Source organism: Phlebotomus papatasi, chromosome 2, assembly GCF_024763615.1.
Source record: "Phlebotomus papatasi isolate M1 chromosome 2, Ppap_2.1, whole genome shotgun sequence".
Classification (NCBI taxonomy): Eukaryota; Metazoa; Arthropoda; class Insecta; order Diptera; family Psychodidae; genus Phlebotomus; species Phlebotomus papatasi.
This window is the reverse complement of record NC_077223.1, coordinates 9993910-10280767: the sequence shown is the minus strand read 5'-3', so window position 1 is coordinate 10280767 and position 286858 is coordinate 9993910. Positions and strand designations below refer to the sequence as shown.

Here is a 286858-nt window from a genome sequence, read left to right as displayed (position 1 = left end):
CGAGAGGAGTCCAAAATGTATAGAATCACTTAGCATTGAAACATCAAGGCAGTCAACTATTTGCACATTTTATTTCTCAACAACGTAATTTATATTTTTCGGCTGTATCCGGGCTTATATTTCGGCCAAATACATTATGTATTGTGTGCTTTGCGTTTTTTCGCAATCACCCAGCTGACGAAGAAGCCACTTCGCACACAAAAGCATGTCACTGTACTACTGTGTACGCGTAAGGGATGTAGATTTTAAACAATTGCCCCACTTTTGACATCAAGATCAAGCTGAAGATAAAACTGTCAAAAAGGATTAATCGAAACTTAACGAAAGCCATCTTCCGACAGAAATATTCGTTAAATTATCAAAAATACAAATGTTAAAATTGGGTCTAAATGAGGAGCGGAGGTAATGCGACAGATAGCCTCTTTCCATCAAATCCTATGTTCACCTCCAAGCGGGCTAGATGCCTGGTAGGCCCCAGTACACTCAGGTGAGTGATAGAAGATGAGTAAAGGCGTCTACACATTGGGAGCAATTTTCGTCAAAAATTACGTTTTTGACAAAAATTTGACGTTTCCCCCTACAATGCTGCAGGGAAGTTCCTTCAAAAAAGCAATTTTTGACAAAAATTGCTCCCAATGTGTAGAGGCCATAACCAACCCCAGTGGGAAGTCATGAACCTGAGGCCAACGAACAAGGGATCTGAACCTTCCAGAAAAGGTTGGGCAAAGGAATAACAACCCCTATCCGTAAAAGCAAGATTGTTACAGAAACTCGCAAAAATCCTCCGATAGGACGGACTTTTCGACAACGATCTATGCTACGTTTCTAGAGCGATCTGACGGAGAATCATCAGAACCAGAAGTGGTTAGTGCGAGGGACACAGTCCCTTAAAGGAACGTTGCAGCCACCTAAATAAATAAGTAAAAGCCAAAATTCCGAATTATCCAGAGGTAAAGGTAAATGCTTCGTGTTTTTGAAAATTATTCGAGATTTTGACTTTTCGGGATGTTGGCTTTTCAAGATTTTAGTTTTCGAGATTTTGGCTTTTCAGGATTTTGATTTTCGGGATTTTGACGTTTGGGATTTTGTGGCCGTTACCGCTCAAAATACGTTAAATTACGATTAAATTATATGTTGGAAAAATCTAGAGACATTTTTTTCCGAATGCCATCTTGGAGATATAATGAGATAGAATTCCGTATCAAACTTTTAAAAAATTGTTAAAATCTTGATAATTTCAATTACCTTCAAAAGACCCTTGCGGAAACATTAAAATAAAACAAAAAAGCGCATTATTAGCTCAATTTTGCTTAAATTAGCTCAATTTTTCTCCTTATTTTTACATAATGCCTATTTAAAGCTCTCAATTGACTCTCATTACCCGACTTACGACTATTACTGCTCGAACCGAAAGAAAGATCAACTTTTTATTGGACTGAAAAGACGACGTAACATGAGATATCAATTGCAGTCTTCGGTGACCCGTAAGTTAATATTATCTAGAAGGCACTTTATTATTCTCTTTCAAAATATTTCAAAAATATATTCCTGAACTTGCACACAATTTTTTTTTTAATTAAAACCATTCTTAGCACACTAAATGAATCCAAATTACTGAAGAACATGGAAAAATCTGGCTATGGATGGCTCTTATATTGCAAATGGGTGTGAAATACCATAGAAGTGTCGAGTGCTAACGCGAAGGAATTCTGTATCCTAATAAAAGTGTCAGTGTCATAAACTTTTTTTTAATATAAAATCATTAGAAAAGCTCACTCATGCCATCGTAAAACACGATGTATTAATAAATGTTCACACGCAAGATCATCTTAATCGTTTTCAACCGGGTTAAATGAGTTTGTGTGCGTATAACTGCAAAAAATTCGCGAATATTGCTTTAATGTATGACGATATATGGCGAAATTTTCCCTACCTACATGCCTAATTACTTTCCTGACCCGAAAAAAAAATTTTTATCTAAAAATTCAGAGAGAATAATGTCAGAGAAGAAAATTTATTAAAATATTTTCTAACATTTGAAAAAAATCAATTTCTTTTTTCTTAAATTTATGATTTTGTCTTGGTTGTACATTCTGGCCGCATTCAATTCATATAAATATGGCAAATTGAGTGGTGACTTGCGTGTTTTATCTCAGTGGCCAAATGTCTCAAGAGATTCCATACACACAGACCAACGATGGTCATTTAAGGTGAGAGACGCGATGACGCCTCGTTTGTACAACAGACAACTTGGGATCACCATGAATTTTTTCCCCTCCGCTCTGTCTCAACTTATTATTACTGTATCTAATAGCCCAAGTCAAAGAGTGGTATCCAACCTCACCACATCTCCAGAGAGCTCAATTATAGACGGCATTCCATCCGCAAGAGATTGAAATACCAACAAAAAACTTGACTTTACCTCTTTTATTGCTCGAACTCCACTGACAGTACGATGTATATAACCCATCGATTTTTCGATATCTCGCAATTTGTGCTACAGACCCCTATAACCAAAGAAGTATTAATTTGATGTAGATTTGCAAAAAAGATGTTCTACGGAAACTGATATAACACTCTTTATACCAGGGAAGTGCAAGAACCATTTGAAACCGGACAAACGTCAAAATAAGTTTGTTCAGGTAGCGTTTTGACCATTGATGTACAAGTTTCATTTGACGTTTGTTCGGTCCCAAACGATTCTTGCACACCTCTGCTTTATACGCTTATCTGTCTATCTTCTCGTTTATCTATTTGTACTTTTATCTGTTCTTCTATCTGCCCGTTCGTCTGTATATTCGTTCGTTCATCCATTCTTCGATTCGTCAGTTCGTAGTTCAATCTATTCATCCGTATGTTCGTTAGTCCGTTTGTCCGGTTGTCCGTTCGTCCGTCTGGCCGTTCGTCTGTTTGTTCTTTCGTCGATTTGCCTGTAGGTTCGTTTATCATTTCGTAGGTCAATCCATTCATCCGTCTATTCGTTTATCCATTTGTCCGTTCGTTCGTCTGTCCGTTCGTTTGTTTATTCGTTCGTTGGTTTGTCTGTCCATTCGTTTATCCATTCATCGATTCGTCAGTTCGTAGGTCAATTCATTCGTCTGTATGTTCGTTAGTCCGTTTGTTCGATTGTCCGTTCGTCCGTTTGCCCATTCGTCTGTTTGCTCGTCTGTTTGTTCGTTCGTCAATTTACCTGTCCGTTCGTTTATCATTTCGTAGGTCAATCCATTCGTCCCTGTTCGTTCGTCCGTTTGTCCGTTCGTTCGTCTGTCCGTTTGTCTGTTTATTCGTTCGTCGGTTTGTCTGTCCATTCGTTTATCCATTTATCGATTCGTCAGTTCATCCCTCCGTCACTTCGTAGGTCAATCCATTTGTCCATACGTCCGTTTGTCTGTTCGTCCGATTGTCCGTTCATCTGTCTGTTCTTTCGTTCGTCTGTCCATTCGTCTATCTAGCCGTCTGTCAGTTCATGGGTTTGTCCATTGACCCGTAAGTCTTTTCGTCCGTTTGTTCGTACGTTCGTCTATCCGTCAAACTTTCTGTATATCCAAATTTACAAGGATACCTAAGCAAAACTGGCTACAATCTATTTAATTCAACGATTATCGGCTTACAAATGGAAATTTAGCCAAGAGCAATGCCAATAGTCTCATACAACACACCATTTCTCTTTAATCCGAGACATTTTCCCTTAAACTATCTTATGTATACACAACCTGCTAAAATTTTTATCAGTTTCAAAGAATTATAAACCGATAACGAATGAACCGGTAAATTTATTACTTAACCAAAACCTTTCTTAACTTTTGCATGAATTTGAGCAGAATTTGGCTTGATTTATGAATCAATTTAAATCTTTTGTGAATTGATTAAATAAAGCTAACAATAAATCAGTGAAAAAACCTTTTCGAAAGACTCTAGTTCATGAATACGCTGCTCCATAATTAATTAAGGCAATACAAATTTTTAGGACAATACATTAAAGTCACGAATTCGAGCATCCAGCAAACCTGAGACACTTTGTCACATCTTTTTCATGCCATCAGGTCTATCTGCAAATAAATTCCATCGATAGATTCTACAGTAGATTTGTCAGGAACAAACTCTTCATCAGGATAATTTCAATATAACTGCCAATCGATAGATATTCCACGAAAGAAAGTTCAAATCGCCATTTGACGGGAAGGTTCGCAAAAAAAAGCTCTGTCAGAAAGAAATATAACTCCACACAGAATTTTCCTCATCACTTCCGACATTTCAGAAAGGGGGTCAAACTCATCCCGCCAAAATAAAATTGATTGGAAATTTATGGGCGAAAAACGGAGCTGACAGGTGAATTAGAAAAAGTGTGGATGAAATGCAAATTTTGATGCATATGAAACGTGAGAAATCTAATTAAAATAGCGGAGAAAAATACGTTGAAGTTTATACGTGAAAAATGGCAAAAATATATTCCTCATTCAACCCTCAGGCTGTCTAAAAGCCACCAAAATGCACTAGAATAGACTTGGTGAAGTTAGAAAGACTGGGATTCTCATATTGACCATCCTAAATTAGGAAGAAAGATGAGCTTTATCACGGTTTTTATTAAAACTTTATCAAATTATTTTTAAAATATACAAAAGTTTTGCCAAATCAATAAAATAAAATCCCTTTAACATAAAGATTTTAGAATGATTACAAAAAATTAGTCTCAGGTAAGGATATTACTATTTTTAGTCTAAGATCCTGTTAAAATAATTTCTTTTGTGTAGGGTTTTAAGCTTGGTAATTCTGTAAAAATCTTTGAACTAGACCTTTGTACCTCAATCAGTGAAATGGTTAAGGGCGTTAAGGGGGTTTCCCTAATTACAAAAAAAAATTAAATACTTCAAATACGCATTAAAATATACCAAAAATTTCATGTAACTTGACCGCTTCTTTCTCTTTAAAAAAATCGTAAAAAAACAGATAATTTTTTACCTCCCAATTTAGGAAGCCCCCTTAAGGATACCAGAGCCTCAAGAATTTTCTCAAGCTTAAATGTTTTAAATCTGTCAGTAATAATATTTTACTTGAAAGCTTTCTGTTTGTTTTACGGACACTAGGTACCAATGCAAATAAAAATGTTTTAAGTGAAATATTTTAACTGAAAGATTCATAACATTTATGCTTAAGAGAATTATTGAGAGTGTGGCATCTTTAAGGGAGTTCACTGAATGAGGAAGCCAAAAATTGACTCTTTTTTGCAATTTTTCTTTTAAAGATAAGGAAACGGTTAAACTTCTTAATATTTTTGGAATTCTTTCTACAAGTTTTAAAATTGATATCACATTTCCCACACTAATGGCCTCTACACACTAGAGAAATTTATGTCCATATTGAAGCAAATTCCCTATGCTTATGTAGGAAAAACTCTAAAATATGGACATATTTTTCTCTAGTGTGTAGAGGCCCTAACAACTATCAATTATGTCAATACTTCGCATAATGATAAAAATGACAGTTTTTTCTACACAGTGAATAATATGAATTATGCTTCAATACGCCAAATATTGAGGAAAATATCTTACAGTGAGCAATGCAGAGAGCATTATTGGGGTTAAGTATGAAATCTAAAATCTAAACTAATACGATTACATTTTTCAAAATCGGTATTTAAATAAGTGAATGGTTACTTTGGTATTTTAACAATGAGCGCTTTTAAGTCGTGAGTCAAAAAGACTGAAAATACCTTTTTCTCTAACTTTTTTCATACATAAAAATTTTTTATTTTTATTTAAGTTCTTAAGCATTTAAAAGTACGACATTTATTCATTCAGCATTCAGCATTTGGGACCTGATTTTCAGAGACTTATTTTGAAAAAGCATGCTTTTCTGTGAACAAGATTTCTCAGAGTATATTCTATTCACCTGACGTCAAAAAAATTAATATTTCTTGTTAGCTGATGAGTTAAACTCGTACTTGAACAGTAGAATTTTTTTTTTAATGAAATTCAGATTTTTGGCAGAATTTTATACAAAAAAAATCAATTTTCGGCGTATTTTACACCACGTTTTGTCTTGTAAAATAAGTTGTGATCATGATAAAAAAATCTACCGTTCAAGTATGAGTTTAACTCATTAGCTAACATGGATTATTTAGGTTTTTGATGTCAGGCAATACTCCGAATAATCTTGTGCACCTAAAAATATGTAATTTTTCGAAAGCTGTCTCCAAAAATCAGGTCCCAAGGGCCGAACTTTTAAAACTTAAAAATGAGAATTTCAGAAAATACATGGTTAAAATGTTATACTTTTCAATTATTAGTGACCGGTGCATAATAACTTTTGTTTGTAAACATGTTTTCAAAACTTTCCATGAGTATGAGCGAGATGACTAGATCTAGATCTCACTCACTCTCATTTAAGTGTCAAAAACATGTGGCATAAGAGCTCAAATTAAATTTTTGTTTATTTGCGAAAAGACGTCAAGAAAATATGTTGTTTTTCTTAGAATGCGGACCCACGTAACCCCTTAAGGATCAGTTTAATTCCTGGAACGCAACTTTCTCTTTGCAGAATGATCTATTTACTTTATTCATTGTGATTTTCTCTAACGAATTATACGCTTAAATGTTGGTCTCTTTGCTTTGAATGATTAAATTGATGAATTTCTGAGTGTATCACTGCATGTGAATCCTTAATATAGATCACCAATGTAATTCTTTAAAGGCAAATATTTTTATTCATATAGGAGAGTTTTTCCTACGTAGCCGTAGGAAATTTGCATCAATAAGGACATAAATTTCTCTTGTGTGTAAAGGCTATTAAGCCATTGTCCTTTTGACAGAATTCCTAGTGAAAATAATACCCTGAAAAAAAGTTTTGTTAAACTGACAAATGAATTTTGTTAAAATTTTGTCAAAAAGGTGTTGTTTAGTAATTTGACAAAACATTTCCTTTAAATGGGGAAACATCTTTCTTACAAACTTTTAACAAGATCCAGTTGACCGCAGATTTAACAATACTTTTCCGTTTTTTTTAAACGGATATTCTTTTGACAAACTTTTAATTTGAGGAAACTTTTTTTCCGAGTAGACAATGTGTTAGGGTAAGTGTGCCAAATTCCGGCCAGCTTGCAATTTCGTCCACCTTTTTTGTTCCTCGAATTTCCATGAACTTTTAGATTTTACGTATTCTACAGATTATACAATGCAAAAGAATAACAAAAAACTGTAGCTTCGACAAACGAGATGACGTGAAATAGATATTGGAAGAATTCCCGAAGGGCAAGGAACTATGAGAATGAAGGTGGCTGAAATAGGGCACCAAAGCTACATCTATATTTTTATTCATTTTAAAATGTATTAAGAATGATTTTAGAGTAAATAAACACGGTAAACTATTTACAAGTTTCCAAGCAACACTCTTTCAGAAGAAAGAATAAAAAAAACCATTTGAATTTAAAATATTACATTTCAAACATAAAACTTTGACGCTTGCATGCAACTATGCCGAAATTTGGCACACTTACCCTAAATAATTAAGAAATTTTTCCAAACGTGTTTATGAGAAATTTGATAATTAATCCTTTAAGGGTGAATGGAACACCGGTGTCCCAAAAAAAAGCTAATTTTTCTGAGGACAAAATAGCTTTCTATGGTCAAAAAATTTCTTTTAGATTTTGAAACACCGGTCCTTAACCCTTTAAGGACAATTGGGTTACCGATGACCCCAAAAACAAAATTTTTCTTACAGCCGTCCAAAGGTAGGGTAAGTGTGCCAAATTCCGGCCAGCTTGCAATTTCGGCCACCTTTTTTTTTCCTCGAATTTTCATGAATTTTTAGTTTTTACATACTCTAAAGATTATACAATGCAATAGAATAACAAAAAATGTAGCTTCGACAAACGAGATGACGTGAAAAAGGCATTGCAAGAATTCCTGAAGGGCAAGAAACTATGAGAATGAAGGTGGCCGAAATAGGGTACCAAAGCTATGTCTACATTTTTATTCATTTTAAAATGTATTAAGAATGATTTTAAAGTAAATAAAGACGATAAACTGTCTACAAGGTTCTAAGCAACACTCCTAAAGTAGATGGAATGAAAAAAATCAATTTCTTTTAAACATATCACATTTCAAACTTGAGACTTTGGCGCTTGCATGCAACTATGCCGAAATTTGGCACACTTACCCTATGTTTTGCTCTAAAAAGTTAGAAAAAGTGATTTTTTCTGACCCCCGATTTTTGACCCTCTTGTCCTTAAAGGGTTAAAGCCGGTCCTTACTCGTCCTTAAAGAGTTAAAGAAATATAACTTAATTTGTTTGTCAAAATTCATCTGTTTTCGACAAAACCGTTAGATGGCGCTCCGATTTAACAACCGTATCTGTCAATTTTCATATAAAACTGATCTTATTTTGACAATATGTTTTGTTTTTGGGCGTATAACCTTTCAATATCAGTGAATATTTGCAAATGCCGTGGAAAAACAGCGTGAACAGGAGGGTTGGAAGTGAAACTATCCATTCGCACTATTTTTAACCCCCTTCGGGGCAACAAACTCTCGTGTAGGCCATTAAAGTGGGCAGTAGAGGCATAACAAAAAAAACAGCCCAAAGTGGTAAAGGGGCGGGTGGTGAAAATTTGTGGCATAGAGACCAGCTATTTATCTAATTAGTGAAAATGTGCTGCTCTATCATTTTTCCGTGCAATATTTTTCCGCTCCAGCTCTTGCTATATTTTCCCACAACTAACGCGCAAACATGCTGGAATACCATAAACTCAGCTCCTCATTCCCAAACAAAAAGCTTCGCTGAATTTTTTTCTCCACCCCAACATTTCCACCCTATTTCTGCTAATGGGGAAGATTGTGAGAAAATATTTACACAACTTACAGAAAATAATCGTGAAAAAAGAGACGAAATTTATCTTCTTTTCAGTAATGCTGAAAAGCACCCCTTAACTTACAAAGGTGGTATAAGGGTTGCATTTTGGCAGAAATAACTTCTTGTCGAAAAATTTTCTTTTTTTCATCCACTGAAAATTTCCCATACACCTTCAAAACCCCACCTAAAATCATGAAAAGAAAAACTTATGGCTTGTGCTGAATAAAAAAAAATATTGTTGAGTAAAATAAATTAAACTAAATACAAGCGACGAAAAGAGCAAGATGAAAGAAGTCGAAAACACCACGAAAACTTGAAAAATTTGCATTTAATCGCAATAACGACAATTAAAATGTTGCTGTTTCTCGTACATATATATAAAAAAAAGAGATTATTTATTCATAAAATATGCCACAAAGTCAACACTGATACGCGTATTTTCTGTCCGTGGTACAAAATACATTTTACTGAGTATTTTGGGTTGAAAAACAAAAATGTGGGGAAGGAAAATAAAATACTATTATTTTTTATGAGAATTTCACCGCATAAAATAGGGGTTTGCAGAGTTTGCTGAGAGATTTTACTATAAATACCACCATAACCATAAAAAAGTGACAAGTTGAGGTTAGGTTTACAAATTTATGTCCAATGAGGCTACAGGACTTTAAATTCGAAAGTTTGTAACTGTCAAAGTCTTCCTATATGAGGACTTGAAAAGAAATAAAAAACTTTATTTTTTTTTGATTGGAAAAAATAATAAATACTGAAGATCCTCGTTCAAATACCATAAATCTTAATACTTCAGCGCACAGATGGCGCGCCAGTTAGATGTCAAATTCTTGAAAACATTTTAAATTTGAATTGATTAGTTTATAGAATTCCAAAACCATACAAATATTATTTGATTTATGCTCTCTCTGAACTATTATTAACGAATCCGAAAAAAAAAGTTTCAAAAGACCGCTTTTAGTAGCAAAAAAAGCTCAGTGTGCTTTCTCATTAAAAGCTGCACAAAATATTTCCTTGAAAATCCCCAACCAAGAGTTGACGTGGCAAAAACCACTGCACATAATTTTAATATGTGACCATGCAAAGTAGAACACAAACAGAATAATAAAATATCCCCAGGCTTAAAAAATCGATGCATAGCTTTTTTTCGTCTAGGTCCATGTGTTGACACCATAAGGGTGTATTACACAGGGAAAATCCATTAAATATATGGTAGAATGGGTGCCATGGCATATGGTCACTCTAGAGAGGATATAGCCTATGCTAGGCAATTAGAAAAAAAGTCCAGAATCACATAGATACGCTTAACCACTCTTGAATAATATCAATCAATCCAATGGTTTGAGGATTGCAATTTGCTAAATTACATTTCGTCTAAAATCCCATTCATTTCCAGAGATTGAGCAGAATGACAAAAAAATAAAAGCTTTCTGGAACTCTTCAACATTTTATGAAAAATCGTGGTCGATAGTTATTTCAAAATTTACCCTTTCGTGTATCTGTGTTTAGCCACTCTCCCTCCTTTATCCCCAAAACAGACTCGCTTTAAACACACCATGAGAAGAGCTAAAGAGTAATCAATTGTGATTCTAAGGGGTGCCAGAACATTCCCACTTTGCAGAACGCTTGAACTCGTGACTTCAATAACTCCCAAATAGTTATTTATTGAATATTGATCCATAATCCGTTCGTATTTGTTTATTATTTTTAATAGATTTTATTAAATTTAATTAATTGAAATTTCAGTTGATGAATTGAGCAAATATTTCAATTTGAGTTTACTGAGTTTGATCATAGATGGCATTTTAGGAGGGACATTTTCTTTAATGTCAATTGAGAAAAGAAGAAGAAGATTTTGTGAAAGAGTTGATTTTGGGTGTGAATAAATGTGCTGAAGAAAAACGTGATTTTAGATAAGGCAAAATTGATCTTCGATTCGGATACTTGATAGAGAAATTCAAACATATCATGTAAAAGTTCTGCCACAACCAGTGGTCATTCGACCCGGATATTTGATAGAGAAATTCAAACATTTCAGGTAAAAGTTCTGCCACAACAATTGGTCCTTCGACCCGGATATCTGATAGAGAAATTCAAACATTTCAGGTAAAAGTTCTGCCACAACAATTGGTCCTTCGACCCGGATATCTGATAGAGAAATTCAAACATTTCATGTAAAAGTTCTGCCATAACCAGTAGTCATTCAACCCGGATATTTGATAGAGAAATTCATACATTTCAGGTGAAAGTTCGGCCACAACAATTGGTCCTTCGACCCGGATATTTGATAGAAAAATCCTGACATTTCAGGTAAAAGTTCTGCCGCAACCATTGGTCTTTCGATCCGGATATTTGATAGAGAAATTCTGACATTTCGGGTAAAAGTTCTGCCGCAATCAGTGGTCCTTCGACCCGGGTACTTGATAGAAAAATTCTGACATTTCAAGTAAAAGTTCTGCCACAACAATTGGTCCTTCGACCCGGATATTTGATAGAAAAATCCTGACATTTCAGGTAAAAGTTCTGCCGCAACCATTGGTCTTTCGATCCGGATATTTGATAGAGAAATTCATACATTTCATGTAAAAGTTCTGCCACAACTAATATTCGATTGCTAGAAGTTCAAATGTATAAAGGATTCAAAGTTCTTCCACTTTTCGCTTTTGACCTTGAAAAAGCGTTTCAACGGAAATGACTAACATATTAATGGTCCCAATGTCAACTTATGGGAGGTCCTCCGAAAGTCCAAAATTTCTATCTATAACCATTTGGCCTCTAAGCGTTGGTTAAACGGACGAACAGCGTGACGTCAATTCTTAAAAATCATTTGAAGCGCGAAAATGGCTTGAGTTTACCCGAGGAAATAAAAATATCCTTAAAAAGATACACTAAATTTCAACAAAAACTTAAAAAAAAGGTCTCAGATAAAAATTTATAACCAAAGAATTTTACAAATTGTGAAAGTTACAGCAGCTCCCGAAGGCTTCTACCTTTGTACTGTAAATTTTGGAAAGGGCGGCAGTTCAAATCGATGGAATACACTCCACCGGAACCCCCCCCCATCTCCATCACAATTTTCAAATCCCATTGAAAATGTTGAACAAAATATGGTTTATTGCATGTTTCTGTGAAATTTTTACACCAAATCCAACCCCAGTGGGTGGTTTTTTTCGATGGGATATATAGTCAAAAACACCATTCTATGAAAAAGACGAGGGTAAATTTGTCAATATTGAGTGGAAAATGAATTTAAATGTTATTCATACAAATATTCATCCAGTGGGTGATTTGCAAATATATTCAAAGTTTCTATATACCTATTGTATATAATTCTGAAGCAGTTTTTACATCAAATTGATCACACATATCGCTATCATTTTTTCATCCTTATACAGATTGTATTTCAACCTTTAACCTAATATCCGGAAAAAGTTCTGGATGTGAATAGCCATGTGGATCTCAAGTGAAAATAATTCGCACAAGAAATTCACATTTTAAGAAGCAAGAATAAGGAGTAATTTCACTAACGAATACTGGATACATTCTAATTATTTTTAAGAATATTATACGATAGAGCATTGCGAATATAATTCAATTCTAATAATGTAAATAATTTCTGATCACTTTTTACAGCTTTACACGGTTGTGTACAATTGTTACTTAGAATATACCAATAGGAGTAGGAAAGGAATATACTCAGCTTTCGTTTTCCGAATGACTAGGACAGAAAATGACAGATAAAAGGTAAAAAGGGAGAAAAAGAAGGAATATGTAAACCAAATTTATATAGAAATCTTCGAAATCTTTGTTTTTTTTCTTAATTAAAAAAAAAAAACATGGAAAAAAGTCTCACCCCAAGAAGCAAAATAGCTGCCTTATAGAACCAAGTATTAAACAAGTCTTTTAGTGCACTTTTTAAAGACTTGAAGTGAGAATTTTCTGTAGAAATTCCTATAGCAGCTCTTAAGATCCTTAAGAGTGCGCCACTTTACTTATAGTAATCTCAATGATGGGACTAAGAGCGTTATAAGCAAATAAAGAGATATTTAGTTCTATAGTGCTTCACTTAAGGAATTCTACAATACTATATTAAGAAAACATTGTTTCTTGGGCTTAAACTTATAAAAAAGACGTCTCCGTAATTATCTTTTCACATGCTTTTCGAGTGCATACCGGTTTACTACTGATTATGTAGATTCATAAATAATAAAAGCATTCCGAAACCAAAAATTGGAGAAGAAGTGCAAATTTTAGAATATTTTGTCATGAATAAAAAACATGTGGACAAATAAAAGCCAAATTCGAGAAAGGAACATCATCTATGGGTAGGTACTTTACCGATTAATACCGATTAAAACCGGTTGAAAATTTCAAGATATTTTCACAAAATCTAATCTTATAAGCAATAATGGCCCGATGATGATAAGAAATGAGGTCTTTGGAGTAATTGACCGTTGATCTACAAAAATTCAAAATTGAGAATTTTACGGTCATAGTTGTCTATTCGTCTGACCAGGTAAGCGTGGATTATAGCCTGAATTATCCCCTATTTTTCATACCTTACTTTTAAGAAGTTCCTATACTAAATACCTCTTACCAAATATATGTGAAGGACACTGTTTTGCGCTCATAGTGGTGAGCTACGGAACTACGAAAATTATATTCCCGGGCGTGTTGCTGTCAGTGACAAGGGGGAATATTTTTCAAATAATTTTATTTGTTTTCGAATTAATACAAAGATTCTTAGTGATTTTGCGCGATTTCAGTCATTTTATTTATAATAATAAATATGCGACACTATGTTTTATTGAACAAATTACAACCCTAAAATACGTGTTTTTATTTCTTTTTCTTAGATGTTTTTAGGAGACAATTATTACGCAATGATTTTTCCTTTTTTAAAGTCTTAAATCGTTAATAGTGCTTAAATAAAACAAATCATTATCCTTGTAGCTTCTTTCGTTTGTATAATATTGGAAAGTGAAATCAGGAAGGGGCATTTCACAGTTTCATTCGACCGCCATTGATGTACATAGAAAAATGCAGTCCTTAAATCGGGCCTACCACTCAGATCTTGCCGATGAGGGCTAAAAAAGTGCCCAAAGTTGGGTGTTAATTAATTAATGGCTCAACACTGGGCCCCCTTACCCTGTGTCAGTCGGGTAACTAAGAAATCTGATTTTGAAAATAAAGAAAAATGAGAGAGAGAGGAAAATTCACAATCCAGTTCGAGGCAATGTTCACTTATAGAGCGCGCGGTCACTGCCACTAAAAAGCAGAAGACTATATCTATCACCGTTTGGTCTCCAGATCCAAAAAACCAAAAAAATAAAGAAAAAAAAACACTTTCAAAAATAACTCAATTACCGGTACTTTACCGAATAATACTGTTAATTGAAACCGATATAACCGAGTTCTTAATTGCAAAACCTTTTCAAACAATCCAAATTTGAACAATTTTCATTGAATATTGAGCATTCTAAAGTGGTTCATCTATGATTTTCGAGCGTCTATGGATGAAAGGGACAGATAATCCTAACCGGCTTATGTAGGTGAGATTCTTAACGTGAGCTAACTCGGAGTGCATGCAAATTCGATTTGGAGCTGAAGTTGGGAGACGCCATTCAGTCATCTTGAATCAAATTCGTGAAATTATGCAAATTTTGTATTTAAACCAAAATATCAAGGATTTGGATGAACTGGCACAAAAGTAATATATGGGTGAAATGTAGACCAGAATGTTCTCTATAATTTTCCTATAGAACATTGATCTCATCGATTACTCAGAAGCCAAGATAAGCGAGGTTTTTTGTTTCTTAACTCGTTTTTTCATCCAGAGTGCCCCAAGTAGTGATTTGTTGAGCTTCAACTATTTCAAAGAATTGTTGTATTTTGTGGGACTTTCCATTTAAAACCCTATTTTAAGTGTCTTTGTGGAGTAGAGGCAGTCAAATTGGCATCTGAGTGATTTCAAAGCGTTATTATGGGAAAAATCAATTTTTTCACACTTAAACGGCAAAATCGGAGTGATAGCGTAGTCTGATCGGAAAATGATGTATGGACGAAATGTAGAAACAAATGTCCTCTACAATTATGTTGAAGTAATCATCAAAATCGGTTCAGCGACAGTCGAGATAATTGAGGTTATGTGATATTGAAATTGGTTTTTCGACTGTGGCGCCCCTGGTGTTGGTCCCACGAAGTTCAAATATTCTAGAAAGTTGTAGCATTTGGTGAGATCTTTCGTTTAAGCCCTCACTCATCAAAATCGGTCACATAGAACCGGAGATATGATTTTTTGAATTTTGTGAACTTTGACCCCTCATATCTCCGGTTCTGTTTTAACCACAGCGCGCATACGCACCATTTTGGAAACGTCCTAGACTGGACTACAACATACTAAAATTTCATTAACTTGCACAATGCCGTTTTTGAGAAAAGTGACTTTGAATTTCGATGAATTTTGACGCTATCACAGCGCCACCTGTGGTGACTTTTTGAACTTCCATCTGAAAGTGCTCATCGATACGAAACCAAAAAGGTAAAATTTAGGTCGCTATGTTAATTAGAACCGGAGATAGAGGCCGGTCAATGTTCGAACTTTGACCCCTTATAGCTCGGGTCAGGGGTTATGGATCGACTTAAGGTTTTTTTTGTTTGATAGGTATAATCAACGGCTACAACATACTAAATTTTCAGCCCGATGCACAATGGAATTTTTGAGTTATTTAACTTATAAGATTTAAAAATTTTCTTTTTAAAAAAAGCGCCCCTAGCGGTGGTTTTATGAACTTGCGATGTTAGAAGGGGAAGTGGCATTTCATGAGAGCTTTCCAAAAAGCCCTCACTTTTTAAATTCTGACAATTAGAACCGGAGTTATGGCCATTTTAAGAAATTTTTTTTGGACCCTTATAGCTCGGGTCAGGGGGGTCGGGGGACCTTAAGTTTGGTATTGATGGAAAGCTCTAAGGCCCAGCTATAACATACTAAAATTTGAGTCCGCTGAATGCCATAGGAGCGGAGCTATTGAGAAAACAAAAAAAGGGGGGTCTTCAAAATGGCGGAAGGAGGGGTGGGGGGTGGGGGGTCTATGCACCAAGTTGCAATTTTCACCCGATATATAACCTTTGCCGAAAACCGCAAGTCGATATCTTTTTTAGTTTAGGAGCTATTAAGCTCCAAAGAGCGGCCGGCCGGCCGGCCGGCCGGCCGGCCGGGAACGTAACTTAGCCACATATATATTCGGAATCAGGAAGTGGCGAAACACATTTTGGCCAAATTTGAGGTCGATCGGACGACATGAAATTTTGTTAGGATTATAGTAGGTGAGATTTTGTTAAGAATCTCACCTAATATGGAACTAGTTATATACCATATCCGAAAATGAGTGAAATCACTAGAGTTAATTTTGATATATGCCAAAAAACACGATTTTGGAGACAGGTAGTTTTGGTAATACAGTGCCCGCTCTCTAATCCGGATCGCCGTAATCCGGACGAGTTATCGACGGTTACCTTTAAAATCATTTTGAGGTTATGTATGCATGTGTGTTCAGCAATGAGAATGAATTATCCTGTGAAGTTTTTGTTCAATAAATGAAGTATAATAGCATAGAATTCTCTAATTTTGTCCTTTTAAACTTCTTTAAAACTTTTATTCTAATTCTCGGAAAAAAACCTTGTATTATATTTTCAAGACGTTGAACAAATTCAAAAAATCCATCCGGATTACGAAGCGGACATCTGTCAAATTGTCTCCCAATCATCCGGATTACGAAGCGGGTACTGTAACTCGTTAAACGATGTTCTTTTAGGAGGGGGGGGTCACCGGTAAAAACTTAACTTTAGCCGAAAATATATCGAATACTGAAAATATGTTCAGTACCTATTTCAACAAATATTTATAAATAATATTTTTAAAAATTTTGAAAAACTGGCAAAACCGACAAAGCCGAATAAAGTACACCAAGCCTCTGTAAAATGCCCCTTGGGAATTTATGTAAGAAATTTACGCGTGGAAGAAAAAATCCGCGAGCGAGAACCAAATGTCCAAATTGATGACCTTCAGCCTCCCACTCTTGTGATTCTAATATTGCGAATTTTCCACCACACTATTGAGAATCTCTATGGGAAGGTCTTTTTTTCTTGTTCTTAGTCTCCTCACTCAGACACTCAAGCACATCGCGAATTTTTTTTGAGCTCATCGAGCATATGTGCGAAAAATTCTCACACTAGAAACTCGTTGGGGATATATACTGAAGATTAAAAAAAAAAGTATTAATGAAAAAATTCTTCAGTGTGGTGGAAATTTTGTTCAGTATGCTGTTCTTTATGCCACTTCCAGAGATCTGGCATGTGACGCTAGCAGTTTGCCTATATCAAACAGATGCCAGAAGCCACTATTTCTCACTCATAATCTTTACCAATGAACATTTCACACTGAGAATTTTTCACAAGAATTCCTCAAGCACTTCTTCAGATTGGAAAACCTAAACTATACTCTTAAATTAGAACCTTAGATGGAAAATTCTGTGAGAGCTTTACTGAACAATTTTATACTGTGTATATTTATGACAGATTCTAATGCTATTTTAACAATTCAAATAAATTTCTCTTTTTTGTTCTACACGGATCTTTTTTTTAAGTATAATTCATATCATAGTGAATTGGACTAATAAGGAGGAATAAATTTAGAAGAGAAATTTTGTATAATTTTCAGTAGTTTTCAATGGAATTTAAATACTTTCATATCGTCAATTGCATCAACGGATCAGAAAGCCAAAATCCCAAATGTCAAATCCCGAATAGGCCACAAATCCCGAATTATTAATTAAAAGTGTCATAGCTACTCTTACGATTGCCTCCACGCTCGTTGGAGGCAAAAGGAAATTTTGTGTTTTGGGAAATTATTCTACACATTATCCTTCTGATAATTTCGGCCTCTTCAACATTTTAACCGTTCGGGTTTTTCGTTTTCAAGATTTTGACTGCCACCGGTACCAACAATTGTTTTAATAGAATACTACTAATCCATTTAATATAGGAGCTTTCATACCGAAAAGTACAAAGCACCGGGCTTTGTGATGTAGATGTTCTGAATTAGAATTTCTTGTTAAACCAGCGATTAACGGAGAAAATTGGAAACCATTCAAAGGCAAATTGAAAATTAGAACAGGTCCGTAAATTATTTCTTAAACTTCCAATATTCGAACTCAAAGAGAGAGCAGTGATATAATCTGCTTTTTTTCCAATTTGTCAACACAGCGGAGCTTAAACGGTGTGAGATATCAACCTCTGGTCTTCAGTGGCCCTTACTAAAAGAAATATCTACAAACGTTTTTTTTAATTTTTTTTCTCAAAATTGATATAAGATTTTCCAATAATTAAATAATAATAAAAACTCAAATTTCTGTGAATTTGAACTTATTTAAAAAATGAAGAAAATCCTTACCAGGACCTTTGAGAAATAGAAATTCACTTTGGAACACCTTTTGAAAGAAATTCTGCTTTTTTAATTTAATTTCCGCTAAGACGAAAACACTTCCGCAAAAAAATCTCTAAAATGTCTAAAATATTTTCAAATGGGTTTTTCCTGGATGAAAATTCCAATAAGAAATGTACTTTTATGTGTTTAAGAGAAAAAAAATAATTTTAATTCAAAAAATTAGCTATCAAGACTGAAAATGTCTTTTTTTTAAAGTCTCAAAAACTTTTTGAAAATTTTCAAAAATTCAATTCTAACCCTATTTTGATTATTTTGGGGCCTGGTCTCTCTTTCCCAAAATCTCTTTCAAAACGAAATAGTAACTTTCTTCTAGAGACAAATTGTTCAAAAATTTCTCCAAATTTCTCTTAAAAGCCCATTTTGACTGTTTCAAAAATTAAATTTGCAAAATGTTTGTAACATCCTTCGTTGATTTATATAATTACTCGATTCTTAATCTAAATTAAATGAATTTGGGCTTTTTGAGAAACTCATAGGATTCAACTAAAGACATTTTGAATCAGTAAAAGCGCCTTGGATGAATGTATCCTTACCCGTCTGACCAGTTAAGCGTAAATTAAAGCCTGAACTAACCCCTTTCACTGGTAAACTGTTAAATCGTTAAAACTACTTAAATGACTTGAATAAATTATATCACTATCCTTGTAGCTTTTATCCTTTGTATTAATATTCGAAAGTAAAATCAGGAGGTGTATTTCACAGTTTCATTCGACCGCCATTGATGTACGTGGCAAAATATAGTCCTTAATTCAAGTGTACCGTTTAGATCTAGTCTATGAGGGCTAAAATAGCGCTTAGACTTAGGTGTTAATTAACGGCTCAAAGCTGGGTCCCCCTTACGCTGTGTCAGAAGGGTAAGGTGAGCTAAATCTTAATTTTTTTTGAATAATTTATGATTATTTGATTAGGGGAGACCGGGGAGGTTTGGGACAGGGGTAGTGTGGGACAAGGCGATTTTTTCATTAATTTTTGAAATAAATGGGATTTAACCACTACTCAATCGTAGGCAATATTAAGATGTATCTTGACTAAAAGAATGGATATCCTCAGTTTTATTGTTTTAATTCTATGAACATTTTTTTAAAAATTGATAAAAATCGTATATTTTGACGTCTCAGTTTTCCTCTTTGTGTTTTATATCAGCGATATATAATCAAAACTTTTTTATCTTACTAGGTAGCAGTGTAATCTGGGAACATATTTTTATAAAAGTTTCAGAGATTATACGCTCTTGTTTTTTACATAAAAGTTTTAAATACCAAAACTACACGCGGGGATGTTTGGGACACCTGAACGGGGATGAATGGGATGTTGATTTTCGACAGGATTGTAGGTGGCATGCAATTGTTTATTGTCAAAATGAAGAGTAATGCCCAGTTTCTACTGGAAATCTCCCTCTTGTGCAAAGTTTACCAGTGGAGCAGATTTCTCTAACTACAGGGACAATTAAACCATCAATGTCTTGGGAATCAATAATTCCTTCTCAGAGGATATTCGATCTTTGCCCAATATAGTTAAAAACTATTTTTTTCGAAAATTTCTCGAACAAGTTCTCCAGAAAAGGCAAGGCGAAGGCTAATTCAGAGAAATAATGAGAAAACAGGTACAATGCAGTTGTCGTAAAATGAAACAGGAATCCATCAATGAGTTCAAAACTAAGAGTTGCAAGAAAATCTACTCGCCTGAGGAATTTGATAATCATGATTGCAATATTCAGAATAAAAAAAAGAAAAGAAAGGTAGATGGAAAATAAGAAGAAAATACTTTAAATGATTGATTGACAATAAATGACTCTACTGTACAAATAAAATTGATATTAATTTCTAAGTGTAAATAAAAGATGAAACATTTTTATTTCTATCAGAAATATTTTTAATCTGGTATTTAAAATTAATTAAAGTGTTCCAGTAATACAAATTATGCGAGAAAAAACGCGTCCCAAACATCCTCTTTTGCGTCCCATACTGCCCCACATCGGGGAGGTTTGGGACAAAGCGTCAAGTAAAATGTTTTATCTTCTCCAAGAAAACTCAGTTGTTTTCCAAGTTCTAACGAGTACTTTTTATAAAGTCAATACCCATAAGTATCCTATAGACCTCATAAAAATGTAATACACTAAAAAAATGTAATACACGAAAAAGTGTCCCAAACCTCCCCGGTCTCCCCTATATACTTCTATTTTTTTAAGTAGCGTGTAGGCCTCTTTCTGAGCCCGTTCGCTACGTACTTGTTTAGTGTTTAATTATAATCAAATAGTGAATTCAAAGCAATATTAAAGGGTGCCAGATGGATAAAATTGTTTAAAAATTGATTGTTTAAAAATAATTTTACTTATTCGAATGTTTTCGTTATGAAATTATTAGAACTATAATAAAAATTGCACTAAAATTTTTAGAGTCCACCGCCGTCTTAGCCTTGATTACTAACCTTTAAACCTAAACGGTGGAAAAACTCTCCACTGGATTGTACTTGCCAAAAACATGGCTTGCTTATTTGCAAGGTGTGAAGATTTATCGAAAGCTCAATAAATTAGCACGTTTTAAAAACGTTTTGAACGGTTTAGAAAAGTTTAGATAAATGAGAGAATCGAATTTAGTGAATTTAGTACTTTTACTTTAGTATTTTATTTCTTTATCCCATGTAGCTACTGTTCTCATTCATTTTTCGTACCAATGCCTTTAAAAAAGGAACACCATAAGCCTTATTTTACCATATCTCTCAAGAATACATCTCCTTGGGCACCATTCTCAAAATGACTAGTAAGAAAGAGCAAAGGGAAGAAAGTCCATTTTGGAAATTAGCAATATCCGGGGGAATTTTGAATGAATTTGCATTATTCAGATGGACGAAAAAAAATGTATTTATTTAAATATTTGCAGAACTCCAGACAAAAAAAGCTCTGTGGAACCGAGCAAGAGAGAAGAGAAATATCAATCGAGACTACCACACACTGATAAAGAACTTTGTTAAGAAATTGCTTGGAGTTATTTTTTTTTCCTGTTCGCGCATTCATTTAACTCTGACCTTCGCGAGATTTAAAAAATAAATAAATAAATAAACGTTATACACAGTAAGAAGAGTTGAAAGAATAAAAAAAAGCGTCAGATGAAAAATGCCACAATTTAGAAAATTTTTCTCCTTGAGGGTGCGAGATGCAAGAAAATCCCTCAGGAGACGATGATTATGAGGTGGAAAGCTTCTTTAGGATATGTTTCATCATTTTGAAAGCTCTGACAATTGCTCAGTCTCTTTGCTTTAGGACAGAAAGCTGTACTTCAGGGTGGCTCATCGGTCTTTTCCAACTGCTACCGCATAATCCCGGCGCCTGCAGTCATAAATATGAAATCCCTGCCAGAAACATTTTACATTAATGTTCCCTGGCAAAACTTTTATTTCAACCCCAAAGGGAGGGGTATGAGAAATAGGAAGGATTGGGTTGTAGTAACGACAGTATTTCGTATGTACACTGAGGAAAAATATTGCGGGAATTCTAAAACACAACGCTAGTTTCTATGTATACTAGCCTCAGACTTAAAATAGCTTAACTTTTCTAATGGTTTATCCCTCAACCGATTTTTACAACTTTGGGTTAGTTACAAAGGTCTTGGAATTTCTCAGTTGGTTATACAGTATAGCCCCGCTATAGGCCATATTTGGTTCCAGATTTGACACTTGGGTCGCACTATAGTCCATGTCATTTTTTAAAATTATCAACGACTTTTAGTATTTATGAAATTGCTCGACAGCTTCCACTTTCTTTGCGATTGTGGTACTTGTTCTCGCTCTCTTCATTATGGATCACAATTATCACAACTAAGCTTGTGAAAAATATTAAAATAATTATGACAACATTGCATGTCGCGTACTAAAAATCATAACCTGACTTAAAATCAGTGTTTTGAAATCAACGGTCGATAACTTGTGTACTATAGAGCGATGGCCTATAGCGGGGCTCTACTGAAAATCGATAATAAATCGTTCATGATCCGATAAGTATTTTTTTTTTCTCAAAATTTCAGTTGAATGAATTTTTGAACGATTTGTAAATCGGTTCAAATCAAGTCAAAAGTTCTAGTATTTCGCAAAGCATGGAACGTTTTTTACACCATTTTTCTGCTCTTAAACCAACCTTCATCGAAATGAGCTTTATTATAATTTTAGACTACCTTAATGTTCGACAGTAAAAAATTAGACTAAAAAAACAAGAAAGTAAAAGATTAGCCTCGACTGATTCCAATAAATTGAATTGGAAATTTTAAGCATCCCTCCAGGAGAAGGTTGGAGGAATACAAGGCAATCCGCAAGAAACGCAGAGACTTAAGATGAGGAAAAAAAAAGAGAGCCTACCTCAAGGATCAATTAGAAGACATGAAGGCGCTGTATCGTCTCAGAGATGGGGCTACCAAACACAAATATCTTTGTGCAAAGACCGGAAATACCCTAGTATAGGCAGAGGATGTGCTAAGGAGATGGAAGGAATTCTTCAAGAATCACCTCAATGCAGCAGAACCTGGATCAGAGGGGATCGAGGAGGATGATAGTACTGACCACCAAGAAGAGAAAGCTCCAGACTGGACATTGCAATAGCCATTCAAAACTTGAAAAACCATAAAACTCCTGGCAAGGATAACATCCCGGAAGAACTGATTAAATATGGAGAAGAGGCGATGTACACAACGTGTACATCGCCGTCGAACGTGGCCACAGTTGTCTCAATATACAAGAAAGGATGCATACTGGACTTCAATAACTACAGGGGAATTGCTCTTCTGGATTCAGTGCATAATGTCCTGTCGAAGTTGATATTAAACAGACTGAAACCATACGCCGAGAAGGAGATCGGAGAGTACCAGGCGAAAGTGCCAGGCGAGATTCCGACCTAGGAGATCTACCGCGGACCAGTTATTTAATATGCGCCAAGTGTAAAGTGTAAACTATCTGTCGAATTCTTAGGTTGGAAAGATTTATATGGAATAGGCTCTCTTAAGGTGTCTACACATTGGGAGCAATTTTCGTCAAAAATTGCGTTTTTGACAGAAATTTGACGTTTCCCCCTACAACGCTGCAGGGAATTTCCTTCAAAAAAGCTATTTTTGACAAAAATTTCTCCCAATGTGTAGAGGCCATCAAGCAACTAACTACTACACTTTCTAGCACCCATCCAGATTTCTCCGAGAGACCCAAGTCCACACGTCCTTCTTCTCTGACGTTCTAGACCAGTCAGTCCGGTCAGTTCGGTCGACTATCCAACTTATAGGTACAGTGACAATGAGCCAGCAGGCAATGACACCGCAACGGTTTAGAAGCAGCTCAGGAAGGATTTGAATAGTAACGTTTAACCGTCTGGATTTTTGCAAACGTACAATTTGTTATAGAAATAGGTTTACACAAGTACTAGAAAAATTCTAGGAGCACAGAATCACTGTGATTCAGTTATTTGTTGACTTCAGACAGGCTTATGATACAGTTAACAGAGACGGTGGCTCTGAGGGAGCCTGGCATTCCCGCAAAACTTACGAGGTTGGTCTTGTTCTTCTTCTTTCAATAAATTGGATTGAAGATTTTAGAACCTTTCAAAAAATTAATTTGAACAAGTTATTTAAAACATAAATTTTCTAAAATGGTTTAAATTTAACTTTTAAAAACAAACGTGAATTTTCCGGTTAAAAAAGTAAAAAACGGTTTTGGAGAATAAAACGGGTATTAAACGTTTCCGGTGCCTTACCGAGAAAAAATTGTTAAGATAATTAGGAAATGGATAAAAATTAACATTCAAGACATTCAACGTGTGTTGTCACAACACTGACAGCGTTTTCCTTTAACACCTATTTCAATACTCATCCAAAAGCATGTAGTGTATTTGAACAATTTTTGATCCAAGTGTCGGCTCTTCCTGTTTAAGTTGTTTTAACACTTATTTTAACTCTATACTCTTGATTCTTAGGAATTTTACCTCAGTGTACGTCAATGTTCCCCTTCTATAGCTCCTCCGGAATGACTTAGTTACCGTTTTTGGAGTGGCATTTACTCTATTTCATTGGCACAACTCCATCTTTTAACATTACACTCCTCATCCTCGTACACACGGTTAGAACGGACACCCAATCGATTGGCATTTTGAAGTTTGGTACTGTAAGTGAAAATTGAGGCCAATTGCCATTCAGGCAATCCCAGAGAGTCCCTCCTCAATCTTTTACAGCCCATCTTGACCCGCTTGGACATCAATAAGATTAGTTCCTTTGCTGGCGCCAGATGCACTATATGTCTCCTCTCCAAACTGTCTACTTTGGACCATGCATTCTCCACTATGTATCAGCACTTTACACTTGCTACATAGTATGACCATTCTCCCCCGGAATGTTATGGACTTTTGTGCCAAAAAACAATAAAAATTGCAATGCGTTATCATATAAATTGAATTTTATGGGACCGTACAGAAAAAAATCCGAATAGCATTTTTGCATGTTCAACTTAACCCTTATCGAATTTCTAAAAAAAAAATCTGGTTCGATGAAACAAAAGTTCTAGGTTCGATTACCCATCATTTCCAGTGAGAAATATCAAAGCTTTTGAAGTGTACTTAACAAACACAAAAAGAGCTTTTGATAAGGACAAATAGAATTAAAAAATTGTGTAATAATGAACCTGTTTTACTGTGTAATATTATGCAAATCAAACTGAAAGCAAATCCATTAAATCCATAACGTTCTATAAAGTTGTCAAGATCATTGAAAGCACAGACACCATAAAAAAGCACTTTCGAAAGCTTAACAAATGCATAAGTGGGTAATAAAATGTATACCTGAATCCCAAGCACGACAAAAATTCACGAAATTTGTGACTAAATAAGAATAAAATAAAAAAATCCATATTTTCTTTTTAAATAATTCAAGTCTGGAATTAGAAACACGAAAAACCTGCTGATTTTTATGAAAAGTCATTTTAATTTTTTGTTAGCCCTTTTCAATCCTTTTCTTTTCGTTCACCATTCCATATATATATACCCTTAAAACTCTCTTGCACTTTGGGAATGAGCCCATATTTTTCCCTGCACTTCCTCTGGATGTCCTTCTGCATGGGGAAGAGTTCTATTTGGCCAGAAACAAAAGGAGGAACCTCCAAGGATTCCGATGATGGAAAAAGAGATTTGGCATCTGATGCAAGGGAAAAATCTCAAACAACCCTCCTCGTATTTATGTCAAATTTTATGTTCACATAAACAGTCAAGTGGCTCCAGTGCTTGGAAAAAAAAAGTATACTACTCTTGAGAGAGACCCTCTAAATTCTGATGCCCATTCAGTTCAAGGATTTATAGAGTGCTTTCTGAACGGAAAGCAGAGTCCCATGGCGTGCAATTAAAATTTCACGAAAGAAACCCCTTCCCCATGTACTTTACAGTATAACCGAGAAACTGCAAGGAAAACTTCGTGTCAGGACATTTTTTTTTAAACTCATTTTACCAAAAAAAAACAGCACCATAGAAAATTGATGTGTCTCAACCATCCCATTCCTTGAAGTGGCTTTGGATGGAGAAAATAAGTATACAAAACACCAAAGAATAGGAAATGAAGGTGATTGACTCCTTTTTGAGTGTTTTAATTAACACATGCTCACCTGGCTTTCTACCTAACCCCACGCCCTGTACTTTGGTAAATCAACATGAAAATCCTTAAAGACTTTTCATGCTTACGAAATAAACACAGGTTCTATTTCCTGTTAGTTTTTTTTTTGGAAGGAAAATGAACAAAATTGAACGTGTTGACAACTTCAGGACGAAAGCAAATTGATTTTGTAAAACAAGTGAAACAAAAAACCAATGTATTTTTTTTTATAATTTTACAGAAAGTACCTAAAATAACTTTGTTCACAATTTGATCCAAATAGGATTTTCACTGCTCGAACTCAAAAAGAGAGCAGTTATATAATCCATTTTTTTCAACTTGTGACACTGCTAGAGGCCAGACGGTAAGAGATATCAACTTACAGTCTTCGGCGACCTTTCCCCCCACATAAGTTAATATTATCTACAACAGCCTTTTTTTCTTTTTCCCCACCTCCCTCCTACCCCACCAAAAACATATTTCGAAAACGGCTCCTACGATTTCTTTCATTCTCGAATACGTTTTAGAGGTAGTCAAGGCGAGTATTTCGTCTTTGGACACCTATGTTCGAAAACCATTTCGAACATAGGTATTTTTCAACCGATTTCCTTAAATTTTTATTATTTTGAAAGATCTTGAAATTTTTAACCCGGGCTACATCGAAGTTAATAGGTAATGAGTCAGTATAGTACCAGTAAATGATTCATCTTTTTCAGATTCACTTTTTTATTTGTTCGTAAGCTGGTTACTCATGCTAAAATATTGTAAAACCTACTCTTCTTAAGCAATTTCTTACTTCGGATTGATTCTTTAAATTTATTAATCAATTTAATCTGTAGTAAAGCGGTATGTACCCAAAAAGCATCCGAAAAGTTTAATACATGGATAGCCCTTTCTCGTGAGTTCGAGCACTCCGCAAAGCTGGGACGCTTTGACATGTCTTTTTTAAAAATCAAAACCAATCAAAATGTGAATGGATTTTCCATTTTTCTGAAGCGTAAAGAATCATATTGATGGGAAAACCGGAAATCGTCGGGAAATGGGATCTCTCAGGGAAAACTCATCAACTTTTCCCAAAGCTTTCGGCTCAGGCCCCGAACCTTCATCAGTGGTTAAGTCTAGTATAGACCACTGATGAAAAGCGGCTCGGAGCCTAAGCCGAAAGCTTTGGGAAAAGTTGATGAGTTTCCCTTGAAAGATCCCATTTCCCGACGATTTCCGATTTCCCTATTAATTATTTATCCTCACGTCGATTTTTAGCTCCGTGAAGAATCAAATAATAAAATTGTAACATAAATAAAATATAAATAAAATTTAATACTGAGTTTATTAAGGAAAATGTCTGTATTCTGTGAGAAATTATTATCATTTGATTTGGAACAATGAACATGGTTTTTAGCACTTTACTATCCTCATGTGCTTTACTATTATCGACTTTTCTTTTATCGGTTACTGTCTCGGCTATTTTGTGGTTTTGGGGCACGACGTGGACTGGGGAAAATAGTCAAGGCAGAAACCAACACAACGAACAGTCTGTAGAACCACTTGAAAACCGTCATGTACTAAAAAATGTTTCATTGCAATACCACGCACAACGATTACAATTTAAAATTATGTTTAATTTTTTTAGATCTAATAATGTCACTTTATTATATAAAAATTAAATCCACAAATTATTTTTCATCTGACTAAAAAAAATCAATGGTCAAATAAGCCTCATTCACTCGTGCATTTCAGACAAAATTCTCAAAAAATTAAGTTAAAGACTAAGCCTTCAAAACTTCATACAATCAACCCTAGCGATTATATTTAAAACTGTAAGAAACTACTTGAATTCGGGAAAACATTCTTTAAGAATACACAGGTAATAAAATATTTTAAAATAGCATTAACTGACAGATGACAGTTAGACAAAAACACATTATTATTATTATAACTATTAAAACTATACATTCTAAGAAGTTTTTAATAAAAGGGATGGCAAAGCATCCCATAGGCTGTTTATCGGTTCCCAATCGATTAAAAATTATTTATAAATCACTCAAAAGATCCCTTAAAATATTTTTAAGAGTAATAAAATTGATTTCCGGTTAAAAATTGCTTATCGGTTTATAACCGGTTCATTTACCGGTTTACAAACGATTTAAACCGATTTATAAATCACTCAGAATATTTCCCAAAATACACCTCAGGAGTAATTTAATTGAATTTAGTATAAAAATTAGTTATCGGTTAAGAACCGGGTGATTACCTGTTCAGAGCCGATTGGAACAGGTTTAGTTTTATAGGAAATTCTAAGACCTTTACAACGAGCTCAAACGTGATCCCATTCGCCTGATTAATGCGCTCTCCAGTGTCTTTTTAACCCTTGACCTTGAAAAACCCTTATTAGAATGGTTCAACGATATTTTCATCTAAGGACAAAATGTCCGCCTGGGTAATCTCTAAAACATATCCAAAAATTAAAAAAGCATGGTTTTGGACGACTTGGGTCGACTTATGGGGGTTCTCCCTTAGGTCCCAAGTCACTATCTCTTACCATTTTGAGCGCTTCCTGTTCGTAAGCTTTTTAATTCTAGAACTTAATAATAGTCTTTACCGATCTTATCTACCATTCTTGAACGTTAGAATTAAAGAACATTTTACGAACAGTAGGGGGTCAAAATTACCCACACAGGAGAAAGGCACTCGCATCTTACGATACTGTACTGGACTATTTTATCCATTTTGTAAATTATTTAACCTACAAATTCCTATTCAAAATGCATCGTAGATACAAGTGACTTCGCACCACTGCTTTTCGTAAAGTTTTCTTTAATTCTAGTGTTTAAGTTTGGTCTTTACGGTCTGTACTAACCGGACATTATAGATTGGATCATTAATGAAAACTATTCTTAAATGGTAGATTTAAAGAAAAGCTTAGGGCCGTGACAGACATGAGAATTAGTCGAGAGACGGCTGAGCGTGATTGTATTAAAAATAATGGTTAAACTGCATTTCCATCATTTTCCACTAAGTCGTCTGTCGGCTTAAGTCGTAAGTGTGTCTAGGGCATTACGTAAAGCAGGGGTGCAAATGCAAAGTCACCCCCTGAGTGCACATGCACAGTCACTCGAATCTACGATCCCTGCACACGCTTCAATCTTTTGCACCGGGTGGAACTCGAAATGTTTGACGTCAAAATGGAATTTCATCAACAGAAAAACGTCTAAATACTGAAACATCACTGTCTCAAAAAACTGATATTTATTAAATTTATCAGATTAAATAAACAAATACAGAAAAAAATATTAAGTGATCGAAGCCAGAGTGTGTGCGAAGCCTGAAAGCCTTCCCCTAAACGTGTCAAAATACTTTGAACAAGAGATTGTAAAAACTTTTGTCCATAATTATTTAAAAATATGTTCTTCTTAGAGGGAGAATCTTTTTGACAAACTTCTAACAAACAACGTTACAAACCATTTCTTTCAGAGCGGTCAAAAAGAAGTCCCTCAATATTAATTTGTATGTTTTTCTATCGAAAAATCATAAGATTTTGTAATATTGCTTTTTTATAGAGGTCGAGCAATAATGATTGTTTAAGAAAGTACTATTAAAACGTACCCTAACGACACCATCATCGAATAATTTTAGTAATGCGCTTTCTCGAGCCACTGAAGTAAAATATTGAAGTACCGGTATGTGTGAACCTCGTCTAAATCATCCAATTTTGTGGCATTGGCTCTCTTTTATTGATAACGGACTTTTATTTAACTATTTCATTAAAAAGACATTAAACCACTAGGCGTCTCCATCTCACACCATTTCACCTGCGCACCGGTTTTTTTTACCTTCTTTTACCTTTTCTGAGGGGGGACTTGACACGCAACCGGAGACGATAGTTTCCCTCCCACTTTTGGAACATCCATTCGGCCTCTTGGACAATCATCCGGAAGGAAGTGGTGAGAATGTGGTTGTGAGAATTCTTTTTACTGGACTAACGAAAGAGGGAGTTATAAGGAAACCAGGGAGACTTGTGTGAAATCAAATGTCGTCACGTGTCAACCTTTTGTTGGAAATTATCGCGAAAAGTCCACGGAGACTAAATTCTTTTTTTTTATACTTTAGTTAGTCTCTCTTTTTTTGGTTCTTCGTGTGCTTTGCGATTCCCCAATGGTATTCTTTTTTTTTCGCGGTTGCCACAGAGCCTCAACTATTGGGAATATGTATGTGCCAAAGGGGGAGCCGATGTATCAGCAAAGTGGGGACTAAATAACATACATAGATGATACACCATCACAACATTGAGTAAACTGCTCCAACCAATGAAGCACTGTGTATTGGACTGCTCATTCACTGGTACACAAATACTACCATAAGTGCCAGCATTCGAGAAAAACTGGGAAATTCTTAAAATTATTATTAAAATTGTAGGGGAAGGGGAGGATCTGAGGAAAATGGAGGGGCCCCCTAAGATCCCAAGTATCTATCCCTAACCATTTGATCTGTAGAGATGGTATCACACTAACAGACAGACGGACGGACGAAAAAACATCGTGATGTCATTCTTGCTACCCTAGTAGCAAGAACTAGTTCACATGATGTAAATTTTAATAAATCTGACGTATTTACTAAGACTAATTTATGCCTTAGACACACTTCCGACTTAAGCCAAGATACGGCTGAACGTAATTATATAATCAAATCAAAATAATCAATATAATTATTTGACTAAAGCCATTTCTTGGCTTAAGCCGAGAGACGTATTAGTCAAAAACTGATTGAAATGTAGTTTGATCATTATTTTGATTATAATTGCGTTAAGCTGTCTCTTGGCTTAAGTAGTAAATGTGTCCAGGGTATTATATCTAAGACAATTCAAAAACACGACCGAAAATGAGGACAATCTTGGAAGATCTTCTTTAAAACTACGTCAGGGGCCCATTAAGCCTGATAAAAAGTGAAGCTATTTTTCACTTTACCTTGTAAAAATTTTGCAGCTATTGCACCGCGACTTAAACAAATTTGCTCGTAGTTCTTGTATTACTTCGGCGAGCATTATGAAAATATGTATTTTTAAATAGCTTTTAGTGCACGATTTCGAAATATATCAGGCTGATAAGTCAATTCTCTTTAGGAAAAAACTTGCCAATTGTCTTGAGTGCCTCTATACAAAAACGTATGGAAAAATGAAATGTCGAGAGGCCCGTGACTACGTATTTTAAACAGAATATTGTCGAAAAAAATGTCTAATAGAGCATATATGAACAACCCAAGTAACAAAATAAGGTCATCATAAGGTTATTTTTATCGTATGGTCATGGTCATAGTAATTAAAAACCGTGCACTTGCCTTCCTTCTCTACCGCACATGCATATGCATATGGGAAATTCTGTAACAGTATGACAATGTCATATGACAATTTTTATGATAAATTTGACATTAGAACAACATTGAATCCCAGTGATCATCGGATAATCATTGCAAGCAGCTCTTTGAAGCTTTTAGTAACTGATATGAGAAGGATTTTTAATAAGTTCTTCCGAATTTACTACATAAAAAAAATTTAAATTTGTCATATGACATTGTCATACTGTTACAGAACTCCCCTGCAGAACCCTAATGTGCTACAGTGATGTCTCTCTATATGCACAGTTCGGGTACTTTTTTGACAGTTCTCTCTCTGAATATGCACAACTTTTTTTGAAATTCCCAACGGTTTTTTTTATTTCTTTTAATAAATTATCATTTTTTTTTATTTTTCTAGAATTTCTCGTGTTATTCTAAATATAATATGAGACAGAAAAAATAAAATTAAGAAAATTAAAAACAAGAAAAATTAGTTACCAAGAAAATAATTTTCTTTATTGCTTTGTCAAAATGTACACAAATTGATTTTGAATGCAACCGACACAAAAGCTGTGCATATAGAGAGTGTGCATATTAGAGAGACAGCACTGTATATCTAAAAAGCCAAACGATAAGATATATCGACTTCTTGTCTTCGGTGACTTAATTCTATTTAAAGGCCTCTACACATTAGGAGCATTTTTTATCAAAAACTATTTTTTGAAAGAAATCGTCTGTACAGCTGTATGTGTAAATGTCAAAATTCTATCAAAAATGAAATTTTTGACGAAAATTGCTCACAATGTGAGGAGACCTTAAAATTGTGCAAAATTTTTCACTTATTGCTGAATTTGGAATAATCAAAGTCACCAGTGGTAGAGGAATTCTGTAACGATATGACAATGTCATATGACAAATGTTCATGGTAAATTCGAGAACACGATAACACTAAATGATCAGTGCAAGGGGTTCTATGAAGCTCTTAGTAACTGATATGAATCTGATTTTCGATTAATATTTCCGAGTTTACCATATAAAAATATTTAAATTTGTCATATGACATTGTCATATCGTTTCAGAATTCCCCTCCAGGCCAATTGAACTTGATTCAAAAGTTATCATTTTCCAAACTTTTTCCTAATTGTCAAATACAAATCATTCAATTTACATAATTTCAGGAACACTTTTTGACATTTTTCGTAAGATTGACAGATGGTGAATGGGCCTGGCTGCTACCAATATTTGCGCAAAATACAGCAAGTACTCTTAATATATTGCATTAACACATCATTACAGCAGCAGTAAAATGCAAATGTAGGTGTTTGAATGATGGTGTATGGGTAAAATTTGTCGGGGATTTGCGTCGTACACTTGTATTCCCACTTCCACCAAGTCTGGCCAAAGCAAGTGACTCGGATCTCTTGTCGATTTAGTTGCAAAAGCGCCTTCGTGGCGTTCGCACCGCGGTCTTCAGCTCTGAAACTCCGTGACCAATTCCCAACTTCTGATATGTGTGATTGTGTGCAATTTACACTTTAAGTGGTTGTGTGGAAGTTCTTTTTAAATTGGCCAAAAAAAAAACTACAAGATAAACCCTCCCAATTTTCGTATTAAAACCAATTGAAAAGACAAAATCCTTTATACCTATTTCCCTGAAAGTTCTCCAAAAAAAAATGTGAAATGTCCAATTGGGTATATACTGTTTCAAGAAAATAAGAAAAAGAAAAAGAATTCCGTGAAATTCCAAAAAAAAAAGTGCAAAAAAAGCGAACAGGAAGAGAAAAATCAGCAGACACTTGAGAAAACAGCAGAAAAAAGCCTAAAAAAGAAGTGATAGTGTGAAAAATACAAAAGATTGTCTAAAATCTAAAAGAGTGTAAATTCTCTCTGTGACTACGAGAAGCAAGTTCGAGATGGTGGAATGGAAAGAGGAATTTCTGAGCATTAAACGGCGACGTGTTAATTGATGTCACGAGCTTCAGAAGTGGCAGCGCACCCAAGAAGGGCGCAATAAAACACCAGATAGGGAACGTTTCTAATCTAAATCATCAAATTTAACTTTTTTTCTTACATCTGAACTAGGAAAATGCACAAAACATAATCAAAAAATCCTATTTAGATCTCCTTGATAGTACCTTTGAAAAAAAATCCTTTCAACACTCAAGAAGTTCAACCATCAAAAAATGATTTTCAAAACGGGAACCAGAGCAAAATTCTGCCTAAACCAATCGCAAATAGAGAATTCACATAAATTTAATTGAAACAGCTGACCGTCTGAGAATGATTTCTGTGACGCCGTGCCTAGGCACAAATATAAAATCAGACTCTGAGGTCGCGATCGCGAGACTTTGAGTTCTCATTCACATTGGTCACTTTAACCATCCAAAATCCCGTGCTGAGGATTTGTCTATCATTCTTTTCTTTTTTATTCTTCATTTTTAATTCCACACCACCCCACAAAGTCACTTTTCTACTAATTCCTTTTTTGTGTGATAGTCACTTACGTCACATTCCGAGTGCAGATAAGACGCAATCGCACGTTAATTAGGCACCAGAGAATAACTTTATGGGTACTCTTGGTCACGAATTGGATATTCTTATGCCTTGTTTCTTCGCCCACATCCCCTTCTCATTACAGTGACTAATTCTTGACCATTCTTCTTCCCCAATATCACCCTGTCAAGCTTCAAAATTAGCAACTATCACGATTTTTCTGCTGTAAGTGACATTTTCTTTGTTGGGAAATTAGGTTAAAACATCCTCAAATTTATATTGCAAGAATTTTGCAAACTACACACTTTTTATTCTGAATTATTTAAAAAAATATATATAAACAAGTGTTGTGTTTTTCGAATAAGGGAGCATGGGGCAAATTCATACCTTGTGTTCTATCCAATCTCTTATGAAGTTAGGAATAGGATAGGGACTATTTTAAAATTTTGACATTTTCTCACAGTTTCAGATTATCAAAGAGAAAAGAAAAACCATGAAGAAGTAGGGGAAAGTGCCCATGCTTTACACGGTCCCTAGCTTTATAATGACTAAATTTTTCCTATGTTTTTCAATAAATGTGACTTATCTCACCCATATTTTAAAAACTAGGGTAAGGTGTCTTATTTTTAAAATATATTGCAGAGTCATATTTATTCAGAAACATAGGAAAATTTGAGTTATTATGAAGCTTGGGACTGTGCAAAGCATAGGCACTTTCCCCTACAAGACTTTATATACAAGAGTACCTCTTCGTTGTTTTTTTTTTTCCTTTTCCCATCTAAAACTGTTAGGAAACCTCAAAGTTCCAAATCAGACATGATTCCAAATTACCCCATCTTACTCTGTAGCCTAAAACTTTCTAAAAATGAAGTTTGAGATCAGTATAGTAAACCCCAATAGACATTCTTAATTTTTAAACGAAAGCGCGAATAAGGCTATTATCCAGGTTTAATAAGATCGCTTAAATAAGATCGGATCAAAGGTGTTGGCTAAATATTCCAGTAAATAGTACTAAATATTCCAGTTTTAGGGTGAAAAACGTAGATTCATGAATAAACGCCATATTACTTAAATTTTATTAGATGCATTAAATAAATTTCCACATTTTGACAAGAATGTCAATATCAATAGGGGTTCCCTGTCGAAGAAGTGTTCCTTCGATCCTAAATCAAAGTTTGACGCATTTTTACTGATACTCAATGAAAATTAAAATGTGTCACAATTTAGTGATAGTCAAGTAAAATTGTTATTTGCTACTTTTAACTATTTTCATTTTTTTTTTAATTTTCTAATACTTTTTTTGCTAATTTTTTGTGCAACTTCAATTTGTGTTACACTTTCCCAAATTGTTTGCTATTCTAAGAGTGGGTTATCATGAAACCGATGTGGATATCTCAAAAGGTTTGGTCCTAGGTCAGTTTCAAATAAATACCGCTCTGACGTAATTTTCAGGTGACATCAACATTCCTGATTATTGCCCTGTCAAATTGCACATATTTCCCGCCTGCATGTGACTTTTCTGCATAATTTCATATAAAAAACTATAATTTTTCCGTGAAATACACTATTTAAAAGAAAAGAAATTTGTCCAAATCGGTTTAATCGAGAAAAAAAAATATCTTAAGGAATTTAAGAAAATCCCGAATTCTTTATTGGAAAAAATCGCAAATGCTTACAGAAATTAGTTGAATTTTCACAATTAAGCCCCTGGCACACCTTTTACATCAATATAATTTCATGAAATGAAAATTCATGTACCTTTCTTTAAACATTTGCATAAATCTATCCATTTCTTTCGGTTTTAAAATTAGATTGAACTAATATTGAATTTCTTATGACATTCAAAAGAAGAAGAAGAGTCCGAAAGAGAAGGATACATATCCAAATCGTTAAGAAAGGGATGTGATTTTTGGCTTTATGATTTTTTTCTGATTTAAAAGGTGTGCCAGAGCCATTAGAATTAAATTAGAATTAATAATAATTTGTAGATGAAAATCATGAAAGATGATAGATTGACTCTGAACAGAAATTGAACCAGAGTCATATTTTTTTTTTAATTTGCAATTTCGGGATAGAACTATCGATTGGATTGTTTTCTGCTAAATTAAGTATTGTATTCTAAAATAAATCCACTAACAGAGCATAGTTTTGCCTTTTGTTGGATCAGTGAAAACCTATCTTCAATATTGAGACAAATTTCAAAATTAAGATAAAGAAAATTTGAAAATTATCGCATTCTGAAATCAAAAAATCAAAATCAAGTTGTCAAATTTATCAAATGTGATGGTATCTTGATATCTAAGACACAAATTGTGTGTATTTTAAGATTTCCTATTCTCTAACCAATATTTCAAGAATTCAAGACGTCACGTTATATAAAACTTGGTATATTGTTCATATAAATACGACCTATAATCGATTTTCCTAATTTTATGGCAAAATTTCAACAAATTGTGCAGGGAAATAAATATTTTTGTCGGAAATAACATTGCAATTTGTTACATGGGTCAAAAAATCTAAAAAAAAACACAATATTTTCTCTATTTTTTCAACGTCATAAATTTTTATTTTAATTTAAGTTTTTATACGTATAAAAACACAACATTTAAACTATATTTTCTGAAATTTTCATTTAAAAGCCTTAGAAATTCAGCCGTTGGGACCTGGGGTGGAATGATAACTTTTCGACACTATCGAATCGATATTATCGATAAAGCTATATCTGTTAGATTAAGTGAATGTCGACTTTTTACGCATTGTTAAGCCATTCATTGTGACATTTTTAAAAGAATGTAACAGGTAATAAATATCTATATTGCTGTGCAGATATCGCTTAAAGTTTTCAGAATCGACAGTCGATACTACCGAAAATAAGTTATCATGTCATCCCTGATTTTCGGATTTTTTTTTTTTTTGAAATGCATACTTTTTCGTAAATATGATTTCTCAGAGTATTTTTATTCTATTCACCTGACGTCAAAAAATTTAATATTTCTTGTTAGCTGATAAGATAAACTCATACTTGAACGGCACATATTTTTTACAATGAAATTTGGATTTTTGGCTGAATATTATACAGAAAAATACAATTTTCGGCGTATTTTACACCACATTTTGTCTTGTAAAATAAATTGTGATCAACATAAAGAATTCTACTGTTGAAGTACGAGTTTAATTCATCAGCTGACAATTCTTGTCCACAGAAAAGTATGTTTTGTATTTTTACCAATGGTACCAATGGCTGAATCTTTAAAATTTTGAAATGAAAATTTCAGAAATTAAAAAGTTGTGCTTTTACATACTTAAGGGCTCGAATGACATTTCGATCTTGGAAATATTTGACAGATTAAAATTGAATTTCAATTTGAATCCCTGTCATGCGCCACAACCGCGTCAGTGTTGATTCCAACTCCCAGGACCAAACGGTAGAAATGTCCCTTTTCTTATTGTCTGTTCCGATTTTACGATATATTTTACATTTCATTGAGGCTAGGCCAGTCAAAAAGAGAGCAAGATTGCCAAGCTAATGTAAAAAAATACCTAGTGTCTTAATTAAATTTAAAGTAAGTTTCTATTGAAATGGTTAATACTTTAATCTTACTTTTCAATTAAATTATTTTCCCAAAACTAGAAATTAAAATATTTTGCATGCTTTGAATGCTTAGAAAATTGAAGATTAAAAGAGAAAGTTAGAAGTGTGTGAAACTGTCCAAATCCCCTAAAATTTGTGAATGAACCAGGGTAGAGTGGTCATGCCCTACTTTCTCACTAGGTGGCTAAAATAACTGTCAATAGTAGGAGATCTATTTTAGGATGATAATAAAATTGATCCAATCTGTCTTATGGCCTCTACACATTGGGAGCAATTTTTGTCAAAAATTACTTTTTTGAAGGAAATTCCCTGCAGCGTTGTAGGGGGAAACGCCAAATTTCTGTCAAAAACGCAATTTTTGACGAAAATTGCTCCCAATGTGTAGACGCCTTTAAATGTAATTTTTTTGAAAGAAATTCATTGTCTTTTTTTTAAGTTTTTCAACCACTTAAATGATAGTTTACAAAGTGTCAAAAAGTGGTTACAAAGTTTTAAAACACTCAAAAAGGGGAAAATTTCACCCCACAACAATTTATTTCAATTAAATACAATGTATTTAAAAGTTTTAATTTTTTAATTTAAACCATGTTTTCTGGTCATTTAAATTTTTCGGTGGTGCGTGTATCAAAGACCGTTGACATAATAATTTATTATCTGTGAAAGGGGAACAACTCATCCATTTCTAACAGTGTACTCCAATTTACTTGTAGCAAATTTTATATGTAATTTTTTCCACTCTATGATCTCGTGGACAGAATTTCTTGAATGAAATCCTTCCTCCACAGAATCAAACAGACCAGCAAAGTAAAAGAACAAAAAAAAATGAGAAGAAACACTTAAGAAGGCAAAAATGTACGAAAAAGCCACAAAATGTCGTGAAAGATGAAGGAAATGAGAGAGAACAATTCCGTCCAAGAGGAGGGGAACTAAGAAACTATATTACAATAATTATGATAATAAACCTCAAAACTTCTTAATTGGATGATTTTGTGTTGAGACCAGTAAACGTGGAAATTCTCAAGACAGGAAAGAAATAAATAAGAATCAAAGAAGGGGAAAGAGAGCACAGTAAAAAAAAGATCGAAATAATCAAAGTGACGACAAATTAATGCACTTAATTCCCAACTTTGCAGAGAACATTATCCCACTTATCGGTCACAATATCCTAAAAGAGGAAGTTTTTCCAGACATTTTTTTCTCATAGTCGCTTGAATTAGCAATAATTTTTTTCTGAAATCAATTTATAGAAGACATACAACAATTGTTGATTTAAACGACGTAATATAGACCCTTTTGACTTCCTCCTTTTGCAATGAGATTGGCACCAATATTTTTGCACAAAAGAAGGTGAAAATGCTGCCAGAGAAAGATGCCTCAAGTATTTCCCTGATCGTCTCGACGATGGCTGAATTCTCAGACAAAAATAATCACAGTCTTTTTCCTCCCTTTCTTCGTATTTCAAATTGGCGCGTTCTACATTTTTGCTACTGATTTAATTCCTTTTTGCCACGATTTTCTGCCACAAGTGACAATTCTCAGCATAAAACACTTGAGCCAAAAATTTATGAGAAAATTCATTTTAAAACGTTCTAAAAATCATCCGTTTTTGACCAGGGCAAAGTGTCTCAAGAATTTCAGCACCCAGCTGACCATAAATCGCAAACACTGAGCTGCAACTCATGATGGAATTCAGCTACTCCCTGAACCATTTAAAATGTGTCTTTGATCAAAAAGGATCACATTGTGTCTTGGATAATAGAGAAGAATGCAAATATCCTTTTCTCAAGGGGAAGATATTTAGGGTAGGAAGTGGTATACAGCTGAAAATGAAGTACTTGGAAGTCTTTGGAAGTGGAAGTGTCCGAAAATATAGTCTTCTCTGTTTAATTCCGAATTTTGCAAACTATACGCTATTTTTAGCTCAGATTTTAAATTCGAATGGCAGTATAATTCGAAAAAGTCTGTTGGCATATTACAAGTTCGGTTATTATAATAAAATGGAGTAAATAACGCTAAAATTTATTATAACTGAATCTGTCCGAGGAAATATTCAGTTGAAGGTTATGAATTTATTCACCATATTCATTGAAAAATGTGTCTTTTTCACTACAATATAGGGTAAGTGTAGCAAATTCCGACTAGCTTGCAATTCCGGCCACCTTTTTGTTACTCGATTATCCATGAATTTTTAGTTTTTGCATACTCTAGAGATTATACAATGCAAAAAATAATGATAAAATGTTGGTTCGACAGATGATGTGAAAAAGACGTTGTAAGAATTCCGGATGGGCAAGGAACTATGAGGCTGAAGGTAATCGAAATGATTTTAGAGAAAATAGAGACGATAAACTGTCTACAAGGTTCCAAGAAACACTCCTTGGGAACAAGTAATAAAAATATTCAATTTGTATTAATAATATTTCATTTAAAACTTGAGACCTTGGCGCTTGCATGCAACTATGCCTTAATTTGGCACACTTACCCTAAGTGTAGCAAATTCCAACTAGCTTGCAATTCCGGCCACCTTTTTGTTTCCTTAAGAAGAAGTAATTAAAAGAATTCAATTTATATTAAAAATATTACATTTCAAACTTGAGAATTTGGCGCCTTTATGTAACTATGCCGAGATTTGGCACACGTACTCTAATTTCCCATAATTTTCACAGAAGTTTCAAATTCATGTAGTTGCTCGCAAATAATGATACAGGTATTGCAGTTGACTTTGAATCAATTTGATGGCAACATTGTCAGTATTTCAGGGTAAGAAAATTTATGGATAACAATTTACTAAGATTTTGGATGAGATTACTAAGAGAGATTACTAAGATTTTGGAAAACAATAATTCAATCGTATTTCTCAAATTTAGAAAAGCTTTGGTGTGTTTAAAAGCTCGATGGGTGCCACATTTTTTTTACTGAAAGGTATAAGGAGAACTATACGAACTGTATGAACTGTATTACGAGTTATTTCACAAAAAATGGGGAGAAATAAAAAAACGTCTAGCTGTCGTTGTTTTTATTGGGGGTCACAGAGTACCGGAACTTGATATCTCTTGCCGTTTAAGCTCTAGGACGCGGTGATAAGTTGAAAAAAATATCGATTGTATAACTGCTCTCTCTTTGAGTTTGAGCAGTAAAATATTGCTAAATTCCGGAACACTTGTGTTACAAGGAGACGACCAACACTTTTGTTGCGGAATTTAGCAACAAAATTGTTGGAAAAACCGCAATTCAACTGTTTTCAGCGCCTGCGACGGATGATGGCGGAACTAAACACTGCCAACAGATGGCAATAGAAACAATTTAGCAGGTTTTTCTGTTTCATTTGTTTTCTTTTTCTCTCAAAATGGACTTGGAATATTTTCACCGAAATTATTATCGCCTTGGTAGAAGGTATAATAACAATTTTCATAATCTAAGGAATTATACGATCATATATTGTCTATAGAGTATAGTCAAATTGGAGTATTAAACATACTCCCGACCGAATATTCGGCATTTTTTGGTGAATTACGACACATTTTTCATTAGAAAAAAATTCTTACACATTGAATTTATTTCAATTTCAATTTATTAAATCAATGTAATATGTTTTATGGTAAAATCCGCATAATTTTTGCAAGCATAAAAATTTCATGTGCATTCACCTTAATTTGAGAAAATTGTACTTAAAGGCGCCAGAGAGCCGACTGGGAGCTTTTCAGAGGCTTACACTTTATTGTATATTTTCCACTGCCAAATTGCACATTTTACCCACATTTTTCCTGCTTTTTGGGCACCACCTTCATCCATCTCCTTTACCATCCCCTCCGGGAAATTGTAACATAAAATGCAAAACTCATTTTGTAAGTTTAGTTGCTGTTTGGGCGGGTGAAAATGCATGAAAGGAAAAACAGAGGCCCACCCTTTTCTCACGCTCACCGAGAGAAAACATCAATAAATCTCTTGGAAAACTCATGCAAGAAGTCCCTTCTAAAAAGGAAATTCACAGAGAAGCTCAGGGACATGAACTCCAATGGGTAAGAGAAGAAAATAGCACAAATAATTCAACAACACAAAAGACACGATAAAATATTTACCTCATAGATGAAGGAGAGAGAAAGAGAAAAAATAGTGGATATATAGTCACAGAATCTCAGAAAGATATAAATTTTCCCGGAAAGAGAACCAAAAAAAAAAGAGGAAGTAGAGAAATCTCCCGCACATTGAAGTGATAAAAGTGCAATAAATTTTCTATAAAAAGTGAATGGAATTGAATCACCTAAAAGTTATTCTCTCTTAATTTCTTCATTATTTCCCATTATTATCCGATAAAGTTAGATAACACAATCTAAATCAAGAATAAAACATCTCTATTTGATAGTAGCTTTGAAAATGCCATTAGGACAAATTTTTCTTTTCAGAATTTGTAGTGTTCTCTTGCAATTGTGATAAAAAATATGATTATCCACATAATAATCAAATATTTCATTCCATAAAATATTTTAGTTTCATTGAGATCTCTGATTGGCTGAAGCCTTAAGTACTTTCAAGCCATGTAGGGTGATAAAAAATACGTCTAATTGAAATATTTCTGAATTTATTGTATTTCAAGTAGATAAAGTTATTATCAAAAACTTTTCCAATCGGATTTTCCCAAGAAACATCTCTTTTCTCTGTGAGGTTATGTGCAAGTGTGAGGTTATGGTCTATCTAACCTAATTTTATTATCAACTACAGTAGAGTCTCTTAAATTCGAACGCTCGGGGGGTATTTTTGACATTTCTCACCTCCCAAATTCGAACGATTTTTTCAAAATTAACGAAATTTGTGTGAGATTAAATTGTACTTTGAATCAAATTCCCGTACTTTCTCGCAAGTTTTAGTGGTAACATACTTCCTTTTCATTTTACACGACCATAATGTATGTAAACACTCAGGGAGAAGCACATAAATATGATTTTCATTCATCAAGAATACAGTAGAGTCTCGCTATAGGCCATCGCTATATAGTCCACAATTTATCGACCGTTGATTTCAAAACACTGATTTTAAGTTAGGTTATGTTTTTTAGTATGCGACTTGCATAATTATTTTAATATTTTTGGCAAACTTTATTAAGTAGTTGTCATAATTGTGATCCACAATGAAGAGAGCAAGGACAAGTACCACAATCGCAAAGAAAGTGGAAGCCGTAGAGCAATTTCAATACTAAAAATCGTTGATAATTTTAAAAAATTACATGGACTATAGCGCGACCCAAGTGTCAAATTTGAAACCAAATATGGACTATAGCGAGACTCTACTGTACGAACTTTCTAACATAACCTCACAATTGACATTTTGAATCCAAACGTCGTTCGAATTTGAAAGATTCAGATTTGAGAGACTCTACTGTAAATAGTAGTTGAATTTTAAGATAAGAGATTTGTGTCTATTTAAAAATACAAATAATCTATTTAGAAACCCTTAAAGTCGTTTTTAAATGTCTTTAAGTTTTTTAAAAACAAAAAGGACGTAATTCTAACCTCAAACATTATCAGAAACAAAGCTAAATATCGACAGCTCCATTCCATACTATTCTAAGTCGACTTAGAATTATATTCCTCCGAGAGATATATTGTTCCTGGGACCGAGATCTACAACTGGTGAAAACTTGGTGGTTATCTGACGTCTGAGAGTAACGAGATATTCAATTTTTTAGAAAAAAATTTACACGGGCAACATAGGAATTTACCAACTTCTAATGGCTCTCCTTAAAAGTTGTCATTCTGAGTTAGAATAATATGGAATGGAATCGTCGATATAACTTTATCAAATTATCAATAAGGGGAATTCTGTAACGATGTGACAATGTCATATGACAAAGTTTCGTGATAAATTTGGGATCAGGACAATATTAAAGGTCAGTGAGCATCAAATAGCCACTCTAAGAAGCTTTATAAAGTTCTTAGTATGTAATATGAAACTGATTTTCAATTATTTTTTCCGAATTTTCCACGTAAAAAATCTTAAATTTATCATATGACATTGTCACACTGTTACAATATTCCCCTACAGGCGTCATTTGACATTAGGGTACCTTTGAACTGGATTACCTTTAAAAATGGCCCTTTTTCTCCTATTTTTAAAAGGAATAAAGGCTTTTCATCATGTGGGTTAGCTTCACAAAATGGGTTTGTAAAGCTAAATAATATCGCGGTAGGTCCAGTTCCGTTTAAAATAGGAGAAAAAGCCCGTTTGTAAAGCTTTCCGCAATTCTAAGATGCCCCACTTCCTACTATGTGCATATTTATCTAAGAACCACTCCAGAAAGGATTTTCTAACCCAAAAATCTTGAAGTGTCTTGAGCTATAACAAAATGTTCTCATAACCTTAAATTTTAGAGTCAAAGAGAGATGGCAAAGAGAGCTATCCGTTCCGTATCTTTTCGCATGCTTTTTGGGTACGGTACATATCGCTTTATTACCGATTAAATTGATTAATAAATTTAAAGAATCATACCGAAGTAAGAAATTGCGAAAAGTAGGTTTTACAATACAGTGCCCGCTTTGTAATCCGGATGATTGGGAGACAATTTGACAGATGTCCGCTTCGTAATCCGGATGGATTTTTTGAATTTGTTCAACGTCTTGAAAATATAATACAAGGTTTTTTTCCGAGAATTAGAATAAAAGTTTTAAAGAAGTTTAAAAAGACAAAATTAGAGAATTCTATGCTACACTCAGAAAAGAGCTTATTTGAGGCAAGGTTTAAAATCAACTATAAACAGGGTTAGCCACGGTTTAATTTTAAAAAGGTTTTAAACTGTAAACATGAGTTAACCCTGTTTTAGCAATTTTAAATCCTTTTTTTAGTGAAGGATTTCACTATTAACCTTAACACATCGGTTTAAATCTTGCGCAAGGTTTGAATGATTTTAAATTTCTATCATGGCGAGATTCTTAATGCATTTAAGGATTTCTCGTGTAAACTTGTCAAGTGGAATCAGAAAGAGAAAAATGGTGTTTAGTGTTCAGTGTGCCTCAAAGAATGGAGGCATTCGCGTTGACATTTCTGGGATTGGGGCTCAATATGAGCCTCCACAGTGACCACCCAGGGACATATGAGCGACAAGAAGAGTAAATTGTGAAAAGTTCTGTGGTAAGTGGTGCTTAATTTTCTTTTCAAGTTTCTAACCAAACGTGCGCGTCAAGAATCAAAGTGCGGAGTTTTCTCTCTTTGTTATGAGATTTTCACTGAATTTAGGGTCAATTTTACCGTAAATGTGTAAATAAATGGTGAGCAATATATTATCTAAAAAAATCTCGGTGAAATTCTTGAAGATTTTAGTGGAAAAAGCGTGAAAATGCTGTTCACTGAGGATTTTCCGTACGCCTAAATTTTAAACCGTGTCAAGATTAGGATTTTACCCCTGTTTTAACCTTGAGTTAACCGTGTTTTAATCTCTCAAGGGTTGATTTTCATCCTTGCCACGGTTAGTATTGGTGCAATGTGTGCGCGTCTAAAGCCATTGTGCGGCGTTTCCTCAAGTTTTCACAGAATTTATCCCAATTTTCCACCATCAATGCCTAAATAAACAGTGAGAAATTAATTTTCATAAAAAATATCGGTGAAATTCTTGAAGGTGTTAGTGGAAAAAGCGTGAAAATGCTGTTCACTGAGGATTTTCCGTACGCCTAAATTTTAAACCGTGTCAAGATTAGGATTTTACCCCTGTTTTAACCTTGAGTTAACCTTAAGTGTTTTAATCTCTCAAGGGTTGATTTTCATCCTTGCCACGGTTAGTATTGGTGCAAAGTGTGCGCATCCAAAGTTAAAGTGCGGCGTTTTCTGTATTTTTAACGGGATTTTCACGAAATTTTAAAAATTATTATTTTCTTATCTTTATCTTTATTTTCTAAAAAAAAAATCGATAAAATTTCTCGTGATTTTAGTGAAAAAACTGTGAAATGCTGTTCACCACAAAATATTCTAAAGACTTTTGAATTTTAAACTGTGTCAAGATTATGTTTTAACTTCTTTTTTTAATCTCGAGTTAACCGTTTTATACGTTTTCTATTTTTCACGGGATTTAGTCTCATTTATTGCTAATGAATAAACAACTATCTATCTATCTATCTATCTACATGCCTAAACGGTTAAGATAAATTTTGTAATTTTAGTTTATGTTACCATTTTTTCTTAGATGTCGGAACTCCAGATTTGCAGAAGTTCGAACGAGAGGATCATACTGAAACATGGAAATTCTACCTAAAATTTCAAGAGGAGAGAGCAGAAGCACGCCAGGGAGCAGTGGAAAGTGCAAAATAAAATAATTGCCACCGTCCTGCTTACACATCCTTTGAAGTGGTGCAGGCTGAAGCAGGATTGATTAATTTCAGGAATTACGTAGGTTTCAGAAACCAAAAAATATGCCCTCTTTAATTTTTTTTAAATATAATAAAGAATATTTCTTCAAATCCAACTCTGAAACATAAAAGTACAACATTAGAACAATATTTTCTAAAATTTTCATTTACAAATTTTAAGAGGCTGATCTTTTAAAATGATTTTCGGAGACATAACTCACATAAATTTTCTCTGAAATCAGAAAACTAAATATTTGCTATTAGCAGTTGAGTAAAAGTTATATTTCAACGAAAGTTTAAAAACATGAAATTTGTTTACAAGAAAAAATGGCGTATTGTACACTACATTTCGCCGTGCAAAATAAGGTATGACCAAGGAAAAAAAAAAAACAAATCCTTGTTTAAGTTTTAAACAATCTACTCTAGAAGTATGCAAATTTTCGATGAAATTGATGCATTAGTTTTCGAAAAATTTTGCATATAAATCTCACAAATTGAGATTTTAAAAAGAGCTTTTACAGTTGATGCTTCTCAATTGGCTTTAAATAAATTTGTAAAGGCTCTATCCTAAAGTTTCTCACTGGCTTGAAGCTTTGAGATGAGAAAATATTCTTCACATGTTGTACTTTGTTATCAAAGAATATGTATATATTTTTTTTAAAGTTCCAATACTACAAAAAATTTCTACTAGGGTGTATACGCCATGCTGGCGTATACACACTAGTAGAATTTTTTTTTAAAAATGCCTTTTTAAAGCAAATTTCCCATATTCTTGTAGGTAGAAACGTCTGAATTTTTTAAAAAAGGCATTTAAAAAAAAATTCTACTAGTGTGTAGACGCCATAAAGCTGTTAAGGTAATCTAGATATATTTATTTATTTTTCATTGAGATAAGATTAAATATTGAAAAAGAATATATAGGTAAACAAATACTGTCAATTTTTCTTGATGGATTTTCCTAAGTTTTTGCTTAATTATTTTGAAAATAACTTTTCTCATGCTGTTGTAAAATTTACTCCCTAGTTTTTGCCAATATTGTTTAAAAAACCTTTAAATAACAGATATTTTTACGATACCTTAAAAAATAATAATATAATAAAGTTTAAAGTAATGAAATAACTAGGAGTTATAAATTCTTATATTTGTGTTAAATTGTAATTATTTAATAGTAAAATAAGGAATTATAATGATATATTGTTAGAGAAAAGAGTACTATTTTATTGTAATAAATTCTAAATGTTTACTTAACCTAATTATAATTTTTTTATACTTCTACACTGATGTATGTATATGAGAAATTCAAATCTCACTTAAGTAAACTTCTTGGAGATCATTTTTCAATCTTTGTTAGAATTTAAGTCAAATTTACATGTAAAACAATTAAATAAGGCTTAGAAATTCCTTTTATAATATTTTTCTTCACTGAGAAAATAAGAAAATAACGACTAAAGTATAAACTTTTTATTCTAGCCGTTACTTTTTATTTCCTTAGTGATGCAAAATATTATAATAAGAATTTCTAGTTTTATTTAATTATTTTCCAAGTAAATTTGATTTTAATCTTAACAAGGGTTAAAAATAGTCATCCAGGGGTTGAAAGAGGCGAGATTTGAATAAACTCATGACAAGGGTTGTTTTTCCGCTTGCCAGGGGTTGATGGAAACAAGGATTGAGTGTAACCCTTGTTACGAGTTAAGCCATACTCCTTCCAGGGTTTGACGAAACAGGGTTTAAAATATAATCGTGACGAGGATTGGTCTTCATTCCTGCCAAGGTTTACTGACGGCAAGGTAAATCAATATCCATAACAGGATTTGACTTTCTACCTTTTCAGGGTTTGGTTGAAACAGGGTTTAAAAAATACTTGTACGTCAAACCTTGCCACGTTTAGGTTGAAACAGGGTTTGGCATCAGTTTGATAGACAAACCCTGTTTTACATACCCATTTAACCGTGGATTTTTTTGAGTGTATTATACTTCATTTATTGAACAAAAACTTCACAGGATAATTCATTCTCATTGCTGAACACACATGCATACATAACCTCAAAATGACTTTAAAGGTAACCGTCGATAACTCGTCCGGATTACGGCGATCCGGATTAGAGAGCGGGCACTGTATTTTAGCATCAGTAACAATTCGAACAAATAAAGAAGTACAGTGCCCGCTCTCTAATCCGGATCGCCGTAATCCGGGCGAGTTATCGACGGTTACAATTCAAATCAGTTTGAGGTTATGTATGCACGAGTATTCAGCAATGAAAATGAATTATCCTGCGATGTTTTTGTTTAATAAATGAAATGTAATAGCATAGAATTCTCTAATTGTCTTTTTAAAATTCTTTAAAACTTTTATTCTAATTCTAGAAAAAAAAACTTGTATTATATTTCCGAGACGTTGAACAAATTTAAAAAATTTCATCCGGATTACAAAGCGGACATCTGTCATATTGGCTCCCAATCATCCGAATTACGAAGCGGGCACTGTAAATCCGAGAAAGGCAAATCATTTACTGGTACTATACCGACTCATGACCGAATGTGGGAATTAAAATTCTACTTTTTAAGGTTATGTATCGTCTAACCAAGAAGTATTTAGCGAACTTACATCCTTTTTAATTAGCAAATTGCCACTTTGCAAGATAACCTGCTGGTAATTTTACTCAGAAAGTTAGTTAACAAAGTTAAGATGGCAGACGCATGGAGATACTTTAAGTTATCTTTTACTTACGGAAATTATTATAATATAGAGATTATAACAAAATATCTGATAAGATAACCTAAAATATCTCCTAGCGACCATCGCCGTCTTATCGTTCTTAACCAACCTCCAGAGTAAAAAGCTCTGTTTAGTTATACAACCCATAATTACGAACTAAACAAATTTCAACCGAATGGAATGTAAATATTGAAACTCTTTTGCTATTTATTTGAATACTAAATCCCCTAAAACACTTTAGTCGCACTGCAATGAAAATTAAATATTTTACGTGAACAATTATTTTAATTATGTGAATAATGCTTAAGAAAAAATTTCTCATTGAGAATGAAAAGCCTAAAATTGAAAAGGTGTACAAAAGTAATTTATTCGAGGGTAGATTGTAGAATGTGGTGTTAAAGAAGAAAATTTGCATTTATTGCTTTTTAATGACGACATTCTAAAATAAAGACATTAAAATTTTGCTCTCGCGTTGAGCTACACTCTTTTCAACAAAGTGTGAACCATGTTCTTACTTGCAAATAGTCCACTATCTGCTACATCCCATCAAACCGAAAATTTATTTAAAACATATTCTTACGCAGAACTAAATACTTCAACTAAATCGCAAATTATTATTGCAATTGCATAATGTTAATTGCTCGAAGACCACGGAGAAAACAGTACCATCTTTCGATTTTCAGACATATACATTAGTTTGATTTATAACCACCAGGGGATCCTACATTTCGTGGAAACTTTAGAATTCTGAAGATACAAAAGAATTACAAAAGTTTTGTCTAACTTTCTGTTATGATATCTAGAAGCCAAACGATTAGGAATAGAGTTTGAGAACAAACATTTGACAGCATTGCAATCAATGCGAATGTCAGAATGACAACAGTTGCGTCAAATAGAAAAATTCAGGTTACAGAATTTTAAGCTGGGTCCTGCTCACTTAGATCAGGAAAATTTCATAAAGTCAAAATGCACTTTCTGTCTCACAAAACTTGAAATAGGTCTATCTAATTTTTTCATCCTTTTCTTCTTCTTCTTCTCCTTTTGAACATCACACAAAATTCAATTTAGTCCAATCCAATTTGAGCGTAAAAGGGTTAGGATGGTTAATGCAAAAATTTTGAGAAAGCCGTTAAATTTAGGGGGAGTGGGCACTTTTAAATAGAGACATCTTTGAAATAGGACTTTTACCCCCATTTTTCAATGGAATTGGATCTTTTTATGATTCATTTAGCTCCACAAATCAATTGTTCAGCCAATTTACATTGTGGATAAGGTACAGTTTCATTTGGAGAGTAAACCCTAATTCAAACCATCCTAAAGCAGTCTTCAGACTAAGGGTTTAGCCCAGTTCCTGAAGGTCTCAAAATCCTTCATAGCAATTATATTATTGGGTTTTCAGAAGATAGTTAATGACTTGCCTTCAATAATCCAATCTTAAGTCCAAATTTTCCAAAAATTCTTGACTGATAAGAAATTAAAGAAGTTAAGCCCAATGGCTAAGCCTTAGGTCTGAAGCCCGTATAATTCAAAAGTGCCATAAGGTAAAGTGCCCTCGAGTCGACCGGTTCTTCGACTCGACCGGTGGTCAAAATTTGAATGTTTGATGGTGAATTTCTATAAAATTGTCACTTATTCGTATTTATTTATTCAATAATTGACCTATTAATGTTAGATCATGCTCCAAATATTAGTGCAAATATAAATAAATTGAATAAATAATTCTATCGTTCGAATTGAGGAACCGGTCGACTTGAGGGCACTTCACCTTACTTCCTCCTATATCGAATTTTCCCAAATTAAACACAAGCAAATTTTGAAAATTTTCCAGATATTTCATACAAATACGACAATGACCCTAAACTTTTCCCTCGAAAACTTTTTTTTTCAAAATCAACAATTAAAAAGCTTCGGAAGAGCGTATTTGCAAACCGATTGAGATAAACATGGATCCATTTGAAAGGTCTTTGAATTCCGGATAAATCTATGCCGGTTCACATTAGTTTAGAATTGGTTAATTGCATTTTTATTTGAAGTTTAATTCTTTATGGCGCTGGCACCTTTTCAATTTAATGAAATTCAATCGATTTAAATTTTACCTCTTATGGTCTCTACACATTGGGAGAAATTTTTGTCAAAAATTGCTTTTTTGAAGGAAATTCCCTGCAGCGTTGTAGGAGGAAACGTCAAATTTCTGTCAAAAACGCAATTTTAGAAGAAAATTGCTCCCAATGTGTAGACGCCTTTACTCTTTCAATCTGAAATAAGATACAGTAGAGTTCCTCAAATTTGAACAATTGGGGGGTATAGATGACATTTCTCACTCGTCAAATTTGAACGATATTTTCAAAAACGTAACGGAATTCATGTGAAATGCACTTTCCGTAAATTAAGATAAACAACTTTAGAGAATATATCAATGTAATTTATTGTGAAATAAATTAAATTTGTTGCGGAAGTTAATATAAAACGATAATATTGAGGAAATACCAGAGAAAAATGGCACTCTACGCAAAACTTTCTTCACATAACCTCAAATTTTACATTTTGAACTCAACTGTCGTTCAAATTTGAGGAGTTCAAATTTGAGGAACTCGACTGTATGTTTATTTCTTTCTGTCAAATGGAAATTGAAATTTCAATTTTATTTTCAATTTCAATTTTAAATTTCATTTGACAGAAAGAGACAGTTTTAACTGATCTCAGTTTGAAAGAGTAAAAGGTAAAACTTCAATCGATTGAATTTCACTCAATTGAAAAGGTATGCCAGCGTCATTAGGTATGTTTTAAGGTAAATCCCGAAAACGGTTCTGAACCGGTAAGAATAAAAAGATTCAAGCCGAGAGACGGCTTAACGTGATTATAAACAAAATAATAATTTGAATAAATTCCCACCAGTTTCGAGTTTATTCAAAAGAAGTCTCCTGAAAGTATGCAAAGTTTCTGTAGGGGAAAGTGGGGCACCTTTGAGATTGGGTTTTTTCTCCTTTGTTTAAGTGGAAATAAGCTATATTATAATGTAATTTAGGTTCTCAATCTGTTTGTGGACCTAAATTATATCACGATAAGGCTCAATTTTATTTAAAAATGCGTGAAAAATCCCAATTTCAAAGGTGCCCCATTTGCAAATGTGCCCTACTTCCCCCTATGCATAAATCCAGTTGGCGCGTTTTTCTTGATCCCAAAAATATGCAGGAGAAAGTACTCTCCCTTCGAACGTTCATGCCTTCGAATAATGTGAATTTTCTTTTAGTTTTTCTAAGAGACTTACACATTTCTATTAAATATTAGTTGGTTTATCATCAATTGTTGATAATTCCGTGATAATTTAGTGTAAATCTCTTACGAAAAACAAAAGAAATTGACATTATTCGAACGCATGAACGTTCGAAGGGAGAGCACTTTCCCCTATAATCCCCGGACTTCCTGTACGACTTTGTAGCATGATTAAATTGTAGAAAATTTATCCCGATACGATTAATAATAACAAGGGCACTGAAGTCATAAGTTCAAGCATTCCGCAAAGTTCTAATGCTCTACCACTTCTAGTTTTGCTAATTAAGTAAAAATTGTGGATGAAACGTGAGTGGAAATGCGGATTTTTCGCTCTTGTTGAGCCTTTTTTGCATTTGACTCTAAGGCGAAAGAAATTAAAAAAAAAAGAGCAGAACTCTTTTATTTGCTCACCGACATACAAATTTAAAATCATAATTTAATGCATAAATTATTAATGCAACACAGAGGCGTCTCAATCATAAATTCATAAATTGCATGTTGCATGAAATTTCAGTGTTTGTGGTCTCTCATGTAATTTCTCTCTTTCACTCCCAAACACAGAACAATATATTTAAATTAAAATAATTCTAGACTTCTCTTGCAATTCTCTTTTTTTATGAGCTCTGTAATTTAAACTTTTTCCACTCTTTTTTTTTGAACAATTTCCTCCTTTTTTTTAGGTGTTTGTTTTTTTTGTGGAAAATTTGTGACATTTTTCCCATTGAAATTATTTGCAAAAAAATTTTCTCAATCACCCTCTTTCATGTTTCAATTTTCCATTTGCGATATCTCTCTGGAGACAGAAAGAGGTTAAAAGTCACCAAATCGCGAAAAACATCCAAAAATATAAAAGTGATAACCCTCAGAATGATCAGAATAAATGTTAATTATCCACTGTTTCGAGATAAATACTCTTACACATATGAAACACATCATTTTCCATCACAATCAATTGGTATTTATGCGGCGTAAGCTGCCATAAAACTATACACAAAAACGCCCCCCATGGCTTATAGATGTCTTGGAATTTTCATTATATGGATTTTCCGGACTCACCTGATTCCTTATCGCAAGCCCCACACACTTTTAATCACTCTCTCGAGTGTGATTCGGTACTAAAGTCCATGAAATTCATCATGTGAAGCGTGTGATAACACCTTTTCTCGATTTCTTTATTATTTTAGAGTTTTCTGCAAAGAAAAGAGACAAATTACATAAAATCGTTTCTTCGATATTCTTAGAAAAATTAAAAACTCTGCGGCTGAATTAGCAGCGATATTAGAAATAGATTTATCGAAAATGAATTTGAGACGTTATCAAATAAACAGAGGCATCAATGCATCACAGCTTAGCAGAATGCTCAAATTCGTGACTGAGATGCTATACCCCAAAATGTAGATTCGAATTATTTAGAAAGTTTTACATCCTTTTAAAGTGATATCCTAAAACTCAATCATAGAAAATATACAGTAGACTCTCAAATTCGGGCATATGGGACCGAAATGTCAGCCGAATTAGACAGAAATTCGGGCGACAAACTTTTTGAAATGCAACGATTTTATATTCATGTGCATATAGATATCGAGTTTACACACTCATATATAACGTAAATTGCATAAAAATCCCTCAATAATGCAAAATCATATCAAAACTAAGACAAACCATGCCAAATTTGAGCATATTTGATTCATTTGGTAATCATAATCAAACTTGAAAAATGACAACAAACTTTTTTCAAATGTAACCGCTGCCCGAATTAAAAAGTAGCCCGATCTTAAAAGAGCCGAATTTGCGAGAGTCTACTGTAGTTCAGGGTTTTACATCATACAATTATCACGTACATCATACCATCCGAGACACTTTCTGGCATAGACAAATATAAAAAAATTGCTTTGTAATTTTTATTGATTGAAAAAAATCATTTAGAACGACTAAAGAAACCAAAAATTGCATAAAAAGACAGATAAGATAGGGAGAAGTGCCTATTCTTCTTACGATCCCGAGCTAGTAATGTCTAAATTTGTATTATGTTTCTCAATAAATGTGACTCATCGCATCTATATTCTAAAAACTAAGGAAAAATGGACAGTTTTTAAAATATATTGCAATGTAAAATTTATCCAGAAACGTTAGAAAAATTTAGTCATTGCGAAGCTTGGGATCGTACGAAGCTTGGGCACTTTCCCCTAGATAGATTTTTCTTCATCAGTAATGCTTACGAGGAGCGACATAAGGGACATAAGATATGCAATTTAGTACCTTGTAGCTTTAGGCAGCCATCGCCGTCTTAGCGTTTATGACCAATCTCTGAAGTAAAAACGGTAGATAACATCTTTACAAGTTATATAATGCCGATCATCCAACGTATCAACGCATCACATCAAAAAAAGAAAAAAAGAACTACAGTAGAACCCCGCTATAGACCATCGCTCTATAGTCCACAATTTATTAACCGTTGATTTCAAAACATTGATTTTAAGTAAGGTTATGTTTTTTAGTACGCGACATGCAATGTTGTCATAATTATTTTAATATTTTTCGCAAGCTTTATTGAGTAGTTGTGATAATTGTGATCCATAATGAAAAGCGCAGACACGTATCAAAATCGCAAAGAAAGTAGAAGCCGTCGAGCAATTTCAATACTAAAAGTCGTTGATAATTTTAAAAAATGATATGGAGTAGTGCGACCCAAGTGTCAAATCTGGAACTAAATATGACCTATAGCGAGGCTCTACTGTACAGTGAATACTGCTCTGCGTTATCTTTTAGTGATGTAATAAGCATTGTGAAAGGAAATGGCTAGCTCTTTCTGAGCTGTTGGCCATCAGCCTTGAAGTGGATCAAAAATACTAAATTTACCAAATTTACTATCGGTTATAGATGGAACCGACTTAAATCAGTTCAGATTTCTAGTGAAGTCTAAGACCATTCGAATGAACCCAAATTAGTTCCAAAATTTGGAGAAAATACGCTATATAAATTCTTTCGAACTACTAAATTTTGAAAGCAATCGTATTATTGTATCTAATACAATTGTAGGGCAAAGCACACTACCCTCTAACGAATTGAGTTTCTAACAATTAGTTATAAATGAATGTGGACCATTATAAAATTATATTTTAATGGCTAATACAATGACTCAAATTTTCAGAAAAGGGTGAAATCCATAAAGAACATAGAGAAAAAATTTAATTGTCCGATGCTTGAGTCGTCCAAAGGTAGCGCGCTTTCCCCTAATCCAATTATCACTAATTTGATATTACAGGGGCACAGCTCTAACCCACAAGTTTAGAAGAAATGGTTATTTTTACTGTATCCTATTCTTACTCCCTTTTTTTCTTTTACTGCTCGAACTCAAGAGAAAGCAGAGTATATTCAATCAGCTTTTTTTCGAAATCATCACCGATCTAAAACTTAAACGGTAAGAGATATCGACTTCCCATCTTCGATGACCCCCTCCCCTCTAAAACCGTGTTTTTTTTTTTGTTTATTTTGAAAACGGCTCCTACGATTTCTTTCATTTCCGGATATATTTTGCAGGTAGCCTAGACGACGACCATACGTACTTATGATCGAAAAAATTTTCAACATCGAATTTTCGAAGATTGAATTTTTAAGTATTCCAGAATTATTTCAAAATCTTGTAAGGATTAAAATTACTAGTTCAAAAACAGACTCTTGAGAATTTGTAATTTATTAACTAGTTCAAAAATCAATAGTCAACCGTCATGACCACAAAAATTACGTGACAAATATAATTAAGAAAAATTCTATCTCGCACTCTATTTGACCATTCCACAAGGCTAGGACTATTTGTCATCTTTTTTTCTCACTAAAAATAAGAAATAAATTTGTTTATAATGGTCTCTACATATTGAAACAATTTTTTGCCAAAAAATTCTTTTTTGAAGGAAATTGCATGCAATATGATAGGTGGAAACGTCAAAATTCTGTCAAAAATGCAACTTTTGACGAAACTTGCTCCCAATGTATAAAGACCTTAATAACCAACGCACAATAACCTTTGTTTTGCAAATATATTTTCGAAACTTGAAATTTCAATAATTACGGAATTTATGTGAAATTAAATTGTAATTTGAATCAAAGGTCTTTACTTCCTCACAAATCTTCGTAGTGATATATTTTCTTTACATTTCATACAATTACAAATCGTGTAAATATTCAGAAAGCAGCAGATTCACAATTTGAAGTCGTGCGAATTTCAGAGATTCATATTTAAAGAAAATCCTAGTGTACAATGTGCACGTACACTAGAATTTTCTATTCACTAAATTTTGTACTTTGTATTTGCATTTTTATTTATTATTTCATTACCATTTACAATTATATACTCTCATTCAACCCACTATACATTGCGGCCATCACCGTCTTAGCGTTGGTGATCAACCTCCAGGATGAAAACGATGGAAAACCCGCAAGTTATACATTGTCAGACAAGAAAATTGAAAAGAAAATGTCAAAAAATCGGTGTTTCACTATAATAATGTGTATTTGACAGTTCAGCAAAAAAGAGAAAGCGATACCCAATCATTTCTATTTTCTAAACATGTACTTGACATTTAAAATTAGAGTGACAGAAACCTATAATCGTCTCGTTCACTCTTATAAACTTTTCGAAAAAGTGTTTGCAAAGCAAAAGTCATTTTAGGAAAAATAAAAGAAAATTTACATTATTCGAAGTCATGAACGTTCAAAGGTAGAGTACTTTCCCCTATATATGAAATATAGTAGGCTCTCGGTCAATCGGCTCTTTTTCAATTGGGCGAAAAATTTTGTTGACAATTTTTACGTTTAATTATGAAGCTAATTTGCTCAAATTCGCTGAAGGTCCTCTTACTTTATGGTGATTCTTTATAATTGATCACTTCTTGTGGATTTTACAATGACTTTGATACCCAAATCTCTCGATAAATCGGATGACATTTTGCCCCAAATACCAATTAAGAGAGAGACTACTGTACGTACAGTAGACTCTTCGATATCCAGCACTTCGATATCCGGGTGACAGCTGCCAAACACTGGCGGTTGATATATTCAAAATTATTTTCACTAAACATGAAGTTTGTCCAGAGTGAATTAAAGTATTATTAACATTGTATCGAAGTTTTTAATACATAATTGTGATAAAAAATGAAACATAAGCACACCATGAAGAAAATTCTCTTTTTCTTTGTCAGACAGAAAATAAATTCACAGTGCACAAAATAGAAAAACCGTTGATCATTCAAAAAACCTAAATGTCATTTTGTCCCCCAGTCAGCCGGATATCGAAGAGTCTACTGTATCATTAAAACTATTCTTCTTCTTCTTCTTCTTCCATTTTATGTTAGGCTGTCGGACTCACTTGTATCCATACAGCCAAATTTTAAAACTGTTCCAGTGAAAGAGAGAGATGATTAGATTGTCTGCACTCACTATTATTGACATGTCAAAAAATATTTATAAAACAATTATTATTGTGCGCTAGGCATAATGACCAGCGCATAATATGTAGCTTTTGTTTGTAAAGATATTTTCAAAATTTCCCATGAGAATGAGCGAGATGGCTAGATCTAGATCTCACTTATTCCCATTGTAATGTCAAAAACATGCTTACTAAATAAAAGTTATTGTGCGTTGGGCATAAGCCATCAACTCAATATATTTAGGGCGAAAAAGCGTGATTTGCAGCAATTAATCTGCAATTTTAAAGCACTTTTATAAAAGAAGGGTCTGACATTAAGAAAATAATTGATGGTAATTATAATTTGTACAAATTGTCGAGAAATAGAAGAGTTCAAAAGTAATTTCCAACCCTCGGAATAATAATAATGAGTGGTCCAAAAACAAAGTTTCTTCTTTGTTCTTTTTCTTTTCTTTTAAAATAATAATTTCAATATAATTTGCTATATATATGTAACTTCAATCTATTTTCTTTTCACGAGTTTAAAAAAATGACCCAGATTTTTTATGAAACTAAAACGGATTTTCTCATTGCCATTCTAAATCATTAACGAAAATGAACACTTGACTTTTATTTCGGTCGGAATTCTTTTATTTCGAAATAGAGATTTCGAATTAGAATACTCTCGTTTAAATGGATTCTAAAAATTTATTCAGTATAAGACAATAAACTTAGCTAGTGCTGAAATGACGATGTATTTTTTTTTAAATGCTATTAATTTTGAAGCTCGAGAACCTTCTCTTCATTTTTTAAATAATGAAAACTCTGAGTTTAGTTTTTAATTAACCTCTAACAACTCATCAAATAAGAACCTTTAATTTTGACACTAAACAAAACATTAAACTTTAACCTTTTGGCAAATTAAAGGTGAACCAAGCTAAATAATTACTCTTGAACAAAAACTTTTGTCAAATTAACCAAGAAAAGGTTTGTCAAAAGGACGTCCTTCCAAAGTAAGAAAAAGTTTTGTCAAATTGGTAAAAAACATCCTTTAGGCAAAATTTTAACAAGAACCGTTTGACCAACTTTTCAGACTAGAGATTTAAATTTAAAGCTTCCTAGTAGTAATTGTTTTTCTGTAATTCAAATCGGAATATTTCTCATAACCTTTATTGAAATAAATCCTAAAAATATATTCTCCAACAAGTTGTAAAAAATACATAAATAAAAAGAAAACTTTTACCTTATTAGTATTTTTCTTACGTTTAATTGTAATTTTAGAAATAAAATCTTTGTGAGCATATGACATATATTATTGTAATCTTAGTGATAATAAAAATGAATAAAAATTCTATGAATATGAGAAACATAAAAATGTCTAAAGGTTTTTTTCATAATTCATATTCTGCTCTACAAAGTTCTTTTTATGTCTCCCACGTAATTGAAAAATAATAAAAACATGCCTTAGAATTGCAAAAATAATGCAGTAAAAAAAATATAAAATTTTGTAATGTGTAATACTTGAAAGTTCTATTGTCCATAAAAATTCTAACAAATTTTAAGATTCTTTAATTAAAAATTGCGTATGGAATACCACTCATTCAATTCTCGAGCTCTTGTGATTTCTAAACTACTCTGAAAAAGTTTTGTCAAATTAACAAAACAAGTTTGTCAAAAGGATGTTCTTCCATACAGAATATAGAAAAGTTTTGTCAAACCGGTGGCCAACTGGATTTTCTTAAAAAATTCTTAAAATGGTGTTTTCCATATAAAATGCGAGAAAAGTTTTGTAAAATTGGTAAATAACATTCTTTTGACAAAATTTGAACAATATCCATTTGTTCGTTTAATATAACTGCTTTTCAGAGTACCCTGAAAAAAGTTTTGTTAAGCAGACAAATAGGTTTTGTTAAAATCTTGTCAAAAGGATGCTGTTTACCAATTTGACAAACCTTACATTTTATATGGAAAAACATCCTTTTGACAAACTTTGAACAATATCCAGTTGGTCAATGATTTGACAAAACTTTTCCACATCTTTTTGACAAACTTTTCTTGTTAATTTGACAAAACTTTATTTTCAAAGTGTATTTCGATCGAGATGTTATTTAGATTTTAGATAAATCAGAATTAAAAAAAATCGTTCTTTGAATTGATGGCGAATTTTCCATTTCAATTTAGAAGCAAAAAACATACGCGCGAGTAAAAAAGCTTTATTCGACAATCAATGCAAAGCACAATAAAAAAAATTAATGCAGCTTGATCATAAATAGACTTTTTATTGCATTCGAGAACATTAAATAGCAATAGTTTCACTTTTATACTTATCGAAATGGATTACCGAGAATTGATTTTTAAATCATTCGTAATTATCTGAATACATTTATTTTATGAAAATCCACCGAAAAATCCCACATAAAGGGGATAAAATTAATTTATTTAAATTATTCAAATTAATACACATTGGGGCTTCATTCTCTAATTTTGCTAATAGATTTAAACATTTTAAAATTCAATGCATTTTCTTAGCAAAAGGAGATTTCTAAAATCTTCTGAAATGAACTGAATTAAATTTTAAATCTCCTCTTTTTTATAAAATGAAGAAATCAGACAAATTCTATTTTTTAAGGTTATGAGCGGCATAACCTTTAACTGTAATTTAATATTTTAATTTGGAAAAGAAACCGAAGAAACCTCAGAGAAAAAAAAATACCTAATTATTTTCTTATTTTAAAAGATTTTGTTTTAAAATGTGATTTTTATTATCTAACCTCAAATTTACATGAAAATTTGCAATCTAACCTCTGAAAAATGAACCTAATTACAGTAGAGACTCCCCCTAATTCTACTCTTTATCGAACTACTTTCTAATTCGGGTAGCAGTTAAATTTGAAAAAAGTTTATCAACATTTTTCGAGTTTTCGAATGAAGCAAAATATGCTTAAATTTTAGTTATGATATGATTTTGCAGGGTTTTCATGAAATTTACAATAAATATGAGAATGTACAGTAGAGTCTCGATATAGTCCATATTTGGTTTCAAATTTGACACTTGGGTCGCACTAATAGTCCATGTAATTTTTTTAAAATTATCAACGATTTTTAGTATTGAAATTGCTCGACGGCTTCCACTTTCTTTGCGATTGTGCTATTTGTCCTCGCTCTCATCATTATGGATTACAATTATCACAACTACTTAATAAAGTTTGCCAAAAATATTAAAATAATTATGCATGTCGCATACTAAAAAACATAACCTAACTTAAAATTAGTGTTTTGAAATCAACGGTCGATAACTTGTGGACTATAGAGCGATGGTCTATAGCGAGACTCTACTGTAAAATAAATATGAAATTGAAGTTGTACTGCTAATAATAATGTTTCAATAAGATTAATAAATGGCTCGATCTTACTGAACTGAAAGGCATAATTCGAAAACTCTTGGTTCTGTTAAGCGTTACGTTAAAATATTCAAGACATTTTTTGTGTTATAATTATAAGGGTTGTAGGGTACTAATCTGTTGTCCAGAGGGATTTTTGATATTTTTAAGGATTTTTGTCAATTTTTGCAAATAAGATTGCAGATTTATTGCAAAAAATGCATGTTTCATTGATTTTCGCCACTTCCTTTGAGGTTAGGTCAAATATAACCCTTTAAATTCAGGAATACAGTAGAGTCTTCTAAATTCGAACGCTCGGAGGGTATTTTTGACATTTCTCACCTCCCAATCCGAACGATTTTTTCAAAACTAACGAAATTTATGTGAAATTAAATTGCGTTTTGAATCAAATTCTCATACTTTTTAACAAGTCTAAATATAAATAAATATGATTTTCATTCATCCAGAATACGAATTTTTTAACATAACCCCACAATTGGCATTTTGAATCCAAACGTCGTTCGAATTTGAGAGATTCAGATTTGAGAGATTCTACTCTATGTCTACCGAAAGAGAAAATTAGGCTCATTGATTGATAATGTGTTTTAGGTTAAAAATAACCGCAAACAAAAGAATAATTATGTTTCTATTTTCTATTTTCAGGTCACAAAAATGTTCCTATGAATTGAACTGGACTCTTTATTGAGAAATCTCCAAGAAAGATGTAAAGATGGAAAGATGTGATCAGTAGAGGAATTCTGTTATAGTATGACAATGTCATATGACAAATTAAATTTTTTTTATGTGGTAAATTCGGAAGAACTCATTGAGAATCCGAGTCATATCAGTTACCTTGAGCTTCATAGAGGCGTTTCAAATGGCCGTTAGATGCTCACTGAGCTTTAACTCTTTTGTCTCTTTTGGGACTCTGAGTACCCAAAGCAGCATATGAATGTTCTGTGAAAAACAATGTTTTTTTAATTATTCAAAACTGATAAAAATCCTACTCTTGTCGATGATTAAAAACAATAAGGATGTCCAAATGTAAGATATTTTTTGTAAGCCCTCAATTAATTCCTGAGATTAGATATTTTTGATTAAAAATGGTGAAACTGGATTGCATCATATGCTGCGGTCCGGAAAGAGTTAATGTTGTCCTACTCTGGATCCGGAATTTAGCATGAAAATTTGTTATATGACATTGTCATAGTGTTACAGAATTCCTCTACAGGCGGATGTATAATTTTGATAGTGTCAAACCGGAGGCAGCCAAAATCCCGAACTCCGAAATACCGAAAGCCAAAATCCCGAATGTTTAAAATCCTGAAAAGTATAGAATTATATGGAGGATGATGTGTAGAATAATTTCCCAAGACACAGAAAATTTCCCTTTAGGAAAATTGGGAATAGCTTTGCCATGGGAGTAACTATGCCCCACTGAGAAAAAACGGGGTTGCGAATAACTTTTTTTCCTTATAACTTTAACACTTTTTAGGTGTAAAAATATATCAACATTTTTAATGTTAATTTAACACCTTTTTAAGGGTAAAATCAACATGAAAAAGGGTAACTTTAACCCTCAATACACCTAAAAAGGGTAATATTTATACCGATTTTGGATTAATACTGAAGGGTAAAATTAACATTTCCGGAATGTTATTTTAACTTTTTCGGATTTCTCTCAGTGCGCTTAAGAATTTCCGGATTTTAGCTTTCGGAATTTTGGTGTCAAACATAACCTCATAGAGGAAAGGAATATGTCTACCGAATGAGAAAATTAGGCCAATTGACAAATACAGTGCCCGGTGTTATTCGGATTATTGGGAACCAAAATAACAGATGTCCGCTTCGTTATCCGGATGGATTTTTTTGAATTTATTCAACATCTCGAAAATAAATTACAAGTTTTTGTTTTTGTATTTTTTTGTAAAATTAGAATGAAAGTTTAAAGAAGATTAAAAATATTAATTATAGAATTCTATGCTATTATACTTCATGAACACACATGCATACATAACTTCAAAATTATTTTAAAGCTAAAGGTACCCGTCGAGAACTCTTCCGGACTACGCCGATCCGAATCAGATCGGGCACTGTACGTTTTAGGTTAAACACGAACATAACCTCAAATATTGAAATAACCTCTAAATCTAAACTAAAAAAGAGAATAATTCTGTCTCTGTTCTCTCTTTTCAGGTTTCAAAAATGTTTCTATGTGTTCTACAATTGGGGATTCTTTGATGGAGACTCTCCTCTGAGAAAGTAATCTTTTAGAAAGCTTTCCTGGATTTTAAACCAAAAAAATGGAAAGGTGCGACCGGGCGAATGTCTTCAACGGCCGTCCAAAGTATTAAATTTTTGGAAACTGACTGGTCGGTGGGACTTTCGTCCGTTTGAACCACCATGGTGCACCGGCAAAAAAGCCCAGTGTGTTCCCCTGGTCGGCGTCTGTCTCGTGATAAGAGAGATTGCATAATGGGACACAGTGTGACCCTCACGAGTGATAATTGCCTTTTTCGCCAACTTTTTTTTCTCTCTCTCAACAGCCCTCAATTTTGCCGAGGAAGCCACCGGAGATTGTGTCGCTGCCACAGAGCCAGAGAATTCCGCAATATTTGCATTTGTAGTGGATTTAGAGAATGATAATAAAATTTACACTGATAACAACTGTCTTTTGGCATTTATTTTCTTTGCTGTCTTGGGAAGAATGGGAATGAAAGTCTGCGGCACCAGGAGTCCACTGAAGAGAAATGTCTGCTGCGGTGGCTGCAGTATTTTTCTGGCCAAAAGGCAATTTAGGGGGCTAGGGAGATTTAGGAGGCAAAAACGCCAAAAATGAGGAAGTAGAAATTGGCGGGAAGCTTTCCGGAAGAGAATAATTGCGCCATCTATGAGAATAAATAAATGTTTTTCACTGAAATTTCTTTTATTTACATTCATTTTTTGGGTAATTTCAACAATAGAGTCATAGCTCAAGATTCTCAGGGTATCACCACATCCCCTTCCAGCACATCAGCTGACTAGATAACCCCCCGGACGGCAGGAGAGCCTCAAACAGTCTAAAGCAGGCGGCTTGATGTTTCCGGAAGGGGTTTGAGGGACTTTTGCACCACTCTAAATTGGGTATTTTACTCAGGACCACCACGATTGATATAGTCTATCTCCTTGTCATCCAATTCCTTGCGCCAGTAGCGTCGTGGAAGCTGCCAATCCTCAATTGTGGGCCTCGATACCGTGTTCTAAAAATTCACCGGAAATTTAGCACAAACTTTCTCCATTGATTATGTAAACAAAAAAGCTCAAGAAACTCACCGCACTCCCAGCAGATCCCTTCCCAGTGGCTACTGTGGCAGCTATAAAGCCCTCTGAAGCCGATGAGATGCCATTTCCACCACCTTTCCGGAACTTTATTGTAGGAATCCTCCTTGGAATTGCACTTCGCACAAAACTCACGTAAACCATCTCTGTCGGTGTGAATTTTTGCACCAACTTGGCCTCCCAATGCACTTTAATCGACTTGCAAGGTAGGAAAATGAATTTTTCCCGATTTTCACCAATAAAAACCCAAAAGAAAATATTCTGGGTGAAAGTTCCGGATGTCACCGTGAAAAGAAAATGACATAGAAAGTTTCTGTGTGTTCGCCACATGTGGCGTTAGTGTTGCCAATTAGGCCGCCAAAAAAGTAATTTTTGGACTTTTCTAGTCAATTTTGTGAGGAAAATTAAATGAAAATCATAAGAATTATCCTATGTATGTACTTCTAAATAAGAAAAACCACCACTGAGCAAGTATTTCTTGAGAAAATTGCTGGTAATACAAAAGAGAAAAGGAGGAACATTTTTACTCACCGGCGTACTCAGTTTTCACAGAAAATATTCACTTTACTAAAGAAATTTCATTGCACATTTTTACAGCACACTTTAATTTAACAATTTCTTTCAAAGAATCCCAGAAAATCACAGGAAAAATGCATAAAACACTCGTAAAATTGAGAGGAAATTCTTAGCGCGTCTTTTCTTTTGGCCGCCGTTTGACACTCTGGCGGTGGGAACTTGAATTAATTCTTCCCGCTAATGAAGACATAACCTCACTCCCAAGAAAACCTCTTCCCGGACAATTATTTCCTCACAAAAAAACCGTAATAATTGGCATATTTTATTCGATTTCAATAGTAAAAATCAAATAATTTTAACAGATTGCTAGAGTAAAACATTATCCCGTAGAGATAATAATGATAATGATTTTTTTTGGTAGATTATCCATTCATAAATGTGAAAAACTCTTTCTCAAATCCAAAAAAACAAGAAAGAAAACCCTCTACTTGCAACTATATTTCACAAAAAGAATCAAAAACTAATGATCTAGAAAAATGTATGAAAAAGAGACAAAAAAAAGAACCTAAGATCTATTTAGGGGAGAGATGGATCAACTAAACCGGGCATGACTACGAGAATTGCAATTTCTTTTATAAAAAATTGCAAAAAAAAATTATTCTCCGAGCTGAAAAGTTGATTTTTCCAGCACAAAAGAAGCCTGGTGATTAATTATTTTAGTGAACTATTGAACGATATTATTATTTGATAGGCTAAATGGGGGGTTTTTCAGCGTGTCTCTTAAATCAGACACTCCCGGACACACTCAGCATTCCAATGCGCACAGATTCAGCTCGCCGGTTCCACCTGGACGGCATCTACATGATTCTCCTCCGGACACTTTGTTGCCTCCTCCGTGGTAGTTGTGGTAGCTGCAGAGGCCGTTGTTGTTGTAATTGTGGTTGTTGAGGAAGATTGTGGCACTTCATCCTGCTTATTCGTCGAGATAATCCTCTCAATCTCTTCCTGTTGCTCCCCCAGAACCCCATCAGTCACCCTCTGACGCTTCTCAATCTCATTCTTCAGATTTACAATATCCTTGGGACTGTTTTTTTCCACGAAAGAAACAATTAATTCCTGGCCAATCCTTCTCAAACATAACCTCAAAATTCCTCACCTTATTTGCACAAAGAGAATCCCATTGATTGCATTGAGCATCTCCAAGACTGATCCCATTGACGGTGGCTGAATGTGAATTGGAGGCAGTCCCGTGGTCAGCTTCCCATTTGAGTAGATGTCATTCATCTTCTTCTGCAGCACCACCGCCTGCTGCGTCAGATGCTTCAGGCACTCACTCGATTCCTGCGTCTTCTCGTGCTGCTCCCCAAATTGTTGCTTATAGATGGCATAGGCCTCCTTTTCATTGTTCAGGGCTGACCTAAAGTCACCCATGCAGCTCTGTGTCCTGGCCACCAAATGGTAGCTCACAGCCACTTTGAGTGACTTCTCACCGAAATACTTGATATTGAGTGCCAGAGCGTGTTCCAGGAAGCGCAGGGAAAGCTCATACTCACCCACAGCATGGAGAATCAAGCTAATATTGCTCTGCAGAACAAGATTTGAATTTAGGAAAACACGAACAATTGAGCGCAACCGCAGAAAAAAATACTAACATCGAGAAGTGCGATATCCGGATGATCATCGCTACAGATGAGGAGCGCCAAGTAGCGGGCACGGTAGAGGAGTTTGAGGGCTGTGCTGATCTGACTGTTGGCGAAGCAGTACAGTGCCAAGTGCGTCTATAGAATGAGTAATGAGGAAAGGTGTTTTATTATCCAAAAAGAAGCTCCTCCCATAATTTTAGGCACCGCCCTCTTTAGAAGCTTATTACAGTTGTCTCTCGCTCAATCAGTTCTTTTTCAATCGGGCGACAAATTTTGTTGACGATTTTCACGTTTAATTATGAAGTTAATTTGCTCAAATTCGCTGTAGTTCTTCCTATTTTATTGAGCGCTTTTTGTGGAATTTACAAAGGCTTTGACGCCCAAATCTATCGATAAACCGGATGACATTTCGCCCCAAATGCCCATTTGAGAGAGTCTACTGTATCAATTGAAATTCATTAAAGAAAAGAAAAATCTGCACGAATCAACCCATTCTAACTAAGATCGGGCTCGGGAGGCATGAAAACGAAAAATCTACCTCATAAAAATAGACCACGCCCCCAGAACTATTACAGTAAAAATAGATAAAGGGACAGATAATCCTAACCGGCTTATGTAGGTGAGATTCTTAATGTGAGCCAACTCGGAATGCATGCAAATTCGATTTAGAGCTGAAGTTGGGGTACGCCATTCAGTTATCTTGAATCAAATTCGTGAAATTATACAAATTTTGTATTTAAACCTAAATATCAAAGATTTGGATGGAGTGACAGAAATGTGATATACAGGTGAAATGTAGACCATAATGTTCTCTATAATTTTGCCGTAGAACTTGATCTCATCGATTAATTAGAAGCCGAGATAATCGAGGTTGTTTGTTTCTGAACTCGTTTTTTCGACCACAGCGCCCCAAGTGTTCATTTGATGAACTGCAACTATATGAAAGAATTGTTGTATTTTGTGACACTTTCCATTTAAAACCCTATTTTAAGTGTCTTGGTCAAGAAGAAGTAGTCAAATTGACATCTGAGTGGTTTCAAAGCGTTATTATTGGAGAAATCAATTTTTTCACACTTAAAGGACAAAATCGGACAGATCGCATTATGTGATCGAAAAATGATGTATGGACGAAATATAGAGACAAATATCCTATACAATTATGACGAAGTAATCATCAAAATCGGTTCAGCGACAGTCGATATAATTGAGGTTATGTGATATTGAAATTGTTTTTTTCGACTGTGGTGCCCCTGGTGTTGGTCCAACGAAGCTTAAGTGTTCTAGAAAGTTATAGCATTTGGTGAGATCTTTCATTTAAGCCCTCACTCATCAAAATCGGTCAAATAGAACCGGAGATATGATTTTTTTAATTTCGTGAAATTTGACCCCTCATATCTCCGGTTCTATTGAAACCACAGCGAACCCACGTCACTTTTTGTAAACTCCATAGCTTAGACTACAACACTCTAAAATTTGATTAACTTGCACAATGCCGTTTTTGAGAAAAATTACTTTGAATTTCGATGAATTTTGACGCTATCGCAGCGCCACATGTGCTGACTTTTTGAACTTCCATCTGAAAGTGCTCATCGAAACGAACACACATACCAAAATGTAGGTCAAAATGTTAATTAAAAGCGGAGATAGAGGTCGGTCAATTTTCCAACTTTGATCCCTTATAGCTCGGGTCAGGGGTTATCGATCGACTTAAGTATTTTTCATTTGATAGGTATAATCTGCGGCTATATTATACTAAAATTTCAGCCCGATGCTCAAATGAATTTTTGAGTTATTTAAGTTTGAAAAATGAAAATTTTTCTTTTTAAAAATAGCGCCCCTAGCGGTAGTTTTATGAACTTGCGATGTTAGAAGGGGAAGTGGCAATTTACAAGACCTTTCCAAAATACCCTCACTTTTTAAATTCTGACAATTAGAACCGGAGTTATATAGCCATTTTAAGAAATTATTTGTAGACCCTTTAGCTCGGGTCAGAGGGTCAGTGGACCTTAAGTTTGGTACTGATCGAAAGGTCTAAGGGCCAGCTATAACATACTAAAATTTGAGCCCAATCGATGCCATAGGGGTGGAGCTATTGAGAAAAAAAAATTGGTTTTCAAAATGGCGGAAGGAGGGGAGGAGGCAATGTACCAAGTTGCAATTTTCGTCCTTGCCAAAAACCGCAAGTCGATATCTCTCTTAGTTTAGGAGCTATTAAGCTCCAAACAGCGGCCGGACGGACGGACGGATGGAAACAGTTTTTAGCCATATTTTTGACCAGGAAGTGGTAAAACACATTTTCGCAGTTTTTGTTAGGATTATTGCAATAAAACAATGCATCTCTGAAAAAAATGACGCACAATTTATAAATTCTCATGAGTTTTTCAGGTTATAAGTAACATAACCTGAAATTATAAACTAACTTCTTCGCCAAATGAGAAATCAAGGTCCATTAAGAAAAGTATGATAGGGCTTATAACCAAAAATGTCAATATCAATCGGGATTTCGCGTGTTTAATATGAAAATCAAACTCAAGACTTCCTGAAACTTCCTGAAATGGATTTAGAAAAAATTAATAAATAAACTTACGTATTCGGAGATTGTGTATGGATGATCGATGCCGTTGACTCTCTCACTCATTAGCACCGCCCTCTGTTGAATTGTGAGCGCTTCCTGTGGATCTCCCATGATGTAGCTCAGTCGTGCTAACATCCTTAGGCACTGAGCATTCTCCGGATGCAGTGCCCCATAGACATTATTGAGAAGATTGAGGGCTTCGGAGATGAGTTCATAGCCCTCCTTAAAGCATCCCTGCTGAATCTTACTCTGACCCGTTGTGTAGAAATTGTAGGCATCAGAAGCGCGTGGATTGATGTGTTTGACCACGGGGAATACATTGAGGATGTCATCCTCGTGGAAAGTTGCCCTGTGCCGAGCATCGAAAATGTACTCACGCAGTAAAATCTGCAGTCCAACCTTCACACAGAAAGCCCTCAACAGACTAATCTTCTGCAGTTTGTACATCTCAACAACTGCATCGAGATTGTCACAGGCCAGATCCCAATCCCAATATACTTTCAGCTCTCGCCGAATTTGCTGCCAGAGACTCTTCTGTGTGAGCTGAGCCCACTCGAGATTGTCAACTCCGACACTTGGACCAGCCTGCTTGCCATTGCGTCGGCGATTGCGCCTCTTCTGCACCTTCTGCAACTCATCCAGACCCACCAGGGGACTGGATATTGTGCCAGATGCCAGGAAGCAATTCAAAAAATGCGAAATAGCCAGTGCCATTGAAATCATTTCGCAATTTTGCATGTAAGATGTAAAAATGTGCTTTGTTGCACGCAAAATCAACTCTGACACGGCAATCGTGTGCAAATACTCCAGGGACTTGACCTGAGACAGCTTCGCTGCCACCCGACCAAGATACCTTATATTTATACCTCTGGCATGGAGAGCCTCTGTAAGAGTACTTCCATCCATTGGTGCTGAAGCATGATCCAAGAAATCTTGCACAAATGCTGGGATTTGCTTCAGTACCAAAAATTCAGCAGCATCCTTCACCAGCTGCTTCTGTTTCCTCAGTGAATTCGCCGCATCGACATTGTCCACATGACGAATGCCCGGCGAAAACACATCAGGATTGAAGCGTATGTCAAATTCAGTCTCTTTCAGACTACCAACAGCCCCACAGGCTCTCTTAACCACATCCCGTGAATCTGTGGCGAGTTTTTCCGGAATAACACCCTCAGAGATCGTCTCCATCATCTTCACCGCCTCCTCCATACGCGAACCATCAGCCTTAACATTATTGTTAGCTTCTACCTTGGGCACTTGGTCCCCTTCTTCTGTTTTCTCTACCGCTTCCTCACGCTTCACCTCTGCAGCAGCTGCAGCCTTCTTGGCTGCATTCAGCTGCTGCAGATGAAAAGCTGCGTGCTTTATGAAGGTCACATAGCGGTCATCCGCAAAAGCATCAAGCAGTTCTTGCCTCAAGCAACTCAGCTTGTGCTTCTGCTCAATCGGATACCCCAAAGCCCGAATTTCCGGACTCAATTCCTCATCCAACTTCAAAAAGTTCACATCAGGTGGGAAAGTCTTTAGTAAATCAAGGATGTAGTGACGGCCATCATTACCAATGATGCCTTTACACTCCACCGATGAGCACAATTCCACAGGTTCACCCTTCTCATTGAGCACCTCATGTGGCAAGATCTTAAGATGATGACTGGCTTTGTTCAACAGCTCCAAATACCTCGGATGAGTTATGACCGTTTTACCGAAATCAATTGATCCATACACAACGCTCTGTTCTTGCTCCTTCTCCAAAATTCCCGGGATGATTGACTGGGCTGTCACCCGATAACCCCTTGAATTAACAAATTGTATCTGCTTACAAACTTTGCTACACTTGCTACAAACTTTGCATCATTCTTCATTCACCATTCGATACACTCTTCATTCGACATTCGACACACTTCTTCATTCAACATTCAACACACTTCTTCATTCGACATTCAGAATAGCGGACCCTCACTCCAATGAAAGTAAGTAATTTAACTTACCTGCACACTTACATTCCTAAATCAAAACATATTTCACAAACTTACCTGTAGTCAATGACAACGGTTCCAAGAGTGTACAGTCCCTCGATGTCAACTGCACTATAAACTCTAACACCATGCAGGTCATTCCTTGGTGCAACGAAAGCTGCAGCATCGCCTCCCAGATCCTTGTAGTGATCACGAATATCAAATCCCAGAGAGTAGAAGATATTGTTCCAAATATACATTTGATTCTTCGTTTCCTCTCCCGGATTGATGGCCATTACATTCCCATCGATTACAGCCATAGCGCCTCTAGTGGCAGCTGTGACAAAGTCACTGTGAACCTTAAAGATGGCTCGTTCGCGCAAAAGACGCTCCGGAAGATTCTTTCGGGGCAATTCACGTGTAGTTTGTATCTCCTCATTCCAATCACGCGTCTGCCCCGGAATATGCTCTTCGTAGCCCAATTTGCTAGAGAATGTATCCTCAGCCCGAATTGCATCAATTGTATGCTCCTGCTGTGGAGCACACCAAGCATACGTCTGATACGGTGTTGCAATGCGTTCGAAGGGATGTTTCTGTGTGCGTTTCTTTTGCATTTGCGGAAAGGCACGCTTGAATGTGGGCGACAGTTGGGCCAACAAATCAGCCAGGGAGTGGGAGAGGTAGCTGGGATTGTCTGGCTTAGGATTGAACACATCATCTGTGGACTGATTGACATAGAAGCCACGCGGACAGGCAGAAATGTGGTATCTCTTCTCCTCCATCGTCACCACATACAGATACATGAGATCACCGTGAAGCTTCCTGGGGCCAGGTGGTGGATTCCAAGCACTTGTTGTCAGAATCTTCAGTGCCTGTGTCGTCTTGGCTCCCTTAACACCTGGCTGGAGGGGCATCAGTGGCCTCTCCTTGGTCTTAGGCATAATATAATCCGGTGGTGTGCAATCAACACTCTCCGGACGTGTTTTCTTCTTCTCCAACAAATCCCCTTGGGTTATTTGCAGAAGAAATGTAAGGGAACAACAATCCAAACCATTGTATGCATCTGCTGGATCAATTGACTTCAGCAGATCCCTAATGTGACGCACATGAATCCTAGCCTCGCGCATTGTATATGGCTCCTCAACCACCTTCAGTACACTCCCCTCTTTCAGTCCCTTGACATTCTTCAACTCTGCAAAATTATCCAATGTCACCCCATCCAATTGCAACGAGAAACACGTCCTGTGACACGTATCCTCTCTATCCATCAACAACTGATGGATCTCTTGCACCAATTCCATGCTAGACACCTGAATGGACAGTGGCTCAGCACCTGGACTTATTATTTGCACCGTAAACCCTGAATCTTGAATCAACTCCAGTACATCCTCAGACGATTCACCCTCACCACCCTTTCCGTCATCGTGACCATTTGTGGTCGGAGCACCATCGTGACCATTGACAGCCTCTGGTGTGCCATCTTTCGATGACTTGCCGTCTTGCTGCTTTTTCTTGCCATTGCCCCCTGGAACAGAGACTTAAGTACTTAGGACATATCTAGCAAACCTGTCCTCTAAGTTTATGTAAACAAGTATGATTTTTGTATCTGAACTACAGAACTATGTTCGATTCTATAAGTTGAGAAGCTTAAAAAAAGAACCCTATCAAGAACCCTTGGGAAGAGAACGAAGAATAATGGTACCACACCTTCGAACTGCCCCGTGAAAAAGAGGTTCTGAAAGCAGATGCCACCAAAAAGAAGCCTCAGGGACGATGTCTCCGATCATCTAAAGGTGGCTATTGATAACACCGGAACCACGACCGGAATATCGGACAACATGTAAGAAAACATACCCTCACATTTGCGTGGGATGTTAAGGACGGGGATGAGCCAAAGAACTATCACGAAATTTTCCGAATTCAGACTAAACATGGTAGTCCGCAACTAGCAGGTTCGGAAGACCTCGAGCATGCCAGTGCTATCCGGGCATCACCTTCAGATGATCAATCAATCCGAGTTGAGGAGGATGAGGGTTACCCTCATTATCCCCGGCCGAATGGAACACTATATGATCGTGATTAATTTAATATGTTCACAGAATGAATTGAAAACAAAACGCTGGACAGTCTTAAGCGGTGAACAAAGGGATGGGGATTAGCTTATCTATGTCGAAATCGACATTGTATTCAGGCAAACGTGCACCACGGCCGTGCAGCCATAACTTCCTGGCAGTAGTGCAGGCTTGCACTAATCTAAGAACCCTGGTCGATCTAAAGCAAAGTTAAAGGAGATTTACGGCGTGGTAATATGTATTAGAGTAACCGTGTAAACCACAAGTAAGGACTTCCATTTGTGTTCCAATGCCAAAGGATCGGCATTGCTTGCTGTATGACGCGACTGATCTGTCTCCTTATCAAGAGTTAGCGATTTGCTTAATTCCATTTTATAGTAAAGGGTCCGTGGTGCAATTCGTAAGAGCGTTCGGCTCTTGGGCGGTGTGACCCCCGACTCGATTGTCACAGTTATACATATGACTGAAGCGCCTGAATAGACATGTTTCTCATACACATTGCAATCTGAATAAAATTTGTGAACTGTATAATTTACAAAATGGCAAAAAGAAAGCTCGGTACATCAAAATAAATAAATAATAATCTATTTTACAGTAGATTCTCGTTCAAACGCTTCTTTCAATCAGGCTATTTTTTATTTATTTTTATTTATTTATAAGTTCATAGGCTAGTTTATCATTCGGGTGTCTGTTGCACTCCAAAAGTTTGTTGACAAATTTGTCAATTGTAGCAAATATGCTCAAATTTGCTACTGTGGTCAACGGACAGGACGAACAATACTTATAATAATTGCCACGAGAGGGCAATTGGGACGGGCGAAAATGGACGAGAAACGAGGAACAGACATCTAAGCTGAAAGCCTAAGTGAGTGGACTGGACATTAATAAAGCATAAAAGTCAGTTTTAGTTGAAAAGTAATGGAGTCTACACTACTAACACAATAAGTACTTATAAAGCACTTAAAAAGTACTTAATTTAATGTAATGCCTTAATTTTAAGGAATTGTGGAATAACTTACTGTCTACCAAATGTAAGCAAAATAAGTCAAATTCAGTAACACCTTACATAGTGTCAGCCATGTGGTTTCTACTAGTTTTATCGAGATTCTTCATCATTGAGGATTTTTTGAGCAATTCACAATTAGTATGAGTATGTAAATTTGAAATAGGTTATGTAGGTGAACAAAAAATTGTAGGATTTAAAACAGATTTACACACGAATTTCTCAACTCAGATGGCATTTACAGCAATTGCAATTGAAACAAAATGCACTGTACAACGCCTTTTTATGGTTATAAATAATTAAGTTTAAATATAGCATATAATTTAAATATACATAATAAATGAAATACAATTTATTTTATTTTTAAGTGGCTAAAATACATGTGAAAATTGCATCTTGAGGGGAATTTCTCATGTTTTACTGCTCTAAAGACTTTCTGTTTAGGTTAGCCGTACATAACCTCAAACTATGAAATAATCCCTTCTGTAAATAATGTGGATACTTTTTATTCAAGTTTATATATAAAATATATTCTCTAAACCACAAAAAAGATATGGCAGCTATTTCAGTTACGAAAAAAGTCCATTAAAATATACGCCACGCCCATTAGAAATTTAAAAATTGAAATCAAAAAATTTATAATCGATCTTTCAAAAATCAAAAACAATAAAAATTCAAGCAACATCATAAACAGCAGAAAATTAAATGTAACTTCCTTCAAAACTGGACAACAACAAAGAAGTCAGAGGTTATCTATCAATAAGTGATTAGGAAACTGAAGAAAAACATAAAATTCACTTTCCGGATGAGCAAAAAAAGCTCGAATTATCAATGCATTCAAACGGGAAATGCGACTATTTCAATGTTGCAAATGATACCTTCAGCCGCTTCAGCTGGAGAAAGTGTCTCCTGGATAAAATTAGATCAGAAACATTTTTGATGGAGAAAGGAGAAAGTCATCGAACTCCTGTTGCTTTAGGAAATGTCTCAATAGACGAAAGAGACCTTTTGAGAGAAATGAAAAGTGAAAATGCTAAACATCTCCAAGTCAAATGACACTGAAGAAGAAATCCTCTCATTCTCTATACAATATTTATTAATAAACCAACCAACTGTACACCAAATGAATTGTATTTCAGCAGGAATTCAAGAGAGAACATTACTTTTTAAACCAATTCACTTCTCCGTCAACACTAAAATTAGATAATTCAATGCCAAAGTGAATGAAGTACGTGATACAGACTAATTGGGAGGGTTTCTTTGTGGCACCAAAGGAACAAACAAAAACAAAAAGCACATACGGAACTTCCAAGAAAAACCCAAATAATTCACAAGAAAATTTTAGATTAATATTTTTACGAGATTTCTAGGCCAAAGTCCTCAAAAAGCAGATAACTTAAAATGTAATTTACAATTTCAGAGATAATCTCTTTCTGTGGATTTATTGATAACATTTTAGGCAATGCCGTAAATTTTCTTTTGACTCACAATCCGTGCCAGGAAATCATAGTGAATATTTGGGTGGGAATTAGTAGACTTATCGGTCAATTTGGACGCATTTTGAGACACGTTTCTCGATTAGAAAAATTAAAAGAAGTAATGATTGAAAACCAAGCAGCATACATTTTTTGTTACATTTTGTCCATTTTGTCATATTTCAAACATGGTTATTCAGATAATGCTTAAGAAATTTTCTAGGCGAGAATATTTCATTCGAAAAGGAATAAATGAAGGTTTTTGAATAATTATTTCTAAAATTTTTCAAAGTTAAATGTTTAAAAGGCTTCACAGGGCGTATGTGTCAACCGATTTGAACAAGTATGGACTCATTTGAAAGGTTTTGAAATATCTAAAATATCTGGACCGATTTCACCAGGTTACAAACAGATAAATAATTTATTTTTATGCGAAATGCAATTACAAGCAATTTTGGGGAAATTTTTATCTGTTAGTGGCACTGAAAAATCAATATTTTTTCTTCAAAATCACTCATAAATTTGAAGAAAATGTTTATACATTTGGAAGTAAATATAGGGTCGGAGGAACCCCTGAAATATAGGGTCTGTTCGACAGGGAACCCCTATTGACACTTTTGTCAAAATGTTGAAAATTATTTAATGTATCTAGTAAAATATAAGTAATATAATGTTTTTCTGTAATATACCTTTTACTATAGAGATGTTCAAATTTCATATCCCAAATAGTACAGAGTAGGGTGTCAATAGGTGCTGACGCGAGTTTTTAAAGTGTCAATAGACGTTCCTTTCACACTAATACACTCAGTCCCGGCATTAAGTCCTTCGAGATTATGCACCTGACGGAATTATGCAGATACAATTATGCAAGTTTGCCTGCCATTGGGAGTCAATTTATGAAATCATTATTGAAATATGCCTGAATGTATACTATTTTGCGACGCGGGAAATTTAAAAAGACTTCTTCTTTTTCAGATTAAAATTATTCTATCCATTTCTTGAAGAACTCTGACAAAAAAGTATTGTTTGTTAATGCATTTCTTTTAAATAGTTAAATATTTTTGGTTTGACTACTTTTACTTCACGTGAAATTCGTTCTACGGCCAAATTATTCAAAAGAAAGCCCCTGTAGGTATGCAAATTTTCTCGATGCGTAATGCAATTTAGCGCGTTTTTCTCGGTCCCGAAAATGTGCATAATCCCGGGACTGAGTGTACCTCATAAACATTAAAGTTAAAGGTTCATTGTAAATAACGAATTATTCAGTACTTTTCATTCATCACTATCTAATTATATTTAATAAAAATATAATTTATAAATATTATATACACAGTAAAAAATCGTGTAAAAAAAAATAACATGTAATTTCCAAATTACCACTAGAAAAATTGTAAATTTTGATTTTTACCACTATTAAAATGGTAATTTTTGTGTAAAAAATAATTTCTGTAAAAATTTTGAGCGTGTAATTCAAACATGTAATTTTTACCACTATTCAAGTGGAACAGTGTCACTTAAAAAGTGGTAAATATTCAACAGCGTGTAAAATTTGGTGCATGTACTCAAAAACGTGTAAAATCGCCATAATAGTTTGACAGCTGCTGGAAGCATCCACCTCGGTGAGTATTTTCTTTAGTTTTTTGAGGTTTATAGCCTCTAATTTTGCGAAAAAGACCAAATCCCTCAAGAAAAAAGTGGAGTACTCCTGCTAGTGTGAATTTTCAAAGTTTTATGTGAGTGATTGTGGAAAAAATCCAGTGTTGAAATTTACGTGGCGTCACTTTCAGTTGTTTTCTACTGTGCATTTTTCCTCGGATTTCTGGTTCAAAGGGCAGTTTTCTGCCAGTGGTGGCCCCCACAATAACCACCCCTTGTGATCATCAGTCCTTCAGTCCAATCCTTAAGAAATACAGTGTGAAAATCTGCATATATTTCAACGGGTATTGAACATGTTACAACTTGTCACAATTCCACATTCTATTCCCGGAATAGACGATTTCTCTCAGTGTTTCTACCCCGTGGGGCCCTCCTGTGCTCTTACTGAATCTCAAATCCATCACTCATTGATCCTCCCAAGTTCCAGTGAAAGTTTGGAGCGTATTTTTTCCGCTATTCAACTTCTACGATTACGATTGTGTAATTCCGGGAACGATATCCCTTAGTACCCTGTTTATAGGGCATTTACTATTGTAGGTGACTTTCATTTAATTAAGCTTATTTAATATGTACAAAGGGAACTGGATCACGGAGATGGACATCCAGGTGAAATGAAAGTATGCTGATAAAACGACTAGAAGCTGGAATGCAGCAATTAGGAAGATGCGCATGGAGGAATATCTGACGAAGGAAGCAAGCAGCCCCCTAAGGTTAGTTTTTTCTTATTATCTTCTTAATATTTTCAAAATTGCGTTTATGTCGCTCCTGGACCTGCGAATCTTAAATTTCTATTTTCCGTCTAAAAATTAATTGTTTTTTTTTTCTAATTTACAGATCACCAAAATTGCATCCTCAAAAAAGAAGTCCTTCCACATAAACGAGGCTTTTGCTGCTGGACATGGATAACAGATAAACAAAGAGGGAAAAATTGTGAAAAGATTTCTTTTAGGAAAAATAAAATTACACGCTAGAAATTACATGTTTTTTTTTAAATTTTACACGCTCCTTTTTACACATATTTGAAAATTACATTTTCCAAATTACACGGAAAAACATTACACGCTGGAAATTACACGCAAAAAAATATTACACGCTGAAGATTACACGTTTTAAAAATTACACTTTTCCCAAAATTACCACTATAATAGAGATGTCAAAAATTACCTACTATTATAGTGGTACTTATTTTGTACTGTGTATATAAATATTTAATAAAGACAATATTAAAAAAAAGAGTTTTTATTCCTTAGTCTTAGTAAAGGAAATAAAAGTTACTTCTAATGACAATTTTATATGCGGTGCTATCTGATTCCATGGTGAAAAACATTGCAACAACTCCAAAATAATTTTATTTTTGTTTTTTTCCTGTTTCATTTCAAAATTTCCATCTGTTATTATATTTTATTTTATATTTTTTGGGATGTCTAATTTTTGTACGGGAACTTCTTGCTATTTGTTTTTACGGAGCATTGATAGAGACAAGATAGAGCTCGTCGTACATTTTTTTTCGTATAGAATTTTTAAAGAGTTACAGTAGAGTCTCCTAAATTCGAACGCTCGGGGGGTATTTTTGACATTTCCCCACCCGGCAAATTCTGCAGAATTCTGCAGAAATTCGTCAGATTTGAAAATGTAATTCCCGAAAATTCTGCAGAATTTCTGCAGAATTTAGTTTTAAAGGTGGATCCGATCGTTGTATGAAAATTCTGCAGAATTTTCTGCAGAATTTCTACAGAAAATTTTATGAATTTTCGGCACTTTTCTCAAGATGTCGTTCTGTCAAAATGGACTTGGAATATTTTCTCTGAAATTATTTATCAACTTGGTAGAATTTATAATCACGATTTTCATGATATATTTTATATATATAAATACTGCGAGGGAAAATTCTGCATTTTTTGATAAATTGTACATTGTACAAGAATTTTCTTGGGAACAAAAAAAAATATTACGATGTGATTTTCAGCTGAGGCCTTTAAAATTATTTATTATTTATGAAAAAATATTCTTTTTATTTCATTAATTATATTTTCATCAATTTTTCCAATAAAATGTATAGATTTGAAATAACCGTCTCTGAAGCAGCCATTAGGTAACGGGTGTGAGACTTCGCTTACTCGAGACACATTTTGATAGCTTTGGTTATTTTCCGTTACGATCGCTAGTGCGGTTTTTGAATGGTGGCCGTTAAAAAAGGAAGAAGAAAAATTGCGGAATTGCAGAACGAAGTTTTGCTGGGTCTCTCCTCCCAAATTCGAACGATTTTTTCAAAACTAACGATTTTTATGTGAGATTAAATTTTACTTTGAATCAAATTCTCGTACTTTCTCGCAAGTTTTAGTGGTAACATACTTCCTTTTCATTTTATACGATAATAATGTATGTAAACATTCAAGAAGAAGCACATATATATGATTTTCATTCACCTAGTATACGAACTTTCTAACTTAACCTCACAATTGACATTTTGAATCCAAACGGCGTTCGAATTTGAGAGATTCAGATTTGAGAGACTCTACTGTAAATCGTCAGTAGGATCAGCAATTGACGTAATGCCCTAGACACACTTACGACTTAAGCCGAGAGACGACTTTGTGGAAAATGATGGAAATGAAGTTGAACCATTATTTCAATTATAATTATGCTAATCCATCTCTCGGCTAATCCTCAGGTCTGTGAAGGCACTATCTTAATCACTCCATCAGCAGTTCTTCTAACAATGTGGAAATACACATATTATATAAGAACCGCTAATGAGGTGACGAGGAAGTTATTACAATTGCTGATTCAACAGACGAAATATTTATATTTAAACGATGAAAGAAAACTTTTGAGACATTTTCGTAATAAATCAGACAAATTACAATGTTGATAGGAATGGTTTGGACCGTTTGGACTAAATCCCTTTACACATTGGGAGCGATTTTCGTCAAAATTCTATATGTTTTAACTGTCAGTGGAAACGTCAAAATTCTGTCAAGTATGCAATTAAAACGAAAATTGTTCCCAATGTGTAGAGAAAGGCCTAGAAAGAATAAAAAAATCTTGCTAGATAATATCCACTAGTCATCGAAATCCGGAAATCGATAACTTTTATCCTTTCAGCGCTAAGCCGAAAGAAACATACAACCAATAAAAATGTTCAACCAATATTGAGACACAATATTGGGAGTCGGGTTAAAAATTTCAAAAAAAAATCAATTTTGACGAAGTGGGTAAAGAAGAGTAGATTAATTTTGACCGTATAAAATTCGATTTCAACAATTTTTTTCAGTCACTGGTGTGTTTGGATGTTTGGACAATTTTCAAAACATATCCGTCAATAAAAGAAATCTATGGAGCCGGTTTCTACAAAACTCAAAAAGCAAAGGAAAATGGTCGTGAAAATAAGTCTCTAGAAAATATCGTGTTATGGGCGGTCAACGACAACCAGAAGTTGATATCTCTTGACGTTTGACCTCTATTGTTTTTTCTTGCACTCTTAGACAAATTTAGTCCTAACAACCTCATATACAGTAAGCATAGACCCATATCTATGTATAGGTAGGATAACTAAATGAAATAGTCGACCAGTATTAGTTGCAGTATCTTTTTCATTTAATTATCGTAACTAAATTATATTACTAACGGGTACTATAACATATTACTTCCAATAACTAAATAAATGGGGTTGATACCCATCTCATTGGCTGTAATAACTGTATAATATTACTTGTCTGTACTATACAGCATTCATTGTAATGTCTATAAATTATTTGTTATGAAGATTAATTCGTAATTAGTTGGTTTTTTTTCAATTTTTAGAATTATTTTCTGTTATTCATATTCATGTTCCGTTTTCTTATACAAATTCATGTATAAGAGCATATGCATCCAACAGAAGTGTGCATGCACTGAGAAAAAAAGAGGATGCGATTAACTTTTTTTCCTCGTAACTTTAACACTTTTTAGGTGTAAAAATATTTCAACATTTTTTAATGTTAATTTTACACCTTTTAAGGGTAAAATCAACATGAAAGAAGGGTAACTTTAACCCATAATACACCTAAAAAGGGTAATATTTACACCGATTTCGGATAAATAATGCAGGGTAAAATTAACATTTCCGGAATGTTATTTTAACTTTTTCGGATTTCTCTCAGTATGTAAAATGACGCACAAAATCACTCTACGATGGACACTCTATAATATTTAGATAATTTGAATGGAATATAAATTATAGAGTACCCTTAAAATAGTGGGACTTAAAAGACACGACATCCTTTCGCATGCACTTCTTTCGTAAGAAAGCCCAAAATAGACACAGGGATCGGCTTAGGGATCAGCTTGAAAAATGAGGATTGGTGTCAATATACTCAGGGATCAGCCCAAAATTTGGGGGATCAGTCTGAGCTTCAAAATTCGGTCTAGTGAAATTTATGAGGATAAAAATATATAACTCCACTTTGGGTGTTTTTGGGTACTTTTCGAAATGTCAATTTGGTGAAATAAACATGGAGTAATGGTATGCAATGTCGCAAAATCTTGGAGTAATGGAAAAGTCAGATTACTCCTATCTTTATGAAAAATACGTTGATATTAAACTTAAGATGTCTTTCAGCAATCAAAGTGTGCACATTTAATAGAAATTTACGCTGAAAACACTATTCCTTAAATCTAAATCTTCAGTGTATGATAGTTTGAGCTGATCTACCGCCAAATTTTTCGAGCTGCGTATTCTGGAGGATCAGCCTGTGTCTATTTACGGCAAAAGACTGAAGCACGGCGGCTTCAAGTTGTCAGGCACATTTATTTGCATTAGTTGTGAGAACTAAATAGAATTGGTGGCCAATATTAGTTGGAGTATTGATTTCATTTAATTAACACAAACAAATATAATTGTATGAAACCATTATGAAATAATTGCTGCGATTTATCAACGTAAATATTGCTTTATGTTCTCACTACTAATAAAATTATTATGAGAAAAATGTTTTAAGATTATAAGAACTATTTTAAATAAATTTGATAATTATCATTAGTATTTATGTCTAAACTTTTCTAAGAATGTGCTATTTCATTGAATTGAAATAACAAAAAGGTAAGATGTTCTGTTTATGATAAAACAAAGATTTTTCATAATTACTAGTCGTTTATATAGAACTACTAGAGATATAATGTTCTAGGTCCTTAAAAATTAATAGTCAATAAAAAAAATATTAAAGGAGCGCAGAAATCCTCTATCAAACACACGTCATAACGGTTAGAAGAAAGTACTCTCCCTTCGAACGTTCCTGCCTTCGAATAATGTGAATTTTCTTTTATTTTTCCTACGAGACTTACACATTTCTATTAAATGTTGGTTAGCCTATCAATTATTGATAATTTTAGGAAAAATAAAAGAAATTCATATATTATTCGAAGGTATGAACACATTCGAAGGGAGGGTACTTTCCCCTCACTGAATTTAATTTCTTTACATTAATTCATTATAAACTCAATTAATTAATATAAAGTAAGTATCTGAGAAAAGTACTTGTCAACCAAAATTAAATTGGAAGAGAGAATGAAGGAAAATATTATCAAAATCGGTGCGCTGTCACTTTTCCACGAAGCGAGAAAAAAGTGCAACAAAATGGACTTTTGACCTAAAAGCCTCTACACATTGGCAGCAATTTTCATCAAAAATTGCTTTCTTGAAGGAAATTACGTGCAATGCTATAAGGCGTCTACACATTGGGAGCAATTTTCGTCAAAAATTGCGTTTTTGAAAGAAATTTGACGTTTCCCCCTACAACGCTGCAGGGAATTTCGTTCAAAAAAGCTATTTTTGACAAAAATGTCTCCCAATGTGTAGAGGCCATTAGGCACAAACTTCAAAATTCTGTCAAAAATGCAATTTTTGACGAAAATTGCTTCCAATGTGTAGAGGCCATAAAGTAACTAAAAATCCTTTCAAGGCTACAATTTAAATATCAATGGCGCAAAATTGAATTATCGAAAATCTCCTAAGGTCAATAAGAGAAATACGCTTACGACATTTGGCAATGAAAGCGACCAAAACTTGTTTTGCAGAAATTCACAGGAATTCTTGTATTTTATGAATGAAAATGGAAATTAAAAGCTAAAATTTAAATAAATAAATAATCCTTCAAAATATTTATTCAATTTGTAGATAATTTCCTGAATTATCAGCAAAAAATTTATTCGTTTTCCTCAGGAATGGAATGACAAAAGGAAATGTTTGATATTTCAAAATAGTTTTATCCTTCAATAAAATTATCTTTAATGCGCAAAATCGACAAATCAACTCAACCAATTGTTCAGGAATACCAAAAAAAAAAGAAAAAAAAACTTGCGACAATTCATAAAAAAGTGTGAGAAAATCTCACAAGAGCAAACCCAGGCAGAAGACCTCCAAAGAGAGTGCAACAAACTGCACCAGAAAATCTCCTCCAGTTAGTGTATGCCTACTTAGCACGGAGATGCTAAAGAAATCTCGTCTTTCGACGCCAAAAGTCAAACATTTACTTAGGATTTTAGTGCTCTTTTGAGATAAGAAGTGGAGTGATGAGCACGTTTTTCGGCTACTCTCCAGCCAATTCCCTGTGCTTTCAGCCGTTGACAATCACACAAACTCCCGTCCCATATCACTGGGAACAATAAACTTCAATAATAAAGATTAATTATCTAATAACGCGACATTTTTTTTTAATATTTTATTACAATTTTTTTTCTAGAGAAATTTTTGGAAAGATTTACCGGTCGGAAATTTGAATTTGGATAGATGCGTGAAGATAGCGACAAATGGAGAGGGGAAAGGGAATCAAAGTCACATGGTCAGAGGAGGAGAGATGGGTGGAAAAACACGCATTTTTCGCACAACTGACCCACTTTTGGGGCACTGTGATAGCCGCTGGGAAGACTCAATGGCCCAGTGGAGAAAATCCAGGTAGATAGTAGAGCAATAGAGGGGTTTTTTGGGGGTTTTGCAATGCCCAAAGTCACTCATGAAATTCCCACCATTACGTAACAATCGAGATTATGTGACAATGGCAACTTTGGAGGCTCCGTGGGGCGAGCACGTGGTGCTCAATATCTCAAAAATACCCAGAAAATTCCCCATTGATGGTGAAAAATCATAAAATGGCCATTTTATTGGAAATCTTACCTTTTTTCTTGCCATTTTGTTCCGGTACGGCTTTTGCTATGACGGTGGGTTCATCGATTTTTGTTTTTTGGTTATCCGGCACACTTTGGGGCACATCCACCGCGTCTTGGGCCATCACAGCTATTCACAAGTCTTCTCTGTACAATTTTCCACACAATCTATACAAATTCACTGGATTTTCACCACGATATTTCCACGAAAATTCCTATTTTTCTGCTCCTCTTGCAAACCGCACTCACAAAATTTCCACCGACAGTGAAGTTGCCTAATGCCATGAAGTTAGCTGCACAAAGGTTAAATGTCAAAAATGCCGGATAAATGTCAGTGTAAAGAGGAATTTGAACAAAAACAGAGATTTTCTCTGAGGAAAATCCATCCAAAACAATGGAGAAGGCAGAGGAAAAACCGGAAAGTACGGAAAATGAGCCTGAGAAGAAGAAAAAGTTTGTTGTGAGATCAGCTTCTGATCTGCAGAGGATTCGCTTGGAGAAACTCATGAAGAATCCCGTACATAACCTCAAAATTGATGAAAATTTCTCTGTTTTCATGGTGATTTTCCTATTTTTCTTCTAGAACAAACCTGTTATTATCCCAGAAGCACCACGGGAGAAGGATCACTTGAGCTCAGTGCCGTCATTTGTGAGGAATGTCATGGGATCGAGTGCAGGAGCAGGTTCTGGAGAATTTCATGTCTATCGGCATCTCCGGAGGAAAGAATATGCCCGGCAGAAGCACATTCAGGAAGCCAGCAAGAGAGAACAAATGGATTTTGAGTATCAGGACAAATTGGAGGCAAATCGTCGATTGGCTGAGGAGAAAACAGCTAAGAAACGCGCCAAAAGACTCAAAAAGAAGGCCAAAGCCAAAGGAAGGGCAAAAAAGCCACGAGAGGAAGTTGCAGAGAAAGCTTCTGAAAGTGAAGACCCGTCTTCAGAGGAAAAATCTGAAGATGAGGCGCAAAAAGGCGAAGAAGACTCTGAAGAGGGTGGGGAAAAATTATCCGCAGACGACGAAAACCAAGGAGAAGCTAAGGAAAAAGACGAAGGGACTCCTCGGACTCCTCAGGAAACTGAAAAAATTGAAGATAAAAAAGAAAATTGCGAATAAAGAATATTTTTTTGAAAAATTGAAATTTTTGGTGGGAATTTTTTGATCTGTTTATAACAGTTTTGGGAACCTTCAAAATATTATTCACCAGTAAAATTATTTTTTACCATCAGAAGAAGAATAATAAAAAGAGTTTAATTCTGTTTTCTTGATTTTCTAGTGGAAAATTCAGAAAATGACAAAAATTGAGAGAAAAATCCGAGGGAAAATCGAAGTAACCAAACGAAAAATAAACGTTTAAAATTTAAATTTGGAACCAACTTCACACTGTTATACGTGATAACGCGTTCAACATGGCGGCATATTTTGAGGAGTTGTCAAAGTGAATTTTTGGCGAACAATTTTCTCTGTGGCTTTTTGCAGTGGAAAAGTGGAAAAAAGTGCATGGTTCGGCATCTGAACAGGTAGATTGATCAGCAATCTCCACGGTCTAAGTGTTTAGTGGCACAGTGATTGAGATTTTTGGGGTGTTTTTGCGCCAAACTTGTCTTGCAGACGCCTAACCTCGATTGCGTGAAGACACGGAAGACCGAAAACAAAAGCGGGGCACTTTTAGAGCTGACATGGAGGTTCCGGGTGTGGCGGAGTCACTCCAAGGGGTGGCCATTAAGCGGGAGGAGCCCGAAGAGGGCATGGCGGAGATCAAGAAAGAGGTTCTGGATGAGCCGGAAAGTGGCGTCAATGCCAAGTATCCGGGAAGTGAGCAGGGCGTGAAGCGGAAGAATGTGGCGGATTCTGTGAGTATCAGTGATGACGATGATGAGGAATTTGCGGGTTTTGAGGACAATGGAGGCTCAGCAGTGGGTATGCGAATGGCATCTGGGAGTCGAAGCAAAAGATTCAGAAATTCAGCTCCAAACAATGCTCTCAGTCCCACCATGGTCATCAAGCAGGAACTCCCGGACGACGATGAAATGGCCCAAATGTCCACGCCGAATGTCAAGAAAGTCACCCCACAGCGTCCGGGTGTGGTGAAATTGGATGATCCAATCTTCCGGAAACCCTTTGAGTACGGCTGGAAGCGAGAATTGGTGTACAGAGCCGTGGCGGGGATTAGTAAGGAGAAGGGGGAAGTGTACTATTTCACTCCAACTTCAAAGAAACTTCGCACCCGGACGGAGATTCAGCAGAATCTCACGCATGATCTCACCCTGGATAACTTTACGTTTGTAAAGGAACCCCTTGGCCTTGGTCCAGAATTCGAGATCATCCGCAATGCCAAGTCCAATGCAGCCACAATGAAGAGAGCCTCAATGGCATCTGTGGACACTCCGTCGCGAGAGAGTCCACTGGGCAAGCGAATTCCCAAGCCGAAGGGACCCAAGGGAGGCTCCCCACCACCAGCCTCCATTCGCATCCTCAACCGCAGTCGCTCCTCAGTCAGCTCCCCACGCTCCAAGGACAAAGAGGACATCAAGGTGCAGACAGCAAAATCTCCACCAAAAGTCGCCACTGGAGCACCGGCTGCAGCATCGAAAGCCAAGTAAGTACCCACCTCAGTCCATCTGAAGTTAACAGGGATTTGCCCAAGGGACCCTCCCTACCCTTCCTCCTCCTCCGCAAAAACCCCTAAAATCCTGCCCCACCTGGAACTCCCGGAAATCGCCTCTCGATGTGTCTGTGTGGCCTCTTTGCAGAGGGGAGCCCTGCACGATCCAGTGCGTGCTCGCCATGGGGACCATTCCACAGCTGCAGTGCAGGAAATGCCTCTGTCTCTACCATCACGAGTGCGTGGGCGTCGAGAGGGGCGCCACGGTGGACGCCAGGTACATTTGCCAGGTGAGTTGGGTGCATTTACAGAGATCTGCCGAGCGTCTCTTAAAAATAAGAGAACCTCCTTCACGACGACCCTCTATAAAATCCTTAGGGGAAACTGGGGCAAAGTGTGACAAATTCAAATTTTCACAATTATTTTTGATTAAAAAAAATATGTAAAAATTCTTAGCCCTCTTTATTTTAACCCTTTAACGACGAGACACTTTTTACGGACTGAAAATCAACAATAAAAATTAAACTGAGAAACATAATCAATGATAAGTCTTACATCTAACCTTGGAAAATCTAACAGTCTGATTCGGTGTATTTTGTGCCTCTATGAACGATAGGGACAAAAATAGCCCAAAAATTTGAGTAATTTTTCTGACAATAAGGTGGAATAACCGGCTATCGCCATGTTTAGGAAAAAATTAAATTCATTTAATCATAACTTTTGAATCCTTGTTACAAGATAAGTCAAATTTGACACAAAGTTACTTAGATGTATTGGCTCTAGATACGTGAAAACAATAATCCTAGAACATAACGCTGGACTACTTAAAAAACTGATTTTTATTAATAATGCAAAAATAACCATTTCGTCGCCACGTTTTACCACTTTTCGCCAGTTTTGTAAAATTTGTAACCACATCTCGCCACCCACTTGAAAAGAACCACACTCGGTTATTTTAGGCAATGCTATGAAAAGAATACATTCACCATTTCTCTTTCCTTGTGATCACTTTATTATTACTCTCTTTAAATGATTTTTCTTCACTTTTATTTGAGAAATCAAATTATGGGCATGGGGCTTTTGCAGAAAGTAAACAATGCAGATTTGACAACTGAGATTGTACGAAGTGAAGTTAGCGTCGCCTATTGAAAAGATATGGCGACAGGTGGTAAAATCAATTCCAGAATATTACCACTTCTCGCCATGCCTCATTTTTATACAAAAATAATATAAAATGAAATATTAATTGACTAAATACAAATTTTATGTATTCCACAAGTGCAATTAAATATTCAATAGACAAATTATTTACCCAAATAGGTATTTTTGGCCTGATGAAAATTTGACGACACTTAGTACATTTGGTAAGAGATGTTGGATTCAATGCACTTGCTTAAAATATTGCTCTATAAAGTGATCAAAATCGTGAATCCAAAACGAATAATTATTATTTTTCGATTCTATGCGTAGAAGCAGAAACAATACAAAAAAATTGCGACTCATTTATTTCATAAATTGCGAAAAATAGCGATTTCAATGTAAGTGGCGAGAAGTGGGGCACTGGCGAGAACTGGTGATTCCACCCTACCAATGAATAATATTTTTAGCTTTAACTCTTTCCGGACCACAACATATCCAGCGAACGAATTTCAGTACTACTCACTTTATTGTAAGTCTTAGTGGTCAAATATGATACTTTTGTAGAGAAAGAATTTTCTTCGCCTCTGGGAAATTAGAAAACTCATGGGAACTCTCGTCCCCAAAAGAACGCAAAGGATACAAACTTGGACAAACTTCAATTTTCCCAAAGCCAATATTATCGATTTTGTAAACTATTTGTGCGTGTCAAAGGACTCCTGTACGATGTTGATAACTAAAACAAGGTGAATTATTGACCAGTATCTTGTGGGATGTCCAGGAAGTGCTAAAAAGGACACCCAGGTCCTGCTTGCCAACAGATTCCTCAAAATATTTCACACAATAACACTTTAACACACATTTCTCTCAACACGATGTTATTGTAGACACATTAGGCTTTCTCAAGAGCCAAAAAAACACTTCCTGGACTATCAGAATTCACCAAAATCAGGAAGAATAGGAAAAACTTCCCTGAAAGCAATCTCCGTCGCTGCCAAATGTCAAAATTATCGGCCATATTGACAAAAATTTCGCTCCCGCTTGGAATTTTCTTACAAGGTTGTGTCAAAAAGCAAATGGCGGACATTGGCGGGATAACCTTACATTTGACCTCTAGATTTATGCGGATGAGAGTTCCCATCAAGTTTGAACAAGTTTTTTGAAAATTTATGAAAAAATTGTTTTTCGAATTTATGTAATCTGTAATTGTTAGTTATCATACTTATTGGCCCCGAGAGGTTTTTCCTTATTTGGGTCTAGAAATCGTCGGTTGCCTCAGCAACTGTGCTAACTGCATCTGCTTTGTGTCTGCATTCATTGCAAACGCCGCGCAGCGATGCGTTGCTTACAACGAATGCTGACACAAAGCAAATGCAGTTAGCACAGTTGCTGAGGCAACCGACGAAATATCAAAAAAGTCACAATATCTGAAAGGAAGCAGAAAATCGAAAATTCACGATTTTTGACCAAAAATATCCTAGCTCAGGAGTAAATTGGGATCCTGCAAAAAATATCCTAGATTTGGACATCCTTATAGTTTGTAATCATCCACAAGAATCAGAATTTTATCGATTCTAAATAGTCTAAAAAAATTATTTTTTCCATGGGTACCCAGAGTCCCAAAGGAGACGAAAGAGTTAATGAAAAATATTACGTATGAGTACTGTAGTTTTTATTGCCAAAGGGGATTTGCTTAAAAAAATTGGAAGTATAAAAAAATTAATAAAATAAATTATGAATTTGAGAATTTAAAAATTCGCCATTTTTGAGCTTAAATATTTACTACATAGAAAATAGCTAGAGACTTGCAAAAAATATTCTAGATTTCTTCAACTTTCTACTTTACAATTATGTACAGACATAAGAAAAAAATAACTTTGGGTAGTCAGGAAAAATTATTTTCTATATGGGACACCTGTGTTCCAATCGTCCTTAAAGGGTTAAACAATTTTTTTAAATGAAATATTTAAATAATTATTTAAAAAAAAGATTAATTACCCGGATTTAAATGACAGCGGCAGCGCTTCCTTGAAGAATTACTACACTTAGGCTTCCATTTGGGTCCATTTAGCATCATTAATTCGAATAACAATCCAACAATCCCTTTTTCAAGACATTTAGGTTCATTTGAGGTGTTTAAAGTAAAATTTGAAACTCCGAATAAACCAATTTTTAGCTTCGGAAAATTTGGAGATTTGGAACTTTAATAATTATTGTGCAAATTCTAGAGTACCTTGAAGATTTTTAATTTTTCCCTCCAATAATATGTTTTGTCTATATTGGAAACGACTGAAAGTCAAATTTAATCGTCTATGAAAGGTTTTATTTGCAACTGATTTTGGATAAATTCATATTTCACGGAAAGGTCTTTAAATCAATAAACTACTCGCAATTTCTTTCTCGAATATTGCTTTTCATTAACCAAAAATTTGTTACCGGGCTAGAGGTCAAAATAAATACCTAAGGCCGGAAAATTCGAAATTTCGACTTTCCCGAAATTAAAATTTAACCGCTCAGAAGGGCCTATTTTTCAACCAATTTATGAGAATTATAGTCCAAATTTAAAGCCCAAAAAAATATCAATAATCGCATTAGTAATAATCGCTGAAATAGTTACATAATTCACAAGTATGAACTTTATAACTATTTTTTTCTGAAAAGGGTTAGATAATCCAACTTAAATCTTAATTTTTTTTTTTATTTTCGAGAAAAATTAAGAGTTTTTATTGAAAAAAGCTTCATACACTGAAGTCGTATTAAAATCATTTTCACTATCAATGAGGCCATTTACATCACCGCATTACATTGGGATTTATTTTAGCTTTCTCGTTATAACCGGCAAATCGAATACGACATCGCATATCGAATTAGATCGGATTCAAATTGTCCTACATGTTCCAAGAATCTCTATATGATGTAAACCCATTAGATTTCGAACTTTGGTACAATTCAATCCCAATCAAATACGATGACGATGTAAATTGCCTCAATAAATGATTTTACATTTGGTTTTTGTAATTTCCTCACTATTTATAAAAAAAAAAAATCACCAAGAAGCCATGTTCGTTTTCTTCTTTTTCTTCTATTTCGTGGCCTTTTTTCTTTTTCTGTTTTCCTATCCGAAACAGTAGGTGAGTATTTGAATCTAATGCGAGATTGAGACCATTTACACCGCCGCATTGGATTGAGATTGGATTGTCCCAAAATCGGGTTTTGGGACAATTTAGACTCAATCTGATACGGCAATATAAACTGTTTCATTGAAGCCAATTACACTCCGTATTAGACTGAGACTGAATTGTCCCAAAATCCGATTTTAGGATAGTTTAATCTCAATCTAATGCGGCGGTGTAAATAGCCTCATTGTCATTGGATTGTCCCAAAATCCGAATCTAATGGTGCTGGCACAATTTTTTAATTTAGTGAAATTCAATCGATTGAAATCTTTCCTCTGACTCTTTCAAACTGAATTCAGACAGATATTTGTCTCTTTCTGTCAAGTGAGAATTCAATTTTTAATTGAAAATTAAATTTCGATTTCTCTTTTTCTTCGTCTTAACAATGAACTTGGTCGAATAGCAAATTCGTCGAATTTAATCCTGGCAAATCCTAGGTCATTATTATCTCGAAGAGGAGCATTGGAGTCCCGCGGCCAGTACTGAGCATTGGAAGCACTCCCATTCCATATAATTAGGTCGTCAGAGGATCTGGGTGTGATCCTAAATAGGGATCTGTAAGATCCCTATTTCAGAATCCTAGGTCATTGTTATCTCAGCAAAGAGCAATTCAGCCGTCCCCTCTCGTCTCCAAAATAAGGCGTCCGGGCCACAAGTAACCGGAAAGTCCGGTCACATTCATAGTGGTCGCATAATATACGCGGGATCTGCGTTTTTAACTCGATTCCACCTCTTTCATAAAGTCTGAACTGTTTCTGAGATCTCACTACTTGGATCGGGACGTCTAAGAATTTTTCTTATTTTAATTTAATTTTTTTTCTCTTCTTTCTTTTTGCTTTCATTCTTCTTTTGTTTGTAACTGTACGTGAGAGACTTGGAAGTGTATTGTTTGGTTTTCTTTCTTAAATAAATAAAATGTCCATTTGACAGAAAGTGTCAATATTCTCTGAATTCCGTTTGAAAGAGTAAGAGGTAAAATTTCAACCGATTCCATTTCACTTAATTGGAAACGTGTGCCTGCGTCATAATCTTATAGGTTTACATCGATGTAGGGATTGAATTAGGTGTTTAGCAGGATGTCTTTTTTTTAGGTTTGAAACTATAGAAATATTGTTCTAAACTTCTAAATGGATTTTTTGTTAATTTCTGGTAATTCAATGTAAGATCTCAGCTAGATTATTACCATTCTTATAGTTTTTTAATCAACTTTAACAGTCTTTCATGTAAATTTTCTCATACGTTCTAGTAATATTCGAAAAGAGGCTTAGGTTTTATCTTTGTTAATTCTTTTTTTTTTTAACTTTCGGCTCACATTTTATTTTTAATAAAACTGAAAAAAACCACAAAAATAATTGTTTCTGTCGCGCGTTTCCGACAAAAACCATAAAATAAGTTTAGATTGAATGTGAAATGTTACTCCAATTTCCTTTTCATGCGTTCTGAAGTTTTTCTGGGACAAATAGGACGGTTTAAATTTAATCCAATTCGATACGAGGAATCGTATTGGGATTTCAATCCAATTGAGACCGTATAAATGAGCTCAATTAGATCTTCTAGAACGTGACAAAATCAAATATAAATTTTGTCACATTATGCCCCAGATTCCCTTATATATATATATATATATATATATATATATATAATTTTTTTTTTAATAAAAAAGTATTGGCTGTTTGAAAATTACGCAGCACAGTTCCCATACAGTATTAAATTATTATTTCAATATTTTATATTTTTGTAAATCAGGCTTGCCTAAAGCTGCCCCACCCTCCTCTACCCATCATTTTATGATAAGATTCGACTACATATTTTAAGAGACAAGCCTTAAGAATATTTTTTAACAAAATTTTGTTTTATTTGGATGAAAAATTTCAATTACTGCGAGATGATAGAAGATTAATGAAGCCGAATGTGTTCATTAAACCCCAAATATCCTGAATTCAAAGAAAGTTGATTTCTCTTAATTTAAGAGGTTTTTTTTGAAAATTCTTTTTAAATTGTTTTCTGGGAAAATTCATTGAGAAAAGGGATTCTTCTTGGGCTTTAGGGATGTCTGGAGGAGGAACAGGCTGAAAAGCAACCGATACAGGTGAGTCCACTGAAAACTCCGGCAGCGAAGGGCAGCAAAACCCCATCGACATCAAAGACAAGAACTCAAGCCAAGAGTGCATCGACTGACGAAGCTCCACCGCAAACAATTGCCACGATTGCCGGAAGAAAGTACATTGTAGTGCCACGAACAAATGTCCTAGGTGCTCCGGGGGGCCCTGCAGAAGCAGCAGCCACTACAAATGGAGCTGCAAGTGGCAATGGAACTGAGTAAGTTGGAACTTTTGATGGATTTGGAGGCAATTTAGGAGATTTTTTGTATATTTTCAGGAAGCAACAGAAAGAACGATCTGAATTGTGTGATCAAAAAGAAATGGGCAAAAAAGACTCCTCAACCCTTTCCATCCTCAATTCTTTTTATTTTTTTTTTAAATTCCCAAGAGAAAAAAATATTACCGCATGTTGTGGCAAATCCCAGAAATTTCTTGCTTTTTCTCTTTAGTTTCCGGAAATATAGAAAAAATCTCTCACGGGAAGAAATTTTGAGTTTTTTTTCCGGAAGATTAATTAATGGATTTTTGGTTTTTTTTGTGTTGCAGACAAGAGGATGCTAAGAAGAGAAAAAATGATGTAGCAGTTGTTCAGCAAAATTCTGACATTCTTCGGGATACAGCAGGAATTGCTGGTAAAGTTCCCAATGACACCGTGAAGAGTACAATAGCCATCGGTGGTGGAGGGGGGAAGGTGAAAAAGGGTGGAAAGGGGGCAGCAAATGTTGTGGTGAAAAATGCAAATTTCAACTATTCCCACTACTTCCGGAACGTTGCTGTCGGCTACAATGTTCTCCTGGAGACTTTCCAGTACTTGAAAGTCAAGGTGAGTCCCATGAAATATTTTCAGATCGACCTCAAAATTTGCCAAAGTGCGTTTTGAAGCTCCCTTAACCCCAAAAAGTTTTCAGAATCAAATATTTTGTCTCCCTATCGAATCGTAAGAGCATTTAGGGAGACAGTGATAAATCTAGATTAGTTTATTTTAGATGAGATTCAAGAGAATATTCGATTTAGAACGGCAAATAGTCGGTCCCATCGACCGTTGTCGTATCTGCATTTCTCTTCACACATTTTTTTTCTTAAAATTTATTATCGAGTCAAAATCGGTTGAAACTATTTCAGCCTTATCAGAAATTCCAAGACCTTTCCAACGAACCCAAATCTACCAAAATCGGCGAGAAAATAAAGTTTCTAGGGCCGTTTTAAAGTTTGCCTTTGAAAAACCTTAAGAGATAAGAGTGAATATCCAAAACAGCGGAAAATGTCGTGATTGTTTATGTCTCGGCTAAGACGATTTAGGCAAATGATGAGGAATTACGAGCGCTCAAAAATGAAGTTTTCCCAAGAGAAAAAAATCATTCGAAAATCAGTTTAACGCTCTAACGGGTAAGACCGCCTCCAGGCGGTCTTCACAAAAATCACATTTACAGCGACAATAAAGGTTTTATTTATTTAAAAGTGCTATAGTGTCTTCGGTAATAGTCTTATAAACATCTCTAGAAAGTTTGAACTCATTTTGACTCTTCGTTTTGTTGCTATTGCCAGTTTTGTGTGACAGGTCAGAGAAAAAGCAACAAAAAATATTTGTGCAAAAAAAACTCATTTCCAATTTCCATAAAAATACAGATTTAAAGTTATCTGACTAAAATAAATTTATTTTTTACTGAAAGATAGGGTAAGTGTGCCAAATTTCGGCCAGCTTCTAATTTCGGCCACTTTGAGTGTAATTTCGGCCATGGAAATAAATTAATTAAAATTATGTATGTCATCTTCGAACAGTCAATGAATTCATTTTGCTTTCAAATATTTATTCATTTTAGGATGTATTAACACAAAGACAGTTAAATTTTAGGTACAATTTGAATTTAAATTGCGTTGTAAAAACTCAGTTTGGAAAGAGTCTTACAAAAAATGTGACAGATCGATTGTGTCTTTAGCAGTCTTGTGATTTGTGGTGAAGTGCAGAAGGTTTTCCTTCGGTGTTTTTCATGAAAATTGTTTAGTTTTCATTAAAGATTGTTTCTGTTTATGTTAATAGTGAATCAATCTTAAAATTTCGGGTAAAATTTCCCAGCTGGATCCTGTATTTCGCGTAAAAAAGTATATACTTTGTGAGCGTCTCTCCGGTGAGGTAGTGTTGCCTATTTCGGCCACATCTTTTGCTTTCCTAAATTTCTTATTCATTTTATGTTTTCTTTTTCAATTTCTGAATTCAACAATGTCCAGAGAAAAAAACCATTGCTTCTATGAAAAAGATGATGTGAAAAAGTCATTGGAAGAGTTCAGGAAGTGCAAATTGCTACGGGAATCTGCGTGTAAAATTGAGATTCTACTCTTCAGGTGTTTAGGACAAATTAAACGGAAGATCTCAGGGCTTGTGGGTGGCCTGTTTTTGGGCAAGACATGTGTAAATTTTATGCCCCGACACGATTAATAATAATAGGGCTTGTGGGTCATATAAACGTATTAAACTAAATATTAAACTCGTTCCGTATGACGTTTTGAAATTTTCTATCCGTTCCGTCACAAAACGTGGTCAGAAAAAAGGTGGCCGAAATTTCACACAAAGTGGCCGAAATACTACCCAAAGCAATGTCCATATTTTTATTAATTTTTCAATATTTTAGGAAGTTATTTAAAGAAAACAAATATGATAAACTAGTCTTGAAGGTTCCACACAACCCTCCCGAAAAAGAAGGAACAAAAAATATCAATGTGAATTAAAATTATTGCATTTCAAACTTAGAACTTCGGTGCTTACATGCAACTATGCCGAAATTTGAATATTTTATTTAAAAAATTTGAAGAAACTAAAAATGTGAATTTTAGAAGCAAAAAGGGTTTCAAAAATTTTTTATATTTCCTCACCTAGCGCCTAAACTAAAAGAGATAATGAAGAATGAATGGTTTTTTCGACTTTATTGGGCCATAATTATCCTAGAAAACATTCTTTTAGAACTTTTCTTCGCATATTAAAGAAAACACCGTTAGAGGGTTAAAAGACATTTATTATGGATACCATTGTGGCTTCGAAATAAATTACGAAACGTCGTTTTCGTTGTTTCAGCGAGCCTTGATGGAACTTTCAGTATGTTTTATCGAAATTTTTGTAAGTAAACGGTTTCAGAGGTCATTCCAGGATAATTTCTCGATACACATTGCCATTTATTCTCACGCTACAATCTAAAAATCTCAGTGAAGTGTGATAATCCGCCATCGCGGAAGTCCATACCATATAAAACTAGTGTCATTGACCTCCGGTAATCCCTTGAATGTTCAAATTATTGTGTGATCTGTCTCGTAAAAACTTCCCTTTTAATATTGTGTTTCATTCAGAAACACAATATAAGAAAAAATATCAAAAATATTAAAGAAAATTTATAAAATAATGATAATACTGAAATAAGTTAGCATTCACTAAGTGGATCGCCTGTTCGCTAATTGGATCAAATGGTCTTTTAATTGGATCATTCAATTTGCAAGCGTATTAAAACGAGAAAATAATTTTTAACTGCTCGAACTCCAAGAGAGAGCAGTTTTTCGGATCACTTCGTGTTCCGGATGCACTTTTGGTAGAACTATTTCGTACACACTTCAAGGCATTCTTTAGATCTTCCTCAGAATAAGTTTTGTTCTTACGAATCTTTTCTTTTGTTCCCTTCGGTATCTCAAATAGTAAAACAGTGCTGAATAATGCGATTCCCGAAAAGATATATTGATTTCTGAAGCGCCCATTTTAGAGCAAAATGTAAACAGCCACAAATTCACTAATTTCTTTATAAAATATTATTATTTCATGAAAATCGATTTACTCATCTTGTAGAGGAATGATTGCACTTCAGTTTTAAATAAACCTTTGGATTTAATGTTTTTTTTCACAAAGAAAAAAAAAACAATAAATGTTTGTAATCAACCAGCTGTCATTAGAGAAAATATCACTGACTATAGAAAATTTTTAGTGAAGAACCCAGCTGGCACAAGTTTGAAATGAGTCGATTACACTCACTTATCTAATGGATAAAAATATTATTTTAGGTTTTTCTCAAAATTAAATAGTTATATTGTGTTACTGTAGTTATTATATTACGGAAAAAAAATAAAATTACTTGAATCTTGCAGAAATACAAAGAAATTAAATGCAAATATCACTTCAAATGGAAAGTTCTTAAATCGCGCACAATTCAACTCGAGAGAGAGATAGACACACAAATAACTCACTTGACAAACGTCTGGCGGCGCTGCGGTTGCCAAAAATCTCTGAAATGCGACAAAATATTTTCTTCTCTATTTTATCCTTATTAACAGGTCGTGTCCCTTCTTGTAATATGTACTTTTTCATTCCTTATTAACCAAAATTGGGTTGTACGAAAGGGGTTTTCTCAAACCTATCCTGAATTTTGAGACAGCTCAAAATTCAGCCCAATGTTTTTGTTGTAATAACGACAATTATTCACAATTAACCCAAATAGGGTAAGTGTGCCAAATTTCGGCATAGTTGCATGCAGGCAGCGAAGTCTCAAGTTTGAAATGTAATATTTTAAATACTAATTGATTTTTTTTATTCCTTCTTCTGAAAGAGTGTTGCTTGGAACCTTGTAAAGAGTTTACCGTCTTTATTTACTCTAAAATCATTTTTAATATATTTTAAAATGAATAAAAATATAGACATAGCTTTGGTGCCCTATTTCGGCCACCTTCATTCTCATAGTTCCTTGCCCTTCGGGAATTCTTCCAATGTCTTTTTCACGTCATCTCGTTTGTCGAAGCTGCATTTTTTGTTATTCTTTTGCATTGTATAATCTCTAGAGTACGTAAAATCTAAAAGTTCATGAAAATTCGAGGAACAAAAAAGGTGGACGAAATTGCAAGCTGGCCGGAATTTGGCACACTTACCCTAACTGTATTCGACTAAATTAGTAAAAGGATTCTCTTGTAAAAATGATTTAACTCTACGGAATTAAACAATTTTCACATTAAAAAAACTCTCATTTTCTCTACGTGAATTTTCGCAGCATTTCGAAGAATGCCAACATGCACCACCAAATTAATTTCGGCTTTTATTTTAGCTCAGGCCTGCTTCAAAGTGTTTTAATCGGTTTCACTTTGACCTTCGAAAATTCGATATCGAAAATTATTTCGGTCATAGGTGTCTATGGACCAAATACATTAAGAAATTATTTGAAATTTGGACAAGTTTCAAAACATTCTCAGAAACAAAGGAAATCGGTGAAACCGAAGGAGGGAGGTATCTCCGAGGATATCTCTCACCGTTTGACGCCAAAGCCCCTCTAGCCCGGTCAGAATTTGAAATTTTTTTTTGAATAGAATTGATTATATAGGGGAAGTGCTCATAATTTTGGACAGTCTGCTTATAAGCATCGAAGTTCCAAGTTTGAAGTGCGATATTTTCTATACTAATTGACATTTCTTGTTACTCTCTTTTCAGAAGGGTTGTTTAGAAACTTAGCAAGCTATTTATCGTCTTATTTTTATTAAAATTAGTTTTAATACGTTTAAAAATGAATTGATAAGTAGAGGTGACCTTGGCTCTTATTTTGGACAACTTGGTTATTAATTTTTACAACTTGTCTGTAAATTTGGACAGCTAATCCGCCTCAATAGGATGCCCATTGTTCTTCATTTGATGAACCAATCTTACCAATTCCTCTTCCTGTTCATGTAAGGGAAACGTAGAATGTCACAGAAGCCCGGAAACTTTCCATATCATTCATTAAAGTGAGTTGACCTCGATACTCCAAGTACGTGCGGAGTCGCTCATTCCCTGGCCTTTCCGGGAGCCTTTCAAGGCATTTCTCGCTACATCTCTTTCGTAGAGATGATGTTTCTTTGTTTCTCCAGGCATTTGTCCAACCTAGTCATCACAAAAGCTAAAACTTCACGAAATTTCGTGAGAAAAACACCTGTCCAAAATGAGAATCATCACCTCACTGGTGAATGTCTTAAAAAATTTCCCATTTTTCACACGAAAAATCTAATTCACAAGGCAAATCTCACTTCAGGTCAAATGTACAAATCATCAGTAACGTGAATCAACACAATATTCAATGAATACTTAATAATATCACTCAAAAAGCGAAGAAACTTTGTTAGTACTTCACCAAAACTAAATAAGACTGAAGTAAGCCACGAAGTTCTGTCATATTTCTCGTAAGCAATTGCTCACACTGAATTTTCAACAAAGCAATTTCAACTCAAATCGTATTCAAAATTTAACGTATTTAGTGTCAAAATCTTCCAAAAAGAACAAATATTTAGATAGAATTCATTATTCATCAAATATTGGATTAAAAATTCATCATTTTAATCAATTTATTTTTAGTGTCCAATGTTATCCTCAAAGTGTCCAAAATAAGAAACTGGACAAAATTATGAGCCTTTCCCCTACCGTATCAAGGTTATGAATTTCACGCATGCAGTTCATTTTTTAAATTCCTCTTGCAAGTCACCCTTTGATTGTTTTATAACGATTTTTGCATTTTTAACTTCTAAAATAATCATAAAATTAGGTTTAATAATCTTTTTATCGATAATTGAAATATTTAATTGATTTATTATCAAGTTTTTAGGAAGGTGTCTCTCATTTCACACTGCTGTGTCTCCCTTTCCAAACTGTCTCGCTTTAGGCAAATTACCCTACCTTTTATTCAAGACACTATTGGAGAATCAAAATCTACTTCTGTTTGGGCTCAGTAAATCTTTTGCCAGCTTTTTAGTGTGATATTTGATAAACTTTCCCCACCTTGTTCGAGAATTTTTGTATGAGAATTCGAAATTTAATTTGAATTCTTCGAACTTCAACGACTTTTTGTGCAAATAGAGTTCCATTTACCTTTTTATCCAAGACACTATTGGAGAATCAAAATCTACTTGTGATCGGGCTCAGTCTTCCAAATTGCATTCTCCCGAATCTCATTTAATTTAAGATGATTTAAGCTGTATCCTTATTTTGAAACAAAGAGAAACAGAAAAGAATTTTCTGTGATTTATATCGTGCAGGAACTGCTGAGGGCATCGTGTGTGTGTCGAGTGTGGCATCAGGCGGCCAATCATTCGAGTCTGTGGCGCACGGTGCGCATGAAGAATTCCCAGGTGAATGACTGGAGTGGCTTTGCTTCTGCCCTCCGTCGACACGGGACAACTGGCCTGGATTTGCGCAAGATGCTGGCGCCCAGCAACAGCGAAGAGATGTGGGCCAATTTTTCGCGTCATATTGGATCAGTGGAACGCCTGGAGGCCATTGATCTCTGTCGATGCCCGTCGGCTGTGGTGGAGAGTCTCTTCCGGACCAACGGCAATCTGCGTGTCCTCAATGCTGTCACCATCAAGGATGATGTGGTGAGTTTGGCGGGGGTGGAAAATCTCACGAGATTGGAGGAATTGAGGTTGAAGCCAGAGAATTGGGTGGAGATTGTGAAGGATCTCAGTCCAATGAGGGGACTGCAGTGCTTGAGGCATTTGGCTTTGACGTTTGTCAAGCAGCTGGGTGGGGCAAGGGTGGAGATTCTGGGGGAATTGGAACAGCTGGAGAGTCTAGAGATTGGTGAGTGCAATGATATCTCTGAGATTCTGGCCAGGGATGTTTTGCCGCGTCTGGGCAAGTTGCAGCGCCTTCGCCTGGAGAAGGGTGAGGTGAATTGCAATACATCGGCCATTTTGGCAGCTGTGGCGCCCAAGGAGAGTTTGCAGCAGCTGGAACTGGTGAATTTTGACATAAAACCGAAATTCAATGAGGAAATTGCCCTCTGTGTCCATGTGAAGAAGCTCTTGATTATTCCCACGTACATCAGCCAATCGGCTACCACGAATAACATGATCCTCAGCGGGATGCTGCGTCTGTCCCAGAGTCTGAGGTCATTCACGTGGGTGGTGACCCTGGAGCTGCTGAGAGTGACTGAACTGTATGTGGTTCAGTGTGATGCCAGTAGCAAGGAGAAACGTGTTCCGGACGAGAGTATTCCCATCCTAAAGCCAGTTCCGGGCATTGTGGAGGATGGCATGGTGACGAGTGGTGGGACTCAGTGTCCGGATGCCCAACAAGTGGAAATTGTTCCGCTCAGCAAGGTCGAGAGCATTCTGCACAGCTATTTGCCAGAAACATTCATCAAAATTGTCAAGGCACAATTTCACACGACATGGCGTCTCAATCTTGTGGAAGCCGCAACAACACTATGAGGATGCTAAAGGAACAGGATGTACGGTAGGATACAACACCCTTGAAATGCAAACAAAAAAAAATTAATTGTAGATTTTAAAAAAAATGTGGACTCACATCTTATTTTGACTTATATCTTTGAGAAAAAGAAAATGTGTTAAAATGTTTCTCCCAGAAAATATCACTTCTTCACAAATTCAACATCACAATTATTTTTTCCCACAACTTCCCGTAAGCTGGACTTTCTTTTGGATATATTTTCCTCTTATAGGTTGCGCATTAAACCTATTTCGTTAAAGTGGAATAAAGTTTTTGGTCAGAAAAAAATAAATTCGAATTATTAAAAATATCTTCCATTACATTTGGTAAGTAAAAAAAACCTCAATTTCCCCAAACCTTTGAAAGCCAAGACCATTTCGAAGTAAAATTTCCCAGATGACCACTTGAAAAATTACATTCGAAATGTTTTCGAAAAATACGGACTAGCGGAGACACATTTGGAAGGATTATAGCAGATGCAGAAAATTTTATCTGAGAAACAAACCACTCGGAAAGATTTTCTTAGAGTTCTCTGCATAGCACATTTAAAGTCTGAAATTGAAAGTTTAATTGACTAACAATTTTATTTTGAAATGGTCTAGAGTTGTAGGAAGGAATATTCCACAGTAATTTCTATTAAAAATATATTTATTACAAAACGTTACTCAAGCAAAGATTTAAAAAAAAATTGGAGCATTGAGATTTTGAATTGAAAAGTTGAAAGCATCCTGATTTAAAGCGGTCTTTAGGATACATTTAAAAAATAATAATTCGAAATGCATCCTACTGTGCCATGAACCAGTGTGTCTTGGAAAATGTCTCTTCGCGTTTTGTGTCTGAATAAAATCCCTCAGCTTACTGTTATAATTCTCGCATTTGTGTCTCGACTGAAATAAAAAGTCTAGCAGACTTATTTTATTACGAAACGTTTCTTTTATGTAGCTTTGTAAATTTCTTAACAGTTAAATAAAAGGATGGCAAATGAATAAAAATGGTAAAAAAAATAACACAAGTGAAGAGGAAGAGGATACACTGAGAAAAAAAGAGGCTACGATTAACTTTTTTTCCTCAGAACTTTATCACTTTTTAGGTGTAAAAATATATCAACATGTTTTAATGTTAATTTTACACCTTTTTAAGGGTAAAATTAACATGATAAAGAGTAACTTTAACCGCTAATACACCTAAAAAGGGTAATATTTACACCGATTTTGGATCAATACTGCAGGGTAAAATTAACATTTCCGGAATGTTATTTTAACTTTTTCGGATTTCTCTTAGTGTATGGAGAACTCTTGGGACGTAGGCAATTTATACTGATATTAAGCTTAATGTGATATTTCGTGCACTCGAGAATAAGAAAAATGGACACCAAGGAGTTATTTATAAGCAAATAGTGGCTCGAGTTCCCGGTCGGTTCCCTGAAAAAAAAAATGTGTGGGTTCCCTGAAGAAATACAGAATTCCCCGGGTTTCCTGACCGTGGTGTCACATATAAGATTAATATTAATATTAAGAAAAGCCGGAGAGAGAGGTATATAGTATTCAAAATTTCAAATGGAATATCACGTGTGTTAGAAAGAGTACACTTTAGTAGATTAATACTATGAGTAAGATATTACTGTTCGTATTAATTGCTTTCTGAATCGTATTACACGCACACGAGCAATTTTCCATGCGTGCCAACTGTGATTCGGTCAGTTTTCGAGCTATGTAGTGCTACCAACTTCGTACGCAGAGGGGAAATGTGAGACAAGCAAGATAAAACAATTGCTATCTTTTTTTGCCATTCTCGCAGTTCAGAAAGTATTAATCTTAATATTAATCTTATATGTGACATGGCCATGACCGTGGTGTCACATATAAGATTAATATTAATATTAAGAAAAGCTGGAAAGAGAGCTATATAGTTTTCGAAATTCAAATGGAATATCACGTGTGTTAGAAAGAGTAAACTCTAGTGAATTAATACGATGAGTAAGATATTACTGTTCGTATTAATAGTTTTCTGAATCGTCTGAAACATATTAATTCTAGCACTTCGTGCACTTATCGATTGTCTATGGTCTTGGTGTTATGCAAAACAGAGTGCAATGGATGATGATATAACCTCCACTTGAACAGACACTGCTATATTTAGGGAAATTTGTCACTAAAATTTTTGATATTCTCTCCAGTTCCTTTCTGGCTAGGTTTAAATTCTTTTTTCCTTTGGACTTGCAGTTCCACAGATGTGGACTGTTGCGGAATTCTTCAATCACCATCTTCTCCATTTCAATAGTCCACGCTACTTTTTCCATTTTTGTTTGACAGATTACTTGGAGAAAAAAACCTACACGTGCCAACTGTGATTCGGTCAGTTTTCGAGCTATGTAGTGCTGCCAACTTTGTACGCAGAGGGGAAATGCGAGAGAGAGGCAAGATAAAACAATTGTTATCTTTTTTTGCCATTCTCGCAGTTCAGAAAGTATTAATCTTAATATTAATCTTATATGTGACATGGCCATGAGAGTTCCATGAAAAATGTAGTTTCCTTTCCGGTTTCTCTGAAACAATATATCAGTTCCCCCGGTTCCCTGAAAAAATGTATGGGTTCCCCGTGATATCTCTGAGTTCCCCTGGGTTCCCTGGTCAGGAGGGGAATTATGTAACGCTCTGGCAATGCCATATGACAAATTGGGTTTAAATTTTAGGAGAGCTTTTTCGAAAATGCGATTCTGTAGCCGTGACATTGCCATTACAGCTCACGTGGCATTGTCAGAAGTCACATATTTGAGATTTCTGGCAATTCAAATGACAATGAATTTTGTTAAACAAATCAACCAAGACGTACTGTATTTCCATAAAATCTTCAAGTAAAGGGATTTCATTAAAAAATCAGTGAATTACATTTTCGAACTCATATGATATGACAAAAAAAGCTCGAATGGCATTGTTAGTTTTCGAACTCACGCGTGACGTCACGAAAATTACACAATTTCCCTACAGATTGACTCGAGTTCCCCGCGAGAAAATTCAATGCGATATTTTTATTTCGAAAGGGCGTTTTTGAATCAAAATTCCCCCTATAATGCCGCTTAATGATTCGTTCCTGAGATAAAATCTTACCATAATCACAATGTTCCAAATCTTCCAAATCAGTGCAATTTCTACAGAGCAGAAAGCTGTTTTGTTTGAGCTGCTTTGATTTTCCCCCCTTTTATTGAAATTTTCTATATTCGATAAATTCGAACGTGCTCTTACATAGTAGCATATACAACCTGAGAAAGAGCTTTTCCACCGTTTTGCTCTGGATGTTGATCAGCAACTCTAATGGTGTCTACACACTAGAAGCAATTTTCGTCAAAAATTGCCTTTTATAAAAAAAAATTCTGACGTTTCTGCCTACAAGGATAGGGGAAATTTTCTATAAAAAGGCATTTTTTAAAGAAATTTCTACTAGTGTGTAGAGGCCATAAGACAGCGGTGGATGCTCACAGCATCTCATCAAAGCGAAACTGTACTTCGAAAACATTGTTGATGAATTAACTTATCTATTTATTTACCTATATCATCTGTTACAATTCCCTCAGGTGTGTCTTGGCTAAAATAGAAAGTCGAAAGATTAAGTGATTGCCTGTCAAATTATTGAGACGTTGTAAACTTGTGGGTTGAAGAGTTACATTTAGATGAATTAAATATTATTAAAAAACTATTAAGATATTTAATTTGCCTACCGAGAAAATGTAAAAAAAATAAGGCTTTCTATTAATTAAAAATTTTGAAAACAATCATATTTTCAAAATTGACATATTGTTCAAATTTCTGGTTTTGGGTGTTTGTAAACCAATCAAAAATCAATCCAACACAACGAATTAATAAGATTCAATTTTTAATGGCTCTGGCACACCTTGAGTAAAATTCAATCAATTGAAATTTCACATCTTACTCTTTCAAACTTAAATCAGATATAGCTGTCTCTTTCTTTCAAATGAAATTTGAACTTAAAATTGAAATTTAAATTTTCATTTGACAGAAAGAGATGAACATATTTTATTTTAGTTTGGAAGAGTATGACAAAAAATTCAATCAATTGAATTTTATTAAATTGAAAAGGTGTGTCAGCTCAGCGCCATAAATAAAAGTTCAATCTTCGTTTCAAAGCGATGAGATAAAACTCTGTTCCAAAATTTCAAGACCCTTTTTAAAATCATTAAAAATAAAAAAAAGGAATGATGTCGTTTTGGAGATACACTAATTAACAAAGTTTCAAAAGGGATGGAAATGAATGAATGCAAAAATTAAAAAGTATTTTTTTTTAATTAAGGAATATCAACTAATGAGGGGGGGTCACGAAATCTAAAGTTAATATCTCTTACCGTTTTCCATCTAACTTTAAAACGAACATGGAGAAAAACGCCATTTTTGAACAATAAAATCAATTATTGATTTGTTACCGTTTCAATGAAGTTCAATCCGTTCAATCTTAAACAAATCGGTAGAGTAATAAACACTCTTAATTGTATAATTTTGTCGTAACAAAAAATTTGAAAGTTATGTTTAGTAATAACCTCATTATTTTTAATCAGTTTTTTAGCTAAATATAAGAAATTTAATCCGATGGATCGGTTGAATCTTATTCCGTACAAAAAATTCAAAGATTAGCTCTAGCATAACCTTCCTTTTTTATGGCAAAAAACAAATGGTCAGTAAATAGTCAAAAGTGGTCAGCAGAAAATCAAATTTGATCAGCAAATAATTCGAAATAATCAGCAAAAATTTTGTCAGTAAAAAGTTAAATTTGGTCAGTAAAAACTTCCAATTGATCAGTAGATATATTCGAGTTGATCAGTAAAAAATTAAAAATCAATCAGCAAAAAATTAAAAATGGTCAGTAAAAAGAAAATATGGTCAGTAAAAAATTAAAAAAAGATCAGTAGAAATATTCGTATTGATCAGTGAAATATTAAAAATTGGTCAGCAAAAAATTAAAAAGGAGCAATAAAAAATAAAAATTGATCAGCAAAAAATTAACAGAGGTCAGTAAAAAATTAAAAACGAGCGGTAAAAAATAAAAATTGGTCAGTAAAAAATTAAAAGTGGTCAGTAAAAAATAAAAATTGGTCAGTAAAAAATTAAATGTGGTCAGTAAAAAATTAAAAGTCGTCAGTAAAAAATTAAAATCACTTTTTAATTTTTTGCTGACCACTTTTTGTTTTTTACTGACCACTTTTTATTTTTTACTGTTCATTTTTAATTCTTTGCTGATCACTTTTTAACTTTTTACTGATCATCTCGAATATTTCTACTGCTCGTTTTAAATTTCTTACTGACCACTTTTTAATTTTTACTGATCATTTTTTACTTTTTACTGATCTTATTTTATTTTTCACTGATCACTTTTTACTTTTTACTGATCATGTTTAATTTTTTGCTGACCACTTTTCATTTTTTACTGACCGCTTTTAATAAAGTACTGCTCTTTTTTTAATTTTTTACTGATCATTTCGAATTTTTTGCTGACCAATTTTGACTTTACTGCTCGTTTATTCAATGTCCTTTTTTATTATGCAGCAAAATAAGAAAATTGTGTAGTGTAGAGAAAATCCGTAATTAAAAAATTAAAGGGCTATGTTGAAAAGTTCCTCTTGGATTTATTTTGGAGGCACAAAAAAAAGGCGATCATACATCAGATTACTTTATGGCCACGTGCGTAAAATCCAACCCCTTGACAATGCACGATTGAACGTTTGCAAACACTCCAATAGGACAATTTAGAGAGGGGTAAACATAAGAATTAAATGATAATTGTATCAGGTTTTCTCTTGACTTTCTTTGTGCTGACTTTCACCACTCAGCGACAGCTGCACCCTTTTGATTTTTTTTTTTTCGAAAAAATAGGGGTTGATTGAATGCTGGATGATGGGCCTGAAAGGATTGAGGGAAGGGTATCTGACAGGTTTATCGTGCAGAGAAAATTTCAAAAATCAATCCATTTCGCTGATTTTTGTCCTGTTTTTGTTATTTGGGGGTTGTTTAAGGAAAAACCGTAGATTTGTGAAGAGTACCATAAATTCCTCATTTTATTGACGATCGCGAAAATAAAAAGGAATGGTATTTTTCTTTAATGTGTTACAAAAAAATGCAGTAACGGTTTTTAAGTTTTTTTCTTCAAGTTTTCTAATTGAAATCTAAGCATTTTCACAGAATTGAGAGAAAAATTTAGAATTAATTGGGAAAAGTACTTAATAAAGTACTTAATTAAGACCTTAGGACTAAGTACTTTTTAAGTACTTGCTGTAATGGTTATAAAACATATTTTTCATGAATCGTGAGAATGTGGCGTATTTGTTTAGCCTTTTAATTAGCAGAAAATCGTTAACTGCTGATCAATGGAGCGCGTCTACAATTTCTGCTTAAATTTTTTCCCACAACGTTCTTTCACCCAATCAATCTCTTTGGAATATTGACGGGGGTGCTTTTTTCACGATAAAAACCGTAAAAACTATTCATGGCTGAGTGAATGGGAAAAGGAAAAAGACGATGAAAGACCCAGTGTTCAATTAAATCGTTTGTTTGTGGAGAAACCGCCCTCACCTGATGCAACATCCAGGTGTTTATAATTCCATATTTCTCACCAGAATTCCTTCACTCGACAAAAATTTATTGGATTTTCAATGGAGCTGAAAAAAAGGGACTTCTTGTCCGTTAAACGAACATTTTTCCTCCTCAGAGATTGAGATAGTGACCAACCCTTTATTTAGATGTAATTTATTTATAAACTTTCTCTGACCATTGTCCATCCTGAAACGGTGATCGACAATTAACTTTAAGAGAGTGAAAGGAAAACCGGATTGAAGGCAATTTTCTATGCTTTCTCTTTTAGGTTAGGAAGGGACGAAAGGGTTAATGTTGATGGTATAGGAGACAATTTAATCATTTTGTTCGGCGACAGACACTACAAAGAAGCATTTTGGTAGACAAATATCACGGTAAACAAAAAATTCAATTGAGCACAAGGTCAAGTGTGTTTGAGTTCTTTTGCTATAACCTTCAGGGAAGTGGTTCTAAAATATTTGCAATTGTAATTTTTTTTTTTTTGGCAAAATAGCCACGTTTTTGCATAATCATGACTTTCTTTCCCGATCAGAGGGGTTCACTTAATGAATGGTAATCGATAAATTAATGACCCGTGGTTTTCAGTTTGATTCCCACGCAAAAAAAAGCGCTCCGCGGAAAAAGCCCGCCAAAATGCCAACGATCAGCGATCGCGGTTTCACGATCGTGACGTCATGATCGCGAAATTTTGGCGGGAAACCACAACTCCGTGACGAAATGCTGGGTGAAAAGAGAATGATGGCAAATTTGAGTGTGTGCTGAATATGAAATTAATGCGATTTAAAGTGATCTTCAGGGCCAGGCACATTTGTTTGGCGATCGTCACGTGGAAGATTGTTTTTGGGTGTAAGAACGCTACAACTTTTAGCAGAGCATTTTTTTTTCTGTCTCCCATCACTATATTTACAGCTTCTTTTTTTGGAGAGATTTGTCTCGCGATCGTACTGGATCTTTTCTGTTGCCTTGAGATCATTGTGTATGAATTTCGCGATCGTGGATAACGGCAAAGATCACACCACTGACCTTGTTTTTTTTTCTCCCACAAAAAAATTACTAGCATCTCCTCTGGGTTGGAAATTATGATAAATGAAAGGAAAAAGACGAAGATCAATTTCATTATTGAGCTGAACAATCAATTTAGTCAACAGTAAATCGAGAGTTTATGTAATTCGAGAGAGCAGAAAAAAAATGGAGGTAATGATCGCGAAAGGCGATCATGCATTTTCTCTCCAGCTTTTTTTTTGGTAATAGCGTTCAACACGGATGAACTTTTATGGACAAATTTGCAGCAACATCTGCGCTCTTTATGACGATAATGCCGTTTTTTTCTCGGCAGAAGAATGTCCAAAGATCAGAATTGTGGTGGACTTGTAAGATGTTCCAAGTCAAAATTTGTGTCGCAAGCAGGTGATAAATCTACCTGAAAAATAAATTTATTTGTTTGCTTCAAACCCTTCCCACGTGATTCAATGGACCACCAAGGATTCGACTCCCGTCGTTTTCCTTCTCAGACATTGCGACGATCTCACCAGGAGGCTGTTCACTTTGGCCACTCCTCAGACTGAGCATCCCTTTTGTAAAAGTGATCTTGTCTTCCATGATCAATAATATTTACAATAGACCTCATCATTATATTCATTCTTCTATTTAGCCATTAGGTCCAATATAGGTTAATTCAAGTAGTTTTACGGCGTTATCACACTTGCACATTAAAATTTTAATGTGATTCACATTAATTGTCGCTTGTGAGCGTACAAATATGTTATTTGTGTCTTTGAGTCTCTTAATATTTGGGGTTTTTCTATTTATTGATAAAGAAGTGGACTTGGCCTGCAAAAATAAGTTTAAATTTACCTAAAGCATAAATATTTTTCACATTAAAAAATTAAAGAGAAAATCGCATTAAATTTTCGTATTAATGCTATAAATCAATTTATATCAAGTTTTGCGAGCCAAGTCTACCTTTTTATCAACAAATAGATCAAATCTTGAATATAAAATTATTCAACCACACAAATTACACATTTGGACTCTCATCAGCGACAATTAATGTGAATCATATTAAAATTTTAATGTGCAAGTGTGATAACACAGATAGGTTATGTTAAGCATAACCTTAAAAATACAAAACATATCTTTTATAGAGATTTTTTTGAGTAGGGCACAATATCTTTATTCCAAGCCTATTTATCAATATGAATAGATTTTCGATTTATCTGGAAAGCCAAAAATTTAACACAGAAGACCGGGGCAGAATTATTCAGCAGTAGAATTACACATAGGGGTGTTACAGTATTCCTTGGAAAGAATATTGATCAAACTAGGGTAAAGTAAGCTAATTCAAAATCTGCTCTAAATGGACATTTTTTGCTACTCCAAATGGAAACGTCATTGTTTTCATGATAATTACTGTACTAAATTATTATATTTATATATTTTCTATACCACAGTTTCACTATTTTGTTAATTTTGCTCCAAATAAAGCGAAAATCCATTCATATTCACAAATTTTAATTTGTTAATTTCACAGAAAAATTAAAAGTGTAACTTTTCACCATCGAATTTTTCATCGATCGACCATGTTTTCCAATGAAAAACACAATGAGGTGACTGTTGTTGATTCATTTTGCTTAACATTTATGTCATATTTCTGGATAATTTTAGTTAAATTAAGTGCTAATCTTTATTGTTAGCGGCACGTGAAGTTTTCAAATGAAATAATTACCTATTTCGTGAACAAAAAGGGTTTTTCTGAAGTGTCTGTAAATGCTTCAATTGAAAACACCGGAAATATGATTTTTTTTTTATTAGGGATTTTCTTATTGTCTCAGATGGGAAAGGAGAAAAGACCAGGAATAAGAACAAATTTTGCACTCAAGAGCAACTCAACAAGGTTTTGGAAGCCTTTCGTCGCGGTTTCACTTACACTGTTTGTCTCCAATTAGAAACTTTCCCTTGTCTCCAATTGGATTAATTTATTTCCAATAGAAGCATTTTACGCTCGCGTATTTTTCTTGTTTTTAAGAAGTTTTCAAATTATATCTAAAGAATTTTCACTAAACAGTAACATTCTAGAAGAGTCAAGGAGCAAATTTATGTATAATTCTTTTCAGAAAAAATATTAACTTAATGTGTTGAATCTTCTGTCAAAGTTAAAGCGTCTGGAAATGGTTTTGAATTAGGACATTTACCCTTCTATTTATTCAGAGCAATTAACTCCTTTCCTATTACTGAAATATTTATCAATCCTATTTAACCATGTTTTTAACAAATTATAGGCAAAGAAAAATTTAATTTGTTGGCTATACTCCCCAAAATAAAAAAAAAGTAAAAATAAAATCTCATTTGAAGCAAATTCTGAATTAAATTATTCTATTTAAATAATTTGTAAACTAAAAAATTGAGATTTTTAAAACCCTTCTAATCGTAAGTAAACGTAATCAAATTCTAACCTCAAAGATATAAAACATCCTTTAACAAAAACATTCATTTATGGAATTTAAAATCATTTATTTTGTCTGTTAAATGGACGAATTTGTGGTAATTTGTGATTAGTTTCGCATAATTTTTAAAATTTGTATTATAAAATTTGAAGGTTATGTTCAGCATAATTTCAAATTTCTGTGAGATCTTTCCATCTTCCTGTTTTGCGAGTCCAAGAAGCAAAATAGCTGCCTTATAGATCCAAGTATATTAGACAAGTCTTTTAGTGTACTTTTAAAAGACTTAAAATGAGAATTTTCTGTTGAAATTCCTATAGAAGCTCTTATGATCCTTATAAGTACGCCACTTTACTTATAGTAATCTCAGTGATGGAACCAAGACCGTTATAGGCAATTAAAAGGATTTTTGGTTCTATAGTGCCTTACTTAGGGAATTCTACAGAAAGGGAAATTTTTCTTCTACAGAATTAAGAAAAAATTGCTTCTTGGGAGGTTAGGTTTTACATAACCCCAAATTCTAGAATAATATCGACCACTCAGAATATAATACGACTAACTCGCGAATGGCCAACTTTACAGGCGAGTGATTTAAAGCTGAGATTTTACATGCTGATCATAGGATTTTTAAGTATCGGAACCGATATAACTTTGGGAATAATTAACTTTTCGGTATAATATTCACAGGGAAGGTAGAGGGTGTCACGGAGTACCCGAAAAGCGAAAAAAACGAATTTTGCAAAAAATCGAGTTAGTCGCATTATATTCTGAGTGGTCGATATGTCAAGCAAAAGAATAAGCGCAATATCGCATGATTATTATTGGGATATAATTTCAAAGATAAGTTCTCTCCGAGATACAGCCAAGGGAGTAAGTTTACTAAATAATTGGAGGGAATAGTCACACCAGTCACACCAACAAAGTGAGAATAGTCTCGAACAAAAATGTAATTTTATAAGATCTGCATAATGACTTATTTGAAAGCCATATAAATCAGCTAACTTCAATGACCCAAGTTGATTCATTTATTCAAAGATTTTGTTTTCGTTTCTATTCTTTATAAAATTTATCATCTGATGATTCTGATTACGAAATACATACATAATGAATATGAAAAATATACATAATCGTTTTTAGTAGCATGGACAACGACCTTTATAGTGTGTGTCTTGGATGAAAGTGAAAATTTTAACCTGCACGTTTTTTTTAACTATGTTTCATTTCCAATTATTTATCTATTTCCTTCTCATTTTATTTGAATTTAGTAACTAAACTAAACTCTCTAATTTTTCATAGAATAATCGTATTGACTGAAAAAAATACAATTATACCCATAATACACACCAGATGTAAAATTTCACGATAAATTTATTTAAAGCAAAGTTACCTCTTTTTCTCCAAGTTGAACCCCATTTTTCCATTTCACTGGAGAATAGGGTTACTTTGATATAAAATAAAACAATGAAGTCATATTCAAAAAGGCAGTGTTAAGTGGTCTTCAGACTAGAGGTTTAGCCCAGTTCCTGAAGGTTTCACAATCCTAAACAGAAACGTTTTTTTTATTCGTTTGAAGAATCTAATAAATTAATTTCCCTTAACAATCCAATCCTAATTTTTTTTTCGAAAAATTCTAAATGATAAAAAACCAGAACAAGTAAAACGGTCTTCCGACTAAAGGTTTAGGCCAGTTCGCGAAGGTCTCAAAATCCTAAATAGCAAGCAATTTTATTGCTTTTTGAAAACTTAGTAGGACAGTTATCTTTAATAATCGAGTCCTAAGTTAAAATAGCCAAAAAAAATCGTGATTGATAACAAATTGGAGCAGATGAGCCTTATGGCTAAGCCTCAGGTCTAAAGCCCGTATTATACGGGCTTTCAGACCTAAGGCTTTGCCATAAGGCTTAACTTCTCTAATTTCTTATCAGTCGAAAATTTTTGAAGAATTTTGACTTAGAAATGTATTATTAAGGGGAATTAATCTGAGAAACTAATTAAATTAGTTGCTATTTAGAATTTTGAGTCTTTCGGAGACTGGGCTAAACTTCTAGTCTGAAGACAGTTTTATGGTATATGTCTTTGCTCTGATTTGAAATTCAGTGCTATTGCTGCTCTCGCAGTAAATGAAAAAAAAGAAGTTGTAAAGAATTTCAGTTAAAAAAGGAGACAACATTGTAAAATGACGAATTAAAAAAAACTAATCGTTTTAAACATGTAGCGGTCTTCACACTTAGAGGTTTAGAGAGGGTTTAGCCAATTCCTTAGTCTTAAAATCCTAAATAACAAGCACTATTATTTGTTCATCAGAATCTAATGGAGCATTTATTCTTATTATCCAATCCTAAATCATTTTTTTTAAATAAATCTTGACAGATAATAAATTGGAGAGGAATATTGCTAAAGCGGTCTTCCGACTAAAGGTTTAGCCTAGTTCCCGAAGGTCTCAGAATCCCAAATGGCAACCAATTTTATTATTCTTTCAGAATCTAATAGGTCATTTTGTCCTTAATAATCCAATCCTAAGTCAAATTTTTCAAAATATCTTGACAAGAAATTACAACAGTTAAGCCTTATGGTTTAGCCTTAGGCCCTTGACAGACTTGAGGATTACCCGAAAGACGCCTTAGCGTAATTTATTCGAAATAATGGTCAAACCACATTTCTATCATTTTTCACTAAGCCGTCTCTTGGCTTAAGTCCTAAGTATGTCAAGGACCTTAGGTTCGAAGCCCGTACATAATTTAGCTGGGACACAAACTTTGCTAACCGTTTATTGAAATTCTTCTTCTCTTTTTTATTAATTTTATCTAAGATCTCAGAATAAGCGATGGCTTTGTAATTCCGAGGTTGAAGATATTACGATAAATTGATCCTGAGATTTTATACGTGACGGTATGTGTCTTGGCTCATCATTTCCTATTTTTTACGGTTAATCTTTATTGCTTTTGAAGCGATTGACTTTTTTAATTCATAATAAACTGATAGTGAAAGGAGAAAAGTCGTCGATCTTGCTCAACAATTAGTCACGCTGTAACATAATTGCATCACTAATTCCCCTCTCCGAGGCATTGAGATTCACAGGAGAGATTCCTGTTGACAATCAGGACATTTATTCATGATCAGCCAGATTGATCATCATCCGTCATCATCCTTGACAACAAGTTCCAAGAGTTCAGAGAACCAAACAATCAAAAATGTAACGAATTTTTCTGTGTCTGGGTCATAAAGTCTCGTGAGACAGGAAGAGGGAATTCGTTGAGATTCGCAATTAGTGTCAAGGAGATGATATCAGTGCTGAGAAATCCCATCAAAAAGTGTCTCTCCAACGCTTAAGGACACGCTCTGGTGAGTTCAGTGGGAAGAACTTGGCAATTGCCGAACCTGTCGCGTGAGAATTTTCACAATCTTGTGGTTTTCTCCGTGGGAATTGACTTGTGTGAACATTCCGGGTGATCTTGGTATTCTCATCGATTCCCACCCTCGTTCTTCCGCCCGCATTTTGCGCGTTGGTCCGTGAAATTGGCGCCAAAACCAACCCGGAGTGACAAGTGAATTCATCCCACTTCAGTGATCACGGCGGTTGACCAGGAAATTCCTGGGATTGCGGATGCGGGTGGGGGGGAAGTGCCTCAGGGGATCAGATGAAGATAAGAATCTCATTCAAAAAGGTGCTGTTTTCTTTAGAGAAATTGCTTTAGAGTTTCTTAACAATATTTTAGGGAATACCTTCCCCGACAATTTTTCTTAAGCTGGCTATTAGACATAATTTATTGAAATATTTCTTTTTAATGTCAAATATTGACAAGGATTGCCTCCACATTGCAAAAATTTATTGACATAAATGTTTCAATATTGAAGAAAATTGTCCAGTGTGCAGGCAAATATTGAAATATTTGTTTCAATATGAAACATTTTATTCAATATTTTATTTCATTATTTTGAATGGCTACAAACTAGGCCAAATTATGTCAATAAAAAATTTCAAAGTCACATTGAAATAAAATTTCAAAGAAATTCTAAATATAAAATTGATTTTGATTTTTCCTTCAATATTTTTTAATTGTCAGGAATCTTCTTCCTTCAGAACATCACAGAACTGATGGATTTTCCTTGTTCATGAATGAAAACACATCCAAGATCAAAATCCAAGTCAAGACACATCACTCCTGCTTCCTCCAGAAAATCCCAGATTCTTTGAATTTGGTTATATATTTTGTTCAATCTCCTCAAGAACCCAACTTGGTCAGCACTAATCACCTGCTTCCTCCAGAAAATCTCAAAACTTCTGGGATTTTCTTGTTCATTATGCTCAAACCACTTCAGATACATTCTGTGGTCGGAGGATTCCTGGAGCTTCCTCCAAGAAATCCCAGATCTTCTGGGATTTTCTTGTCTATTATACCCAAAACACTTCATATAAATATAATTTTATGATACGAATTGGAATCCTACAGAGGGAACGAAGGCTTGTGGTTGTGGCCATCCAGTCCTTTTGCTAGCGATGGTAAACTTTCCTACGGTATGATACGAAGCATGATCCTGAAGGTCTGTGAGAATTCAAGTTATTAATTCTATTTGGATTTTGTTTCCAATCTGAAGTGTTTTTGACATAATATACAAGAAAATCCCAGAGGATCTGGGATTTCCTGGAGGAAGCTCCACGAATCCTCTCACCACCGAACGTATCTGACTGGTTTTTGACATAATATTCAAAAAAATCCCAGAAGATTTGAGATTTCCTTGAGGAAGCTCCAGGGATCCTCTGACCACAGAATCTATCTGAAGTGTTTTGGGCATAATGAACAAGAAAATCCTAGAAGATCTGTGAATCCCTGACTAGACTGGTGTTTTTAATATTGAAGTTTTAATATTGAAGACAATTTGATTAGTGTGTAGGCAATTATTGAAATATTGGTTTCAATATTCGCTTCAATATTGAAGTTTCTTTTCAATATCACTTTGAAATGCTATTATTTCAATACTATGTCTAATGTGTAGACAGCTTTAGGGCATTATCAGGATTCTTGGTCTTTAAGGAGACATGTCCTAACTAACGATTGAACTCAAATACCCTTTTGAAAAGATCTTACTGTCTTTCTGGGAATTTTCAAGTCTCAGGAAGTTTCCTCCTGATCTTTGCTTAAAATTCCTGCCATTTCCTGATGTTTCTTTCTTTACAACCTTCCCAATCGTCAATAAAACTATTGCAAAAATCAATATCATCTGCTTCAAAAAGATCTTCAGGGAATGGCTCAGGGATTCCCAGGCTGAACATTCTCGGTCTCAGTGACTTCGAACCATTCGAACTGTTTGATCCTCAATATTTCTGTGAAAACCGTAAAATCTCCTAAAATTTTCAAAAGTACATCTTCTGAAAGATCTTCCCAAGAGCTTTGGAGACTCCCAGGCTAGAAGAATCTTCCAGATCTTGTCAATAATCTTCCCAAAAATTTCCCGCCAGATACTTGGTACAAATCTACCAAAAACACCTCTTTTATAATTAATTTTCCCTCAGATATTAATACAATAAGCCTCAATGAAGATCGCCAGATAACTTTCTTCTCATTTTGCATAATTTTTCATGAAGATTTTAAAGTTTTTTGAGTACATTTTCTTGCATCTAAAATTGCGCAATAAAAGCGCCCGGGACCGGCGTTTCCCGCCAATTTTGACAGTGGCTTCCCCTCCATCATTTCTCGCGTCATCAAAATAGACTCGCCCGAACGATAATTTTTTCGTTTTTTGAAGCCGAGAGCTCAGTAGCTTTTCAACTGTCGAGAGAATCGCGTCGCATTTGCTCTTGAATAATTTTCTGCATAATTTTGACGCTATTTTCTCAAGAAATTGCCATCAAGAAGTGCTCTAGTTAGTGCAGCAGCTGTCTACTAATCCTGAAGTGAGGAAATTTGAGAAAATTTCCGCTCAATTGCGTGGAAAATCTCTGATTCATCGACAGTGACGTCACAGTGTTATTTTTCTCAATCCAAAAATTCATCGATTTTCTGTGGGAATTCGTGGCAGGAAGTTGAGGAGAAGTGTTGAAAATCCTTCAGGAAGGACAAATTGACAGAATTACTGTGAAAGTGCCTGTTAAAAAAGGTTTTATTTAGGGAAAATATGATTGTTTTTACTCCTGTGCAAATTAACATAACCTCACAATTGCTTCTGAGGAATCATCCGGAGATTTTGGGCTTTTCCGGGCTGTAAAAGTGAAATTGAAGTGTGTGAAAGACTAGAAATTTTTCTCTAGACATTGAGGAAGGTGGTGATATAAGTTTTTGGGTGAAGAAACTTGAGGAAAGGTGTTTCTGGAAGACTTTGAAGACTCTGTGTAAAGTGATTTGATTTAGAAATAAAGCAGACATGAATGTCCGGGTTTTGACGCCGTCTGTGATTAGACCACTCTCAAAATTGCACTCTCCAGTGGGCAGACAAATGCCCAAGAAGTGTCTCTTGGAGAGGATTAAGAAGGACCTCTTTGGACCTGTCAATCAGGAAGATGCTAAACAGTAAGTTTACTCAAGAGATTCGATTCTTGAGAGCTTCCTTCAATTCCCTCTCTGTTTTCCCCGTGTAGTTTCATCCAAAAAGAACTGACCAAGAGCCAGAAGGAAGCATCTAAGCGCTGGGGATTTGATTTCTCGCGTGGTGAACCTCTCCGGGATCACAGTCAGTTTGTCTGGAAGCGTGTTCCGCCAACTGTGATGCCGGAGATGTTCACCCTGAGTCGAGCAGCTCACTGTCGAGAGATCCCCGGTGTATCATCCGGAGATGCATCAGATTGCGAAGATATGAGTCCTGAGCAGGATCTGATGGACTCCAGAGCGCACAATGAGCATCGTCAGCAGGAGATGACACCCGCCTGCTCGAGTTCCAGATGTCTCAAGAAGGACAGAGCCACAAGGCAGCCCAAGATAACAGGTAAGTCACGAATCTTCAGTCACACTTCGCCGCCTTCAACGGCTTTTTCACGTATGCTTGCACACGGGGCACACGGGGGTGAATTAATTAACTTTCAAAGGGACTCTCGAGAAAATCACTGGGACTTCTGGGCAGACAGCTGAACTCTGATCCGCGGAAGAAATTTAAAAAAAAAAGAAAAAACAGTGAAAGAAAACGGAAAACGGGAAAAACAGTGAACTTGGCAATGAAGTATTTAATTGTTTTATCGTCTTGCATGCCTTTCTGATGATTAGCACTTTTTTGTGCTGAACAAATAGCATTTTATTAGGGACAAGTAGAATTTTTCAGCAAGAAATTTTCCGTGGAGTTTTATTTGTTTATTCTCGGAATAAACTAGGAAATATTAATAAATCGTTCTGAGTTATTTGAGTCGAGCTGTAAGATATCAGGTTCCAAAATGACCCAGCCTGTATTTTTCATTCTAATACAAATTTTGACTCGAAATGTTTCACAAGGATACGTCATTCCTTGTAGGTTTAGTAAAACCAGAAAAATATGGGAAATCAACTCTCTGTGATATTCAAATGCCATTATTTTCTATTCCGTTTGGTCGAAATTTGTGATCTTGCAAAAAGTGAAAGGTCTTACTAAAAGTTTCTAGCGTAAAACATTGCAGGATCAATGCTAGAATTAATAGACGATTTTTAAAAACTCATCTCTCTTTACGTCTTTAGGAACAATTTTCGTCAAAAATTGCATTTTTGACAGAATTTTGACGTTTACGCCTATAGCAGTGCAGGCAATTTTCTTCAAAAAACTGTTTCCAATGTGTCAAATTCTGAGCCCTGTTTTTAAAATATGTCTTCTGGATATCAATTATCATTGTTTTATCTATAACTTGTCCATTCCACCCTTATGCCTTTTCTAAGCCGACGATGGTAATTTTCTTGCCAAACGTACCAGATTTTCTCACATATTTTGTTTGGAATAAATGTCCTTCCAAAATTTGCCAATTTGATATTTCTTTTATTCACGAAAGCTTGTAACAAAACCTTACAAAATTGGTCACAGCATTTTAGAGAATTTTCACAAAATCGTTCTTTAGAAAATGGCTCGAAAAGTGCATTCATAAATCTAGGAAATATTTTCTATGAGTTTGATTAATTCTAAACCTATATTTGTTACGGTTCGAAAAACCATCAAAGGGACTTTTCAAAATTTTAGAACAACTATTTGAAAAATAAAATTTTCATCATAATAGAATAGGGGGAAGTGAGGCACCTTTGAATTGGGCTCTCAACGTACTTGGACGAAGTTATAAAGAGTAAAAAATTTCCTATTAAGACCTCTACACATTGGGATCAAGTTTCGTCAATGTGCAGGCAATTTTTTGTCAAAAAAATCAATTTTTGACGAAAATTGCTCCCAATGCGTAGTGGCCATTACACTCAAGTTCCTCAAATTCGAACATTTTCGGGGTATAAATCACATTTCTTACAGGCCATTTAAAAAAGGGCGCTTTTATGAGAAGAAAAAGTTCAATTTGGTTGAACTTTTTCATATAAAAGCTTAAAAATAAAAATTGCGAACAGTTTTCCAGACTATTCTTATGGGGAACAGTGTCATCCAGGTCATCCATTGAGTTTTCTTCTGATACTTGCATGCCAATGTGGTGTCAGCTGAGCGAATTTCCATAAAAATTGTTGTCTATGGTCGAAATATTCCCGTGTCTGTCTCCAAGACATATTCGAAAATGAAAATAAAAATATTGGATCTGTCTTCCAAATAAACTAAAAAACATGGTTTAGGGGTTATGTAAACACCTGATTCTGGCATAACCTCTAAAAAAAAAAACATTTTAAATTCAACTGTGCGTCGCTACGAACTTAGAATTTCAGCAGTTTGTATTTGAGGAATTTCACTTGGTATTGGACATTATTTCTTTTATTTTTTATGATATTTCGTAATAATAGAGCGAATCAGCTCTTGATGTATTTATTGGCGCAGCGTATTGATTATAATGGCTTCGGTGCACCTTTTAGATCAGGAAAATTCCATGAAGTCGAAATTCGAATGTCTTTCTTTCTGACATGCTTTGCATATGTCTATCTCATTCTTTTGCACTCTTCTTCTTCTTTCAACATCATAATGCCTCTGGCACACCTTTTAGATTCGTAAATTTGGATTCGTAAAATTTTTGATTCGTAAAATTTAGACACAATATTGAACCGGACTAAATTTAATTTTGTATGATGTTTAAAAAAAAGAAGAAGAATGTGAAAGAGTAGGAGGGACATATGCAAAACTTTTATGAAAGAAAAGAATGTGAATTTTGATTTCATAAAATTTTCCTGGTCTAAAAGATGTGCCGAAGGCATAGGAGTACATTCTTATTTGAGATAGACGAAACTTTCTAATTTCTAATCCAGGTTTTTTTTTCTGAGTAACATGAAAAAATTGGTTTTACCATATTTGCCCCAGGTTCCCCTATAAACATAATTACTTGCTTTTAGTGCATTTGATTTGGCTAGGTAAGTTTTGGCAGAAATAAAAATCACCAAAAATGACTAATTCTCTTAATGGCCTTAATGGGTTAACCTTTTTCTCTAATTAGTTTATACAGGGGCCTCTCGACATTTCATTTTTCCATACGTTTTTGCATAGAGGCACTGAAGACAATTGGCAAGTTTTTTCCTAAAGAGAATTGACTTATCAGTCTGATATATTTCGAAATTGTGCACTAAAAGCTATCTAAAAATACATATTTCATAATGCTCGCCGATGTAGGGGAGGGTGGGGCAGTTTCATCCCTAAATTGCAAAATGGATTTTAGGACTGTTTTGCAAAAAGATGATAAACAGAAGTAAAACTTTGTGTATTCTGTGAATTACAGTTGGGTTTAGGGTTAATAAAAATAATAATAATAATCCTTTAATTTCATTGGTCTATTGTGGAGAAGATGATTTTACTTGAGTGGCAGAATGCGTGAAAGTCCCCCGTTGCGGGGCAATTTCAAGATAAATATGAGCCAATTTTTGAGAAAGATAAAACGTGTTTATAGGAACCTTGCGATACCAGAATTGATTAAAATTACTATTTTGAAGTCTTCTAAGACTCTAAAACCTAAAAATATAATCGAACAAAAACTTTATAACAGAATGTGAACACTAATTAATGATACAGAGAAAATAAAATATCGCCAAAGATTTTGAAGCCTATTTCTCATTGAATGAGCAATTTTCTTAGAATTTTTATTCGAAAGAAATGTCTTTTGTAGTGCTAGGCCAATTCTGTACATTATTGGATCATTATATCGCATTAGAACATGTATTTTTTAGTATAACAGTTTTATAATATTATTTTAAAGTCTTGAATTTTTATAATATCAAAGAAAATTACAATATCTTGCTGAAAACATTCTGAAAAGGTATTATAACAATTAAATTTATCATTTTCAAGCACTTAAAAAACACTGAAAGATTATTTTTTTTAAATTTTTTTATGAACTTTTAGGAAATACTATTTTCCATAATTTCGAACTTTATCGACAAAAACAGCTACAAAATGTTTTCAATTATCATTTTAAGTTAATTTTGATTAAAAAAATAAATTGTTAGACACTGGAAACTTCTTCGTGTGCTTGCATGAAACTGCCCCTCACGAAGTTTCGGAACTCAAATCAAAATTGTCAGAACCGTCTTAGAATTCATTCAACGCTAAATGCCTTATAATTATCATAAAACCACTGGTAATTTAATATAATTATGTTGCTTCGATAGATAAGTGCAATAGTTCAGAAATTGTTGAAAATAAAACATTACAAAAAGTTTGATTTTGATGCAGTTTTATAAAATCAATTACAGAATTCAAACGAGAAGCGTCACGAAATTAATTATTTTTATGAACATGGGTCTCAGTTATCTCTTCAATAACATAAAGGTTTTATCCCATTCCTTTCAAAGGGATAAGAAGAATATGCAAAAATTGAAACTGCCCGTCGTTAAACTGCCCCACCCTCCCCTAATACAAGAACTACGAGGAAATTTGTTTAAGTCGCGGTGCAATAGCTCCAAATTTTTACAAGGAAAAGTGAAAAGTATCTTCATTTTTTATTAGGCTTGATGGGCCCCTGGTTTATAATTAGTTTTTATCCAAAATTACCTTTCGGATTTTGAAGATTTGAAAAGCTAAATAGGTTTTTTATGTATAAAACTGAAAATATTATTCAAATTTTGAAACGGGTCGGATATGGCAAAGGGATTCCCCGGGAGAAAATAGAGAGAGAGCTTCCCTGATGTGCATAAATTCCACGCATCGTCAAGCTCTTTCGGGGCTAGTAAATCATCCCCTTTTTTGGATTTTGCCTCGTGCTCCGGACTCTTCCGTGACAATCAGTGAATCATCTGGCCACAGAAGTCAGCCCAGATGTTGTGCCATGCTGGAATGTTGATTTGTGGTTGATAAAATTGGGATATGAGGGCAAAACGGTTAAATGCAAATTGAGAGACGCTCATTTGGTATTCCCTGAATTTCACCCCCGCATCTCCGGAACGCACAGACAGCGCCCTATTTTGTGATTAAGCATGCGCCAGACAAAACAGATGGCTTGATGTTATCAGCTTTTCTCTTAACTTAAGAGAACTCTGTGTTTTTTTTTTTACTTTGGCAGAATACCTCAAGGAACGCAAGAGATTGGCACCAAGTCCGCTGAAGAAGATGTCAGGTGCCTCTGAGGGAAGTTTTCCAGCCAAACGAGGGCGTTTCAATCAGTTTTCACAGTGAAAAAGGGGTTTGATCTAGGTTTTTTTTGATGAAGAAGGGATCAAGATTTCTCTATATTTTTTTAATAATTATACATACATATATTTTTAATAGAAAATATAATCATATTTCTTTAAAAAAAAAAAGATTTTAAAATCACTTTTATTTTTTTAAATAAAATATGATTATATTTTTTAAAAGATGGGTAAATTTTTGATCGGTATTTTTTTTGGCAGAAATTTTCAATCCCAATTTTTTTTTGTGAGGATACTTGTCCGGAAAAGTATCGAAGAAAAATAATCTTAACCAAAAATTCACTCCAAATAAAATTGTAAATAATTTTTAGGACATAGCTTGAAAAATTATTTTATATGTGATTTTTTGGAGTGAATTTTTCTGATTTCTTAATTTTTCTGGATACTTTTCGAGACTTTTTTTTTTTAAAAGATATCTTTTTGATGATACTAAGAATAGCGCTTGCAGATATTATTTTCGTTAATTTAAAGAAAATCACAGATAAGAGAATGATGGTCTTGCTGCAAATTGATGAAGTTTCTTGGAAGTGGAATGTGCAATAAGGCAAGTGGAATGAAATTGTGAGGAATTATTTTAACGAAAATGATTAAAAGAAAAATTATACATTAAGAAAAAAAATAAAAATATAGGAAATAAGATGAGTGAAACACTCAGCATAATTATCTTAAGGCTAATTTTAAGACTTTAATTTCGATTTCGGTTTATTTATTTTGAAAGATTTCTGAAGTATTTTTCTGTGAATTTTTCTCTGCATTTTTCTATATTCGGGGGAAATTCAAAGAAAATTATTCCGGATGTCTCCAGTAAAAAAAATGAATTGATGAATTTCTTTAAAAAAAAAATCAACATTTTCATGTGTTTTTTTGCGTCAACGCGTGCCATTTATGTAAATAGATGATAAGAGAATAAAATGCTTTTCCTTTTTTCGGACTCAGCTTACAAACTCGACAAGGTAGAATTTTAAGAACAGGAGATTGTATTTGTACAAAAGAAATGCCACAAATTCAATAAAATAAATATATAGTAAGATGACTTGAGTTTTATTTCACCCTTCATCGTCGGAAAGGTTATTTGGTGATTGTTAATTTTTCCTAATTAATTTGAATGTGAGGTTAAAATGAACATAACCTCAGAAAAATAACCTCTATGAACGAATATCTAAATTCTCTGAATTAAATCAATTACAGTGCCCGCTTTCTAATCTGGGTTTTTGTAATCCGGACAAGTTCAGGACGGTTACATTTAAAATACTTTTGAGGTTATGTATGCATGCGTGTTCAGCAATGAAAATGAACTATCCTGTAATATTTTTGTTTAATAAATTAAGTATAATAGAATAGACTTCTCCAATTATGTCTTTTTAATCTTCTTTAAAAGTTTTATTCTAATTCTACAAAAAAATCTTGTATTATATTTTCGAGACGTTGACCAAATTCAAAAAATCCATCCGGATTACGAAGCGGACATCTGTCATTTTGTCTCCCAATCATCCGGATTACAAAGCGGGCACTGTATTTTTGCAAATTTGTTCATTAATGAGGCAAAGAGCCCAATTCTGTTATAAAAAAAAATACTTCACAATGTGAGGCTATGCAGAACATAACCTAAAAAAAAACCTTTATGACAAGTATCTGCTTTTTAATTAAATCAATTATTCATCTTGCAAATTTGTTCATTTGTGAGATAAAATGCCCAATTCTGTTATAAAAAAAAAACAAATTACTTCGCAATGTGAGGTTATGCAGAACATAACCTAAAAAACCCTTTATGAGCATGTATCTGTTTCTGAATTAAATCAATTATTCTTACAAATTTATTCATTTGTGATGTTACAAGCCCAATTCTGTTATAAAAAAAACAATTCGCAATGTGAGGTTATTCAGAATATAACCTCAAAAAGTATCCCTTGAATAAAATAACCATCTAAAATTTCCTGAATAAAATCCATCATCCTTACTATTTTTTTCATTTAAGAAAAGGCCTAATTCTGTTATTTAGCTAAGCACCAGTTATAGTCTCAAATGTGAGGTTATGCTAACCTAACCTCTATCATGTTAACCTGTATTTCTGGATTTTCATAACCTTTTGAACATAATCAAAAATTTAGACATGAAAAACATTAAAACACTCAGAGATAAACAATTAAAACTTAATCGAATAGATGTAAAATCAACCTTTTTTTGTCTGATTTAACTCTTTCGCGTCTTTAGGGTAATGTCATGACTCGGGGAAAAAAGCTTTTTTTGGGTATTTACATTAATTGAAATCTATCTGTTCGTGCACGACATCATAATAGAAGGATGTAAGATTCTTGGCTCATTTTCTCAAGACTCCAGTTAGATTTCAAATAATGTAAATAGCCAAAAAGAAACTTTTTTCCCCGGGTCATATATGACCCTAAAGACGCGAAAGAGTTAAATAATTAACTATATAATCACAAATAATTTTACTTCTTTTTTGGTGCAATATTCAGAACTTCAGAAAAGTTGTTTTTAACTTTTTTCAGGGTATACTCTTCTTGTCCTAAAATTTAGATGAAAAAAGAGTTAGATTAGATTAGATTAGATTTGTACATGGGTGGAGACGTTTAGCGCTTCCTTCTACCGCGGCCTTATAGTCCTATTGTAGAAAACCCTGTAAAGAATTATAAGCCAGACAGTTTTAGACTTTTAAAGAAGTCTAGAATCTTTTCCGGCTTAATTTTCCAGATCTCATGCGGCTCTAGCACGTATGAGTCAAGAAGTACACGCCTCCTACACATTATTGCTTCACAGTAGCATAAAATGTGAACAGGCGTTTCATCTTCCATTTCACAGAATCTACAAAGGTACTCCTGCGAAACTTTGATATTGTACAGATGCTTTCTTAATTGGCAGTGCCCTGTTACTAGCCCTGTATATTCTCTGAGTTTATTTCTGCTCAGCTTTAGAACTTCCCAAGTCTGTGACTCAGAGCGTTCTGTTAAGAACAATTTGGCCTGTCTGAGCCCTGTGCTATTAGCCCAGTGCTGAGTTTCAGTGGCCTGAGTCCATGTCTGGATTTCTTTCTTGATTGTGGCATCTGAGATGCCACAGAAAGGTTCTGGTCCAATAAAAGGTGAGTTTGACCCTTTTCTTGCAAGTTCGTCAGCGGCTTCATTACCCGGAATCCCCATGTGCCCCGGCACCCACATAAGAGTAACTCTATTGCGGGAGCTCAAAGTCATTAGCGACTCCAAGCAGCCTAAGACGAGCTTTGATGTTATTTTATCAGCCTTGAGAGCTAGCAGTGATGCTTGACTGTCTGATAAAATATAAATACGCTGACCTTGATATTGTCTACGTTCGTTTTCAAGTATACATGCCCAGATGGCTGTTACTTCAGCTTGGAATACTGTGGCATATTTACCCATTGGTATGTGCAGCTTGAATTTAGGCCGGAGTCCAAATACACCTGCCCCGGACGAGTCATCCATTTTTGACCCATCCGTATACCAAACAAGAGCACTTTGTTCAATGCTATTATGAATTGATTTCCATCTAGTACCCTCTGCAATGAGAACACTAAATGGTTTATCAATTTTGTAGGTCGGTGCCATCCTGTCTGACACCATTGAAAGGATTGGATTGTTCCTTATCTCGTTGACTAGGATATTATCCAGATTCCTTATCTTAATGTTGCCGGATGACATCAATCTAGTGAGAGAAGCCCTAGCACGCTCCTCTAAATGTATATGTAAGGGAGGTATATAAAGCATCCTTTCCATAGCAAGGGTTGGAGTCGTCGTCATTGCTCCCGTAATTAACAGGCAAGCTAATCTTTGCAGTCTAGTAAGACTGGTTCGAGCTCCTTTCAACTCTATCACGCGCCACCATACACATGATGCGTAGGTGATGATAGGTCTGACGACAGTTCCATATATCCAACGCATAAGTTTTGGATTTAGACCCCACGTTTGGCCAATGTATCTTCTACAAGTCCAAAGTGCTGAACGGGCCTTGTTTGTAACATTGTTCAAATGAGATTTCCAGCTAAGTTTGCTATCGAGGATAACTCCAAGATACTTAGTCTCGTTTGAAATCTCAATGGTTTCACCATCCAGAAGTGGCATCCTTTCAAAGTGCAATTTCTTTCTTCTGGTGAATGGGACTATTACTGTCTTTTTTGGGTTTATTCTCAGTCCCTGCTCTCTGCACCAAGTCCCTGCGGATTTGAGAGCTCTTTGGACCTGCTCCATTAGGGTGTTTTCAAACTTCCCCACGGCCAGAATAACCACATCATCTGCATAGCCTTGAGCGGTTACGCCTTGTTCATTTAGTTTCGTCAGCAGATCGTCTACAACCAGCGTCCAAAGAAGGGGCGACAGTACCCCACCCTGAGGACACCCTTTAGTTGCAGAAAAAGCTGTCGTTTGAGCTAAATATTGTGTTACGATCCTCCTGCTCCCCAACATTGTCGCTATCCAGCGACAGGTTGTAGAGTCGACACCCCTGTTGTTGAGGCATCGCTGAATTCGATCGTAAGATGTATTGTCAAAAGCTCCTTCAATGTCTATAAAAGCTGCTATTGACACTTCTTTTTGCTGCAAAGCCTTCTCGATTCGATCTGCAAAAGCAAAAAGAGCCGTTTCAGTGGATTTGCCTGCCTGATATGCATGTTGATCCTGATGTACTGGCCTGTATGGTAAGACATCGTCTCTGATATGCCTATCAATGATTTTCTCCATTATTTTGAGGAGAAAGGAGGTAAGACTTATTGGCCGATAAGACTTAGGATTGTTTCTCGGCCGCTTACCCGCCTTAGGAATAAAGATCACGTTAACCATTCTCCATGGTTTCGGCATATATGCCCAAGCATGACTAGTTCTCATAATCTTTAACAAGATTGGAGCTAGAGAGTCAGCTCCATGCTGCAGCAGTGCTGGAAAGACGTTGTCCATCCCTGGGGTTTTGAAAGGTTTAAACGACCTAATTGCCCACTTCACGCTGTCAAGTGTAAAGATCTTTTGTGACATTTTGAAGTCAGATCGCTGCGGTCTATATACAGTCGCAGGTATTGCTTCTGCTTCAGTTGTTGTTATTGTCGCCCCTGGAAAATGTGTATGAAGCATAAGATCCATACTCTCTCCAAGAGTTTCAGTATAGCTGCCGTCCTCTTTCTCTAAAAGGCCAATTTTTGCAGAACTGTCCTTAGCGAGAAACTTGTGCAGACGAGCACATGTTGGCATGTCTTCTACTTCCTCGCAGAATTTGCGCCATGAGTCCCTTTTGGCTTTCCTCAGGGCTTTATTGTAGGATGTCAGGGAAACTTTATAAGTCTCCTAGTCACCGTTCCTTTTGGCCCTATTGAAAAGCCTACGAGTCTTTTTCCGTAGCTTCGTAAGTTCAGAGTTCCACCAAGGAACTGTATTATCAGTTCTAGTTGGAAATGGTCTGTTACTATGGAAGTATGCCTCCATAATAAAGTTGTAAAAAAGAGTTATAATAACTCTTTTTATGAGTTAAAATAACTCTTTCAAATCGAAAAATGGATAAATTTTGCTATTTTATATATATTTTTTAATTTTATAACTTCCTTTATTTTTTTCTTAATCTTGTTGAAGTCCTCATTTTGCTAGATTCTCACATTTGCGATGCATTTCACTCGTTTTCATAAGACACAATTAGACTTCTTTTCGATGTCCCATATGAATTTTTCCAAACGAAAATTATCTTGACTGAAGTATATTCTTAAATAGAAAATATTTAAGCATTCGCTTCAGTCAAGATGAAATTTTACATCGAAAAAGAGTAATAAGTACATCGTTATCTGTCGAGTTTATTAAACTCGGTGATACAGATTTTTTCTTAGTTAATTAACCTACAAATGGGCATTGGAAGAAGTGAAGAGGGGTCCGGGAAAACCATCAACATCGAAGTCCTCTCGTGAGTGCTGAGACGCAGGAACGTTTCACTTGGCGCCTTCGAAGTAAGGAGTGCCGACCCTCGACAAGGGGACATAATGGCGGATAAGTAAACAAATAAGTAAGTAACTAACCTACAAATTCTTTCTTATTCTTATTTATTATGAAGTTATGATTTCTGTTTTACCGAGAATTTTACGGTTGCATTTGGTAATGCTTGAATTTCTGTGATACTTTATTTTCGTTTTTGAGGTTAAGTTATACTTAATCTAAAATATCAGACCTATACAATAACTTCTTAATCATATTAAGAATTTCGCTCAGGGAAACCGTTTAGTTTCAATATGAAAAATATAATCGAACCTTAAACTAACCTTAAAACTTAATAGATACTTACTTGTTTAGGTAGCTGCAACGTAACTATAAGTAAGGGGCCGGACCTCTCGTACTAACCTCCTCCAGTCCAGGCGACTCTCCCGTCAGCTCGCTTCAAAACGTAACAGATCCAATCTTCTGTCACTCACCTGAGTGTACCGGGCCTACCAGGCATCTACATTTTTTTTTTCATTTTTGAATATGTTTTAGAGATTATCCAGGCAGACATTTAACACGAAAATACCGTTAAATCATTTCTAATAACGTTTTTTCAAGTTCAAAGGTTAAAAAAGGCTCTGGACAGTGCATTTATCTGGCAAATGAGTCATATTTGGACTCGTTAAAAAGGTCTTGGAATTTCCGACGAAACTGAACTAGTCCCAATCGGTTCTGAACCGGTAATGAATCGGTTCACAACTCATAACTAATTTTCATTCGAAATTCAGTTACATTCCTCCTGAGGTGTATATTTTGGGAAATATTCTAAGTGATTACAAATCGGTTCAAATCGATTGTGAACCGATAATGAACCGGTTATGAACTGATGCGTATTGTTTGTCCGAAATTTAATTTTATTACTCTTAAAATTATTTTGTGGGATCTTTCGAGTGATTTACAAATCGGTTCAAATCGGTTGAGAACCGCTAAACGGTAAATGATGCGAAAGTACTTTTGAGGGATAGCATCTGTAACGAGTTCGAGCATTTCGCAAAGCCTGATTGCCACTTCTTTTATCAAATAAGAAAGAAAAAAGTAGTAAACTATTTGCTAAAAGCTAAAAAGTACTTTCAGTTCCTAAGTGTAATCTTTAAATATATATTTTTCATTTTTAATTAAATACAGCAGTCTTCTCTTCTTTTTTAAAATTAAATATATTTAAAAAAAAAGTTTATTCCCTAATTAAAATCTAATAATTTTCTTTAATGAGCTAGCTTTTAAACTTCCTTCGTAAAGTCTTTTGATAGTTGCATTCAGGTAAGAAATTCATGTTTTTAAATTACCTATAACCCATTTCTTAGGTTATGACTAGCATAACAGCATAACCATTCAATTCCGATCTTTATGAACAGCGCACAATAACTTTTGTTTGTAAACATGTTTTTAAAATTTTCCATGAGTATGAACGAGATGACTAGATATAGATCTCACTCACTCTCATTGAAATGTCAAAAACATGTTTAGTAAACAAAAGTTATTGTGCGTTGGGCATTATGATTTTGATTTTGTTTTTAAGTTTGTTTATATCAATCTATTTTTTTCATGTTGTATTCATTTGATTTTGTAATTTGTTTTCTCTATCCTTTTTTAATTATGTCAATCATAAGACGGATGGCCTTTTTTGCGATTAAATAAATTAATAATAATAATAATAATCCATTTAAAATAGAGAATTTACGTTTTCCCGCCAAAATTTTTTATGTTTCCCTTCAGCAATATTAGTTTAATTTATAAGTAATTTAATAATTAACCACATAAAATATTTTATTACATAAATTATGCGATAGGTAGTTTCAACCAAATTTATTTAATTTGATTATTAACCTGACTTTTGCTAGAAATCTCGAATCTCTCATTCCTACAAGAGAAACATCAATGAAACATTGCAGAAATAGCGAAAAAAATTCAAGTCTGATTCTGTTTTCGAAGTATTTTTTTCTAATTAAATAATTTTGATATTTTTTTTGTAAAAACAAATATTTTAATTATTTTTAGTAAATATCATTGCTGAATTGTGTGAAACTGGTGAAACTTCATTGAAGCAGAGCGTAGTAGGAATATTTCAGAATCACCCTTTGCTTGCAGCATATGCATCTTCCGTTGTGAAATTCAGTAGGCGCGCGAAGGAACATAACCTTAAAAAACAATTGCGCTGTGTCAAACTGCTCAGGAAAAGTGTTAGGAAAATCTTCAAGAAAATCATGTAAGAAGTAATTTCCGCATTCAAATTTGTGGTGAAGTTTAAGACAGGGATTATGGGAAGAGATATCTGAAGAAATTTATTTAATTTATTCCCAGATAAAGGGAAAAATGTCTACACTCGACAAGCTTCTTATCAGAGGCATCCGGAGCTTTGGCTCCCAGACAGGAGATGAACAGCAGATATCCTTTGTTTCTCCGCTCACGCTGATCGTGGGGGTGAATGGGAGTGGAAAGACGACGATTATTGAATGCCTGAAGTATGCTCTGACGGGTGAAGTGCCTCCTGGATCTGACAGAGGAGCCGGCTTTGTCCATGATCCCAAGATCTATCAGTTCAGCGAGTGCCTGGGCCAGGTGAAGCTCAATGTGAAGGACATCAAAGGGACCACCCACATTGTCACGCGCTCAATGAAGGCGATGCTGAAGACAACAAAGACAAGTAAGTCCACTTTTGAGACAATTGACGTGAATATTTACTGTCCGGGAGTAGGACCCTCGAAGGGGTCAATGAGTAAGAGAGTGGCGGATATGAATGCTGAAATGTGTGACATCATGGGAGTGTCGAAAGCTATTCTCAACAATGTCATCTTCTGCCATCAGGAGGATTCCAGTTGGCCCCTGGATGAGCAGAAGAAGGTCAAGGAGAAATTTGATGCAATTTTCGGGACAACAGAGTACAACAGGGTGATTGATAAGTTGATAAAATTGCGCAAGGGCTATGCTGAGAAGATTACGAAGAAAAATGGAGATTTGCGATTGCTGGAGAGTCACAAACAGGATGCTGAGGCTAAGAATGTGGAAATGGAGAGGCTGAGGAGGCGAGAGACGAAATTGTCAGAGAGTCTGGCTCAGTATGAGGAGGATAGGAAGCCTCTGGAGTTGAGATTGGAGAAGATCCGGAATGTTGAGATGGAGTACAGCAAACTCTACTCGAAATTGGTGGAATTGCAGACAGAGCTGAAGAACAAGAAGGAGCGCGAAGAGAGTCTCAGGAAGAACATCAAGGAGATCTTCGATGGGAGTCTTGAGCTACTCGAAGTGGAAATTGCAAATTTTGATCGGAGAATGCGTTCTAAGAAAGATGAATTGATGGGCCTGGAGACACAGTGTTCATCCCTGCGTGGCGAAGAGCAATCCCTGGAGAAAGCCATCACGCAGATTGAGATCAACAGTCGGCTGCTAATTGAAAAAATCACACAGGAGCAGAATCTCAGTGCAGATCGGGCTAGAAATGCCAGAAAACTCACGGAAATGCTCAAAATTCAGACAAATCATGATCTGGAGAATTCCAATGCAGCTGTCGAGGAGATTCTGCCAAAGATTGAAGATGCCATTCATGCCAAAAATGCCGCAGTCGATGAGATGGTTGCGAAGCAGGAGAGGGCAGAAGAAACAGCCCAGAAGGCCATCGATGACTTGAGGAATGCCATAACAAAGCTAGAGAGCGAGATTGAGGGCAAAAACAGGCAAATGCAGGAGAAAAAGACGGAAGAGGCAAAAATTCAGCTGGAAATTGATGACGTGGAACGATCTCAGGCAACCCTGAAGGATCTCGGGGTGGAAATTGAGAGAGCTACAAAGGAACTGGACAATCTCAAGGAGGCTGTCAATGAGGAAGCTACAAAGAAGGACATTGATGATCTCAGGGAGAGTCTCAAGGTGAAACAGAGGAAGTTTGATGAAGTCGATGAGGAGATTCACTTCCTCAGCTCAATAGCTTCAGCCACAGCAGAAATCACCACCAAAGAGCAGCAACTGGAGGAACGCCAGCAGGAAGCTAAACGCATCCGGAACAAACATTCGGACTCCCTAAAGGACTTCTTTCCTCAGGGAATCTCATCAAATTACCGTCGGAGTGTGATCTCTGTCCAGGAGAACCTCCAGCGGGAGATTCAGAACAACAATGGCCAGATAATGACAAATCAGAAGCGACTGGCTCAGCTGGAAGCCACCAGGAAGACTCAGGTGGAAGAATTGAAGCGCCTCCGTTCGGATTTGACATCCGGCGAGGAGGAGATCTACCAACTGTGCCATTCAAAGCCCTACCATGAAGTTGTAGAGAGTCTCCGGGAGCAAATAGCCAAGAGTCAGCTCGAGCATGGAAGCCTCAAGTCATCAGAGAGTTTCTACAGGATGTACATTGAAAAAATGTCCGAGACTCCATGCTGTCCGCTCTGTCACAAAGATCTGCAGAGTTCCGAAGTGGAGAATCTCAGTTCGGAGCTGACGGATGAAATCAGAGGAATCCCTCAGAAGGCGGAGAAAACTGATGCTCAGTTGAAGGCACTCCGGAAGAAGTATGATGCTCTGATGGCCCTCAAACCCGTCACTGAGAGGCTTGAGCAACTCAAGAGAGACATTCCGCGCAAGGAAGACAATCTAAGGGAGACAGAAAGGAGTTTCAGTGAAGTTACTACGTTCCTGGAGGATCTGGAGATGTCCCTGGCGGAACCGGAGTCAAAACTAAAAATTGCCAGTGGACTTATTGGAGATATGAGTGTCCTGGATGACGTCCTCCGTCATATTGCTCGACTGGAAGGTGAACTGGTCAAGGCCAGGGAACAACTTCCATCGAGGACCTGTAAATGGACCCTGGAGGATGCTCAAGTTGAAAAATCCACTCTGTCAGTCGAGTTGAAAGATTCCCGAGAAGAACTAGAAACACGCGAACTTGCTCTCAACGAACACAAGGAAAAAGTAAACACGCTCCGGGAGAAGCGAAATCGTCTTGAAGGCAGACAAATTGATCTGCAGAAGGGTGTTCAGGCTCTTTCGCAGCTGCGAATTCGAGTAGAGGAACTCCGTGGACAAATCAGTCAACTGAATCAGGAAATCAGTGAGGGGAAGCATCGACTTCTGCCCATGAATCGTGACCTGGAAGCGAAAAATGAAGCCAGAAGTCGCCTAAGGGCGAAGAATCGCGAGATCATGGCGAAGGAACGAGAAGTTCTAGACACAATCAAGAGGATCAAGGGAGAAATTGCCACTCAGTCGCGAGCCCTTCGAGAGAGTCAGCAGAAGAATCTGCAGGAGCAACTGGGAAAACTGCAGCGTGGAAAGAATGATTCGGAGAAGATGCTAAGTACCGTCCGGAAGGACTTGGGAACCTTGGTGAAGCAAGTGGACGACGTAAAGAGTGCCATTGCTAAGCAAGATATGGAAAAGAGACAGTTGACGGACAATCGTGAACTGAAGCATCTCCAGCGAGATCAAGAAGATCTGGATAAGCGTTACGAGGAACTCAACAAGGATGTCGGCGGATTGAACATCAAACACTTGATGCGCGAGAAGAAAGAACTTCAAACGAAGCAGGATAAAATTACGCAGGAAAGTAGCAAGTTACTGGGACAAAAGTCCGAGCTTGAAGGGCAGATTGAAAAACTAGAGAGAGAACTGAATGAGCCAAGGTACAAGGAAGCCGTAAAGAACTACCGAACTACGGTCTACGTACTGAAAGTTCTGAAGAAGACAGTAGATGACATCAATCAGTATCGGATTGCGTTGGAATGGGCTCTGCTGAAGTACCATTCGGAGAAGATGATCCGGATCAATAGATTGATCAAAGATCTCTGGTTGGAAATCTACCGTGGCAGAGATATCGATTATATACAAATTCGTACGGATGAATCACCAGCAACGGCTTCAGATCGTCGTAGATCCTACAACTACCGCGTTGTCCAGATCAAGAATAGTGCAGAGATCGACATGAGAGGACGCTGCAGTGCTGGCCAACGTGTTCTCGCTTCCCTTATCATCCGAATTGCCCTAGCTGAAACCTTCAGTCACAACTGCAACGTACTGGCTTTGGATGAACCTACAACGAACCTAGACTACGCAAACGTTGAGTCCCTAGGAGAAGCTCTGAGTAGACTTGTGGAGAAACGAGAGTATCAGTCCAACTTTATGCTCATTGTCATCACACACGATGAAACATTCCTGCATTCCCTCAAGAATTTCGAATAGTAAGTCAAGCTTATACAGCAAACTTGTTTAGGTTCTTCAATCTTCCCCTATTTGCAGCTACTACCGCGTGAAGCAAGACAAGGGCAAATCTGTGATCGTCCGGCATAAGAAAGGCGATTGAAATTTCTTCGAAACTTTACTTTATTCTTTTCAACTTACATCTGCGTATTTACAAATGGCGCTAAATAAATAAAATGGAGTGCCTATTCTAAATCTAGGGGGCTTTTGGCATTGCTTATCCACAACAATCGGTGAGTCCTCTAATCCTTTTTCCTCCTATTCCTTTGCTGAATTACATCTCCCCTGACTCTGTTTTTCCCAGAGGAAATTTTAGGTTCAGGATGGTTAGGAACTATCTCCTAGAACTTTTGTTAGCACCTAAACCTGTTGTCTTAAATTGCTTTGAACGGGGTTTTAAACTAATACCAATCAATGTGAGTGAATTTTGATCTCGTACTTAGTGTCAGTACTCTTGAAGTTGTTCACAAACTGCATCTAGGATCCTGGTGACAGTTTCCCCTATTAGGTTCTTGAAAAGTTACAGACCCTAAACTATTTAAATCCCTGTATTTTGAATAATCTTTGTTTAGAATTCCTAAAATAAAAAAAAATCACCTAGAAAGTATCCTAAGCACCTAACATCTTGTCTTAAATTGCTTTAAACTCTAGGTTCTTGGATAAACCTACTCAAATCTGGTAAGTTACGAAAGTTCAAAATTACTTTCCTAAATGAACACACATTTTGGCACCTAATGGTCTCTACACACTAGAGACATTTATGTCCATATTGAAGTAAATTCCCTACGCTTGAGTAGGAAAAACTCTTCAATATGGACATAAATTTCTCTAGTGTGTAGACGATATAAAGCTGGCTATACACTAGACAAAATTTATTGCAATATTTCTTTTCAATATCCAATATTGACAAGGATCGCCTCCACATTGCAAAGATTTATTGACATAAATGTTTCAATATTGAAGAAATTGTCCAGTGTGTAGTGTAGGCAATTATTGCAATATGTGTTTCAATATGGAACACTTTTTTTTAATATTTTATTATTTTGAATGGCTACACACTAGGCCAAATAATGTCAATAAAAATTTTCAGTCACATTGAAATAAAATTTCAAAGAAATTCAAAATATCAAATTGATTTGATATTTTCTTCAATAATTTTTAGCGGTCAGGAATTTTCTTCGTTCAGAACATCACAGAACTGCTGGGATATCCTTTTTCATGAATAAAAATACATCCAAGATCAAAATCGAAGTCAGGAAACATCTCTTCCTGATTCCTCCAGAAAATCCCAGATTCTTGAAATTTCGCTGTACATTTTGTCAAATCTTCCCAAGAACCCAGCTTGGTTAGCACTTCTCACCTGCTTCCTCCAGGAAATCACAGTTGCTCTGGATTTTTCTTGTCGGATACACAGAATACTGAAGTTGGTCAGAAGATTTCTGTTGATTCCACCAGGAAATCATAGATCTTCTGGGATTTTGTTGTGTATTTTAAGAAATACGCCCAGAATACTCAAGTTAGTCAGAAGATTTTTCCAACTTCTTTCAGGAAATCACAAATCTTCTGGGATTTTCTCTGTATTTTGTCAAGAACATCCAAAGTACCCAAGTTGGTCAGAAGATTTCTCTTGGTTCCGTAGATCCCAGAAGTTCTATGATTTCCTGGAGAAACCAGGAAAAATCTTCTGACCAACTTTAGTATTCTGGGTGTTCTTGACAAAATACAGAAAAAAATCCCAGAAAACCTGTGATTTCCTGGAGGAACCAGGAGATGTCTTTCCTGACCAACTTGGGTATTTTGGATGTTCTTAGCAAAATACAGAAGAAAATCCCAGAAGATCTATGATTTTCTGGAGGAACCAGGAAAAATCTTCTGGCCAACTTTAGTATTTTGGGTGTTCTTGACAAAATACAGAAGAAAATCCCAAAAGATCTGTGATTTCCTGGAGGAACCAGGAAAAATCTTCTGACCAACTTTAGTATTTTGGGTGTTCTTGACAAAATACAGAATAAAATCCCAAAAGATCTGTGATTTCTTGGAGGAACCAGGAGAAATCTTTTGACCAACATGAGTATTCCGGGCGTACTTGACAAAAGATAAAACAAAATCCCAGAAGATCTGAGATTTTCTGGAGGAAGTAGGGGAGAAGTCCTGACAAAGATGGGTTTCTGCGAAGAATTGAGCAGGATATACAGCAGAATCTCTGGTCCTGTCTACGATGATATTCTGAAATGTCTTCCTGGTCATAAACATACTAATTCCAAGTGTTTTTCGTTGTTTGAAAGGAACTGAATCTCTGAATAGAATGGCATTTTAGTAAGTTGTAATATTGAAGTTTTAATATTGAAGTCAATTTTTTCAGTGTGTAGGCGAATATTGAAATATTGGTTTCAATATTCTCTTCAATATTGAAGTTTTATTTCAGTGTTACTTTGAAATGTTATTATTGCGATTTACCTAGTGTGTAGATAGCTTAAAGCTGCTGTCTTAAAGTGTTTTTGTTTGAAGATTCTACACCTAAAATTTGCATCTAGGATCCTGGTCATAATTTACTCAACTTGACATCTGAATAGTTAGCCTTACACTATTTAAACCCTTCTAGGTTTTTGATATGGAATAAACATTTCTAGGCTTAGTTGGTATTTCGAAGAAATTTCTAGGTTCCGGAAGGATTTCCTAGAAACCTTTATAAGTTCATATTTTTTTTACAGGGATTTTAAATAATACGAATTGTAACTTAAAGAAAACTTCATATCATGTAGAAACTACATAAAGATTATATTTGAAGATCCTAGGTTCCTGAACTCTTAGGGAGCCTAAACTATTCAAATAAATCTACATAACACTAATCAACATTCTTCCTCTTATAGTATCTCGAAAAATACTTTTCAGAATGGTATCTTTGGCATTAGTTCTGACTTTGTTTCTATTTCAGCCTAGGATCCTCCCTAGGGCGTTAATCTTTGATAATTCTTAGTCAGCAGCAAACCCAACCTGGGTTTCTTTTCTATAGTTGCTTCCCATCTAGAGCATTCCGAAAATTGTCCTTTAGGAGAATTTTCGCAAGTGCAGAACCTCAGCAGATCCCTGATGAGTCGGGTTCCCCTGCCAAAAGTGCCCCTTGCTAACAGAATCATATTTTACCCTTTCCCTCAATGGCTGCTTGAATTTGCTTAACTGAAGATTTCCCAACGTGACTGGCGTGTCGCTGGAAAAAGGCATTGATGGAGTTCATGGAGCGCTGCTCGAGATCCTCTTCTACACCCCAGGCACATGAAAAGCTCTGATGACGTCCCAATGTGGACATTGTCGGTGGTCGGCTCTCGTTGACGCCGTTGTATTTTTCTAGGAGATGCAGGAGACAATCTTTCGTGGTGTTAGCGGCTTCTTCGATGTAGATAGGCTGGTGCTGATGAGGTGAACCTACAGGAACATCCCGACTAAACTGTGTCATGCGGAACTTGGTTCTTCTGTTGTTTGCCGCCCATGGTACGCTAATTGGAGCAGAATTCGGGATTGGGTTCTCCGTTACTGTGACTTTAGGTGTCTCTTCGATAGTCTTTGTCAGTCTCTCAGTGAATCCATTGACCTTCTTGGTCTCCTTCGTGATACTAACGGAGGTCTTTGTATGCCTGGCCAGTGATTCTGTTATGCTGCTTATCAGGCTGTTCCCTACAACACTTCTCGATCGTGTGAACTGGGATGTCTTGCTAAAGACCTCATTCTTCTCGTTATTTGCTTGATTTATTGATCTATTGAAGGTATCCAGGAGATTCGATTTGGTTTTCTTGTCTGGAATTTCAGGTTTCACTTCTGGTTCTTTCTTGATCTTTGGTGTCATCTTGGGACTCTTCCCATTCACAGTCGGTTTATCATTGGACTTTGGCGTAGTTTTGGCTTTTTCCTTTTCTTTCTCTTTCTCTACCTTGTCTTGGGTTTTACACTCCTTTTCTGCATTTTGGTCTGTAGGTATGGCTGATAGCATTAGCAATCGTTCTGATAGCTTCTTGATCTCATCCGCTAGGTTGATCTTTTCCATGCTGTTGCTATGCTTAAGGACAAAGTTACTGTCTGAATTCCGTCGTTCGAAACACTGAAGGTATTCCCTGAACATCTTATTTGTGGGTTTCGGTGATTCTGACCAGTTTTCTCCTCCATTTAGGATCTCTGGACTTTGATTGTCTAGGTCCTTGAGTTCATTTTCTGTATCTGCAACATCCTGGGAACTACTGACGGATCCGCAAGGGGATGGTGAGCATCCTCGTGAAGATAGGTTCCCATCATTGATAGGCTGAGTGGACATTGATCCAGAATCTTCAGATAGGGGTGCAATAAACTGGGCATCCGTATCGAAAATGTAGGGGCTGTTAGGGTGTTCACCCCATCTCTCCACAAACGTTTTAAGGTTGTCCTTGGTTGTGTCGAGCTTCTCAGGCTGTAAATACGAATTCAGGGTCCTTAATCTGGATTAGCGAACCTTTTGTAGTACCTTACCTGAGGTTCTTGTATTTTGCTGGCTGGAACAGGACTAGGGTCTTTGATGAACTTTGGAGGAGGCACGACCAAAGGTTTCGTAGCAGGAATCGGACGAGGTGGACGCCGTTTGAGCCACTTATGTTCCAAACATTCCGTCGCCGTCATTCTGGCTTCTGCATCCTTAACTAGAAGCCTAGAAATGAAGTCTATAGCTTCTGAACTTACATCCCGGAAGGCGTCGTCATCAAAATCGTACTTGGAGATGGTCACATTGGCCATTGTCTCAATATCTGTTTCTCCCATGAAAGGAGACAATCCTGAGAGCCTACAAGATAAATAACGGTTAGAAACGTTCTACATTTGAAACTACCAAATCCTTACAGGACGTAGCAAATAACTCCTACGCTCCACATGTCCGTTCCGTAGGAAATTGAGTCGAAGTTGACAACTTCAGGAGCCACAAATTCAGGCGTTCCGAAGAGAACCTACACGAAATCAAATCAGTTAGATTCGTGAACTAGGATCCTCTACTACCAAGGATTGTATACTTGTAATTTTTTATCAGGATCGAATTTTCTTGCCAGTCCGAAGTCAATAATCTTTATCCGATTGCCTTCACGGGTCAGGCACATTATGTTCTCAGGTTTGAGGTCTAGGTGCAGGATATTCTTTCTGTGAACGAACTCCATTGCTTCACAGAGTTGCCGAACAAACACAATGCAGGCTTTTTCTGTGAGGATGAAGTCATCATCGATGACACGTTCAAAAAGTTCACCACCCTCAATTCTGGAAGACAAAACAAAAAATGGTTTTGCTAATTAATCTATCAGGACACTCAATATTTTCCCTTTTATCTCTTCATTCTTTTGATGTTACCTTATCCCTCTTAGCCCTACCTCCAATTCAGAAGTGGGATAGCGAAACCAGGACATTTGGTGGAGCGAGTAATTTTATGGACTATCATAAAAAGTTGCTTCTTCCCCAGTCTGGGATAACACTCGACATATTTTATTTAAGGGTTGAACGTGATAGTTTTTTTTTCTCCCAGTCAAGCACGCATCCTTTCTATAACTTTTGTAAAGGATGCGAGGGGAAAATTTTCGTATTTTCAGGAAATTTTCCACTCTGAGAACTCACTCAAAAATCTTGTGTTAGACCGTGTAGGTCATAAAATGGAAAATTACGTGAAAATCATTAAATTACTCAGGTTTACTCTGTAAATTCTCTCTACAAGGTTGAGTAAATTGAGTGTTATGAATTACGTGAGCTCTTTGGGTTTAACGAGAAATCATTAAAGTGACATTATATTTTTCCAAGTTAACACAGAGTCCAAAGAAAGTGTAGAGAAAAATATCCTTGAATCAATTGTATTTTAGAGTATTTGTGGGATTGAAATTATTTGAGATCATCATTATAAGATTAATGTTATCTTATTTTACGTTTTCTAATTGAATTTTGTGCACATAATTGATTGAAAAAGTATTTTGGGATTGATTTTTGACATTGTGGGATTGAATACCATCTTACCACACGAATAAATGGGATTGAATGGAAGTTTGGGATTGCATTTCAACAATTATGAAAAATACTTCTATTTCAATTTACGACTGATTTTGGGATTGAGAAGGCTCCAATTCCATGAACGTATGGGATTGAATAAAAATTAATAAGATTAATTCTTTCGCATTTTACAATTGAAACTATCACATTTAAGGATTGATTCCGTTCCATTTTGTTATGTATTCTTTTACACTATGGGATGGAATAGACTCCAATCCAATCCCACAAACCTATAAAATGTCTTAGCGTTGTGGGATTAAATTTTAGGGAATTAGAAATTTAATTATATCCCATTTGACGATTTATTCTATTCCAAATTCCATCTTCTATCATTGTATCACATTTTGGGATTAAAAAGCTCTCAAGTTGCAATGCTACATTTTTCAAATGATGTTAAACGTGTTTGGGATTCGATTTTTGAATACAATAAAATTATATGTCTATTTGCGATTCCATCCCATTTCAAAATCAATTCAATTTAATTTTCTAATCATTTTAGGATTGATTTTTTTTGAGGCCTAGAAAAAATCCACTTTCTGAAAGTTGTATCACTATGTGGGATTCGTGTGGGATTGAGATATTGTCATTTTAATAATTGATTTCATTTCAATAGTGTTTGTTATTAGATTTTTTTTGGATATAAAGAATTTCTATCTCATTTCAGAATCAATACAATTTCATTTTTTGACATTTTGGGATTGAGGAGGCTCTAATCCCACGAACATATGGGCTTAGATTTTAGAAGTTATTCAAATTAATTCTTTCTTTTACGATTCAAACTATCCCATTTAAGGATCGATTCTGTTCTATTTTGTTATCTATTCTTTTACACTATGGGATGGAATAGACTCCAATCCAATCCAATCCCACAAAATAATAAAATGTCTTAGGGTTGTGGGATAGAATTTTAGGCAGTTTATAAGTTTAATTCTATCCCATTTCACGAAAATTCTATTTTCTAATCATTATATCACATTTTGGGATTAAAGAGGTTTCAAGTTTCAATACCACATTTTTCAATTGATTTTAAAAGTGTTTGGGATTCGATTTTTGGATATAAAGAAATTATATGCCATTTTGCTATTCTATCCCACTTCAGAATCAATCCAAATTCTTTTTTTTTTACATTTTGGGATTGAAGAAACACGAATACCACGAACTAAAAAAATTCATAAGTGTTTTTGGGATTGATTTTTTTTTCGAAATTTGAACTTGAATTCCCTTTTCCCTTTTCGAGGCTTAAAAAATTCCATTTTCTTAACTTTGCATTGTATCACTATGTGGGATTCGTTTGGGATTGGAATTTCGTCATTTTTACAATTGAATTTAGTATTTGGGATTTGATTTTTGAATATAGTGAAATTTTATGTAATTTTACAATTCTACATATCAGAATCAACAAAATTTAATATTTTGACAGTTTGAGATTGAAGAAACACCCATCCCACGATCTAAAAGAATACACTAGTGTTTTTGGGATTGATTTTTTTTTCTTCAAAATTTGAACTTTAATTCTATTTGCGATTAATTCTATTTTCTTTTCGAGGCATACAAAACTTCATTTTCTGATCATTGTATCACTATGTGGGATTCGTGTGGGATTGGTATTTTGTCATTTTTAAAAGCCATTGGAGGTCGTGGATTTCATCAATCCCATGCGACAGGGGAAAGAAAGTAAGAGAGCAAGCTCTCCACAAAGCTAAGTCGCTTTACCATCCGTTTACCTACTGGAAATATTTCTCTATAGTTCCCGGACTTTTCCCAGTTATACATAAACCTTTATTTCTCATCCCATTCCCAAGAAAATATTTATTCACCATAGTTTTAATGGGTGTTGTTGGGAAAGCATGGAAAACTTACAATTCGAGGACGACACACATCATTTTGCCAAACTCGAAGGCATCGTAGAGTTGAATAATCCGGGGGTGATGCAGTGAATTCATAATTTCCACCTCACGTTCAACATTTCGTCGATCTTCACGTTTTGGGATGGGTACAAATTTTCCCGCCAATTCCAATCCTGTGGACTTTTCCCGGCATTTGTACACTGTGCCAAATTTTCCCCTAGAAAATAAGATATCAAAAGCACTGTTTTAATGGTTTATGCTACCGACATTCGATGTTCAAATGAATTTGCACACCAATTTCCTGAAAATTCACAATTTATGATTCAATTAACACTTGAACCTCAATTTGTCATGCTGATTTTAACTTGCATTCTACTCATTTTCGCACTTTGCTCACGTTTTTGGGGGGCTTGGGGGAACGGCATGGCGGGGGAGGAATTGGTGAAATGGCAGAGTAAATTTATTTACGCAAAAATGTGACATTTTTATCGGGTGCTAACATTAGGATGATGATTTTAACTGGCGAGAGGTATTTATTCATCGAGAAGTGTGGACATATTGTGCTGAATCAGTTTCACGTATGATTTAAATCATGAACCGGAAATTTCATGAGAATTCCCCCCTCAAGCATTTGCTGAATATCAAACAATTTGCGAAGATTCACCATTAAAATCACATGATGATAATATATGAGGTCATTATCCTCATTTCCTCAAAGTGTTACTTTTTCTTGGATTCCAACTTTGCCACTTGCAAAACTCAATGAAGTTTTTATTGCTTGAGCTCTACGGAAAGAGCAACATAATGACTTCAATTCTATGTAAACGCATTTAGGACTTGTCCTAATGGTTTACGATTTCTATAATCGATAACCGTGGTGATCATATTCAAAATGATCAAGGGAAACTTGTTGGTTAGCGAATTTATTGGTTTTATTGGAACGTCTACTGCTTCTCAGCGAAGAGTAAGCGTGTAGGGTAAAATGAGGTAATTTGGAACCATTTATAATTTGGGACATTCGAGATTTTCTCACTGTTTCAGATGAGTAAACAGAAAACAACGACCGCGAAATAAAAGAAAAAGACGATTAAGAAGAACAGAAACAACTTTTCATCCTTTTGAATGTCTAAAACAGGGAGAAAATCTCAAATGTCCCAAATTGTAAATTATTCCAAATTATCCCATTTTACCCTACACGGCTTAAAACTATTTCAAAAGCATGTAAAATCTAAGTATGGGCAGTGGACTGCGCTACAGCAAAAAAGTCTCTGATCTTGTAGGTTTCTATGCGTACCTCATTTCATTATTCCATACGTTTTTGCATAGAAGCAGTGAAGACTATTGGCAAGTTTTTTCCTAAAGAGAATTGACTTATCAGTCTGATATATTTCGAAATTGTGCATTAAAAGCTACCTAAAAATACATATTTCATAATGCTCGCCGAAATAATACAAGAACTACGAGGAAATTTGTTTAAGTCGCGGTGCAATATATGCAAAATTTTTACAAGGAAAAGTGAAAAATATCTTCACTTTTTATTAGGCTTGATGGGCCCCTGGTTTGCATACTCTATAGATTATAAAATGCAAAAATAAACAAAAAAATGTCGAATCGATGTACAAGATAATCTGAAAAAGACATTGGAAGAATTCCGGAAGGACAAGGATCTATGAGAGTGAAGGTGGCCGGAATAGGCCAACAATACTATGTCTACATTTTTATTCATTTCAAATTTTATTAAGAATTATTTTAGAGAAAATACAGATGATAAACTGTCTAGAAGGTTCGTTCCAAGCAACATTTCTTATAAAAAAGTAACAAAAATATTCAATTTGTATTAAAAATACTACATTTCAAACAAAAAGCTTAATTTTGCGTTTTCAGCAAAATTATGCTGAAAACGCTGCTGTTTTCAGCTAACCGTGCTCACTAGGATAAGCGAGCAATGCCTACCTTCCCCTAGAATTTTTTTTTAAGTTTCTTGTATAATAACGTCATGCTGCTTCTCCGTTACCCAGCCAACACAGTGTTAACAGTTCATAACTAAATATAGGGTAAACGGTTAGAGATAGTGAATTGGGGTCTTCGAAAAACTTCAATTATGTCGATCTTGAAAACGTTATGTTCCTTTTCTGAGCTTTACTTTTAACTAAATTCCTATGAGAATGTATATCCATAGGGTAAATTAAGCTAATTCAAAACCTGCTCCAAATGGAAATTTTTTGCTACTCCAAATGGAAACGTCATTGTTTTCAAGATAAATACAGTACTAAATTATTATATTTATAACCTCAGTTTCATTATTTAGTAAACTTTGCTCAAAACAAAGCGAAAATCCATTCATTTTCACAAATTTTAATTTGTTAATTTCACAGAAAAAGCAAAAGTGTACCTTTTCACCATCGAATATTTCATCGATCGACCATTTTTTTCAATGAAAAACACAATGAGGTGACTGTTGTTTATTCGTTTTGTTTAACATTTATGTCATATTTCTGGTTAATTTTAGTTAAATTGACTGCTAATCTTTATTGTTAACGGTACGTCAAGTTTTTAAATGAAATAATTACCTATTTCGTGAACAAAAAGGGTTTTTCTGAAGTGTCTGCAAATGCTTCAATTGGAAACACCGGAAATATGATTTTTTTTATTAGAGATTTTCTTATTGTCTCAGATGGGAAAAGAAAAAAAGATCAGGAATAAGAATAAATCATGCACTCAAGAGCAACTCAACAAGGTTTTGGAAGCCTTTTGTCTCGGTTTCACTTACACTGTTTGTCTCCAATTAGAAAATTTCCCTTGTCTCCATTTGGATTAATATGTTTCCAATAGAAGCATTTTACGTTCGCGTATTTTTCTTGTATTTTAGAAGTTTTCAAGTTATATCAAAAGATTTTTTACTAAACAGTAACATTCTAGAAGAGTCAAGGAGCAAATTGATGTAATTCTCTTCAGAAAAAAATGAACTTAAAGTATTGAATCTTCTGTCCACTGAGAAAAAAGGGGCTGCGATTAACTTATTTTCGTCATTACTTTAACACTTTTTGGGTGTAAAAATATATCAACATTTTTTTATGTTAATTTTACACATTTTAAGGGTAAAATCAACATGAAAGAAGGGTAACTTTAACCCATATTACACCTAAAAAGGGTAATATTTAAAGGGTTTTCGGATCAATAATGCGGGGTAAAATTAACATTTCCGGAATGTTATTTTAACTTTTCCGGATTCCTCTCAGTGTCAAAGTTAAAGCGTCTGGAAATGGTTTTGAATTAGGACATTTACCCTACTCGCTATTAGATTTTTTTAATAGGCTGCGAAAAGTTTAAAACGGTCCAAACCGGAAACAAATCTATAATGCACAGGAAAATTGATTTTTCATCTTGAATGCAATTCCTTAATTTCAAGGTGATTTTGAACAAGCTTTTAATAAAATCAAAACGGTAGTCAACCGGTAACATTAAAGTTACGAATTCAAGCATTCTGCAAAGTCTGGGTCACATCGCCATCTTTTCATCTAGTCTTCGATCAACAAATTCAGCATTTCTGTTCTTTCTTTTCCCTTTTATTTAACGAATATTGCACCAAAGTCACGTGCTTCGACTGAACGCGTGCAAAGTGCGGAAATGTGAAAAGTTTTGTACACATTCATGGTTTTTCCTCAAAGCACTCACCTGCCAATTTCTTTGATCATCTCATAGTATTCCTTGGCATCGGCACCACGTCTGATGGTGACGTCGCGTGTGGGAAAGTTCGGTTCGATTTCTGCAAAGGAGAAGAAGAGATTTTTTTTTAAAAGAAAGACGATGAGTGGCGTCTCAATTGGATTTTGTAGGTCAATTCTGTGACACTTTTTTCCTCTATCGACAGGGGAATTGATGATTGTGATTCTAGAAAGTTTGTTGACTGTATTTTTGGTATTGGGACCTATTTTAAAACCACAGTGTATAAATTTAATCTATTTCTCTGCACGAGTTGACATGCATAACGAAAATGAGATTTTCTTGTCAGAAGATTAACCTTGATATTTTAATATTGCCGCAAGAATGCCAATTAAATTTACAATGCTTTATAATTTCACAGACAATCTTGTTAAATTTACAAACACTTTGCCTTTATTATTTTTGCAAAATACAAAAAAGACCGATGAATAAAATTTTGAATATAAAATTCTTGCAAGCACTTGTTTATAAGTTCTTAAATTCTTTAAATAGAATTTTTAAAAATTTCTGAATAAAGAATTTTGCGTCAATGTAAGAAGGTATAAAAGTTAAAAAAAATTGAAACACGACGGGGACTGGGGAAAATAGTCGAGACAGCAACCAACACAAAGAAAAGTCGATAATGCAGAAGCACTTGAGAACAGATATGTTTTAAAAAAAATCTTCAGGAGACAGATTTCTCCTTCTCATTTTTTATTTGAATAGCACAATTATGCCATGCACATGAAACGGTTAGAGATAATGACTTAGGGTTTTCGGAGGATTTCTCTCAAGCCCACACCAAACGTCAACTTTCCCGACAATTTTCGTAGTAGATTTTCCATAGTGCAGTTTATGAAGTCCAAGTTCTTGTACACTTATTATTCCGTATACTCTTTCCGTTTCAGATTGCAAAGTTTGTTTTAAAAATTACAAAATTCTTGTAACTTATTTTTCTTTCCATGTTGAAACTCGTTGGTAGTCGACTCTCGAATTTTTCAGGGACTTTTTGTTGGTGTTTTCTTATGGCATCGAATGGAATTTTAAATTTTCATGGGATGGGAACAGTACAAAAAGAGAAAAAAAATCACGCATACAACATTCCTCTCATTTCGTGTCTCTCAGCGCGACTTTATTGGTCAGAAATAGCTGAGAAAATGAGGAAATTTACGAATTAATTAACACGAGGGAATTTCGAGTGTCCGCATGTGGAAATTGGTCGGAGAAGCTGTTTTCTCACATGGTTTTTCCTGCTCTAAAGGGAAAATTAATGTGAGTGGCGTCCCAAAATAGCCCACACACGCGTCTTTTTGCGTTTGGGATAAGTGACGGAGATTGAGGTGGTCTCGATGGGGCTCCTAAATCGGTCGTCGTCGTTTGTGAACTTGAGTGTTAAAAATCAATGTCGATAGTTCATGGTGTGTCTCGTGAGTGAATATTTCACTCTCGAGGGACTTTCTCGTGAGGTATTCTCTTTCACTTCCTAACTCTTTGTCTCTTCTTCAAGGCAGTCACATTTCTTCCCTGTGTGATTCCTCGTGTTTTGTGGTGGACTGCCGATGGGGGAGTCGATAGAACTTTTGTTAAGTGGCCACGACCTAAATACTTAAACACAGAATATCATTCCACAAATATCTAGACTTTGATATGCTTGAAAACTTTCATCCACTTCAACTCCTTTACTAGCTTTTACCGATTTTTCTGCCCAAAAACAGATTTTGGGTCAGAAGACTGTTTACTAAACTCTTGAATTATGTATAGTCCTTAAAAAACATATGCTAAATGAAAATTGAACCTCAAAATAGTATAATTTAAAATTCATCGAATAGTCGATGAAGATTAAATAGAATTTTTTGTTAACATTAATACAATCCTAACGGCGTTATCACACTTGCACATTAAAATTTTAATGTGATTCACATTAATTGTCGCTTGTGAGCGTCCAAATATGTTATTTGTGTCTTTGAGTCACTTAATATTTGGGGTTTTTCTATTTATTGATAAAGAAGTGGACTTGGCCTGCAAAAATAAGTTTAAATTTACCTAAAGCATAAATATTTTTCACATTAAAAAATTAAAGAGAAAATCGCATTAATTTTTCGCATTAATGCTATAAATCAATTTATATCAAATTTTGCGGGCCAAGTCTACCTTTTTATCAACAAATAGATCAAATTTTGAATATAAAATGGTTCAAACACACAAATTACACATTAGGACTCTCACCAGCGACAATTAATGTGAATCATATTAAAATTTTAATGTGCAAGTGTGATAACACAGTAACACTAAGAAAAAAACTGTAGAGTTGAAACAACTCTATCGTCGAGTTGAATTAACTCGAAGAATATCGATATCTCAAATTCGGGCATATGGGACCGAAATGTCAGCCGAATTAAACAGAAATTCGGGCGACAAACTTTTTGAAATGCAACGATTTTTTATTCATGTGCATATAGATATTGAGTTTACACACTCATATATAACGTAAATTGCATGAAAATCTCTCAATAATGAAAAATCACATCAAAACTAAGACGAGCCATGCCAAATTTTAGCAATTTGGGTTCATTTGATAATAATAATCAAACTTGAAAAATGACAACAAACTTTTTTCAAATGTAACCGCTGCCCGAATTGAAAAGTAGTCCGATCTAGCCGAATTTGCGAGAGTCTACTGTATTCCCAAAAGTGTTTCATGAAGACATGTGCACTGCATCCTACGTGATATCTCACTCAGAACATGAGGAACTTGAGATCAATAAAATATAAATAAAGGAAATGATAAAAAAGAAAAAATATAAAATCGAAAGTCAAAAGAGTAGGATAGACTTACGCAAATCTTTCGAGAAAGAAAAGGACGCGAATTTTGATTTCATGAAATTTTACTAATCTAAAAGGTGTACCGGGGGCATAAACATATGAATTTTAGCTTGCTAAAGCAAATTTATTTCAAATTTCTATTAAGATTCGAGGTTCCTATATTTTAGAGTTTATCTATGACTTGTAAACTAAAATTTAAAATAAAATAAATTTATTACAAATCTAACTTAGGACAAAGCATTCCTTAATGTCACCAATTTTATTCTACTATGATCTAAAAATATAGATTTTGATTTATCAAAACTAATTTATTGCAAGTCTTAATTAGGATTCCTGATTCTTGAAGTATAAAATCTTTTCTAAAATTTTATCTTGATAATAAAACTAATTTATTACACATCTAAATTAGGATACCAATTTTCTTATTAGCAAAATTATTCTACGAATTAAAAATAAGATTTTAGCTTGTCAAAGCTAATTTATTGCCAAGTCTCAATTAGGATCCCAAATTCTTAAATTATAAAGTTATTCGATGAGTTGTAAAATTGTAATTTTAGCTTGAATTAATTTGTTTAATAACAAATTTAAATTGGAACACAGCATTCTTTTTATCAAAATTATTCTGCGATTCAAAAATGCAGATTTTAGATTGTTAAAGCTAAATCTATGGCATGTGTCAATTAGTATCCCAAGTTCTTGAATCATAAAGTTATTAGATGAGTTATAAAATTGCACTTTTGGCTTGAATAAATGTATTTATAACAAATCTAAATTAGAATATCGCTTTCCTTATGACAAAATTATTCTATGATTTAAAAAAAGGATGTTAGCTTGTCAAAGCTACTTTGTTGCAAGTTTCGATTAAGATCCGAGGACTAGGATCTCACATGATGAAGTTTTTCTATGAATTAGAAAATAAAATTTTAGTTTAAAAAATGATTTATTATGCCTCCGGCACACCTTTTAGATCGGTGTAATTTCATGAAATCAAAATTCGTGTCCCTTTTTTTTCAAAAGATTTAAATAAGCCTATCCCACTCTTTTGGTCTCAAAATTAGATTAAACTTAAATTGAATTTGTTATGGCGTTTAAAAGAAAAAAGAAGAGGAGTCCGAAATAGTGGGATGAACATATGCATAACTTCTAAAAAATAAAGAGTATGGATTTCGATTTCATGAAATTATCCTGATTTAAAAGGTGTGCCAGAGCCATAAATAATAAAGTAATTCTATGACTTTTTTTTCTGAAATTTTAACATGGAAAAGCTTTGCAAATCTCAATTTAGTGGTGCTGACACACCTTTTCAATTGAGTGAAATTCAATCGATTGAAATTTTACTCTTATTCTTTCAAACTAAAATAATATATGTTTGTCTCTTTCTGTCAAATGAAAATTGAAATTTCAATTTAATTTTCAATTTCAATTTATCTTTTGACAGGAAGAGAGAGCTATATCCAATTTCAGGTTGAAAGAGTAAGAGGTAAAATTTCAATCTATTGAATTTCAATTGAAAAGGTGTGCCAACGGCATAAAGTTAAATATTATGGATCTGACACAGCTCTTAGATCAGAAAAATTTCGTGAAGTCGAAATTCGAATCACATTCTTTCTCACACGCTTTGCATATATGTCTATCTCATTCACACTCCAAATTTGATTGAGCTAAATTGAATTTATTGTGATGTTTAAGAGAAGAAGAAGAGTGCGAAAGAATGAGATAGACGAGATAGACATATTCAAAACGCGTGAGAAAGAAAGTGAATAAAAATTCGACTTCATGAAATTTTTCTGATCTAAAAGGTGTGCCGAAGGCATTATGAATCTAATTTAAATTATACATTTTTTTAAAATATTTTTTCTTGTATTATTTTTTTGGAAAATATCTCCCCCTTGAAAAATCTGAATGCGTGCAATATCTGTGAGAGAATATTTAATATCTCTGAGAGATTTTTTTGGCATTCTGTCAAATATTCTCAACTGTCTCAATTAAAAACGTATGACTCGTCATTACATTGTGAAGAATTATTTACAGTGGTAGTACAATCTCCCCTGACCCCACAATTTCCCAAGATTTTCCCTATAAATGACGCCTCCAAGTTTCATTGAGGAAAATATTTATCCACAAAAATGCAGGCGCCCAGGGGGTTAGTCATTGATGTGTCTTATTGACAAGGGTTTCTAGGTTTCCTTCTTTCACGAAACTTAGATTTCTTGAGAGGTTTTTGTGAAAATATTCATGTTTTATCTGATTTAATCGAATTTTTTGAACGGTTTTCGTTTTGACGAAAACTTCGTATACAGTCAGCTCTTCGTTATCCGGTCCTTCGATATCTGGGTGACAGCTGCCAAACACTGATGGTTTGATGAATTCAAAACTTTGTTTTACGAAACATGGAATTTGCCCAGTGTGAATTAAAGTATTATTTTTATTTTATCAAAGTTTTTGATACAAGTTTTTGATAGTTTAAAAATTTATTAGTTTTTGATAGACCCCTATTGATACTTTTGTCAAAATGTTGAAAGTTATTTAATATATCTAATAAAATGTAAGTAATATAGCGTTTTTTCATTAATCCATGTGTTTCGATAAAGATAAGTGTTCAAATTTCGTGTTCCAAACGATACAGAGTAGGGTGTCAATAGGTCCTGACACGAGTTCTTAAAGTGTCAATAGGTGTTACTTTCACCCTAATTGTGATAAAAAAATCAACGTAAACGTACCATGAAGAGAATTCTCTTGTTCTTCGACAGACAATAAAATCACACAGCCCAAAATATAAAAACTGTTGACCAGATTCAAAAACTCTAAAAGTTATTTTGTCTCCAAATCCGCCGGATAACGAAGAGCTCAGTGCAGTTTCTTGTGTTTCGCGAGTCTTTTTTCAAAGTTTTTTTTCGTTCTTACGAAGTTGTTAAACTTTTCAGATTTTTGAAACTTTTCTGAGGATTTATCTGGTTTCTCAAGATTCCTGAAACAGTTCCCGGTCAAATTGTCATGGGTTTCTTCTTATGATTCACCCCTTGCAGGCGCCAGATTTCATCACATTTTACAAATGAACATTCTGAACTTACGTCTGGGAGACACTGAAGAATTTTCTCACATTTTCCTATGTCAATCATATCGGCGTTCATTTAAAGACATTTTGTGCTCAATTAGTGAATTCAGTTGAGATGGAGATTTCCTCAGAAAACTTATCCCGCGTGAGACATGATAAATTGCTGATTTTTGCAATTCACTGAAGCAGGATAAATACTTTCTCTGCACAATTATTCGTTCAACCTAACTCAAAATATCCCTCAAATTGAGACATAGTGAATCATGCTTTTTGGTGATGTTAATATGAAATGAGGATGCTCGTGACCTCAATATCATTTCTGAATTTCTAAATTGACAATTTGATGTGTAAACACAAAATTTAGTGTGGGAGATAATTTCTGAAGAGAATCAGCCTGTGCGGGAAAGCCAAAAAAGATAATGGTCCAATATCTTGGTCCGTATTTATAGTCAATTAGTGAAATTGGTGATAAAATTTGTTGAAGAATTTTCACGAGACAAGATTTTGTGGCCAAGTTTGTTGTCTAAATTTACCTCATAAAATATACACGGCATTTGCTTAAGAAAACACTGCTTTTCCTGAAAATTTCTCAATTTGATTCTTTGGAGACGGAAAATCATGGCTTTTCGAATAGAATGGGGTGATATTTTTCTCTACGAAATTTAATTGCGTCTAAAATTGTTTACTTATACTGTTTGCAATTGGATTGGATGGAGTTTAACTTTAAAATTTGATAATTATTCAAAAAACTGAGTATCTGGTAAAATCTGTCACCATCAAAAGCATCAACGCTTTGCTTTATTTTAGCTTTTTTTATCACGATAATAGCGATTTTTTGACAAATTTATAATTATTAAGGTTTCTTATCATATGCTCTTAGATGGCGTTCTATTTCTGATAAACTACCGTATGATACGGGTGACTTTGCACCCCTACTTTTCTTTAATTATAGCACTTAAGGGTGGTCTTTACTGATCGGAGATAATACAGTGTCGGCCATAAGTTTGTTGACAAATCTTAGTTCGAGAAACCAGGTGAAAAAAATTAAAGAAAAAAATATTTTTTCAATTTTTTCTCTTTGAAAATGAGTTGCTTGTAATCCTTAGATGTTATTTATGTATTTAAAAAAAATTAATTCATTTTATGATATATCAAAATTAATTGTTTTCCCAAAATTGACCATTTTTCATCGGCCAAAAGTTTCTTGACACATTTCTGAAAATCGTTACTGGCAGACCCGCAGGGTATCGACTCAGAGGATTGATAGCCACATTGGAAGTATCTCTGATTTTAAAAAGTTATTTTTTTATTGTTTTTTACACCTGGTTTCTCGAACATAGATTTGTCAAGAAACTTATGGCCGACACTGTAGATTGGATTTATGAATACCATCCTTAAATACCAGAATTAAAGAAAAGCTTACAAAAAGCTGGCATACAAAGTCCACCGCATATACGGTATATAATTTTTAATTGTTTTTTTTTATGCCCAACGCATAATAACTTGTTTTATTAAAATATTGTGACAAATTTACTAATTACATGGCTAGGGGTAGTGAAATATTCAGGACAGATCCCACTCTACCTTCACAATGGGCCCTTGAGTCTCTTATAACCCCAGGTACCTTTCTTGAGGCGAAAATTCCAGTATATTGGTGATTTTTACACTTAAGCCCTATACTTCGGGAGGGCAACGCGTATGCATTTGATTGACAAAGAGAAAGAGAGGAGCTTTGAAAGGTCCCTTTATGACAAAGGCGCGATTTTCGCTTGTGGTACCAATCCCAATTCACGGCGAAGCGCTTGCTGTGTGAATGGAGAAGTTCCTCTTCCTGACACTTCAGTGTGACAGAGTGAAATCTAAATCTAATTATTTCGCTCATTCATAGACAGTTTCGAAAACATATTTACAGGAAGTCCCGGGATTATGCACATTTTCGGAACTTAAGAAAACCGCGCGAAATAATCTACAGGAACTTCGTAATGCGAAACATTGCATGATCCCGAAATTCATACTCCCAAGACTCTCTCAACAAAACAAAAGTTATTGTGCTTTGGGCATTGCCTTAATTTTGTAAAATATTTTGTATCTATCAATCAGTTTATTTAGTTATTGAAATGTAATTTTTTTTCAGCATTTTGTGTGATACAATGAGATAATAATCATACAAAATACAAGTTTTCGATTAATTCAGAATGCTCATCTTTTGCAATATGAAGATAGTTCTCTGTTCAATTTTCAATTGAAAGTTCCCAACCTCGGGAAATGATTGAATAAATATTTCTCTTGTTTTTACATTCCCCTTTTCCCAATCCACAAACTACCCCATGCTATTATTCTGCATGTGCAATGAATTCTGAAGAAATTTTCTGAATTTTTCATTTTCTTCAGTCGCCACAATCGATGAATTATGAATGCTCAAATGGTTTTCCTTTTCTATTTGTTCTATAGGAACATTTTTACACTATACTTTTTCGATTTTTCTCAAGCACTTTCACAGACACTGGGATACTTTTTAATTATTTTCCTTCATCTGGTGTCGTCTTATTGAGAAATTGTCAGAAAAGTTTCATTAAAATGAACAAAAGTTTTTTGCAATATGGATTTTTATTGAAGTGCAGTTGAATGTGATTGGGAGAAAAGTGGCAAAGAAAAATGCCAAAACTACGTATATACACTATAAATAAACTAGATTTATTTTAATGTAAAGAACTATTAGAGATGCACATTTTAGATCTTATTCGCAGCAATAAATCCAAATTTCAATTCAACTGTTTCTAATTTCGTCACGACTGTTCTCAAATTCGCCGCGACTGTTCCCAAATTCGCCGCAACTGTTCCCAAATTCGTCGCGACTAATCTAACTCAAAGGTACCCCACTTCCCTCTACAACTTGTGATTTTGTATGATTTTATAAATGGCGCAATTAGATCCAGCACTAAAGTTTCATAAAAGAATATTTTTAGTCCAAGATTATTTAGGGTATAAACGTAGTCAATGTCACCTTCTTTGTGAAGAAAAGACAACTTTCTCAGCCACTTGTTATGCAATGGAGCAATTGTTGTGTCTTTTTTGACGCTCAGGGAAAATCTCACGTGTGAATGAACTTTGTGGGGGTTGGAAAATTGATTCAGTTGGAGGTTCTCTATTGTGCCACCCGCACGGAACGTGAAGGAAAAACAAACAATCAAACTAAATATTTCACGAGTGATTTTCACTCAAGCCATATCAATTTTCTTTCATGGAAATGGTTCTTGCTGTGAATGTTGGGAAAAGTGAGAGAGTCTTGTTGCTTATTTGGCGGATGTTTTGCTTCAGAATCACTCTTGGCCGACACTCAAGTGTGAGAAAACTTAGAAAAAAAGATCCACCAGTTGAACAAGAGAATGTACAGGAGAGTTTTTTAAGTAGAATCTTGGCACCTGACCAAATGCCTTATGTCTATTTGTTTGCGATTTTCTTCGTTGTTTTCTTGCCTTGGATTTTCGCGTGTATGAAGAAGATTGAGAGGAAACATGTGGGGACACTGAAATTTCAAAGTTTTTCCATCTGAAAAGCCGACTTCATGAAGTCATTAGAAAACGTAAATGGGATATTTGACGTATGTACACACGTATAAATCTTATATCAATCCCACAAAAAATAGGTCATACCCCTTTGAGTTCCATTTCGTTTTTTGATTAGACAGTACTCCAAAACTTTTGAAGTTTTAGCCAATCAGAATAAACCAGTATTGCAATAAACAGATAAACATTTATTTATCGATAAATGGTTCCAAAGTGCAAAATTTTGCATTTGTAGGAATTATTTACTTATAGCGTCCACCGCCGTCTTAGCGTTGGTAACTAACCTCCAGCGCAAAACAGTGGTAAGGTTTTGTAGCATGTTTCAACTGAGATTCTTTACTATTTCAGGCTCTGTGACTTATGTTCACGAAATATTGTAAAAAATAAACCGATGTGGAATGCAATCAACTTAAGGGATTCTGGAGGTCGTCGGGAAATTAACAATCACTCTAGGAAACACGTCAATTATGTCCAAAGCTTTTGGCTAGGTAACCAAGCCTTTGTCACTTCTTGGAGGTAGATTATGTGATTCCCTGAGTGATTGTTGATTTCGCGACGACTTCCGAAAGTCGTCGCGAACTTAAGAGATTACAGAAGTCGTCGCGAAATAAACAATCACTTAGGGAAACACATCAACTATCTCCAGAGCTTTCGACTCGATCTCCAAGCCTTCATCAGTTCTTGGAGATTGTTGATGTATTTCCCTGAGTGATTGTTAATTGACTTCCGAAAGTCGTTGCGAAATTAACAATTTCTTAGGGAAACATATCAACAATTTCCAGAGTTTTCGGCTCGGTCTCCATGCCTTCATCGGTTCTTGGAGATAGTTGATGTGTTTCTCTAAGTGGTTGTTAATTTCACGACTTCATGAATCCTTTATTGGTTCAGGAAATATTTCTCCTTAACATTTTTCAGCCCTTTTACTGTTCTCAAATGCTTCTGCATTATCGACTTTTCATTGTGTTGGCTCCTGTTTTAACTGTCTTCCTCAGTCCTCGCTGTGTTCCTAAAGCACCAAGTTATCGTGACAGAAATCCACACAAAGATAGGTCGATTATGTTGAAGAACTTGGGAACAGTGTAGGGTAAGATGGGGTAATTTGGAATCATGTCTATTTTGGAATTTTGATATTTTCTCACTGTTTCAAATGGACTAAGAGAAAAAGGAAACCACGAAGAAGTACAAGACTTTACACTCGAGAGTACTTCTTCGTTGTCTTTTTTTCCTTTTGCCATCTAGAACTGCTAGGACATCTTAAAGTTCCAAAATAAACATGATTCCAAATTATCCCATCTTACCCTATACTGTTCTCAACTTTTCTACATTATCGATATAGGGCAGAATCACATGGACAGTAAAATTCTCACCAGCACCGTCAAAGCCTTACTGTATTTCGTTATTTTATGCATTTTCATTGCAATTCTTTCGCAAATTCTCAATTATCGTATTGTCTTAGCTTATTTTCACCTAGTGCCTCAGAGTATAAGATAAGGTAATACGGTAATTGAGAATTTGCGAAAGAATTACAATGAAAATGCGTAAATTAACGAAATACGGTGAATATTTTACTGTTATTGTGATTTTGTCCTTATCTTTGTGCTGGTTTCTATCACGATTATTTGATGGTTTAGAACACAGCGAGGACTGAGGAAAACAGTTGAGACATGAACCAATACAATGAAAAGTCGATAACGCAGAAACACTTGAGTAAAGGTTTAGCAAAATTTTTAATTTTTTTTTTTTTGAATAGCAACATATGGTATTAAACTATTGCTATTTTACAATATGCTGGATCCGTTCAGGGAACCTGTAAGGGAATTCTCTAAACAGAATGACAATGTCATGTGACAAATTTAAAAATTTTTATATGGTAAATCAGGAAGAACTAACCATAAATTCGACTTTCAGTAACTAAAAGCTTCATAGAATTCCTTGAAATGGCCATTCGATGCTCGCTGGGCTTTAATGTTGTCTTACTCCCGAATTTTAACATACAAATTTGTCATATGACATTGTCATACTCTTACAGAATTCCCCTTCTGTAAGGGCAAACGTCCTTAAGGCATCGCGTTAATAAACGCCTTGAGCGCTACCGGTTTCTTTAGAATCCTCAGCGTTTCTCATAAAGTTCTATTCCCTACAATGATCCAACATGAACGAACTCTCCGAAGAGGTACAGTAGACTCTCTCAAATTCGGGCATATGGGACCGAAATGTCAGCCGAATTAGACAGAAATTCGGGCGATAAACTTTTTGAAATGCAACGATTTTTTATTGATCTGCATACACATGTTGAGTTTACATACTCATATATAACGTAAATTGCATGAAAATCTCTCAATAATGCAAAATCAGATCAAAACTAAGACAAATCATGCCAAATTTGAGCATATTTGCTTCATTTGATAAACATAATCAAACTTGAAAAATGACAACAAACTTTTTTCAAATGTAACCGCTGCCCGAATTAAAAAGTAGCCCGATCTTAAAAGAGCCGAATTTGCGAGAGTCTACTGTAATTCGCAGGCTACCATTTGGAACGCTTTTAGGAGAAATCGGTGCCGCTCCGAGAGACATCTATGATGTCAATTCAAATACCAACAGGAGGTTTAACCGTTAGAAAGAAGCTATTGTCAACAAATATAAAAATCGGGTTTTCACATTGGAAAGCTCAAAAAAGCTGTCTAATATAAATTTTCCCAAAACACTTACCACCAATCGGATCTGACTCATCGACGTGGATCATTTTCTGTTGTTACACTAAATTTTATCCTTTTTATCAACACTAGACACTCTTTTGTCCATAAGCGTTTTCCTTGTTAATTTATGGGAGGGCAGGCTAGAAAAAAACTGAACTTTTTCGCCACCACCCTCGAATGTATGTTTCACTTGGTTGGATTAAATATCACCAGCAGTAATCCAATTGATTTGTGTGTCTGCTACTAACTCTTTTGTGCTATTGGCTAAGTTTGTTTTTTGTGCTTTAACCACGATATTGTCACTTTACAGCTTTTATGATTATTTTGTAATCCCTTTTGGGACGTTTAAACCAACTTGTGATTCACTGTTTTTTTTTTCACCACTTTTAGTCTGTTTTCATTTTTTGATACTCACAGTTTTGGAAAAACTTTTGTGCTGACATTCTGCCTGAAGTTGAGTAACATGCAAAGAAAATATGGGAAAATAATGAGTTTTTCATGAACCTCAGTTTTTTTCAGATACATAGTAAAAAATGTTGGCTGTTACACAAGATTTTTTTTACAATTATCACTATTCTGATAAATTGTGTAATTTTTACACATTTAATTTTACGTAGAAAGTTCGTTACACTTTCTAAATTTTAGTTTTTTTTAAAATTATCTTCATATAGAATATGTTACTTATGATAATTCGCAAAAAATTACCAACAAGTAATATTGTATATTTTTTTACGTTTTTTACTGTGCAAAGAACAGTCTCTTGATCACTCTCTGGGGCACACTTTCACACTGTCATTAAAATTTTCTTTTGCGAATTTCTTTGGCACGTTTCACTGCGGGAAATTTGTGGGTGAAATGGTCAAGGAGGAAAAATGTGATTTGCTGGGTGTTACTTTTTCACCATAATTCTTTCATCTGCGACTCAGGTGTGATAAGATAAAGGAAATGTTATAGCAATGTGATACGAAATGAGCTTGAAAACCTTGATAAGGTCAACAAATCAATTACGATCAATGAATCAACCCTTATCAAATATCTATTCGGCTAACAAGTTATAGAGGTTTCATATGATTTTGCGCCTTTACCTTCATTAAGCATCGACGTCATGGTCGAAAATAGACCATCGTATTTGTCGTATTGATAAATGCAAGTAATGATTTATAAGAGTTCACTTACTTTTCCCACGTTTCGTTTTACTTTCTTAAATTACACATTTCTAAAATTAACAAAAAAGCGTTGAAGAAGCAAATTTTCTACATATACTCAGTTTTTTTAAGGAAGGAAACTGTTCGTTGACATTAATACGGGCTTCAGAATAGAGACTTATATTTGAGACTTACTGCTTAAGTCGTAGTCTGAAAAGATCAGGTTGTGGCTAAGCCTAAAAATTTGGAGATTTATACTGGTTTCAGACCTAAGGAGGCCGGCTTCATACCTAAGGTTTAGCCCAGTTCCCGATAATCTGGAAATTCAAAATTGTAATCAATTTTATTGCTTTTTCAAAATTTAATGGATCACTTGCCTATGTTGTCCAATCTTAAGTGATAATTTTCCAAGAAATCTTGATTGACAAGGAATTAGAGAAGTTTAGCCATATGGCTTAGCCTTAGGTTTGAAGCCAGGATTAGCCAAATAGCTTAAACCTCTCTAACTGGTTGTTGGTCAAAGTTTTTGAGAAAATTTTGATTTAGGATTAAAAACTGAAAATATGTAAATGATCAATGAGATTTTCCAAAACCAGTCAAAGTGTTTGCTATTTTGGATTTTGAAATGTTCGGAAACTGGACTAAACATTTAGTCTAAAGACCATTTTAGCTGAGTCCTCGTTAAAACGAAGGTTTAGTGGCTTATAGATAATGACGTACCCTTGCAGTGACACAATGAAACATAAAATCCGTCATTACAGAGATGAAAAAAGAATTATACGCGTATTCAGGTAGTGTTTTATGATGTTTTATACGAAAAATTGATATACCAAAAAAGTGTAAAATAAAATTTCTCCATCAGACTCAAGAGAGAAATAATTTTATGCATAAACCTTTGAGAATGCACTTTGTTTATACAGTAGACTCTCTCAAATTGGGACATTTGGGACCGAAATGTCAGCCGAATTAGAAAGAAATTCGGGCGTCAAACTATTTGAAATACAACGATTTTTTGTTCATATGCATAGTTACATTAAGTTTACGTACTTATATTATTATTGTAAATATCATCAAAACTTCTTAATAATGTAAAGTCCCATCAGATCTAAGACAAACCGTGGCAAATTTAAGGATATCTGCTTCATTCGATAATCATAATCAAATTCGAGATATGTCAACAAACTTTTTTTCGAATTTAACTGCAGCCCGAATTAAAAAGTAGCCAGATCTTGAAAGAGCTGAATTAGCGAGAGTCTACTGTATTTTCAATACGTCAGAAATTAAGCACTAAGTCTCAATTATATTTGAAAAGGTTTCTGGCTCATGCTCAGTACCAACAAAGCCATCTTATACGGGCTTCAGACCTAAGGCTTAGCCATATGGCTTAACTGCTAGCTAACTGCTTTTTTATCACTCACGATTTTTTGGAAAAATCTACCTGAAAATTGGATTATTAAAGATAAATGACTTATTAGGCTATCAAAAAGGAACAAAATTGCTTGCTATTTAAGATTTTGAGACTTTCGTTAACTGGGCTAAGCCTCTACTCTGAAGACCGCTTTAGTGAGGAACTGGCATTAGTCTCAAGTTTGAAGTAGGCCTTAGGTACTTTCCGGTTTGATTTTTTTTATCTTGTCTTGGGGGAAGTGTGGCAGCTTTGAAATTAAAGTGGGGCAGCTTTGCAATTGAGCTTTTTCCCCTATTTTTAAATCGAATTGAGCCGTATCATGATGTAATTTAGCTTTGCAATTGGTTTGCTGAACTACACTCTCAGTCCCGGCATTAAATCCTTCGGGATTATGCACCTGACGGAATTATGCACATACAATTATGCAAGTTTGCCTACCATTGGGAGTCAATTTATGAAGTCATTTTTGAAATACGTCTGAATGTATATTATGTTGCGACGCGGGAAATTTGAAAACATTTTGCTACTTTTTCAGAATAAAACTTTAATTTCTTTCATTAAGGTAATTTTTTTTTAAATATTCTAACCATTTATTGAAGAACTCTGGTCAAAAGGTACTGTTTGTTAATGCATTTCTATTAAACGGTTGAATCTTTTTGTTTGAACTACTTTTACTCCGCGCGAAATTCGTTCTACGGCAGATTTATTCAAAAGAAAGCCCCTGATGGTATGCAAATTTTCTCGAGTGGAATGCCATTTCGCGCGTTTTTTCGGTCTTAAAAATGTGCATAATACCGGGATTGAGTGTAAATTATATTATAATGAAGTCCGGTTTTATTCAAAAATAGGAAAGAAAAGCCTAATTTCAAAGCTACCCAATTCACAGGTGCCCCATTTCCCTTAAGTCTACTTCAGTCAAAAAATTTAAAATAGACAAACCAGGGGCCTTTCGACATTTCATTTTTCCATAGGTTTTTGAATAGAAGCACTGAAGACAATTGGCAAGTTTTTTCCTAAAGAGAATTGACTTATCAGTCTGATATATTTCGAAATCGTGTATTAGAAGCTATCTAAAAATACATATTTCATAATGTTCGCCAAAATAATACAAGAACTATACAAGCAAATTTGTTTAGGTCGCGGTGCAATATCTGCAAAATTTTTACAAGGAAAAGTGAAAAATATCACTTTTTATTAGGCTTGATGGGCCCCTGAGACAAACCAATAACCAGCAATAAATTCAGTTGTGTCCAAAAAGGGACAGATAATCCTAACCGGCTTATGTAGGTGAGATTCTTAATGTGAGCTAACTCGGAATGCATGCAAATTCGATTTAGAGCTGAAGTTGGGGGACGCCATTCAGTAATCTTGAATCAAATTCGCGAAATTATACAAATTTTGTATTTAAACCAAAATATCAAAGATTTGGATGGAGTGACAGAAAAGTGATATATAGGTGAAATGTAGACCATAATGTTCTCTATAATTTTGCCGTAGAACTTGATCTCATCGATTAATCAGAAGCCGAGATAATCGAGGTTGTTTGTTTCTGAATTCGTTTTTTTTCGATCAGAGCGCCCCAAGTGATCATTTGATGAACTTCAACTATATCAAAGAATTGTTGTATTTTGTGAGACTTTCCATGTAAAACCCTATTTTAAGTGTCTTGGTCGAGAAGAGGTAGTCAAATTGGCATCTGAGTGGTTTCAAAGCGTTATTATGGGAAAAATCAATTTTTTCACACTTAAACGACAAAATCGGACAGATCGCATTATCTGATCGAAAAATGATGTATGGACGAAATATAGAGACAAATGTTCTCTACAATTATGTCGAAGTAATCATAAAAATCGGTTCAGCGACAGTCGAGATAATTGAGGTTATGTGATATTGAAATTGGTTTTTCGACTGTGGCGCCCCTGGTAATAACAACATTTTCCATACGAACTGATCTCAGTTTATCACTTATTTTTTAGTTACTTTTAATAAGTTTAACACGTGTAAATAAATATTATTTTGTTAGAGCAATTATTATTTTAATTATACTACAATTAAAATTCATATATGAAATTAATTGTTTTATTATTTCAAGGAGATTCTGATGCATATCATAAACAATTTACTTTACTTTGTGTTCTTTTTGTGATACTGCAAATACTGCATGTCAACCCTTCACTATTAGGTGAGATTCTTAATTTTGTGCAACTTGTAAAATTTTCAGCTGATAATCCTACGCAAAATTCCTTGCTTTTAAAGAAGGGCGAAATTGTTTATTTTTTCGGTTTTTTTCTATGTATATTATTTTAATAGCTTGTCCTTATATTCCGGAAAACGAGCTAAATGGGTCAAATTCCTTTAACTTAAAACTTTTCCCTATTTAAAATTGCCTTGAAGGGTTAAACACCGGTAATTAATAAGCTTACGTCTTGCTAGTTTATTAAAAGGAATAAAATTATACATTTAATTGTCGTGTGATCTTATATAAGTTCAAGTCATTTTCACTAGAACAATCAGTTTTGGGTGGTTTATCTAGAAATTTTGTAATAATCTTTTAAACAAAATGCAGCATAATTGTGCTCGATTTGTAGGCAAAGTGGCTGTTTTATCAGCATCAACAAATGGGTTAGTAATCTAATTAATTTGTGTCAAAACCGAGAGAAATCACCTGTATTATCCTACAGGATAGGCCTTGCTATAGCTAGAAGACTTGGCCAAGAGAAAGCCAAAGTAGTTGTTAGTTCAAGAAAATTGGGCAACGTTACGAGAGCTGTAGATATCCTTCAAAAGGAGAATATTGAAGCTATCGGAGTACAGTGTCATATATCTAATTCTGAAGAACGTGCTCAGCTAATTGAAAAGGCTGTTGATCATTTTGGTGGAATTGATGTTCTTGTGGTTAATGCTGGTGTTAATCCTCACATTGGGAGGATGTTGGATTGCCCAGAAGCCGCTTGGGATAAAAGCTTTGACGTCAATGTGAAAGGTGCATTTCTCTTAACCAAAGAGGTCATTCCGCTGATGAAAAAACGCAAAGGAGGAAACATTGTCTACATATCAACAATTAGTGCATACAAGGATACTTTCGTTAGTCCAAATCATTTTATTTTCAACTAAACTTGTCACGAATTTAAAGAAATCTGACTCGTTTATTTCACTTGAGTGAAGCACTTGGGTTGTTTGCGGATAAAATGATATTTTCGGTTAACAGCTAAATAGTATAAACAGAACAGACTAAAATCAAGTCCAGAATCAGTTTTAGTACAAGTTTATTTATAGCATATAAACTTAATCGATGAATTTCAGTTGCACGTTTAGAGGGAAGTGGGGTACCTTTGAATTGGGGCAGCTTTGAAATCGGTTCTTTTCTCTTATTTTTAAATGTAATTAGTCCTTATCATGATGTAATTTAGCTTCGCAATTGGTTTAATTTAAAAATAAGAGAAAAAGTCCAATTTCAAAGCTACCCCATTTTAAAGACGCTCCACTATGCCCTAATGGTAAATTTTTGAGAGCAGGCTACTGAAATTCCACTGTTCCTAGTCATTAATTGTTGCAAAAAGAACAAAAAACCGAATAAGACAAAAAGTGAGGTTAGGTTACTAATATTAACAGGTCAGTCAATAAGTCCGTAGGATAATTAAACAATTTTTTTGGTCAAATTCGATTTTACTTATCAAGAGAACACCGATATAACCCGTCAAATCATTGCTCTACCTGCCGATTTTACTCGGAAGTTTTTTGAATTTCAACGGTATATTCTAGTACATTCAGAGAAAATCTGCAGATTCTCGGCAGAAATTCTGCCGAAAATCTGCATAACCTCCATTACTTTACAAAAATATTGTTGATCTATGAAGAAACTGTAGAAGTTATAAAAAATGGTATGCTCTGCTTAACAAGCATTACCGAGTACACATTTTAGATAAGTAAAAAAAATGCGAGCAAAAATACTAATTTCTTAAAAATCGCCAATCGTATGATACAAAAACACGAAATTTTGGTCGACACTCTGTTTAAAGTTTTCACGTCACTATTCTCTACTTAGAACACAGCGTCGCAGAATTCTTTATTTTATATAAACACTGTGATATCACTAAGAATAACTCTATAGAATTTTGCAAACTTCAGTGAAAAATATTCCATCTTTTTTGACACAGCTGTCTGGAAAGTCTGGAATGTAGAAAAATCTACAGAAAATCGGCAAAATATCTACAGAAATTCGTCAGAGTATGCACCAGGATTCGTCAGAAAATCTGCAAAAATTTCTGTCGAATTTTGTCCCAAGCCCAAATAAAATTCGTAGGAATATCTACAGATTTCTCGGCAGATTTTCGGCAGAGGTGTAGATATTTTCTGCAGAAAATTTAAAGATATCTGACGAAATTATTTGACGGGAACGTTTTCAATGATTATCCAACTTTTTTATCCGGTCCAAAAATGAGTTTTTCAGAAACATTCCAAAATATTTCAGTTATTAGTTCGTTCTTTGAGTAAAAGTGCTAGTCAGTGAGCCATCTCTTCAGGTAATAATTCCTTGAGTTCTGGCCTGGCGAATATGGCGTCTGAAGGACCATTTCAAACACAACATCTTGCAATTTTGTTTCGTTTTTGATTTTTGGGTTCTGGACGAAAGTGTACAAATGCGGCAGCTGGTCCGAAAACCAAATTTAAATCATCCTAATTAATAGCGAAGAATCCGGATAACACTTATCTTAATTTACTTTGAGATATCGTTTTAATAATGTTTAGTTAAAAAACAGAACTCAAAATTGCAGACTCCATTTCCGTTATGCGTCCATCTTCGCCTGTTCTGAATGCTATCCAGTGGCAATTGTTCTAAGTATCGTCCATCCCGTCCGACCAGAAAATTTTCATTTTAGAATTTCAAATTTCAAATTTTCATTTAGGGTGAGTCAATTGAACTGCAACTATATTTATATCGTTATAACTTTGAAACCGTTTCGGACAGCATGCTCAAATTTTGTGTAAAGTTAATTTATTTTACATTGGTTACAACAGGGGCATGACGTTCCCTATGTTTCCCATATGTTTCTAGCGCGCCGAAAAAACTTTTGAGTTTATTAGCTGTTTTTTATCATTGTAAAGTGAATTAGCAAATAATAAAAAATACGAAATAAAAGCCGATTTAATATAGAATAGGCAACCAAAAACCCTAAAATGGCAACCTGTAGTTTTGGAGATATCTCGTGAAATGTGCATGAAAACAGGAAAAAATTACACTAAAACTGGTCGCATTTTCAGAGCTAATGTCACACCCCTGGGTTACAAGTCCATAAAAGCCTTTATGTTTTTTTGTGATTTTTTTATCCGTAATGGTATTCTAACATGATGGCACGATTGCTCAGATTCCAATGGTTATCTTAAGGTCCCTTCAAAACCTGAATGGGATTAAATCTTTGGAGTTTTGAAATATGTATAACTCGATACAGGGATAGTGCCACCATTATAAAACTCTAGGGTGGATGTCGAAAAAAAATTTCATCATTGTTAACCATTGTCCTTAAGGTGAAGTAACGAATTGAACGAAAACCGCGTTATGGCTGTAAAGAAACGGTCTCTGAAACTCACATAAAAATAATAACAAATAGTAATAGTAATAGTAAAATAATAGCAAATAACCATGAGACATATTTCCTTAAAAATTCCAAAAAGCATAAGATTTTATCGATGTTCAAGGAGAAGTTATGCTCGATTGGGTGAATGAATTGCTTCGCTTGGCCGTTACAGACCAATTGCCAAAGATCAGCTTCTCCTATGCGCAAAATTATCCAATTGAGCAATCCATGAATAAGTAAATTTTTTGTGTCTACCTAAAGAAAAAGTCATACAATAATATTAACATTTGAACGTCCACCGGAAGTCAAGGACCATAATTTTTATGGTATGGTCTTCCGCGATGTCAGATTTTCTCTTTGCTTTGGTATTTTTGAAGTATGGGGTCAAAATAAATATCAATATGTATCGGGAAATTGTTCTGGAAGAAGCTCTGAAGCCATGAGTACACAAAAAATCGGTTAGAAATAGTGGAGATTCTAATAAGCCGCGGAACCATTATAGAAATCGCGAGTCAAAGAAGATTGGCTAACAGCGTTTCATTATTGATTTCGAGCGCACGTTGGTCCCCACGATCAGCGAATGCAAATTCTCTCGACTTCTCCAAAAGGGGCATTTTGTTGGTCAATTTCATGACAAAAAATACCAGAATATCAATCCGTTGAAGGCAGCCCTTCGTCTTAATTGGGCTAACATGCCGGAGTCTCATCTTCGGGCAGCGTGCGATGCGTTCATTGATTAACACATGGCTATTATCCATTCCAAAGGTGATTTTATTCAAAATTTTAAATAGATTCTCAAATGTTGACTATTTTCTGACTTTTTCTCGTTTACGTCAATAAATTCCATTTTCAAATTAAAAAGAAAAATACAGCGCTGTATATCTGTAGACTACGAGCAGTAAAATACTGAGATTGGTTGCTTCAGCTGTAACATGAAAACCAAAATGTTTCGGTTTCTGTCAAATTTTGACAAATATCATTTGAAAGGTGGGTGATTCGATATTATTATTCCAGATTTTTTAAGATTAGCGGGATCTATGTGTCATCCTACGGACTTATTGAATGACCTGGTATCTGTTGTATTGAAACTTAACGTTTACATGCACAAGTTTAGTTCAAACAAATCTAAACCAATCGCTTAATCTTATATAAATTTTTAAATATTGAGGGTCTTGGTGCCTACGCCACAGCAAAATCTTGTTTGACACGCCTTGCTAAGACATTTGGTGCAGAGCTAGCTGATGACAACATTAGAGTAAATTGCATAGCTCCTGGACCGATTGATACGCTGTTTATGAAAGAGGTAACTGGAGAGCGCAATTAAAGGTATCTACACATTGGGAGCTTTTTTCGTCAAACATTTCCTTTTTGAAGGAAATCGTCTGCATTAGGTGGAAACGTCAAAATTCTATCAAAAATTCAATTTTTGACGAAAATTGCTCCCAATGTGTAGAGGCCTTAAGTTAATATCTCGTTCAAAACCAATTTTGGCTTGATTTCAGTATGGAAAGTTGGAATCTTTTCAACGAGTTCTGCAAAATGAAATACCTATGAAAAGATTTGGTCAACCTGAGGAAGTAGCTGGACCTGCAGCCTTTATTCTCTCAGATGACGCAAGTTACATAACAGGAGAGACAATTATTGTTTCAGGAGGAGTTACTACTCGCCACTGAAGTGTTCATAAAAAAACTTGAAATTAGCAGAAAAAAAACCAAAGGAAAAAATAAAGTGTTAATGTGTTGATAATGTTTTTCTTGAATATAAATTCTTTATAATATTTTTATTTGACTTCGCAAAGCTTTCTATCATATCGTCACAATTGTCGCAAAAGGGCCAATATTCGCTTAGTTAGAAGCCCCATGAAAAAAATATTTTATTGCCTCTGTACTTCCCTGACAGTGAAATTTATCAGCGCAAACTCTATTGGATCACTTTGAAAGAATTTTTGGGAGGCTTTAGTGAGAAATTCAACGAACGACCTTCACATGAGACCTTCAAATGCAATCGCGGATCTCATCGAACGAAAAACCCATTAATTTTTATTTTTCGTGTTTGCAGAACTTTCAGACGAGATTACTGTGCCTGATTTATAAATGGATTCTTTCTATTTTTCATCACTTTCACTGAAAGTGCGAGTTCACGGAAAACTCTGCGAAATTCCATGAAAATGACGTTGGGATTTAGCGATGAATTTCAATTTGAAAATAGATCGAGAGTGCGGAAAAAAGAACCCGATGATCGTGAAAATAGTTTTGGGATGAGAAAAAAAAGAGTGTATTAGAGAAGTCTATAAATAAAATTATATAAACTTGATCGCAAAAAATTTTTCCTCACCAAATGATAAACTTCCTCTATTTACACTTCCATTCACTTCCAAAATTCTCCTCTCTCTGTGGGGAATTTTCCGCAGGAGTTTTTTTTTTTCATTGAAAATTCACGATTTGTGGGTGGGATTCGCATTAATCTTTCTCCCGCGGGAAAAATTGTCTCGATTGAAAGGAAACTTTCCACGATGAAAAAGAAAGAAAATGGCAATGCGCAGTATTTTTTTTTCGTGATATTTTTGGTCGTATGATAAAATTTTCGATAAATTTGTCGCAAAAAAAAACGATCACCCAGTCTGTCTAAAATGTTAGAGCGACAGGGAACGTGGATGAGAATTTTCCTGTTCTTGTTGCTCGAACTCAGAGAAAAAAAACTATATAAAATATCTCGCTTTTGGTAGCTTTATCTCTGTTCTTGACCCCTTGAGAAGTCAAATTTTTGCATAATTTGGTATTGGAAATTCGGACAGCATAGTTTGGAATTTCGGACCAAATAATGTAGAATACGGACAACTCAGACACTTAGAACTTGAGAAATTAATTAAATTTAAGTAATTTTCAAAACTAAAAAAAACTGAAGACTTGCATAATTACTAGATTATTAAAATTCGAAATATCCGGGATTGTCCAGAATTCAGCGTACACTCAGTCCCGGAATTAAGTCTTTCGGGATTATGCACCTGACGGAATTATGCACATACAATTATGCAAGTTTGCCTACCATTGGGAGTCAATTTATGAAATCATTTTTAAAATACGCCTGAATGTATACTATGTTGCGACACGGGAAATTTGAAAACATTTTGCTACTTTTTCAGAATAATACTTTAATTTCTTTTATTAAAGTAAATTTTTTTAAATATTCTAACCATTTATTGAAGAACTCTGGCCAAAAGGTACTATTTGTTAATGCATTTCTATTAAACAGTTGAATCTTTTTGTTTGAAGAACTTTTACTCCGCGCGAAATTCGTTCTACGGCAGATTTATTCAAAAGAAAGCCCCTGCGGGTATGCAAATTTTCTCGATGCGTAATGCCATTTCGCGCATTTTTTTCGGTTCTGAAAATGTGCTTAATCCCGGGACTGAGTGTAGTCCGAAATTACAAATTTTACCTTATTAAGCTAGCCTTGGAAGGAATCCCTAGTAAAGCTATGCAAGATAGACCTCGGACATCTTCCTAATATGTTGAAGGAACGACAGGGGTTGGCTGCTAACTTGGCAGTTCTAGTCTAGGCCCACAATTTCGATCGGGATAAGCGGTTGAAAATGAATGAATGCCTACCTATAATCCAAACGCTTGAATATGTTGACTCAAATTGCTTCAGTATTTCGTAGGATACTTGGGGCTTTTCGGAAAAAGTCGTTCTATGGATTTACAAAACTATCGTGGGATCGGAAGTCTCATACGAAGCCGTGATTCGGTAACCGGGGCCAACACTATAACCGGCCATTGTTTGAAGAAACATCTGAATAAGATTGGCATCCAATGCGATCCAATGTGCAGAGGATGATATGAGACTGAGGAGACGGTCATACACCTTGTGTGTGACTGCCCCAGTTTGTGTAATTTCAGGCGGTACTGCTTGGTAAAGCGGTACTGCCTCTAAGTGAATTACTAAAGATATAGCCGGCCTGTTTGATGGAGATTATCCGCAGAACGGGCTGGTTTGACACATTCTGCCCTTAATAGGGCAAATTTTTTTCAGGATGCATAATGGACCCATAAAGGCCTCGGTGCAGCAGCCACCTTTGACCGCCCCCTTTTCTAAATCGAACGAATTATCTTTCTGGAGTTTATTCACTGGACTCTATCTTCCATGTTTTTTTTGGTTATTTTCGTTTTTTCTTTTTGGAATATTGAACCTAAAAATCCTATTCAATAGGTATTCCTGGAGTAATGTGTATTAAGATTGGGATCATTTGAAAGGTCTTGAAATTCTGATAAATTCTAAACCACTTTCAACCGTTTTTAAATAAGTTTTAAATCGATATCATTAAACATTAAATTAACAATACGCTTGGTCGCTTTTGTCATGGTTTTTGAATTATTTTTAAACTAGTTTAGATCAATAGCAATTCCGTATACATCCCAAAAACATCTGGGAGTCAATCACGAGTTCGAGCACTCCGCGAATTTTCCTTCACCATTGTTTTCATCGTGCAATAAATTCTATGAATAGACCGAAGAGGCCCCCAAAGAGACGCCATAAGATCACGAAAATGATGTTCCATTGTATTTTTATTTATTCCTCTTTGTGTCTTCGAAACCACACGTATTTTTCGGTGGTGAAGCACATTCAGTGGAATGCAGTGAAAATTGTGATGGATTCCCTGGCTTTTTGGATGCCCCTCAATCGCAGCCAGTGTCTATTTTTGGACAATTTTCATCTTTTCATGCTTGCCTCATTTGAGTAACTCCAAGAAATTACACACAATTTGTTCATATTTCATTAATATAGTGATTTCTCAATAAGAATAAACTTCTCAACTGACTCATCTCTGCAGCAAAAATAATCTTCAGCAAAAATTTTCCCACTTCCGGTCATTGAAGAGTTTCGCGCCAAAACAGAGAGTGATCGAGAGTTTGTGATCACGTTGAAAACTCACTTGCCAAAGGGCTCAGAAGCACTAAATATTGCACTTGCATCTAAATTTAACTATTTAATACTTAAATACTCAATCACCGACTCAACTTGACTCTCCCGAGACTTGTGATTAACTGAAGAGATGCATGATCATCTTGAGAAAACTTTCCTCTTGCGAGTCGGCGCTTCGGGAAAAGTAAAAGAAAATTGAGGAGGTGCAGAGAGTTTTTGCGGAATGCTCGAATATATGATTCGAATAGGAATTGTTCTAGTAAGATCACAGTAGTGGTTTCGAAATTGTTAACTCTTTGGAATTGGTATATGTCTGTAAATCAACTGAATTTATATTCCTTACACCAGGGGTGAGCAAAAACCGTTTGAAACCGAATAAACGTCAAAACTTCCGTCAAAATAGGTTTTTTTACTGTGGCAGCTGTGTATTACCCACCAAGGCATACAATCAAGAGAGAACAGTTTGAGGGTTTCTTTGGCAATTTTATAGGTTTATCGCTTCCGCAGAATTTAATGCTAAACATCCTTTTTGGGGTTCCCGTCTAATTAACACGAAGGGTAGGGAGCTTTATGAGGCAGCTAAAAACAAAAATTTGAATTTTTTGTCAATCGGAGAACCTACGTACTGGCCCACGTATACAAAAAAATTCCGGATCTTCTGGATTTTTGCTAATTAATCAATTGCTCAATACCTAGAAACCATTATTAAACCAGTTTAGACCTATGGGATCCAACTCTGGGGTGCTGCCGCCAAGATCAGTATAGATATTCTGCAAAGATTTCAAAATAAAGCACTGAGGTAAATCGCGGAAGCTCCCTGGTATGTGACGAATGACTAGCTCCATAAAGATCTCAAAATAGCGATGATAGCGATAGTCCAAGGTGAATTCGTGACTGCCAGCCAAAGATATAAGAGCAGACTTCTTAGGCATCCGAATGATCTCGCTGGTCGGTTGGCAATAGACGAAAAATCGAACAGAAGGCTCACAAGGGTGAGACCTTCAGACCTATTTCTGCTTTTATAGATTCTGGAATGAATGTAGGTTGATCCCTAAGATCAACCCGCAAGTCGCCTTTTTTCTCTAGTCCCTCATAGAGTTTATTGCACAACCTTTTGTATGTAATGTGCAGATTGCTTTAATAAAATAAATATTAAAAAAAAAGTTTGTCCAGGTATCGTTTTGACCATTAACGTACAATTTTCATTTGACGTTTCTTCGGTTTCAAACCGTTCTTGCTCACCTCTGCTTTATATTAAATCATTACAAACACCATTTATTTATATAGTGTAACTAACTAAGATAATAATTTGTTATCTAGAATTGAAATTAGAAAAGAGTATTAAGGAAAATATTATCAAAATCGACACAATGTCAAGCTTTCTATGCATTAGAGACAGACATACCGGCTTGAGCCGAAACGGCTTAGTGGGAAACTGACGGGAATGCAGTCTAATCATAATTTTGATTAAAATTACGTTAAGCCGTCTCTCGGCTAATGTTGTAGGTGTGTCGAATACGTAACTAACCAAGCTTGCTATTCCACAGCCTTGGTGAATTGAAGTAATTATAAGAATCCTTTCCTTGCATCAATTCGAATATTATTTCTGCAATATCAATAAACTAACCAATATCGACTACTTTGTGTATGATGGGTTAATTGCACTACAACTGTCCCTATTTAGAAAATCAAGCGAGTTTGAGCCTTAGAATTCATTCTTGAGATTACACTGCGAAGAACGCAGCATCATCCCACATCTTTTCCATCAGTGTAGCAATAATTTGTGAAATATTTTTGAAGATCACTCTTTCTGCCCAAGTCATGTTTCATCTGGCGCCGCCATCGATTTATTTTTCCACTCTTGACCACCATGACGCGGACATTTCTCAAGAGGGCACATCATTTTCCACCCAAAGTCTGTCGCTGAATTTTCCTGCAAATTTTCAACATGTTTTTTACATTATTTCTGTCACGTGAGAACAGTTTGCAAATCAAAGGGAAAAGTCTTTTCTTCAGTATCGATTCAACCCATAGAACTCAAAAAATTGACCCACAAATCTTATTCTGTGAGAAAGCATAAAAAGTAATCCAACTTGTGGCAATGTTGCACTAATTGAATTACTGAATCGACACCTATAAATACACTGGGAAGGCGAGTTGACAATTTAGTTACTCCTGTGCTTTACTTTTGGCGGAAAATTGTGACTCAAGAAGTGCCAGTTGGAATATTTTGGATTTTCACCAAAAAACCAATCACCCACTCTGGATACAATTTAAATTTTGAAGTGATTAGGTACTTATTTGTTGCAAAGATTGCGCATAAACTTGCCTATCTTCTTTGGGAAGAGCAATTTAGAATATTGTGCTTAAATTATTGTGTGGAAAAAAATTTTAAATATTCGGAAGTTATTCATAAAGCTATTTGGAAGTGATTCATAAAAGTGCAATTATACAGAAATATCCCTTTAAAATTGCAATTATTTAAACTATTTTACACAGAGAATTGCGAAATGCATAAAATTCTTTTTGCAGGAGAATTAAATTCATAATGTACACTCAGGAAAATTTGGAAATAACAATACAAGAATAAAATATAGGAGGGGAAAATTAAAACTCAAAAATCGGATTCTCTTAATTGCTAAAACATTCCAAAAAGCGAGGGGTATTATAATTCAAAATTTTTAAGGGAATTATAACAGATAGTCTGAGCATTCGCCAACTAGATAGAGTGTGTCCAAGAAAAAAGATAATTGAAAATCGATTTTGAAAGCTAATGGCTCCGGCACACCTTTTAGATCAGGAAATTTTCATGAAATCGAAATTCGAAACCTCTTTCTTTCTCACATGTTTCGAATATGGCTATCTCATTCTTTCGCATACCAAATTTGATTGAGCAAAATTGAATTTGGAGTGATGTTTAAAAGAAGAAGAAGAGTACGAGAGAATAAAATAGACATATGCGAAGCATGTGAGAAAGAAAGGGATTTGAATTTCGACTTTATGAAATTTTTCTGATCTAAAAGGTATGCCGGAGCCATAAGGAAAATAAGACATTTTTACTTCTCGTTGCGTCCACGTGGTTTCTGAACTCCTTTCTGTTCAAATTTCGAAATGTCTTGAATATAAACATGTGTCAGGGTACGTTTTCTTGTGCGTAAACGAGATTTCTTATAATTTCGTTCTAATATAATTTCCCTTAAAATCACTAAATAACATATATTAGCAGCCTCTTAGCGTGGTATTTCATAAATCTTCTCAATTCTTGTGTGAAAGTTTTCTTTTAAAATTCGATATTAAGTTTGAATATTTCGAAAATCAACGACATTTTGTGCAAATAGACTTCCATATACCTTTTAGTCAAAACACTATTAGAGAACCAAACACCAGCTGTGAATGCTCAGTATATGGGGACACATCTCAGGACCGAACCACTGAGGGAGATTTTCCAAGACACATATGTATAAGCCTAAGATAGCGGGTACATTTCGAAATACAGTGCCCGCTTCGTAATCCGGATGATTGGGAGACAATATGACAGATGGCCGCTTCGTAATCCAGTTTTAAAGAAGTTTAAGAGTTAATTAGAGAGTTCTATGCTATTATACTTCATTTATTAAACAAAAAACTCACAGAATAATTCATTTTCATTGCCGAATACTCGTGCATACATAACCTCAAAATGATTTTAAATGTAACCGTCGATAACTCGTCCGGATTACGGCGATCAGGAATAGAGAGCGGGCACTGTAACACCAGAAATTACTCTTTCTTGCACCAGACACTGAGGAAGGCTTGAAGCCCGAGTCAAAAGCTTTGAGAAAACCCGATTTTTTCTTAGGTGTACCGTCTTCCGGACTCTTACCGGAATTGATAATATTTAAATGGCTCATCGGAAACATACATACAAAAACGACATTACACCGTTTAAAATAGGGTTTAGCACTAAAAGTTATATTTGTCTTATCATTGAAAATTTTTGGCGATCTATAGAAATGCTTTGATTAGAAATACTTTGGATTCATTTAAGTATTCCCTGACAGGGGATTCTGTAAGAGTATGACAATGTCATATGATAAATTTAAATTTTTTATATAGTAAATTCGGAAGAAGTTAAAATCCGACTTTTATAAGATACTTAGTGCTTCACAGAGCTAGTTTACAATGGCCATTAGATGCTAACTGGGCTTTAATGTTGTCTAGGAGGGGAATTCTGTAACGTTCTGGCAATGCCATATGACAAATTGGGTTTGAATCTTAGGAGAGCTTTTTCGAAAATGCGATTCTGTAGCCGTGACATTGCCATTTCAGCTCACGTGGCATTGTCAGAAGTCACATATTTGAGATTTCTGGCAGTTCAAATGACAATGGATTTTGTTAAACAAATCATCCAAGACAGACTATATTTGCATAATATCACTAAATAAAGGCATTTAATTAAAAAATCAGTTAGGGTAAGTGTGCCAAATTTCGGTATAGTTGCATGCAAGCGACAAAGTCTCAAGTTTGAAATGTAATATTTTTAATATAAATTGAATATTTTTGTTACTCTTATATTAGGAGTGTTGCTTGGAACCTCGCAGACAGTTTATCATTTTTATTTTCTCTAAAAACTTTCTTAATACATTTTAAATTGAATAAAAATGTAGACATAGCATTGGTGGCCTATTTCGGCCACCTTCATTCTCATAGTTCCTTGCCCTTCCAGAATTCTTTCAATGTCTTTTTCAGATTATCTTGCTCGTCGAAGCGACATTTTTTGTTATTTTTTTGCATTGTACAATCTCAAGAGTATCTAAAAACTAAAAATTCATGGAAATTCGAGGAACAAAAAATATGGCCGAAATTGCAAGCTGGCCGGAATTTGGCACACTTACCCTAATTGCAATTTCGAACTCATATGATATGACAAAAAAAGCTCGATTAGCATTGTTAGGTTTCGAACTCACGCGTGATAATGCCACGAAAATTACAGAATTCCCCTACAGAATTCACCATTAAAAATTGTCATATGACATTGTCATATAGTTACAGAATTCCCCTACTGGTTTATTTTTATTACGACTCTGTATATGAGTACAAAAATTTTCTGGATCAAGTTAATAAATTACCTCACATAAACGATTGAAATGCTCTGAAATATTTATACAGAATTTATAGGTATATGGTCCAGTAATTTTGTTTTTCTCGAATCTGTTGTAAATCTTCTGGGATGGAAAATGGAAATCAAGACAAATATATTTTTGGTGTCTTTTTCCCTGAGTGTAATACCAATTTTAATGTGAAGAATGAGGAATTTTTGTATCTCCGAGAATTTTTGCACTATGAATTCCTTCTTGAATTTTCGAATCAGGCTCAAGAATCCCATGTTCCACAATGGATTGCCTTTTTGCCAATCCGCAGCATGTTGGGAATATTTCTCTAAATTTTTTTTTTGGGTAAATCTCTATAGGTTTCCCACTCAATCCGCTTGATCTCGCGAAGAAGCATCTTCATACGTGGTTGGGGACCATTTAACACCAATTTGACCTTTTCCCCGACTTCTAGCATCCCAGACAAAAAAAGGACTATTTGTCCTGAGGGCGGATTTTCTGGGTAAATATTTATGCTGGAGAGATCCTGCGGATAAAAGGGGATAGTCCTTACTGACTTTTTTGAAATTCCTTCGTGTTTTTCTTTAATTTGCGCGCCAGCACATCAAAAGGGGCGGGCAAAGGGCTTGAGAACAAGTGTTTGAGGATGTAGGAGGACTTTTTCACGGGGAAATACGCTAAAGAGGATAATCCGGGGGGTTGAACAAGGGAGAGAATCAGTGTGGAAAATCGGCGGAAAAATGGGAAATGATAGAAAGGATTCTGAATCGGTGAGTTTTTTTTCCACCTTGTTTCTCTCTTTGTTATCCTCAACAATTTGCATCCGTTTTCTCGTTTGCTGACTTCCTCCTCAACTTCAGGTGAGTGTTGACATGGACACTTCACCGTCACCAGTGCCAGGAATTGGCAATTTGACTGGTACCATGTCTCTGGATTTACCCAAACCCCTGACAATTGATGAGAAAAAATTCCTTTTGGCTGTAGAAAGGGGTGATTTGGCCAACGTGAGGAGGTTTGTTTGACTTTTTCCTATACACCTTCAATCCGAATTATCCAGAAAAGACATCCCTTCTCATCCTACTCAGGATGCTCCAGAAGGCCGCCCGAAAGCACCATTTTAACATCAACTGCATGGATTCACTGGGAAGGGGTGCTCTCACCTTGGCTATTGATGGTGAGAATCTGGAGATGGTGGAGCTACTTGTGATAATGGGTGTTGAAACAAGAGATGCTCTCCTTCAGGCCATCAATGCGGAATTCGTAGAAGCAGTAGAGCTTCTGCTAGAACATGAGGAGCTCATTCACAAAGATGGTGAACCCTACGTAAGTAATTCAATTTAAATCCCAACTTTCTTCATTGCGGAACAAGTCTCTCCATTGTTTCTATTAATTCTTAATCACTGGAGAATTTACTTAGCTGCAACTTCCGTATTTCATAACAAGATATTTCCTCCTATCTCTTCTATAGAATCTTCCATAAAGGATTCACAGCATATGTAAGAGATACATAAGCTAATTCTCGCAGAGATTCATTTGTACCCAAGTAGCAAATTGTGACCCGAATGGGGTGATTAAAATCATTGAAATCGTAATTTATTTCATTTTTCACTAACCCTATGATGCCCTTAGGCTGTTTGCCGTCTTGGGCCAATTTGAATGAATACTAAAGATTTTTAACAAACTCTTTTTTATAAAAACGTTCTTCTAGCCAAACCTAACTTTGACTGAATTTGGCTTGCTTCTAAATATTGATTAAGCGTTTATTAACTAACAAATTTTTACTTATCTAAATTTTAATTATAATAATTTTATTCAAACTACACATTTTCCCCCTTATCATACGTCTGCCGCCATCTTAGCGTTTTTGACCAGCCTCCGAAGCCAAACGGAAGAAATGCTTCATCATTGACTGTGTAATCTTTGAAAAAATTGCTTCAATTTGAAGAAGGTCCATATCGGGACCGTAAGCTCTGGACAAGACCAAAAAAGTGTTTTCCTCTTAGTATGTTCACTTTTCCACTGGCAAACACCGGATACACTCCCTATGAAGCCCCCATTGTTCCTGATGTGGTCAGAAACTTTTATTCTGAGACAGTTGAGCTTCGAGGATATTATATAGCAATTCAATATTTATTAAGAATAACAGAAAAAAAAAACTGTCTTGCCAACCTGTCGTGCTAACATGAGACCACTCGGACTCCCATTACTACACAGAAAAAAATTATTTAGTAAAATTGTTCGTAAATGTTTGCGAATTCCTACTGGGGACTTACGAAATGGTCGTAAATCGTCCTCTAAAATGTACTTAAAAGTCTCTACAGAGTTTTATTTTTTTCATAAACATTTAACATTTAACATTTAAATTTGTAATAATTTTTATTAACTTGAACTGAACTCAGAGATGTCACCCGAATTTTTATAATAAATTCAGACATCTCTTACCTTGAACATTGTTCTCTTTTTGCTTTCCTTGGGCTATGGCATGTTTTGTATGTAACAATTGATAAATTTGAATTTGATTATCCTACGTAATGTAGTTCAATATTAAAACATTGTAATTTTTGTAAATTTATTCATCCTATGGATGTTTGGCATATACAAACTATGAAAGAGCTTTTCCACCGTTTTGCTCTGGAGGTTGGTTACCAACGCTAAGACGGCGGTGGACGCTAAAAAATTAACTACAACCTACCCACATCAAAATTATCAATGTTGCAAAATAATCTTGGATGTATGATAATGCTTAGGTGCAATAAATAATAACAATAATAATTTTTCGTAACATAATCACTTAACGAGAATTTTCTCTTCTTTTATAAACATTTGTTAATAAATGGTCGTAAACAGATAGCAAAATGTTTGCAAAATTTTGTCATTTGTTCGTGAAGTTTGATACAAAAATTATTTTATTCTCCTGATTCCATTCTGTACATCCTTGAAAATTCTTGTCCTCAGTCCTATCCCAGCTTTTCCTTCTTTCCTTCCATGGTCCTTCCGGGGTTAGGAACTATGTCCCATACGCTCTTGTGTCCTCCAGCGTAGGCACTCCATCGGGCGGCGATTGGGTGCGTGGGATTTGGTATCACAGTACAGGGCGTTCCGGTTTAAATGAAATCGGATTGCAAGAATTTCAAAAAAAAAAATGCCTACTATTTGGAACTCATTTATAAAATAATTTTCGATATTCCCCTAAATATATGCAAATATTTTATCACGTGGTTAATTTGAAATGCATTTCTTATGAACCGTTAGCGCTAAAAACAGTACGAAAAATTGGCGCCGATTTTCCTTATCTTATTACAAAGATATCTTCTGTGGGTCTGCAAATTTTCTGTGTCACTGGAGTGAATTTGCGGGCTTTTTTCGGCCCGGGAATTCCTTTCAAGGCGGAACTGCCAGTAGAATGGCTTGGAGACTGTTTAGGCAGCTCTTGAGCATGAGCTGCACCTTTAGTGGTTCAAAACGTTGGTAGCTGTGGTGCTGGCGGTAGCTTTGGGTGGCTGACGGCGGAGGATACGCGGAGGCGATGTTTCCTCCACAACGATCCATGGCTGGGCAAATTTTCTTCTCTGATCTGTTTAAAAATTCCATCAATTCTCTGCGTAAGCGACTCTTTAGGGCGCTGAAACTTTACGAACTTTACTAAACTAAACTTTTTACGAACTTTTTGTGGATTATATGGTTTACGAGCATATCATAATTCCCCAGTAAGAAATCACAAACATTAACGAACTATTGTACAAAAAGTCCTATCAATAATTAATAAACTAAAACTAAAGCTTAAAGTAATTGAAACAACAACATAAAAAATTAAAATAAAATATTTAAAATCGGCCGCGATATATCGAGATAAAGCGAAAATACACAGATCAAATGTTACACAGATTTACGTAAAACTGACGACTGTATATCGCAACTCAAGTTACCATATTGTAAGTTTTATTATGTTAATACGTAAATAGTGTAAATTGTTCTGCACTTTAGGAGTGCTACATGCGAGTACATAAATTAGTTATTACTTTCTGTATAAAATAATTGAAACTTACTAGATTTTGCCACTTGGGTACTTTAAAAGAAATCTATATTTCACAACTTCCTTTCTTATTTCAAACGGGGAGGAAGTCGTATTACGAAGGAATTTGATTTAAAATTCGCTTATTACATGTTCTTCGATAATAACTCTAATCACTTCATTTACACTTGATGATAAATACTTTAACCGTCGTAAAAATGACGAGACTGAATCGCCTGAATACAACTAAAGCAAGATTTATATCCTTTCTGGAAGGTTTTTTGTTTTGATAAGAACTTTCTCTTATTAAATCTTGTAGTTGTTGATTAATCTTGGAATTGTATCGCTTTTAACGCTTATAGCACTTATCTATGTCTTCCTCATAATATTATTTTCTCTTGAGCTTCCGATTGACTTCCTAAAGCTCATGACTTCTTAAACAAGTTATTTCCACTCGAAGGAAAAATGTCTGAAGCGTTTTTGTTGTTCCCTACCTTCTCTACGGTGAGAGCAATTTATAGGGAAGAGGATCGAAGTCAGAGTTCCAATAGTAGTCCTCTATCCAGGGATGTTTTGACAAGCTCATTTTCCGAGCTTTCCAATTTTTCGCAGAGTTGGCAAAAAGTGGACATCAATACGGCTATGTTTACACCGGACATCACACCCTTGACCTTAGCTGCCCATCGCAATAATTACGAAATCTTGAAGATTTTGCTTGATCGAGGAGCGACAATCCCTGCTCCGCATGATGTAAAGTGCGGCTGTGACGATTGTATCAGGCTTTCGTCTGAGGATTCTCTAAGACATTCACTGTCCCGCGTGAATGAATACAAAGCCCTGGCCAGTCCCAGCCTGATGGCTCTTAGTTCCACAGATCCTTTGCTTACTGCCTTCCAGCTGTCCTGGGAGCTTCGAAATCTAGCCATGGCTGAGCAGGAGTGTAAATCCGACTATGTAGAATTGAGGAGGCAGTGTCAACAGTTTGCTGTTGATCTCCTGGATCAATCTCGTAGCAGTCAGGAACTGGCTATTATTTTGAATCATGATCCTGATTCTCCGCCCTATATGGATGGTGATCATATGAAACTGGCCAGACTTGAGCTTGCCATTGACTACAAACAGAAGAAATTTGTAGCTCATCCCAATATCCAGCAACTCCTGGCAGCACTCTGGTATGAAGGTGTTCCTGGATTCCGACGCAAGTCTGCGATGCAGAAGATGACTATTTGCGTGCGAGTGGCTCTGCTTTTCCCCCTGTACTGTGCTCTGTACATGGTAGCACCCACTTGTTCAACGGGAGAACTCATGAGGAAACCTTTCATGAAGTTCTTGATCCATGCTTCTTCGTATCTATTCTTTTTGTGTAAGTTGGTTTGGGTGTTCTTCATACGAAATGGTTAATAAATTTTTGTCATTTTCCGGGAAGTTCTCTTGATTCTGGTGTCTCAGCGAGCTGAAGTGCAGGTGATCCTTCTTTTTGGCACAGAGAGTATGCGTCGAGCTCTCGAGGAGGAACTGATGAGGCAACGTGGCAATGGTCCGACTTATCTCGAGCTTCTTGTTGTGGTTTATGTGCTGGGATTCATCTGGGAAGAGACTCAGGAGATCTTCGCAGAGGGCATGCGAAGCTACCTTCGGAATATGTGGAATTTTATTGACTTCATGAGGAACTTCCTTTACTGCTTGGTTGCCTGTCTGAGAGTATTTGCCTACATCCAACAGAACAGTGAGATCAGCAAAGATCCCAGCACTGCGTACATTGCGCGGGAGCACTGGGATGACTTCGATCCTCAGCTTATTGCTGAGGGACTTTTTGCTGCGGCAAATATCTTCTCAGCACTGAAGTTGGTGCATCTGTTTTCGATAAATCCCCATCTGGGACCTCTTCAGATCTCTCTGGGCAGGATGGTGATAGACATTGTCAAGTTCTTCTTCATCTACTCCCTTGTACTCTTTGCCTTTGCTTGTGGCCTCAATCAGCTGCTGTGGTACTTTGCTGATCTCGAGAAGAAGAAGTGCTACTCACTTCCTGGAGGTCTTCCGGACTGGAACGCCCATTCAGATTCTTGCATGAAGTGGCGAAGATTTGGCAAGTAAGTAAGAGATACACCCTGTAGTGAAATTCTTTTCAAGTGCGGAGACTTTCCCATCTCAGCAGAATGATTTGTGGGGACAAATTGGTGAAATTGTTTCGGGAGATTTCCGCTGAAGGACAATTTTTCGCGCGGGAGACGAATAAAAATTGCACGTTGGAAATTGCTGGAATTTCATTCAGCACATTAAATCCGCTCCATTCTCACGCTATAGCCACGCGAAATGGGATGTTAAGGGTGGGAAATTGCATTTTACACCTGGGACATTTTCCACAGACTTTTTTTCTCCTCCCGCACAGTCTCTTTGAATCATCCCAGTCGCTGTTCTGGGCCAGTTTTGGAATGGTGGAACTCGAAACGTTTGAATTGGCCGGCATAAAGTCCTATACACGCTTCTGGGGTCTCCTCATGTTTGGCTCATACAGTGTCATCAATGTGATTGTCCTCCTGAATCTCCTTATTGCCATGATGTCCAATTCCTATGCTATGATTGACGAACATTCAGATACTGAGTGGAAGTTTGCAAGAACCAAGCTCTGGATGAGCTACTTTGAGGATAGCTCAACTCTACCACCGCCTTTTAACATTTTCCCCACTATGAAGCTCCTCATGCGACTCTGTGGACGTTCCAAGAAGAAGAGGGTAATTGAGAGGAAGTCCACAATTAGGAGGAATCAGGAGAAGGAGCGGGAACACAGATATACTAGCGTCATTCGGGCTCTGGTCTGGCGATATGTCTCGGCAATGCACAGGAAGTGCGAAGAGGACACTGTGACGGAGGATGATATCAATGAGGTGAGTGATGAGGGTAATTCCAGGAAGTCCTCAAAAATGCAAATTAATCTTTCCCCCGCAGGTCAAAATGGAGATTTCAGCAATGCGTTATGAATTGATTGAAGTTCTGGGACGCAATGGCATGGACGTGTCAATTGTGGAGCGCAAAGAGAAGACTGTTTTGGCCAAGAGAATGAAGGTGTGGGAGAGGCGTCTTATGAAAGATTTCCATGTGGCTCCTGTAGGTACCGAAGCAGAAGAAGAAGCCCCGGAGGAGCCACCAGCTGGTCCAGAAACTGGTCTGGCTAAATTCCGACGGGTAGCCCGGCAAGTAGCCAGTTCCTCCACGGCTCACAAATGGGGCCAAGTTATCCAGGATGTTGGGATTCAGACCAATTCGCAAATTGGACGCTGTCGCAACCGGGAGAGCTTCAAGAATCAGCAGAATCTCCTGCGTGCCATGGAGGAGGCCAGAAAACTCGTGGAGCGGAGTCCTCTGCATCGGAGTGGAAGTGTTTCTCCGGTTGAGATTGTGGATCCCACAGCTAATACTCTGATGGAGCTGCTGAAGAATATCAAGGAGGAAATTAATGAGATATCGCCAATGAATACCCTGAAGCCTTCGAAGGATGGAAAGAGTCGATCGACTTCTCCTGCTCAGCTTATTAGTGAATTATCGAAGAGCCCTAAGCCTGCGAAAATTGCAGAAATATCAAAGATGCCTGCTCCAAATATCCCGGAAATTGTTTCTCCACCTCCCAGATCTGAGACTTCTCCACCTTCTGTCAGTTCTCCACCGAGTGTTACTTCCCCACCGAGAATTACGTCCCCACCGCCTGAGATCTTGGTTACCTGTCCAGATAATGTGACAAGCTCAGACACTCTGATTGACATCGACGAGCCTCAGAATCCGTATAAAGTGATAAAGAGGAAAGCTCCAACTGCTGGCGATATTGCTGTATCTCGTCCTGTAGCAGCTAAACCATCTCCCAGACAAGGAATGATTCCACCGCCTCCGTCAAAAACTGAGCCTGCTCCCTCACCTGTGACTGTGACACAGTCGCCTCCAAAGAAAGATTCTCCACCGGCTGTCCAGGAACCCCGAAGAAGCAGTATTGCATCGTCGTCTGGGAAAGTTCCTTCATCTCCGAAGAAGGAGTCCCCACCTGTAATCCCAGAACCCCCACCGACTCCTCGAAGGACCAGTGTCACTTCAGTTTCCGGGAAAGTTCCAGATTCAGGAACACTGACGCTGGATCCTGGAGTTTCTGGTAGCAGGGAGAAGCTAGTGCCTGAAAAATCTGCTGGAGAACCCTCAGCAGACGCCAATAAAGCTGCCTCTTCGCCTCCGCCTTGCTTAAGACCCATCAAACGCATTGAAGAAGTGAAAACCATCAAGAGACAGCCCAAAGAAGGATGGCTCTAGTCCAGGTTAGACGTTTCTTTCGAACCCTTTTCATTGTTTTTGCACGAGGAAATAGTTGACTCCCTTCTCTGTTCAGTAATAACCTTTCGAAGAACCAAAGTTACTCCATGATATGTTTAAAGACGAGAAGGTTGCAGAGGACTAACTGATGGTTTATTGAACCACAAAATTTATAATAACTCATACATTGACATTCCATATGATAATGCAACTGTTATACTGTCAACTCATTAGCGTTATTGAACACTTCACTCCAAAGCCAAGCCAAATCTGAGGGTCAATTTTTGAAATTCTCACTCGCACCCGCGAGCTCTTTAGTGGCCGAGAGAAATTGACTCGCACACCCCGGAAATTCTTGAGTACGTGCAACGAGTACTTTATGTTATAAAGAAGTCGTTACAGAAGGATTTGAATCTACAGGGTGTGCGAGTGGATTTCTCTCGGCCACTAAAGAGCTCGCGGGTGCGAGTGAGAGTTTCAAAAATCGGGCCTCTGTTCGAAAATCTACCGGAAGCCTTAAAGTGCAAGTTCACGTACTCGCCGCTTTGGCGTTGATTGTTCTGCCATTTCGAATTTCGATATTCCTGACACTTCAATTGTAAAAATGCCAACAACAGTGTATAAATTTGCTGCAAAAGTGAATTTTTGTACAGTTTTGTGGAATTTCAACATGGCAGAACGTTTTAATTGCAATATTATTCAAATAAATGTCCTTTTCATGAACTTACTTAATTTTGTGAAACTTGTCAGTTTAAAAGTTCGAACTTCCAACGGGTTTTAAGTAAGTTCTCTCTGACAGTTCAACCGGAGAGAGCTCTCAAATCGGGAAAGTTATTACTGAACGATAGGATTAAGTACCGCCCAAAGTTTATTTAAGCCACGCCCCCTGAAGTTTAATATTGACATTGTTTGCCTCCGGAACCTCCGGAACTTGAAAATCTCTACAAAAATTTGGACGATTTTCCTCCATCGATTTGCAAATTAATACCAATAGCTTTCTCTTTCGAAAAATGGAAGAGTTAAAAGTTTTTCAGTGATTAACGATCCCAAGAATATTGCTAACTTCAGCAGATTCTCTGCACTTCCATCAATATTCCTGCTCGTGGTGTTCACAAGTAAAGATTTGCATTCTTTTCATCACTCATCTCCATCAATTGTGATTAAATTGTGAGAAGCAGTGTTTTCCCCTTAGTTTTTCCTCAGAGTCTCTAAAATAAACGTGCCACTGATGCTTTCCTGGCGTCCATTACTCCTCTGATTATTTGTTCATGTCAGCAATTTATAATGGTTAATTCAATTAATATTGTAACTAAGTGCGATGAAGATTCTCCCTGAAAACACGTCAATTTTTCGAAATGGTTTCCTTGATGGAAAATATCATATATTTTAGCATCGAGAAGCGTATGATGGGTATTAAATTTGAATAAATGGAAGGCGGAGGAAATAATAAAATAAGAAATTTATGAATTTATGTAAAAAAAAAACTGGGTAAATTTAAATAAAAATTCATATTTTGAGGCTTTCACCATTCACAGCATTCACAGAATAAAATGTGTATAAAGATGCGATGATACATTTTCAACGGGGTGTAAATCCTTTATGGAATATAATCCAACATCCATCTATTGAGCTCCACAGGCATTCCTTCAAGGGGGATTGGAAGGTTTTTCACACTCGTTAAAGTTTCATGGATTGTCGTGGCAAAATTTTCCTCAATTTTTTTTTTGCCACAGGAATTGAGTGATTTTCTGGCGATATTCCCCTTTTAAAAAATTCATCTTTATACTCAAGGTTTCAATTTTTGGGGATTTTACTGGAATTGAAAATAGAAGTTTGGCTGAAACAGAAGGGGAATGGAACATTCATGGAATGTTCGAACTAGTGAATAATCCTCCATAAGTGTCTGCATCCTAATAGAATCATTTTTATACAAATTTCTTCAAAAACATCTTAAAATCTTTCATTTAGGTAAGTGTATCAAATTTCGGCCAGCTTGTAATTTCGGCCACTTCTTTTAACTATGGGAATCAGGGTGGTCGAAGTACCACCAAAAACTTTGCCTATATTTTTATTCATTTTAAAATATATTAAGAATGATTTTAGAGTAAAGAAAGACGGTAAAGTAGCTACAAGGTTCTAAGCAAAGCTTTTTAAGAAGAAGTAATGAAAATATTCAATATTAGAAATTTGGTACACTTATCCTAAATCCAATCATTAACCTAGTAAAATTGTTAATGGTATATTTTTCGGTCGATGTATTCATCCACGTCGTTTTTTTTTCGAAATCAACCTAAATTGATACCACGATGCTCTAAAGTGGATTCCACAATGCTCTTGAATTAATACCACGATGCTTTTGAATTTATACCAAGATGCTCTTAAATTGATACCACGATGCTCTAAAGTTGATGCCACAATGCTCTTAAATTGATACCACAATGCACTTAAATTGTTGCCAGAATGCTCTAAAGTTGATGCCAAATTGCTCTTAAATTGATATCGCGATTCTTTTAAATTGATGCCACATTGCTCTAAAGTTGATGCCACAATGCTCTAAAGTTGATGCAACAATGCTCTTAAATTGATGCCACGATGCTCTTAAATTGACACCATTCCTTTAGAATCAATGCCATTTGTTACTAAAATTCTGCGTTTTCAAAATCAATGCCAAAATGTACTAAAATGAATGACACAATTTCATTAGTTTTGGAACAGAATTCGAAGTTAATGCCAAAATTGATATATATTTAAGAGATTTTGGCATACTTATGGCATTGAATTTATGGTATTGATTTTGATGTCATTGTTATTGAATCTCTCTACTTCAAAATTTTTCTCTGTGTGCTACAAGAACAAGCAGCCCAAGAAGCAAAATAGCTGCCTTATAGAACCAAGTATTAAACAAGTCTTTTAGTGCACTTTTAAAAGACTTAAAGTGAGAATTTTCTTTTGAAATTCCTACAGCAGCTCTTAAGATCCTTAAGAGTGCGCCACTGTACTTTTAGTAATCTCAGTGATGAAACCAAGAGCATTACAGTAGACTCTCTCTCAATCGGGAATATGGGGCAAAATATCATCCGGTTTAGCGATAGAATTGAGCGTCAAAGCCTTTGTAAATTCCACAAAAAGCGCTCAATTATAAAGAATCACGATAAAATAGGAAGAACTACAGCTAATTTGAGCGAATTACCTTCATAATTAAACATGAAAATTGTCAACAAAATTTGTCGCCCGATTGAGAAAGAGCCGATTGAGCGAGAGTCTACTGTATAAGCAAATAAAAAGATTTTTGGTTCTATATTTTCTTACTTAAGGAATCCTACAAGACTATATTAAGAAAAAATTGCTTCTTGGGAGGCGGTCATAAGAAATTGTCCTGTTTATGGACCGAATACAGTAACTGATGCACTATCAAATCGGTGATGCAAACGATTCCGTTCTGGGCAAATGGACGACAAAAGTGAAGCACTCGACAAAAGTGAAGCACAATCGTTGAGTTGGACCAGTACACGAGAACTTATTCTATTGCCAAAGATTTGTTGTTGTAGGGGAATGTTGGCATGGTTCGCACAGAGTAAACCTTCAAACAACGCAAATTTTCTCTTTGTTTCCAAAGAGCTAGTTCGTCATTTCTTAGCCATAATTATTAAGCTCATGAATCGAGATGAGAAATGGTAAGTCAGCTCTGTGCATACAAAGAGAAAATTCACATCGTTTGAAGGCTCACTCTGTGCGAACCATGCCTACATTCCCCTAGAGATTTTCCACATGATATCGAATATTTATAGAGCCCGGCTGGTGGGTTCCCTTCTTGGGAGTTATATTTAATACTCCCAATTGTGTCTTGACTAAAATAAAAAGTCTAGCAGACTCCATATTTTATTCCGAAACGTATCGAACTCCATTGAACTTCATTGGATTCTTTTTACAAGATCATTACAAGATCAGCTATTGTGATGATAATCTATTTAGAAGATGCCTTTTATTTTGAAATACAGATTTCGAATCAAAATCCACCCGTTTAGATGCCCTCTTTATAGTTAGAAAGCGACAAAAAGTTTGCTTCAACACAGTTTTTTGTTAAATGTATGCAGCAGCTCTTTTACAAGCTCATAACTCATTTAAAATGCTTACGGCATGGGAAATTTAACGTGTAGTCCTACAAAATTAGGACATTTATTTTTTTATATTGTCTGAAAATATGTTATAATGATTTGACGTATTTTTAAAAACATTTTATAATAAGCAAGTAAGATTTCTGGGAGGCGAACGTTATAGGGCAAGGCTTTCAGGTTTCGCACATACTCTGACTTTGATCGCTTCAGGAAATGTGTGACTTAGGGTAAATTAAGCTAATTCAAAACCTGCTCCAAATGGAAATTTTTCGCTATTCCAAATGGAAACGTCATTGTTTTCATGAAAAATACAGTACTTAATTACTATATTTATATAGTTTCCATACCTCAGTTTCATTATTTAGTTAATTTTGCTCCAAATAAAACGAAAATCCATTCATATCCACAAATTTTAATTTGTTAATTTCTCAGAAAAATTAAAAGTGTACCTTTTCACCATCGAATTTTTCATCGATCGACCGTGTTTTCCAATGAGAAACACAATGAGGTGACTGTTGTTTGTTCGTTTCGTTCAACATTTATGTCATATATTTGTGGCTTATTTTAGTTAAATTAAGTGCTAATCTTTATTGTTAACGGTACGTGAAGTTTTCAAATGAAATAATTACCTATTTTGTGAACAAAAAGGGTTTTTCTGAAGTGTCTGCAAATGCTTCAATAGGAAACCCTGGAAATGATTTTTTGGAGAGATTTTCTTATTGTTTTAGATGGGAAAGGAGAAAAGACCAGGAATAAGAACAAATCTTGCACTCAAGAGCAACTCAACAAGGTTTTGGAAGCCTTTCGTTGCGTTTTCACTTACACTGTTTGTCTCCAATTAGAAACTTTCCCTTGTCTCCATTTGGATTAATTTGTTTCCAATAAAAGCATTTTGCACTCGCGTATTTTTCTTGTATTTAAGAAGTTTTCAAATTATATCTAAAGAATTTTCACTAAACAGTAACATTCTAGAAGAATCAAGGAGCAAATTTATGTAATTCTGTTCAGAAAAAATATGAACTTATGTGTTGAATCCTCTGTCAAAGTTAAAGCGTCTGGAAATGGTTTTGAATTAGGACATTTACCCTAAGACTAGCCATCAAATTAAATTCCCATAGATAGGTCAGATTCATTAAAGGAATATGGGAAAAATATCAAGTCTTCGAAGCCAGAATGTGTGGGAAGTCTGGAAGCCTTCCCTTAGTAGTATGCATAAGTAGTAGGGTCGACATAAATAAAACACCGACTAAATTTATAAAATTTTGGTTCAGGTTTCATAAACGGTTTATAGTTTAATGATTTATTGGGAGATTGAAAATTCACTGATATTTTTTTTTAGCAAGGTTGAAGTGGTCAACGTACCAATTCGTGTGAGTATCTCTCTTGTGTTTGCATCCCATGTTCAAAATACAGTAGAACCCCGCTATAGGCCATGGCTCTATAGTCCACAATTTATCGACCGTTGATTTCAAAACACTGATTTTAAGTTACGTTATGTTTTTTAGTATGCGACATGCAATATTGTAATAATTATTTTAATATTTTTGGCAAACTTAATTGAGTAGTTGTGATAATTGTGATACATAATAAAGAAAGCGAGGACAAGTACCACAATCGCAAAGAAAGTGGAAGCCGTCGAGCAATTTCAATACTAAAAGTCGTTGATAATTTTAAAAAATGACGGACTATCCACGTGTTAAATCTGGAACCAAATATGGCCTATAGCGAGGCTCTACTGTAACGTGAAAATTCCTATTTCGCCAATGTTTTCACGATAACCATGAGGATAAAATGATTACGAGTGTGTAAATTTTTATTCTGTGTTTTTTTTTAGCATTGGGACAGGAAATTGTGTAGAGATATATATATTCCCTTTTTTTCACCATTCTACAAAGACCCGGAAAGTGCTGGGAAAATTGCATAAAGAGATTGTAGAGGGTTGACAGAATCGTATATAAAAATATATATTCTGTCTGGTCTGTCAATATCAATTCCCATCATCTCTGTGATACATTTAATATTTATTGATTGGAATGCTGGAAGTTGAATAAATTCCTGGTGGGAAAGGACTGGGATGTTCTACCCCAAGATACTCAATTTCTCGCCTTGAGAGTATGTTCTTGACATTGTCGAGATCTTGGGGTGATTTTATTAACAATTGAGATTGATTAATGATTGCCAAATAAATCTTACTCAGAAAGGCACGAATCTTCCCAATTCTTCAAGTGTTTAATCACACTTTGAGCATTGGGAAGTTTTTCATTTCCTGGAGGAGAGAGAGCCGGGGTGCGAAAGATAGATATTTCCAGAGAAGTCTCCTTGAGACTTTCAGCCACAGGCAAAACTTTCAATTGCTCAGACTTATCAAAAAACTGAACGAAAACACCAACAATGGACTTCTTAGCTAAAAGGGCTCACAAAGGAATCCTACTGTAGCTAGAAGAAAAGGATTCTTCTGGACAAATTTTCTCAACTTCTTCAGAAACTTCCTGTGCAGTCTCTACAATACTGAGCAGCATCCTTATCAAGTCATACTGTTGGTTCATTTCTCAAATATCCCTTTTTCGAATTAAGCGGAAAATTCTACGAAAGAAAAATGATAAAAAGTAAGTGACTGACAATGGCATACATTTAATTTGCATGGAAACCCAGGGAAAAATTCCTCGTGTGTGGAAGAAATGATGTGGGAATTATTTAAAAATATTCACATACACATCAGAGAGAGAAAATCTATGGGGATTCATACTAAAAGCCATATAGATAAGCTTTTTTGTGCTACGGGGACTTGTGATTTTTTCATTGCAATTTTGGTTTGTTTGCAATAAGCAATTCATATTTAATGCATTGTCGTAAAATTCTACTATTACTCTACTTCAGAGGCGTGCAAGAACCGTTGAAACCGAATTAACGTCAAATGAAACATGTACGTCAATGGTCAAAACGCTACTAATAACAAACTTATTTTGACGTTACAGTAGAGTCTCGCTATAGGCCATCGCTCTATAGTCCACCATTTATCGACCGTTAATTTCAAAACACTGATTTTAAGTTAGGTTATGTCTTTTAGTATGCGACATGCATAATTATTTTAATATTTTTGGCAAACTTAATTGAGTAGTTGTGATAATTGTGATCCACAATGAAGAGAGCAGAGAAAGTGGAAGCCGTCGAGCAATTTCAATACTAAAAATCGTTGATAATTTAAAAAATGACATGGACTATAGTGCGACCCAAGTGTCAAATTTGAAACCAAATATGGACTATAGCGAGACTCTACTATAATTCGGTTTTTGCACACCTCTGCTCTACTTTCTACTATTATTTTTAATTTTACAGCAAAGTTTAAATAAATAGAGTTAAAAGTGGAATAATTCTGCTATTTAAAAAAAGAACATGTTTTTTAGCACATGACTGTTCTCAAATGCTTCTGCATTATCGACTTGTATTTGTGTTGGTTCGTATTACTACTGTTTTGAGATTTTAAAACATAGCGAGTACTGAGAGCAACAATCGTGGCAGGACCTGTACGAAGAAAAGTCGATAATGTTGAAGTATTTGAGAACAGTAAAGTGTTAAAAAATATGTTCATTTTTCATTGGAATAGCACCATTATAAGTAATGAAAAAATGGCAAAGCGTTCCCACTTTGCGTAGTGTTCGAACTCACGAGATAGAATTCTTCATGCATTATATTTTTCACATAATTCTTATATGTCCATGCGGGTTGAATATCACTTTAAACTAGAAATAATTTCAAAATTGACATTTGCTGATAAATATTGCATATTTTAAAGAATTCTGTAGAGCTTAAATTTTTCGCCTTATAATAAATAACATTGAATTTACCTTCATTTGCCTAAAGGTGTCTACACATTTTTGAGTAATTTTCGTCAAAAATTGCGTTTTTGACAGAAATTTGACGTTTCCCCCTACAACGCTGCAGGGAATTTCCTTCAAAAAAGCAATTTTTAACAAAAATTGCTCCCAATGTGTAGAGGCCATAAATTACAATCTACTAATAAGTGTTGAGAATAGGGCTACGCTTAATGGGCTAACTTTTTAATCCCAACTCTCAAGCCATTTTGATATCTACTCTGAAAAAAATGTGTCTTGTTAAACGAATAAATGGATTTTGTTGAAATTTTGTCAAAAGGATGTTATTTACCAATTTGACAAAACACTTTCTTGCATTTTATATGGAAAAACACCCTTTTGACAAACTTTTAACAAGATCCAGTTGGCCGCCGACTTGACAAAACTTTTCCATATTCTGTATAGAAGAACATCCTTTTTACAAACTTGTCTTGTTAATTTGACAAAACATTATTTTCAGAGTAAAAGACCTATGGACTACCTATGGATAATCTATTTTGTATGTTGATCATGTTTGCTACTTAGGTGTAATTTTTAATTCTTCATCTGACCTTCTCCATGGATAGCGTCGGAAACATCAATGCCAAGTTGTCGATCTGGGCACCACGCAGAGCTGTCTCCTTCTTCCCATTGTATCCGCGCCACGGAAAGAACGGTGCTGGCCAATCCGATTAAGAAACATCTCTGTGACTTTGTACGTAGACATATAGGTCCTGAATTGACAGGATTCTTACTGTGTTATCACACTTGCACATTAACATTTTAATATGATTCACATTAGTTGTCGCTGGTGAGAGTCCAAATGTATAATTTGTGTGTTCGAATCATTTTATATTCAAAATTTGATCTATTTGTTGATAAAAAGGTAGACTTGACCCGCAAAATTTGATATAAATTGATTTATAGCATTAATGCGAAAAATTAATGCGATTTTCTCTTTAATTTTTTAATGTGAAAAATATTTATGCTTTATGTAAATATAAACTTATTTTTGCAAGCCAAGTCCACTTCTTTATCAATAAATAGAAAAACCCCAAATATTGAGTGACTCAAAGACACAAATAACATATCTGGATGCTCACAAGCGACAATTAATGTAAATCACATTAAAATTTTAATGTGCAAGTGTGATAACGCCTTTAGTTTCTCAACTAATGGCCTTGGTGTGTGTGGTCGTGGTCCTCGTGGCCATATATTTAACTACCGTTGGGCTGTTATCTCTTATCAGTCACCTGTTAGCAAACTATTTGGTTAAACCTAGCAATATTTCAGTAATTTCAGTGTATCAAATAGGATTCTAATGGCTCCGGCACACCTATTAGATCGATCAAATTGCACGAAATCGAAATTCGCATCCTTTTCTTTCTCGAAAGGTTTCCATAAGTCTGTCCCACTCTTTCTAACTCCAAATTGGACTGAACTAAATTTAATTTGGTGTGATGTTCAAAAGAAGAAGAAGAGTGTGAAAGAGTAGGATAGACATATGCAAAACTTTTAAGAAAGGTATGTGAATTATGATTTAATGAAATTTTCCTGATCTAAAAGGTGTGCCGAAGCCATAAGGAAGACTTTAAGTCTGAAGAAATGTGATTGATGCACAACAGTCAATCAAAGCACAGCATTACAATAGCTGTGAGAGTGAAAGAATCAGAGTTAAATTCACTGAGAGTTTATTCACCTGCTTTGAGAGATTTTTCAGCTTTTCAAGAACCTCTCCTGAAAGGTAGACTGTCCTCCGGGAGCTACAATGTTTGAACTATACAAATCCTATTCCTATATCTTTCCATAATCTCCCATATATTGTTCAATATAAACAACTATGAATTTTAAATTTTGAAAGAACTCTGAGAGTTTCTTGGGGAATGTAAAAGACTTTCTCAAGTAAAATGTTTAATCTTTAATACACAAATATTGTAAGTACAACATGGCTTCAAGTATACAATGTTAACAATGTAAAATAAAATACAAACAGTAAATACTTGTCATTCAATTCAACCTATTTTTATGTGAAATTTTCTTAGGAAAAATATGTTGGGATGAATGTAAATTTTAATCCCTTGAATAAGCAGCACCTATTGCAAAGATAGTTTATTTGTAAAAGCTAAAGTATTCACTAATGATTACCCGATTGTTTTGAGGGTTTTGAGCTAGGTTAGTTGTCGGTTCTAATAGGGGCGTGATCTAATATTGTTCAAAAGGGGACGAGGCGGAGCTTATTCGTAAATGTAATACTATCTCCCTGTAAGAATAAAATATGATCATGTGAAATTTGTTTTTCAATTTAATTTTCACACGTTCTTCAATTGTTTTCTTTTTTTTAATATAAAATTTCTTTATCTAAAAATTATGCATAATTTTAGCACTTTAACACAGCAAAATATAAAATATCCTTTAGATTTATTGATGGTGCTTTTCCAATAAAAATGAAAAATGAGAGGGGAAATATTTATCCTGATAATTTTTTTTTAGTACATGACTGTTCTAAAGTGCTTCTACATAAACGACTTTCAATACGTTGGTTTCCGTCACGACTCTTTGGTAGTTTTAGAACACGGCGAATACTAAGAAAAACGGTAGAGACAGAAATCAACACAAAGAAAAGTCGATAATGAAGAAACACTTTAGAATAGTCATGTACTAAAAAAAATGTCAAGGAGAGAGTTTTTCCCTTTTCATTTCTCATTGGAATAGCGTCATAATTTTTTAGTACATGACTGTTCTAAAGTGCTTCTACATAATCGAATTTCAATTTGTTGGTTTCCGTCACGACTCTTTGCTGGTTTTAGAACACGGTGAGTACTGAGAAAAACAGTAGAGACAGGAATGAACACAGAGAAAAGTCGATAATGAAGAAACACTTGAGAATAGTCATGTACTAAAAAAAATTGTCCAGGAGAGAATTTTATCATTTTCATTTCCCATTGGAATAGCATCATAATTTTTAGTACATGACTGTTCTAAAGTGCTTCTACATAATCGACTTTCAATATGCTGGTCTCCGTCACGACTCTTTGGTGGTTTTAGAACACGGCGAATACTAAGAAAAACAGTAGAGACAGGAATGAACACAAAGAAAAGTCGATAATGAAGAAACACTTGAGAATAGTCATGTGCTAAAAAAAATGTCCCAGGAGAGAATTTTCTCCTTTTCATTTCTCATTGGAATAGCATCATAATCTCAGCTTTCGTGGTCATTTCTGTTTCAAATGGAAGTCTTGGCTTCAAGAGTGTGATTCAGTGCGGAATATAACTCCCTTACAGGCGTCTAGAGTCACTTTATCTCCTGTCTTGAAGTAGTCAGTAGCTCCCTGAGCTGCCACAATGCAGGGCAATCCGTATTCTCTGGCTACAACAGCACCATGGGAAATTAGTCCACCTAATTCAGTCACCACAGCTCCCAACATCGGGAAGTAGGGACTCCAACCAATGTCCGTGCTGTATGTAATCAGAATGTCCCCAGGTTGAATCTGATCCACTTCCGCAAAGCTTTTCAGAACGCAGGCTCTGGCTGTAATGATTCCTGGGTAGACTGTTGTGCCCTGAACTATGCACTCCCCGCCGTCTGCGGGCATAATTAACTGATGATTGATAGGTTGAGGGAATCCGGTGGCAAGTTCCGGGAACTGAATATTCTCCCACTGTGCCAGCAGGCGCTTCCGGCGGGAAGCTTTGTGCACAAGTCTGGCATCTCTCTTTCTCACCAGACGCTCAATTTCATATGGAATGAGGTAGAATATCAGCTGAGGATCAGACAAGCGTCCTTCGCTTACCATAAGACGCCCCAGGTGTCGAAAAGCCATCCTAAACTCATTGACAATGGCTATTAAGTTACTTTTGGATAACTCCCGACGCTGCACAGATCTATTGAGCAGGCTTACTAAGCGTCTCAGGATGAATTTGGTCACTTTCTTCTTTGGCGTTCGCAGTTGATCGACTATGTCATGGGAACTTGCTGCTACAGCCTCTGTTAGGGTTTTGCCAAACTTCACATTGGCCTGGATCATTTCAATCACGAAATCTGGACACATTCCCCAGGTTTCCGTAGACAAATCGAATTCCTTGAGTGCTCGGTGATGATTTTTAGCAATGAATTCTGTAAAAAGTTTATGGGCTTCTCGACAGTTTTCCCCCAGCCAGGTGACTCCATTTGCAGGAGGGATTTTGCTAAACTCCTCAGAATGTCCGGAAGCGAGTATTTTCTTCCCAATTTCGGCTAGATCCTTAGGAATCTCTGCTGATTCCACTTCTTTACTGCATTTGAGCAGGAGAGCTATGTCATTGAGGTGATCATCTGTTAAGTCTTCAGCTCCTTCCATCATCACCATCATGTTAAGGAGTTGGGAGAACACTGATACTTGAGAAACTATTCCATGGATCCTGGAAATCTCGCGTAGGTGGCTTATATTGTTATTGATGTCCTCCAAGAGTTCAGCTGAATTGGTAAATCTCTCGAGGCTTTCCGGAGAATACTCATTTCGGAATGATTTGGCTAATGCCAATCCTCGAGCTGATCTTCGGCTGTTGCTTAGTAGCTGTGTCATGATTTTGGTCATCATTTTTGTCCTTTCCCAGTAGCCAGTTAAGCCTCTTCGATGAATTGCTATTCTATAAAAGGGAAAAATCAAATGGTAACGATGGGTATTCATCCTGGGAACCATTATAGGCTCACCTGAGTACTTCTTCAGTTACAAAATCTTTCCCGAGGACAGCCATCCCGAATATTTTGTGCATCGCAGTGATATTCTCCTCTGGTTGTCGCAGGAAAAGATTGTACATCTCAAAGCCCATCTGGTACATTGTTATCCAGAATATACTGGAAAATAGCAAGAATATCATCTCAAATTACAAGAGCTATAAACACAAAGTAATCCCCATTTAAAATCAGAGGTGATAATTATTCAAAGTATGTCGGATTAGAGGGATAAAACCTCTCAACCACTTGTTGCTGAGAGTCCCTGTTTTCAGGTTGGCAGAAAAATGGGGCAATTTTTTAGGGGTTTGCATTAAATATTAACAAGATTACTCACTTGAAGAGGATTTTAGAAGCTGGATACCCTGTAGCCTCTTCATAAGTCGCTTCATCTATCATTTTGGCCACAACAAAGAGAGTTAGAGGTGAAGTGCATCCGGAAAATACTTCCTGGACATTTGCGGTAGATCTAGCATCTTCAGGACTCATCATGGGATAGTCAAACTCATGAGCTAATTCCCAGTCCGTGAAGGAATCGAGGGAAGTTATCGGACGCGACTGGAGGAGATAAATCCTCCCCTAAAAACATAAAAGAATTTCTCAGAATTTGCTTAAGGGGAGATCAAGGGGTTACTCAAACTTGGAATACCGACACATTTTACTGCTCGAACTCAAAGAGAGAGCAGTTATGACATTATCTCGTGCCCAACCTCTTTATTTTTCCCCCCTCCCCTTTCATACGTTCCCTATCCCTCAAAAATAGGTAAAAAAAGAGGTTTTTCCAATTTCGCAAAAAATTGGCCCAAACTTTTTCAATGATTTTTGGATATGTCAAAGAGCTAGTCCTGGCGAACATTTCGTCCAAACATATCTATGACCGGAAAATTCGCCATTTTGAATTATTGAAGGTCAAAGTTCAATCACTTTGGAGGATCCGTTTTTCAACCGATTTGGTTAAATTTGGATTTTTTGGAAAGATATAGAAATTTTGAACCCGACTGCCTCGGTCATAATCGGTAATGAACCGGTTAAGTACCGATTTTTGAATAATTTTACATCCCATATCCCAACATTCCCGAAAAACAAAGTTTTTCCAATTTTGCAAAAAATTGGCCCAAACTTTTTCAATGATTTTCGGATATGTTTTAGAACTAGTCCAGTTGAACATTTCGCCCAAACATACTTATGACCGGAAAATTCGCCATTTTGAATGATTGAAGGTCAAAGGTCAACTACTTTGGAGGGCCCATTCGTTAACCGATTATATAACCGATTTGGTTAAATTTGGGTTTTTTGAAAAGATATTGTAATTTCGAACCCGTCTGCATCGGTCTTCATCGGTAATGAACCGGTTAATAACCGATTTTAGAATAATTTTACATACCCTTTTTAGTAATATTCCCTAAGAAAAATGTTTTTCGATTTTTCTCAAAATTGGCCCAAACTTTTTCAATGATTTTCGGATATGTTTTAGAGCTAGTCCAGTTTAACATTTCGCCCAAACATACTTATGACCGGAACATTCGCCATTTTGAATTATTGAAGGCCAAAGGTCATCTACTTTGGAAGGCTTATTTTTCTTTTTGCTTAAAATTTGATTTTTTAGAAAAGTATTGCAAATTAGAATCCGGCTGCATCGGTTTTCATCGGTAATGAATCGGTTAAGTACCGATTTTTTGATTTTCAAATGCTTTTGTGATTGATTTATGAATCAATTTAATCTCTAGTAGATCAGTGATTCCAAAAGATTATGCAAAAAGCTAATTCACAGTGAGCTCTGTCTCGTGAGTTTGAGCATTCCGCAAAGCTGGGACGCTTTGCCATCTCTTTTTTCGTTCGAATCTATGGAATCCATGGAATCACTCGTAAGATTCTAATAGGATCTGAAATACAATTCCTTCAAGAATCACTGGAATCAAATGGAATCACAGAATCATTCTTAATTCAGCGATAGATAAGCCATACCACATTACAGATTTCTATGGATTTTTTCTTATTTTCCAAAGAAGATTGGACATTTTCAACTATACAAAACAATCATATAATACGTCTCATTCAAAAATAAATACGATTTCTCCCGTAGCGGATACAAACTAAAATACCCAGTCAGCAAATGCGGTTAAGGCGGGCCCCCGGGATACCAAGAACAAAATCGTTCTTCAATATTTTACACAGATTGAGGTGTCCATTATTTTCGATTAATAAGAGGCTCTATTAAGAGACAAGGATGCAGCTAGGATTTTAGAAAGACAGGAGCCAAATTGATGAACAATCCCCAAAAGAAATCGTTTTTTTTTCGAACGCAAAGAACAGAGGTTTTCTAAAAGACTTGTAAAAAAACTTAATTATTAGACTTTGAGCTTAATTAAGAATCAATAAAAGGAAAACAATCTGGAAACGTACGATCTGTTTTTCGAGGAAATCACTGCCGATTTAAAGCGATTTTGGCGGATTTTGACAAAAGGTACAAAAGCATTTTCATATATCTGAGTAGCCTTCCGTTCCAGGACATTGAATTTTAAGTTTGAGGATCCCAAACGATATTCTTAGAGACCAAAAAAGTTTTTAAACTTTATATATGCTTGAAAATAAGAATCCATCCTATTTTGATGATTTTAAGTGGTTCAAATAGCATATAATCAGATTTAATTGAATTCCAAAAATAAATATTACCATTTATGTTTTAAGGAAAAGGGATTAAGAGCACCTTACCTTCCCTTTTTTTTAAATTCTTAAGAAGATTTCGACAAGCTTTCTGTTAATAGTTAACAATAAATTAATTTTCAAGTCATTTTTTTGATGATATCAACTTATTTTCAAAGACGAAAACACTCCACAAAAAAAATTGCGTGGAAATTATGAAAAAAAAAAAATTTTTTACATGCTTAAAATCAAAAATTTAATTAAGGCTTTTCCTTGAAGAAAATGGCGGGAAATTTTGATCAATAATGGACTGATAATGCTGGTGTTTTAGAGTTTCAAAAACTCTTTCCATTTTGAATTCTAATCCTATTTTGATTATTTTGAGGCCGTGAAAAGCTTTCTAGCTAGGTATTTCCTCTAACCTGTTTCATAGCGACATTGTAGCTGTTGCTATTGTTCAAAAATTATCTTGATCATATTTAGCAACATCTGAAATTCGATAAATTCGAAGATATGGGGGATAAACAGAATCACAGAATGGAATAATTGAGAATCACAGAATACCGAATTAAATTATTAAGAGAATCACACATTTGGAATCACTAGATTAGAATCACATTGGAATTCCATGGAATAAACGGAATATGGACACAAATTTTCGATCTTGAGTAACCCCTTGGGATAGATTGACCACAAATCCTACATCATAAGTTGCCCATTCGATATCCCTGGGATTTCCATATAATTTCTCCAGGCGAACTCCAATATCTGTGAGCTTCAGGATTAGTTTCTCACTGAGACAAGTCGTGTCCCGGACATCTTCATCGAGAGGAATTTTCTCTACTTCCTTCCCATTCGATGCCATCTTTATCTTATACTCCTTCTTTCCAATTTTTGTCTCCTGAAGTTTGAATTCTGTGTCATGGAAGTTCCTCTTCACCACAAAGACATCCGGATCCACTTCCCCAGACACCACAGACTCTCCCAATCCGTAATTTGCTGTGATAAGGACATGACTGGGATTTCCAGTGGATGGATGTCGTGTAAACAGAACTCCTGCAACATCAGCAGACACCATCTGCTGCACAACAACTCCCATCTCCGTGGAGATTGGTTGAGTGTTCTGTCGACGGTACTGAACACTCTGGAAAGTGTACAGGGATGCCCAGCACTTGACAATTGCTCTATGGATCTCTTCAGCAGTGGATAAACCCAAAAATGTCTCATTCTGACCAGCTGCTGAAGCATCACTGCCATCCTCACTGATTCCACTGCTTCTGACCGCGTACCTCATTTCCCGGACAACCTCAAAGTCCCCAGAATTGTCCTCAGAGTCACTTCCATTTTCAGCTAGGGCTTCATCCACAGCCACACGGATTTCATCCTTAAGGTTCATGCTGAGAATTTTTTGGGTGACTAGTTCGCAGGATTCTCTGAGATTTCCCTGCAATTCTCCTGCACAAATACCCTCCACATTTTTCAGCAACTGCCTGAATTCTTCATCTTGGTTCATTTGAAATCGATATGCCGACGATGCCACGACAAATCCTCCTGGAACTGTGAAGTTTCCATTTTCCACAGCACACGTGAGGAGTGCTAAACTTGCACCTTTTCCACCAGCTACAGCCACACTTTGAGCATCTGTATCTCGCAGTTTCACTACCAGTTTCCTCCCTGGCTTTATGTCTTTATATCGTAGTCTTCTCATGCGACTATCCTCGATGGGATGAGGCAAATCTGTATCCACAGAGGATTCTGGGTAGAGCATATCAATACTCCCTCGACCAGGAATCCCATTCACAGTGGTCTCAAAAGGTACTTGATGTGAGAACCACTCAAGTGGACGTCCACCCTGCAATGGGAGAATTTTCCCAGCATGGAAGTGCAGGACAGCGGTGAAAGTTCTTCCGCCACCTGAATGAAAATTTAAATGTTGAAGGCAAAAAAACAAACGATCAGTAAAAAGTTCTAAATGGGCAGTAAAAAATTAAAAATGAGCAGTAAAATATCTAATTATGATCAGTAAAAACCTTAAATCTTTACAAAAGTGGACCTAATTTATATATTTAACATTTAAAATAGTTCCATATAAAATGTAAAGCAATTTATTTTCCCTTTGCCAAGATTTGGACGAAAATATCACTGTCTCAAAGTTTTTTGTTACTGATCAATTTTAACTTTTTACTGCTCATTTATTCAATGCCAATGTTTAATAGAAAAAAAGCTGCAGAAGTAGATAGGGGAAACTGGGGCACTACCGAACACGGGATGTACAGAACACTGCGATTTTTAATCAAATATTTAGACTTTAGAGGAAAAGTTCTATAGGATTTTATAGGCAGGGATGCTTGTCCATTGAGAAAATGGTCGAGATAGTCCAAGTAGAAATAAAATTAGTGTTCGGTGGTGCACCAGTTCTCCCCAATTTCCGTCTCACCGGAAAATCTGAAGGTGAAAGCTCTCGGGAAACTTTTGGGATGCTCAGCCAGTGTTGACAGATGGAAATCACTCCAATCGATTGGGTATACTTCTCCACAGGGAATTCGTACAAATCCTGACTGGACACTGAGGATTAAAGGATTCCTTATATTCTTATTTTTAGGAAGAAAATTTAAAAAAAAAGCCACTAGGACGAGGAAGCTTCGACGAGTATTTCGTCTAGAGCTGTTTAATATTTGCCCTTGAAAAACCCAAAAAGAAAGAATTCAAGGTCACTGATTGGACAAAAGGTCCGCCTGGGTGATCTCTAATATAAAATATAAAGATAAATAAAAAATAATTATTTCTGAAAAAGTTCCATGGCGCTAAATGATGACGAAATATGACCTTTTGGGTATACGACAGAGCAATGAATTCCAGTTTTACTTACTGAGTTAGACCCTCGACAAAGCTTGTTGTATTCAGAGAAAATACCAATCCATCGTAGCAAGATACCCGGAAGTTCACTCTGCGATGAATATTGTACATCCGCTGAACCCCCCAGCGTTTCTCTCTCATCCCTGGCAACAGCAGATGCTTCGCTGGTGCATCATCGATGATGATCTGGCCACTCAGAGAGCCGAATTGATCAATGCCCTGTTCACTCAGAGGCAACATATTTATCCATTTGCCATCGAGCCAGGGCTCTGTGGCCAATGCCGTGGACATTAGTTTAGGACTCCAGCTCCATGGCCAGGAGTTGGGTTCAGCTGCAGCTCCCCAGATGAAATTGAATTTTACAAATACAAGCTCATCCTCTTGGACTACCGATGACCATACTTGGCGTATCTCCCGTCTGAGATACCCAGAAAATACGATCCTCCATCGTGAATTGGGAACAAGGCATTCAAACTGAAGTCCAGCTGCCTCAAAAGCCTCCTCTGTATTTGCAGATGAAATTCTAGTGTCTGGATGCTGCGGAAGTGTAAAAGTCTCACCAGTTTCAAGTCTCAGACTGACGATCACATCAGCTGCACGAGACTTTTTCCTAATAATCTTCACCAGTAATTCATTTCCCGCCCAATCGACTCCGTAAAATTGCAAACTCTCTGCACTGGTATCTCTCTCGAGTGTATGCACTCGATCATCCGGATGGATTGTGAAGAAAGTCTCCCTAGGATCTTCCTCTTGCAGTTTCCTGTGCACCATTTTCTCAGCCCATCGCTGTTTTAGGAAAAAATTCCATTCGGGCAGTGTGTAGTGACCACTCCGATGTCTCCGTGAGCGACGATTGAAGATCACAATAAATCCCACGAAAGATGCTGCCAAAATCCCAAGAGGTTGCATAAGAGTTAACAAATCCATCTCGGAGCACCACAAAAAAGCCTTCCAACACTCACGACTCTCATTCACAAACTATCTCAGTTATTACATTTCAAAATTGATCGGTATAGAATCTCCGTCCTTGAGCCATCAACGATATCGCTCATTCGATATTACAGAGGAATAATACATAAGTTTTAGCTGAGCTTTTTCTATTGGAACAGCTCTAATATCTATCCATTTTATCGATTTTATCACAATGCAATTATGAGATGTTCTCCTTCTGGGTGCGTCAGGGATGCACCCGGAGAGAGACATTTTTCCTTCCTTTTTAAAAACATTGTTGTTGGGTCTCTAAAAGGATCACCATCCCTGACACACCCGGAAGACGGTCATCTTCCTATTGCATTGTACATAAACTTCGTCAGTTATTCTATCACTGAGAAAAAAAAGTGGGTGCGATTAACTTTTTTCCTCGTAACTTTAACACCTTTTAGGTGTAAAAATATATCAACATTTTTTAATGTTAATTTTACACATTTTTAAGGGTAAAATTAACATGAAAAAGGATAACTTTAACCCTTAATACACCTAAAAAAACATAATATTAAAACCGATTTCGGATCAATAATGCAGGATAAAATTAACATTTCCAGAATGCTATTTTAACTTTTTCGGATTTCTCTCAGTGATTGGTATATGAGTTTCTCAAACTAATCAGCTCAACCCCCAAAAAATAAGCCACGCCCATTTATGAATTATGACTAAATGCATATTTTGTTGTTTGTTCTTTTTGCTATATCGTCTTTTCACGAGCTCCTGTTTGTTCCATAAGACGGTTAAAAGATTTAAAATTGGAAAGGTTTCAAAGAAATTACACTTTTCCGTTCTTTTCTTTAAAAGTCCTATTAAGGACGTGGTTTATTTTTTACTCGATAATCATTCTTTGGGATATGCCTAAATGTGAATTGATGATTGAATTTTGCCACAATATTGCTCAAATTCGTTTAAATTATGGCCTCTACACATTGGGAGCAATTTTTGCCAAAAATTGCTTTTTTGAAGGAAATTCCCTGCAGCGTTGTAGGGAGAAACGTCAGATTTCTGTCAAAAACGCAATTTTTGACGAAAATTGCTCCCAATGTGTAGACACCTTTAGGGACAATTGGAACACCGGCGATCCATAAAGAAAATAATTTTTCCCGACTGCCTAAAGTCATTTTTTCTTTATGTTTGTACGTAATTGCACAGTAGAAGGTTGAAGGAATTTAGGATAGTTCTTGCAAGTCTCCAGCAATTTGCTATATAGTAAATTTTTAAGCTAAAAAATGAAGAATTTTTAAATTCTCATAATGAAAATTAATTTTAATTATTTTTTATACTTCGATTTTTTTAAGCAAAACCGTTTTTGGAATAAGAAACTAAAATAGTTAAACATAATATTTTTTATTAGAGTGAAAATTATCATTCAATGGTATTGTCAGAAAAATTACTTTAATTATTGGGCTATTTTTGTCCATATCGTCCATAGAGATGAAAAATACACCAAATAATTCGTTGGATTTTCTAAGGTTAGATGTAAGACCTTTTACTGATTTTGTGTTATCGGTTTCATTTTAATTGCTGATTTTCGGTCAGCGAAAACTGTCTCGTCGTTAAAGGGTTAAGGGGCGTGGCTTCCCAATGAGATTTTTTTAACGATAAACTCCTAAAGTCAAGCTTTTGAAGTTATCTTCTGTATATAAACAAGTACAAATTGTAGAAAAACGAAGCTGTGGAATCTTTACCTTGCAACTAAAGTTGTGCCCTTCCTGGCCCCTGTAATACCAAATGAGCGATATAATCACATGTTCACTTTGCACTTCTCTGCCCACTCATCACACATATACAAGAGAAGATAGCATGCTGCCCAGTGGCCCATTCTCTTTTAGCAACTTCATGCTTTGCCCACAAATTAACTGACTCAATGACTCAGCATACTACCAGCTCGAAGATAACAACACTACACCACATGAAATTTTGTTATTGGTACTGTGATACAGGTAACAGGTAAAACCTCTCAATATAAACCTTAGAGGTCTTTGGAATTCTAAGTACCGATCACACATTAAAATATAGCGATTAAAAAACATCTTCTAACTGGAACAGTTGTACAAAATTACACTTATTTATTAAATTACATATCATCTTCCTATTAATTAGTTTCCTTTTGTAAATATATGCAAATAAAACGAAGCTTTGATTAATGTGACCAGAGGTGTTTGATTTCTGCCACTGCTTTCAATGCCTTGATCCAAATAATCTTACATAAACTAGCAACATTAGGATTGGTGAAGAAAAAAGAAGATAAACAAGGTAAGAAGTAGCTAATGACCTGATGAAAAACGCAAAGACCAAACAAAAGGGCCTTCGTAGACTTTTGTTGAACGATTAAAAGTGTGATATTTTTCTTCTAATTATTTCTTTTATTTAACCCTTTAAGGACGATTGGAACACCGGTGACCCATAAAGAAAATAATTTTTCCAGACTGCGTAAAGTTATTTTTTCCTTATGTTTGTACGTTTTTGCGAAGTAGAAGGTTGAAGGAATCTAGGATATTTTTTGCAAGTCTCCAGGTATTTGTTATATAGTAAATTTTTAAGCTCAAAAATGACGAATTTTTAAATTCTTAATGAAAATTAATTTTAATTATTTTTTATACTTCCAATTTTTTCAAAACAAAACCCTATTGGGGATTAAAACTACAATACTCAAACATAATATTTTTCATTAGAGTGAAATTTATCATTCATTGGTATTGTCAGAAAAATTACCTTAATTTTTAGGCTATTTTTGTCCCTATCGGTCATAAAGGAAAAAATACACCGAATCAGACACTTTTGAATTTTCTAAGGTTAGATGTAAGACCTTTTACTGATTTTGTTTATCGGTTTCATTTTTATTGCTGATTTTCTGTCCACGAAAACTGTCTCGTCGTTAGAGGGTTAAAAGGAATGGCAATTCCTCTCATGTTTTGCGAATTGCCCGAACTTGGAACTTCGGTGGTAATCTTAAAAGTACTGGTTCATAACCGATTTGAACCGCTTTATAAATTACTCTAAAAAATCCTCTAAAATAGCTTACGAATAATGCAATAGACTTTCCTATAAAAAGTAGTTATTGTTATATTATATAATCGGTTCATTTCTGGTTCATAAATCAATTGGAACCGATTCAGGCTTATCAAAAATTCCAAGACCTTTCCAACGATCTAAAACAAGACTCCATTCGGATGAGAAATACGCCTTCTCGAGCCTTTTTAATTTGTGACCTTGAAAAATCATTATTAGGAATGATTCAATGATATTTTTCTAACACAGAAAATATGTTTCGTAAAATTGTTTATAAATTCCTACTGAGGACTTGCGAAATGCTTGGGCATTTGGGCATTCAATAGGTAAAGTGGTAGAACACTCGCTCTATGATACAAGTGTCTCGGGTTCGAATCCGTTTTACGTCAACTTTTCAGGAAATAAAGGTGTTCGGATTCGGATTGCATCCAGTGAGCTTCACTGCACTTGATTCCACGGGGCATGGGATTGACAACCCCATCCCTGTATAAGAAAAAACAATAAATGGATGTTACGAACTCCCCTTGCGGGAAGGCCTAAGTTCCTCTAAGTGCCACCATTATTATTAAATATTATTATCACTTGCGAAATGATCATATATCGTATAAAACGCTAGAAAATTTGTAAACGTTTGTATTTTTTCACAAACACTCTTCGTAGCATGATCGCTTGACAAGCATTTTTGTTCTTTTACGAACATTTGTTTGTACATATTTGTTTGTCTAACAAAACCTTACGAACAAATGACAAAATTTTACTAACATTTTTCTGTGTGTTTTAGACTATTTATGAAGAATCTAAGAAAACCAATAAAAATGCTCGTCAAGTAATCATGTTGTAAACATGTTTGTGAAAAATACGAACTTTTACAAACTTTTTAGTTTGTTTTACGATTTACGAGCGATTTTACGATTTTTTTCCGTGTAAGGATCCCGTCCTACACAGAAGAAATATTTCGTAAAATTGTTGGTAAATCTTTGTGAATTCTTATTAGGGACTCACAAAATGCTCGTAAATCGTATAACCCACAAACAAATTCGTAAAATTTTGTACATCTTTTACAAACATTTATCGTTAAATGATCATTTGACGAGAATTTTGTGCACTTTTACAAACATTTGTTCGGATATGTTCGTAAACACAGAAAAAAGTACGCAAAGATTTGTTATTTGTTCGTAAAGACAAACAAAAATCTTCGAACAAATGTTTGTAAAAGAACAAAAAATGCTTGTCAAGTGATGATGTTACGCACGAACAATATTTGTGAAAAAGTACAAACTTTTACGAACTTGTTTGTGGGTTATACGACTTACGAGCATTTCGTAAGTCTCCAGTAGAAATTTACAAACATTTACAAATTGTGTAGATAACCTCGAGACTAGAATATATCCAAAAATGAAAAATAAAGTGCACTACGAGTTTACGGGCAATCCTAAAAACTTGGAGGATAAAGAAAGAGATGGGAGGAAAATGAGGGGCATTTTAATGGTCCCAGCGTTGACTTATGGGGTAGTCCTGTGAAGGTCCCATGTTTCCATCTCTAACCGCTTGGCCTCTAGAGCTGCGAACGGGCGAACGGACAGACGCATGAGATGGACAAACGGATAAACAATTTGATGTCTTTTATGATAAATCGTCAGAAACGTGGAAATATGTCAAGAAAAGTGATACCCGGGGATAAATTGTGGAAATTTGGGGGGGGGCCGAGGGATTATAGTACTGCTCTCTCTGTTAAGTTCGATCAATAAATTTAGTAAATACACGGTTAATTTTTATGTTTTTATGTTTATTGGTAACAATAGATATTGGCCTTTCACCGGTGATAGGCTTCTTCAATTGCTTTGTCCTGGAGAGCTTGGAGGTCTATAGGAACACTAAGATGGCAATGGACGCATTAAAAGGAGCACAATTAGTGTGTGAAGACATAAAGACCGAAATAAAATTTATTGAACTATAAATAAATTAAACCTGAAATACTTAAAAAAAATTATATTATGTATTATTAAACACATAACCCTGCGCAAGTCGAGTAAGAATATCTACCATCCCATTTAAACTCCATATCTTTGGACCAGAGATAAGCTCTGATAAGACCTTAGCAATACAACTTACAATTTGTGACCATTCAGAGCAGTCACCCAGAGTTTTTCAAGCTAGAAAGATGCCTCTCATCTGTGAAAATATTCCCACGGGAGCTTTTACCAAGAAAGCTGAATATGTTGGGATCAGTGACTTCATCCGGATTCGCCATACTCGGCGTCCCACTACTCCCATCGCAGAGAAATGGTGCCTTAGGTCGTACTTCATGCCTGCCAAGTACAGGGCCAGTGTTCAGGTGATTGAGAACTTCCAGGTGCGACCGGATGATGTCTGGGTTGTGACCTTTCCCAAATGTGGAACAACCTGGACGCAGGAAATGGTGTGGCAGATTTGCAATGACTTGGACTATGAAAAGAGCAATTCCATTGGACTCAACGAAAGATTTCCATTTCTCGAGTGAGTTGCCAATATCGCCAATATCAGTAAACATGCATCAAGATTATCATGACTTTCATGGTTTTATCATTCACGCAGACTAGGTACAATTGTTCCTGAAAAGTTCAAAATGGATGCTTTACCGATGCTGGAAAAAATGCCATCGCCCCGTCTAATCAAGACTCATCTTCCGGCTCCACTTCTGCCAAAAGATATCTGGACAGTGAAGCCAAAGATCGTTTATGTGGCAAGGAATGCTAAAGATGCTGCTATCTCATTCTACCATCATTACAGGAATCTTCAGGGATATCGCGGAAATTTAGATGATTTCTTGGATATATTTCTAAACGATGCTGGTTAGAACTGTCCTAGTTTTCTTCGGTTCTTAATCTCCTAATTTTCCTAATTGCATTTCCAGTAATATATGCTCCATACGACTCTCATATAATTGATTTCTGGAACATGAGGAATGAGGACAACATTCTTTTCTTCACTTACGAGGAAATGAAGAAGGATCATCCGAGTGTTATCAAAAGAACAGCAGAATTCTTGGGAAAGTCCTATACAGATGAACAAATTACCAATCTAGCTAATCATCTTTCCTTCGAAAACATGTCCCGTATGGAAGATTATTCTTAATTTTCCGAAATACCTTTTTTAAATAATTTTTCTTCATTTTTAGAAAATCGATCGGTTAACTTTAAAGATGAAATGAAAGGATTTCAAAAGATGTTCAACATGAAATCAGATAATGATTTCAATTTTATCCGGAAAGGCAAAGTTGGATCATTCCGGGAAGAAATGTCTGCCGAAAGGATTGAAATGTTCGACAACTGGATCCAAGAGAGAGTTGAAAAATATCAAGTTGATCCGGAACTTCTAGATATTTTCACACCAACCAAATGAGTGTAAAAAGGTGAATTTGAAGAAGAAATGATATTCCTTGACAAAAATGAGCTTTGATTATATTTCCGTTTGAGCAGTAAAATGATCAACATTTAAAATGATTGCAGCTAAAATGAACAAATTTATTTGGTTTGCTCAGAGCCATTGTCTTTGGATTTAAATAGTGCCGTAAAGACTCAGTGTTCTTTATTGCATCCTTTATGGCGCTGCGATCTATTTTTCTGCAGACACCCCTTCCCTTAAACGATATTTCCGAATGCAAATTGAAGTAAGTTGCTTCGGAAAACGAAGTCTATGTTGCTCCGTACGAGAATTTGTGGAGGGGGTAAAACGATACCTGGAGTGACATGATAACATCTTTTCGATAGTATCGACTGTCGATTCTGAAAAATTTAAACGATATCTACACTTCCTGTAACTAATATAGATGTTTATCAAGAGTCTCATTCTTTTAAGAATGTCGCAATGAATGCCCCAACAATGCGTAAAAAGTCGACATTCACTTAATTTAAAAGTTATATATTTATCGATACTATCGATTCGATAGTGTCGAAAAGTTTTCATTTCACCCCTGAACTCATATGGATATGTGCGTGCTCACTCACTCTTTAGCTGTAGAGAGAGAGAACATTATCCTCATAACTCACCTCGCAATCCCGTTTCTTGCCCTGATTCTCTTCGTTCTTCAAGCAATCAGCGAGGAACGATTTTTTCTGTTTTCTGGCTTTTTGGATAATTTGGCCCGGGTGGCCCTATTACCTGCCTGTCTTTGGACTCTGCGGTACATTTGCAATATGCATAGATTCTATGCCTTATTAGGTGAGATTCTTAACAATCTCACCTACTATAATCCTAACAAAATTTCATGTCGTCCGATCGACCTCAAACTTGGCCAAAATGTGTTTCGCCACTTCCTGATCACGAATATATGGGGGGCTAAGTTAAGTTCCCGGCCGGCCGGCCGGCCGGCTGGCCGGCCGCTCTTTGGAGCTTAATAGCTCCTAAACTAAAAAAGATATCGACTTGCGGTTTTCGGCAAAGGTTATATATCGGGTGAAAATTGCAACTTGGTGCATTGACCCCCCACCCCCCACCCCTCCTTCCGCCATTTTGAAGACCCCCCTTTTTTTGTTTTCTCAATAGCTCCGCCCCTATGGCATCGAGCGGGCTCAAATTTTAGTATGTTATAGCTGGGCCTTAGAGATTTCCATCAATACCAAACTTAAGGTCCCCCGACCCCCCTGACCCGAGCTATAAGGGTCCAAAAAAATTTCTTAAAATGGCCATAACTCCGGTTCTAATTGTCAGAATTTAAAAAATGAGGGATTTTTGGAAAGCTCTCGTGAAATGCCATTTCCCCTTCTAACATCGTAAGTTCATAAAACCACCGCTAGGGGCGCTATTATTGAAAAGAAAATTTTTAAATCTTATAATTTAAATAACTCAAAAATTCCATTGTGCATCGGGCTGAAATTTTAGTATGTTGTAGCCGTTGATTATACCTATCAAACAAAAAAAAACCTTAAATCGATCTAAAACCCCTGACCCGAGCTATAAGGGGTCAAAGTTCGAACATTGACCGGCCTCTATCTCCGGTTCTAACTAACATAGCGACCTAAGTTTTACCTTTTTGGTTTCGTCTCAATGAGCACTTTCAGATAGAAGTTCAAAAAGTCACCACAGGTGGCGCTGTGATAGCGTCAAAATTCATCGAAATTCAAAGTCACTTTTCTCAAAAACGGCATTGTGCAAGTTAATGAAATTTTAGTATGTTGTAGTCCAGTCTAGGACGTTTCCAAAATGGTGCGTATGTGCGCTGTGATTACAATAGAACCGGAGATATGAGGGGTCAAAGTTCACGAAATTCAAAAAATCATATCTCCGGTTCTATGTGACCGATTTTGATGAATGAGGGCTTAAACGAAAGATCTCACCAAATGCTACAACTTTCTAGAATATTTGAACTTCGTGGGACCAACACCAGGGGCGCCACAGTCGAAAAACCAATTTCAATATCACATAAGCTCAATTATCTCGACTGTCGCTGAACCGATTTTGATGATTACTTCAACATAATTGTAGAGCACATTTGTCTCTACATTTTGTCCATACATCATTTTCCACTCAGACTACGCTATCACTCCGATTTTGCCATTTAAGTGTGAAAAAATTGATTTTTCCAATAATAACGCTTTGAAATCACTCAGATGCCAATTTGACTGCCTCTACTCCACCAAGACACTTAAAATAGGGGTTTAAATGGAAAGTCCCACAAAATACAACGATTCTTTGATATAGTTGAAGTTCAACAAATGACTACTTGGGGAACTCTGGATGAAAAAACAAGTTAAGAAACAAAAAACCTCGAATATCTTGGCTTCTGAGCAATCGATGAGATCATTTTCTATGGAAAATTATAGAGAACATTCTGGTCTACATTTCACCCATATATCACTTTTCTGTCAGTTCATCCAAATCCTTGATATTTTGGTTTAAATACAAAATTTGTATAATTTCACGAATTTGATACAAGATAACTGAATGGCGTCTCCCAACTTCAGCTCCAAATCGAATTTGCATGCACTCCGAGTTAGCTCACGTTAAGAATCTCACCTACATAAGCCGGTTAGGATTATCTGTCCCTTTTATTCAAAAAGTTTTAAATTTCAACTGCCACCGTCCTGGAGCTTAAACGATAAAAGATATCAAGTTCCGATCTTCGGTGCCCCCAATAAAAAACAATATATCCAGACGTTTTTTCTATTCTTTCCACCCATCCTCCTCCATCGCCTTCAAAACTATGTTTTTTTATTTTTATTTTTTTTTTCAAAAACGGCTCCTACAATTTCTTTTATTTTTGGATATATTTCGGAGGTGGTCCAGGCGAACATTTCACCCAAACACACTTATTATAGGGAAAGTGCTCTCCCTTCGAATGTTCATGCCTTCGAATAATGTGAATTTCTTATGTTTTTCGTAAGAAATTTACACTAAATTATCACGGAATTATCAACAATTGATAATAAGCTAACTAATAGAAATGTGTAAGTCTCTTAGGAATAATAAAAGTAAATTCACGTTACTCGAAGGCATGAACGTTCGAAGGGAGAGCACTTTCACCTATCTAAAAAAAAAATCACCATCCTGAATTTTTTAAGGAAAAAGTTATTACTACTTTAAAGGGTCTATTTTTCAACCGATTTGGATAAATTTGAATTTTTTGGAAAGGTTTTGAAATTTCCAATTCAATTAAGAGCAAACGGTCTTGTCTATTGCATTACTTTGGTTCTTAGCGCTTCTTATTAGTTGATTTATGGCACCTACTTAATTATTTAAGGACGGGAAGGTCAAATCACTTTTTCTGACTTTTTAGAGCAAAATATGACTTTAGATAAACCTAAAAGAAAATTCACATTATTCGAAGGTACACAGTAAAAAAATGTGTAAAATTTTACTACTATAATAGTGCAAAATAGACCATTTTAGTTGTTTAATTTAAAAATGTGTAAAAAATGCACAACATATTGGTAATTTATTGTCACGTGATTGAAAATTACCACTATTATAGTTGAAAAATTTTCAACAATGTTGTTTAATTTGAAAATGTGTAAAATTTTAACACTATAATAGTGTAAAATCGGATAAATTAATTATTTAATTGCGATCTGTGTAAAATTTCTCGCTGTTATAATCATATAAAAATTCTTCAACAATGTTTCGTGATTTAAAACTGTTTGACAAATTCTAAAAATTACCACTATTATAGTATGATTACAGTTTTTCACATTATTATAGTGTAAATAAATACACAACTTTATGGTATTTTTTGTCACATGATCAAAAATTAACACTATTATTGTATGAAGCCTTGTGTATTTCATCCAAATTTGTTGAATTTTTAAACAAAAGTTGTGTAAAAGTTGTTGAATTTGCAATTAAGACTTATACTTCAGTCGAGATGCTTTTCATTGGGTAAAAGTCATATAGAACATCAAATATTTATATGCATAATAAGTATATCGTTAAGATCCGAGTATCAGATGTAATCATTTCGCATTAGGGGGGATCCCGAGTACAGGAAAAACCAATAAAAATGTCTAAAATGGCAAAAAAATCAAAATCTTCGAAATGAAAAGAAAATTCAACAATAAACAGAATTCAACAATTTTTGAATTTACACATAAAAATTCAACAATTTTTAAATTCAACAATTCTAAATTCAACAATTCCAAATTCAACATCTTGAACGTTTGAAGGGAGAGTACTTTCCCCTATGTAGAGAAAATTGCCTCAATTTATTGTTTAATCATCTTCATGATTTTTTTACCAGAAAAAAATTATATATTTTATAGAAATGTTCTCAGAAAGCCCTATATACTTAAATTTTCAGATCGTCCCTTAACCAATAATTAAGGAAAACAAATAAGAAACAGGTGTTACGTATCCCAAGCATGATTTCCTACGTGTAATTTAATACGAGTGACTTGGCAAAATAGAATTTTACACACAGAAAAAATTGTGCATGAAATTATAAAACTAACTGAATGTTGTCTAAAATTTAAGATTCAATAACTTCAGCTTGTTTTATAATTTATTTGAAAAGATTTTTTGAAAGTTTACTAAATGAACAGAAAAACAAACCAGAAACCTCTATTCAAAAAAATTTTATTATTATTTTTAATTTGTAATACAAAAATTGAATTACTTTTGGTAGACTTACAGATATTTACATTTTTTCTAGTGTAATTGAGTAATAATCATAAATCGTGTATACTTGTCTTCATGAAATTTTTGCTTTTATAAATTTTGTGGACAATTTTTTTTGGGTGCATGCGATAGGTATATTTTAGAAAGTTTCGATAAAGATGATGGACAGTTTTTCCTGATACTTCGCGTGACTTCCCTGCCGTTAAAGTCCAGAAATGAAAGTATTTCCGAATGTGGGAATTTTCCTGAGATTATTGGGATATTTTTTCATCCTTTGGTGCTTAAAAGTACACGTTGAGGGTGTTGAAAATAATCTTACACCAGACAGTGAACACAGACCTGCCTTTATGGGCTGGAAAATTAACCAGACTGGCGATTTAGCAATTTCCAGCTGCTGCCAGGAAAATTCATCAATTTCTTGTGCAGATTTTATCGATGACCTCCTCGTACAGCATTGGCAAGAGCATTTTGGGGTGATTTTCGAAGGAATCCCAGAAGGAAGAAAAAATTCCCGGAAAGTGGATTTCTTTATCATCATTCTCGATAAATACCGAAGACGATGGGTGAAAAAGATTGTTGCTGATGTAAAAATGTCTTTTTTCTGGGAAGTATCTCGAACGAAAATTCTTGTGGTGACTTTCAGTTCAAGCGAGGAAGACCATGTTAGAATAGTGGAAATTTTTAGTGAGGAGAACATCCCAAAAATGGCCCTTCTGCTGCCGAACACATCCTTTCTCATACACAATAAATTCACATCGAAGTTAAACCTTCTTCCACCCAAAACCCCAATTGAGGATGTTTTTCCCGATAAAATGGCCAATTTGAATGGATTTGAATTCAGACTCTCTCAGTATGGTATCTTCCCAAGGTCTATGGTGATTGATGATCACGTTTATGGCTTCGATGGTCATTTGTTGGACACTCTTGTTGACTTCTTCAATAGCACTTACAGAATTATGGCACCTGGATTTAGTCCAGATATATTCTTCAGGACTATAGATGACGTACTAACTGATAAAGCTGATTTTAATTTCAACTTGAGAATTCTCTTTGAGAAGAGCTACCAAGAATCTAGTCTATCCTGGCTCTATCCTCTCCGGGTAAGTTGAACTTTTAAGTAAGTTTTATTTTATAGCTCTGGCACACCTTTTAGATCAAAAAAAATTTCATGAAATCGAAATTTACATCCTTTTCCTTCCCAAATTGTTTGCATAGGTCTATCTCTCTTTCGCACTCTTCTTCTTCTTTTGTACATCACACCAAATTTAATTAAGTTCAATTTAATTTTGAGACCGAAAGAGTAGGATAGACTTATGCGGATTTTGAGAAAGAAAAGAGGTGAATTTTTGCTTTATGAAATTTTCCTTATCTAAAAGGTGTGCCGGACCCATTATGACTCACATTCTAAAATCCAATTTGAAATTTTCGAAATTAAATTTCGAATTATTTTTATTCAAAATCTCCCTTTTTGAAATTAAAACTCTACTAAACTTAACCTCGGTTAATTTTTGCATTCAACGCATAAATTTCGAGTTTCGAAATCTCTGATGTATCAAAATGTAACTGCTTTTGCTCAACCAGCAGGTCTTATTTTATTACAATACCCCTCAGAATCACTAAGTTATATACTTTTAACAGCTTCTTAGTGTAATATTTAATAAATTTTTTGCACTTTTTGCAAAAATTGAGTTTGAAAATTCGAAATTGAGTTTTAACTCTTCAAACGTCAACGACTTATCATAGATACTATTGAAGAATTTAACTCCAGCTGTGAATGGGAAGAATCTTACCATTCACAGGTAGAGTTTCTTACTTTTTGATAAATCCGCAAGATGTTTGAAGTATATCTTGTTCGAATTTCGAAAAGCTTAAGTGGCAAAATGTGTCAAAAAATTACTCACTCAGTGATTATGGAGTGATTAAATAATGGCACAGAAACAATAAGCGTCGTTAAATCGACAAAAAAATCGAATAAATCGAATAATCGAATGTTTTTTCTTCTGTTTTTCGAAATCGATGATTTACCAAAGAGGTTTAACCGAGACATGAATTCTAGTTTGCATTGCAATAGATATTTACACCTACCTTAAAGGTTGTTCAAAGGCAAAGTTTAAAACGGCTCTCAGGACCTCATTTTCTCACGGATTTGTGCAAGTTTGGATTCGTTGGAACGGTTTCGAAATTTCCGACCTTTCTGACAAATCTGAAATAGTTTGTATCGGTCATCATTTGATAGATAAGATAAGATAAGATTTTTATTATCCCATTGTTCTGTTTTGTGGTTGCGTCTGCCGCCGTCTTACCATTACCGGCCTCACCAGGTAAACGGCAGAAACCCTGGGTCGCAGGCCGTATATGCCAACTCATACAATCGAGTGCAGATCAATCTATGTGAATATACAATGTTTAAATATCTATAAAAGTAGTAAATATTGGCCGACAAGGAAACGGGAGACAGACACAGAAGGATAGTCATGTTTTTCCTGTAACTCAATTGCAATTACAAGGTTATTTTGTGAATTTTTGAAGTCATGTGTTACTTGTCATATAACAATATAAATAAATATTAGAATTATATTAGATTTAGATATTAGAATATTCTTTTTCTACATTTAACATTAAGGTTAACAGTATCTGCGTAGTGGTACCACATGCTCCTCAGAGGTCCGTAGTAGGTGCTATTCTACAACCACTACTGAGCTTTCCTAGCCTCATGTACTTGATCTTCATGATTTTTGTCTGGGTAGCTTGGGTAATCAGCATACGACGAGACCCTTTAGCCATTATCTTCAATGTTATTCGCATAACAGCCCTATCTCCAATACCTCGGCTGGAAGGTACTCGGGCAGAGAGTATCCTGATAGTCAGTGCACTCTTCCTCTCCTTCTTCTTCATCAACAGACTCCAGAGCATCGTGACAGCTTTTCTAGTTTGGCCAGGTTTCGACGACAACATCAACACTGTAGCAGAACTCAATGCCAGCAAGTGGTCCGTTCTGATACCTGATGGTGTAATGGAACTTATAGAAACAGTAGATCATGGATACGATGACTATTTTCTGAAAAAGTTTGTTGTGTCACACCTACGACCGGATCATGCTCGCCATATGGAACCTGAAGAACTTAACGGATTTGCTGTGTACGGTTTCAATGTAGATAAACGTGTTCTAAACGCCGCTAGTGCAGACGGAACTCAGCCTCTTCTGCATCTAATGGAAGAATGTATCTTCCATTCTATTGCTTCTTATGTGTTCCAGAAACATTCACCCTTCGTGGTACCCTTCGACCGTGTCTTGTTGCACATCCACGAGGCAGGTCTACTAACTTACTGGAAACACATTGCACCTGGTGAGATTGTTCACTTAAATCGCTCGATGGACCGCTTGGATGATAATATCGAGTATCACAGCAGAAAACTCGATTTACGCTTCAAGGATCTCTATTTCACCTTCTTCATCTACTACGTGGGAATCTCCCTTGCCACAATCATATTTCTTGGGGAAGTCTTGATGCACAACAGACACCTCGTGAAATATTCATTTATGCGACATTTTCGCTACATTTTCTGTTACAACACTCGTGATAATTAATTTTGGGTTTAACTTGATATAAACTTAATTATTTTGATAAATTCACTGAAATAAAGTTCGTGTGACACCTGCACGTTAAATGAAAGTTGTGGAAGGAAAATGAGACGTGTGAAAGATGTGATTTGGTTGCGACAATGTATTTTTTATCATATCCTCTTCTTTATCTTAATGATTGAAAGAAAGGAGTTTGGTATTAATTATTAAAAGTAGAACACCATTGTGCATATATAATTCATGGACTTTCGATAGTTTTTGAATAAGGTAAATTTGACTTTTGTATTCGAAAGTCTAGTTCTAGTATTCGAAAGTGTATTCGAAAGCGAATTAGAAACATTAACGTTTCGTCGATATTGAACTCTTTGTCTGATATTTTGGATTCTTTCGTTCATTTCATTGAATTATTTATCGTGTTTATCAGGAGGGGGAAGTACGGCATCTTTGAATTGGGGCACCTCGCAAATTGAATTTTTTTGATTCTATTTTAAAATGGATCTAAGCCTTAGCATAATGTAATTTAGCTGGTAAGACTCAGGTTCATTTAAAAATAGAAGAAAAAAGCCCTATTTCAAAAGTGTCCCAATTTACAGGTACCCTATACTTCCCATATATTATGATTTACTAAAAGTCGGACTATGAAAGGCAGCTTCAGCACATAAATTCCATATAAAGACCTCTACACATTAGGGGAAATTTTCGTCAAGTATTCCTTTTGAAGGAAATAGCCTAGGGTAGAGTAAGCCCTTTTCGCCACCTTAAGGTTTTGTACCCTTGTAATTCTTACAATTTTTGTCGAAATAAAAAGAAATTTTCTGTACAAGTGCTTTAAAGCATTGTCTCTCTAATGAACCAGGAGACTTCCCGGGAATTTTTGGGCATCTAGTTGAAAAAATACATTTTCTGCAACAATGCATGTTTCAGTACTTTTCACCACTTTGTAAACACTTTTTCGCCATTGTGTAAGCACTTTTTCGCCACTTGTTTTAATTGATTTTTAAGAAACAGCAGTTTTCGAAAACCCGCAAAAGTACATTGCACAGTACTTTTCTTATTTAACACCTATATTAGACAATTATTAGAGTATTTCGAATGATTTTTTGCACATTTTTTGTTTGCGACAAAAATCAATTGACAATTATGTCTGTTTCAACTAAATTCCGCGAGGTGCGCCACTTGTAAAATGCTTGGTAAAATGAGTGGCGAAAAGTACTTACACAACCGAAAAAAGTAAGCCCTATTCCACCATATCCATATTTCTTTATTTTTTTTGGAAAACATTATTAAATAATGATATTAGAGCGAAGCTTAGTTAATAACAAAGTGACTTTCAGTGAAAAAATATCAAATACTGTACTGCAAAAACATAAAATATTGCAAGACAATTTGTCTGAGCGTTGACAAGTTTATTAAGAACTCCATATTTTTTTGGTGACTGTTCACCTTGTCGACAATTTCTTCATTTAACTTGCAAATAATCTAGTCGGTGGAGCACCAGTTATGGTTTTCTGATCCGTTGGACTAGAGGTTACGAAGTAATAGTCATTTCGTAGTTCCATGAGCTCATAATTCCCTGAAAAAGTGATTTTATTTGTAGGTGGCGAAAAAGTGCTTACTGGCGAAAAAGTACTGACTCTACCCTACAGTGTTGTAGGTGAAAACGTCAAAATTCTGTCAAAAATGCAATTTTTCACGAAAATTGCTTCTAATATGTAGAGTAGGGGTAAGCAAGAACCGTTTGTAATCGAGTAAACGTCAAAATAAGTTTGTCCAGGTAGCGTTTTGGGCATCGACGTACAATTTTCATAAGACGTTTTTTCGGTCTCATACTGTTCTGGCTCACCTCTGATATAGAGTGCAGAGCAACGGTGAACAACAACCGTTTAAAACCGAACAAACGTCAAATGAAAATTCTACGACAATAGTCAAAACGCTATCTGGACAAACTTATTTTGACGTTTATTCGGTTAAAAACGTTCTTGCTCACCCCTGGTATAAAGACTTTAAATTTAAGTTCTTTCTTAAGTGTCCTTAGTCCTTAGTGTGTTCTGAATTTTGCCCTAATTCATGCATTTCCACAAATTTCACGTACAAAAAAGTATTTGGTGGTCAATTTGAGCCACTGTCCTGTGTAAGAAAACGACACTTAAAGCATTGTTTTTTTAATAAGATAAATTTAACTTACAAACCGACAAAAAATAAACAATTGATATTAATGCCCTAAACTAGTCTACGTGCAGATGAGACATCCGTAGGGATATCCCACGATAAACATCTCTTAACTACTTTAAAGTACAATTAAAATTGCTATTAAAATTGACCCCGAACAGTTTGATTAAAAGAGTCCTTGTCTGCAACGATAAAACAATGTGGTCTACCACCTTTTTCAATTTCCAAGTCTGAGGACTCTTTTACCACAAGGAGAGTGGCAAAGCATTGCAACTCTGTGATATCCTCGACTTCGTAATTTTCTATGCTGTACCTCACAAATTTATATGTTAATATAAATGTTGTATTATTATATGTTATTGTGAAATTTTAATTTACTGCGGACTTATAGTTAATTTAAAATCGATTCAAACTCATTCAGAATTCAAAGACCTTTTCAATAAAAACAAATTAATGTCAATATTTTGAGAAATTCAGTATCTGGGAGCCTTTTCTGATTTGAGCTTGAGAACAGTGAAGAAAATACAGAAGAAAAAGGTTCTAAACGGACTTATGGCGATAGCAGGGGGAGGGGGTCGCCGAAAACACGAGGTCGCTATCTCAAGTCGTTTGGCTAAACTTCAGAATTCCAAGATTTTATAAAAAAAAATATCACCGAGATCATCCCTTTAAAGGACAAGTGAACGATTCAAATAAAATTAGGAATTGATGGATTCTATTACCTATATATTCCTCATCCTGTGGAGTTCGAGCAATGAAAAGGATAATTTATGTACCTTTTTCGCTGCATAATTCCCCTCTCTACTGATCTGAGCTTGGTTAGAAAATTGATTTTTAATTGAATAATACCTCCATCTGTTTCTTTTTTATTATAACACTCATCTACAATCTCTTCGGTGTATCTGAATTTTCCATATGACACTACCAGTGAATGGGAGGAAAATGGTTAGTCATAAAAAAAGGCGCCAAAGTGCAAGAGAAAAGTGTTGAGGAGAAATATGGAGCTACACACAAATTTCTGTTGAATTACAAGTAACTTTTCCTTCAGCCCTCCAAGAAGTCTCAAATATTGCCTGAGCATTATAATCACCCACCAGACTCTCACCAATTTTCCCTGGGACGCCTCCGAGGGGGGTCGTAGTCACGAAGGGGGAATATGAATGGGAGCTAATTTTGTATATTTATGCGTAGCTTGGAAGCGAGAGTCGTTGAAATGGAAATTGAATGACATTCACTGTGCGAGTGTCTTTTCAGCCTGAAGGGCATACCCAGTTGACCATGAATTCATACCAAATCGATGGAAAAATGTCTCAGGTAATCACTACACGTCAGCCCTTTTCAAGGAAATAAGTGCATTTTTCTCTGGTTTTGGGACTTTTTATTGTACTGATACAGCTCTATAAAAAAAAATCCAAAAATTAAACAACACTAACGCGGTTTTTATAATTTATTTGATAGATTTGACAGCTGTCAAATATTAGTGCAGCACAGATACAAGTAGTTTCTTAGTCGCCCACCAACAGCTTACACGATCGCTCTTCGGCATGACATGATAGCCTCATGTATCTGTGTCCCACTGGGTTACTACCAAACACGGGGTACCACCAAACAGTGCGATTTTTTAATCGGATATTCGACTTCAGAGGATAAGACCTATAGGAATTTATAGGCACTATAGGGATGCTTGTCCACTGAAGGAATGGTCGAGATAGTCCAATTAGTTTAGAAATAAAAATTAGTGTTTGGTGGTACCCCGTGTTTGGTGGTGCCCCAGTTTCCCCTAATGAATATGTAATGTTATTTAATATGAAGTTCAGTAAAGTTAAACTGTATGACCTGCGCGACATCAGCCATTATTAACGGACAAGACTTTACTTAAAATATCGTCGGTTGGATCAGCAAATACAGTTAGCACAGTTACTGATCCAACCGAAGATATGTTAAAAAATAATTCTGCAACCTTTTATTCAAATTGGACTTTTTTACCTAGGGAATCCTGGGTATCACCCAGCCATTCTTATCACCTTTCTCAATTTGAGCTTGATTTTTGTAACAATAGTCACCCTGTGCCTTCTGAAAAATACTCTCTCTTCGGACATTCATGCTTTCGAATAATGTGATTTTCTTAATTTTTCTTGAGACCCTTACACATCATTACAAGGTAATTATCAATAATTGATTATTATTAATCGTATTAATCGTATCGGGATATATTTGTCACAATTCAATCATGTTGTCGTATATCCCGTGTTGGAAGAATTTGCTGCTGATCGTTATACGGGCTTCAGACCTAAGGCTTAGCCATCTGGCTTAACTTTTCTAATTCCTTATCAGGCATATTTTTTGTGAAAATTTTTGTTTAGGATTAGATATTAAGGGTAAATGATCCGTTCGATTTCGAAAAATCAGTAATATTGATTGTTATTTAGATGTTTGAGACTTTCGGGTACTGGGCTAAACCTTCATTCTGAAGCCGACCTTAAATCGCCCAGCAGCACCTTCCTCGCGATTTGGATGCTTCTTCCAAGCTCCCAGAATTTTTAGGCAGAGGCGATGCATTTTCATTACATTATTTCACAGTAAAAATGTTTTTTTTTCTAGACATTCAGATCTATGCACCGGGATAGACTCGAACGCACATCTGTGAGTCAAGCCGGGGATCTATCTGCCCAAGAGTCAACGGTCTTGCTTATTGCGCCACCGAGATCCCTATCAATAAATTGATGATAAGCTAACTAATATTAAATAGAAATGTATAAATCTATTAGGAAAAATAAAAGAGTGCTTTCCCTCATCCTATCGTGATTTTCCATAAAATTAAACAATTGACGAGGCAGATTTAATCCGGCAGTATCTCTGGACGATTTCTCTTCTTTAACTTCTTCTAACCTGTCTTTTCAAACTAAATTACAAGTTAACAAAAAAATACAATAGTTTACTTATTTATCACCACTTTTATATGCATAAACTGACCATTACAAATTTTAGAAATGTGCAAACCCCATATTTACCTCTCAAATGATCTAACTTTTAAATATAACACGATAATATAATGTTGTATGCACATATTTCATTATTTGAGGAACTTTTCAAATGTGTCAAGAAACTTTTGGCCGGTGAAACATTTTTAACTTTTGGAAACAAAAATGTTTTTCATATCAAATAAATAAATTTATTTATTTATTTATTTTTTAAATACATAAATAACATCTATGGGTTACAAGGAACTCTTTTGCAAAAAGAAAAATTTAAAAGCGTTGTTTTTTTTCTAGCGTTTTTTACCTGGTTTCTCGAACACAAATTTGTCAAGAAACTTTTGGTCGATACTGTATTTACTTCTGAGAAAACCGTGTGTAATAACTCTAAAAATCAAAAAGTTAAAATTAAAGTTGATAAGGATTTTTTAAATAAGGTAAAGTACCCTGTAGTCGCCCGGTTTCTCAACTCGGCCAGTGCGACTATTTATTCAATTTAATTAGATTTGTTATAATATGGTCTTACCGATTTAACATTATAAGGTGTATTATATTATATATAACGTAAATCAGTGAAAATTTCATAGAAGTTGACTATAAAACGTTAATGAATTGGTTAAATAAGTCAACTGGCCGAGTTGAGAAACCGGCCGACTAGAGGGTACTTTACCTTGTTATTGTATAATAAAATAAAAAAATCATTTTTAATAAAATTTATAAAAATATGAAATGAAAATCACTTTTTGAAGTCACTAAGCTTTTTAATTAAATTTTTCAAAGAGCTTACTGGTCAGCCGGGTTGAGATTGACTCTACTTCCTCTCAATTCCCGACAGTCTGCGATCCTGGAAAGGAAAAATTGAGCTGAAGACATAGAAAAATTGTTCGTGTGTGCACTTTTGGGTGCGAATTTAATGAATAAAGTCACCCCTCTCTTTTAGCAAATTCACCATGGCAAAAATATAATAAATTTGATTACATTTTTATGGGCTCCACACATAAAATTAACATACAATTCCCTCCCAACAACGCACTTTTCTTCTGCTCCCCCCGTTCCCCATCCAAAAACCATTCCCGTTGAGACTTTCCCAAAAAGCATCTAGTATTGTTGGAAAATTTTCCCTAGAATACTTTTATTTCTTTCACAGAGTGGGATGTTTATTGTTATTTGCCACAATCTAACTCCCATCCCGAAAAAGCTCCTATACGTAGAACATTTTTCATCGCTAGTGACTTTTCGCGGGAGAGGGAAATTAGCAGGAAAATCCACGAGTAAAAGATAGGCAATTTTGGTGCTTCCATCGAGCGATTATCAAGACAATTTGATGGTTTAATCTTCACATTTTTCCATCCCTGGGCAAAACTTTGCAATCAAATAGCATTATTCAAGTGTTTTTGTGCCACTAATCGCAACAAATTTAAATAAAATAGCTTAGCAAATTGAGTGAGAAAAAGTCCGGGAAAATTTCTTTGATTTAGAATCTGATTTTAACTATTTGAACTAATTGGAAGTAAGAAATATGATTAGGGATATTTCAATTTTAAATTCAAAACAGTGTCATATTGCCCGTTAAATTCTTATTGACATCCTTAGAGGTTTCACTATTCTTTTCTTGCTTCAAATATTAAAATTTATAATAATTAATATTTAAAATAGTAATAAATTTTGCACTTGTATATTGAGTACGATAAAAGTATAAATAAAATTATACTTTTCCTCTTTTTCAAACGTATTTTTTGTTGACTCTTTAAAATTGGGTGATAATGTTTTGTTAGATAAGATAAAGTTGAACATTGGCTTCTTCGGAGTAGGTAGGTTTTAGCCTATCTGCCTTCATAATAAAACAAGATATTTCTAAATCAAATATTTATTAGAAAAAAATTCAGAAGATATTTAATGGCGTGCAAAGAAACCATTTATGTATATTGGTCGTGATAACTAGTAATCTTACCAAAAGAGTCATATTCGCACAGGTGCAATAGAAGTTAAATAGCTCTCTTCAATAAATTTTCAGTATATTTTTCAAAACTATGCTCAATAAACTCTAAATAATTAATTGATTATGTTTCACAATGTTTATATTCTAGTAATATTCGACGTTTTGATAGCTGTACATTGTACATCGTAGTGCAAAGGGTTACTCAAGATCGAAAATTTGTGTCCATATTCCGTTTATTCCATGTGATTCCAGGGATCCCAAGTCTGTGATTCTGTTAATAATTCAATTCGGTATTCCGCGAATCTCAATTATTCCATTCTTCTGTGATTCTGAACCTGGAAGAATTTTTTTTAATAAATAGAAAGAGCTACAATGTCACCATGGAACAGGTTTTAGGTAATATCTAGCTATAAAGATTTTAACATCAGGCCTCAAAATAATCAAAATGGGATTAGAGTTCAATTTTTGAAAGAAAGTTTTTGAAACTCTGAAAAACACAATTTTTCAGTCCACTTTTGATCAACATTTCCCGCAATTTTCTTCAAGGAAAAACCTTTTTGGTGGCTTTAGGAAATTTTCAGCTTACGAAACTCACCGAAAAAATTGAATTTAAATTATATTCTTGATTTTAAACACTTAAAAAAATTTTCTTTATCAGAATTTCCACTCGAATTTTTTTGTAAGTGTTTTCGTTTTTGAAAATAATTTGATATTATCAAAAAACGATGTGAATTTTAAACAGAAAGCTTGTCGAAATCTTCCTAAGAATGTCGAAAAAAAGCAACGGAAGGTGCTTTTAATTTCCTTTTCTTAAAACTGAACCACATAAAATTATCAAAATCGAATTACATAAGATTTTTCAAGCATATAAAGTTTATAAAGTCCAAAAGCAGCCTTTTTGGTCTCTAAGAACATCGTTTTAGGATCCTTAGGTTTTAAAAAACAATTTCTGGTCAGCTACTCAGATCCATGAAAACGCCCTTGTACCCTCTGTCTAAAATTCGACAAAAACATATAAATCGGCATAGTAATTTCCTCGAAAAACAGATCGTAAGTGGATTCCTTTTCCTTTTTTTTATTTTTAGATAAGCTCGAAGTCTAATAATTAAGCTTATTTTTTTCAAATTTTCGAGAAAACTCATGTTCTTTGCGTTCGAAAAACGATTTCTGCCTCGAAGAGAGCCTCCTGTTCTTATCGATCACAATTTTGTTCTTGGTATCTCGGGGGTCCGCCTCAACCGCCTTTGCTAACTGGGTCTTTTACCTTGTATCCGCCACGGGAGAAATCATATTTCTTTCCGAATGACACATGTTCTGCGATTGTTGTTTTACTTGTAATTGTCCAATCTTCTTTGGAAAATTTAAAAAAAAAATCATAGAAATCTGTAATGTATTTACTTTGGCTTATCGTTATCTGTCGCAGAGTTTTAGGAAAGAGTGATTCTGTGATTCCATTTAATTCCAGTGATTCTTGAAGGAATATCATTTCATATTCTATCAGAATATTACGGAATAATTCCGTGGATTCTATGGATTCTAACAGAAAAATGTGTCGATATTCCAAAAATGAGTAACCCCTTGTCGTAGGGGAAGGTTTTCAGGCTTCGTACACACTCTAACTTCGTACATTTCACATTTTTTCCATATTCCTTTAATGAATCTGACCAATCTATGGGAATTTAATTTGCTGGCTAGTCTTAAGTCACACATTTCCTGAAATGTTCGAAGTCAGAGTGTTTGCGAAGCCTGAAAGCATTTCCCTAAATTAATTTTACAAAGTGTAAAATCGATAAGAATTTAAAAAAAAAAACACTGTAAATGCATTTTGAAAACCTTAAACTTTTGCCCCTACTCATTGAAGAAGAATACATTTCTCAATTCAGGATCACAATTGAGCCTTTGCATCTCACGTTCTATCCAACTGTTGTACTTAGTTATGAGTTCAGGACTCATCTCATCCCGATACGATCCACATTCTCCTCTTCTTACAAAACAATAATCCTGATCCTTCATTTTCTTCTCTACAAATGTCTCAATTGTTTTCAGCATATTTTTCAAATTCACAGAAGGATTCTTGGAGAATTTGGAAAAGGATAAATGATCAGCAAGTTGTTGAACTTGCTCATCAGAGTATTCCTTTCCAAAGAACTTCATCATCTTCCGAATAACAGCCTGGAGATCCTTCTTCATGTCTTCGAATGTGAGGAAAAGTATGTTCTCTTCATTTCTCATGTTCCAGAAGTCAGTGATGTGAGAATGGAATGGAGAGTACATCATTTTATCATCAATCATGACGTCATTGTAGTTCTGGAAACTTCCTGCATAGTAGTGGATATTGGCATGATGATGGTAGAAGGATACAGCTGCGTCTTTACTATTCCTGGCAACGTAAACGATTTTTGGTCGAACTGTCCAGAGCTGAGTGGGCAGGAGGTGAGCAGGAAGGTGACTCTTGATGAACCGAGGTGATGGACTATTTTCCAACATGGTCACATAGTCAGTGTTAGGCCACTCCCGGGATAGAAGATGTCCTATTCTAGAAAATGTTTATTCATGATAAGACACATTTTTACAATCTAATACCTCATAAGAAAACCGTACTGAACTTTTTGAGTAAATTTAGAAAAAAAATTTAGGCCACGCCCCTTCAAAATGTTTTCTACATCTGAAGTTTAATATTCTCTTTAGTCAAATATTTTATAAATAGATGCGAAAATATTTAATTAGGAAAAAACAATGAAATTTTGATCTAGTCCAGGTCCAGAGTCTGATCTACTGAATAATAAACCACGCCCCCAATAAACCTTTTATGCACAACAAAAATGAATAGAATTTCACACATATTTCAGACTTTTTTTTTAATGTAAAGTATATTTAGGGACGATATACAGTGGCGGTCAAAATAATAGAATCATTTTGCAAAGCTTATATTTTTTGAACTTTTGTATTTTTTCCCAATTTGTTGATATAATTCTGCAGTAGAAATCTTCAAATTATTAGAATCGTAGAATAAGGGTTGTTTTGGCCGCTAGACGTCTCTATTTTACACAGAATACGTCAAAAGTGAAATTCAGTTCGGCCAAAAAAACTGGAAAACTGTCATTTATGGTTTCTAAATATGGCTTTATTTAAACTTATCCGATTTATAGACCATATTCCTTAATTTAAATATAAGTGGTCCTATTGTGTTGTTCAAACCAAATTTCACTCTTGATGTTTTCTGTGAAAAATAGAGACCTCTAGTGGCCAGAACAACACATATTTGACGTAAGGTAATTATTGAACATTTCTTTGTCAAAATTATTTCAACGAATTGGAATAAAAAAATGCTCTTGGTAAAATAGTGGTCTTTGCAGAGCTGATTCTATTATTATAGCCGCCACTGTATACAAAAGAACTAAAGATCATTGTGAATTTTATCGATTTTGCTTCTCATTTTCGGAAGACCTTATGTGATGGGCGTGGCTTAATCTTTTACTAACGCGGCATTTACAACTCAATCTAGTTAAGTTCATGCATTTTTCTTGTCCAGATCCAGTCATATTATTCTCTCAAAAAATATGAATTAAGGTAAGATGGGGTAATTCGGAATCATGTCTATTTTAGAATTCAGAGGTTTTCTCACTGTTTCAGATGGTCAAAGAGAAAAAGAAAATCACGAGGAACTAGGGGGAGGCTTTGAACTTTCGCATACAAAAATGATGTTCAAGTTCAGTGATTTTTTCTGACTACCATGCAAACTGTATGGATTCTCCAACTATGCCAAAAAAATGTCTTACTTATAAGGTTTATAATCCCACCAAACAAAATTCCAGGAAATCCTTAGATTTTCCTCCAGAGGAAAATGAAAATTTAATGGCGATTTATCCGATAGATGAATCAAGTTTCTATTATCGCACACGATTCACGCCATCATTGAACACCCCATTTTCACCGTAAATTTTGCACCGGACACTAAAAGTTGCACATCATTGTTTAAAGGGAACTCTAATCTACTTGATTAAACCATTTTTATATAGAATAAAACATTTTAATATCACTTTTTTGGAACTTTTCTGAGAGATGTTTTATTGACATTAAAAACCATTTTTTTGATTGGTTCTACGAGAATTTCACTCCGGAAACGGTTAAATCTGATGAATACTTTCTTAAAAAGTCCAAATATCACCAAATTTACACGAATCAATAAGTTTTTAAAGCTAAAAATTGACTAAAACTCTGCAAGCGAGAAGACCACACAAGATTCCACCATTCCTCCACGGAGCCGGATATGCACAAAAACGTTTGAATGCGCATCATTGAAGATTTCTCTGTTCCTGCAGCTGCAGGAATCGGGATTTAGCTCAGATATTGAGCTTCAGCAGGTGAACAAGCTAAAATTTTCACAAAACAGCTTCTCACGGACAATTTCTTTTCTTTGTCATGCAAAACAACACAATAGTGAGGTTATGTCAAAGATTGTCAAAAAACCAGTTGTAAACTGTATGAGCTTATTGCAGATGTGATTCTTTCATTGCACATTCAGTTTGTGCAAGCTTGAAAAATATTTTTATATCAAAGAAATGCAAAATTGCTTAATAATTACTCAACTGCAGCCTATTTGAGTCAAATTACTTCTTGTTTATCAACTTTACGATTTTTAAGTTTTCCTTTTTAGTGGTGGATCAAATCGGTAGATTACAATAGATGTGAATATGAGGGATCGTATCTAAAATGAAGTTTCCTGGAAAATATCTGAAAGAAGCAGTCTTCTATGTGCGATAGATGAATCTGAGTCAAGTTTGTGAATTTTGTTCCACCCACAAAAAGTGCCTGTTCAGCCTAAAAGATTTTTACATAAATCTGATTCCTAATAACCCTTCTACCCTTTGTGATAGTAGTTTTTCAGAAAAGTGATATTAATTCTGCACAATCGTATGAAATATTGCACAGCAAAATTACAGTTTTGGACCTGTTTTCATTTTTTGTTTCCTGAAACTAGGAAAAAAGGATTAGACTCTCAATTTTTTCAGGAAAGATGGGATTTAAGGTTAGCTATTACAATATATAGCCATATGTGAGATTCATAAAGGAATATGGGAGAAATATGAAGTGTCTGAAGGTAGCGTATGTGCGAACGATCAAAGCCTCCCCCTACAAGACTTTACAATTAAGACTACTTCGTTGTTTTTTTCTTTTGCAATCTAAAACTGTTAGGAAATTTCAAAGTTCCAAATTAGACATGATTCCAAATTATTGCATCTTACCCTTGCTGTGATTCCTTTTCTAAAATCTATTTTCCATAACATCTGAAAGAGGCGGTACTTAAATTTTTTTTGAGTGGATTTCACTGTGGTGCAACTTACTCAAGAAATGGAAATCTCTCATGGAGGGGTTTCTTTGAGCCTTCATAGTCGAGATTATGGCAGATCTGCCAGATCATTTCCTGCGTCCAAGTCGTGCCGCACTTTGGGTATGTCACTATCCAGACGTCATCTGGTCTCACAGTAAGGTCTACCACTCTCTGGGCAATTTCTTCGTAGAATGATGGCATAAAACATGGATCCATACACCACTTACTGGATATTTCAATGTCCCGAGGTCTTTCCCTCCTGTTCACGAGGATGAAGTCTTTGACGCCCTCATAGGCTGCCTTTTCAACGATCTCAGAGTGAGGAACTTTTTCACATATCATCGACATTGCGTTACTGACTTGCGCGGAAAGTTATTCAACACTGACGAATAAATTTAAAGCCAATGAATATGACTTCTTTCCACATATATTTATATATTTGTAGTTTACGCGTAAAATATCATAAATATGTACTTACATTGATAAACTTTTTGTGGTGTTAGTATTTCATTAACAACTATAACAAATACAACCGATACGAATGTAAAGAACGGGAAAACGGGGCTATATCAAAAGTGGGCAAATTTGAACAATATGATCTTCTGCTTTTTTTATGTTTTGTATTTTAAATTAAAAAAATGTGTGTGAGACCTGTCTTCAATTTTTTTGCTAATTTTTTTTTATGTTTCAAGAAAACTTTGTGGTATGAGCAATAGCACTTTCTGTAAAAAAAATAGACCTGAATTTTACTTTTTCCCAAAAAATCATGATTCATATTTAAAGAAAATTCAGATTTATTGAGTATAATTTCCAAAATGTATTAGTCTAAAAACCGGTGTAACATTTAAGCTTACAGCTGTGTACAGATTGGAAAAAATGATTTAATTAATATTTAAAACAATTTCAGAATTTTTAGATTTTCATCCAAATTTATTTATTAAGCAGTTTCTTGTGTTTTAGATTAAATACGGAACTTTAAACTCAAAGAATTTTTGTTTAAAAATCTAAGTAAATAAGTTTATAAAAGCCGATTTAAGGATTTAATTCTTAATGGCTTCTGCACACCTTTTAGATCGGAAAAATTCCATGAAATCAAAATTCACATCTCTTTCTTTCTCACACGTTTTCCATATGTCTGACTTATTTTTTTGCACTCCAAATTTGATTAAACTAAATTCAAATTGGTCTGATGTTTAAATGAAGAAGAAGAGTTCGAAAGAGTGAGATAGACATATGCAAAACGGGTGAGAAAGAAAGGAATGTAAATTTCGACGTCATGAAATTTTCCTGATCTAAAAGGTGTGCCGGAGCCATAAAGATTTATTTGACAACCGTGGGACATGTTCACTAAATTAATGAAAAGGGGTCTAGGACAATCCTGATAGCTAAAAGTCTCAAAAATTCAAAATTCCAAAAGCTAATATTCCGAAAATCTAAATTCGTAAAGCTAAAAACTCGAAAATTCGAAATTCGAAAGTTAAATTTCCAAAAATGGCAGATAGGGGGAGTTTTAGCTACTTTGAGCTATGGGACTAGATTAGTATACGACTTTTTCGCCTGTTTCTAAATGAAGCTGGTTCTTCCAGTTATTTTATTTAGATCTGCAATTATTTTGTCTATCCAAATTACATCATGTTGAAACCCAGTTTCCATTAGAAATACGAAAAAATCGTATAATAATGTAGCCCCACAGCTCAAAGTAGCCCCACCTCCTCCTAATTTTTTTTTGGGAAACCCACGAAATGTTTAAGGTTCCAGGAATTCAAAGTTAGGGGACAGGGGTCCCTGTCAAAATTCCGTGAATTAAAATCCCAAAAAGCCAAAATCCCGAATTCTTCAGAGTTATAGATCTCATGATTGAAGCTTTGGTCTTTGTAGGTAAAGGAAAATTCTCTGTGGTATGAGAAATTATTCCAGACATTATCTTCCGTACAAAATCGGTCCCTTTCAGGATTTTGACCAGTCGGGATTTTCCGTTCGGTATTTTAGTTTTCGAGATTTTGGCCGGCACCGATTAACGGATTTACCTTATCTAATGGCACAAGAGTGACAATGTATAGCGTAAAATTCTTTTAATATTCATCATATTTTCACATATTTTATGGGTAAATTTTGAAAAACAGGTAATGATCATCGAAAATATTATAAGTCAAAGTTTCCTTGAAAGCCAAGATGCGAACCAACAAAAATGTTTCGAAGAGTTAAATTCTCTTTTCTTATTAATTTTACTTAAATGCATTTTCAAGGCGAAGGAAATAAATTTGTAACGAATAACATAACTAAAGACCTTAAAAAACAATCTTTGGGGGATGATTTGAGTCTAGAATCTCAATTGTCTAAGCTTGGATTTACGAAAAGGGGTAGTGTGTCTTGGATTAATATCAAATGGTGTGTTGTAGGAGATAATTTGTATATGGCCTCATTTCCGGATGTAATCAGCCAGTTGCTGAACAGATTCCTCTCTCCGGTTAAGCTCTCTCCGGTTAAGGTTTTTTCTTTACCGATTCGAAGGCATATCAGAGAGAACTTACCTAAAAACCCGTTGCAAGTTCGAATGTTTAAGCCGACAAGTTACACAAAAGTGAGCAAGTTCATAAAAAGGACATTTCTTTGAATGAAATTGCAATTAAGACGTTCTACCATCCTGAAATTCCACAAAACTACACAAAAATTCACTTTTTGCAGCAAAAGTTTGCACACTGTTGCTGACATTGTTAAAGATTGAAGTGTCAAGAATATCGAAATTCGAAATCATCTTGTACTTTAGGCTTCCGGTAGATTTTCGAATAGGTTTGGCTTGGCTTTGGAGTGGTTTTGTCTTTTCGAAAAGTTATTACTGAACGGAGCCATTAAATCGTAATCTTTACCTCTATGAGCTTGTAAATTTTATGTTTTATTATAATGACTAATCTACATATTTCAGCTCTAACATTTAAATAAGTGTTTTTGTAGTAATTTAAAATCTCATTTTCGTGATATATTATTTTTTAATTATATACATTTCTGTGAGGATGTAGTTTCAATTTTCTTTTTTTTTGTGATTAAGCTTTTTTTCCAAGAAACTATGTCACAGTCGAAGCTTTAATGATTTTCAAACTAAATGGGAAGAGTGGTTTAGAAAACTTGTATCGTTGGTGAATACCATAAAATAAACAAGCTTCAGGTGAAATTTCCTCTATTTTTGTATTTTGCAGAAATATCACAGATGTTAATGAATTTTTGAGTATGCAATCTCAATGGTATTTTTCGTGTGGAGGTGGGAGAATCATACGATAGTTTCAATTTAAGTACATAGCTTTCTTGCGTACAGAGCTTTGTATGAATTTCTTCATATTTCAGAGGATGGATCGTTGGTAAAATGAAAGAAAACAGACAAATATGCAATTTACTATCTATTCCTGAGGGAATATGTTGGATAGAGAGAAACTCACCTGCATTAAGAAACCTGCAATCGAGCAAAGAGTGCAAAAATCTGCAATTAGAGAATTTCGTCTGGAGGGAATTTTCTATCTAGAGAAACGGTTTCATTTTCCATTAAGCCAACAACACGGAAGAAGGTGCCAGGGAGCTAAAAGAACCAAATGAAAAATTGTGCACAAAGTATGAACAATTTTCTCTGAATGCATTTTTTCCACCCTTGTTGCTCGAAGAATTTGCACATTCATCGAAATGGTTTATTTTTTTATAAAAGGGGTGACAATGCTTCTGAACATTGCAGACTACTCAAATTTTTTGCTTTAGCAATTAATTCGATCAGTTTATACCGTTTATACGATCTCTAGCATTTCGCAAAGTTTAATGTTTACTGCCAAATATACAAAAATTTCCCAATACTTTCCGAAATTACGTATAAATAATAAAAAGAAATTCTGAATTTAAATTATTTATCTGTTCATAACTGCTAGATGAAATTGCTTCAGATTTATTCAGTATTCAAAGGCCTTTTAAATAAATCCAACGTTGTCCAAATCGGCTGAGAAATACCTCTCTAGACACTCTTGAAATAATGTTTTTTTTAATAAAGTTGTAAGGACAAAATATCCATCTAGGTAATCTGAACTAAAAATGAAAATAATCATTGATGCATAGGGAAAGTGTATCAAATTTTGGCCAGCTTGCAATTCCGGTCACATTTTTGTTCCTCAAATTTCCATGAATTTTTAATTTTTGCACACTCTACTTGAGATTATACAATGCAAAAAATAACAAAAAAAAATGTCGCTTCGAAAAAGATATTGGAAGAATTCCAGAAGGCCAAAGAACTTTGAGAATAAAGGTGGCCGAAATAGGTCATCAAAGCTACGTCTACATTTTTATTCATTATAAAATATATTAAGAATGATTTTAGAGAAAATAAAGACGATAAACTGTCTACAAGGTTCAAAGCAACACTCCTTAAGAAGAAGTATAATAAAAAAAATCAATTTGTATTAAAAATATTACATTTCAAACTTGAAACTTTGGCGCTTGCATGCAACTATGTCGAAATTTGGCATACTTCGCTGCGAGTATGTGTTTCTTACATGAAGTATAGGGGTAACTTTAAAAATTCACCAATGTACGGAAGTCATCCCTTAAATAGCGCCGTGCAGAATCCCCTAGACAGGGTATGCCTCAAAGCAGGTTCACAAGAATATTTTTGTGAATATGACTTAAATTTTTTTTCAGAGAAAGAGAGGAAGAAGCCAAGGATTTAACTAGGAACTGTGACTGAGCTCGAAGTTTAAACTTTAGCTCAAACTTTTAGAATTTATTGCCCAACGTGGGTTCGCCAATTCGATTCGTTATACGTTCTTCTTGAAGTAAAGGACCATTTTATAAGGATGCACCATTGGTTATAAGTGTTACTCGCATGAATTTTAACTTTAAGTGAAAATATGTTCCATCAGTATCTTTACCTTTACTTTTTCAATGGGAACTCATGACGATCGTCTCCAGAAAGCTTGTGAGAAACATTCACGTCACAACGTTCTCTTTTCTCGTTGGTTCTCTTCCATTCGTCGGCGTCGGTAATGCCGGACATGTGATCATTCACTTCGAAGAAGCAGGTCTTCGTTTCGTTGCTCCATAGGACAGTTAGTATTCCTTCCTTACAACTGATGTCCTTAATCAAACAAAGAATTCGAAATGACCGAGAAAAATCTTTTGAGTGGGGGAACAATAAATGTTATTTTAGAAAAGCTCCCAAAAATCCCCAAATCCTCAGCTCTAACCGTTTGTCCTCAAGATCTCATAATGGATAGATAAACTAAATTAAAATATATAATAGGTATTTATAATTCAAAATTGACAAACTACATAACTTGCTGTCACTGTAGAGCTCGAGCAATAATTTCTTTCAAATGGGACGATGCTCAATCTCACCGTTCGTTTTTCAGGATGCACCAATGCCCGCAATTCATGGTGCGAAACCAGGAAGGGTTACGGGGAATGTGAAATATGTCCTTCATTTCCTATGCGGACAAAACCCACCAGGAGTCTCCATTTCCCCTTGATGCAATATGGGTGGAAAAATACCCCCTGATCTACAATGTTCGGAAATACACGAAAATTCCACTATTTTGTATTATTTATGACTTGCAATCCACCTTCGTGAATGTCATTTAATTTAATTTCAAGCACCAACAAATAGCACCCCAAGAGCGAAAATCATTTGATTGGGGTTAAAATTCTGGGTGATTCCTCTAACTACTCATTGTGATTAAAACTGGGACAGTGTAAGAGCTTTTTGGTGCATTCAATAACTGTTGACTCCCAATCAACTGTCCAAACACTTTTCATTTGGCGATTCCATGGGAAAATCTATCGCTATTGGATAAATTCTTCAGCATCAATGAACACTTTCAGTGGTACATCCAATGCCTGATAGAACCAAAATTCTTCTATGATACATCAAACTGAACATTTCAGTGAGTTTTGGTCGCACAAAAGGCCACTTTTGGAATAGTTTCCTAGCAAAGGAATTTCCTAATTTGATAAAATAGTTTGGGAAATATTTCTTTTGTTGATATTTTCAGATTTTTTAATCGAGGTTGTTTGTTTATGAACTCGGTTTTTCGCCCAGAGCGCTCCAAGTGTTCATTTGATGAACTTCAATCATATCAAAGAATTGTTGTATTTTGTGAGACTTTCCGTTTAAAAACCCTATTGTGTCTTGGTCAAGTAGAAGCAGTCAAATTATCATCTAAGTGAGTGATTTCAAAGCGTTATTATAGGAAAAATCAATTTTTTCACACTAAACCAACAAAATCGGACAGATGGCATGGTCTGAATAAAAAAATGATGTTTGGACGAAATATAGATATAAATGTCCTGTACAATTATGCCGAAGTAATCCTTAAGATTGGTTAAGCACATGTCGAGAAAATTGAGGTTATGTGTTGTCTTTTCGAAAAATTGTCTTTTTTTTTAGGATAGTAATAGTGCTTTACGAGACCTTTGATTTGCGCCCACACTCGTTGAAATCGGTCAAACAGAACCGGAGATATGAGGTTTTGAATTTCGTGAACTTTGATCCCTCACATCTCCGGTTCTATTATAACCACAGCGAACCCACGCCACTTTTTGGAAACTTCGTAGCTTAGGTTACAACACTCTAAATTTTGATTAACTTGCACAATGACGTTTCTGATAAAAATGATTTTGAATTTTCATATAATGACTTTTTGAACTTCCATCTGAAAGTGCTCATCGAGACAAAACCAAAAACCCAAAATTTAGGTCAAAATGTCAATTATAATCGGAGATAGAGGCTGGTCAATTTTAAAAGTTTGACCCCTTACAGCTTGGGTCAGGGGTTATGGATCGACTTAAGTATTTTTTTGTTTGATAGGTATAATCTACGGGTATAACATACTAAAATTTGAGCCCGAAGTACAATGCAGTTTTTGAGTTATTTAACTTAGAAAATTGAAAAATTTTCCAAAGAGCTTAGAAAGAGCTTTCCAAAATGCCCTCACTTTTAAATTCTGACAATTAGAATAGGAGATTTTTTTGTGTACCCTTCTAGCTCGGGTCAGGGGAGTCAGAGGACGTTTGGTATTGATCGAAAGCTACAAGGCCCAGATATAATATACTAAAATTTGAGCCCGATCGATACCGTAGGGACAGAGTTATTGAGAAAATAAAAAATGGTTGTATTCAAAATGGCAGAAGGAGTTGTGGGGGTGGGGTGGGGGGGGGGGTCAATGTACCTATAAGTAACCTGATAAGTAACCTTTGCTGAACACCGCGAGTCGATATCTCTCTTGGTTTAGGAGATATTAAGCTCCAAAGAGTGGCCAGACGAACGGACGGGAACGATTTTTAGCCATCCATATATTCGGGGTCAGGAAGTGGCTAGGCTAAACACATTTTGGCAAAGTTTGGGGTCGATCGGAGGACATGAGATTTTGTTAGGATTATATGTAGTAAGTGAGATTGTTAATAATCTCATTTAATATCGAGAAAAATTGTGAAGACCTAAGCAAACACGAAGTTCAGTCACATTTTTCGTAAGCAACTGCTACATTGAAGTTTCAATAAAACAATTTCAATCAAATCCTAATCAAATTTTAACGAATTTAGTTTTAAAATCTTCCAAAAAGAATAAGTATTTAGTTAAGTTAAAATACCTTATTCAATTAATATTTGAAGAAAATTCCATAATGTTAATCAATTTAATTTTAGTGTCCAATTTTACCCTCAGTGTCCAAAATTAAAAGCTGTCCCAAATTATAAGCACTTCCCATAAAATTATCCTCCTTAATTTAGTATAAGAAAATACATATTTTCATACACATACACTCAATAATATAATAATAAGGAAAAAACGTTTTATCTCTCCGTGAGGAAAACCAATTATCTTATCTGTATACCTATTCCAATGAAAAAAAAACGAATTTCTTAGTGATACTGCAGAATAGTTTACGTTCAAAGATTATTTTCGCTGAAAGCTCTCGTCAGTGTCATTTTGACTTTCAATCGCAAACTAATTTGTTGTACAGTAAAATGTCTATAGTATGTGAAAAGGTTCCACCATCGGATTTAGTGGAGAAATCCGGATACCGTGGTGTTAAGGACTTTGTTCTGGTGAACAGAACGGAGAGACCTAAAGATATCAAAGTGGCGGAAATGTGGTGCATGGAACCTTGCTACATGCCAACGTTCTATGAGGACATTGCCCAGAGAATTGAAGATTTTGAAGTACGTCCGGATGATGTTTGGGTAGTGACTTTTGCTAAATGCGGCACAACCTGGACTCAGGAGATGGTGTGGCAGATCTGCAATGGATTGGATTTTGAAACGCCCAAAAAACTCATTCTTCAGCATAGATTCCCTTTCATTGAGTGAGTATCACCAAGGCGTACTCTTTCCCCAATATTCCGAATACTGCGAATATTCCGAATAAAGTAAATATTTTTGCGAATATTGCTAATATTTAGCAAACTCTTGCTTCACTAGAATACTCCTTAACCACTGCACTGTAGGATAAGGAAATTATGATGATTTCTTGTAGGTTCCAGTCTCTCCTGGCCAAGGAACTCAATTTACCGGATGAAATAGCTCGAACTGAGTCAATGCCATCACCTCGGTTCATCAAAAGCCACCTCCCAGCACATCTTTTGCCCAGGAAAATCTGGACTGTGCGCCCTAAGATCATTTATGTGGCCAGAAATACCAAAGATGCCGCAATTTCCTTCTACCATCACTACAGAAATCTTCACCACTATTCAGGAAATTTTGAAGGATTCATGGATGCCTTCCTCAAGGATTCTATCCTATATTCACCTTTTCACTCTCACATAATTGATTTCTGGCGCATGAGAAATGAGGAAAACATCCTTTTCCTCACATTCGAAGACATGAAGAGAGATCATCCCAGTGTAATCAAAAAGACTGCAAAATTCCTGGGGAAATCCTTAAGCGAAAATCAAATTCTTGAACTTGCTGACTATCTCTCCTTTGCAAAATTCTCAAAGAACCCTTCTGTAAATATGGAAGGAATCTTGAAGAATTTTGAAAAGACAATTGGCTCCAAAAGACCAGATAATGACTACAATTTCGTGAGAAAAGGCGTAGTGGGTGGATTTAAGGAAGAAATGACTCCTGAACTTATTGATAGATTCAACAAGTGGACTGAGAGTGAGGTCAAAAAGTGGAATTGTGATCCTGAACTCAAACAAATCTTCACAATTTCCAATAAAATTAATGGTTGAGAGCTCTTTTCCCATCAGTAGAGTCATCGTGATTAAGTGATATTAGCAAAGTGAAAATTGATAAGAGTAATTTATTGAATTTGCAATATGCAGACTCATAATGGGGTAATTATCTGAAAATATTCTAGACACTATCGCGTTGGTTTTCCGCAATTATCACCCAATTTTGCTGACTAAACCTCTCTACATACTTCTTCTTGTTTGCATAAGAATCGAAATAATTATTATGGGTGGATTTAAATAGAATTTATTTGGTTTTCTGTGAGGTTTAGTAGCATTTTCGCTGAGAAAATAATCCAGATGAGAACATTTCATCTGTTGGATTAAGTTTTCTGCGGTGCAAAAGTCTTTTAGGATAAGGAAGGGTAAGACAGTTCACTCATAAATGATTTTAGAAAATGTACATTTTTAAGAAAAATATACAGGAATTGTGCAACATATTTTTATTAAAACAATTATCTAAAAGAAAAACATCTAGATTTATTTAGTTTAAATATTGTTAATATTCATTTCTCAAATAAATCTTGAAAAAAAAATTGAAGTGTACCAAACTGCACCACTCTGAAGTTAAAGTCCTTTTGTTTACTGGCTGAGACATGAATAATTGTTTAACATCCTACTTAGCAATAAAGTTTCATAGAATAAAACTGTTAAATAGAAATTAATAAAGAAATAAATCAAGTTTGATCAGTAAAAAATTAAGAATTCAGAACATAAATACAAACAATAGAATAATAAATAAAATTTGTAGAAAAAATCAAAAGTATTAGAAAAACAAAGATAATTCAATTTTCCCTTTTAATTTTTAATTTTCATTTTTTTTTAGGAAATTTACAATATTTTTATCATACATTAATATAATATTTGTGGGGTAGTTCTCAATTGGGGCACTATCAGGTTAACATCCAAAATTAAAAAAATAGTTAAAAGTATTAACTTTATTTTGTAGAATAGAATTTTTGCTTTTGGAAATAAGAGAAAAATTTAAATTAATTCTTAGGATACTTTACCCTCGTTACCGGCTAAAACCCTAAAGAGACAAAAGACCAACAGCTAAAATTCCGGAAGTCAAAATCTTGAAAACTCAAAATCCCGGAAAGCCAAATTCCTGAAAAGCTAAAATCTTGAAAGCCTAAATACCGAAAGCTAAAATCCCTAAAACCAAAATCTCAAATGGGCAAAATCCCGAAGACACAAAATTCCGAAAGCCAAAATATCGAAGAGTCAAAATCCTGCAAAGCTAAAATCCCGCAGAAACACAATTCCGTAAATTAAAATTAAGAAAGTCAAAATACCGGATAGCTAAAATCCTGAAAAAGCTAAAATCCCAAAAGTCAAATTTCCGAAAAGCCAATATCCCGAAAAGCTAAAATCTTGAAAGCCTAAATTCGGAAAGTTAAGAATCCCAAAAACCAAAATCTCAAATGGTTCAAATCCCGAAGTGACAAAATCCTGAAAGCCAAAATCTCGAAAAGTCAAAATTCAGAAAAGTCAAAATCCAAAAGAAGCACAATCCCGATAACTAAAATTACGAAAGACAAAATACCGGATAGCCGAAATCCCAAAAAGCTAAAATCCCGAAAGCCAAAATCCCGAAAACTAAAATCCAAAAAGTGAAAATTCCGAAGAGCCAAAATCACGAAGAAACAAAATCCCGAAAGCTAAAATCCCGAAAACCAGAATCTCTTATGTTCAAAATCATAAAAAGCATGAAATTAGACAAGGGATAGTGTGTAGAATAATTTCCCGAAATACAGACAATCATCCTCTGTCTGCAACAAGCGAAGGTGCAATCATGGGAGCTATGACACTGAAGAATACTGGATTTTGGCTTTTGGGATTTTGGCTTTTTAGGATTTTGACTTTTGGGATTTTGCCCGGGATCGCTGTCCCCTAATTTTGAATTTCTGGAACTTTAAACACTTCGTGGGTTTTCCAATAAATTTCCAGGTTTCTCAGATTTCAGTTTTAACAAGTTTTCTTGAGTTTCACGAAATCTCTTCAAGGTTTTAAAGGTCCCGCGATTTTATAAAAAAAACTATTTTTATTGATATTTGAGTTTAAGTCACGCCTTTGTCGAAATGATTTAATGAGCAATATTACGAATTTTGGGACTATTCTGTAAGCTGGATCATTTAACATTGATTCTGGTTAGACTTGTGACTGTGGGGAGATACAGACTACCTCACTCTTGTCTGTGTATCCACTGATTCTTCCTTCTTGTGGATTTGAGGATATTTTAGATCCAAATCCAAATGCACTTGACGTAGCCCGTTACTGGGCAAGGTACGTATGATGTTTTTCTTAATTTCCTCCACACGAATAATAATAAAATCTCTAAGTGTTTATAGATACAAAATTCTAAGTGAACCAAAATAGACAAAATATTACACAGTACACGTTTCGCAAGTGAACGAAAAAAAAGAAATGTATAGCTTTTGGCTTATCATCGCCATAAAAAAAAGCATTCACAAAAAATAGAGATAAGAAAAACAAAGCGTGGCCTAATATGAGTTTCTTGATCCTACAAATACAAGAAGCATTCAAATATAATTTGCAAAAGTTAAATATGTAATCACGTAGCTCTATGGCATTATGGTTACAGTTCTTAAATTAATTTTTTTAAATATACATGAATTGACTATTTGAAATAGTCTTTGTGCTTGAAAAAATGTGCCCATTCTTATCTTGGGTTTTGAGTAAAAAAAAATCACGAGGAGCGATTGATCATGTTAATTAATGATACAAATAAAAAAAGATAAACTTACGTTATTATTTTGAAAAACTTTCTTTTTGGATCCGGAACACATTTTAGATCAGGAAAATTTCATGAACTCGAAATTCGAATCCCTGTCTTACTTAAAGTCTTACTTCTTTTAAACATCAAAACAAATTCAATTTAGCTCAATCGAATTTGGAGTATGAGAGAATGAGATAGACATATGCAAAACGTGTGAAAATAAAAGGAATGTGAATTTTGATTTCATGAAATTTTCTTGATCTAATAGGTGTACCGGGCCCATTATTGAGTCCGGTGGCAGCCATAATCCCGAAAGCCAAAATCCCGAAAGCCAAAATCCCGAATTTTTAAAATCCTGAAAGGGATGAAATTATATATATATAAATTATAGAATAATTTTCCAAGACACAGAAGATTTCCCTTTGCCTCCAGCAAGCGCGAGTGAAATCGCGGGAGTAGCTATGACACTTTTAAGAATTCGGGATTTTGGCTTTCGGGATTTTGGCGTTCGGGATTTTGACCGGGACCTATTGAGTCAATTAAATTTTGACCACAGTCATTAATTTGGCAACAATGTCAGATTTACTTAAAAAAGGGTGTCCTGAGTTTCTAAGTAACAGTAACGTAAAAATCACGCTTTGCTTACGTAACATTTTAAATGTTGTAGAAAATGTTACTAGGGATATTTATAAATTGAAGTATTTGTGTGGTGCATACGAGACAACAATAATAAAAAAAGTATCGTGATATTAATCTTACTAACACAATCACCCAAACAATCAGATTGCACTTTTACATAGTAATTTGCTTCTGAAATATGTCAAGGCGTAATGTAGTGTTTAAATTGCTCCAATTTCATTCTGTAACTATTTATTTTCTAGACAAAATATACACAAATTTAAATTTACATAGTTAAACTGGTACATACAAGAATAATAAATGTGATTGGTGTGATAAAGTGATCTCAGTTGTATGGCTCATATTTATTGAGCTGGGAGATCAGAGATGAATGTTACTGAGGTGCAAAGACCTTGTAACTAGTGCTGTTCTTGAAGAAAGAATAACTTCCTAAGTTCAGGATCAACATTCAAGTCATTTAGTCTCTTCTGTAGCCATTCGTTGAACTTTACAACCATTTCTGCAGGCATTTCCTCTCTGTAAGATCCTACTTTTCCCTTCCTCACAAAGGCAAAGTCTTCATCAATCTTGGTGACTTTCAGGGTACTTGACAAATCCTTAATCTCGAGCAAGAGGTCTACCGACTCATTTTCTAAAAAAGGAACAATAATGAAGATATTACTGTGAATTTCTTGGATATAGCAAAAATACTCACTGGACATCTTGTCGAAGGTAAGATGATCAGCAAGTTCGAGGATTTGATCTTCATTTAAGGATTTTCCTAAAAATTCAGCGGTTTTCTCAATAATAGTTGGATGATCCTTCTTCATGTCTTCGTATGTCAGAAAGAGTATATTGTCCTCATTCCTCATGTGCCAGAAATCAACAATATGTGTATCAAATGGAGCATAAATTACTGAAAATAGTAAGAATAATTATAAAACTCTTTTGAGAAAAGAAAGTTTCTCAGTAAATTGTACTCATATCATTCATGAAGGCTTCTGCAAAGTTGCTGAAACTTTGACGATATTCCTGAAGATTTCTGTAGTGATGATAGAATGATACCAGAACATCTTTGGCATTTCTCACCACATAGATTATCTTAGGCTTAACTGTCCAGATTTGTTTGGGCAGAAGAGGAGCTGGAAGATGACTCTTGATAAACCTCGGAGATGGCATTTTGTTGAGCAGGCTGATGGGATCAAATCCAGTTTCTTCTGGCATCAGAGCACCAAACCTTATAAATAAATAAAAAGTTTAAATGCTATGTATTTTTCAGTACTCTCCATAAATTTAATTATCGTGTTTAACAGATACTTAATTAAGATAATCAATATTGGAAATTCAAGTTGTGAGTCATACGGATACGTAGGGGGAAGTGGGGCACCTTTGAAAGTGGGGTACCTTTGAAATTGGGATTTTTCACCTATTTTCAAATAAAATTGAGCCTTATCGTGATATAATTTAGCTGTTCAAACAGATTGAGAAGGTAAATTACGTTATGATATGTCTATATTCAATTTAAAAATAGGATAAAAGTTCCAATTTCAAAAGTGCCCCACTTTCAAAGGTGCCCCACTTCCCCCTATTAAACAATTTCCAGACCATATTTTGCATGAAAGGTTTCGCGAAATCCCAGAAATTCAATACGTTTTATTCCAATCTTTAACTCGGTCGCAATTGTCGCCGGCTTACCAATACCGACCTCACTAGGAAAACGACAGAAACCCCCGATCACTTTAAACATCTCGATAGATTCAAAAAAAATTCGCTATATCAAAAAAAATTTCAAACATGTTTAAGAGACTAGAAATAGAGAATAAATTAAACTTACTCAAAAAAGGGAAATCGGGCATTCAAACCAATTGATTTGCCTTTTTTAAAGTCCAAATCATTGCAAATCTGCCACACCATCTCCTGTGTCCAAGTTGTGCCACATTTCGGGAAAGTTACAACCCAGACATCATCTGGCCGTACCTGGAAGTTCTCAATGTCCTCTACACATCTTTGGTAGTGCGTGGGAAAGAAATATGTTCTCTTGGTCCATTTTTTAGCACTGGGAACATCATCATGATTGAAATTTCCAAAACGCGAATAGTCAGTCCATTCCATGTATCTGGCCTTCTCGTAGACCTCATCGCGAACTATTGGTTCACAGAAGGACATTGTCGCTGCAGAACGGTCAGAAAAAGACTGACTCTCGTCGATCTCCAGGCAACAATTTAGCTCTACGTCAACACTTGTGATAACAGATACACTAAAAAAAAGTACTCTTTCAATACATCTCCCGAATTCTCAATGTGAAATCAGTTGCTGTGGAAAAATTTCTGGTTTATAGACTGCAATGTCAATATTATCTTTTTCGCATTTATATTTTCTGTACATAATATGACGTTATGCTTTGGTATGCACGTGAAGCAGTATTAGTAAAAATCAGAATAGAAATTTAAAAATAAACAGACATAGATAGGGATCAAAATATTTTAACACATTATTCAGTGTCGCATGTTTATTTATTTTGTAATTGATACTCGTAAGATGAGTAACGTTTTTCTACTTGTAGAGGAGGTTGGGGTAGTTTTACAAATACTTTACAAAAACTAAACAAAAACAGGAAACAGTCTAATCTCAAATCTTCGAAAATCCACTAGAGACAGATTCGGTGTTTTTTACCTTTAGGGACGATTGGGTCACATATGACCCATGAAAATTATGAAGCTTTCTTGAAAATACCAATAAACTATAATTTTTACTTTGTTGAGAAATATTATGTAGTTATTATAGTTTCTAGTCCCAAGAGGTTTTTGCTTAAAAATAAAATTAGATATATTAAAAATATTAAAATTCAAGCACCAACGTGAAAATTTGAAAATTCGTTATTTTTGAGCTCAAATATTTTTTATATAGCAAATAGCTGGAGATTTGCAAAAAAATATCCTAGATTCCTACATCTTTCTACTTCGTGATTATGTACAAACATTAAAAAGAAATAACTTGAGGTAGTCAGGAAAAATTATTTTCTCTATAGGTCACGGGTTACTCAATCGTCCTTAAAGGGTTAAAACACTCAAGGTTCCAGAGCTTTCGACACTATATCGTGTCTTTTTCAGTGGCTGTTAAAGGAATTTTCATTTCAAATTTAACGTTTTTCAATTTGAAATTTGTCTTCTACAAGGTCGTTTTTCTCATCTCAAGATAATAGACTAAACAATAAGTAAGTTGAGAAAAACGACCTTGTAGAAGAAAGAATTCCGGAAGAGCAAGGAACTATGAGAATGAAAGTGGCCGAAATAAGCCACCAAAGCTATGTCTACATTTTTATTCATTTTAATGAATTGTAAGAATGATCCACAAGGTTTCAAGAAATACTACTTAAGAAGAAGTAACAAAAAAGTTCAACTTGTATTAAAAATATTACATTTCAAACTTGAAACTTTGGCTCTGGCATGCAACTATAGGCCGAAATATGGCACACTTCCCCTAAGACTAATCATTTTATTGATTAAATGTGCAGGATACATATCATAACAATAAGGACAATTTGTTATATTGTCCCATCCATTAGATATTTGTTAGATATGTTTTGGCATATACAACCTGTGAAGGAGTTTTCCACGGTTTTCACTCTGGAGGTTGGGCACCAACACTAAGACGGCAGTGGCCGCAAATTTACAAAACTCCCATTACTTACCAAACTATATCACGCTCGCAAAGTGTTGTGATGATTAAAATTATCTATTTATCTATCGATCTACTGCAGCAATGTTACTCACCAGAATAATATGTGTTGCTCACATGAATTATATCATTAATGTGAAAACTCTTTGTAGTACAAGTATCGCTTTTCGAGAATCTTAAATCGAAGTTAGCATGAATATAATTTACATTTATTCGACAAAACTAGTGAATAAAGTTACGCTTACACAGAATTGCCACACCTTCCCCTAACTGATAACAACAAATAGTTTCTAGTTCATAAACATGGAACATGAGTAATCAACTAACATACAAACTTTATTCATTAAACACGATTTTTCTTATTTCTCGGTCATCTTTCAGATTTAGGTTGTCAAGTTGATCTTCAAGCCAGATGTTGATTTGTTCGATCATTTCGGCAGGCATTTCTTCTCGGAAAGCATTGACCTTTCCTTTACGCATAAAACGATAGTCGTTATCAGGCTTTGCAATATTGCGTGTTTTTCGCAGCCGTGAAAGACTCTCTTCTGGGTTAACATAAGGATTTTCTATAAAAAAAAAACATTTAATTTATTTTTCAATTGCAGAAATATTTACAAAAAAAAACTTACTGGAGCAGTTTTCAAAAGTGAGATGCTCAGAAAGAATCAGAATTTGTTCTTTTGTCAGAGACTTCCCAAGAAATTCTGCTGTTTTTTCAATAACATCCGGGTTATTTTTCTTCATTTCCTCAAAAGTGAGAAATAGAATATTCTCCTCGTTTCTCAAGTGCCAAAAATTTAGAATGTGCGTGATATATGGTGAGTAAATAGCTGTGAATAATTCAATTAGAATTTAGAAACTTTTAGAAATCAATAAATAAAATTATTTTAAAAAAATACAATTTTTTTAGATAAAATTCTAAAGTTTTGCATTCCGAAAAGGCACTGTACATGGCACTTCAAAGTAAAAATTCAACATTAATATAAATAGCCAGCACACAATAACATTTGTTTGTAAATATGTTTTCATAATTTCCTATGAGAGTGAGCGAGATGACTAGATCTAGATCTCAGTCACTCTCATTGAAATGTCAAAAGCATGTTTACTTTAAACAAAAGTTATTGTGCGTTGGGCATAAAAAGAATTAAATGTAGTGAAATTGTTATGCAAGTTTAGGGAAAGGGAACATAAATATGGATGACATGATAACTTCTCTTCGATAGTATCGACTGTCGATTCTGAAAAATTGTAATGATAGCAATATTTTTTGTAGCGAATATAAGTATTTCTCAACAGTCACATTCTTTCAAGAACGGTAAAATAAATGGTGCAATAGTGTTTAAAAATCCATAATTCACTAAATCTAAGAGATACAATTTTATCGATACTATGGATTCGATAGTATCAAAAAGCCATCATTCCACCTCAGATTTTCCTTTTTTCTGAAATTATTTAAATTTATGCTATTCCAATGAAAAATGAAAAGAGGAAGCACTTTTCTATTCTCAAGTACTTCTGCATTATCGACTTTTCTTTTTCTTAGTTCGTGTCTCAACTGTTTGTCTAAGTCCTTGCCGTGTTATAAAACCATTAAACAGTCATGATAGGAACCAACATAAAGAATAGTCGATAATGCAGAAGCACATGCGAACACTAAAGTTCTAAAATAAACGTTCATTTTTTATTGGAATAGCACCATTACTGCTTATATTTTTTACCTTAGAAAAATGTTCTTTACCTCGGTCTTCCATAAATAATTTCGCAAAATCGGGAAGATTTCCCGAAAAATTCATAATGTTCCGGCAATGATGATAGTATGATAGCAAAGTGTCTTTGGCATTCCTGGCCACGTAAACAATCTTTGGTTTAACTGTCCAGATTTGTTTAGGCAGAAGAGGAGCTGGAAGATGACTCTTGATAAATCTTGGAGATGGCATTTGAGTAACAATGTTTATTTTTGACTGGGACCAGGTTCCCCCCCAATTACATTCGATTCTGCAAAACATTAGTAAAATGGCAAATAATAAAAATTAATTTAATGGAAAAATTTATAGATTTTGTAATACTCTAAAAAAGGAAATCTTTCGCTAAGGTTGCAAGAAGTGTTCAATTGAAGATCATTGCAGATCTGCCACACCATCTCCTGCGTCCAGGTTGTTCCACATTTAGGATAAGTCACAACCCAAATGTCATCTTTACGTACTTCAAGGTTTTCGATTTTCTCAGCAAAATTTTCAAAATAATTTGAGAGACAGTATCCATCTTTCCACAAGTTCTGATCAACTGGGAGATCCTTAGGAACCCCTGTACTTTTTAACCGAATGAAATCCGCTTGTACAAAGTAAGTTACTTTTTTCAATATTTCACTTGGTTCTGGTTTTTCAATAATAAAAGGCATTTTCAGTGTGAAACCGACAAATGAATACTAATTTAAAAAAATATCATTTTCTCTTTTTATTTTCATTTCTGTAATCTTATCACAAGGTCCTTGACCAAACACTTATCTGTCATAAATGATACCGCGTTAATCCACAATCTTCATTGCAAAGCCCCACAAAAGTGTTACAATTGTTTTATTGCATTTAAACTCTTATAGGGTAAGTGTGCCAAATTTCGGCATAGTTGCATGCAAGCACCAAAGTCTCAAGTTTGAAATGTAATATGTTTAATAGAAATTGATTTTTTTCATTCCTTCTACTTTAGGAGTGTTGCTTGGAACCTTGTAGACAGTTTATCGTCTTTATTTACTTTAAAATTATTCCTAATACATTTTAAAATGAATAAAATGTAGACATAGCTTTGGTGCCCTATTTCGGCCACCTTCATCCTCATAGTTTCTTGCCCTTCGGGAATTCTTCCAATATCTTTTTCTCGTCATCTCGTTTATCGAAGCTACATTTTTTGTTATTCTTTTGCATTGTATAAATCTTTAGAGTATGTAAAAACTAAAAATTCATGGAAAATCGAGGAACAAAAAATGTGGCCGGAATTGCAAGCTGGCCGGAATTTGGCACACTTACCCTAGGTGATATAAGAAAAACTCTTATTTTTAGATCGCGTTTGTAAATAATTAATTGCTCTTAATATTTGAAAGACACAGTTTTGAAAAATTTAAATTTCAACATTATTTGCAAAATTGTTCTAAAGGTATATTGAAAAAGAATTATACAAGGAATAAAAACTAATTTAGTCGTTAAAGAAAATTTTCCTGATATCCTGAATATTTTTGTAATCTCCAAGACGATTTTCCAGCCAAGAATCGATCGTATTAATCATTTCACCGGACATTTCATCCTTATAAGAATTTACTTTTCCCCGCCGAATAAAATTAAAGTCCCTTGGAAGGTTGAATTCCTTTTTTACACGTAAGATTTCTTCTTGATAGTTGACATAGGGATTTTCTAGAAAATAAAATTATGTCTCTGTGATATGAATTTTTGCTAACAGAAATGCTAAGACTTACTAGAAAAATTCTCAAACGAAAGATGATCAGCTAAATCTTTAATTTGATTTCTGCTAAGAGATTTTCCAAGGAAATCTGCTGTTTTTTCAATGACAGCTGGAAGATCTGTCTTCATGTCTTCGTAGGTGAGGAAGAGAATGTTTTCTTTATCTTTCATATGCCAAAAGTTTAAAATGTGTGAATCAAATGGCGAAAAGTACACTGAAGAAGAGAAATAAAACAGGCTTATTTAATTAAAAAAAATGAAATCGTTCATCCATACAGAAGCGCATGTCGATTTTAATAGATATTAAGGGATTAGTATCTCCCTATAGATATTTAAAAGAAAATATTGCTTTTCCCGTCTCATCAGTTAAGCGTCAATTAAAGCCTGAATTAACCCCTATCTTTCATATTTATTTTTAAGAAGTTCCCAAAGAAAATAGGGGAGACTGGGGCAAAAAGTCACAAATCGAAAAAATCAAAATTCAAAATCTTCCGAGGTGAAAAATATAACGGCTCAAATTTTTTTCTATAGATAGCCTCCATAGACCTTCTTCAATGTCGTAAGTTTCTTAGAATTCGAACAAAGAATTTAGAAAATAAAAAATATATAAATTTTTAACCCTATTTTTGAAATATTTTCCTTGCAGAACATAACAATTATTACTTACTTATTTTCCAAAATTGATGCACTGGTGAATATTTTCTACATAATTTAGATTTTGTGAATACGAATCCTCTACCTATTTTAGAATTTCACAAAGGTTCTTTTCTCCAGAAATCCTTTTATTAAAAATGGCCACAAAAGGTATAGAGCAAAAACTAACAAAAAAGCGAAGCAATTTCTGATGTCTCCCGGCGAGAAGAAACGTCATTTTCATGTCGCCACTTTTTGTTTGCATTAGTCAAACGATTAGCAGTCTCTTGTGTGTTTTTTTCTAAAACAGCTTGAAAAGCACCTTTCTCGTTTTCTCACTTTTCTCGCAGAGAAACGGTGTTTTAAAAAGTGTAGATGAATAAATTTTCTATGAAAATATGCAATCTAGGTTTTTTTTTTAAATTTACGGAATCCTGTAATGAAGCGAATCAAAAGGGACAGATAATCCTAACCGGCTTATGTAGGTGAGATTCTTAACGTGAGCTAACTCGGAGTGCATGCAAATTCGATTTAGAGCTGAAGTTGGGAGACGCCATTCAGTTATCTTGAATCAAATTCGTGAAATTATACAAGTTTTGTATTTGAACCAAAATGTCAAGGATTTGGATGAACTGACAGAAAAGTGTTATATGGGTGAAATGTAGACCAGAATGTTCTCTATAATTTTGCCGTAGAACTTGAACTCATCGATTACTCAGAAGCCAAGATAAGCGAGGTTTTTTGTTTCTTAACTCGTTTTTTCATCCAGAGTGCCCCAAGTGTTCATTTGTTGAACTTCAACTAAATCAAAGAATTGTTGTATTTTGCGGGACTTTCCATTTAAACCCCTATTTTAAGTGTCTTGGTGGAGTAGAGGCAGTCAAATTGGCATCTGAGTGATTTCAAAGCGTTATTATGGGAAAAATCAATTTTTTCACACTTAAACGGCAAAATCGGAGTGATAGCGTAGTCTGAGTGGAAAATGATGTATGGACGAAATGTAGAGACAAATGTGCTCTACAATTATGTTGAAGTAATCATCAAAATCGGTTCAGCGACAGTCGAGATAATTGAGGTTATGTGATATTGAAATTGGTTTTTCGACTGTGGCGCCCCTGGTGTTGGTCCCACGAAGTTCAAATATTCTAGAAAGTTGTAGCATTTGGTGAGATCTTTCGTTTAAGCCCTCATTCATCAAAATCGGTCACATAGAACCGGAGATATGATTTTTTGAATTTCTTGAACTTTGACCCCTCATATCTCCGGTTCTATTGAAACCACAGCGCACATACGCACCATTTTGGAAACGTTCTAGACTGGACTACAACATACTAAAATTTCATTAACTTGCACAATGCCGTTTTTGAGAAAAGTGACTTTGAATTTCGATGAATTTTGACGCTATCACAGCGCCACCTGTGGTGACTTTTTGAACTTCCATCTGAAAGTGCTCATCGAGACGAAATCAAAAAGGTAAAATTTAGGTCGCTATGTTAATTAGAACCGGAGATAGAGGCCGGTCAATGTTCGAACTTTGACCCCTTATAGCTCGGGTCAGGGGTTATGGATCGACTTAAGGTTTTTTTTGTTTGATAGGTATAATCGGTATAATCAACGGCTACAACCTAGTCCCTGGCGAGTGGCCTTCAAAATTGAAGCCAGTTTCTTACTTTCACATACAAATGCGTATGGGATTTTTTCTGCATTCGTGATCGTTATGCTAAATATTTAAAAAGTGAGCACTTTTTCCGTATTATAAGATACCTTTCCGTATGGAGGGATAAATATACCAAATTTTTGTTTAAATAAATTTTTTACTTGGAGCACTGTGAGCTGAGTCCGAGATCAAATTACGAATTGGCTTCAAATAGCTCCATATAGAAAGGCCAACTTGCCAGGCGCTTGGCTACAACATACTAAAATTTTCAGCCCGATGCACAATGGAATTTTTGAGTTATTTAACTTTTAAGATTTAAAAATTTTCTTTTTAAAAAAAGCGCCCCTAGCGGTGGTTTTATGAACTTGCGATGTTAGAAGGAGAAGTGGCATTTCACGAGAGCTTTCCAAAAAGCCCTCACTTTTTAAATTCTGACAATTAGAACCGGAGTTATGGCCATTTTAAGAAATTTTTTTTGGACCCTTATAGCTCGGGTCAGGGGGGTCGGGGGACCTTAAGTTTGGTATTGATGGAAAGCTCTAAGGCCCAGCTATAACATACTAAAATTTGAGTCCGCTGAATGCCATAGGGGCGGAGCTATTGAGAAAACAAAAAAAGGGGGGTCTTCAAAATGGCGGAAGGAGGGGTGGGGGGTGGGGGGTCTATGCACCAAGTTGCAATTTTCACCCGATATATAACCTTTGCCGAAAACCGCAAGTCGATATCTTTTTTAGTTTAGGAGCTATTAAGCTCCAAAGAGCGGCCGGCCGGCCGGCCGGCCGGGAACGTAAATTAGCCACATATATATTCGTGATCAGGAAGTGCTGAAACACATTTTGGCCAAATTTGAGGTCGATCGGACGACATGAAATTTTGTTAGGATTATAGTAGGTGAGATTGTTAAGAATCTCACCTAATATGATAATACCCAATGTCTGGTACTACTTACCCCAACATTTTTGAGAATAATCACCAAATTACCTTTTAGAAATTGGCTCGATAAACGTATTTCCTTACAAAATAGAGGAAAATTACTTTCACAAGGTTTTAGAGCGGTAAATTTCCTATAAAACTGAACTTATTAGAAATTTTTGAAGCGCTCGAGTAGCTTGTAAAATAATAAAATATCCGTTTTGTGACTTTTGCCCCAGTCTCCCCTTCCCCTTAGAAAATATATACAGTAGACTCTCTCAAATTCGGGCATTTGGGGCTGGAATGTCACCCGAATTAGGGAGAAATTCGGGCAACAAACTTTTTGAAATGCAACGATTTGTTGTTCATTTGTATGCACATGTTAAGTTTCCGTGCTCATATATATTGTAAATTTCCTGAAAATCCCTTAATGATTCAAAATCACATCAACAAAATTAAGACAAACCATAGAAAATTTAAGGATATTTGCTTCATTCGATAATTATAATCAAATTTGAAAAATGTCAAAATTTTTTTCGATTCTAACTGCCGCCCGAATTAAAAAGTAGCCCGATCTTAAAAGAGCCGAATTAGCGAGAGTCCACTGTATAAAATGAGACTGTTTTGCGCTTGTAGCGGCGAGCATTGGAATTACGAAACTTGTTTTACCGGTCGTGTTGCTCAACTGTCAGTGACAAGATGGAATATTATCCAAGAGATTTTATGTGTTTTTAAAATGAATGCAAAGATTCTGATGAGTGTTTTTTAGGGTTTTTATTAACACTATAAAAACATTTTTTTTTGGTTTCCTAAAATGTTAAATCGTTAATAGGGGAAAGTGGTCTGCCTTTGAATGCGGCAGCCTTTCAATGTTTCAATTTTTCTGAAATCATTTACTGAAATCATAATAATTATGTAAGGGACATTGTCACTTAAAAAACGTTTAAAATTGACATGCGCCTCTGAAATACTGGAAGAGCGATTTATTAATTTTAAATTCGGTGATTACGGGGATATTTGAAAATTGCTTGATAAACTTATTTGCGATTCAAAATAATTTACTTTCTACACTCGTATAATGTAGGGGAGAGCCTGAATGCTTGAGACATCGTGGATTATTCTTTGATTATTTAAATAAATATGAAAAAATATTAATCGGTTTTTTTTTAAAACTTAAAGATAATTTTCGGAGTTTTAGAAATAAACTCAAAACGTAGACATGGGCAGTTTGAGACATGGTGGATTATTCTTTGATTATTTAAATAATTATGATAAAAATATTAATCGAGTTTTTTTTAAAATAAACTTAAAGATAATTTTCTGGTGTTTGGAAACAAAGTCAAAACATAAAAAAGTGTCTCAAACATGCCTGCTCTTGCCTGACGTTCTTGTTTATACGCCGATTCTACCTTAATTTTTTAATCAAACAAATTTCACGATTTCACTCACTGTTGCTCAAAGGTCAAACACATGTATTTGTCATCTCATTCTGTTTTTTTTTTTTATATAATAAAAGTAACACTACTTCTGCTTTATTCATTTGAATTGAGTAAAATATTTTCAAATATATAATCAATAAATACAGTTTTTTAAACCGAAATGAAAGAGTGGAGTGTCTCAAACAACCCCGCTCTCCCCTAAATATTATCATACCACGATTATCCATGAAAAGTTCTGCAAAATCAGAAAAAGTGCCTGAAAATAGGCATATATTGCGATAGTGATGGTAGAAAGATACCATCACGTCCTTCATATTTCTAGCAACGTAGACAATTCTAGGTTTAACCGTCCAAATTTGTTTAGGCAGAAGGGAAGCAGGAAGGTGACTCTTGAAAAACCGTGGAGATGGTTCATCATTTAGAAAATTTAATGTTTTATTCGGCCAATTATTCCACATGCATCCAGCTCTGAAGATATTTTTTGGAAAAAAAGTATTGTACGATTTAATTTAATTAATGATCATAAATAATTATGATAAAATTTGGTCTAACTACTTATTTTTATCAATGAATATTAAAAATAAAGAAAATTTATTATTCAAACTTCTTGAATTCTATTATATTTTGCATTTTAAAAATTTTGAATGGAAAAAGATTTCTTACTCAAAAAAGGGAAATCTTTCGCTAAGGTTGCAAGAAGTGTTCAATTGGAGATCATTGCAGATCTGCCACACCATCTCCTGCGCCCAGGTTGTTCCACATTTTGGATAAGTCACAACCCAGACATCATCCTCGCGAATTTTGAAGTTTTCTATCTCGTCAACATAATTTTCATATCGGCTAGATAAACAGTACCCATCACTCCACAATTTCTCAACGCATGGAAAATTTTCCGGGACTTTATTGTTTTTCACGCGAATAAAACCCGTTTCCTGATAGTAAGTTACTCTCTTTGATACCTCACTAGGCTCCAGTATTTCGCAAGTAAAAGGCATCTTAGCTCTATAATAGTCACCTGACGACTAAAGAGTACTATTTAAAAGTAATGCGTGTCTCTAATTTCATTGCATTTTTTATTACTAATAGTAAAAACAACATGTTAACTTAGAGTTTTAAGCACTAGAAAAGTTAAAGAACTAGACGATAGAAGAAAAATTAGGCCTAAATTGCCCATAAACAGTGATTTGGTAATTTATATTAACTAAAGAAATAAAGGCCAGCCTTCAACATTTAATATCGACGGTCTCATTCCGCATACTGTTTTATCTCAAAATTGATTATCTCGTCATCTGCATCGGATGACTACTAAATTTTTCTTTCCAGTTGCAGAACTCAATCACATGAGCATTTTCGAAGTCATACAATTCTAAATCGACTTAGAATGGAACAGAATGCAGCCGTCGATATTGTTAAGAAATTACAAAAATCAAGGGCCTATTTACGGAAACATATAATGTAAGGTGGGGTAACCGGATCGTTTTCCGAAGAGTGCTACTTAAACGCTTGTTTTTGTACTGATGAGATTCTTTTTTACTTCTTCTAAATCCATAGAATTATTCACTGTTTCATTTAGAAACATAATATAAAAAAATTATGAAAAATATTAAAGAGAATTTATAAAATAATGATAATAATGAAAAAAGTCAGCATGAACTAACTGTGGGTCACCTTTTCGCTAATTCACTTTTAATTAAACCTTTGGATTTAAAATACTTTTTTCAGAAGGAAAGAAACAATAAATGTTTTCAATCAACCATCTGTTATTATCCGGGCACTCACTTACATTCAATTCAATTCAATTTGAAGTTTATTTCATGCCTAAAGATACAATGCTGTTCCTATTTAAGGCTATATAAAACTCATCATAAGTTTTAATTTTGTTTAGATTTGTGTGATATTTGATTTACATATTAAGTTCAATTACAGTTTTTTTTCAATTTCTTTAGTGTGTATTCTTCAGAATTTCTTTTTAATTTTATAGGAAGGCTATTGTAATTAGCTATTGAGTTGAATGAAATAGATTTAATACCATATTTTGTAGTCCTAGGTCGAATATTTATTATATCTCCCTGTCTTCTACTATCTTGTGCAAGTTCTAGTAAATTAGATAGTGTGTGAATTAATTTGTGTTTTATTTTGTGAATGTGTAATATTTGTTTTACTTTGATTATTTTTTTAATTGGAAGTAACTTTAGTTCTTTATACAAAGTTTCAGAGTTTGTGAGTCTCCTGTACTTAAAAATTATTTTAAAAATTTTATTTTGTGTTCTACTGACTTTATATAACATATCTTTGTTGGCACATCCCCATATCTACGCACATATTTAATGGATAAAAATATTATTTTAGCTTTTTCTCAAACTTGAATAGTTATATTATGCTATTATAGTGACTATATTACGGAAATAAAAATAAAAATATTATTTTAATTGGATTAGTCATAAACGATTCAGATAGTGAATCGCCCAGATGAGCACACTTGACTATAACTGAAAGTTTCCTAATAATTTATGATATGCCCAAAATATTCACGAGGTTTCTAAAATATTCCTAATAAATATTTGCAATACTAATTTTTAAAAGCGTATTTGCGACTAGAGTTGTGCCCCTGTAACTTTAGTACAAGTAAATTATTGCGGTTGATCTCTAATTTGTAATATAAATTTTATCTCTTTCAGTGTATGAAGGTGATGAACCTAATTAATATACTTAATTTATACGTGACTAATTTATACCTACTTTTAACCCTGTAACGACGAGACACTTTTTACGGACTGAAAATCAACAATAAAAATTAAAATGAGAAACATAATCAATGATAAGTCTTACATCTAACCTTGGAAATTCCAACAGAGTCTGATTCGGTGTATTTTGTGCTTCTATGAACGATAGGGACAAAAACAGCCCAAAAATATAAGTAATTTTTCTGACAATACCAATGAATAATATTTTTCGCTTTAATGAAAAATATTACGTATGAGTATTATAGTTTTTATTGCCAAAGGGTTTTGCTTAAAAAAAATTGGAAGTATAAAAAATTAATAAAATCAATTACACTGTGCAACGATGATTTTGTCGCCGGGTTCTCATGCTACTTTTTCTATTGCTAGGGTCAAATGATTTACGAAAATACTTATCATTTTGATTTCATTTGGATTTTGCGACTGGTATTTACGAAAAACGGTTTTTTCCGTTTTTTGATACTTGGGTGCCTATATCTCCGAATCTACTGAACCGATTTATTTCTCACTGAGGAATAATTTGTTCTCCTTTAGATGCCCGATAAATCCTCTGAACAGATGAAGTTCGTACAACCGACACCAGGGGCGCTGTAGTCCCATAAATGTCAGAAAACATGTAAAAATCGAAATTTGTAGCAACTTTGATCAAGAATATCTCGAAAACTAAAACTGTTCTTAACAATCTTATTTATGGGTTTGATAGAGAATTTTATTAGCTACATTTTTGTTCATATACAACTTTTTGCTCAGATTATTTTTTAGCCTCGAAATAGAGGTTCAAACGAAAAATGAGCACCCAGCCAACTAGAGAAAACCCTCATTATTTCACACATTTTGACTTTTTCTTTTCAAGTTGAGGTAAATCCAGGATATTTTCATACTTTTTCTAAATTGCATAAGTTTAATAAATATATACATATTTTTTCTTTTACATCGGAAAATTTCTTAGCCCAAGATACACAGTCTCAAAGATGGCGTGACGCGCTTCATATTTCACTTGTGATTTTTGACAAAAATTTTAAAGTGCTCTATTTCGGGAAGAGGCCAAGATATTTTTTGCTATTTTTTTTTTAAATCTGACATGTAATTTTATTCTCTTTAAAGGCGTCTCCAAACTTTCCCCTATCATTGTAGGAAGCAACGTCAAAATAAAAAAAAAGGCAATTTGTTTATGAAAATTGATTCTAGTGTATAGACACCATAAATCGACATACTTTTGATTTTTTTTAAATTAAAAAGTATATTATTAACATAAAAAACTACATTCCCTCAAAGAAAGAGGGTCCACTTTTTTGTTGAACTACTTAATTTTTTTTTTTTGGAAATCCCCCAAAACAATTGAGTAGTTAAACTCAAAAATGGATAGACTTCTTTTCAGGGAGTATAGCACCACAATAGTATTTACCAAAAGGAAAAATATTGAAACTTTTGGATTTGGTATTTAAAAGAAAAAAAAGTTCAAATTTTTTTTTTGGTAAAAACAAAAGTTTTTCACATTTTTAGTACATATACGCTATTTTTTTTTAAAAATGTTTTAGACTTTTATTGCGAAATATATAAATAAAAAGTCCAGTACGACTCTGATAGTATTAATTCCTAAAAATTTCAAACACAGTGAAAAATATGTAAAAATATGTAAAATTTCAAATTTAATGTCAAACTTTTAAACTACTTTTGTCGAGTAACAATCTGAGTCAATTTTGAATGAGTGAAATAGTAACTTCAACAAGAAAAATAACTTAGAATATTGCAGACATGACATGTGTTGACTCTATTGGAGTCGTACTGTATTTTTTTCGAAAAGTAAAGTGATCAAAGTCTAAAACATTTTTAAAAAAAATAGCGTATATGTACTAAAAATGTGAAAAACTTTTGTTTTTACCAAAAAAAAAATTTGAACTTTTTTTTCTTTTAAATACCAAATCCAAAAGTTTCAATATTTTTCCTTTTGGTAAATACTATTGTGGTGCTATACTCCCTGAAAAGAAGTCTATCCATTTTTGAGTTTAACTACTCAATTGTTTTGGGGGATTTCCAAAAAAAAAAAATTAAGTAGTTCAACAAAAAAGTGGACCCTCTTTCTTTGAGGGAATGTAGTTTTTTATGTTAATAATATACTTTTTAATTTAAAAAAATCAAAAGTATGTCGATTTATGGTGTCTATACACTAGAATCAATTTTCATAAACAAATTGCCTTTTTTTTATTTTGACGTTGCTTCCTACAATGATAGGGGAAAGTTTGGAGACGCCTTTAAAGAGAATAAAATTACATGTCAGATTTAAAAAAAAAATAGCAAAAAATATCTTGGCCTCTTCCCGAAATAGAGCACTTTAAAATTTTTGTCAAAAATCACAAGTGAAATATGAAGCGCGTCACGCCATCTTTGAGACTGTGTATCTTGGGCTAAGAAATTTTCCGATGTAAAAGAAAAAATATGTATATATTTATTAAACTTATGCAATTTAGAAAAAGTATGAAAATATCCTGGATTTACCTCAACTTGAAAAGAAAAAGTCAAAATGTGTGAAATAATGAGGGTTTTCTCTAGTTGGCTGGGTGCTCATTTTTCGTTTGAACCTCTATTTCGAGGCTAAAAAATAATCTGAGCAAAAAGTTGTATATGAACAAAAATGTAGCTAATAAAATTCTCTATCAAACCCATAAATAAGATTGTTAAGAACAGTTTTAGTTTTCGAGATATTCTTGATCAAAGTTGCTACAAATTTCGATTTTTACATGTTTTCTGACATTTATGGGACTACAGCGCCCCTGGTGTCGGTTGTACGAACTTCATCTGTTCAGAGGATTTATCGGGCATCTAAAGGAGAACAAATTATTCCTTAGTGAGAAATAAATCGGTTCAGTAGATTCGGAGATATAGGCACCCAAGTATCAAAAAACGGAAAAAACCGTTTTTCGTAAATACCAGTCGCAAAATCCAAATGAAATCAAAATGATAAGTATTTTCGTAAATCATTTGACCCTAGCAATAGAAAAAGTAGCATGAGAACCCGGCGACAAAAAAAAAGTTTGAAATTGTTGCACAGTGTTATGAATTTGAGAATTTAAAAATTCGCCATTTTTGAGCTTAAATATTTACTACATCGCAAATAGCTAGAGACTTGCAAAAAATATTCTAGATTCCTTCAACTTTCTACTTTACAATTATGTACAGAAATAAGAAAAATATGACTTTAGGTAGACAGAAAAAATTATTTCCTTTATGGGACACCGGTGTTCCAATCGGCCTTAAAGGGTTAAGCCATAGTCATATACACCATTCACAAATTTGCTCAAATTTGGGTTTTTTTGATAGGTCTTGCAATTCCAAACTGGCCTGTATCGATCACAATCAGTGATGAACCGGTAAAGTAATAATAAAAGCTTTATTTTAAAATCATTGTTTTTCGCGTTTTTCTGTGTTTTTGATCTGATAAATATCAACTTCCGACATTCGATGACCCCTCCTTAGATGATATTGTCTCGAAAAATATCTCTTTCTTTTCTCCCACCAACATTTGACCGACTTTTCAATTTTCCAAGAGTTCAACTATCCTGGAGGACCTCATTTATATCATCATTTTATCATAATTTTGCAACCGACTTGGTTAAATTTGGCTTTATTTAAAAGTTATTAAAGTTTCAAACTAAATTACATTGGTCCCAATCGGTACATTGAGAAAAAAAGGGTGCGATTAACTTTTTTTCCTCATAACTTTAACACTTTTTAGGTGTAAAAATATATCAACATTTTTTAATGTTAATTTTACGCCTTTTTAAGGGTAAAATTTTACACGAAAAAGGGTAACTTCAACCCCCAATACACCTAAAAAGGTTAATGTTTGCACCGATTTTAACTTTTTCGATTTTAACTTTTAACCGTTATTTTAACTTTTTCGGATTTCTCTCAGTGTATGATTTATCGATAAAGTATCGGTACAATTTTCTGAAATTAAATTAATGCTTAATATTTTTTTTAAATATCCTCTTCTCGATGAATTTTCAACTTCAAAATTGTTTTATGATGATTTATAAAAAATTAAATCGATAATAAACTGATATTCACCCAAAAATTTGCGAAAAAAAGAATATTTACGCACAGTTCTTATCTTGAGAGATCAAGTGTTTCGCAAAGCCTCAGACTATTTGCCACCTCTTTTTTGAATTATCTTCTAATTAAATAAAAAAGAAAAAAAAATCTTTAACAATCACAAAACTCTGTACATCTTCATATATTTTTTTCTTCACATTCTAACAGTATGACTATATGATAAGAGCAGAATGCTATAAAATATCTAACAAAGTCCGTCCAAGTTAAAGTAATTATATTTATTGCTCGAACTCAAATAGCAACATAATGTAATCCATCAATTCTCGGTCATATACTTATTTTTACTACATCATCGTTTGAAGATCATATTTTTTGAGAAAAAAAATTAATAGATAGAGGTATTAGAAAAATTACAAGACGGTGTACGAAGTCAAGTTTTAATTATGCCAAACGGTGAAAGATAGCGAATTGAGGTCTTTGGGAAATTCTCTCTAAATTGACTCTACATAGTCTATCCTTGACTTGTGTGCGATTCTTGCCATATTATATTTAAAATGTATAAAAGTAGTTCTCACATAGACTTTACTAAATTATCAGCCATACCCTAGACTAGACTCATTCGAGTACTTCGTTAAATTCTTATCACCTTAATTTTAAACTGTTTATTATCCCACTAAATTCATCGTCATAATACATCTGTAAAATTATAGTGACATTCAGTATATAAAGAAAATTCCATTTGAAAGACGAACAGTTTAGTTTTGAAAGTCGCTTCAAAAATGCCAATAGTTTGGGAGAAATTTCGTGATGAAGAGAAAGAAGTTGAGAAAGTGAAATATGCGGGAATGGAAGAGTTTATCATTGCGAAAAATACGTCTTATCCGGATGTTCCGCAAGCATCTTTGTGGCTAAAAGATCAAACGCATTTTCTACCTGGTCTCTTTCAGGATACCATTGAGACATTGTATAATTTCCAAGTACGTCCTGATGACGTTTGGGTAGTGACATTTCCAAAATCAGGAACAACATGGGTTCAGGAAATGGTTTGGCAGATTTGCAATGATTTGGATTATGAACGGTCTAAGCAAGAACACCAAATGGAGAGATTTCCTTACCTTGAGTAAGTGTGTCAATAAGGGCGAGTGGGGCCAGTTTAAAGAGGGATATTTCGAAATTCACTACACTGTGCTAGAGTAAGATGGGGTAATTTGGAATCATGTTTAATTTGGAACTGTGAGATATCCTAACAGTTTTAGATGGCAAAAGGAATAAAACAACAAAGAAGTATTCTCGAATGTAAAGTCTAGTACTTCTTCTTGGATTTTTTTTCTTCTTTGACCTTCTGAAATAGTGAGAAAATCTCAAAATTCGAAAATAGACAAGATTCCAAATTACTCCATCTTACCCTATTTTGGCAAATATTTTCAGCTATATGGTCTCGGCTAAAATAGAAAATCAGATAAACCTTTTTTTTAATAATTATAATAGTTATTCATGATCACATCTAATTTACTTCGAAACGTTGACAGTGATACATATTGATTCATTAATAAAAATTTAAAAATTTAATATGCATTACGATGAAGGGTAAGTGTACCAAATTCCGGCCAGCTTACAATTTCGGGCACATTTTTTTGTTCCTCAAATTTCCATGAATTTTTAGTTTCTGGATACTCTAGAGATTATACTATGCATAAAAATAACAAAAATTTTTCGCTTCGACGAACAATATGATATGAAAAAGGCATTGGAAGAATTACGGAAGGGCAAGGGACTATGAGAAGGAAGGTGGCCGAAATAGGCCACCAAAGCTATGTCTACATTTTTATTCATTTTAAAATGTATTAAGAATGATTTTAGAGAAAACAAAGACGATAACCTGTCGACAAGGTTCCAAGGAACACTTCTTGTAAAGAAGTAACTTAAAACTTGAGACTTTGGCGCTTGCATGCAACTATGCCGAAATTTGGCACACTTACCCAATATTTGATAAAAAGAAAAAATATGTCTAAATTATACGATATTTGTGCCAAAGTTAAAGTTCCTATCCAATGTAAAATGAAAAAGAGAAATCTTAAAAAGGGGAAAGATGTCTGTTCTCAAGTGCTTCTGCGTTATCGACTTGCCTTTGAGTTGGTTCCTGTCACGACTGTTTGGTGATTTTGCAACACGACGAGGGCTGGACAAAACAGTCGACACAGAAACCAACACAAAGAAAAGTCGATAATGCAGAAGCACTTGAGCACAGTCATGTGCTAAAAAAATGTTTAGAAGAAATATTTCCCTCTTTTCTTTTTTCATTGGAATAAACCATAAAGCTTAAAAGGGATTTTAATTCCGCAAAGAGGTCTTTAATTAAATTGCCTACAATTACAAGCACCCTGACAAATACCATTGTATATTTTTTTATTGTCTATCTCCAGACTCAATTGTCTCTTTCCTAAACATGTCAATTTTCCGAATACTGTGACTGCATTGCAAGAAACGAAGTCTCGTCGATTTATCAAGAGTCATCTGCCAGCTCCATTGCTGCCTAAACAGATCTGGACAGTTAAGCCTAGAATCATCTACGTGGCCAGAAATGTCAAAGATGTAGCCATTTCCTTCTACCATTTCTACAGAAACGTACATCACTACCCTGGTAGTTGGGAAGATTTTTTTGATATCTTCATGAAAAATAGAGTTTATTTTGCTCCATATCATACTCATGTTTATAATTATTGGCGCATGAGGAATGAGGACAACATTCTTTTCCTCACATTTGAGGAAATGAAGAAGGATCATCCCAGTGTTATTAGGAAAACTGCTCAGTTTCTGGGAAAATCTTTTAGCGAAAACCAAATTCTTGAGCTTGCAGACTATCTTTCGTTCTCAAAATTCTCCAGTAAGTCAATTAAATAGAACTTTGTGATTTTCTATTAAAATTTCCAAGATAATTATATTAAGACAATTATTTCTTTTCCAGAAATTACTACGCTGAATCATGATACTGTTCTTCATAGAATTCAAGACGAACTTCAAACCAAATTACCTGACAAAGATTATCATTTTGTGAGAAAGGGAGAAGTTGGATCCTACAAGGTAGAAATGCCAAAGGAAGTGATTGAGGAGTTTAATAGGTGGACTCTGAAAGAAATTGAAAAGGCAAAAATGGATCCAGATATTAATCGAGTTTTCTATAATGTCTAACTCAAAGATTCTATAATTGTCTCATTTTATTGTAAGGTAGTGTAAACTTATAGATATAGTAAAATAAAAGCAGCTGATAGTTATACATAACAAAATTTTATTATGGAGGTTGTGATGAACACTGAGCCGGCGGTGGACGCAATTAAGGATAGGGGAAAGCATCGAAGTCCCATTGTATGATTCGAAGCTTCGTAAGGACTAAATTTTTTCCATGTTTCTCAATAAATTGTGACTTGAGGAATCACGTTTATTCAGAAATACAGGAAAAATTTGGTCATTACGAAGCTTGGGATCGTACGAAGTATGGGCACTTTCTCCTTGCTATTTAACGAAAATGGTAAACAAACAGCATAACAGTGAAGGATACTGCCGTAGTAGACAGTATTCTGCGTTTGCTGAAAAATAATGACTCATCTAACAAGCAAGATTTCTTTTTTAATTAACATTCTTTGATTTTTATAATGAATGTTTATTACCCTTTGACGAAAACAATAAAAGATTTTTATTTTGGTAAACACAATTGTTGAGTAAAAAATTAAATTAAGTAGAAAAACATAAAAGACAGTGGGCAAAAGTGATCTGTGTTGTGTCCACCATCACAGTGGTATGGTAACCATCTGTGTTGTATATCTTGATAAGAAGTTAATATACATTTAATGGATTTAATAATAATAATAATAATAATAATGCTGGCACGACATTCCATGAAGAAAGTAGGCCTTCCCGCAATGGGATAGGCATTATTATTTTTTCTTGTACGGGATGATATTGTCAGTCCCATGCCCCGTGGAATCAAGTGCAGTGAAGTTCACTGGATGCAATCCGAACACCTATAACGCCAGAAAAATTCTTGGTGACCAAAAGAAGATTCGAACCCGGGACACTTGCATCATAGAGCGAGTGCTCTACCACTTGACTCATTGAGTGCCATCAGAGAGAGATATGGCCTCATTGTATACATCGATTTCAATAAAAATCATTACATATTTTAACTTATTTTTGTAATTCTGATTTATTTATTTATTTTCTTTTGGAATCATAATCAGAGAGGCAATTCACGAAAGTAGCCAGACAAAATTTTGACTAGTTACTGCCTGTTTTCTGTGAAGCAAATTTCTCCATCCCGTAAAAAGGTGCGTTTTCTCGCTAAAAATCTAGGGTGTACCAGATTTTGGGTCTTGTACCTGCTGGAATTTCGGGATGTATCCAGACAATTTTATCGTCCATTTCGATACCGGAGGCTACGATTTTTTTACCAATATCTTATGAAAAAATTATTTATTTGCATAATTTTATTTAGATGCCTAGGCATAAAAATAATAATAAATTAGTGGATTTTAAGATTTTCTAAACGTTTAAAAACTCCCTGCATTCTGAAAGAATAGCTTTTGGGAAAGTTCACGGATTAATAATAATAATTGAGGATTATAAGTTTCAGGATTTTCTTATTGCTAAATTAACATACGATTTATTTCGGACCTAAATTTTCGCCAAGCATAGATTTCTACATTGATCCAAAGAAAAGCATTTTTAATATCAATTTATAAAATTAATTAAAATTAAATAATAATAAATTAAATAATAATATTATAATAAAATTAGAAATTAATATCAACTAACCCGTCGCGTGTCAATCAATGCACGCATCAAAAATATCATATTTGCAGCCTTTTAAATAATATTTTCCACGTTTATGTACAAAATGCATAAAAATTTTATTATCAGAATAAATGCCATAAATGCTATTTTTCGATGCTATTCTTGAGAGGTAATTAGTCTACAGACTTACAGAAATATTTATCATAATTCTCAGAAAATACATATCCAGAAAACTTTATCAAAACCCAAATAATTTTATAACCTTCTAATACTGAAATTGTATTTAGAATTTAAAAGGAAGTCAAAGTGATTTTGGAAAAAATTAATCAAAATCTAAACATTTATATTTGCACCAAACCATTATTGCAATATTTACTTTCTTTTATATGAAGCAATATAATGGTTCCATTTAATGTTCAATAAACTTCACCAAAATATAAATAATTTATATTGGTGTTTGAAAATTTTCCTCTATCTTAGAATGCTTTAAATTCCTAATTTATTATAACGATGCATATATTCCAATTTTAAAAATGTGCCATAAATAACCAGACAATTTCATTTTGCCTACTTTTCGTCGAATAAAAATGTACTGAAAAATGCATTAATTAGGGTTATTTCACTTTTCGCCACACCAAATATGTCTCCGCCATATTCGCCGTCCAGTCAATTTTGTCTGGATATTTCGTGAATTGCCCCTCAGATTTTAAAGAACTGAATAGTCTTTCATAAACTTTGTTCCCATGCTGTGCATCAGCTTTCTACCGTTTCTCAGAGAGGAGTTATAATGGAAAAAGTCCTCATTTTATATGGGGACTGCTGGAAGAAGTGGTGAGGAGAAACGTATATATAGTCGGTCAAAAAGCCCTCTATTATCCTTGGTCTTATACTAAGTTTCTGATTTCTACTTCTTTTCACAGAGGAGTTATAGTGGAAAAAGTCATTATTTTGAAATCGTCAATCAGAGCAAATGACACTCAAATCATCCAATTTTTTTCTCAGTGGAGACAGGAAAAATTCCTGCCTCCACCCAGAATCGAACTGGAGACCTCTCGTTAACTAGACGAGTGCTCTACCAACTGAGCTATTAGAGGCCACATGCTCTGCTTGACTTGCTACACGACCTTTAGCCAATTGCATTTAGTAATTCCATGTCAAAATAGTATATTTTCGAAAGGATAAGGGTGTTTTTTGCAAGGACTCCCAGCGAATATCGTCCTGATTTTCGGCAGTTTTTCATCTTTTATCATTCTTTATCATCCTTTAATCAATAAAATGCGACTAGTCCCATCTGTGGACACCACAAAGACCAACTCCCATACATTTTTGCCCATTGTCCTTTGTGCAGTGAAATATTAAATTTTGATCAGTAGTCTTTAAATTTTTAGAAAAGCTTTTTTTACCCTCCGCCAAAAATTGGACACACATATTTCTGATTTTAATTCAGTTGAGTACCGTAGATGCGAATGACTGCCTCCACCAGCTGTTCCTAAGCTTTTCTTTAATTCTTGCACTTAAAAGGATTATCTTCGGCCATCCTTAAGTTTCCTGAATTTAAAAAAAAAGCTTACGAGTAGCAGGTCGAAAAATTCGTCCGCATCTACGGCACTGATTCAATATTATTTTTTTACATAGGAAAAAAATTCACTGCCCATTTTTGCACAGTGCCATTTTTGAATTGAAATGACTTTGTTAAAGTGGCTTGATTATAGGTGATAGTAAAAATAATTTTATATTAAAGATAAAATGTATTTGTTATTTTTGTTAAAAGTGTTTACAATATATTTTTTTAAACCCCTTCCGAAGCATCTTTGGTTTAACTAAAAACTATACAAGACAAAGCTTTACAGATCTAAATAAATATTCTCAAGCAGAAACGTATAAAACTCTTTTATCTGCTGTTTTTTAAAAAATGTAAAATTATATTACAGCTATGTAAAATAATAAAAATGGAATGTTTATATTATTGTTTTTTTTTACAAACACAATTTTCTTCAATGCTTTTAATTGCACAATATTAAAAAATATTCAAACACGTATTTGCTAGAAAAATTTCTAGTAAATGTGGATCATCTTGATATTTGGCTATTCTATTCCGGATCCAAGTGTCACACTCTTTAACCACATCAGGAGTCATTTCCTGATGAAATGAACCAACTTTCCCCTTTCGGATGAAATTGTAATCCTTATCCTTATTAAATTTTATCTTTTTGTAATAATCATCCAACTCTTCGACGCGATTGATAGATTCATTTTCTGCAAAATATAAAAATAACATAATTTAATTATCGCAGATACAACAATTGATGATTCAAGTGACGGAATAGATATTTGTAATATTTACTAGACATTTTTTCGAGGGAGAGATGATCAGCTAGACTGGTGATTTGTTCATCCGTATAGCACTTTCCGAGGAATTCTGTTGCTCTTCTAATAACATTAGGAAGATTTTTCTTCATTTCCTCGTAAGTGAAGAAAAGAATGTTGTCCTCATTCCTCATGTTCCAGAAATCAATTATATGAGAGTCGTATGGAGCATAAATGGCTAAAATTCGTAACAAACTATTAAGTAAGATAACTTAAAAAAAATATCTTTGAGCAAGAATATACTGGCATCATTGAAGAAAATGTCTAAGAAATCATTAAAACTTCCACGGTAGATTTGAAGGTTTTTATAGTGATGATAATATGAGACTATTACATCTTTTACATTTCTTGCCACATAGATTAACTTTGGCTTCACTGTCCAGATTTTTTTCGGCAATAGTGGAGCAGAAAGGTGACTTTTGATGAAACGAGGTGATGGCATTTGATCCACAAATGAAAAACGATCCCAATCCCAACACTCTTCGTTAACAATAGTTCCATATCTTTAAGAAAACGTCATTTTATAAGATAAAATTGTATTTATGGTGTATCATACTTACTCAAAAAATGGAAATCTTTCATGAAGTTCAGTAGAATTGCCCTTTTCATAGTCCAAGTCATTGCAAATCTGCCATACCATTTCCTGCGTCCAGGTTGTTCCACATTTGGGAAAGGTCACAACCCAGACATCATCCGGTCGCACCTGGAAGTTCTCAATCACTTGGGCACTGGTCCTGTACTTGGCAGGCATGAAGTACGACCTAAGGCACCATTTCTCCGCGATGGAAGTAATGGGACATCGAGTACGGCTAATCCGGATGAAATCACTGATTCCATAATATTCTGCTTTCTTCGATAAAGTTCCGTCACAAAAATCTTCAAAAACTAAAGACATTTTGCTTTCAAGAGGCGCAAGTTTAATCTAAAAGACTCTGAGTTTTACAAAACACTTGAAGTGGAAAATAATTTAAATAGTAATGTTGTCTTCATTTCACTTTACTATCAGCAGGTAAACTAAATACCTTTCTGGCCTTCCACTTAATCTTTTTATACTTCATTAATTAAGACGTATCGCACCGTGGATAGTTTTCGTAATGTTTTGAATTTTCTTTTTCAAATTTTTCGATAGAGAATTTTATATATTTTTTATATCCGACTTTTCAAGAGAATTGTTCAGCCACCTCTAAACTGCTTCTGATCATATGGTCATCGAATAAAAACTTCTTTGTCCTATCACATAGAACATCCTGAGATTAGTGCCAAAGATTTTTTTCTCTTTGGGTCACTCTACTGCGTACTTTCATATTGGTACAAGAATTGCTGATATAAGCGATGGAGAAGTTACGACAATTGTTGATCCGAGCGTCTTAGAGTCTTTACAATCATCATAAGGAGCATTTTCAAGTACCGCCTGTGATAAGAACAGCTTTGTTTCAACAATTAACCTAAAATACGATTGATTTTTTTATCCCCTCGGCCACCTAGGTGGCCACCACCAGATGGCCTAGCTCTAAAAGCTGATTTCGGACCGTGACACTGCCAAAAGGATCTAACATACATACATAACGAAAGTTCCAACTAGTGCATAACATTTAATATTTATTTACAACATACCAAAAATAAATAAATAAATAAATATACTTAAAATAAAAAGCTTGCTCTCCAAAGCCCTGTACCGCCTGATCCCACTGGACCATATGCTTCAGGAACAATCCCTCCACTAGGTACCCCGACAAATCGTTGGAAGCCCGAGCTTCACACATTGGAGATAAAGAACTCGGTTAAGCCGAGAGAAACCCTCCCAACACAAGCCTCCAATTTAGACGACTTAGTCGTAACTGAAGGTACCCAATGGCGCACAATAAAGAAAGCCCCGCTGCATATAGCCACTTTGAGATCTAGCAGTCCAGAACCTCAGAGGCACATCTCACAATTCAATGTTATTTACTTTGATAAAGTAGCTCCAAGAATTTTACTAATATTGTGATTCCTCGGGACGACTGCCAAAAGATTCCTAATATTAGTGAGACCACCACACTCTAGCCTTGAACGCTCCCTACTAGAGGATACTTGGGGACATCTAAAAAGTAATATAGTCTACATCCATATACTGATTTCACACATCTCAAACCTGAGGAATATCAATTATCATCACAATTTCATATCTGGAAAATTTACCACTTGATCTAAACCATGCTTTAACTCCAACTTTAGTGACAGAACCTACCTAGTTCACCCGAATCCCAAATATTATGCCAAACTTGTAAGGAACGCTCAGTTATTCAACAGAAAAAATTCAATTGATAAGTTATTTTTCTTCTTTACGTAAACTTCGGGAGATAACATCATAGGATCAGCCTACACTCTCAATAGCTCTCAAAAGTTCCTTTCTCTGGCACCCTGTGTACTAGTTCTGTAGCATTCTGAAGAGCAGTATTAGCTGACGTTTCCAATCGCTCCCAGTATTGCTTTCTCTGTCTGTTCAATGTGAAGATTGTGGTGCCGTTGATGATTAGGCGACTTCACCAATCTCGCCTCTTCAAAGCCGTGTGGGCCCAACTATTGCAATCGACACAGCTCTTGGATTGTTTTGGAACTTGGTTAGTAGATTCTCGTCCCACAGAAACTGGTTCACCACGCTACCATCTCGTGCCTAACGTATCCAGTAACTGCCAATCTTCTCTCCCGTGGGACGGAAACCACCAGTTCCCTTCTAGGGTAAATGTGTAGCGTCACGACAGGTATACGCCGATCCAATCCGATAGCGATCACACGCTCAGCCGGAAAGTTTCCGATTCACTTGTCGAGAACTGCCGGCAGACTTACTAAACGAGGACACATATTCTTCCGAACGTCTGTTAAACATCCCATCCTAGTGCTGAAGCTCCTTAGCACTGAAAGCGCGCCCTTCTTTTGACCTAGTCGCCACTCCCTCCTAATGACCTTTATGACCGTCGTACCATCTGACGTTTTATAGATGGGGATCCCATATCTGACGAAGGGAGAGCCCTACTGTCCTAGTCCTTACAAAAGACGTCTTCGCGCCCGATAAGAAAGCGGATTCTGCACGAGAGGAAAGCCCTCGCTTCCGAAGATACTAGCACCCACACCCTTACAAGGGCCCTCATTTGTGCTCTTACATTTATATTTTTCAGTGTATAAATGGGAAAGTTTTAAATGAAACCTATGCCTGGTCTCTGCTGCTGGCCTAGTCCCTAATCTCCTCCTCCCTCTCTGAAGGTCATAAAAAGTCCCATTAACAACAATAAATAATAATGTTAGCACAACATCCCACTTAGCCCTCAAAAAAGTGGGATTTCTTGACCTGAAATATTATTTTCCTTATAAAGGGATGGGGTAGTCAGTTCCTGACCCCATGGAATCAAATGCAGTAAAGCTTGCTGGATGCAAATCGAACATCTTCAATCCTGGTGACTTAAAGAAATTTTAACCCAGGACACTTGCACATTAGAATGAGTACTCTAGCACTTGATCCATTTAACCTTTTAATCAAACTCTTTAGCTCACTCAGCAATCATGCTAATCTTAATTTATCCGAACAAAAACTAAAAACATTGTTAAGTTACACTCTTGCAATTGGAGTAAAAATTTCCAAAAGTGCAGGATCTCCTTGATACTTTGCAATTCTCTCCTGGATCCAACTGTCGAAAATTTCAATCCATTTAGCAGGCATTTCTTCCCGGAATGAACCAACTTTACCTTTCCGGATAAAATTGAAATTGTTATTCTTTTCCATATTAAAAACCTTCCGAAATCCCTTCATCTGTTTCTCAAAGTTAACCGCTTCATTTTCTATGAATGAAGATCAAATTATTATAATAAGATATTTCAAAAAATAAAGCATAATTATCCTTACGAGACATTTTTTCGAAGGAGAGATGATCAGCTAGACTGGTGATTTGTTCATCCGTATAGCACTTTCCGAGAAATTCTGCTGTTCTTCTTATAACACTGGGATGATCCTTCTTCATTTCCTCGTAAGTGAGAAAAAGGATGTTATCCTCATTTCTCATGTTCCAGAAATCAATTATGTGAGAATCAAAAGGAGAATAGTTAACTAAAAGAAAAAAGAGTTAAGAGGGTTCATAGAAAAAGATACTGAACGAAAAAGTATGACCCTAACCCAAATCTTTCAGGAAAATGTCCATAAAATCATCCATATTACCGCGGTATCCTCGGATGTTTCTGTAATGATGATAATAAGAGACTGCAGTGTCTTTAGCATTCCTTGCCACATAAATGATCTTTGGCTTTACTGTCCAGATATCTTTTGGCAGAAGTGGTGCCGGTAGATGACTCTTGATTAGACGAGGTGATGGCATTTTCTCCACAACTGGCAAAGTGTCCATCATATTATACTTATCATGGACAATCGCAGCGAATCTACATACAATAATGATAAAGCCAATAAAATCATTCTGACCTTGATGGATGTCTGTTGATAATGTTAAAGATACCCACTCGAAAAATGGAAACCTTTCATTAAGTTCAGTAGAATTGCCCTTTTCATAGTCCAAGTCATTGCAAATCTGCCATACCATTTCCTGCGTCCAGGTTGTTCCACATTTGGGAAAGGTCACAACCCAGACATCATCCGGTCGCACCTGGAAGTTCTCAATCACTTGGGCACTGGTCCTGTACTTGGCAGGCATGAAATACGACCTAAGGCACCATTTCTCCGCGATGGGAATATTGGGACGTCGAGTATGGCTAATCCGGATGAAGTCGCTGGTTCCAAAGTATTCAGTCTTCGAAAATGCTCCTTTCTCAATATTTTCACAAATGATGGGCATTTTTATTGCTTCATATACTCAAGAAAATTGATTCGAATTATTTTATTTTGTAGTAAAAAGTCTTATCCAGCCACTTTATTTTCCAAAAACAGTGAGACAGTCTGATGCAGTTTCACGCATTAACTTAATTTCACTTTTGAAGTGTTTTAAGAGAAACAGATAATAGAAAAAAGTCAGTAAATTAAGTAATAGGAACGATCATGGTGAAGGTACTCGGATCTACTGAGAATTTCACAGTGAAATTTAGTCATCTAAATTATCTCAAAATACATTTTTAAACTAGGGTGAAGTAGGATCTTTTCGCCACGTAAAATAAAGTTAATTAATTCAGAATATTTACTGAAAGAAATATAATTAGGAAAATGCATCATTTTCAGTCATATGTATGCAAAAATTCTCAAGGAGTTTCCTAGATATCGACGATTTAATCAGCAATGGTGCTAACTGCATTTGCTTTGTGTTTTCATTCGTTGCAAACGTGATGTAGCGATGAGTCGTTAACATTCTTTGCAAACACCACGCAGCGATTTGTCGTTTATATTCGCTGCAAACGCCACGTAACGATGTGTCGCTTAGATTCGTTGCAAATGCAACGCAGCGATGAGTCGTTTATGTTAGTTGTAAATGTCACGCAGCGATGTGTCGTTTATATTCACTGCAAACCCTGCAAACGCAATACAGCGATGAATCCTTTATATTCCTTGCAAACGTCACGAAGCGATGTGTCGTTTATATTCACTGCAAACGCCATACAGCGATGAATCTTTTACATTCATTGCAAACGCCATGTAGCGATGTGTCGTTTGTATTCGTTGCAAACGCAACGCAGCGATGTGTCGCCGTTTATATTCCTTGCAAACGCCATGCAGCGATGTGTCGTTTACATCCGTTGCAAATGCAACGCAACGATGTGTTGTTTAGATTCGTTGCAAATGCCACGTAGCGATGTGTCGTTTACGTTCGTTGCAAACGCCGCGCAGCGATGTGTCATTTACATTAATTGCAAGCGACACTTAGCGATGTGTCGATTGCATTCGTTGCAAACGTCACGCAACGATGTGTCGTTTGCATTCGTTGCAAATGGCACGCAGCGATGTGTCGTTTACAATGAATGCAGACAAAGTAAACACAGTTAATACAGTTGCTGATCCCATCGACAAGAATTTTTGCAATTTAATTTATATTTATCTAAATTTAGTCCTTTTTCCTCCCATCCATGCGTCTATCGCCGTCTTGATGTCAATTTCAGCCTTCAGGACCGAACGGTAGGGTGGCGGCATTACTTGTGGCCACTGTCTTTACTTATGGCCTCCCCGCAAAAAACTTTACAATGTTAAAAAATGATTTTAGAAAACCTCAAAATTGAAAACTAATTAATGTGTTTTAATAGCAAATCACATTTTTTCGGTTTTCGGAATCATTTTCTAACAAAAACTGCGAAATGGCCATAAGTAAAGACTGGCCACAAGTAATGCCGCCACCCTATAAATGTCTCTTCGCAACAGAAAAGAATAGGCGGAATTTCAAAATTGATCATTATTAATGTTTAAAGCACTTTCTCTACCCTAATTCAAGATAAGTTCTCGGGGAAGCTCTGGAAAATTCGTTCTAAGATAGCGTTTCCGTCTTTTTGAAATATGAATAAATGTACGTTAAATATAGCTTTTTGAAAAATTAAAGCGGAGTGTCTTCTTGGAGTATTCTTAATCAGGGATTTGAATTCTATCAAATGTATTATGTAAGATCTGTGTGCTAAAAATATGTTGCATTAGTATTAAACCAAATATATCTAAATTTCTTTTCTTAACCATATTCGTAAACTCACTAATACAAGTATTTAGAAAATTGTTTGTTGTTTTTTTGTGTGTAGAAACTGTCTCTTATCAACATTCTCTGAATTACATCCAATATAAAAACATAACACATATACATACAGCGTATGAATGTAATTTTGGAAAATTATACTCAGTATATATAAAATAAACACCATATTTGATAAACAATCAGTGTAACTTTGGAAGTTGCTTGGTCTAATTCGATGGTCTGAGTGCTACAGATTTTTAAGGAAAAAACCGACAAATCTCAATCTTGGAAATTGATTCAAAAATGCCAATTGTCTGGAAAAAATTTTGTGATGAAGAGAAAGAAGTTGAGAAAGTGAAATATGCGGGAATGGATGAGTTTATCATTGTGAAAAATACTTCTTATCCGGATATTCCACAAGCATCTCTGTGGCAAGATCAAGAGTTCTTTCTTCCCATTTTGTTCCGGGATACCATTGAGACATTATACAATTTCGATGTACGTCCTGATGACGTTTGGGTGGTGACATTTCCAAAATCAGGAACAACATGGGTTCAGGAAATGGTTTGGCAGATTTGCAACGATTTGGATTATGAACGATCCAAGAAAGAAAACCTAATGGAGAGAGTTCCTTACTTTGAGTAAGTATCAATAGGGATCCTTTTAAACAGGTCCATTTCGAAATAATACAGTACTGTAAGATGAATCTCGGAATTGTACATCTGACGGAATTATGCGCACACAGATAAAAGATTATAATAAAAAAAAGGGACAGATAATCCTAACCGGCTTATGTAGGTGAGATTCTTAACGTGAGCTAACTCGGAGTGCATGCAAATTCGATTTGGAGCTGAAGTTGGGAGACGCCATTCAGTTATCTTGAATCAAATTCGTGAAATTATACAAATTTTGTATTTAAACCAAAATATCAAGGTTTTGGATGAACTGACAGAAAAGTGTTATATGGGTGAAATGTAGACCAGAATGTTCTCTATAATTTTCCCATAGAACTTGAACTCATCGATACTCAGATGCCAAGATAAGCGAGGTTTTTTGTTTCTTAACTCGTTTTTTCATCCAGAGTGCCCCAAGTAGTGATTTGTTGAACTTCAACTATATCAAAGAATTGTTGTCTTTTGTGGGACTTTCCATTTAAAACCCTATTTTAAGTGTCTTGGTGGAGTAGAGGCATCAAATTGGCATCTGAGTGATTTCAAAGCGTTATTATTGGAAAAATCAATTTTTTCACACTTAAACGGCAAAATCGGAGTGATAGCGTAGTCTGAGTGGAAAATGATGTATGGACGAAATGTAGAGACAAATATGCTCTACAATTATGTCGAAGTAATCATCAAAATCGGTTCAGCGACAGTCGAGATAATTGAGCTTATGTGATATTGAAATTGGTTTTTCGACTGTGGCGCCCCTGGTGTTGGTCCCACGAAGTTCAAATATTCTAGAAAGTTGTAGCATTTGGTGAGATCTTTCGTTTAAGCCCTCATTCGTCAAAATCGGTCACATAGAACCGGAGATATGATTTTTTGAATTTCCTGAAATTTGACCCCTCATATCTCCGGTTCTGTTTTAACCACAGCGCACATACGCACCATTTTGGAAACGTCCTAGACTGGACTACAGAATACTAAAATTTCATTAACTTGCACAATGCCGTTTTTGAGAAAAGTGACTTTGAATTTCGATGAATTTTGACGCTATCACAGCGCCACCTGTGGTGACTTTTTGAACTTCCATCTGAAAGTGCTCATCGAGACGAAACCAAAAAGGTAAAATTTAGGTAGCTATGTTAGTTAAAACCGGAGATAGAGGCCGGTCAATGTTCGAACTTTGACCCCTTATAGCTCGGGTCAGGGGTTTTAGATCGACTTAAGGTTTTTTTTGTTTGATAGGTATAATAAACGGCTACAACATACTAAAATTTCAACCCGATGCACAATGGAATTTTTGAGTTATTTAACTTATAAGATTTAAAAATTTTCTTTTTAATAATAGCGCCCCTAGCGGTGGTTTTATGAACTTGCGATGTTAGAAGGGGAAGTGGCATTTCACGAGAGCTTTCCAAAAAGCCCTCATTTTTTAAAATCTGACAATTAGAACCGGAGTTATGGCCATTTTAAGAAATTTTTTTTGGACCCTTATAGCTCAGGTCAGGGGGGTCGGGGGACCTTAAGTTTGATATTGATGGAAAGCTCTAAGGCCCAGCTATAACATACTAAAATTTGAGCCCGCTCGATGCCATAGGGGCGGAGCTATTGAGAAAACAAAAAAGGGGGGTCTTCAAAATGGCGGAAGGAGGGGTGGGGGGTGGGGGGTCAATGCACCAAGTTGCAATTTTCACCCGATATATAACCTTTGCCGAAAACCGCAAGTCGATATCTTTTTTAGTTTAGGAGCTATTAAGCTCCAAAGAGCGGCCGGACGGCCGGCCGGCCGGGAACGTAACTTAGCCCCCCATATATTCGTGATCAGGAAGTGGCGAAACACATTTTGGCCAAGTTTGAGGTCGATCGGACGACATGAAATTTTGTTAGGATTATAGTAGGTGAGATTGTTAAGTATCTCACCTAATTAATAGACCTATTATAAATTTACGTCATAGCGATCATCTTGTGATGAAAGACGCTTTTTTAATAGCTTTCTATTTTCATAACAAAATTGCAAGGTAAATTCTCTTATGAAATTTTTTTTAAAAAAATGATGGAACAAATAATGAAATAGTTAAGACATTACTTACTTAATTAGGTGGCTGCAACGTACTTTTAAGGGACCGGCCTCTCGCACTAACCTCCAGTCCTGGGGACTTTCCATTAGTTCGCTCCAGAAACGTAGCATAGGTTGCTGTCGAGTCCGTCCTATCGGAGGCTTCTTGCGAGTTTTCTTAACAATCCTGTTTTTACTGAGATTGATTGTTAGGCGCTTGTCCAACCCTCTCCAGAAGGACCAGATCCCTTGTTCTTATTCGTGAGTTCCCACAGGGGTTGGTTACCCAATATTCTATCACTCACCTGAGTGTACCGGGGCCTACCAGGCATATCTAGCCCGTATATATACTGGGATATTCTTTGTTAATTAATTTTACTCTACAACAAAACAAAACAATTGCTTTGACAAATTGCGCCAAATTTCGGACATGCTTTCATTTTCAAGTGTGTTGTTTGAAAATTTAGGAGATATTGTTGATAATATTTGTTTTCTCTATAATTCTTCTTAATATATTTAAAATTAAATAAAAATATAGGAATGGCCTTGTGTACAATTTCAAACACCAAGTGTCTTGTTTCTTGCCTTTCCGGAACTTTAACCACCTTTCCAATGATTTTTCTACAGCATCTCGTTCGTAAAGGCGATGCAAATTTTGTGTCTTTGATACTCTAAACCTCTAGAAATTATAAAAGCTAAAAATTATGGATTTTTGAAAAACAAAAGACGTGTCCGATAATTGAAAACTGTCCGAAATTTGACACAGGTTCCATAGAACTTTCTAGATGTGATTTTATGCGCCAAAAGGTAGGCAAACTCAAACTAGGTAAATATTCAGTAAACAATTTTTATTTCCAAGAACAGAGTTTCGATTTAAAGTGCCTATGTTTAAAGGACCCTCAAAAAGGATAAGTATTTCATAGAGTTTCTCTCTTTCTCTGTAGGGTCAATAATATCTTTCCTAAATATGTGAATTTTCCGCATATTCCGACTGAACTGCAAGAAATGAAGTCTCGTCGATTTATCAAGAGTCATCTGCCAGCCCCATTGCTGCCTAAACAGATCTGGACAGTTAAGCCTAGAATCATCTACGTGGCCAGAAATGTCAAAGACGTAGCCATTTCTTTCTACCATTACTACAAAAATGTGCAACACTATCACGGAAATTGGGAAAATTTCTTTGATATCTTCATGAAGAATAGAGTATTTTTTGCTCCATACCATACTCATGTCTACAATTTTTGGCGCATGAGAAATGAGGAAAATATCCTGTTCCTCACATACGAGGAAATGAAGAAGGATCATCCCAGTGTTATTAGGAAAACTGCACAGTTTCTGGGAAAATCTTTCAGTGAAGATCAAGTTAATGAGCTTGCAGACTTTTTATCTTTTTCAAAGTTCTCCAGTAAGTCAAATGAGAAAAAATAATAGATCGTGTTAAATAACTTCTTAGTACCCAGAAAATTGAAACAATATTTTTTTTTCCAGAAATTCCTACGCTGAACCAAGATGAATCTGTTACCAGAATTCTAAAGGAACTTCGGAAGACATTACCTGACAAAGATTATCATTTTGTGAGAAAGGGAGAAGTTGGATCCTACAAGGTAGAAATGCCAAAGGAAGTGATTGAGGAGTTTAATAGGTGGACTCTGAAGGAAACTGAAAAGGCAAAAATGGATCCAGACATTAATCGAGTCTTCTATAACGTCTAATTAAAAAATAATGAGACAGGATTGGAACTGTAATAAGATAAAGGAAAACATTCTATGTTTTGGGAAGTTATCAGTGTCGCTTGTTGAGGCAAAGGAAAATATTCTATGTTTTTGGAAATCATTCGGGAAATTTTCTGTGTTTTGAGAAATTATTATTTTCACCCTGTGGGGCAAAAGCAAATTTCCTGGGCAAAGGCAAATTTTCTATGTTTTGGGAAATTATTAGTTCTGTCCTGTGGGGTAAAGGGAAATTTTCTATGTTTTGGGAATTTATGAAATTCGCTCTTTGGGACAAAGGAAAATTTTCTATGTTTTGGGAAGTTATCAGTGTCGCTTGTTGAGGCAAAAGAAAATATTCTATGTTTTCGGAAATTATTCGGGAAGTTTTCTGTGTTTTGGGAAATTATTAGTTTCACCCTGTGGGGCAAAAACAAATTTCCTGGGCAAAGGGAAATTTTCTATGTTTTGGGAAATTATTAGTTCTGTGCTTTGGGGCAAAGGGAAATTTTCTGTGTTTCGAGAATTTATAAATTTCGCTCTTTGGAGCAAAGGGAAATTTTCTATGTTTTGGGAAGTAATCTGTGTCGTTTGTTGAGGCAAAGGAAAATATTCTATGTTTTTGGAAATTATTCGGGAAATTTTCTGTGTTTTGAGAAATTATTAGTTTCACCCTGTGGGGCAAAAGCAAATTTCCTGGGCAAAGGCAAATTTTCTATGTTTTGGGAAATTATTAGTTCTGCCCTTTGGGACAAAGGGAAATTTTCTGTGTTTTGAGAATTTATAAATTTCGTTCTTTGGGGCAAAGGAAAATTTTCTATGTTTTGGGAAGGTATCAGTGTCGCTTGTTGAGGCAAAGGGAAATATTCTATGTTTTCGGAAATTATTCGGGATATTTTCTGTGTTTTGAACAATTATTAGTTTCACCCTGGGGCAAAAGCAATTTCCTGGGCAAAGGGAAATTTTTGGAAAGTAATAAAATATACTTGTACCATTTGTGTCGTTTTTGGTTTTTTTACTTACCATTTTTGATTTTTTTACTTACCAAATTTCTCTTTTTTACTTCCCAGTTTTGAAGTTTTACTTACCAAGTGAATTTTTCACTTAGGGGAAGGTTTTGAAGGTTCGTATTAAAAAAGGAGTCCAAGATTTAATATTTTTTACTGAATGCCACACACACCGAATCAATTATATCACTTTATCAAAAAAATCTCTTACTAATTGGGTTCATAATTCTGCCTCACAAAATTCCTGAATGTCCTTGGATTTTTTGGACAGGAAAATGAAAATGTTGCGGCATTTTTTACGAAGGTGCCATGGTTAACTCAGCTTTGTACCACTTTTTCCCACCTCTGTAGGCCTCAATTTCCCCGAAAACATTACACCGGACACAAAAATTTGGGCATCACTAATTAGATGGAACTTTCATCTACTTGTTTTTACCATTTGTAGGAGGTATCACGCATTAAAAAGCAATTTCAAGCTATTTTTCTAACACATGGTTTTTGACACTCGGAAAACCATTTTTTCCCTGCATTCTGACAGTCAGTTAAGAACTTGGTTAGGTATGATACTCTCATAATCACACCTACTGTAATCTTTGCTTTTTCTCTAACGTCACGAATCTGTCTTACAGAACATTTTTTGAACATCAGTGATTCTTAGAATTACCAATGATTAATTTAAAGTAAAATGTGAAAAATTCCGCTTGAAAACAAAACAAATTGGATGAAAAATTCTCAAAAAGCACCGCATGGGCAATGAAAGAATCACACCTACCATAAGCAGATTCAGGTTTAATGTTTAATTTGACAAAAGTGAAATAAAAATATCTGATGAAGTCTCATTTTGATGGGGAAGTGAGTGTTTTCCTTCGAGATTTTAATGAAAATTGTTTAATATCCCAATTTTCTTGTGAATTTATTCAGTGGAATATCTGATGAGTCAAATATCCCGAGCGGCATGCACAGTGTGACCTAAAACAGTGAGGGAATTCTCAAATTCGGTGGTCAGTAATTTTGACAGATGTTTTTACGAATCTGCAAAATTCAATAGGTGTGGAAACCGGTGAGCGTCGGGTAAAAAGAAGCAAAGAAAATTCTCAAATTCTTCCCAAAGCTTTCGGCTCGGACTCCACGCCTTCCTCAGTGGCTGGGGCGGGAAAGACCACTACAGTAGAGTCTCGCTATAGTCCATATTTGGTTTCAAATTTGACACTTGGGTCGCACTATAGTCCATGTAATTTTTTAAAATTATCAACGATTTTTAGTATTGAAATTGCTCGACGGCTTCCACTTTCTTTGCGATTGTGGTACTTGTCCTTGCTCTCTTCATTGTGGATCACAATTATCACAACTACTTAATAAAGTTTGCCAAAAATATTAAAATAGTTATGCATGTCGCATACTAAAAAACATAACCTAACTTAAAATCAGTGTTTTGAAATCAACGGTCGATAAATTGTGGACTATAGAGCGATGACCTATAGCGAGACTCTACTGTATTTATTCATCAAATCATTTTACAATTATTTAACTACTTACTAAAATTTTTAGTCTTTTCTTGCTTTGTCAAAGGGTCTTTTTTGTTCACAGGGTATGGGATTTGGGGCACTGCACTTAATTTTCTACTTATTTTTGAAATTTTAGCAATTTTTCTCTCTTTTTGTGTGTCTTTCTTAATATTTCTTTGTGAGAATTCAGAAAAAAATTCAATTTTCCTGAGCTCCAAGGGTGGTAATTTTTATGAATTTTTCTCCACCCACAAAAACGACCCCCTTCAAGCAAAATATTTTCACGGTAAATATTAACCCTAATAAACCCTCTATAACTTGGAATATTTGCTGTTTCGAAAAGACACTTGCAGTGTTCAAAAATGCACAAAATATTACACATCAGAATTACGATTTTAGGCCCATTTTTTATTTTTGCCTTTTGGACCCAGGAAAAAACCACCCACATTTTTGGACCCACCAAAAATGTTTTAGCCATAAAATTTAAGATAAATTTTCATCTAAGAAAAAGTAAAATTTAAATAAATTCATCACAATTTAATAAATATCAAAAAATATCTCTCAGAATTAATTTCTTGCGTGCTTAACAAAAGAAAAGCCTAAAGCGCATTAAATGAGATATGAGATATACTTTGTGGAATATGTTTTCTTCTGAGAGAAACACCTAAACTTCATTACACCCCTTAATACCTCCGGCAATTACCATTTATGTGGCTGGTGGAAAAATCTGTGGAATCTTAAGATTTCATCCTCTCGCGAAGACATGAAACACAATAAAATTGACGAGCACAATCATTGGAGTACAATCTTTGGAGAAATAGGTGATTTATTGGGTCGTAAAGATCTTGAGAAGCGCATAAATTGTACGGAAATATTCCACCAGGATATTCGCTGTGCTTTTCCACAGTGAAAAGCTATAAATTGTGTTGTGGTGTCACAAGTGAGTGGATTACCTCAAATGGTTGGTATTTAAATACGAGTTCCTGGTAGATAATTAATTTCCTGTCCGCCCATGACGGTATCTTAGAGACGCCCAAATTAGCGCAAATCGCGAGTAAAGGAGTTCAAGAAGAAGGACGAATCCTGACAGTAACCATCCACCTATCAGGATAGGTAGAGATTTCTCTATATTCTTGAAAGTTACCAAACCTTTCTTCTTTATAGCTTCGTATGTCTTCCGATCAGCAGCATTCATTCTAACACGAAGCTTATGGAAATCAATGGTAACCCAGTAAATCATAAAGCCACCTTCATAAGATCTTCTGAGGATGGTATTGAAGTGATCAATGTAGGGAGAATTTCGAGGGAAAGGGTACATAGCTGGTGCATAGACAAGACATTCCTTCATCAAATGGTGAATTCTGTTTCCTTGAGAATCCTTGTTGGCCATAGAATTGATGAAATTCTGTCCCAAGAATGAATTCATGCAGTAAACCATCCTCCAGATATTCGAATTTTCTTTTAATTTCAAGGGATTGAGGTTAGTTTCCTGCAAAATATCCATTTATCATGCTTTTAAAATAAACTTTAAAGACAATTTTCTTGTCGTTCCTTACCGTTAATCGATCTACTAAGTCCTCTGGTAAGTCAGTGTCGGCTTTTTTGAAAAAACTAACTACATCGGATTGGAGCATAATGGGGATGTTTACGTTTTTCAACTCCTGCAGTGTATCAATTTGAGCAGGATAAGTGGGCTCCACAATTCTGGCAATTATGAGTGATTGAATGGCAGTAATAATGAAGAAGGACGTTACTATAACAGCACCTACAAAGATCCTTTCCACCGATGAGGGAATTCGCCGTGGGATGGATGACAGGAATGCTGAGCGGGATAAAAGGCTTAAGGACAAAAGAAAAGACATTCTTGGCTGACGAGTCCGCGACCATAGAAACGCCATTGAAAACATGAAGACACCATAGATAAGGATGATCTTCCTGGTAAAATATACCATCAGATGAATAAAATTAGGATCCTCAGATTGATACGGTACCATGCAGCATATCTTGTGCACAGACAAAGACGTTGACCAAGAGATGAATTGATATTTAAGGAGTTTAGGAAATATTAGTTGCAATTTTAGGTTGAAATCTACATCTCTTAGAATGCTAATCTCATTCCATTCCAGAATAGGAGTGTTCCGTTTAACTTCGTACGTAGCGTTCAAGCGCTCCGCTATGATGTCGAGAAGATGACGTGTAAACCCTATTAATTTTCCACCGACAACATCGGTTGACACAACTCGGAGACGATATCCCATCAGATTTTTAGTTTTTAGTGGAAAAATGTCACTTAGGTTTGCAGAGGCGCCACTGAAAGTATCACTCTGAAAGATAAGTTTTGTTATAGTAAGATAAGTGTTTGTTAACTAGTCCCAGGCGAGTGGCATCCAAAGTTGAAGCCAATTTCTTACTTTCACTTCACATACAAATGCGTATGGGAATTTTTCTGCACTCGTGATCGTTATGCTAAATATTTAAAAAGTGAGAAATTTTTCCGTATTATAAGATACTTTTCCGTATGGAGGGATAAATATACTAAACTTTTGTTTAAATATTTTTTTTTCCTTGGAACACTGCGAGCTGAGTCCGAGATCAATTTAGGAATTGGCTTCAAATAGCTCCATATAAAAAGGCCAACTTGCCAGACGCTTGTTTGTTAAGTTTGTCAAAAGCATGTTGTTCCCTAGCTTGACAAAACGCTTTTTTTTCATATTTTATTTGGAAAAACATCCTTTTGAGAAAATTTTAATAAGATCTAGTTGACCGGAGATTTAACAAAACTCTTCCATATTCTGTGTAGAAGAATATCCTTTTGACAAACTTTTCTTGTTAATTTGACAAAACTTTTCTTCAGATTATTACTCTGAAAAAAATATCTTGTTAAATCGACAAATGGATTTTGATCAAATTTTGTTAAAAGGATGTTGTTTACCCTTATGACAAATTTTTTCCCTACATTTTATACGGAAAAGACACTCTTTTAACAAACTTAACAAAATCTTGTTGGCCGCCGATTTGACGAAACTTTTTCATATTCTGTATAGAAGAACATCCTTTTGACAAACTTTTCTTGTTTTTGACAAGACATTTTTTTTTCAGAGTAGGGTAAAGTGGTACAAGTTGGACAGTGGTACAAGTTGGACAATGGTACAATTTGGACAGGGCTTTTTGTCTTAATAAATTTAGTACTTCATTTTCATTTGTATATTTTTAATGCTTTAGTTTTATAATTTGGTTCCTTGTGCTTAAAAACAAATTTTTCATTGTATTTATCAAGAAAAAAAGCCATTTGCAACTTGTACCGGCGAATTGTCCAACTTGTAACACTAATTCCAAATTATATCACTTTACCCTACACAGAAAAAAAAAATTTGTAAAATTGTTCATAAACTGCTATTGAATTCCTATTGGGGACTTATGAAATGCTCGTAAATGATATAGCCCACAAACAAGTTCGTAAAAGTAGGTAATTTTTTCACAAACATTGTACGTGATACGATAACTTGACGAGCATTTTTTTTGCACGATTACAAACACTTGTTCGTAAACGTTCATAAACACTGAAAAATGTTCGCAAAATTCCTATCATTTGTTCGTAATTTTTTGCAAGACAAACAAAAATATACGAATAAATGTTTGT

General features: G+C 35.0%; 21 protein-coding genes and 3 long non-coding RNA genes across 41 annotated transcripts; 14 read left to right on the top strand and 10 right to left on the bottom strand.

Moving 5' to 3' along the window:
- The first annotated feature begins 44651 nt into the window (after positions 1–44651).
- Positions 44652–46958, top strand: LOC129803739 (uncharacterized). The gene is made up of 2 exons (XR_008751895.1): positions 44652–45137; positions 45543–46958. It is a non-coding gene; the product is annotated as an uncharacterized LOC129803739 (long non-coding RNA).
- A 9576-nt stretch (positions 46959–56534) lies between these two features.
- LOC129803738 (uncharacterized) lies at positions 56535–63148 on the top strand. Its single transcript, XR_008751894.1, has 2 exons — positions 56535–61205; positions 62678–63148. It is a non-coding gene; the product is annotated as an uncharacterized LOC129803738 (long non-coding RNA).
- Positions 63149–63388: 240 nt separating this feature from the next.
- Positions 63389–64110, bottom strand: LOC129803736 (uncharacterized). The gene is made up of 2 exons (XM_055850507.1): positions 63794–64110; positions 63389–63720 (listed from the first exon to the last, which is right to left on the bottom strand). The coding sequence occupies exons 1-2, from the start codon at positions 63941–63943 to the stop codon at positions 63610–63612; spliced, it is 261 nt and encodes an 86-aa protein (XP_055706482.1). The 5' UTR covers positions 63944–64110; the 3' UTR covers positions 63389–63609.
- A 514-nt stretch (positions 64111–64624) lies between these two features.
- On the bottom strand, positions 64625–84114 carry LOC129803727 (clustered mitochondria protein homolog). Its single transcript, XM_055850479.1, has 6 exons — positions 83845–84114; positions 70567–72013; positions 68546–70325; positions 65968–66093; positions 65472–65899; positions 64625–65399 (listed from the first exon to the last, which is right to left on the bottom strand). The coding sequence occupies exons 1-6, from the start codon at positions 83957–83959 to the stop codon at positions 65144–65146; spliced, it is 4152 nt and encodes a 1383-aa protein (XP_055706454.1). The 5' UTR covers positions 83960–84114; the 3' UTR covers positions 64625–65143.
- A 42-nt stretch (positions 84115–84156) lies between these two features.
- Positions 84157–84970, top strand: LOC129803734 (PRKR-interacting protein 1 homolog). Its single transcript, XM_055850492.1, has 2 exons — positions 84157–84351; positions 84418–84970. Exons 1-2 carry the CDS (start codon positions 84229–84231, stop codon positions 84949–84951), a joined length of 657 nt encoding a protein of 218 aa, XP_055706467.1. The 5' UTR covers positions 84157–84228; the 3' UTR covers positions 84952–84970.
- Positions 84971–85226: 256 nt separating this feature from the next.
- On the top strand, positions 85227–101229 carry LOC129803730 (uncharacterized). 2 transcript variants are annotated; one of them, XM_055850483.1, is made up of 6 exons: positions 85233–85355; positions 85447–86434; positions 86589–86730; positions 92801–93072; positions 93402–93678; positions 99873–101229. In XM_055850483.1, the coding sequence occupies exons 2-6, from the start codon at positions 85515–85517 to the stop codon at positions 101046–101048; spliced, it is 2787 nt and encodes a 928-aa protein (XP_055706458.1). In that variant the 5' UTR covers positions 85233–85355; positions 85447–85514; the 3' UTR covers positions 101049–101229. The 2 variants fall into 2 exon arrangements, with proteins under 2 accessions (XP_055706459.1, XP_055706458.1); XM_055850484.1 differs by lacking the exons at positions 86589–86730; positions 92801–93072 and having other exon boundaries at positions 85227–85355.
- A 15625-nt stretch (positions 101230–116854) lies between these two features.
- On the top strand, positions 116855–123829 carry LOC129803735 (cyclin-dependent kinase inhibitor 1). 12 transcript variants are annotated; one of them, XM_055850504.1, is made up of 4 exons: positions 116855–117609; positions 117678–118021; positions 122673–122792; positions 123281–123829. In XM_055850504.1, the coding sequence occupies exons 1-3, from the start codon at positions 117464–117466 to the stop codon at positions 122783–122785; spliced, it is 603 nt and encodes a 200-aa protein (XP_055706479.1). In that variant the 5' UTR covers positions 116855–117463; the 3' UTR covers positions 122786–122792; positions 123281–123829. The 12 variants fall into 12 exon arrangements, with proteins under 12 accessions (XP_055706479.1, XP_055706473.1, XP_055706478.1 ...); XM_055850498.1 differs by having other exon boundaries at positions 123271–123829; XM_055850503.1 differs by having other exon boundaries at positions 123248–123829.
- A 7065-nt stretch (positions 123830–130894) lies between these two features.
- Positions 130895–135152, top strand: LOC129803728 (DNA repair protein RAD50). The gene is made up of 3 exons (XM_055850480.1): positions 130895–130977; positions 131073–134938; positions 134997–135152. Exons 2-3 carry the CDS (start codon positions 131085–131087, stop codon positions 135058–135060), a joined length of 3918 nt encoding a protein of 1305 aa, XP_055706455.1. The 5' UTR covers positions 130895–130977; positions 131073–131084; the 3' UTR covers positions 135061–135152.
- On the bottom strand, positions 135057–171861 carry LOC129803731 (uncharacterized). Of its 4 annotated transcripts, none has more exons than XM_055850488.1 (8): positions 171634–171861; positions 158699–159133; positions 146516–146606; positions 142854–143057; positions 139982–140219; positions 139815–139918; positions 139452–139758; positions 135057–139392 (listed from the first exon to the last, which is right to left on the bottom strand). In XM_055850488.1, exons 2-8 carry the CDS (start codon positions 158730–158732, stop codon positions 138091–138093), a joined length of 2280 nt encoding a protein of 759 aa, XP_055706463.1. In that variant the 5' UTR covers positions 158733–159133; positions 171634–171861; the 3' UTR covers positions 135057–138090. The 4 variants fall into 4 exon arrangements, with proteins under 4 accessions (XP_055706463.1, XP_055706462.1, XP_055706461.1 ...); XM_055850487.1 differs by having other exon boundaries at positions 171748–171861; XM_055850486.1 differs by lacking the exon at positions 171634–171861 and adding an exon at positions 159419–159630.
- LOC129803733 (dehydrogenase/reductase SDR family member 4-like) lies at positions 163498–168564 on the top strand. Its single transcript, XM_055850491.1, has 4 exons — positions 163498–163860; positions 163920–164322; positions 167983–168117; positions 168317–168564. The coding sequence occupies exons 1-4, from the start codon at positions 163799–163801 to the stop codon at positions 168485–168487; spliced, it is 771 nt and encodes a 256-aa protein (XP_055706466.1). The 5' UTR covers positions 163498–163798; the 3' UTR covers positions 168488–168564.
- A 2067-nt stretch (positions 171862–173928) lies between the features above and the next one.
- LOC129803729 (transient-receptor-potential-like protein) lies at positions 173929–186667 on the top strand. Of its 2 annotated transcripts, none has more exons than XM_055850482.1 (9): positions 173929–174030; positions 177282–177329; positions 177428–177597; positions 177688–177839; positions 177913–178150; positions 181452–182202; positions 182266–182932; positions 183232–183727; positions 183789–186667. In XM_055850482.1, exons 3-9 carry the CDS (start codon positions 177568–177570, stop codon positions 185130–185132), a joined length of 3678 nt encoding a protein of 1225 aa, XP_055706457.1. In that variant the 5' UTR covers positions 173929–174030; positions 177282–177329; positions 177428–177567; the 3' UTR covers positions 185133–186667. The 2 variants fall into 2 exon arrangements, with proteins under 2 accessions (XP_055706457.1, XP_055706456.1); XM_055850481.1 differs by having other exon boundaries at positions 177187–177329.
- A 4430-nt stretch (positions 186668–191097) lies between these two features.
- LOC129803726 (uncharacterized) lies at positions 191098–195387 on the top strand. The gene is made up of 2 exons (XR_008751893.1): positions 191098–193618; positions 193686–195387. It is a non-coding gene; the product is annotated as an uncharacterized LOC129803726 (long non-coding RNA).
- On the bottom strand, positions 194999–204324 carry LOC129803724 (prodigiosin synthesizing transferase PigC-like). The gene is made up of 6 exons (XM_055850477.1): positions 203322–204324; positions 202890–203017; positions 201156–202366; positions 198147–198388; positions 197789–197932; positions 194999–197724 (listed from the first exon to the last, which is right to left on the bottom strand). The coding sequence occupies exons 1-6, from the start codon at positions 204233–204235 to the stop codon at positions 196341–196343; spliced, it is 4023 nt and encodes a 1340-aa protein (XP_055706452.1). The 5' UTR covers positions 204236–204324; the 3' UTR covers positions 194999–196340.
- Positions 204325–209367: 5043 nt separating this feature from the next.
- LOC129803723 (luciferin sulfotransferase-like) lies at positions 209368–210825 on the top strand. The gene is made up of 4 exons (XM_055850476.1): positions 209368–209800; positions 209879–210135; positions 210198–210398; positions 210462–210825. Exons 1-4 carry the CDS (start codon positions 209466–209468, stop codon positions 210683–210685), a joined length of 1017 nt encoding a protein of 338 aa, XP_055706451.1. The 5' UTR covers positions 209368–209465; the 3' UTR covers positions 210686–210825.
- A 5379-nt stretch (positions 210826–216204) lies between these two features.
- LOC129805065 (uncharacterized) lies at positions 216205–218981 on the top strand. Its single transcript, XM_055852885.1, has 2 exons — positions 216205–216492; positions 218016–218981. The coding sequence occupies exons 1-2, from the start codon at positions 216205–216207 to the stop codon at positions 218979–218981; spliced, it is 1254 nt and encodes a 417-aa protein (XP_055708860.1).
- Positions 218982–225970: 6989 nt separating this feature from the next.
- Positions 225971–231803, bottom strand: LOC129803722 (luciferin sulfotransferase-like). Its single transcript, XM_055850475.1, has 3 exons — positions 231404–231803; positions 227892–228594; positions 225971–226393 (listed from the first exon to the last, which is right to left on the bottom strand). Exons 1-2 carry the CDS (start codon positions 231736–231738, stop codon positions 227907–227909), a joined length of 1023 nt encoding a protein of 340 aa, XP_055706450.1. The 5' UTR covers positions 231739–231803; the 3' UTR covers positions 225971–226393; positions 227892–227906.
- Positions 231804–239283: 7480 nt separating this feature from the next.
- On the top strand, positions 239284–241389 carry LOC129803719 (sulfotransferase 1B1-like). The gene is made up of 2 exons (XM_055850473.1): positions 239284–239717; positions 239888–241389. Exons 1-2 carry the CDS (start codon positions 239380–239382, stop codon positions 240585–240587), a joined length of 1038 nt encoding a protein of 345 aa, XP_055706448.1. The 5' UTR covers positions 239284–239379; the 3' UTR covers positions 240588–241389.
- A 2791-nt stretch (positions 241390–244180) lies between these two features.
- Positions 244181–246257, bottom strand: LOC129803720 (luciferin sulfotransferase-like). The gene is made up of 4 exons (XM_055850474.1): positions 245780–246257; positions 244926–245182; positions 244661–244861; positions 244181–244597 (listed from the first exon to the last, which is right to left on the bottom strand). Exons 1-4 carry the CDS (start codon positions 246109–246111, stop codon positions 244365–244367), a joined length of 1023 nt encoding a protein of 340 aa, XP_055706449.1. The 5' UTR covers positions 246112–246257; the 3' UTR covers positions 244181–244364.
- A 1589-nt stretch (positions 246258–247846) lies between these two features.
- On the bottom strand, positions 247847–249560 carry LOC129805064 (luciferin sulfotransferase-like). Its single transcript, XM_055852884.1, has 3 exons — positions 249362–249560; positions 248253–248453; positions 247847–248189 (listed from the first exon to the last, which is right to left on the bottom strand). Exons 1-3 carry the CDS (start codon positions 249558–249560, stop codon positions 247960–247962), a joined length of 630 nt encoding a protein of 209 aa, XP_055708859.1. The 3' UTR covers positions 247847–247959.
- Positions 249561–249740: 180 nt separating this feature from the next.
- LOC129805062 (luciferin sulfotransferase-like) lies at positions 249741–256708 on the bottom strand. Its single transcript, XM_055852882.1, has 5 exons — positions 256377–256708; positions 255928–256181; positions 251087–251287; positions 250866–251024; positions 249741–249766 (listed from the first exon to the last, which is right to left on the bottom strand). The coding sequence occupies exons 1-5, from the start codon at positions 256706–256708 to the stop codon at positions 249741–249743; spliced, it is 972 nt and encodes a 323-aa protein (XP_055708857.1).
- Positions 256709–263263: 6555 nt separating this feature from the next.
- LOC129803718 (luciferin sulfotransferase-like) lies at positions 263264–265791 on the top strand. Its single transcript, XM_055850472.1, has 3 exons — positions 263264–263627; positions 264931–265391; positions 265473–265791. Exons 1-3 carry the CDS (start codon positions 263287–263289, stop codon positions 265694–265696), a joined length of 1026 nt encoding a protein of 341 aa, XP_055706447.1. The 5' UTR covers positions 263264–263286; the 3' UTR covers positions 265697–265791.
- A 3521-nt stretch (positions 265792–269312) lies between these two features.
- LOC129805061 (luciferin sulfotransferase-like) lies at positions 269313–270473 on the bottom strand. The gene is made up of 3 exons (XM_055852881.1): positions 270223–270473; positions 269640–269857; positions 269313–269551 (listed from the first exon to the last, which is right to left on the bottom strand). Exons 1-3 carry the CDS (start codon positions 270411–270413, stop codon positions 269313–269315), a joined length of 648 nt encoding a protein of 215 aa, XP_055708856.1. The 5' UTR covers positions 270414–270473.
- A 2772-nt stretch (positions 270474–273245) lies between these two features.
- LOC129805058 (luciferin sulfotransferase-like) lies at positions 273246–274510 on the bottom strand. The gene is made up of 4 exons (XM_055852871.1): positions 274145–274510; positions 273807–274066; positions 273540–273740; positions 273246–273475 (listed from the first exon to the last, which is right to left on the bottom strand). The coding sequence occupies exons 1-4, from the start codon at positions 274474–274476 to the stop codon at positions 273246–273248; spliced, it is 1023 nt and encodes a 340-aa protein (XP_055708846.1). The 5' UTR covers positions 274477–274510.
- Positions 274511–276477: 1967 nt separating this feature from the next.
- LOC129803717 (luciferin sulfotransferase-like) lies at positions 276478–281702 on the top strand. 2 transcript variants are annotated; one of them, XR_008751892.1, is made up of 4 exons: positions 276478–276920; positions 279942–280402; positions 280486–281412; positions 281664–281702. XR_008751892.1 is itself a non-coding variant. In XM_055850471.1 (3 exons), exons 1-3 carry the CDS (start codon positions 276583–276585, stop codon positions 280707–280709), a joined length of 1023 nt encoding a protein of 340 aa, XP_055706446.1. In that variant the 5' UTR covers positions 276478–276582; the 3' UTR covers positions 280710–281702. The 2 variants fall into 2 exon arrangements, 1 of the variants encoding a protein (XP_055706446.1); XM_055850471.1 differs by having other exon boundaries at positions 280486–281702.
- Positions 281703–286858: the final 5156 nt, after the last annotated feature.

What these genes read in the sequence shown, in the direction of transcription:
- LOC129803729 (XM_055850482.1), top strand. Translation starts at nt 177,568, where the DNA reads ATGGGAAATGATAGAAAGGATTCTGAATCG. An exon ending in ACAAAGATGGTGAACCCTAC is followed by an intron (nt 178,151 to 181,451) that starts GTAAGTAATTCA and finishes AATTTTTCGCAG; the next exon opens with AGTTGGCAAAAAGTGGACAT. An exon ending in AAGTGGCGAAGATTTGGCAA is followed by an intron (nt 182,933 to 183,231) that starts GTAAGTAAGAGA and finishes CCTCCCGCACAG; the next exon opens with TCTCTTTGAATCATCCCAGT.
- LOC129803733 (XM_055850491.1), top strand. Translation starts at nt 163,799, where the DNA reads ATGCAGCATAATTGTGCTCGATTTGTAGGCAAAGTGGCTGTTTTATCA. An exon ending in TTATCAGCATCAACAAATGG is followed by an intron (nt 163,861 to 163,919) that starts GTTAGTAATCTA and finishes ATTATCCTACAG; the next exon opens with GATAGGCCTTGCTATAGCTA. An exon ending in GTGCATACAAGGATACTTTC is followed by an intron (nt 164,323 to 167,982) that starts GTTAGTCCAAAT and finishes TTAAATATTGAG; the next exon opens with GGTCTTGGTGCCTACGCCAC.
- LOC129805064 (XM_055852884.1), bottom strand. Translation starts at nt 249,560, where the DNA reads ATGCCATCTCCAAGATTTATCAAGAGTCATCTTCCAGCTCCTCTTCTG. An exon ending in ATTATTTATGGAAGACCGAG is followed by an intron (nt 248,454 to 249,361) that starts GTAAAGAACATT and finishes AATTATTCACAG; the next exon opens with CTATTTACTCACCATATATC. An exon ending in CACTTTTGAAAACTGCTCCA is followed by an intron (nt 248,190 to 248,252) that starts GTAAGTTTTTTT and finishes TTTTTTTTATAG; the next exon opens with AAAATCCTTATGTTAACCCA.
- LOC129805062 (XM_055852882.1), bottom strand. Translation starts at nt 256,708, where the DNA reads ATGCCTTTTACTTGCGAAATACTGGAGCCTAGTGAGGTATCAAAGAGA. An exon ending in GAAAGATTTCCCTTTTTTGA is followed by an intron (nt 256,182 to 256,376) that starts GTAAGAAATCTT and finishes AAATATCTTCAG; the next exon opens with AGCTGGATGCATGTGGAATA. An exon ending in CGATTCTTGGCTGGAAAATC is followed by an intron (nt 249,767 to 250,865) that starts GTCTTGGAGATT and finishes ACCTGGACGCAG; the next exon opens with GAGATGGTGTGGCAGATCTG.
- LOC129803718 (XM_055850472.1), top strand. Translation starts at nt 263,287, where the DNA reads ATGCCAATAGTTTGGGAGAAATTTCGTGATGAAGAGAAAGAAGTTGAG. An exon ending in GAGAGATTTCCTTACCTTGA is followed by an intron (nt 263,628 to 264,930) that starts GTAAGTGTGTCA and finishes GTCTATCTCCAG; the next exon opens with ACTCAATTGTCTCTTTCCTA. An exon ending in TTCGTTCTCAAAATTCTCCA is followed by an intron (nt 265,392 to 265,472) that starts GTAAGTCAATTA and finishes TTTCTTTTCCAG; the next exon opens with AAATTACTACGCTGAATCAT.
- LOC129803719 (XM_055850473.1), top strand. Translation starts at nt 239,380, where the DNA reads ATGTCTATAGTATGTGAAAAGGTTCCACCATCGGATTTAGTGGAGAAA. An exon ending in CATAGATTCCCTTTCATTGA is followed by an intron (nt 239,718 to 239,887) that starts GTGAGTATCACC and finishes GATTTCTTGTAG; the next exon opens with GTTCCAGTCTCTCCTGGCCA.
- LOC129803727 (XM_055850479.1), bottom strand. Translation starts at nt 83,959, where the DNA reads ATGGCCCAAGACGCGGTGGATGTGCCCCAAAGTGTGCCGGATAACCAA. An exon ending in ACAAAATGGCAAGAAAAAAG is followed by an intron (nt 72,014 to 83,844) that starts GTAAGATTTCCA and finishes TCTCTGTTCCAG; the next exon opens with GGGGCAATGGCAAGAAAAAG. An exon ending in ACCGTTGTCATTGACTACAG is followed by an intron (nt 70,326 to 70,566) that starts GTAAGTTTGTGA and finishes TGTTAATTCAAG; the next exon opens with GGGTTATCGGGTGACAGCCC.
- LOC129803717 (XM_055850471.1), top strand. Translation starts at nt 276,583, where the DNA reads ATGCCAATTGTCTGGAAAAAATTTTGTGATGAAGAGAAAGAAGTTGAG. An exon ending in GAGAGAGTTCCTTACTTTGA is followed by an intron (nt 276,921 to 279,941) that starts GTAAGTATCAAT and finishes CTTTCTCTGTAG; the next exon opens with GGTCAATAATATCTTTCCTA. An exon ending in ATCTTTTTCAAAGTTCTCCA is followed by an intron (nt 280,403 to 280,485) that starts GTAAGTCAAATG and finishes TTTTTTTTCCAG; the next exon opens with AAATTCCTACGCTGAACCAA.
- LOC129803723 (XM_055850476.1), top strand. Translation starts at nt 209,466, where the DNA reads ATGCCTCTCATCTGTGAAAATATTCCCACGGGAGCTTTTACCAAGAAA. An exon ending in GAAAGATTTCCATTTCTCGA is followed by an intron (nt 209,801 to 209,878) that starts GTGAGTTGCCAA and finishes TCATTCACGCAG; the next exon opens with ACTAGGTACAATTGTTCCTG. An exon ending in TTCCTTCGAAAACATGTCCC is followed by an intron (nt 210,399 to 210,461) that starts GTATGGAAGATT and finishes CTTCATTTTTAG; the next exon opens with AAAATCGATCGGTTAACTTT.
- LOC129803722 (XM_055850475.1), bottom strand. Translation starts at nt 231,738, where the DNA reads ATGTCGATGATATGTGAAAAAGTTCCTCACTCTGAGATCGTTGAAAAG. An exon ending in GAGAGATTTCCATTTCTTGA is followed by an intron (nt 228,595 to 231,403) that starts GTAAGTTGCACC and finishes AACATTTTCTAG; the next exon opens with AATAGGACATCTTCTATCCC.
- LOC129803730 (XM_055850483.1), top strand. Translation starts at nt 85,515, where the DNA reads ATGGAGGTTCCGGGTGTGGCGGAGTCACTCCAAGGGGTGGCCATTAAG. An exon ending in GCAAGTGGCAATGGAACTGA is followed by an intron (nt 93,073 to 93,401) that starts GTAAGTTGGAAC and finishes TTTGTGTTGCAG; the next exon opens with ACAAGAGGATGCTAAGAAGA. An exon ending in TCCAGTACTTGAAAGTCAAG is followed by an intron (nt 93,679 to 99,872) that starts GTGAGTCCCATG and finishes TATATCGTGCAG; the next exon opens with GAACTGCTGAGGGCATCGTG.
- LOC129803728 (XM_055850480.1), top strand. Translation starts at nt 131,085, where the DNA reads ATGTCTACACTCGACAAGCTTCTTATCAGAGGCATCCGGAGCTTTGGC. An exon ending in TCCCTCAAGAATTTCGAATA is followed by an intron (nt 134,939 to 134,996) that starts GTAAGTCAAGCT and finishes CCCTATTTGCAG; the next exon opens with CTACTACCGCGTGAAGCAAG.
- LOC129805058 (XM_055852871.1), bottom strand. Translation starts at nt 274,476, where the DNA reads ATGCCCATCATTTGTGAAAATATTGAGAAAGGAGCATTTTCGAAGACT. An exon ending in GAAAGGTTTCCATTTTTCGA is followed by an intron (nt 274,067 to 274,144) that starts GTGGGTATCTTT and finishes TATTGTATGTAG; the next exon opens with ATTCGCTGCGATTGTCCATG. An exon ending in CTCCTTCGAAAAAATGTCTC is followed by an intron (nt 273,476 to 273,539) that starts GTAAGGATAATT and finishes CTTCATTCATAG; the next exon opens with AAAATGAAGCGGTTAACTTT.
- LOC129803734 (XM_055850492.1), top strand. Translation starts at nt 84,229, where the DNA reads ATGGAGAAGGCAGAGGAAAAACCGGAAAGTACGGAAAATGAGCCTGAG. An exon ending in AGAAACTCATGAAGAATCCC is followed by an intron (nt 84,352 to 84,417) that starts GTACATAACCTC and finishes TTTTTCTTCTAG; the next exon opens with AACAAACCTGTTATTATCCC.
- LOC129803720 (XM_055850474.1), bottom strand. Translation starts at nt 246,111, where the DNA reads ATGTCCTTCTGTGAACCAATAGTTCGCGATGAGGTCTACGAGAAGGCC. An exon ending in AGCCTTCATGAATGATATGA is followed by an intron (nt 244,862 to 244,925) that starts GTACAATTTACT and finishes TACTATTTTCAG; the next exon opens with TAATTTATGCTCCATTTGAT. An exon ending in TACCTTCGACAAGATGTCCA is followed by an intron (nt 244,598 to 244,660) that starts GTGAGTATTTTT and finishes TTCCTTTTTTAG; the next exon opens with AAAATGAGTCGGTAGACCTC.
- LOC129805065 (XM_055852885.1), top strand. Translation starts at nt 216,205, where the DNA reads ATGGCCAATTTGAATGGATTTGAATTCAGACTCTCTCAGTATGGTATC. An exon ending in CCTGGCTCTATCCTCTCCGG is followed by an intron (nt 216,493 to 218,015) that starts GTAAGTTGAACT and finishes TTTAACATTAAG; the next exon opens with GTTAACAGTATCTGCGTAGT.
- LOC129803736 (XM_055850507.1), bottom strand. Translation starts at nt 63,943, where the DNA reads ATGGTTTACGTGAGTTTTGTGCGAAGTGCAATTCCAAGGAGGATTCCT. An exon ending in AGGGATCTGCTGGGAGTGCG is followed by an intron (nt 63,721 to 63,793) that starts GTGAGTTTCTTG and finishes GTGAATTTTTAG; the next exon opens with AACACGGTATCGAGGCCCAC.
- LOC129803724 (XM_055850477.1), bottom strand. Translation starts at nt 204,235, where the DNA reads ATGGATTTGTTAACTCTTATGCAACCTCTTGGGATTTTGGCAGCATCT. An exon ending in TTTGTCGAGGGTCTAACTCA is followed by an intron (nt 203,018 to 203,321) that starts GTAAGTAAAACT and finishes TTTAATCCTCAG; the next exon opens with TGTCCAGTCAGGATTTGTAC. An exon ending in TCGAATGGGCAACTTATGAT is followed by an intron (nt 198,389 to 201,155) that starts GTAGGATTTGTG and finishes TTATGTTTTTAG; the next exon opens with GGGAGGATTTATCTCCTCCA.
- LOC129805061 (XM_055852881.1), bottom strand. Translation starts at nt 270,413, where the DNA reads ATGCCTGCCAAGTACAGGACCAGTGCCCAAGTGATTGAGAACTTCCAG. An exon ending in GAAAGATTTCCATTTTTTGA is followed by an intron (nt 269,858 to 270,222) that starts GTAAGTATGATA and finishes CTTACTTAATAG; the next exon opens with TTTGTTACGAATTTTAGCCA. An exon ending in CTCCCTCGAAAAAATGTCTA is followed by an intron (nt 269,552 to 269,639) that starts GTAAATATTACA and finishes TATATTTTGCAG; the next exon opens with AAAATGAATCTATCAATCGC.
- LOC129803731 (XM_055850488.1), bottom strand. Translation starts at nt 158,732, where the DNA reads ATGATCCACGTCGATGAGTCAGATCCGATTGGTG. An exon ending in ATGATCAAAGAAATTGGCAG is followed by an intron (nt 143,058 to 146,515) that starts GTGAGTGCTTTG and finishes CTTATTTTCTAG; the next exon opens with GGGAAAATTTGGCACAGTGT. An exon ending in GGAGTTATTTGCTACGTCCT is followed by an intron (nt 139,759 to 139,814) that starts GTAAGGATTTGG and finishes TTTATCTTGTAG; the next exon opens with GCTCTCAGGATTGTCTCCTT.
- LOC129803735 (XM_055850504.1), top strand. Translation starts at nt 117,464, where the DNA reads ATGAATGTCCGGGTTTTGACGCCGTCTGTGATTAGACCACTCTCAAAA. An exon ending in AATCAGGAAGATGCTAAACA is followed by an intron (nt 117,610 to 117,677) that starts GTAAGTTTACTC and finishes TTCCCCGTGTAG; the next exon opens with TTTCATCCAAAAAGAACTGA. An exon ending in AAGGCAGCCCAAGATAACAG is followed by an intron (nt 118,022 to 122,672) that starts GTAAGTCACGAA and finishes TTACTTTGGCAG; the next exon opens with AATACCTCAAGGAACGCAAG.